The following is a 277,393-nucleotide window of genomic DNA, read 5'->3' on the forward strand; positions in this document are numbered from 1 at the left end:
CTATACATATAAACATTTATTTATATGTATTTATATGATTTACTGACAGAATCATGAAAATGAAAACAAGAGTGAACTCAAAAGTGAAGAGTTGAACACTGCTTCCATTGAAGCCAATGGCAAACCTTGCTACTTTTCTCTGGAATGCAAGTTCTAAAGTTTTGGTTTCATACTCAAAACAAGCAATATGTGGTACAAATTAAACAAATATAGAACTCTTTTATATGCTAATGTACTTGTTGAGCATCAGTATAGTTACACATTTTTTTAGCCTTCAGGGTTAATTAACAAGAGATTCTGCATCTTTTTGGTCAGAGAAACAAAATCATTTTGTAAACATAGAGATTAAATGAAGTCCTTAGGAGAATGTAAAAGTGCTTTTATCAAATAGTAATTAAACCTAACTGTCTTGCCCAATGGAATGTAGTCGTTCCCAGGTAATGTCAGTTTTGTCATAAAAGTTTTTGCGCTTTGCAATGGTTGAGCTTTGACTGAATTATTCTCCCCACTGTAAATTACTTCTTTTATGTTTTTCCAGATAATAAAATAAACTGAAAAGAAAAACAATCTAAGGATTTCTTGAGAGGAGCCTTATCAGACAAGCACATTTACTTTGCATTCATGTTACCATTAGTCATGACTTCCACTGAGTGAGTCAGAAATTCTAGAAGCATTTAGTAATGGAAGACACTTTTTCCTGTTTTTGTTTGTCTGGGTATTTTGTCTTGCATTTACTTTGGAGACATACATTTTTTGTTAAATTCTACTGATACTTTTTATTTTTGGTGATTCGGTATTATTGTAGGCAACTTATTTCCTTACTTCACTTTCATTTCTGCGGAGTGAGTGTAGTCCATCTTATTTAGTGGAATTTGAAATTTAGTTTTCTTCTGGTACCAGTAGCTGAAAGAAGATTTTTCTCAGGTGAGAGATTAGACATAGGTAAAATGATGTGTCTTCAAGAAGGACTAGAAAATGGATGCACCTAAACTCAAATTTTGATCCTCAAACTCTTACTTGCTTGCTAACACATTCTAGAGATTATGAAACAGCATAGGCGTATTGGGTTTTGACATTTTATACAAGGTCCTTTCAACCTTGTGTCTTTTCTGTTTGTTTTTGACAGAATGCTCGGTCACTGAGAGGAAGAAATTGAGCGCAGGTGATTTTTAAGTACTCAGCTAGAAGGGGCACTTGCTTCTAGTTCCTGCTTAAACGTCATGCATTTTACATGAAATATTTGTGGTAGAAAATACATGCAACATTCCATGGAATTTGGACCTGAACTTAAGGAGTCATGATCATGACGCTGAAGACCTCACACATTTGTTACTCTTCTTTGGTCTCTATTTAGTATCAATATTGTTATTGCAGTTCAGCCAGAGAGAGATAGAGATCTTTCTTCTCTTACTTCCCTCCTTCCTGTAGTTTTCTAGTAGACATGTATTTAGGGTATACAAGATTTGGGGTTAAAGGCCCTTCAGTATGAGGATGATTGAACCTGGCTATTCTGTATCAGAATTCTGAACGCTGAACTACTGTAGATAAGGAGGCAGTACCTTGGTAGGAAGGGATAGAATAGCATAGGAAAATAAAGGTTAATTTTTAAGGAAAGTGATTATATAGCCATTTTGCAGTTCTGGATTATAAACTCCAAATGGAAGACCCATCTCTTTGCAGCCTTGTTTAAGATCTTAAACCTAAGCGGAGATAAGATTTAGGATTAACCTATCCATTCTGTATTGGTTAGTTTAGGTGGCTCCCACTGAGAGATTTTCTTAAAGATCTTGTTTTGAGGTATATATATATAGACCTTTACATATGTATAGGTAATATCATTACCTTACATAGTACTGCGGCACTGTTCTAAAATTTCTTTAAGTTAGGCAAAGATGCTTCGGGATTAGGCATACAACAGTAAAGTTTGGATCACTCATCATTTTTTTGAAAATGAATCTTAGGGATTTTGTTTTTTCCCTGGTTATATACTGACCTGTTTTGGATGTGTTGAAGGCCTTTGGTGTGTGACCTCTTGAATATTGCTTCGTTCCACATAGTTAGTGTTTTTTCCCAGATAATGTTTTGTCTCTATAGCTGCTTTCATATGAAAGGCAGTGCCCCTCTTGACAGATTTAGCATAATCTGTATGTAAGGTTTATGCTATCAGAAACTGGTTCTCGTCCAAATACTGCAGATATGCTTATGGGATAAAAGTTAACATGCCAGTAGGGAATTCTAAAACTGTGCTTGCAAAATCTCCTGGTCAGATGTTAAAGAGGGACTGATTTGGGGAAGGTCTTGAGTTTTAATTTTGTTAGCACTTGTCTCTTCCGCATTCTGCAGTTGTGCTAATGTAAATGACAGTTAATAGTCAGTAGCAAAAAGGAAGGAGAAGTGGGGGGTGGACCAAGATGAAGAAAGAGGAGGAAAAGCAGAGGTCATCAGAACTGCTTCTTTTCAAATTACTGTTTTATTATCTGCTTGCTGTTAGAACGAGCAGAGGAGTGATAAAAGGAGGAAAACCAAAAACTGTGTGAAAACAGAATTAAAATTTAATTAGGAGAGGAGAGAAAAGCATGCATTGTAGGAGAGGGTACAGTATTTCTGTCTGAATAGTCTGTTTTCTATGGAGTCCAGTAAACCATTTATCTTCCCATATGTTTATTGAGGAAAAATGTGTTCATTGTAGCTCAGTAGTCTGTAACTGAGGTGGAGAAAGACTGTACTAAGGTCATATTAAGAACAGAGAGTTCTACTTTTAATTTCTGAAATGCACACTCAGGTTTGTTTCATAATAGTGCTACATGTGGCTGACCTTTCTATTTTGCAGCAAAGTGCTTTTCTTAAACCTAACCTAAAGGCTCTTATATATAAGTAAATAGTAACACCATAGCCTAAATATAAATAGCAAAGGAAATCTACTTTTATCAGATTAAAACTTATAAAAACTTGAACTTAATAAAGCAATAATCAGTCATCTTGTTGGTGTTTCTAAACATTTTTAATTATCATTATAATCTTGGGAAAATTGTGATTATAGTTCAATTATAAGACCATAAATATAGTCTTCTGTTTTCCATAACTTTTCTGACACTTTTATTGACTTTTTACTGAGGTTTTAATTGTTTATTTATATCAATTTTTTTTTTTAGTGCACACCAAAGTGTGGCCCAGGATTCAAACACCGAATTGTTCTGTGCAAAAGCAGTGATCTTTTAAAAACTTTTCCAGCCGCACAATGCCAAGAGGAAAGCAAGCCGCCAGTCCGCATCCGCTGTAGTTTAGGCCGATGTCCTCCTCCTCGCTGGGTTACTGGAGACTGGGGACAGGTAAAATAGTTCATATAAGTATTTATTGCTGTTAGTCTCCTACACATTAGCACCTTCTAAGGATAAGATGTTGCTGTAAGTGGATAAGAGATGGTTCGCATGACTGAAACAAATAGCTTCTCCCCTGTTTGTCTCAGATTGAAGTGTGGTTCTGAATTATAGTTGTCTGCTGAACTGTGAAGGATTTGCTGACAGCAATCTAGTTTCTACTGCGTGAGTTTGTGTATGCATTTTTTAAAAAATTAAATAGTCCTTATTACAGTTTTTTTGGAAGGGGATTTGGGTGTACAGCAGTGTTGCAAGGTTTAGTATTTTTAAAACACATCTAACTTCCTTGAGAAACATGATCGAAATACAAAGCCAGTTCCTGTTTTAGTAGTATACATATATAGCCACCAAAAAACCTTTGAGATCTAATTTTACATAAAATACACTGAATTACCAGACAGGGAGATAAATTGTTACAGGACAGGCTGAATAGCACTGTCATTATGCAGTATTTATAAATATGATATGCTGAGTTTCCTTCTTTCTTTATGTTTTTTGCATTTCAGTTACGATCAATGGCCTGTTTTTAAAATAATAAACGGATGTTTCAGTTTCTAAGTTTGTTGAGGAATTTGCCACTAATGAAAATAAACCACTTTAGCTTAACTAACCGGGGGACAATCATTCGTGGTATTGCAGTCTAATCAGCCTTTCTTTTATGGTATTTGTTCAGATGCACATTTATCTTAAATTGATATTGTGCTAAAAACACTGTTTAGTTACAGAAATTAAAAAATGTTTTGAAACAGCAAAGTGGTTTTGTTTGAAAGATAGTTTCCTTTTCCTTAAAAAAAGTCCTCTAGCAGATTTGAATTCTTGTTCTCCTTGGGTTTTCTTCTTTATTCTAAAGTGACTATTTCTCTCTTGAAAACAGGCACTTAAACTCAGACATGATATATGAAATAGTGTAAATTATATTCTTATACCTTAATTCTGAACTGTTCAGGGAGCCAACATTGCATTGTGTTTTATTTTCTTTGAAAGACAAGTGCTTGCATATACTGTCAAAAAAGAAAAATTCTAAACTATTTTATGAAAATTATTTTCTGTATTAATCAAATCTCTTCTTCATATGCCTTTTATCTTTAAAATTTGTGCATGTGTACCCTTCCTGATTGCTTTCTTGTTATCTTGTTTTATATTTAAAAATTGGATCCAAGTCGTTCTACTTTTTCTTATTTTTAGTGTTCTGCACAGTGTGGTCTTGGGCAACAGATGAGAACAGTACAGTGCCTCTCATATACTGGACAAGCATCCAGCGAGTGTCCAGAAACACTTAGACCTCCATCAATGCAGCAGTGTGAAAGTAAATGTGACAGTAGTCCCATTTCCAACACAGATGGTAAGTTTGCCATCATAATACGATTTATTCTGGAAAGAGTGAAGTGACGTGGTCATTAGTACTGCATTAATTTGTTAGTAAAAGTCTACATGACATCATCTCTCAGACTGTGAATGAATTTTTTACAATTATTTTCTCATTAGTCATTGTAGTTCAAAGGTGAAGTCAATAAAAACCTAAATACACGTTCTTTGTTTAAAAAACCACCCTTAAAAATACATAGCCTAAGTCATGAACAAAATACCATTGTTTTGAGTCATTAATTTTCCAGTCTCTTTATTGGTTCAATGGAAATGTCCCTAATAGCAGGGGGGGCATGATATACTTCTCATCCATTGACCTTCTACCTGCTCCCATCAGGGGTTAACTTAACAATGTAGTGGCAAAAATACTTAATTATATGTTCATTGAAAGACTGGGACCACAGACTTAATGCTGCACAGTGCTACACGGCTGTTCTTATACTTTGACTTACTTGTCAGCTTCTTCTAATTAACTTTTAATTTCTTGGATTTATAATGCTGTTTGAAATAATTACAGTGTTTTTTACATTATACAGTCTAAGTTAATCAGATGATTAACTAGCTTCATCATAACGTATTTTTGCTAGACAATATATTAGATAATAATGTCAAAATAAGCTTATTAATGTTTATGAAAGGCTCCAGATCTGAACTCCTAAATTGTCCAAGCCAACCTATTATGAAATGCTGTCTTCAAAGTGGAACTGGGGTTCTATGCAGTAGAGAAAAAGTTTCCTCATTGACTGTAAAAATTTAGAATAGTTGCTCACCAGATGAGTACATTTCATTTTGGGTGAAAAGGGAAAAGGAATAAAAAATTACCAAAACACACATGTCCAAAAAATCAAGAAAGATTGCACAGCAGTAATAGTTCTTTTAAAACAGTTCTTCCCTAAATTTTTATATTCCCTAAATTTTAGACTACTTGACTGCAATGTCACTAACACTGCTTCTTTTAATGTAACTAATTTCTGTGCAGTATATAATGGAGTATCTTTTACACAGGTTCTCCAACTACTAGGAATTTAATATTCTATTTATATGGAACAAACACTCTGATTTTAATTTTTTAAAAAAGACAAATTTATGCTACAGTCTAGCTGGATTGGTGTTCATACAATTCCTACTGTATCCATTCAGGTTTGCACCATAGATTCAAAGTTGTCATAGAAATCTGTCAAGTGGAGATGTCTGTGATGAAATGGGAGCATACTAAAATCTTCCCAGACACATAATGATGATTCAGTGTATGAGCACTGTAATTTACGGATTGGAAGTTTCAGTTTTAAATAGAGGCTTTAAATCATCCCGTATTGTCATTTGAAAAATCTTCATAATAGAATTTTCCTTGGTTATTTTAATTCCCATTTTTATGTTTAGTGCTCTCAAGTAATCTTTACGTGATGATTATCAATCTAGAAAACTTTCTGCTCTTTAAAGCTCAAAGGCCAAATGATATTTTATTTCCAAACACAGATGTTGACTTTTTCCAAAGTAAGGAAGGTAATGAAGTGCTTATAAGTGGCCATGGTTTAGTCCCAGTGTCTCTTAATTTCAAGATGACAAGGTTATGTTGTTACTTATAGTCATTATGTTAGTAATTCTTCAATATTATCAGGAAAATCTGCTCATCTTCTACAGATGAATACAATCAGGGTTTTTCTGTGTGTGATCTGTGTACCCTGGGTGGCTGTGGACTTTACAGTGGAACTGTGCAGGGTAACTATGAGAAGTGAGCCTGTCTGCAGTAGTGTTTTTCAGGGACCTACACCTGCACTGGAGAATTTTTGGGATCCACAAGGAGAAAATGTTGAAAATCACTTACATAGTATTCCAGATGGACTTCAGCTCTTTGGCCTGCACTCTGAGTAGGCCAGGCGTGAGCCAGTTCTTTACTGACAGCCATGCAGTCTCATTAGTGCAGTTAGGAAGAATCGAGGGGAAAAAGGTACAGCACAGTCTCTTCCAATAGATGCAGTTCCCAACACGTTGCCACTTTGCGTCCCATTTTTGCTTATGGCCCCCATTGAAGGTATTTACTAGAAACCACTGATTATTTGTAAGTGATTCAGTGGCTCAAATGGCTCAAAAGTAAACGTGATGACAAAGTTCATGTAAAATTTAAAATACCTACATCCTTTCAGAAGAATCTTGCTGCAATCCATGAAATACTAAGGGTGCCCTATCCCAAAATTAGACAAAAATTTTGTCTTCACGGTATTTTTTCAATACTTTCGAAATTATTTCTTAAATACATATTCTAATTCATATGCATTCCAGAGCTGCTGTTAAATGCTGAATATAAGAAGCACAAACTGAGGATTTGCAGAATAATGTGCATGTATTGCACGTTTTCTGCCTTAAAAAAATCCTCTTAGACACAAGAGGAGCTGACATCCTTTGTGTTAGTGAAGCGTTAGCCTTTAAACAGAGAAGCATATCTTTTTCAGCATACTAGAGATGGAAAGCGTGTAAGATTTCAAGAACTAACTAATCCTAAAGAGCACAACTGTTTTTGGAAAGATAATACTTTCTAAGAAAGAAATATTGGAGTCCTGGTATTTCCTTGGGAATGTATTTGTGAGAGGGGCATACTGTGCCTGTACGCTCGGTTCTGTCTCTCTCCAGGTGCAGTGGGATGTGAACTGTGTATCAATATTTGGGTTTCAGGGAATGAGTCAGGTATCTCAGAGGGAGCGTTCTGGCCCTTGGGAGTGCACATACATAGCAGAGCATACCTGCTTGTGTGCGGAGACTTTGTCCACATGCCACCTACTAGGACTGCCTTGTGTTTTGGGCCCCACTGTGGGGCAGAAGCAATGTCAGCAACAGGTCATCGGTTTGCAGCAGTGTCAGACTAGCTGAGGGGATTCCCTTCCTATTTCAAACCCCAGCAAACCTCCTGATTCCTTTCACTTGCCAAACTCCAGTGCTCGCAGCCTATGGAACCCATTCAACAATTTACAGACAACTTAATTTTGCTGACCCAAGATAAGAACATACATGGTTTTGAGGAAGCCTGAGCCACTCTGCAGTGTAATGATCATGTCAGTAAAGTTTGGAAGCACTTTCTTGGGAAAGGTACAGGTTGTTTACATAAAATAAGAGTCAAAATTTTGGGGATACAGAAATAATAAGAAAGTTACGATACATCTTGTCACATTTTACATCTGCTCTTTGTTTTCTTTACAGTCTTCACTGGTGATTTAGAATATTGTACATGGGGTTTTAACAGGCTGCCACTGATGAGGGTAACACCTGGAAGTGAACTACAGGCAGCATGTACCACACAATTTGAAATGTATTCAGAATTATTTTATTCTATTAAGTATATATATGTCTGCTGAGTCTAGACTGCTAAAGGCCACCTGAAAACTATTTTATCAATTTTTATGTCATTTTAGTTTTCCTTGTATTTTGTGGGATATGTCTTTGCAGTCTCTATAGCTGAAGGCCTGGTGACATTCTGTGATTTTATTACTGTAGCATGATACTTAATATAATATTGTCTGATCTAGCCACAAAGTTCAGGAAGGGAGAGTTTAATACATGTAGCTTACTGAAACTCATTAACAGTAGTTACTAGGAACAAAAAGGGCTCTGCTAAACCTCATCCATTCAACCATAGTCCTAGGAAGAATAGGCTACTTCATCAGCCACCATATCTATTTCGAAACTGATTTTTAAAACAGAAGTTGTGGGCAACTTCTAGAATATTGTCTTACTGCTGTCCAAATGGCATTGGCTGAACAGGGTCCAGTTTTAGTCAAGAGGAAGAATAACTTAAAGAAACATGAAATGGGATAATTTCAAATCCTAATTCTAGCAAAAATGCGGTTAGTGGCTTTATCTGTATTTAACTAAATATAATGTCTATGAGGGTTATTTTGGGGATTGAGCAAACTTTTTAATTCTCGTCAAGATCAAGTGAACCTTTTTATTCCTCACTTCATTTATAATTCACCATCTGTCTCTCCTATATTCCCAGTCTTCACAAACACAGGGACCTGAAATATTTCTGGAAGATACTTGACCTCTTTTGGGAAGAGTTTTTGAAACTCTGTGAAACACAGTGACCATGTGCAGTTGCTGATAGAGAAATATGTCTGTTTCAACCAGCTACCCCCAATGTCTTTTCTCCTGGCATCCAACACTGTTTCCAAATGGAGAATTAAAAAATTAGAAAAGTAGTACATAAAACATTGGGTAGGGGGAGTAAAAAAATTGCAATGAAAGCACTGTATCTGTGTTAATGAAATGAAAGTTTAAATCATTTCATGACCTCTACTTATCTGCCTAAAAGCATGCATATTGCCATTTTCAGAAATATCGTTCAGTACAGACCCTGAAGTTCAGCCTCACTAATGCTTTCCTAGGTTCGAATACTAAAAATTCTCATCTGCACTAAACTTGCTATTACAGTATGCTGGCAGCATGAATGCACTGTCCGTAACTACCTGTTCCAGAGCAAAAATAATGTACTAGGAGATGGTATGTAGAAGTAAGACAAATAGGAGTAGCTGAATAGTTGTACATACTGATTGTGTTTGTTTCTCTATTACCTTTTTCTTTTCTTACCTGTTTGGTGTGTCTGTTGTCTCTTTCATATTTGGCTTACAGACATCTCGGAGTCAAGGACTGTTGTTCTATTAGGCCCTGGAGCAACAGCATCCTGGCTTCCAGTCTTTTCTTCTAGATAATCAAATCAATACAAAATACAATAATGGTCAAAGTACTGCTAGTTCATCTCCTTTTTATTCACATTTTCTTTATAGCTGTTGTAATTTGAGAAAGATTGTAGGAGGAAGCCATTATCAAATGCAGCCTTAAAAGGTTAAAACTTACAGCATTCTTTGAGACAAATAATTTTCTCATTCTTCCCATCACTTAATTTTTCTAATTCAAACTTGTGGGGTTTACTTTTTCTCCATATATACATCTCTTCCATCTTCCTACACGTGAAGGCTCCTTGCCAAAGTCCTATTTTAGTATCAGTCTGGAAGGAACTGTGCAAATGGTTTTAACTAAAACCCCCCTATCAGGCACCTATCACAATATTCACTCCAGTGCAAAGGAAATCTGCAGCAGCAACATCTGAGCTGTAGAACCTGAGTGTACCCCTGAGCTCTCAGATAGAGCTGTATCTCCAACTGTATCAGAATAAGAACTGGGTGTGGACCATACTTTTCCAGTCCCTGTTCCCACCTTCTTTCCACAGAAAGGAAACTAAGCCAGAGGAGAACCACAGCATGTTCCAGCAGTGCTCCTGTAATACACCCCCACAAGTCACTTTAGATACAACCTGTGTGGAATGGAAAAGAAGGAATCCTCCCTGCACATGGTTGAGCTCTTGTTCTCCTTCCTGGGAGAGTTGTCTGCCAGTATGACAAGGGCTGCTGAAGCAGTAAGCCCAGCATATAGGGAAAACAGAACTATGAAAAAAAGCTCTTACATGTCTATTACAAGTGTAACAATGGTTTTTCCTCCTGCATAAAAAAAATTGTGGCTGTGTGGAACCAAGCCTAAAGCATAATCTGCCATTCAGTCCAGTCACTGAATTCGCACTGTTGGTGCATTTATTCATAACACTCGTTGTTTTCTCCATCCCTGTTATCTGCAATGCACATTCTATTTCAAGGATGCTTGCAAATGCAGAGACATGGTACCAAACAGTGTGAATCATATTAGATTTTAGATAACCTCTCATGGATGGATAAAATAACTCCTGAAAAAGAAGCTATAAAAATATTGTAAGAAAAATGACTCATTTCCTAGCTGTCTGAAGTGATCATTTATCCCAATAAATGATAATTCATCCAAGACAAAGTGGGCACACTTCTACATGTCTGGGAGAGAAGCCCTGCAAACGTTTTTATGGCTTTTTAAAACATATTGTGTGCACTAGGCTGGATTAGAAAGAGTAGTTACAGAGAGGCAAGGTGGATGGAGAAGCAGCATATTAAATGTCAAAATTTTCTTTGTATTTTAATTTTTATTTCTGATTTTTTTCTGTTTAATGCTCTTAATTATTAGAGTGCAAAGATGTGAACAAAGTGGCATATTGCCCACTGGTGCTGAAGTTCAAGTTCTGCAGTCGAGCATACTTCAGACAGATGTGCTGCAAGACCTGCCAAGGACACTGACCCACAGAAAGCACAAGAATGTGCCTTGTTATTATCATTGTGGAAGAGTGTCCATCGAAGAGAGCCACACAGCGGAATGAGATTGACGTCCTTGCAAATGCATTACCCTGTGGAAAACGTAACCACTGGTCAGCCCCAGCTGACAGGATTTCAATATTATTTTAACTTCTGTGAAGTGGGATTTATTAATCCGAAGTGCTGGACACAGTATAAGGAGGGCATGCCAAATTGGAAAGATCCACACAACACATATAGAATAGCTTACTGTGGAACATTTGTGTTCTTTTGACTAAATCCAATAGTCTGTTTACCTCCTTGGACCATTCAGATAATTTTTATTATGGACTTAGCAATGACACTGAATCCATTTGTATTTAAAACTGTTTAAAATGTAGCTGTTATGACTTGGTCTACTATGGAAGTAAAGAAGAATCAAAAAAATGTTAAGTCATAGCTTAAAAATGTTAACTATTTTATCTCACAACACAGCACCACAATTTAAATTATAAAATGAGCTTGGAAATGTTATTTAAGGAGCAGAAATTTAAAAAAAATGTATTTTTCCTTCATTCCACCTAATTCCTTTTGGAGTAATCCATATTTCCTGAACACTGCTGTGAGCCATATATCTATACTAAATAGAACAACCATGAGGGACTTAGTTTTAAGAGGTGCAACAGTTATTGCAGTGGTGCATGAAATACAAGCGTGCTATGAAATGAAGTGAAATCTGTGTTGCAGGTTTATAGCCATCTTACCATTGTACAAGTGAAGCTGAGATTTCCACTGAAAGGGAATGTGTTTCAGTATCACGGAGGAGGCAGACTCCAACAGTGGTGAAGACCATATTGCCGGCTCCTTCACTACTACCGTACAGGTTGCTTAGAACTTACACTTTGACCCCAGCTCACTTTTGTTTACAACACCAGCCACAAAGAAGAAATCACTTTGTGGGCGTCTAGGTCTGGTTTACATGTTACTTTTGATTCTCCAAAACTAAGGAATTCCAGTGCAAAAGATAAGCCTACTGTGTAGTACCAACAATCATTTGCAAAGCTGAAAGTTAAAATGGATTCCAGATGTTGCCTTCTTTGATACCATAGCAGAAGGTCATTTGTTTATGAGAAAGAATATGTGAATGTGCAGTTCAGGAGACCACATCAGAGTGGGCAAGGATTACAACCAAAGACTAAACGACTCGTGGAGGTATCTAGGTTCTGTTCAAATGAGAAGTCAAAAGTGTACTTGAGCCAGGAGGCCTGTTGGACTATCAGGAGTAAGGCACACTGGAAAAGGGGTGGCTAGAATGAAGTCTGGCCACCTTCACCTAAATGGCCAGGTACATATTTAAAGCTGGACCATATTTAAAGCTAGGGGCAGCTTTCAGCATGAGACTGGAACAAACTCATGCCTCTGGATTAGTAGCTAGAGGCCTTAACTATTCTGCTGCCATACTCCACTTATTTCTTATTACCATATTTTTAATATTCACCAAATACTTCGCATTTTTAAATGTGAAACCAAACTACTTAGGCAAGTCACATTCAAGAATCTACCATAAAAAAGTTAATTGTCATGCTCCTCTTCCCCATCACTTTTCAATAACAGACTCAACAAGGAGATAAAGAAAGTAGGTACTTGTTTATATTAATATATTGTACTTGAACACTTGCCTTTTGCAGCAGGTACTTGATGAATGTGCTTTTGTGTCCAACTATGCCTCCTTTGTTGTAGTGCAATTAAAATTATGTGAACAATAATGTGTTACAAATCCTAACTCAAATAGCACTTTTTTTAAAAAGTACTCTTTTCAGTGAAAAATAATTTCAAAATATCATGAGATTGAAGTGTACCAGTATATTTTACCAATAACACGCCAAATGTGTTGCACACTATTTACTAATGTGAATTAACATGGAACAGTAGATATTAACAGGACTCATGCTATGAAGTCCCCCCAACATACTGACAATCTATCCGTGGGGTTTTGTGTAGCCCACGTATTCATGGCCATCAAATTCCTGTCATCTGCTACCTCTTGCCAGTATTTCCACTTTCGTATGCCTGTGACCAGTGGAACTCCTTTTCAGTTGGCTTGCATGTGTTCACATATGCTTATCTGCTGCTCTCATCACCATGTAAACAACTCCTGTTAAAACTGACATCAATAGATAAAAAAAAAACAATCTTTGGGAGTTGCACATAGGGATTAAGGGCAGTATGTAGTCCTTCTCTGTTAAGTGAATCAACTTTCTATATCCTTTTGACAAAACACCTTGGTGCTAGCATGCCCTGGCTAGATCAAAAATATGAAAGGGAAAGGGGTTGCTATGGCATTCCCTAAGCAAGAGGCCTCTTTGTATCAGGGTCCGGGTTTCGCCAGGGCTTGATTTTGTTTATCAGCTAATGTGTCTTTTCAGCTAACAAGAAAAGGGTTTTCTATCTATTCAAAAGAAACCCTTTTTTCTTTTACCTCACTTAGGACATTAAAATTGTAAGGAGTGTTTCCAAAGACACATTTTGCTCTCTTACTGGTGCTAGAACATTAGGGAGTCCGATGTTTACTCTGCAACATAACAGCACTGAGGTTGGAATTTAAAGAACTCCCTGGAGCAACGTCAAATTGTATTGTTGAAGGGAACAAAACACAGAATGTATGTGGATTTACAAACTAAGCAACGCTTCAGACTAAGACCGAAAAATGAAACATAATTCAAAGAAAAATAATTAGTTTTCACAGCACAGTTCATTGCTGCTGCTACACTGTAGCCATCTATATAATCTAAGCTAAATAGTGTTATATTCCTAAATAGTGACAAAAGGACTATTTGTATAGGCTATAAATATGACAGGCCTAGAATCAAATAGTAGAATACGAAATGCAGAAATCAATCTGGTGCCAGTTACGTCCACTGAGCAATACTATCAGCTGAAGAAGATCAAAACAGAAAGAAAAATCTAGACATAACCCCTCAAGGTGTATACACCCAAAAATAGTCCATTTCGTTAGGAACTTTGTAATGGAGTGAATGTCACATAGATATCCTTAATAATACAGACTGAAATTACCTTTGTATTATTGTGATTAGTTGCTTATTATTTTATACTCAGTATTAATGTGGTACACTGTTACTTTATTATTATTATTTTTGCTTTTGTAAATTATATTCTAATTTATTGTCATGTTTCTTAACACTTGTTCTACATGCATTCTCCTGCTTGTAATGAAAACAAAAATATTGTAACACTTGATGCAGTGAAATTCCACACCAGGCACAGATTTGTTTTTAACATAGATAATTTAGTAAAATAAAACCGCAGCTTTTAAGAATGATACCCTTGGTACAGTTGTCTATTCCCTGACATAGAGTTACTAGAATTCTGTATGCTTAATGTTTGCTTCGTCGGATGCATCAAAATATATATAAGGTGTTTTCTTTCAAGTAACATCTATATGTTATGCTAGAATCCTGTCCTTGGCAGCAGCCATGTTTGACATATATAAGCAAAACAAAAAGGAAAAGGAAGTCAAGAACATGGTCATGTACGTTATTAGATAATGTTTTTGCCTAACCAATAATGTAGATCAAGAATGAAATTAATGGCAGCAAACATATCCTGTACTTCTTGGAATGATTTCATTAACAGCCAGTCAATAATAACAATAATAATAAAATGTCCTTCTTGCATTGAGCTTTTAAGGTTTTATCTGAAGTTTATCTGAAGCCATGATGTTTTTGAATACAGAGAAAAAAGTAATTTCTGAACACTTAGTGCTTAGGTCACTGTTGCTGAGAGATGCTTCTTTTCTTACCTGGTGCAGTAAAAATATCTTGTATGGAAATCTCTGATAAAGTCCTATGAAATATTTCTTGTTTCTCAGTTAAAATCTAGTTTCTGGTTTAATGAAAATAATCACTCTACTATTATGAGTAAGATGTTAAGGAAAGTACAGAGAATCTTAAATATTTTGATAAGGTGTTTACTAATTTTGGTTATTCTTTTTTATTCTATTTACAAATCAGGATTCAAAAAACAATTACCTTTAAAGGTACAGGTATTTCTATCTGTGTTATATCACAAAGTTTTATTGCCCTACAGATGAGGAGTTAAAGATGGAGTAGGCTTAGTAAATAACAGTCTAGTAACCGTTCTCTCTGTCATTCCAAAACTCTGTTGACTTCCCTCCCATACATTCACACTACAAGTTGTTACCTGATAGGTTTCCCACTACTGTTCAGTTTTGAGTATTATTCTTCCCCCTTGGAGCATTTGTGCTTTGGATTATAATGACAGACTGGGTACACTGAAACAGATGCTGTTGTGTTTCCTTCTCTTTTCCTCCTCCTGCTGCCTTAAACCTAACATCACCCATGCTGACTACAGAATTCCTGGCACAAAAAATTCCCTTCAGTCTTCTTAAAATGCACTCTTCCTGTGCCTGAACTTCCTTCTGGAGCCAACCCTGCTATTATAACTCTCTGTTATACTTTTTCAGTTTATTTCTTGAGGAAATGGACGCCATTTTTACCAGAGATACTTGCTTTTCCTTTCTCTAATTTCTCTTGCTATACTCCGCAACTGTTCCTTCATCAGTAAACTCCCTGTTGTCTCTGAAGCTATCCAATCTACAAGAAGCACTTTTAAATATCCTCTGTAGAATGCTGAACAGGCCTTCGTTATTTTGCTGACTTTATTATTATTATTATTTCTTATTACTAGGAACTAAGATCCAGGACTCTTCTGTGGAGGTTTACTGCAATAGACTTTGGATGAGTCCTGTGAGCCTCATCTGGAGTCAGTCAGTCATCAATCTAAGACTCTTTAAGAGAAGGCCGTTACTAAGCTGAGGCTGTCATTCTGCAAGAAGTGACACCCTATCTGGCTGTCTTCCCTTCACCACAAACAACAATTAGGTGGAAGGGATGGATCATTTCTTCTGTGTGGTCCCTCCAAACTTTGTCCTAGACAGAATGGTGTAAGAGCATCTGCATGCAGTAATCAGGATGGAATCCCAAACAGATTTATAAGGGCTCAGTCAGCCACAGAACAAGGTTTGCTACAGCACTAGTGACTTGGTAGTTTCCCAAGTATATTTGGCCGAGCTAAAGGTGGGGAGTTCATGTCCAGTTTAGGAAACCAAGCCACTCAGAATGCAGTATGGTGTGCATTTAAGGATACTACGTCCCTTAAACTGGCATGTCACCTAAGCACCACATGTCATTTATTTTCTTCTATTTCTGCACAGGACTGACATTTTCATTGAGCTGGACAGGCTACAGGACACATAGTTTATGCTCAGAGGTCATATAGCTGCCAATCAGAAAATTACTGAAATCTGGCCTGAAAAGGACATAAGTATGTATTTCTGCATTGAGAGTGGGAAGATGCCATTTCTATAAACAGGAAGCCCTTTTCAGAGAAGACCTAGCAAGCTCACTAAATAAATAATCTCACTTCTTTAGTAATCCTGTTTGGAACAAATTCATCGGATCACAGCTTGAGCTAGAAGAGGAAGTGTTTTGGAAGCTAGAAGTGAAGGCTGAGCCAGAGAGTGCTCCAGGCTTTGGTTGCTATGACCACCCAGAGGGATCAGATTTGGCCTGGCTGATAAGGGATAAGCCATAGCTTTTGGAAATTGGATTTCTTCAATGCTAAGCACATCAAAATCAGTGTGTTTGTTTACTCTTCTCCCCACCCTCCCTTGACATGAAAGTCTTTATAACTGTACACACTCTTGCAATGTTTATAACATAACAAAATTATTGTTCATATTGTTTGAAAACCCATCTTGCAATTTGATTTATCTTTTGCAATGAAGATCAGTATTCTGTGTGGGATTCAAGATCTCCCTCCCCTTGGAAGCAGATTGGTACTGAGTAACACTTCATGTACAAGTAAGCTGAGGTAACAGTTCTGCACATGTGGGAACGTCTTCCAGTTATATCTTTATGGAAAGACACGGACCCTCGAGTTAATTGGAATTTCAGGAGACAAACTTCAGTTAGGAATGCATTTTAAGTTATTATTGCCATGTTTGTTCTGACGTCAGCTATGCTTTACAAAGCAAATAATTTTACAGAAGCGCAGTGCACTTAATAGGGTCACTGCCTTCTAACATCTTTGAATACTGATCAGAGACAGGGTCAGGGCCTCACGCACACTCAAAAATGTGTGTTTGAAACATTTGCAGTCCATTTCCAGGATGCTCTTTTCCATTCCTCAGAATCCACACACTGGGACAGGACTTCTCTTCCCTCCATCATCATCTCCCTCTGGTGACTGCTTCTCCTTATTCTCACTGCTTTCACGTGTCTGTGGATCTCTTCTTCAGTGTACAGTACTGCTGTCTTTGGTCTGATATTTCAATGTGAATGTTATTAAGAGTTTTCACATCTGTAACTTAACATGGCTGTATGTTAAAATGCTAATTTTAGGCTGGTTTTGTGAATTATTTATTGAAGTGTAAAAATGAATATAAAATAAGAATTTAAAGAAACAAATGCTAGAGATGCATTAAGGTTTGGGTGGCTTTTTTTTTTTTTTTTTTCCCCAAATAAGATATCAGATAAAGATAGTTTTTTGCATTTTTTCTACCACAATAATTTAAGACTCCCTCAAGATGCTTTTTCCTGTTATGAAAAACACTGAGTTAGGAGCAAATATAAACAGAGGGAACTGAGCCTCTCTTTTGGTCTCTCAGATTCTCTTTCACATTTAGCTTTTGCTATTGAAATGCACTATCAAAACAAGACCTTCTGTGGCAAAAAGGAATCTCAAGCATCTCACTTGGCCTTTCTAGCTCAAAGTTTCCTTAGAAGTTTATTTACCTAAGATAAAATTACATTGTTGAAACCATCCTGTCAATTAGCAGATAACATTTAACTTCATGTATTATTCTTCACAAGCATTTTGTCAAGGATAGGGCTGGTAACTGAGTTTTTAGGGAGGAGGGGAGGTATGACAGCTGTAATTATATGTATCAATTAACTGTATCTTGCTCAGAGTCCTGGTGAAATAGAGTACAGAAGAAGTACAGAAGTATTTCAATGCAAGAGGGGAAGAATTTAAGTTACATTTTGTACCAGCTGCAAAGGGAAAAACGCAAGGGAAGAATATTCCATCTTGGGATTTTCAGTGAGATTTAAGAATTTGGCTCAGCTTTGGTTGCTCCCTGCAATCCTTGGTAAAATGTTTGTAAAGCTAACGATTCAGGAATTAAGGAGGATGGCCTGAATTCTATTAACATGGATTTTTTTTTTAACATTCTTATCTCAATCAGCCTAAGAAAGGTCTCAAGTGTTAAGGCAAACATCCTTTTGTAAAGTATCCCTCCACCAGCTTTGTGAAGTTGCTATGCTGCTTTTGCTACTTCTTGCAGCTATGATGATCACAAATTTTAATGAAAAAAAACCTGCTGGGTTTGGGGGCTTGATTTCATGGCTGTGGAGGTGTCCCCTCACTCCCTTTCTCCTCTAGACGTAAAACTCTGCCATGTGGCCCTTTTTCCCCCAGTATGAGCAAAACACATCTTCTGGCACCACAGACTCACCGGCTGCTCCTCGGCACTCCCAGGCTGAGCGTGGGCAGACGCTCAGTAAAACGGGTAGATGTGGCTTCAGGCATTGCAGGTGCCTCTCTGCCTGTGGCGCCGTGGACAGCACTGCATCACATCCGTTTCCGTGGAACGTGGCCTTCCCGTCACCTGGCACGCATGGCGGGGACAGGCTGCGCTCAAGAAACGCGCTCTTTCCAGGTCATCTTCCAAATTCAGCCAGCAGCCTCCTCTTAGCCTTGCTGCCTATAGCACCGGCTGTCCCTCAGCCCTTCTGGGGAGACCAGCTGTGGCCCGTGGCAGCTCAGAGCCACAGCCGGGACAGGGTGCTGGTGTGAGCAAGTATGTCACGGGGCCTGGCCGGGGCTGGGGGTTGCCCTGGTCGCTTGTGTGTGATGTGGAGAGCTGCTGAGCTCCGAGCTCTGACGGGTCTCCTCCGCCGGCGGCTGGCACCTGAGGGGAGGCCGAGCGCTGGGCGGGGGTCAGCTGCACACCAGGAAGCCCCAGGTCTGGGGAGCGCCCTGGGTAAGGAGCGCCCGTGGCCCTCGCCAGCTGCCTGGGCCGGGCGAAGCAGCAGCCACCGCCCGGCATCGGGCTCGCGGCAGCTGCCTCCTTGCGTGGAGAAGCGGAGGGGATGCCGCAGTGAGCAGCCACGCAGCTCCAGAGGGAGAAGTCCCCGCGTGTGAGCAGGAGGGCTCGAGCTGAGGTGGAAGGCCAGTGGTGGGGCTGGGGGAGACACGGTGGGGCCACAGCTCCGGGGCATAGGCATCGGCGGGGCTGCTCGGGGAGGGTGGCCGCTGGGCTGGGAAAGCTGCAGAGGGGCCAGGGGGTAGGGAGGGAGAGTGGGGTCATGAGAGGGAGTAGGGCAGCTGGGAGGGCATGAGGGGCTGAGGAAATCTCAGGTGGCAAGGGGATCCTGGGGCAAGGATTGGAGGAATTGGTGGATACCACAGGTCCCAGCCAGAGGTGCCCCTACAGCAGAGAGGAGATGGCTCCCGTAGGTAGACGGAATGTACGAGAAACTTGTAGAAAAGCCATGAGCTTGGAGAGGCCAAGGGGATTTCCCTTGCAGCAGTTCTGTCCTCAGGATGGAGAGTGGAGGGCCCATGCAGGGACTGTGGAGACAGAAACACCCTTGGTCAGTTTAATCCCTTCAGTGAACTCCTGAAATACTATATATACTACTAAAAGAAAGAAGCTGTGACTCTCTTGGTGACTTGCAGCAGTGAGCTGAACTCTATACCTCTTTGGATAGCCTGTTTTAATTGGCTATGCTGTATTTACCAGTTGAGTGAACTGCAAATGATCATGAAAAGTAGCAGTTGCAAAAATGATGTCCATAAATCTGCCTGCCGCAAAGACAGCAGCATTCTTCAATGCCAGATGCTCGCTGAGTCCTGTGTAATTCTGCTGAGCTGATGAACAAACACTTACAGCGTGTGTTGACTCTCAGCTGGTCGTCAGGATAGTGAAGAGCTGCCAAGAGGTATGTTGCTTATTAACAGTCTGGGACTGAAAGCCTTCAAAACAATAAACCCTGAATCTCCTTTAAAAATAAAAGGGTAAGAGAGCGGTAACATGTTCTGGTAAACTTTGGACTGAAATTTTGATCATTCCTCTGTGGCTTGAGCAACTTGATTACAAAAGCAGTCACCTTGCATAGGGTGTCCAGAGTTGTGCAATGGAGTGGTGTGGTTACATGTAAAATGTCAGCTTGGTTTTGCTTGTGTTTTCCTTGTTATTCCATCTGTGTCATTCAACAGCGTATGTTTACCTTTATTTTGATCAAGTTCATGCTGTTCTTGGAGGTTGCTTTTAATGGCCCATACTTACCTGGACTTTGTCTATGGAAGTTTGGAAAAGGATACACAGATGAATAGTCAGCCCTACTGCTCAAAAGTCTTGAGCCAGGATTTGAAAAAAAAACATGAAACTGTCTTTGGGAAAGAAACACCACCAAACCAACACCAAACTTCTGAGTTCTATTCTCTTATTAGCCTTTTTTTAAGTCTTATGGTTTACTTGTTTCACATTTTTCCCCTGCTGAATACTGAGGAAAGCTAGAAAATTACTTTTTTAAGGGTGAGAGGAAAGGTAGAAACCTCAACGACTAGATTCATGTCATTGCAGTAGTCTTCCAGTAGAAAACACAAATGCTTTCAGACGTTACAAAATTACAAGGGTTAGCGGGATAAATATCCCATTCTGATAAAAAATGGAACACTCACTACACTTTTTAGGAAGTGTCAGTTATACTTAATCTTTCTCAGTGAAGGCAACTGTTTTATAAAATTTTAAGCTTTGATCCACATTTTATAAAAATAATGACCTGACAGTGAAATGCTGCTTACTTCTGGGTCATTTCAAGGGATTGTCCTCCAGCTGAAAACTGCCAGGGCCCAGGGGTATTCTGGCCACATTCACTTTGTCTCTAACATCTGTGATCCGCTAGGAAAGAGAAGGATGCAATAGTAGCTCTATACTAAGTAAACTCTCAACAACAATCTAGCAGCATCCAGTCTTGCTTGTATTACTTCTTTCATGAAGGTGCCCAGCAAACCTGAACACATGGTCTGCTGAAGGACTCCTTGAAGAGTACGAAGGCAATGTTATCTTCATGCTACAACAGTCTTGCTCTGCCAGAGAATATGAATCTGGCACAAAGTCAGAAACCTGATAATTCATAACTAGATTTGAGTGCACATACACAAAACCAGTGCCTTTGGCTTCCTGATGTTGCCTCTCTATTGATATTACTCAAAGCTGCCTGGACAGCCAGTTGTATGAATTCCCATTTGGGCTGTGTTTTTTTCTTGTCCAGATACTTACTTTCTGAAATGAAGGATGCAAAATGTGGCTGCCTTTGTCTTGGTACCACAGTATCAGATATAGTACATCACAATATAATAATCCTCCTCACAGACTCATTCTTAGTCAAGGGTTCAGTTAATTACATTGTAGAAATTTGCCCAGTTGAGACTGTAGATACATCTGCTATAAATACTTGCAGAGCAGCATGAAGCTGACATAGCATTGTTCCCAATCAATTTTTAATCTGAAAAATGTACTTTTTATTAAAAGATTGAGAAACAGTGAATCTTGGACATCAGTAAATGTAACGAGTAAAGTATGTATAAATAATTATAGTACTTATTACAATGCAAATGCTAAAAATCTTCAGAAAATTAAAAAAAAATCACAAAGACACAATTTAAAATAATTTCTAGTAAATAAACATGGAGAAAGACCCTCAAACTAAAACATCTTTTGCTGTTTAGAGGCAGATAATCCAGTCTTAGTCCAGCGCACAAATTTGATTTACAGTGCGTTTCAAAATATTTATCTTCTTTTTAGGGTTTCCATCACTGCCTAAGCCAATAACCTGCTGTGTTTGAAAATGTCTGGGCAGTAATTGTCATTGTTTGCAAAGCTATTTTGGAAAATAGTGAGCTTCGTGGCATTTTGTAGATTTAAGGAATGCAATTACCAACATTGTATACATAATCCAAGTGACCTTCTGGCTTCAGAAGCTCAAACCCACAGAAAAAAAGTTTAACAACAGCAAAATGTTTGTTTAATTTTTCTTCTGTAGTTGGTCAGTCATAGGTGGATTATGTTATAGCCAGTTTAGCAAAAATGTGATTAGTATAACAATTCCATATAAGTACATAACAAAGTTGAAGTAAACATACAAGGAAGAGTATGATTTTTCTGGGTGGATAGTCTGACCCATTTTCATATGTAGGTATTTGATGAAGGACTATGCTGATATGATGGTATCTGGATGCTCCTGTGATTCATCCAAAATGATTAACAAATAGTTGGAAGCCTTATTTACTTTCATAGTTTTCTGAAAACTTAACAAAAAGGAATATATTGAACTCTTTACCTTATATGTGAATATTTTAGATAAAGGACCGAGTTTTCTTCAGTGTTGTTAGTTACAAACTGAGAGAGATCTTGTCCAAATTAAGTATTTTGCCTCCTTTTTGTTCTGCTTAAGTTTCTTTTGCAGCCTACCATGTGGTTACGGAGTGAATATACTTTTCTGATAGGCAGCTGTTCAAGAAGTGATGGGGGTGAGGAGATTTGAAGAATGTCTTGGAATTTCAGTTCAAATTTAAAAAAAAGAGCACAAGCAACATTTCTGACTCAAAACAAAAATTACAAGTAAGTCTTTAAAAGCTGTTAGCAGTTTCCTTTAAAAATATATACATGCACTAAAAAAAATAGTCACAAAGCATTGTTTGGAGAAACAATTCTGAAATGGAAGTTTTCAACCATGACCCATATATTGCATAACTAACATGCAGTTGCAGTTTCTTGACAACAGAAAAATGTCAAACCCACTTAGGGTCTCCCTTCAGTCCCCCCTTCTTTCCTCCTTGACTGACTTTACTCTTAGCTCACTCTGTTCTTTAGTGGATCTTGATGCATTTTACGGAAATCAGTGCTTCAGAAAGTTCACCAGCCTTCCCCAAGATCGTGTGTAAATGAGCATACACAGTCACCAAGGTATTTATTCACTGATGATCACATAAGCATTGCATCCGTGTTATACGCAACCTTTGGGAATTTCCAGCTGTATCTTATGCTACCTTATCACAGGTATATTCTTCTGTTAAAGAGGAATTTTTGAAGAGCTTGGGAATGATATTTTTGCCAGAAGTTACCTGTCACTCCCATTTTGAAAACTGGCCTGGCCACTAGCTGTCATATTTCAACTCAAAAGTTATAAGCATTTTATTCCATCTGTACATGGAATGAAGTGCCAAATTATGTAAGTTGCATGTTATGAAATTTATTTTAACATTCTCCACTCTTCAGACTAGTTACAAGTTTCCTCATGATTAGCAAGAACCAATACAGTGTCATAGGGTGTGTTTACACTGCTTTCTGGTTAATGTGAAATATATTTTTTTTTACAAATATTTTTTAACAGAACTACTTTGTCACAGAATAAGATTATTCTAAAATAGTCCTTTACCTATTATGGGCTTTGTGCCACATGATGTATCTCAAGGTACTCAAATCAATGAGTTCAGGCTGGGTCACACACTTGACTGCCTGTTCCTATGTCTGGACAGTTTCTTTTCCTCTCTGCTTTCAAGTTCAACTCTGGATTGTCCCTTCTTCCTAAAAAGAAACAAATCTCACTCCTGATGCAGCTTTAAAATGTCTCTATAAATACCAAGCTCACCTTTCTGTTCTTAGTTCCTCTGTTACCTTTACAAAGAACCTGCTCTAGGCAAGGCGTAACTCTTACATTTGTGCCATGTTCTGTATGTATAGAAGTCTGCAGAGGCAGACACAGGGGCAGTGATGCCACAGAAAGGAGGGAATGCACTTGCTGAATTGGCTTGCAGTGGAGGGGTTTCCTGTTTCATGAAGCTCTGAGACAGTAATTCTGTATGACTAACCCAAAAGGCATATGGGAGGTGAATTGGTAATACATGTGAGATGCAGTACCGTGTTTGCTTAATTTACAAACACTTAAGATGTTGCATTGAAATAGTCTCTCTGATGTATTACTCCACCCGGTTTGGTGCTGGCATCGCAGCTGTGAGAAATGCCATATACAAAGAGATTTTGGACTGGATACAAACCAAGTCAAGTACTTGTACATTTGGAAATAAGAGAATCCAAAAAGCCAGTGCAACAGAAGTAGTTAGAATTTCTTCCCCTTGAGGTCCTGTGGGTGCTTCCTCTGCTACTTTAGGTGCATGAGGGAACTGACTTCTTCATCATCACTCATCCTCCAGCTAGGCATTGGAAAATGCAGAGAGGTTTGAGTGAGTTTGGAAATTGTCTGTGAATTCTTTGCTGAGAGTTTTGAGAAACCATTAGTCCTAGGTAATCTCAGGCACTTTCTAAAACTAATAGAAGTAGCTGTCAGGCTGTGAAGTGGGTTGATCCACAGCTCTTACAGTTCCTCTCAAAACTGCTTTTACATGGCTGTCCCTGTTGGGTGGCTTCTAAAGAGAAGGTTAAGGAGGGTTGTTGATAGGGTCCTTGATGCTTCCTTTGTGGTTTGGAAGGGTGTTTCTGGAGTTGCTGCTAGAGCAATTCTGTCTGAAGGAAAGCTGAACCTCTTGATGGTGTTCCTGTGACTTGGGGCTGGAGCATACAATTCTAGTGAATAGGAATTTGCTCCCAAATCTTTTTGGGGAAGTCTTTGTGCTGCTCTCATGAGTTTATTTCTTGAAGTGATAAAGCAGTCCACAGCAATGCTTGGATTTCCCAGGGAATGCCTGATATCTGGAGCTTTGAAGAGTAGCAAATCCATGCAGATCATGGGGATTTTTGTGGATCAAGTGACCATGTTTATTCAGTTCTAGACATTCTGCATTACTCAATGAATTTGCATGAGGGCAAATAGGAAGGCACATAGGCAGACGCCAGCCTGGCCATGGTGTCGTGGAGTCTTATAACCTATGAGACCATATATATAAAATATTAACAATTTCTTACCCCATGGGGCATTCAATAAAGGGTTAAGATACAGGTTGTGGTTGCTGTTTGTAATCCCTTTCAAAGGTTAGAAGAAAAAGTTCTTTATCACTGATGGAGAGTAACACTTTTTCCCTAGCAAGTTAATTGTTTCTTAGATCTCTGCTTAGAACAAAGAGGTAGTAAAACAGGCCTGGTCTGATAATCCCCTAGTACTGGGAACTCATTACTGAGCCTGCCAGCAGTCAGAAACCCTTCAGTGCTGATGGTGCCAAAGCAGTCAGAGCCAACAACTCCTTTGGCACTACAGTGATTAGAGTGGAGATACTCTTGGTTTTCAGGTAGTTAGTGCAGTTTTACTGATGTTGCTTTGCAGGGTGGCAAGGGAGGTCACCACTGCTGTGAGAGACAGCAAGTATTTGATAGCTGGTAATTTGGTGAAAATGTACCTCTCAGAGGCTGTAGCTCATGCAGACATGAACAGGGTAAAAATAAGTAGGGATTTGGTCTCTTGACCTGACTAACTAGGTCTGAAGACGCATGCCTGCTTTCAGAAGATACAGCATCGATCTGACTGAGTCTTTGCTTTGAAATCAAGCAGTGCTCTGGCATGTGTGTGCATTAAGAGTCAATTCAAATGGTGATCAGTGAGCTTTGTTACAGTCTAGGAGAGTTAGATCCTGAATTCAAGTGATTAGCTGTTTTGAGCCCTGTTAGCAGGGATAGAGAGACAGAAACTCTATGAATACTCTGCTTTCATATAGATATTAAATTACTTTTTTTTTTTTAACTGTTGGTAATAAATTGAAACAGCAGCAGCTTGAATGTGCTAGGTTTAATCTCAGTTATTGGATTCTTGGTGATCAAAGAATTATAGATGCCGCAAGCCCAGGTGGTAAAAAGAAACTGAGAAGTATTTAAAGCTGCTGACTTGCTGAGTGGCTAATCACTTGAGGAACAGGACGTTATAAAAGAGAAAATCTAGTAATCTTAATAACAAGCATTGCTACCAGTCAACCTTACGCTGTGTTGATTAGAAAAAAGCAAGTATGGTTTCTCTTTTCCCTATCCCAGAGAATCTTGGGCCAAACTCAGTGAAGTGAGATTCCCCCCCTTGCATGTTTATAATCTGTTCATTGGCCTTGCTATTAAAATAAGGCCAAAAATCCTTTGGTATTATATTTACTGAATTTATACTGTGTTACTGAACTTTGTCTTATTCTAAAAGGAGTAGAAGAAGCTGAGGTACCTGCTGTTTGTGCCAGAACTTGTGAGCTCTAGAAAAAAAATTAAACACTTGGCTCTAATCAGAGTCTCTGTGTCCAAGTGTGGTTTCACAATGGCAGTATTTGAAACCCACAGTCAGAATGTGTATTTATCCCATCTAATGCTAGTTCTTATCACCATGTATCTGTCACTTGCTATGTGATGTTGAAACAGGCAAAAGTTTTTTGAAAAGATAAAGCTAAGCATAAGATAAGCTCAGGAGAAATATAGCTCAGAGTGTGTTCAAAATATAAGTCTTCTAAGATCTGCCGAGCAAGGCAGAACTATGATGAGACCAAAAAAAAAAGAAAGAAAGGTGCAAAATCAGATGCAACTTTTGTTTTTAAGTACTACTTTATCTTCACTTTACTTCCATTGGTTCCACCAGTGCTTTTTTAACTGTCAGTCATTGCAGCTTGAGACCGTAAGGGTAAATGGAAAGGTTACATTATAAATAGCCATTTTCTAGATGTCTTATCACCCTGAATAGCATCCTTAAAAAAAAGAAATTTTTTTTCAGAATTAAATCTAAGTGGTATGTCATATGATAAAACACCCACAAAGGAGTTCAGAGAGAAAATAGCAGGAGAGGGAGGCCTAATAATATCCTGCCAAGCCCATCACAGAAGCCAGCAGCTCACCAAAGGTACACCTGCATAAGCCCAGAGGAGCTCAGGGACACACAATGGCAGGCAGGAACCCAAACCAAGGACTCCTGAGGAATGGCCACCTTGTCCAGTCCCCTCCCCCAAAATGGAAAAAATTAAGTGGAAGAGGAGTACCAGAACTATGTAAGTAGTAGTCTCCCAGTGTGGTTTGGCTTGTTACAACTTTCCATGTTCAGACATGGCAGACAGAAAAACAGGACTTTTCTGGCTTATTCCTGATGAAGTGGAAATCTGCACTCTTAATAAAATTCTGCTAAACTGAAATTCTATTACATTAGTTTAAACTGGAGGGAGAGTTTTTTATTTTAGAGGTGTGAGAATTAGACAAAGGTGTGTTTTAAGCAGCTGTCTCATAAAAAGGTGGCTCCCTTGCAAAATGAGATCTGTTTGAATATGATTCTTGGGTGCAGATTCATCTGGCCTCTACTTAAATGCCTACCTAGTGTTCTGAATAAGCACTCCACCTAGATGCCTGTACCTAGTGCTTGTACAGCCTTTGATCAACTGCTGTGGCCTTGGTGGTCACCTAGGCAGTAAGAAATACATCACAAAAATTTAAGTGGGATTTAATCTCTGTAAATTTGGGTCTAGCATTGTCTCTTGATCTTTGGCTTTCAGTTTAGGGAGAAACAAGCTGTGCAGATATGCCCAGGATAAGGATGATGAAGTAGCAATATTATTACTTCACTTGTAAATGAGAGACCAAAACTTTATCAAAATTATTTTTATTTTAGTCCTTTTTACCTTATGATTTATATATTCAAGGTAAACAAACCTTGGACCAAGGTGAATACTTCTATAACATACTACACTGTGTTACAAATCAAGACATACTTTGGGACAGAAGATCTGTAAATGATCTGTCTACTATATATTTTAGAACTCTTCTCCATAAGTTAAAGCAGTAGCATTACTGATATTGCCAACATGGAGAAAGCTTCCGTTTAAGGAGCATTTATTGAAATACAGCTTTCTACATTCAGAGCTAGCCACCTGGATTTTTATGTATTTGTTTACTGTTTCCTTCCTATGCCTTGAGGAAGGGAAGCAGCCCGCTGTCAAACACAGATACGTAGGTTTTGAGGAATGGGAGGAAACAAAAAAGGAGTCCAGTACAACCCTATTAGCCAGATGTTTCCCTCCATGCTATGAAGTGACATCTGCAGATAAAACACAGTCCTGTGATTAAAACCAATTACCAAAGCATGCACAATCGAGAGATGAAGAGCCATGTCTTAGTCAGGGATGCTTTGTACAAGTTTCTTATACGACCAAAATTGAAGAACTAACCTGTACTTTGACCCAGAGTCTTAAGGCACCCAAGTAAAACATTCCAGTTTTTATATCCATCTTTTGATGTAAAGGTGAAGCTTAAAATATACCAATACCAAATGACTTTTAAGCTCTGTTAGAAAGCAATCTGATGACTCTTATTTTTTTGAGGTGTAATCAATGACTATTACATTTATTTAGCTCTTTACTGAAACCATTCAGTACTCCAGCTAACAAACCTCAATCATCTTGTTAGTGGAAAAACAATGCCAGCACCTAAATGGCCAAGAACAGTCCTTTCCCAAATGACCTTAAAGGTCTCCTATATATCCCACCTGATCTGACCAAACAACACTGTAGATATTTCTCTGTTGCTCTTTAAAGAGTTTTGACCCCTCTCTTATCTTTCTTTGCTCTGGCTGCAGTATCCTAAAGTAAGATAATGGATAGAAAATGACTAGTACAATTAAGTTCTATTGTTATTCAAAATAAGGGCTTTATAACAGAGTCCTCTTTTCAGTATCTTCAGTAAGTCTAGATTACAAGGTGTGTTTCATCCTCCATCCTAGCCTAGCAAAAGTGAACTTTGCTATACTGATACTTTTTTGATAATACATAAACATTCTAGCAATTTCAGGCTTTGAATAATAGAGAAAATAATAGTCTGTAACTGTCAATGAGATTATAATGAATCAGGAAGGGTCTTTGTATTTAAACAGCTTTTGAAGTTCTGTAAAGTGCAGTCATACAAAAATACTATTTTTGGAAGTACCTGCATTAAGCATGCATCAAGTTGCACAAGGTCTTTCAATAGTTATATGAAATTTGAACTGTAAAGAGACTAAGGAAGAATGAACTTATCACTTACTTTAATATTTTTGCTCAAAGTCTGGATCCAGATTGCATTCCATGCTTTGAGACTTGGCAGTCTTCACTTTTTGAATAGGTCTACTTTCCTGTCCTAAAATTAGCACAGGATGTTGTAGTTGTGTGACCAAACTTCCATGTTTTAAAGAAATTATTTAATTTATCGTACCTTTTGTTTAAATAAAACCTACATTTCAGGTCTAATTTGGATAGTCAATGACTTTGCTATTTTTAAAAAGGAGAAAAAATCCTGGATCCAGATTTGTTTATTGATATGTCAGCTTGACTCTTACTGTCATCTCTGAGATGATTATATAGTCATGTCTCTTCAGTAAGAGGATTTAGGTAATACTTAAGCTAAAATGGAAGAAAAGAATTGAGAAAAAGCTTTTTTATTAATACCTTCAGAGAGCTTGAGGGTACGGACAAAAATGTTTAACTGTTCACTTGCTAGATGCTGTCCTGTGTAAGCCACTGGAGGTAACTGAATGTATGACAAACTTTTCCTATCCTACTTCTTTTATAAATTGAGAGAGTAAAGTAGGAAAGGGAGGAGGAGTGGGAGTGAAAATAGTTGTACAGCAGTAACAGATGATTGCCTACAATTCCTCCGGTATTTGGTGGGCCTGTCTGTTCTCCTTAATTGCATCTTGTAGTCTGTATCTAATCTTTGATAAGCAGAGCCTTGGGGGCAGGAAGTTAGAAAAACATTCCCTCTTGCTGTGGGATGTTTAGAAATCTCATTGTGTTCCATCATGTGGAAAAAGTCTCCTAGGGTTCCTTGAAGACCTGGAAGATCTTGGTTACAACTGATCCTTAATGAAGTCTCCCCCCATTTTGGCTGGAGAGACCAACATCTCAAAGATTGTGAATAAACCTCTCTAAAAAGGACCTTCCGTCTCCTCAAGCAACATGACCAACCTTTATGTTTTGTTACTCCTGTAATTCTGGGATTTTGTTGGAACAAAAGCAATTTACATTATCCAAGCTATGGGGCTAGACCAATATGAATACTTAACAAACAGCTAGGACCCACATTGGATGAATGTTCACATGTGGACTTGTGGAGAAAAGGATGTGAAAGAAGGAAAAGCAAGAATATGAATGCTTATGGTCTAGCTTGAGTGAATGAATATAATTATGTATCACAATTTATTACAAAGTATTTACAGACTTTCTTTCCTTAGTCAGGATTTGGCTCTGCTACTTGAGATGTAGAATCATAGGATCATAGAACAGTTTGGGTTGGAAGAGACCTTTAAAGGTCACCTAGTCCAACCCCCTGCAACGAGCAGGGACATGTTCAACTAGATCAGGTTGCTCAGAGCCCCGTCCAACCTGACCTGAGTGTTTCCAGGCATGGGGCGTCTACCACCTCTCTGAGCAACCTGTTCCAGTGTTTCACTGCTCTCATTGTAAAAAATTTCTTCATTATATCTACTCTGAATTTACCCTTTTTTACCTTAAAATCATTACCCCTTGTCCTATCTCAACAGGCCCTACTAAAAAATCTGTCCCCACCTTTCTTATAAGCCCCCTTTAAGTACTGAAAGGCCGCAATAGGGTCTCCCCAGAGCCTTGTCTTCTCCAGGCTGAACAACCCCAACTCTCTCAGCCTGTCCTCACAGGAGAGGTGTTCCAGCCCTCTGATCATTTTTGTGGCCCTCCTCTGGACCCGCTCCAACAAGTCCATCTCTGTCTTGTACTGAGGACTCCAGAGCTGGACGCAGTACTGCAGGTGGGGTCTCACCAGGGTGGAGTAGAGGAGCAGAATTACATCCTTCGACCTGCTGGCCACGCTTCTTTTGATGCAGCCCAGGATACAGTTGGCTTTCTGGGCTGCAAGTGCACATTGCTGGCTCATGTCCAGCTTTTCATCCACCAGCACCCCCAAGTCCTTCTCTGCAGGGCTGCTCTCAATCCCTTCATCCCCCAGCCTGTACTGGTACTGGGGGTTGCCCTGACCCAGGTGCAGGACCTTGCATTTGGCCTTGTTGAACCTCCTGAGGTTCACATGGGCCCACTTCTCAAGCTTGTCCAGGACCCTCTGGATGGCATCCCGTCCCTCAGGCATGTCAACAACACCACTCAGGTTGGTGTCATGTGCAAACTTGCTGAGGGTGCACTTGATCCCACTGTCTGTGTCACTGATGAGGATATTAAACAGTATTGGTCCCAGTACGGACCACTGAGGGACACCACTCGTCACTGATCTCCACCTGGACATTGAGCAGTTGGCCACTAACTACCCTCTGGATGTGCCCATCTGACCAATTCCTTATCCACCAAACGGTCCAACCAGCAATTCCATTTCTCTCCGATTTAGAGAGAAGGATGTTGTGGGGGACCTTGTCAAAGGCCTTACAGAAGTCCAGATGGATGACATCTGTAGTTCTTCCCTTGTCCCCTGATGTAGTCACTCCATCATAGAAGGCCACTAGGTTGATCAGGCAAGGCTTGCCCTTGGTGAAGCCATGCTGGCTGTCTCAAATCACCTCCCTGTCCTCCATGTGGCTTAAGATAGCTTCTAGGAGGATCTGTTCCATGATCTTCCCAGGCACAGGTGAGGCTGACAGGTTGGTAATTCCCAGGGCCCTCCTTTCTACCCTTTTTAAAAATGGGTGCAATGTTTCCCTTTTTCCAGTCTCTGGGGACTTCACCTGACTGCCATGACTTTTCAAGTATCATGGAGAGTGTCTTGGTAACTACATCAGCCAATTCCCTCAGGACTCTGGGATGTATCTCCTCAGGTCCCATAGACTTAAGTATGTTCAGGTTCCTCAGGTGGTCAGAAACCTGATCTTCTCTTACAGTGGGATGGACTTTGCTCCCCCAGTCCCTGTCTTGTGGTCCGAGAGGTGTGGGAAGAGAGGTTGCAACCTATAGCTCTTCTAATCTTCCCTCACAAAGTGAACTCCTTTCAGGCTGTTTTTCTTTTGATGTTTCATTTGATTTGTCAGTACTTTTTTAAGGGATCAGTACCAATAACCACAACAATATTCTGATGAAGACATTAAAAATTGCATTCCCTTTCCATTTTCAACAGTCACAAAAGCACATGTGTGTGATCCTCTGCTAGTTAATGATAGACTGTTCTCAACAGTTTTCTTTAGAAAAAATAACAGATTAAACAATACTTTATGGAAATTGTTAATATCCTTCTAGTGTGCAAAGTTATTCTATACAGTTGTTCATGCTGTGAGGAATTATCTGACTTTGAATTACTCTATATATTGCAGTGATATAGCTTAGCACTGTAAACTTGATGCCCAGAGGGATGCTCATTTCTTCTTCCTTTCAGTAACTTCTGCTGCTTTCTATGACAGCCATGATGGTGATTACTTCAGCCAGTAGATGACAAAGAGGCATTTGTTTTCCTTCTGTTAATCACTTATGGAATTGCAGCCTCAGGATATGTCCATCAAAATATGCCACACAGGTTACATTCTTGAATTCCTGACTATACTTGCTACACAGTAAATGGAAAGAGGTTTGAAGAAGCTGAGATTATGTTTTTTTGTAATGGTACGAATCCTCTCCTGACAACACATTTGGACAAAACTGAAAAAGATTATACAAAATCTTAAATGTGACAGAATGTTACTTTTCTTAATATTAATTTGCTTGAATTTTTAATGAGATCTTTCCAACAGTTAAACTATTCCATTATATTTCATTCTCAGCACCTGCTAAATATTTCCATTCTATGGTTAAAATGTCTCTTTTTGCTGGCCTGAAACAGGATTAAAGATCTATGCATAGTTTATGTGTATAAACACAATGGATTTGCTTTTTCAAAGCAAATGTATATGTAACATGGAATTTGTAATGGATTTTTCTGGAAATAAAAAAAGAAATAATTGTTGTGCATTGTCATTTGCCTAAAAAATCAAATTTAACCTCACATCTTCAAAACAAGATGACAAATATGATACTTTCAAATATGAGATATGGATATATGCCAGTTAAATACTATCATGCTGTCATATTCCAGCATATGCTCAAAGGCTTCTGAGTATATGATAATAACTTCTGAGCAATGAAGAAACATCCTAAACAATAAATAATCTCATAAATGTTGGAAAAAGTTTGCCATTATGTGCAGTCTAAAAGAACTTTTTTCTCTTAATCTAAGCCATAACAATGATACTCACCCAGAAAAAGTAATTTATGTACCTTACATGTATCAAATTGTTCCTCTTGACCGTGGGTATGGGGGCTTGATTTTTTTACTGCCTGATACGATTATGGTAATGAGGATGTACTTCAGTCTAGACTCAGCAACAAGCTTCTCATAATCTTAAGCATTACCACTAGCAGGCATAATAACAAAACCAAACAAGACACACTTCACTTTCTCTCATTTTTTAGGGACAGTCTTCTGAACTACGTGCAGCTTTGAGTTTAGTGTTAGAGAGAAAACTGTTTTTCTCCCAGATATAGTCCAAAACACAAAGCAAGAAAGGTATGAAGTGTCAAGTAAGCATACCATTGCAGAAGAAGAAACCAATTCATTTTAAGATTAAGCCATGTAGGAAAACCACAATTTGTCTGTCAAGAGGAAAAAAATCACAAGTTAATTGTTTAGTATTTTGCAATGACTTTGGAATATAAGTAGCCTTAAGTCCTGTGGTCAAACCAGTATCAGCTGAAGGCAGTTTATAACAAAGAAAAAGGAAAAACAAAAATAATATTTTTTGACCTTGTAATTACTTGTCAATTTTTGTAATAGACTTCTTTGTATTTTACAGGCCACAAAGAAGGAATGTACTTTCTGTCCTGAGAAATAACTTTTACTGCAAACTGTTGAGTTCCTTCTATTTAATGTTACTTTTCTAAAAAGTTTTAAAGACTTTTTCCATGAATCCTTGGAAGAGAAGCAGGCCTCTAAGTAGTATTTCCTTAGTGTGAGCAACTTCATTCATGAAGTTCTAGAACAAGATATAAAAATGTAAATGTAGTTTTCTGTGTTTAAGATAAAGAAGATGATCTTAGATGCTTTAGAGTTTTGGAAGCTTTGCATAGAGTAAGAGAAAGTGGGCTCTTTCTCATCCTCCTCTAACACTTTGTTAATGATGTTATTAAAAAATAAGACCTTCCTCCCTGGATCTGCTGTTCCTTTTCTGTTTTTGAAACTTAATCATGCCTAACCAGGGTGACTGTGGCAACAGCAAAACTATTCAGAATTCTGGATTGTTGTTAACAAAACTCAACATTTTTAAACAGTTTCTTAATGCAATGTGTTGTAGTTTTGCATATAGGGCCAAATATATTATGCTACCTTTATTTGCTGTGCTATTTCTGTATACCGTAACTGATGATGAAATAACAAGCAATTCAATGTCTAAATTTGACCATATTTATTGTGCTTTCTTAAAATTATGCTAAGTAAATAGATTTATTAACTTCCAGATGGTTTCTTATGTGGAAGTTGCCACAAGAGTATTTAAGCATTCTCAAATATTAGTCAGGTATGACTAATACTTTCAGAACATTTTTAGCAGGTTGAGAGGCCCCTATTTCACAGTTTAATAGATTAGAATCAAATCTTGCAATTCTATGCTATAACCCACTTTGGGTGTCCAACTTCAGAAGGCTTGGAATGATTTCTTTTCTGGGTTTTTTTTCCCCATGTACTTGGCATTGTATAGCATTAATTAAAATTAAAAGAAAAGTTATGCAGGGACAGGTCCAGAGAAAAATGGTCCAGATTATCACTTATCAGCCTTGACTATGAAACGAGATTCTTGTTTCTGCAGTTCTGGCTTAATTCAAATTTTTCTTCCAGCTTTTTGGCCAAACTGAGTACTTGCAGAAGGCAGTCTTTTGTACTGCATATGCAGCCTTGATTCACCCTCCAAGTCTGGAACACACAGAATGGGGCAGAGGTCATTCAAGAAAAATTGTTTTGTGATCATTAAAGTATGCAACATAACATCATGGACAGATGAGGGGAGTGAGTGTGTTGCAGACTCATAGGGAGTGTCCTGAGGTTCAGGCTCTCCCTGCTGAAATGCTGTACTTCCCTCAGTTTTAGGAATTGCCACGTTCACAGGAAAGGAATGCAGTGGTGTTTGGTCTGTTAGACTGGAATCAACATTTACACAAGAAAATGTTAGACAAGTAAGTAAATAGGTATTTACCGAACGTCCGTATTAGGTCAGTATTAACTCCATAGTTTCAACGTTAACTTAGATGAACCCCTGAAGGATTTTTTTCCTCCTCCATCTGGTGAGGACTTTCATACTTCACATCAGGACTAAGATTCAATCCTCTTGCAAAATCTGCCTTGGACATAAAATGATACAGGTAATACTGAACTTCTCCTGAGGTTTTGTTCAGATTCAGCCGCCTTTCTTACTAATACAAGCACATGCAGAGTTTAATGTTAGGCTTCACATTTCTGCTGGTGGGTTGTTCAAAACCCCTACCTGCCTTAAACTAGAAGGACCCTTGGGCAAGGCTCAGACTCCCAACAGTAAGCAGAAATTTTTAATGACTGCCCTGCTGCTGAAATATATACAAACTGTTAACCTGTTGTGAGGGGAATGTCAGACTGGTGGTTTGTGATTTGGCTCTAAGTGCATGCATAATTGCTTTACGCACTGAAACCTATTTTTCATATAGGCAAATTGAAAACTCCAAAAGCATGCATAAACCATTGCTATTTCTTAACTGAAACTAGACAGGATGGTCATACGTAACTTTCTGGATGGTAATCATTTTGAAGTGAATATTACTAGTCCTGGCTTTGAGAAGTGTCTTTGTAAAAGGCTGGTACCCTTTTGGATCCCTTCCTTGATAGATCTGACCTGAGCAAATGTAAACAGGTAGTTGAATTAATGTTGCAGAAGCAGGTCATAGTTTCATTTTTTTGTTACTCTTGAGTGCTTGATTTTAAAAATCATATTACTTTCTTTAAGGTGCTTTTTTGGTTCTAAATAGACTGAAATATTTGGTCTATCAAAGCAAATCCTTTGAAGTAAGCCAGTAATTGGCAGCAATAGTAGGTTGCTGTCCTCTGTGTGAATCTTGGATGTTTTAGCTGTGGTTTTCATAGATATTCTTAGCAAGGGAACAGGGAAGTCAAAGATGATAAATATTTTCATTAAGATAATGATTTTTTTTTAAGCTTTGCATTTTTTCTAACCCTTTTCTGAGACGCAGCTAGATCGTATTGACTGGCACATTAACTATGGCCTGCTTGCCTGCAGAACCACTCCTCCCAGATCTCAGATTGCATTACTGTCTTGCAAAACAAATTGGCAAGTTGTGTGTCTTTTCCCCCTACAGATAGAGCCACAAAATGAAATCCAGGCTTTTATTACTATTATTAGCTCAAGTCCTAGCGAAGTGCTACAGAAGAAAATTCCTAATCTTGCTACTTAATATATTGCAAGCAGGCATTTTTTGTTTTAATATAGTTAAACAGCGACAAGTTAAGAAATGCCAGGATTTAAAGTTGCTTGCTGCTCAGCGGAGTTTATCATTTGAGGCTCAATGATGTGCTAAAATGCAACAGTATGTCTTTTCATTCAGAGCTGGCACATGTCCTGCTGGCTCAGTTTGGGTGGAATTTTCATGTGCCTGCCTGCAAAATGCCATGTAAACAAATGCTATGGGGGGAATTTCCAAGAGTAGGTAATGGCTGGATGCACAAGAGGATGTTGTGTCAGTGTAATGGAATATCTCCCTTTAGTGGCATATGTCTTCACCCCTTGGTTATGGTATCCCATAGCTTGGTGTTTGGGGAAAAAAAAAGAAAAAAAGCGTAGGCGAGGTATCAATTCTAATCCCCAAGGCAGATAAGGGCACTGAACCCTGGTCTCCCACATCCTGGATGACAGTCTTAATCACAAGGGAGGAGATAATGATGATATTTCCTTTGTGTCTTGTTTGGACATATATGTGGTCTGAGCACATATACCCACAAATGAGAGAGATTCAACATCTCTACTCTGTGAATAAGGAATAACTTAGCCCCCCTCTGCCTAATGCATCTAAAGTATGCATTTAGGTGCATACCTAAACCTAAGTGTAGTTTCTTAGTAGCTTTGCTAACTAGTTTTTGAAAGGCATAAATGGGTGGGTTCAGGAACTAGGTTTTGCTGGGCATCTAAATGGATGCAAGTCTTGAGGTTCTCTATGAGCCTAATATATTGACTTCCCCTGTCCTGATAGTAGCCATAAAATACTTCTGTTTCTTTGCCTGAAGGTCAGCCTTATAGCATTTTCCTGTGCTTATGCTAATTAAATGAGATTATGAATGAGGAAAAAAATCTGGTTCACTGCATTGGAGAGCTGAATGTTCTTGGGAAACTTACACTGCATTCAAATAAGGCCAGAAACTGTTTTAACAGGGATAAATCCTGAGGATAAGCATTGTTTTGTATAGTTTTTGACTAGCCAGAATATAGTAGCTGGTTTTTTTTTTCTTTTGTTTCTTTTTTAATTCTTTTTTTTGTTATGATCTTCCAAGTCTCTTAGCCCATCTCCCCTCTGGGGTAAGCTATGCACTTTGGAAACTTGGAAAGGAACAATAAGATTTGATGCATGTTTATACAAAACAATTCATTTAATAGCTGAAGGGGATACTTCTGTAAAAGTAGCATGATTTATAAAGCACAGGGTCAGCTTTGGAGTTTTTGAAGCCTTAAGCAATGGATGATTACAGTGCACCAAATGGGATCAGAGATAGCAGAGTTTGCACCTGCAGTTGCTTTTTCAACCTTTGTACTCTGTGCCATTGATTGCTCAGAGGCCCCTGAGGCTGTCCAAGATGACACGGTCTGACCTGGTAAAATGAGAAGTCAAAATATCAGGTAAAAACAAGAGCAAAGAAAAATAGTCTGTGCAGTGGTGTGTCAGAAGTTGAATTAGCGGCTAACTATTCTGTGTTGAGTCAAAAAACATCCCTGCTCTTACCTGGTTTTGATCTATAACCAGCAAGTTTGCTCCTGACTGTTGTGTAGCACTTCTAATGCCAGCTATGTTAATTTCTTTGTCCAGTCAATGCTTTGAAAGGCAGTGAGAAAATGGTATGAATGAAGAGTGGCAAGCCAGTCCTTAGATTCTTAGCTTCTAGTAAGGTTAACGGTGTAGTGGTGAATACACAGATATTAAATGACAGATGATGACAGTTAAGAATGGAGCTACAAAGAGCTGTCCTTAAAAATACTGGAGATGCTAATATGGCTATTTTTTTCTTTCTCTTCTCACAGTCTTTACATTTAAAAATTACTTGTTTTGAACTTCCAGCATACCTCTTACCCATGTGTCCCAACTTTCTTAGTTCGGTGCACTTAATCCTTTTTCCAGTGCTGCTTTTTCTATCCCATATTTCAAGAATTCTTTTTGTAAATGTGTGTTAATTGATGTGTGACCTTATTATGAAATCTCTTACTGTGATCTTGGTATGTGGATTTAATACACAAATACTTTAGGCACTTTTCTTTTCCTCAGTGAATCCAGCCCTTTCTCGTCCCTGTTGTATCTCTGGTGGTGATGTGTATCTTGCAAGCTTATTTTAGTTTTCTGATGATCAGAAATGTTGGCCATAAGAAGAGGTTGATGTGGTGACTAGGATAGCTTGAAGTGCCACTTAATGAACTAAACATCCCACTGAAACTAAAAATAGTAGTATTTCTTTAAATTGCTTCACACTGATGAAGTGTGCCAGTCTTTTAACAGCACTTCCCACAGAAACCCTTTGCCCCCTTAGAAAAGATAAATCATGTGACAAACTCTGGACAAGAGTGTGCACAGGCTTGCTGATAAGAAAGGTGAAGGCCTTTGAAGTTTGTACATTTATTTAAGTATAAAGGCTGTCTCATGGCTCTGTCTCTTCCCATAACTGTGGTTATGTTTTTATAAGCTTCATTTTGTTGGAAATGTTCATACTTTTGGTTTTGAAATATATCCTCAGTGTATTGATTGTATAGTACTTTTCTCAGCTTGTAATGTGAAGTGATATGTGAGAAGATCTTTAATGGAGTTAGTAGGCTAATTGACTACCTGAGTCTCAGGTCCATGTGCCAAACCACATTGTGGCATGAAAGTTAGTGTTTGGAGTATTTTTAAATTTGGCAGCTCTAATTTTGCCCTGAAGAATCTAAGTGCACAAATAGAAAGGTGTAAGTAGGCATTTTTGACCTTCTGATCCTAGAGATTTTGCTTTTTCTGAAGCTAGTAATTCCTTATACATAGAAAGTACAAATTAAAAGTACAAATTAATGTCCAGAGTGAATTAACAGCATAATTTAGCGGAATGAATTTGGCAGAGTGTTTTGGGGGAGAAAGGGAAGGGATTACAAGCATCCACTTACTGCTTTTTCCATTTTGACCTTAAATCAAATTAATCTCTTTAATGTTCTCCCCTTATATGTTGCCTTGACCATGCAAATAATTTCAAATTTTGGTGTATGCACTTACAAAAGCAATTATTTATTAAGGGCACTTCTGAAAGTGTCCCTTCAGTGTTGAGTTGTGACTCATATGTCTTTCAGTGGTGTTCTGCTGCTGCTCTGTAGTCTCTGAAGGATTATTTACATGTCTTCATGCCTTGTGGCACTTTTGAAATTGCTCTTAAGTGGTCAGATATGTCTGCCAGGTTATTCAGTTAACTTCTGCTTCTGCAAGGTTGGAGTCTGCCACTGGAATGAACACATTTATGCTCCACTGGCTGGTGCAGCTGCCTGTGCTGGATCCTTTATCAGGAAGAACTGCTGTCTTTGACTAACAACCATGAATGCAGTTCTGGGGGAGACTGTCTCTGGCTGCACATTACATTCTTGCCTCAAACCCAGATAAATGGCCATTACTACATATGCCCTTTCCTAGTGTTAGGTGATCAACACTGAAGGCGAACAGATATCCAAAGAAACCAAAAATAATGAGTTTTGCAAATGCGTGTTCCCTGTCCTCCCCTTCTCCTTTTTATTTCCGTATCTCATCTCAGCCTCATACAAATTTTTTATCTTTCCTAGTGAATATTTCCTATATCTGTGCCTACAGCAGAACACATTTATTCCCCTCTGTTTCTTTCCTCTATTAAATATGGTAACTACATCAATTCTTTCTCCAGCCCTTTAGTAATACCCTGTTCTCAGTAAGCTGTCATAAATCTTTTCTATAAGGTTTCAAGTTCCCCTTTCTTCCGCTCAGGATTTAAGTCATCTGGGTCTAGTGCTTTGTTGGCTTTCAGTAGTTCTAATTGCCTTATCTGTTTTATGATGAGGGTAAAGCCTTTCAACGATTCACTCCCCCAAGCCTAGGAAAACATGCCTCAGTCCCTAGGATGTTATCTTCTTTCCTTTTGTGTGTAGTGTTGTGAAAAAATAATTTAGACCTGTAGCATATTAACCATCTATCACTAGTTTTCTTCTTTGATCCTCTAGTATTCCTCCTGTATCTTTTCTATTTGTTTTGATAGCTTGCCTTTTTTTTTTTTTTTTTTTTTTTTTTCCCCCCCTCTGCTATCCTTCTCTGTTATTTTTCCATTTAGGCACTGTCTTTATTTACATGTTTCATTGTTTTGCTTTTGTTCTCTATCTATTTATTCATTTCCTTCTCTGGGAAATACAAATTTCTGACAACCTGCTCCCCTTCTCCCTGTGTTTTTCCAGAATTTTATGTTTCACTGCTCCATGTTTTTTGCAAAATAGCACACATAAAGGAAACTTCTCCTCATGCAACTAAATGGGGATCTATAAAATTTCACCTGTCACTATTTCAGTAATTCTAAATATGCATTTCCTTGCCAAGTGAATGTTGTTGCTATGTTTTAAAATCTCTTTTTACTAATTGCCTAGAACTGTAGGGCTTAGCTAAAAATCCGGTCGTTCCTATCACCATCCAAACAAAAATACCATCATATTGCCTGCAATTTTAGAAGCTCTCACTGCATGCTCTAAAGTTGGTGTGTGGTGTGTTTTGTTTGGTTTTGTTTCTTCGGAGTTTTTTTTTAATTTTACAGTGGCACTGGTGCTTTTTTTTGTGTGTGTGGTAGCACGTTACTCAGTCTGGGAGGGGGAATGGAATGAAAATTGACTGAGTGCAAGTGAATCCCTCAGGCAACTGGGAAATGCAAAATCTATCTAAATGATCAGATCCTATTTAGGCGTATGAAAATGAACTATAGGTAAAAGCATCAATTGTAAAAGGTTTAGTTATACTTGCCCTTTCCCTCTGAGATCTATCAAATCATGAATAGTAATCTGTCACTTGCAGATGAAAAAAAATTATTTGATTTCCAGACAATTTCAGTAACATATTCCCTTTCATAAGTGCTTAGCATCTACATATATTCTGCACCCTTTCAGAGTTTGCTTTTCCAGCCTCTATTGAGAATTTTTTGTAATCGTACTCCTCTTTGGACTGACATCCTAAAATCCCTATACTCTTCCTCAAGAAAGACCTAAGTTTGACCATGGGTGAGCTGTCCTGTGAGGCCACTGACATGGCCTCCCAGAGGTTTAATCTTCCTGTCTGTTTATCCTGTCCCAACCTTACGACACTGTGAGAGCACCTGTATGCTTGGATGGGGCAAGGATGAAGCCTTGGCAACCAGGCTGTGCTTACCAAGTCTACCCACATGCAGTTTGTGCAGCCTTCACTGCAGAGCTCCCCATATTCACGGTGTACAGCACATGTGGTTGGTTGCACCAGCACATTCACATGTTGTGTTGCCAGCACTTCATAACACACCTCTTCAAACTCAGTGGCACAGAGATAATGCAGAGGCCTTTTTTTTGGTTAATATGGTACTGAAGTGCCCATCCCGTTGTGTTCATGCACTTTTACTGCTTGGTGAGAAGAAAAGAGAGGCATAGCATGGCCCCATACAGACCAAGTATACAATTTCAGGAAGGCATGTAGATCACTGCCTGAAGGGCATAGCTGGGATTGGAGACCACTTTGTTGGAAAAAAAAGTCTAAAATGAACTGCTGAAGAACAGTGTCTCCAAGGTAGACAATAGTAACATCTTATTGCACTTCTCCTAGACTGGAGATGGCATCACAAGACCTGGAGGAAGAATGTCACTGGTCACCCTGTGGCTCTGAAGAACACCATCCTTGTGGGCTGAGAAAAACCCTTTGTCTGCTGAGAAGGGGAGGAAAACAGTTCAAAGTGAACATCCATGCCTCCATCCTTATGCTGCCTCCAACATGGATGATGGTGAGAGTCGCTGCTGCCTCTAGCCAGGCTGGTGATCTGGTTGTGTGTGAAAACATTACTCTGTGGTGGTGGTAGGATGGCCTTTTTTCCAATTAGGTGCATTTGTTATGGGTTACTGCCCACCAGGTACTAGAGACTCACAGGCCCCTCCTTTAAGGCTGTGCCGTAAATGCCTCTGGCAGCAGGCATTACTTGCGCTGTGAGCACTCAGACTCCAGCTGGATTTGCCAGGCATCTGCCATGGGGCGTGTGGGGAGTCCAAGGATCCTGCTATAGCCCAGACAGGAGAGATGCTGTTTTGAGGTTATGCCTGGAATTGAACTTCACAGTGACCTTCATTATCTGCTGGGCATTAGGGGAGGGACAAAGTATAGGACAGGGCCACCACCATGGAAACTGCTGACCATCTATACATTTCAGCAAACTACCTTTCCCACAAACTGCATGTGTGCGCAGGAAGGTCCTTGGGCCAGAAGGGCACAGAAGTAAAATCAGCAAGGCAGGCTTCTTCCATGTTTTCTTCAGAGACATCCTGCAGACCACTCCAAGGAGCTTTTGTCAGGTGGGCTGTGGTTGATGATATCTCTCTGAGGGAGAAAAACCTGTGCTAAGCTTTACATCTAGGAACTTTGCTGCTTCTACAAAGATTCTGAGGAATGCAGAAACTGCCCAGGATTGGGAGCAGAGGGTCAAATGCAAGCATTTTTCTTTGGGAGAGCTGTCCCACCCTCCTGTTTTTGGGTTCATGCTTCTGTGAGCAGCTGAAAGAGTGAGTTGTCCTACCAGCGTTGGCACTTGGAAACCCAGCCAGGCTACCTGAGAAGAAGGCACCTACTGCATCCATTATGTTAGTCCAGGAGAGACTGGGTGAAGTCACTAGACTGGTACATGCAGATGGTGGGAGCGAGTAGCTGCTTGTCTTAAGGAACCGGCAGAAGCACTAAGGGACAGGAAGTTATGTCTCCTTTTTTTTGTTGCCTTCTATTGTTCAAAAGAAGTTGTTTCCTCCCCCTCCCCAAAGGTGGAATGCCTTGTTTATATCACTCTGGAGACTGTGATAATGAACAGGTTTCATGGAGCTCCTGGGCAGACAGCCCATTATCTGGATTTGAGATTCCTAGTTAAAAAGCAAAAAGGGCTTTTGGACCTGACTGGTTTATTTTACTTCTGTAGTACACCTGCTGTTAAAGGGACATCTTTTATTTCTCAGTTGTGTCTAATGGCTCTTGTTTATGTTCTGCATCCTTTCTGAGTCATCTCCCACTGCCCAAATCCATTAGGGGGGCTGTAGATGTCCTTTATTCTGGATAGATGATGAAGGATTGTAGATGATCCTATAAAAAGGGACTTTTCTCTCAGTGCTTGCAACTGGACTGTACCTAACCTGAGCTGGTTCTCATAAGCCAGCGTGGTCCTCCTAGACATGATGACTAGCTGTGAATTCTTCCCATTTTGAAATGGCTTAACTGGAAGGAAACTGGCCTATCCTTGTGCATTTTGGTGCTACTCTGACCAGTGTGAGCTAGTCTCAATGAGGAGGTGGGGCTGTAAATAATGCAAAATCTCCTGATTTTTCTGTTTTACAAACAAAATTTATAGAATGTTATATCTTCTTGACAGTAGCTGCTGTGTGTGAGGCCTTTGTCATTAGCTTGCACTAAACAATTTGGAAAATGGCACATACTGAAGTGCAAATGTGTGTCTGACTTCTTGTCTTAATTCTGTTAAAGGAAAGCTGAATATGCTTGTACCCTGACACGTGTATCACCCAACTCATCTTGTCCCCAAATTGGCAGCAAGCCTGGAGCCCCCCATAGAAGAGAAGCCAGCTTAGGCTGTATGCCAAGGAGGCAGGGGAAGGGTAAATGTCCAGAGGACTTTAGTTGGCCTGTTCAGTAGTGTGTGGTGTATTGGCTGGCTTTTCCTTAAGAAAGAGGCCCTGGCCAGAGCTACAATGGTGATGTAACTAAGGGAGAAGGTCTGACAGACCGTGGGGTGGGATATAAGAATGCAGTTATGATTAGCAAAAGGTCATTGCTCACCCCAGCAGTGTCCTGGGATTTTTTTACCTTTCCTTTTTTTAAGGGAGGAAGAAAGAGGTTTTCTAACTTTGTAGCCAGATGTAAGACTCTTAGCAAAGAGGCAGAGGGGAAGGTACAGAGCAATCACAGAAGTCAGATGGAGTCAGGCTGCTATATTTAACTGCAGCAAGAAAAGACAAGCATGTGTCTTTGCAAAGAGAAAGAATAGAATCGTAGAATTGTTTAGGTTGGAAAAGATCTTTAAGGTCTTTGAGTCTGTTAACCTAACACTACCAAGCCCACCACTAAACCATGGCCCTAAGCACCATGTCTAGATGTCTTTTAAATACCTCCAGGGATGGTGACTTAACGACTTCCCTGGGTGGCCTGTTCCAATGCTTGGTAACCCTTTCAGTGAATAAATTTTTCCTAATATCCAATCTAAACCTCCCCTGGCACAACTTGAGACTCTCGTCCTATCACTCGTTACTTGGGAGAAGAGACCAACACCCACCTAACTACAACCTCTTTTCACGTAGCTGAGGAGGTCTCCCCCTCAGCCTCTTTTTCTCCAGACTAAACAACCCCAGTTCCCTTAGCTGCTCCTCATGAGACTTGTGCTCTAGACCCTTCACCAGATTTTTTGCTCTTCTTTGGATGTGCTTCAGCACCTCAATGTCTTTCTTGTAGTGAGGGGCCCAAAACTGAACACAGTATTTGGGGTGCAGTCTCACCAGCACTGAGTACAGGGGCACAATCACTTTCCTAGTCCTGCTGGCTACATTATTTCTGACACAAGCCAGGTTGCTATTGGCCTTCTTGGCCACCTTGGCACATATTCAGCGAGATGCTGACCAACATCCCCATGTCCTTTTCTGCCAGGCAGCTTTCCAGCCACGCTTCCCCAAGCCTGCAGTGCTGCATGGGATTGTTGTGACCCAAGTGCAGGACCCGGCAATTAGCCTTGTTGAATCTCATACAATTGGCCTCATCCCAATGATCCAGCCTGTCCAGATCCCTCTGTAAAGCCTTTCACTCTCAAGCAGATCAACACTCCCATCCAACTTGGAGTTGTCTGCAAACTTACTGAGGGTGCACTTGATCCACTTGTCCAGATCATTGATAAATTGATCATTGAAAAATTGTTTAATAAACAGAACTGGCCCCAATACTAAGTCCTGGGGACCACCACTGGTGACTGGCCACCAACTGGATTTAACTCCATTCACCACCACTCTTTGGGCTCGGCCATTCAGCCAGTATTTTACCCAGCAAAGAGTACACACCTTCAAGCCATGAGCAGCCAGTTTATCCAGGAGAATGCTGTGGGAAATGGTGTTAAAGGCTTTACTAAAGTCCAGGTAGACAACATCCACAGCCTTTCCCTCATCCATTAAGCGGGTCATCTTGTCATAGGAGATCAGGTTGGTCAAGCTGCAGACTGGGCCTGATCACCTGGTTGTCCTGTATGTGTTGCGTGATGACACTCAAGATGATCTGCTCCATAAACTTCCCCAGCACCGAGGTCAGACTGACAGGCCTGTAGTTCCCTGGATCCTCCTTCCGGCCCTTCTTGTAGATGGGTGTCACATTTGGTAACTTCCAGTCAACTGGGACCTCCCTGGCTAGCCAGGACTGCTGAAAAATGATTGAAAGTGGCTGAAAGAAGAAACAGAAGAAACCTATTTGAAAATAAGGAAGGCTGAGGGGAAAGGGGCTTTTAAAGAAACTCTAGAAAGGTGGAAGGAGAGAGAGAAAATGAGGGAGAAACTGGGGTGTGTAACCTATTTGGGTTTTTTTCCCCTCATATTGGTTCCTTTTCTTGCTTCTGAGTGCTATATATAACTCTAAATAGACCTTTTATACTATAAAGAAATCCAGTTCCAGAATTGACAGTATGATGAAAAATATTTTGAAAGAATGACTAAGACTTATTTCATATGGTAATTTTTTTATTTCATGCAGTTATTATTTTTAAAGGCTAGGAATGAAGTTTTTCCTCAGTGACTCCTTGGTGGGGAGCTGACTTTCCATCCAACAGTATCTAATAAGGTGGAGAGAGAGAATGACTCCTTTCTACAGAAGCAATATCTTTTTTTAGAACAAATATAGCTGGAAGGTTGATTTACATGAGGACACATTGCGTGAGCCTTTAGTGGGATTTTTCTGTACCATTAGCTTTTAAACGTGTTTTTATTATATTAAACATGCTTTAATTTCACTTCAGAGAGAAAACATTCATATGCCTTACTGTTCAAAATTAATTTTTGTGCAATACTGAATACTAACTCTGTGATCTTGCCATAATATATTGATTGTGGAGAGGAGGAAAAACCTTTCTGTAATCTGCCCAGAGACTGTTTCTTCAGCAACCTCCAAACTTGCTGTTTGATGATACTTTTCAGATCGTTCGTGAACAAAACAAATCCTTCTTAGTCTATTTTAATGGTATTTGCCTTAAATCCAATTTATTTATCAAATGGATTTGCTCCATAAAAATCTTCGCAGAACTCTGTTGAAAGGGAATTCAGAAAACAACCTCTGAACACCATGATAATGCATGATTATATTTTTTCTCAAGTGTAAAAAGTGTAATTTAATGTTTACAGTTTTCAAGACTCTGTCAGCTTTGAAACTCCCAAGTAATTCAGAATGGCTTTTATGTCTCTAAGTAGTCTAAAACTAAAGTCTTGAGCTTTAGAGCTGGTCTCCTTGATATACTGGTTCAGCTCTCAGTACCTGAGACTTCCCATAGTTCTACCTGGATGTAAAAAACAACCATGGTCCAAGTACTGAGCAGGGATATGTTCTCTTTGGATTCCAGGGGAATCAAGTGCTGTCTTCAGGCACTTCATTCAATTTTTGTTTGTGAGCATGGGCTAATGTAGCAAGGGACTACAGCTGCAATATTTTGGAGGTGAGTTGAACTGCTTTCAGATAGCATTGTCCCTGCCTGTCTGCTGCCTCCCTACAGCCTAAGAGTAAGTTTGGCATGGGTGCTATGGAAAAACACTTGTGAAGAGAAAAATGTCACATTACTAAAATCAATGCAATAAGATGGAAGGTTTAAAACATACTTTTCTGTTTGGTCTTCCTCCAAGACAGTTTTTGGCCAAAAAAGAAACCCCAAAATAAATGTAGCTTCTAATATCAAGTAAGTAAAAATAATAGCATATTAGGTAAAAGAGAAGCAACTGTTTTGGTGCAAGCAGTGTATAAAGAAGTAGTGCTCTCTATTGTTGACACCTAGTGCTTTCCTCTAACAAAAAAATAATTTTTTTTTCAATGCACAGCATCAAAGCAGAAATGAGGTGCAAGCAGACAGAGGAGATGATATGTTAGCACTATGTTTGAAGCAGTATGCAAGTGTTTCCAGGTAAGACAGACTGAGCTTCTATAATGTGCTTCTCAGAAGTGCAGCCCAGAGTGCAGTGTTTGGTCGTGGCCATGTTTTGCCTGACAGGTTCTAAGCTCTGCTTCGGAGAGGAGAGGCTGGTGGTACATTCTGACTCCAGTTCAACCCTGATGCAGGACTTCTTTCTTTAAATTATGAAAAGAAGAACATTTAATCTTTCTCTTTAGACTTGAAAAGAGGTTCTTTTCTGTGGATCCTAGTGTGGTGGGTTTCAGTCTTGCTTGTCATGTTAAAAATCTCATTTCAGAAAAATGAGTTTTGTGTATGCCTTTTCTAGGGGATGCATCCCTGACTGTTGTTTGTTCAGCTGTTTCTTATTGTCCTGGGAACAAAAATTTGGACACCTAAGGCACAAACTACTCTTATAATAGCCACATCTGTTCTGATTAGGTAATGCCCGCTGAAAAAGATTTGTAGAAGAAATGCAGAATTGTTCATTTAGTCAGATGAGGAAACCAGTGGCTCTGTTCAAGAAGTGTCTGATTTAAGAATGGTCAAAATCTTGAGCATGGGATGGGATAGTCCTACAGAAAGCATCAACAGCAGGGCATTAAGGACTGTGTTAATACCAAGAAATAACCACAGTCTGGTACCAATATCTTCCAGGAAACAACTGTCACTCTTTTTCACTTGTATCTTGTACCGGATCACTATGCTAATTTCCAGGATTAGAGCAGTATATGGAAACACGACTCCCCTAAACTGTACTGGTATGCCGGCAGGAACAAGAAAAGGCAATTGCTTCCCAGTTCAACAGACTTTTCAAGACAATGTATATTGTTTTTCTTGGATTCTTTTTCATGAACTACCAGGCCCAATTCACAAAAAATATGTTGTTTGATCCTGAGAAGATAGCCAAATCAAGCTATCTAAAGTCTCATTGATGTACAGAGAAAAATCAAGGTGCCAGAATCAAGGGCTAGATGATAGGAAAGACTGTACTGCACAGCACAGGACAGATGTATTTGGACCTGCTTAGTTACAACAATTCAAATAGAAGATGCATCCTGATTATGTGTCCAATATTTCTGAAGATAAAGACAAGAGATTCACCCTCAGCCTGACCACTGACAGATTCTGTTGTCACATGCAAGGCTGGGGGTCTTCTTAAAGAACATTCCATTATCTCACCCTAAGTCCCGTTGGCTTTCACAAATATGAAATGCTGTTTTACATTCACAGTCACTACTAAGTATTTCACACCTTTAGCATTTCCCTTATCTTCCTTCTCTGCAGCGTGTGGGCTTCCTCTCAGTGGCAGTACACTTGACTAAAGTGTAAAGAACCATGTGGAAATCAGTCTAAAAAAAATTGCTGGCGGCGTTTCACTTCCTTTGTGCAGACATGGCAGATCAGTTATCTAATGACAGATGAGTACAGTTGTTTTGACACTTTAATTCTTTGCCTTTTCACCTTTTTCCTCAGTAAGACGAATTATATCCATTCATATAAAGACATACAGGAAATGAAATTGTTTTAGTTAGTGGGTCTACATGACACAATTTGCCATGTCAACACAAAGAAGAAGCCTCTAGAGAATCCCCTTTTTTCAGAAGGAGGTCTGTACCCTTGCTGACATAAAAAGATTGAGAAAGCTTGGTAGTGCTTACCTCCATCATACCATCTGTTCAGAGTCAGAGCTGGCTTTTGATTCAGTTTCACACATTCATCCAGCCAGTTTAAAGGACTTGAGGCTTAGGGTATGCATATTCTCTCAATGTGCAGCCAGAGGTTATATTGGTACTGTTCATGACACACCTGGGGAAAAGAAGTGCCTGTGATTGAATTGCTAATCAGGCTTTAAGCCTCAACTCTGTTAACTTGGCGCATGCTGCTGGATTTAGTGAACTATGAAAAGTATTCTTTATCTTACACAGACTATATCATATTAAGGATAAATTGCATTTCAGCAAATATTTTATTTCCAAGGAGCAGATTTATTCCCTTCATATTATTCTTCGGAACATGATGAAATTGCACTTAGCTTTGATAGCATGAGTTTACTGTGATTGCCTAATTTCCTTCTAGTATATGGTAACAGGGCTTGCAGATAGCAGAGAAGTAATGTAAGTTTAATAGTTTGATAGTTTGACCTGTCTCATATGGCATTCTGATAAGCACTCTGGGAAGTATTGCCTAGGCAAAACTACAGCTGAAAGGGCCTGCAAGCACGCTGGAGAATAAGACTAGAATTCATAATGATTGCAACTAATTGAAAAAACATCCCCCCCAAAATAGGGTGCAGTTCAATACAGATGAATACAAAACACCACTCTTGGGAATAATCAATTGCTAAAATAAAAAATAACTGCTAACCAGTAGGTTACTAGCAAAGGTTACTACATGTCATCTACCTGGACTTATGCAAAGTGTTTGACGCTGTCCCGCAAACATCTGTGTCTCTAAATTGCAGAGACAGGGACTTGATGGATGGACCACTCAGTAGATAAGGAATTGGCTGGATAGTCACACTCAAAGGGTTGTGGTCAATGGCTTGATGTCTGAATGGAGACAAGTGGCATTCCTCAAGGGTTGGTATTGGGATTTGTGCTGTTTAACGTCTTTGTTGGTGACATCAACAGGGGCATTGAGTGCACCTCAGCAAGTTTGCCAATGATACCAAGCTGTGTGGTGTGGCTGACATGCTGGAGGGAAGGGATGCCATCCAGAGGGATCTGGATAGGCTAGAGAGGTGGGCCTGTGCGAATCTCATGAAGTTCAACAAGGCCAAGTGCAAGGTCCTGCATATGGGTTGGGGCAATCCCAAGCACAAATACAGGCTGGGTGATGAGTGGACTGAGAGCAGCCCTGCAAAGAAGGACTTGGGGGTATTAGTGGATGAAAAAGTGAATGTGAGCTGTCAATGTGCACTCGCAGCCCAGAAAGCCAACCTTATCTTGAGCTGCATCAAAAGAAGTGTGACCAGCAGGTTGAGGGAGGTGATTCTGCCCCTCTACTCTGCTCTGGTGAGACCCCACCTGGAGTACTGCATCCAGCTCTGGGGCACCCAACATAAGAAGGACATGGACCTGCTCAAGCAGGTCCAGAGGAGGGCCGTGAAGATGATCAGAGGGCTGGAGAACCTCCCCTATGAGGACAGGCTGAGAGAGTTGGGGTTGTTTGGCCTGGAGAAAAGAAGGCTCTGGGGAGACCATAATGTGGCCTTCCAGTACTTAAAGGGGGCCTACAGGAAAGATGGGGAGGGACTCTTTATTAGGGAGTGTAGTGATAGGACATAGGTAATGGCTTCAAACTGGAAGAGGGTAGATTTAGATTAGATGTAAGGAAGGAGTTCTTCACTGTGAGGGTGGTGAGGCACTGGAACAGGTTGCCCAGAGAAGTTGTGGATGCCCCATCCCTGGAAGTGTTCAAGGCCAGGTTGGATGGAGTTTTGAGCAACCTGGTCTAGTGGAAGGTGTCCCTGCCCATATCAAGGGGTTGGAACTAGATGATCTTTAAGGTCCCTTCCAAACTAAACCATTCTATGATTCGAGAATTATAATGGTTTACAAGCTGAATATCATTTAAAAAAATTGTGTCAATGGAGAAGGGGGAAGCAAAGCCCAGACTTGGATGAAAAGACAGGGCTGCTGTAAGTTAAGATTCATTCATTTCTACTTAGCACTAGTAAGGCTTTATCTAGACTTCTGTGTCCAAACTTCTTTAGGTACCACAGGTAAAGAAGAATGCAGGCCAGCTGGGAGAAAAGCCAGAAATCAGCAGGGATGACTTAGAGATATACAAAAAATGATTGTTAAAGGAAGAACTAAAAATTTGGTATTGTTTATTCTAGAGAAGAAAAAGTTGAGAGGAGACATGATAAATCTTCCAGTATGTAAAATATTGCTGCAGAGAGGAGAATGTTATTCATTCAGAGTGGTACAAGAAGTTATAGGCTTAACTACAGCAAGGGAGATTTAGGTAAGATTTTAGGAAAATATATCTGAAGACAAGAATGGTCATGCATTGGAAAAGACCGTGTTGGGGATGTGTGAGGTATTGAGGGAGAAAGGTTAGACAAACCTCCCTCTTAAATTATGTGGGTACATTTGATTATGTCCTGTCTGTTCTGACCTGAAATCATGCTGAGTGGCTATATAATTGTAACTTGGAAAACTCAGTAAAAAGAGGGTGCTCTACATAAGCACAGAGCCAAAAAAGCATGAAAAGAGAAGCTTCAGGAATATTTGTGTTGCACAAAGACCTATTTGCTGTCAGTGTAGCTCTGGTACTAAAGGTTCTTGATTAATTCATTACTGTTAAATGAGTCTGGACTTAACTTTTGTTCAGTCAGGTTTGATCTTTGTACAATATCATCCTTTTTCCCATGATTAGAGTTGCTGCCTGTATTCTTCTTTCCTAATGCTGCCTAAATTTTTGAGGGGTATAGTGCATATTTATTCACTAGTCTGTGAATAAATACCACCTCAGCCTCCAAGGTCTCTTTTAGATGCATTCACACCATTCAGAAAATGTCTACTTTAGGAATTCAAGGTAGAAATCAATAGATAACTTGAGGCACTGAGTCTTTGTGTGAGATGTCTTTGGACTTGCCCTTCAGCCGAGTAGTTTAACATATTTTTCTTCTAAAACTACATTCCACACATGGTGACCAGCAGCTACACGCTGTCTGTCCATAGCTGTGTGATATTATATTGATTTGCTCAAATGGATTTGGATGTTTGTGGTTTTCTGTGGTCACAGGGGGCCACTAGTCCAAAAGCCCCATGGTATTATTGTGGAAATAACAAATAGTTTGTCACTGTTGAAGCTCTTTCCTTGCCTCTCGTCATCCTCTTTGGAACCTGAACTAAACCTGTGGTCTGACAACTGAAAGGCCAACTGATATTTGTGAAATATAGATCAGACTACAGAACGGCCAGATGTGAGAGAGCAACATTCCACTGTCTGCTGCCCGTCCAGGTACTATAGCTCCTTTGACTACCAGTTCACAAAAAGCAATGATGTCAAAACAAACAAAAAAAAAACTTGCCTGCTTACCCTTCTGTAGTATTTCTCATATGGTAAAAAGCCCCAAATGTCTGCATGTTTTGGTGCTGTCAAAAAGCATGGACTTAGATGGCACGATAACAGAGGAAGAATGGCTGCTATTCCACAGTTCTGTTGGGTAAATAAACATTAATTTTCTACATTGAAAGCAGAACTATCATAGAATATTATGTAGTGGATATATTATGTATTGTGAAGCCTCTTATGCCATACACTTTTATTCAAAATGCCTGGCTGGCTTGTCCCAGGCCTATGAACCACAGTTGCCCAGCTAAGATCCTTACATAGTTGCAGTACTTTTCCAGCTCCTTCCTCAATCTGTGGGGTCTCCTCTTCTGCTTCTGTTCCTCCAAATCTTACTTATGCTATCCTAATGAGTCTGATGCACTCGGACTGTTTGGATGCCAGGTGATTTTCAAGTGCTGTAATATTCTGGTGCATATGGCAGTGCTTGTCTGGTGTGGATTTTGTAATCTCAGTCATTCACAGCATGAGAATTAGGATCCTTCTTGGTGCACTGAAAAGATTCTGACAGCAGGCAAGTGGCTTTATTTAAGGAATAATGCCAGTGTCCTTGATAAGAATGATAGACTCACAGGAACAAACACCTTTTGCAGTTTTTAAGTGTTGAGCTTTATGATTAGGTAAGTATTCAATGAGAACTCCTGTTATTCCAATGAAACACCATACTTCCTGAATAAATCAGCCTTTTAAGCAGCACAGTTTACAAGAATCAGTACTAATATCTGGACAGATTTCACACCAAAAAAATATATTGCATTCTCACCATAATTTTAGTCAGTAAAAATGATGAATTCACAGTGCAGGTTTCAGCCCCTGAAGAAGTGTAGTTTACCAGAAAAACTGTTACAAACTGACTAGAAATAAAGTCCATGGACAAAGCATGTCCTCTAAGAACAGAACTTGAGAAGAAACGAATGTGCTTGTTTTACTTTACCTCCTAATGGCCTTCTGAAACACTTGGTCTGGTACTACTTACTTTGGCTATGAAGAAAGTATTTTTTTCACCTCAGTATTTCTAAAAAGCTTTTTATCAGAGTTCCTGCCATTCCTCTCCTGTCCATTCCCTGTTCTAAGACTGTAGCTGAGAATACACTGTCCTGTCTGCTTGTAAAAAGCCATATGCCTGTGTTAGTAACTCTCTTTCTTCTGAAATATCTTTTGCATTTTGAAAATCCAGGTATTTAGATGTATTTCTCACTTGTGCATTCATATTTCTGGTTAAGGTCAGGAATTCAAAAAATAATATCAGAGAGAAAAAAATCAAAAGCTCATTGCTTTTGTGGCTTTTTTCACTGAGGCCAGTTTTAGTCTGTATTGCCAATGATCAGTCTGTACCATTTAGTTCTATATTATATACATAAGCTGTGTGTGCAACAAATGATGTTTTCATAGCCTCTCCATATAGCCTATTAAACAGTAGTTGGAATACTTCCATTCCTAAAGCAAAACCTTTGGCATAAAAAATATTGTCATTTGGATAGGCTAGACATACTTTTGCAAAGTGACCTTATGAAAATATTGGCTGAGGTATGACTGAGCCTAAATTATATGACAGTGAAGTAGTACATTCTGGTCTCTCTGGTACATGAGGTCTCATCTTGTAGCAGTGAAACCACCTGAAATTAAACAAAAAACAGTAGTGTGCATCAGATTTAGAGGTTGAAGTATGCTGGTTTGGGTTTTTTTTTTAGTTGAAGACATTTATGTAAATTCTTTGTTTGGCAAAGGCAAACATTGCTTACTGTGGTTTATCTGCCTGATGATTTTTGTCTTCATAAAATAAAATGATAGGAAACACTGGAAGGAGACTCTTCTGCCTACATTATAAATATAAGTAAGTCTGGAATAGCTGGGTCAGAATTATTTCTTCCTCTCTCTTTTACAGCTCTCAAATATTTTTCTGTGTCATTCAGGGATAACTTGATGGTTTGGGTGCTCTAGATGACAACATCTTGCTCTCTATAAAAACATGCATATTTCTGTTTCCCCTCAAGGGTCAGTCATCTTAAAAACTGTCTTCCTAGTCTGTAGTGCAGGGATAGATATTATAGTTGACTATCCCATTTACCAGCTCATCCCCCTGAATCGTTAGTCAGATGTTCATGCTTACTATACCATGTTGCCAAGTCTATTCCAGTTCATAAGAACAAATGGGACCAACCCATGCTTTATCATTTGAAATAATTCTTGTGCTTTGTGTGTAAACTTTTTGGTTTGTATATTCTGTACATGTAAGGGAGAGTATAGTGTAGCTGTAATGGAAATCTTTTTTAAAATGACTATATATATGTGTGTATATATATAGACTGTTACTCTCTGTAATTCCAGTGAGATAACTTTAGAGACGGAAGGGTGCGATACCTGATAGTACAAGTCAGATCATACAGGCCATTCACAAGGTGAAGCTGCAAAACAGAATTGGGAAAAATACAAGGTCACTTGGGAATCAGTGTTTCTCACTGCTTGCCAAGAACATAGAAAGGCACTCAGTCCAAGCAGGTGAAAGAAGGATCCTTCGAGTGCAATGTTGTATTAAATCTGTTTGACTCAGAAGTAAATTCTGAAGAAGAGCACACATGATTTTGGAGTGCAAAACCATGATCTTCCAGACTGTGTTCAATATAAAAAGCTTCAGCTTTTAATGCTTTATTGCTGCCAAAATGAAGCTGTCAAAACTAAAGCTATCCTAGGGCTATTCTGTAACTGTGCCCTTTTACTACTACAAACAAATCCTAAAGGGGAGCAAGCGTACAGCTTAAATAACCTTATGAATATTGGACTGGACTTTCATTTTGTGACTCCCTTTGACTGAGGAATATGGCTGTTGTATCTTGCTTTGTTCCACAGCCAGTGCATTTCATAAATTAAAAAATAGGAACCATAGTAAAAGCTCTTTATAACAGGACTTGTTTTCTCTTCCATGTGATCTTCTAAGTCAAGACCAGTAGATTTTCCCTCTACCTTCCCCATATGGCAAAACTCCTTCATATAGAATTGGAGAGTTTATTCATGAAAATGCAACCTTTTTTTCTGATGCATTGCAGTTTAAGAACAGATTTTTTTTTTCTTTTTCTTTTTTTTTTTTTTGAGAAGGTTCTGTCTTGTTTGTAGTCTCCTTTCATGTCTGTAAATTTAGAGTTGTTAAGGTAGGGTCCTTGTGGTTTTTTTTAATGGTGCATTAGGAGTAGAAGGTTACTATCAACCAATTTATATTTTAAAAAAATGGAAAAGGATAGGTTTGAATTTTTTTCCCCCAAATTAGCTTTCAGACTTTTGTACTGCTTTGAAGGAGTACCAGATACCAATTGTAGGTTATAATCAGAAGATCCTCATTCTGTGGTCAGATTATTCTGAGTAGCAGGCACTTCATACTTAGTCAAGTAATGTCAGTTTAGTGTAACAGTCTGGCATATTAGGTATTTCTAGCAACTTCCAGCTTTCATCCTTTGTCTATGACTTCAAGGTATGATCAAGAGTGAATACAGAAAGTGCTTTTGGTACAATGCTATTTTGCTATGTGTTTCAGGAATAAAAAAAAGTGAGATATACAGAGAAAGTGTCTTAAACATAATAAAGTTAAAATATCAATTATAAGTCTACTCACTGAAACTTGAACTTCAGGTTTTTTGCATTTGTAGTATGTACAGAAACTACACATGCACATCATAAAATAAAATGCAGCTTCAGCTTAAGGGTGGCTTTTCTAAGGGTGTACAGATTCTGCAGCTCTACACTGAGAAGCCAAGCACACAAAGACATAGTTTGAGAGGACAGTGGGACAGAGCCTAGCTGTAAATGTAATAGCTATCCATTTCAAAAGGGGGAGAAGGAGGATATAAATCCTTTTTCTGGCCCTTCAGTAATAGTAGCTGACAGGGAAGGCATGATGATGAGAGAGTGTGGTGGTGAAGTCTGGGGAGGCATCTGTGTGAGGTGCATAAGAAAGACCTGCACAAGTGTGCAGTAGCTTTTTAAACATACTCTTCCAATTTGTATCTTATAAATGAAACTTGTGCCATGTGACAGGGTTCTTAAAAAAAAAAAAAAAGGATACTGAAGTGGAAGAGAAATCCTGTCCAGAGAAAACAAGTATTTGTTTCACACTACTGTGAAAAAGAAAAATTAATTCAGAAAGTTATTCTGTTGTGACAGCAGCTGAGGTGCACAGGCTGTTGGCCAGCGGCAGGCTGGGTGCCACCTGCCCTGGGTGCCTTGCAGATTTTGTGACCAGAGGCTATTGATCAGAGTCCCCCACTGTGGGTAGGAGGTTTCTGTCTGTCTGCATGAGGAATTTGCGACTAGCAAGCTGGAATATGGCATGTCTGACCAGGGTAAGTGGAGGGGAATCACTTTATGGCATTAGACTGGGATATGGCGAGCTTATACGGTACTTGCAGGGCAGGTGTGTGTTATCAAATGATGATCATCTACATTCAAAAATGGGATGAGAGTTGATGGACACGAGCATGCACTCACCAGGGGACTTTTTGGTCCGAGGTGCTGCCTGAGAAGGAAGGTAAATTAGTTGTTGAGCTGAGCCTGGGTAATGTAGCTGCAGGGATAGGAGGCCATGGGAGCAACAACAGCACTGCGGTAAGGCAGTTCCTCCTACCGAGCCTGAATGAATTCACATGTATGTTGAGTAGCAGGAAGAAGCAGTGAGCTGGAGGCTGCACTTCAGGGTAGTGATGGATACTTGTTACCAGTGCTCCCAGTCCTCCTCAAGGAATTTCAGTGTCATCTCTTTCTGATGTACGTCCTGCCTATATAATGCATTCAGCTGCTTGTGTTTAATTGGTGACATTTGGTAGATATTCCTGGTTGGTCTAATACTCTACACCAGAATAAGAAACATCAGGAGATGTGGTGTCACTTTTCCGTTTACATCCTCTGGGCTGTATATACTTTAGCAGGAATATTTAAAGTGTAGCCACGGTATCATCAGCTTGTGTTTTGTTACAGTGAAAGATGTAAGCAAATATCTACACCTTTTACTGAGAATACACACGTAGGAGTCCCCTCATCTTCTAATGTCCTAAGTCTGTCCTCATTTAAGTAACGACAGATGCACATGTCTCTGGCAGAATGAGGCAGAGTCTGGAGCTATCCATTCTGTCTGAGGCAAGTTTTTATGTTGCCAAAACATAACTGTGTCTCCTGCAAACTTGAGGTCCTCTAGATGAAAGCAGACAACATTGGTGTGCAGTTATTTTAACCATTAATGTTCAGACACTGTTCTACTGGGGAAAGGAGACACTATGGGAACAACCTCTTCACAAACATGCTCATGCTGCAAGCCAGCAGATCAGGGAAAGCTACGTAATGTGGCATTGCAGACTACACCCCTAGCAGCCTAGGCGGAGTGGCTATTTGGCAGAAATAAACCAGCTTCAGTTGTACTTCAGGGTTTTTTAGCTCCAAAGCAGAAAGGGCACATTGTACTAGCCGTTGGCATCGCCGACAGGATTTTTTAAGCTGTCCTTGAGGATCTTGCTATTACCAGATGTGGCCTAGAAGGACCTTATCTACTTCCAATTCCAGCTGGTCTGGAAACAAAAATGTCAACTTTACCAACAGAAAGCTCTGTGCAGGGATGTTAGACTTTTCCCCCACCCTTTTTTTTCATTTAGGAAAGTTAAACTCCCTCTAACGAAATGAAAGGCCCCATTACATGGAAGGCAGGCATGACTGGAAAGGCTTTTTGTCTCACAGACTGTTTGGTCAGCACTGGCCCACAGTGCTGGCAGCAAAGCTAATACATTGAAATTGCAATGTGGCTGCCACTAAAAAGAGTTAGTCCTGGCCTTTGTGCTCTAACTCAAAATTCAGTCATAGTTTGGACTTACACCATTTTTATCTTATTGAAATGAGCAATGAAAAAAGCAGGTGATGGTGGTGGGGAAGTAGAGTATATCCTGCAATTCTCAACAGTGACTTTTTCACAGAAATTATTTACATACCGGCATTGTGCTGTGGATCTTCAAGCTGGGTGATCTGTGCACATAATTAGCATCTTTTAGGAAGGAAAACTTCACAAGTGTCAAAACACTGGTTTTGTATTAGTAGTGCATAGACAAATGTTCCTAGCTATTTGCTACAACTACACAGAAATTATTCTCACATGTTTATACAGATAGGTGAGGTGCTAGCCACCAGGGTGGAACATGGGAGCTGCTTAATAAAAAGATTCAAGAAAACACAGTCAGTGAAAAATCTCACTACCATAGAACAAATTTTTTCTACAGCCACAAAACCAATTGTTCCTTCAGTTTTCAGACACTAACCTAGCACAAGACTTCTGCTTCACGGAGAAGGGGGGGACACATGTCCACAATGCATTTCCCACTTGCTTTTCAGTAGTGACAAATACTGACATCTGAGCATACAGACGTATTTCATAGTCTATAAAAAATACTGCAATCCTGTAGCGTTCAACATTCATGTAACTATAACAACACCAGATGATGAATGAAATAGATTCGAGTTAAAAGATGCTTCTGCTAGCCTAGCAGTATGGGAAACAGGCAGGATTGTTCCTGGCAGTATGGGAGCTAGCTCTGACATTGCAAACTAGTTGTTTCAGAGCGCTGTCATCATTTCAACTTCTTTCTTCAAGGTTCTTACTCTGGTGTTGGTTTTAAGGACAGTTACTTGAGAGTGTGCTTCTGACATCAGCTTTTCATAACTTTGCTGCATATGTCTCCTACATGAAATGCAGAACTACTTTTGCCTGAGTGACATGAATAAAATTTAGACATCTTAGCCCATTTCTAAGTGATTCTTGGTTGATTAGCTGAGATCATCTGTCTGCTAGTTTTAACACATTTCTAATGTTCTCATAGCATAGTGTATGTCAGTCCTTAGTGGTAGGAAAGTCTTGTCACCGTGTTGAATGAAGACAAAATAAGAACAGGGATGCCTATTAAAATTGCCTTCTGTAAAATGGAAGGTAACTTTACTGCAGAGGTGTGGTTTTTTTCCTACAAGCATAGTTTTATTCTTTCCCTAGGAAAGGAATAAAGGCAGATGCTTTTCTTTTCTTGAAGAAATACTGATTGGCATTAATACAGGTGAACTGAGAACTCACTCTAAGAGAAGCTTATTCAATGAATGCTGTGAAATACTATGCAAGGCTAATTAGCCCTGAAAACTAGTATCACTTGTAACATCACTTGTAATTTATTAAAAACTGTTTAGAGGCTCTATGTTTCTGGGAAGTAAGTATTATAAAATATTTTTATCACATAGAATTCATAACCAAAAAATGCTTGAATTCATTTAATTGTAGCATTTGTCATTGATGCTCCCTCATGGCAAGTTCTGCCTGCACAAGGCTCCATGTCAAGCCCCTGTGGCATAGGACTGATTTTACACACAAGTACTCCAAATAACTTCAAAAAGCACCCAGGGCCTGGCACTTCTAGCTGTCCCATCAAGATAAAGTGGATTTTCCATTCATAATCACAACTAATACTGAAGGATTTTAATCGAAATATCCTTACCCTTATGCATGGGTTTGGTACAGAGCAAAATGCAAACTGCCAGGGAAGTTGATCCCAACTCTCATTTTAAAAAAGCCCTGAAACCAAACCCCACTTCCTTCCCCCCCCCCCCCCCCCCCCGCTTTCCTCTTTTGTATCCAGATACCCAGCCTTAGTGCAAAGCACATGCCAGCTTCCTACTGGCAACCTGGGCTTAATGCAGTAAATGTCCATTACACCTGAAGTGGTATTCATTAGACACAGGAAAGACAGCTGCTTGGGGTAAGCATCTTTCCACTGGGGCCAGCCCTTGTGCTTTCCCAGCACAAAGTGTAACAGTGTAGTACTTAGAATTAGCTTAAACAGGCCACACATTTGGTTTCAACTGAAGCATTAATTACATAAGATATAGTATCTCTGGAAAAATATTTACTGATTTTCAATACACACTTCACTTATCAAGAATACGTCAGCATAGTTACTCTCTTGTTCTTGTGATGTTATCAGTCCTGTGTATGCAAGGTCCAGCCTTTCAGACCTCTTCCTACTGAGCACAGCCCTAAACGCCAAGTTAAGCTTTCCTCCCTGTACTTGTCTAGTGCTTAAAAATGGGAATCATCTAATACACACACAGAGCTGCTGCAGGTAGTTGGCAAAAAGATTCAGCTAAAAGGGGCGTTAGTCAACTTGCCCATTCATTGACTCATGCACTCTACTTTAGCTTACAGGAAAAATATGTAATTAGAACATTTTTCTATTACAGGGGCAGGAGCTGTCTCTTGGAATTGATGCTGAAGTTTCTTTCTAGAACTAGCCCTCCCTTTCCCCATACTGACCTCCTCTGCCAACAGGCATGCACACACTCACTCTCTCTTTCTCCTCCCATCCCCATCAGAACGGGGTTTGATATGCTCATTTCCTGTAATGACTTTAAAATTTTCTCCACAAAGCAAGCAATGAATAGTGATAACAGCATGTGACATTAGTTGTTCTTGATTTTGCAGGCTGACAGAAAATGACTTAATGATTAAAAAACTTTGACCCACTAGTTTGTGAATGGCCACGTTTAAGAATGTAACCCCTCTTAACTTCTTTACACCATGGTACAGTACAATTCACTCAGCCTAAGAGGAGGATAATGACAGCTTTATATAAGATCTCACATCACACCTCCAAGTTTTCTTTCTTATCTCAAAGGTTGCACTGCACATTAAAGCAATAGTCTGTATTAATCTAACCTCTGACATTTGGGCCATATTAACCACTGATGCAGGTTTATGTATCTCACACCTCAGACCCTAGCAAGAAATTTGGCAGTGGCAGCTTGATAAGGACACCATACCTTACTGAACTTGTTCTAAAAACAACATCAGCAAAACACTCCTCTGGTTGCACTTTTTAATGACCTTGCTCACTTGCGCTCACTCTTCCATTGCGCATACGGGTAGTCCATGCTTCTACAGCATCAGAAATGCTGTAATGAAGGAGCACCGAAAATTCGCGTTTTTCTGTAAAAATACTAGCACATGTGGGGAAAAGATCTGTGGAAAGTCTATAGACTGGAAACTTGAGCTGTTCATTTTTAGATGGTAAAATAATTGTTAAAAACAGGGTTATGTGTTTAATGAGACCGATCACATTATTTTTGTTTCTGTACTGGACTAATTAACAAACCAATCTTCATTACCAGCTACTTTACAGTACAAATTCTACCAGAGGGGTGTTTTTGGTACTGCAACAGTTTAAGCAACCACTACAGAACATTTAGATTCTCTTTTTGTTCATGTGGTACAGATAGTGAAATAACATTACTCAAACTGTGTATTATCCCAGCTTCCCAAGCTGGGATCTGTATTGGAATATGTATTTGAAAAGAAGGAGAAAATATCCAAATTCTCAAATTAAACTTAAGTTTGTTTCAAGAAAGCTGGGACCACTCTAAGGAGTTCTGCAAGCACATCATCTTAATTCTGCAACAGAGTAGTTCAGGCAGGCAGCCTTTACTGCTGTAATGTTTACATGCTTTTTCAAAAATAATAAGTAAAATTATACTTTCAGAAAATCTTAAAAGCCTGCATATGGGGTTTCTATCTTCTGATTTCACTCTTAGACAAATTCTCATTCATTATGTTGAAAACTTTTTGATTACCATATGTTGATTAAACAATGATGGTGACTATTGTAATTAAAGTACAGACAAAAGTAAAGTCAGCTGTTTTATTAAATGCGTAATTCTAAAAACCTTTAGAGAGGTTGGATAATGAATGCACTGACAGCACTTGACTGCACAACTTAAGAAACAAAGGATAGCTCTGCTTCAAAACTGCATGACAGGTTCTTGAGGGATTCCTTTTCACACTTGTCCAGTGATATTTTTAGGAACTACAGCTTACAAAACAGCCAATGCTTTATTACAGTCACTTTTCAAGGCAGCTCTGGCTAGCTTTACATTCTTTTTATCTCCTTTCCTTTTTTTCTCTCATTATCTTCTTGCTTTCTTCTCTTCTCCTCTTTGTTACAGGATTCCGTGGATCATAAATCTCAAAAGTGTCTTCATCCTGCATGCTTGCATCTTTCACCTTTCTGCTTCTGTCTTCAAACTGAAGTACATGTGACATCCTACAAAAATAAAACATATCTCAAACTCAGTGAAAGAACAGAAAGTTCTGATTTGTAATTATGATATACGTGGCAAGATTTTAGCACTGTGACTTATTTTTGGTGCATAGCAAAAAAAATTGCAAGTTTTGCTGGTTTTTTGTTGTTGTTTTTGTTTGTTTTTTTCTTTCTTAGTAGACCCTAATATTATAAGGTAACCACTTTTGTGAAATCCCATTTTGAAAAATACAGCTAGAGTTTGCTCTGCTGGATTTTATTTCATGTACTGAATTCTCTTGTCTTGTCTTTTTCTATTTAGCATATCTTCCCAAATGTACTGAATAATTTTCCAAGGAACAGGGAGTGTTTCTCAAGTTTTCTTATTAATCACTTTGGACTTTCTTTCACCGTTAGGGTTTTAAAAAAGGGAGGAAGAACTTGTATGGAAAACGCTTGTAGTAGGTACACAGACCAAAAGGGGAATGCTTCACATCCTGCTGCTCCACCTTAACTTGGTTCAGATCATGCTTTTTAACTCTTTGAATAACCAGACTAAACTACTGCTTTGTTCAATCCAATGTTTTCCCTACTGCTGATTAGAAACTTCCCCCCATGCCCCGTTAGGTATTTCCCCATTTCAGCAAATTCCCAGTAACCTGAAAACATCACCATAAGCTCAAGAAGTGGGCCCATGTGAACCTCAGGAGGTTCAACAAGGCGAAGCGCAAGGTCCTGCACCTGGGTCAGGGCAACCCCCAGTACCAATACAGGCTGGGGGATGAAGGGATTGAGAGCAGCCCTGCTGAGAAGGACTTGGGGGTGCTGGTGGATGAAAAGCTGGACATGAGCCGGCAATGTGCACTCACAGCCCAGAAAGCCAACCGTATCTTGGGCTGCATCAAAAGAAGCGTGGCCAGCAGGTCGAAGGATGTAATTCTGCTCCTCTACTCCACCCTGGTGAGACCCCACCTGGAGTGCTGCGTCCAGCTCTGGGGTCCTCAGTACAAGAAAGACATGGACCTGCTGAAGCGGGTCCAGAAGAGGCGCCACAAAAATGATCGGAGGGCTGGAACACCTCTCCTGTGAGGACAGGCTGAGAGAGTTGGGGTTGTTCAGACTGGAGAAAGGAAGGCTCCAAGAAGACCTTATTGCGGCCTTTCAGTACTTAAAGGGGGCTTATAAGAAAGATAGGGACAGACTTTTTACTAGGGCCTGTAGCGATAGGACAAGGGGTAATGGTTTTAAACTAAAAGAGGGTAAATTCAGAGTAGATATAAGGAAGAAATTTTTTACAATGAGGGTGGTGAAACACTGGAACAGGATGCCCAGAGAAGTGGTAGATGCCCCATCCCTGGCAACTCTCAAGGTCAGGTTGGACGGGGCTCTGAGCAACCTGATCTAGTTGAACATGTCCCTGCTCATTGCAGGGGGTTTGGACTACGTGACCTTTAAAGGTCTCTTCCAACCCAAACCATTCTGTGATATTCTGGAGTAAAAAGGAGTTAGCTGTAGTCAGTGGCAGGAAAGCCTGGAGCTTATCAACTATGGCCTTATTAGCAGGTATCACTGAGGTAAGAATTAATACAGAAGCTGTCAGACAAGTATGAGTTTTAGCTTGGAAAAACAAAATCTTAAACAAAAAGATAAATTGTTTACTCAAAGAGAGGTGGGAAGAAAAGAGAAGAAAATCAACAATCAGATGCTTACAAGTTGACGGATTGTAAATGTACTCTACTGACAAGTTAGCAAGACTTTTGAATATACAGTCACAGTAAAGCTGCTACTTACAAATCAGAAGAACAAGTATGAAGTTCATATGTTCAATTAAAAAAAAAACCCAAAATGGAATTGAAAGATTTTTCAGTGCAAACAAACATGCCTAGGCAAAAACCCCACTTACGTTTGGATTCTGTATTAATCAAATGCAAACCCATCTTTGACTTTGATAGGACAACTTAAAGTAGTAAGAACTATACTGAACAGAATCTAAGCATGTCAAGCTTAACAGCATTAGATGTCTTTGTCTATGGGCTTTGTGACGAAAATCCAGGAAAAACAAGTCAGTACACAATTAAAATTTTGTGACCAATGAAATATTGCTTTATCAGTCTCTTGCAGCATGTAAGAGGTCCTGAATTAAACAGGATTTTAAAGAGCTCTAGTGCAAATCTCCATACATTAAGAAAAGGAAGGAGGGAGAACCAGCTCAGTTACTGCAAATTATGATATAGTACTATTAAAGAAACCGGACAAAATTCAAAGCTATAGACTATAGGGGATCTGTTTGAATGCTTTAGAAAAATCTTAAAAACAAAAATTGAGACTTTTCATCACAATTGTTTTTTGACACGTAGGTTTCATAAATCTCTTACTGTACAGCATTGTCAGCATGCCTGCCTATTACCTTGTCCTATGGAAATACTTGAGTTGTTTTCAGTGTATAAAACTGCAGTAGTTTATTGCCCCGTACACACTACTAACATTAAAACTTATTTTTTTAGTCATATCTACAATTCAGAATAACACGATGTCCCACCAGAGTGACTCATGATTGCGTATTTGTAGTTTAATTATAAAAACATTGTCTCACAGTGGAGGGACTGAAGTAATTTATTTTAGTTAACATGCTTTCTGCATTTGTCATATTCTTCTCACTTATTAAAGATGAGCATTTTAATATTTTTTAAAGAACACATACCAAAACACACTATCCTAGCCTGAATTAAAATATAGGCCTAAAGAGATGGAGTCATCCCTTGGTGAGTGGTTTTAGAGTGTGTTATGTGAGTGTATGTAGAAGTGTAGTCACACTTCGCTATTTAATCAACTAGGGTCTTCAAAGAATGCCACAACATACTTGCAGGATACAGCTAATAGGAATTAAAAATAAATAAATATCTAATTCTTGGGTCAGGCCATACTGCATCCCAGGTAGTTTGCAAATTAGATGCAGTAGATTCAAACTAAGCAATGTTTACTTCTCTCCAAGAGCTGAAAGAAGTCACAGTCTCTGACTCCTATTCATAACTTTCCACTGAGGTGTTCCCAGCTGTGATTAAAAACAAGCCAATATTAAGAAACTTTTTGATATTCCCAGAATCAATTTCAGATGCAGCATCTCATAGGTAAAGCAAAATAAACAGAGTGCAGTGGAGGTTTTAAAAAATATTTTCCTGATGTAAACTTAAGGTTATTTTTCGCAAGTCACACATCTTCACAGGTAGACCTGTTTTGCATCTATGTAAAAGGTAAATCACACTTAATACTGTTTTCCAAAACCAATTTAAATTGTTTTCTTTTTTAAGGAACATGGGAAGTATTTAATAATTATTTCTGTATGAATTATCTGAATTTACAGTAATCTTACTCAAGCTTCTCCAACAAAAGTTTGCACTTGCATAATTTTCCAAGTGCGGAGTTAGGGCACAACCTGTATTCCACAAATACAGGTTGCGTGAGACTTTTCCCTGTTTGGTTTTGGACCCTTCTGCATGCTCCTGGGTTCAGTGGGGAGCTGGCTCCCAGTCCTGCTCCTGCAGGCACTGTGATGAAAGCTCTAACTTCATCTCTGGTCTTCAGGAACCTACTAACTTGTGCTTATCACCACCTGTTGACAGTTCCTTTTAAATGAGTGAGACATACATCTTTAAAACACACTTTTTCTTCAAAATTTAAAGGATGAAAGGTTGTCAGTTCTCCTATCCAAAACTCAAAAGAAAAAAAAGTTTTGCAGCTTAGGTTTTTTTGCTCAAAACTAGTTTCAATAAAATAGCTTGCCAAAACTGATGATTCTGGGTTTAAAGCATCTAGGGGTGCAAACTGTTGACTTTCTTTAGAAAAAGTAACCACAAAGTTTTCTTAACTTCTTTTATTAAGACAGTGCTGCAAATCAGAACCAGCTATCTTAGCGCAGATTTATTCCTGGAGAGGGTTGATTTTTACCCTGGCCAGATGACAGCATCCTACAGTTTAACCGTTGTCCTATCCCATGTAATGGGGGAGGCAGCTGTTCTGCTGTACTGCAGTTCTTTCCTTCAGTGTTACTAAAGGACATTTAGTACTTGGTTCTCTTCTGTTTCCAAAAATGAAATGTCTTGAAACATTAGACTGAAATACCTCAATTCTTTTAAGACAGTTTCAGAGACAGCACAGGATTTCAAAGGTACGTGGATACTCTCCTGGCCTAGTGATATTCTCAGATAACAATTTTTGCAACAGTCAGCAAACAAGACTGCTTCTTCACAGTTACTAGCAGAGTAGCTCCTGTATGTCCTTAAGCTGTGGTAACTAACACATTACCTTGGTGATCAGCTTGATTACTTTCTAGGAGGTAACAAGTGGGAGAATGTTGGCTACAACTGAAGCTAAGAAAGAAACTTCAGTGTACCAGAAAGCATTCAAGAACTATTACAGTATGATTAAGCTGTGTGTCCAATAGTCTAGCAGAGGCAACACCGTATTTGCCAACTGTGCATCAAAGAATGAACTCCACCTACAAAGTGCTCTTCAGGCAGACTCAACCAGTTTATTCAGGAGACAGATAATGTTCACCTGCTGCCCATTCAACCTTCCTTGCACAAGTGACTCTACACAGCATGCCCTCTGGTGCCTCCACCACTTCAGTGGAGAGCCTGGGACATTATCTTGAGCTCACCTATGTCAGCATTTTAAACAGGTGAGCTTTGCAGTACATCATTGACAAGTGTGGACAAAAGTTATATTTTGCCGACTTTGTTGTGAGGGTAGTATCTTTTGGCAGAGAGGCAGTAACTTCCTAGGCAGTTTTAGCCAGGATTCATTTGGAGGTGCCTGCATAAAATATGGCAGCTGGTGATATATCCTTTGTTTCTGCAATCAATAGCCACGAAGAAAAAGTAACACACAGCTTTTCACTTTCCAGATGCAGAATTGTATGTTACTAAAAATGCACTACTTACAGACAGTACTTCTAAACTGGTGCTCAGAACATGGTAAAAAATTACATACGACTTCTAAATGCAGATTAAATTAATTAAGCAACTAATCACGTTGCTATAAAATGTACAGTATCAGGATTTTGCAAATTATTGCTACATTTTATGAAAGTTATTGGTTATCTCCATCAGGATGCTTAAAATGAACAAAGCAGGAGTAAGTATCTGTGTCAAGAAATTCAGTGCTGCTTCTTGCATTGTACAGGCTGACTGTCTAAAAAAAGAAAGAGACACCAATGTGGACCATAACTGCTAGTACTATAATTCATTTCCGAGTTCAATGTTGCTTGCAATTAACATGCTACCTACTTTTCTCAATTATCACCAATGCACCATATATTTAAAAGAAAAATAATGAGAGGCACTCAAGCACTACTGCTTTCCTTAAATTATATTCTATTTGCTGCTAACATTTTCCTTCAGACATTGTAAATGTGTATATTAAACTATAAGCATTAATGTAGGAAACATTTTAACACTTTCCTCCCATCACCCTCATGATACCTAGGCAGTGGATAGAAATGTAGCTCATGTGAACAGATGAGAAAACAGATGAGTGAATCCACAGATCAAAGCAAATGAGATCTCTCTCCAAAAGAAAAAAAATGTTGGCTGTTTTTGAAGAGTGAACTCACTGGCACTCTTTTCACTTCCAGCAGAGTAGCGGGTGGCACAGGAAGAGGAGAGACAGTTGAGAGACCAAAAAGAAAAATAAATTGAGGAAGGTAAAGAGTAAAAAAAGGACAGGAATGAGAAACGAAAACAGAGAAAAAGAGACTGACCAAAATGTAAATAAAGTGAAGAAAAATGTTAAACGACAATTGAAAACAAGCAAAAATTTTGAATCAAGGCAAGAGAACAAGACTACAAACAAGACAAAAAGAATGTCAAAACCATAAAACAATGGGAATTTTGAAGGAGGAAATACATTAATAACATCTAATCTTGTTTCCACCTTGTTTCAGAATTGAGATGCTACAACAAAAACAAGCCTCTTGGCTCAGGCTGCTGTCACCATTCCTTGCATAAGAGTGTCCAAGAGCTTCACAAATGATTTTGTAAACACAATGCAGCAGGAGAGAGGAAATATGTTTATGTCTGTAATGAAACCTGCAACCATCACTAAGTGCTCCGCGCAACGCAGCTCTTGCAGGCAAGTTCCCTGGTTCCTGCCTGCCCTATCTCACCATCCAGCTTTGTTTATCTTTTCGTGTAAGAGATAACTCATCATCCCTCTTTTCACATAAAGGAGTCCTGTAATTCAAGTTTCTCTCTCTTACAGGTAATGAATAGAAAAATATATTTTTCCCAAGTACTTAAGTAGATTCTGATTCTTATAGCAATGAAGGTTGATAGCATAAGTACTGCTACAGACACAGCCTCAAACCTGGATTCATCTCTTTAATTCTCACTGCTATCACAAAAAAGATATGTGCAGGAAACAAGCTTCCTTAAGTATGTTTTGTCTCATTACCTCATAGTATTGGAGTCATGCTAAATTACCCACAAAAGCCCATAATCTTCTGTAGCACTTGGTATTTGAACCTTCCACTGTAGCTCATGCTGTTCCTGTTTGAGCCTAGTTTGCCAAACGGGGTTTGATTTCACTTTAACGAAGTTTATAATGCCTCCTAGTAATAATCTGTGGTCACAGGTTTCTGCTGTGATCGTTACTGCTCAGAGATTTCACTTTTTCTTGTTTCACTGCTTGTTTCCACCATTCCACACTCCTTGGTTCCTCTTTCCCTATCTCCTTTCCTAATGATGAGACAGACCACTTGTCTCTCCAATTTTTTGTGCTTTCAGAAAACCTTGTTTTTGAAATTTATTGACTCGCTACTTAAAAAAAGAAATAAGATTTGCTATTCAGGTCTAGCCAAATTCAAAACATTAGTTATTCCACAGAAGTTTCTAATATAAAAAAATGCTTAGAAGAGTATTGAGAAAATTGCTGTAAATACAGATGCTTGCCACATTGCAGTCAATTTCACAGGTTAAGTATTTAATTCTACACCAAAATAATACTGTTTCAATCCATACTAGTGAATATGGTACAGAGCACAGATTTTAGACTGAAATTTAAGATTTCACTATTGCTATAAATACCCCCACCCCCAAGCACTCTCCTGCGGTTAATTTCATTTCTGCAAGACCCAAAAGTGGCATTTTCTAGCTTTCAGATGAATGGAGTACTATTAGCCTACAATATTTCAGCATTTGGATGTTAACAATGGAGGTAACATATTATTGCTGCTCTTGCAGTGAGCAAAAATCTCCCCAGTTCTAAGCAAGCAAAACTGATAAAAATATGCTTTAAAAAATACTATACAAAGTCAGACTGTACACTTCTGTTAACTTTGATTTGCTCTTTGAAATTGTATTACAAGTACTGGAGAAATTGGTTTAACCTCTTCAGAATAACCAGCAAGTTGTGGGTCCTCCATAGGCCAAAGAATGAATTGTTTATATTTTCTCTTGGTGTAGGCCTACAGCATAAAATGATCAGAACAGAACTTTTGCAGATATTTCTAACAGAATAATTTTTTGAGATATTTTATTCAAATGCTATATGCTCAGTTTTACCCCAAAATATTCACTACAAAAGTATTAAGAAACTAATCTTTTCACTATGTATGGGATATCCAGGTTAAAAAAACCCCAAAGATACTTCAGTTTTTGCGAAGCTAACAAAGTAAACTATTCTTGGTGAAAACTATATGTAATAGAGTATGCTTCCATTGTTCAAGATAGTACTAAGCATATTTTTTTCTCTTAAAAGAAGATTTAGTTATAAGTAACCTTCCAAGAGAAACAGAAAATCACCTTAACTACAAAAAAGCTCATCCAATTCAAAAGATAATCAAAACACTGGGGGAAACTGCAATTAGTTCTCATAGCATTAGAATTAGAAATATGTAAAACCATGATGAGTTATGATTTTAAGCAATAAATATTTTTCTATAAAAAATTCAGTTATCCTATTTTTATGTTGCATCTGTTCAGTAACAATTCATGTATAGTATATTTACACTATATCCTTGTCCCCTTCACAAAAATGTTAAATAGTTTGATGAAAGAAGCTGGGTGCTTTAAATAGACAACTACTCCTAGTAAAGTACATTGGTATGGAAGACTACAATGCAATTCCATATGTTGTTCCTGACAGAGTACCAGTGTAGAAAAACTTTACACAGCATTTGCTATAAGGACATGGGAACCACCATACCAGAATAGACCAATGATCCATCCAGTCCCGCATCCTGTCTCTGGCCATACTTGCACAATATCTGATACCCTAAAAGTCAGTAAATCGCCTCCCCAGGTTAACACAAACAGTCAGGCAGTATTGTATCACCAGAGCACAGAGTTGGAGTGAGGGGAAGGAGAGGAAAGCATTTCTAGCACAAAAATACTCAGACTTTCATAACATTCAACACTCCCTGGACACCCGCCCTTCTCTTTTGTCCCTCATTCCCTCTCCCCATTCTGAGTATGTCCAAATTCTTACTCTTTAAACATGTCATTGAATGAGATGAAGTTTGGGTGCTTGAAAAGGTGTGTAAATACACTGGAAGCTTAAGCTAGGCTATTAAAGATTTAGAAGATTATTCCTTCATTCTTCACTAGGTTTGCTGGCAATAAATAAAATTTAAGATTTTCAGACAGTAAATGTAATACTAGATATCCCTTGAGTAAAGCATGGATCATCTCTGAATTTAAGTCAAACAGTAGTCAATTCGAGGCCCAGATGCCTAGTCCAAATAAACTTAGACATGGAGGAATTAACAAAAAATAAACAAACAAAAAACCCACCCCAAATGCTCCGAGTTTCTCAGGCACGCTGAATAGCCAGAAGCAATAAATATACAACTTCAGCAGAAGAACAATTCGTTAATACAAAATTACTGACTGAAGCAGTGGGCTAGCAGCTAGCATTTATATATCAAGGTTTGACCACATTCTAGCAGTAGAGGGGTGAAGGTGGAAAGAAAATTGGAGAAAAGAAAAGATTTAGAGCAGAGGGTTTTTTTTTCTTTCTTTCTTCCTTTAAATGTTAGTGGCAATACTAAAACCCAAACAAACACTTATTTTTTGCCAAACAGAAAAGAAACCACTCTTTCCAATGTGTTTCTAATACAGACCTCTGGCATTCATTTATCCTTTGTAACAATCAAGTAAGTATTTTGTCAACTTTTTTTAAATGTAGTTGAGTAAATCAATGGCCTTAGCAGGACAGACCTAATATAGAGCCAGTTTTTCCAGACTAGTGGAGGAACGTTGGCTCAGGTCTGGATGGGAGGAGGGGAGCAAAATGGCTTTAATCCATCTTTGTGCCTCACTGGCATAAATTACAGCAGCACTTTTTCTTTCGTTCCCCAAGCTAGCATCAGCATGTGAAAAAGACAGCTGCTTAGTTTTCAGGAGCTTACTGTGTTTGTCACAGTTAAGCTTCTGCAACTGAATCTGCAGAGACTGGTGCTAATCTTGAGGAAGCCATATTTCATAATCCTCAGTCTGAGGTATTATAGCAAAGAAAGAGACTGCACTTCAGAAAACATGTATAAAGGTAGGTTTATGAAAGAAATATAACTAATATTTTTAGGTGTTTATCCAGAAGAATTTCACTATGCAAAGTTCAATAGTAGATGCTGTATTAAATAGGAAATCCTGGAAATAAAATGTGGAAGACATTATCAAATTTATGTGGAATAGATACTAACAGTGTGCATCATGATGTAGTTCTTAATATAAATGAAATCTTGCAATGTAAAAACAGTCTGGCTAACTTCAACATTTACCTGATTCTGAAATTGCTATTTCAATTAAAAAACCACCCAAACCCAAACTAATTCTAGCCTACTCTCTACAACACACATTGGAAAGGTGGTGCCTTGATACTTTTTTTTAGACCCAAATCTCTCTCATCCACAAAGCCTTTTACTGGGAGAATACAAAATAAATGAAATTCTGTGTGTCACCACTCCTAACTGCACCACAGTTCTCACTGAAACCAATGCAATATTCTGAGAGAAGTTTTCCTTGTATTATCAACAAAAACATTTTTAAAAGAAGAAAAAGGACATAACTATTGATGCTGGAGAGAGAATACCTTCATTGAATATACAGATTTATTTTTTGTTTGTTCTGGAGTAAAATATAACTATCTCTACAAACTGGGTAAAAAATTATACAGTCAAATTACAGTGAATGTCCTGGCAGAAGGGCTTTGCATTAGCACCCAGTGTTGTCACAATATTTAACTGGCCTCAGTGGTAGTTTTGCAAAATTCAGAACTGAGAACAGATTACAGAATTTGACATATATAAACCAGGCTGCACTTTAAATGGTTAGCACCGAACTTCAGTGAGGTTTTTGTCCACAGAAAAAATAAATTAATAAAACCAGACCTATTCCCTTTTTTTTTTTTGCTATAATCAGATGATCAGATCTATGCAAAGCATCACTGTGCAAATCAAAATGTTTTGTGACCAAGAAGAAGACATCTTTAAAAAGCCTTCTAAGAGCCACAAGATTTTAAACAGTCTATTTAAGTGAACAATGCCATTAAATTCCCACTTGAATTGTTTTTAATCCTCACTATCTTAAATGAGGTTTGTCACAAATAACTAAGATGACAAAAGTTATGCCAACATTAGTAATTACACAACATGCAGATGAAACAATCTATTAAACAAGATCCGAAATGCCTTTTTGTTTGAGGTGGAAGACCTTTACTCTCACGTAATTTTCACAACAACATTTTGACTGTAAGATGAAAGGTATTTTCAGGCAATGACTTACTCGCTTTGATTTTAAAAAATGCCTATTTTCCCTATCCCTCAAATTAACTAACATTTAGAATAGCTCAGACTCAACAAAGGTAACTAACCATAAGAATTTTACACTGAAAAAGCATGTGAACAACTATCACCTCATTCCAAATTCCCATTTTACTCATTCTTTCTTGTCCCACGGTCTATCTGAAAGCTGAATGGATTTACGTTATTTCATACAAAAAGAAAGAGTAAGTTTTAGAGTCTAGACATCCTCCCAAAAATACTTAAGTGACTGTCTCATTTACATTTGTTGCTTAGGTACAGCTGTGACAGCGTTCCATTGGGAAGGAAAAAGTTGATCTCTTTTAAAGATTAAGAGGCTTTGTAGTTCACATTCAACAACTTACTTTTCACCCAGAAAACACTGCAGTGGTTCATTTATGAAGCACTGGCATTACACACTATTAATTAAATGAACTGTAGCATGCTGGCTACATAGTGACAGTCAAATTCTAAATGGCTGTAGAATGCATTACTGAGCACAGATAGAGGCCAGTGATGAGATCTGAACCTAGAAGAAGAAATCCTAAACTTCTAGCTGGGTGCAGAATGAAGGAAAAATTACTGTGCTCCACTGTAACACAAACTCTAAAATCAACTGGAGGTCTACTTGCAGCCCTGACTTGTGAATTGATGGGATTAATAAATAGACCAAACCCCTCTCCTGAGGATGATACAAACTATGGCTGCTTCCCTAGTGGCAACTATAGTGTAAATGTACTTCACATAATCATGTTCATCTGGTAAAGGACAGCTTTGACATGTTAATATTCCAGTTTCTACACTGAATATTGAAGGTCCAGCAGGATGAATTGGGCATCTTCCATCAAATCCAAACTGAAGAAGTAACAATAATGTACATCCATACTTATCAGGACTCAGACTGGTTTAATGTGCAAAGTATTTATTTTTTCAGTGGTATGGAGTGCTACTCCTTTTGAGTTCTGGGTTACTTGATCATGAGAATTAAGCTTTAAATTTAAGAATGGTACCGGAGTTGGTTTACAAACCTTCTTGTGCATTTTATCTGTGAGAATGCGCAAACAATGGGGACCCTTCATAGAAATATGCTAAGTTGACTTGGCAATCAGGTGAGCTTTAAAGAAGGAAAATGGTGGATTCTTTTCTGCAGAAAATTCCATCAGTTAAAAGATTATCAGGATAGGAAAATTTCTCATAGGATAGAAATACTTCAGTGTGTCAATAAATCTAGCAGTTTCAGGAAGGTTACCGTTCAGTAGGAAAAGATCTGTGGCTTAGAAGGGGCTGGAAACCAGGCATGAAAGAAACTGACAAATAAAGTAATCCTTCCACTCAACACTGACAAAGACTTAGCTGAGTGTTGTATCTAGTCTCAGATTTCACACTTTGAAAGAGAGATGAACCACTCAGAACTCTCAGAATTACTTGATGGGAGGGTGTCTGAGAGCACTAAGTATCATTCTTACCCTATTTGACAAGGAATATTTTGCACAGATTAGCTAAAGCAATCAATCTTTGAATATACTTGATTGCATCTGAATTTTTTTCTCCCGTAGCTGGACTCTCCCTATGGAAAATATTTTACATCATCAGTTTCATTATCTGTAGTTGCCATAATACTTTCTGGACTGAAAATTTGGTTTTACTATAGCTGTAACTATTTGATATTATAATCAGAGCCCTGAAGTGTCATTACAACCTGACTGGGTGTCACGTGCATGCAACTATATGTATACAGCAGTCCAAGTCCTAAAGAAGATGAGAAGCAGCAGTGTTCTGTATAAAGTGCAGCCTGTGCAGTGTTTTCACTTTCAAATTCAGGCCTATCCAGTAATGCAGATGGGAAGTACCAAGTAGATGAACTATTCCCGCTGGGTCTTCTGCTGTGACATATTTGGTTTTCATACTATTAGTCTCTAAGCAGATAACACCTCACTGCCGCTGTGATGGAGCTCATCTACATTTTGGGGGGAATGTCTTCTTGGGTAAGACTTTAAGCCCAGAATGAGCAACTGAGTTCTGCCAGATCATCTCTACCCACCTCTGCTGCACTCTGTACAACCTTTGTGAAACAGAAGAATGAATTCATGTATTTGACTCTTTCTTATTTGGACTGTAAGCAAATAAAGAACAACTAATGACCAAATAGTACTGAAGACATCTGACAAATTATTAAAAGAAAAGCAGAACCAATAGTTCTCAATATGGAACCATAGGGACAATAATGCTTGCGCCTGGAAGAACTAGGATCAAGCATGTCTTCCTGAGGTACCCAGATGCTGTAAAAATGTGTCCATCTACTTGTTTGCAGCCATTTTTATTGTTATGAGTACCCTTTCTGGTAGTACATACCAAGTTTATTTTGATACTTTTGAATTCTGTAGGGGAGATTGGATTTTGATTGCTGCAGACAGATATATATATAAAATAGTTTTCACATCGCAGTAGAGTTTGCAAAAGAATGTCTCAGCAAAGATTCTGGTATTTCATGTTAAAACTTAGTAATATGCATTTCTCCTCAGCTCTCTTCACAACACTTCCTCAGATGCCTTCTTAGACAGTAAAATCTGGTAATAATTATCAAACACCATACACACTGTTTACAATAGAGTCATATTTCTTCTTTTTTTCTTGCATAAAAAGTAGAATGCTGCTGAAAAGTGCCCAAACGTCTGCTGTGCTCCATGCCAATACAGCAGCTCAGCCAAATATGCAGAGAGAAGTTTGCCAAATAAAAGAAAACATAACAAATTGGTAATGGTTTCTATCTTGACAGAAAATGAAAATTATACCTCAATGTGTGGCCACTCATGTGGACACATAAAAATGTCTTAGAGGCAATCATTTTTACCTCAGATAACAGACCCTGACAGTAGAGCAAAGCATACTGGCAGGCTTTCACTTCCCATAAAAACAACAACCATGACCTAAAAAATGTCCTGGAAGAATCACATAATTTGTGCATATCAAGCACGCGCATGCCATACATTAATTATATTTAATAAAAATCAAATAAAGTAGAATTATTGTCTTTTGAGGAGTAGATTGGAATTAAGAAAGAATTTTAAAATGTAAAGTCACTATAGTTATCTCAAATACTCCAGTACAACAAAGACACTAAAAACATAAACTCTTATCCCAAAATATGAAATTTAACTTTCCAAGTGATTCTAACAATCTTTAACAGCTTTTAGAAGACTTCATTGCTTTGTTAATGTTGTACATGTTTATAGCCAACTTGTGTAACAGGCACATTTTACAATTTATTTAGCTTCAAAGTAAATTCTTTGAAAATAGGCTGTCTCATCTGTCTGTAAAGTTAACATGCACATTTACTGCACTGCAAAATTAATAATATGATGTTAATGATTAGACTATTATGTAGTTTCATATTATTCTAAGTCTTCATTTTAGTGCAATTCTGAATGCAATATTATTTTCTGAACAAAAATACAACTTCATAATCTGAAATTGCAACACTCCTTGCAGTATGAATTACTTGGAGAGAAAAGAATTATCAACAATTAGATGTCAGTAGTTACTCAGAAAGGAATAGGAAAGATAGTGATCAGATTCTATAAAAGTCTTTAAAAGACTGGTTATATTACTGTGACAAGAAAATATCAGACATGAAGACCGGTCCTTCAGGTTCATGGAAAGGCTGCATAAGGGAGGTTTAGACTGGACACGTGAGGTTTAGACTGGACATTAGGAAGCATTTCTTCACTGAGAGGGTGGTAAAACACTGAACAGGCTTCCTAGAGAGGTGGTCGATGCCCTAAGCCTGTCAGTGTTTAAGAGGCATTTGGACAATGCCCTTAATAACATGCCTTAACTTGGCCAGCCCTGAATTGGTCAGGCAGTTGGACTAGATGATGGTCCCTTCCAACTGAAATAGTCTATTCTAAAATTCTTGGAGAACTTAGAAGCACATTGGTAGCTCAGAAGGATCTCAAAATATCAGTGAAATCCAAGGAACTCAAAATTTATGCTGTATGTTATCCCTCATCCTCAAAGAGCCTGAGACAGGAAAAGACATAATGAAGGAAGACTAAGTGGTTTGAAGAAGCAACCAAATAGATGGTGGCAAAAGAAAACTTAAAATAATAGCAAGTAAGTAATGAGACTTATCCTGAAAGGGGCAAGATTTAGGAAATTATTCTCTTTATTGCTTCAAAAACAATAATCCAAAGTCAAGATGCTTGCGTTTTGATTTATCTGTTAAAATGGCCAAAGAATATAAGCAAAGAAAGCAAGGCTGTATTTCCAGATAATGGAATTAACATTAGAAGTAGAAAGAAAACTTACACTTCAAAAACCTAACCTGCATTTATATTTTAAAATACCATGTTTTGTTCTTCTTAGGTACAATCAATCAATCAATAAATAATGAGAGACAGAGAGAAACAGAGATAGAAAGGGTTTGATCAGATTGTAAAGCTATGAGAAATGCTCAGTTCTTCCTTGAAAATAATACAATTATTTTAAGTAAAGAATATAATCAATCAAATAAAAAGCCAAATGTTTGAATTGCTATTATTTTGAAAGAATCACAGGATTTTTAACAGCCTACTTAGTAACACTTAAGCTCATTTTCAGCAATGAAAATGCCAAGATATCTGTTAAGATGAAAGCAGACTACACTAACGCCCACAAAGGAACACTGAAAAAATACATGCGGCCATTACACATTACTTATGTAAAAATGTTGTTTCATAAACTGCAAGAATTCTACACTAAGTGCTATACTACTAGTGTTACTCTTTCTGCCAGTACATGTGTCTGAAATGTTCTGCAAATCCTAGAATTTCCCTTGTGAAGTCTCAGTTTGATTCAGTGAAAAGCAAGAAGGTGTGATGGTAAAGTTGCATGAGCTGTGTAGCTTTATCTTACTAAATTAAAATATATGCATTCATTATGTACGTGATACAAACAAGAAAGGAAAAGTTACTAAGAGTGATCTAAAATTTTAGTCTCATCAACACAACTGGTCTCAGAATTTGCAATTTAGCTTACCTTTCATGACCTATGATTTTTAAATTTTTTTTTTATTTTTATGGAATGTATCTTCAAATAGTCTTAAGATCTTCTGATTAACTATATAAAACCCCCAATTTTTATAATATCGCTTACTGTAACTTGATGTGTAACTTACAGATAGCTGAAGAATTTCATTTATCAACATGTGGAAAAAAAAAAGTGAGTTAAGATGTAAAAACCATTTTTTCTTCCATATATAATCTTCCCTCTAGTCTTTTTTATGGTGTCTTTTCTCACTTCAGTGTGCACATCTTTTTCATTTGTAGAATGACAGTAAAAATAACTAAGTTATTTAGACAGTCTGCATTTCCTACCAATGCTAACTGTCTTCTCATCTGAGAAAAACTACTTCATTAACATGGTTATCTTACAGTTTTGTATGAGTCCTCTCAAAACAGATGCAAGATGCTTTAATGACTTTTAGTTACATCATTTATTTTCTATTTAAAAAGGGTGTCTAATGAACATGTTTGTACGTTTTAGTTTTTCTCCTTATTGTAATTCAATCCTTTTCAGGTCTAGTTACTGGTGCTAGTAAGAATTTTGGAGAAATAGTAAGAAATTGGAGATTTTGGGGCAGATAGGTATCCTATCGGTTTCCCTCTCCCAAGAAGGGAGTCTTTAGGAAGATCGTAAGGGTACACCTGACATACTTCCACTTAATAATTTTAAGTTATCTGAGATACAGAAATATTAGTTGTCTTAAAACACTTGCCAAAAACTTTGTTAAAGCTTCTATTTTAGTGGCAGTTTTGCTGTAGCTGTGATAGCTTATGCATACAACTAAGGAAAAAGTTGTAGACAGAGACAGTCTATTTTATTAGAGCAGGTCTATTGCTCGCCTTATAAAAAAAGATGATCTGTCCTTACAAAACATTTTTGCTACTGTTTTTTTTGCTTTTTTTTTAGAAATTTGATATTTTTATTATCATCTAACAGCCTGCAGTCTGAGACTTCAGGATCAGACTTCAAAACATATTGATTTTTATCGCCTTTCCCTACCTAAGGTGGGTTCTTTGGATGGAAGATGAACATGAGACAACACAGCACAAGTTGCTTCCTTGACTGGGAGGTGTTGAGGTCATAACTTCCGCAGTGCTTTACCAACTCTATTGCTATCCCACTTCTTTGGGGTCACCCTACACTTCAGATGAGTCTATCAGTCTATCTTCATCTCATCTATCAGTCTTTAAAATACTTACCACCCCTCAACACAGAGTTTTAGTAGGACTTATAACTACACAGAGCAGAATGTCTTCTGCTCTCTCTCCTTATTTTCCAGAGAGCTAAACCAGTGCATTTTAGCTGACTCCTGCCTGCTGCAGCAGTTGTCTTTACATTTGGTGTTTCTGCTACTCCTTAGATTTACGCTTAGCAGTGAGACTATATTAGTGCAGTAGGATTTCCAGCAGTAAACAGAGAAATCCAAAATCAAAAAACTCACCATCCTTCGTCATTATCTACTTCAGGTTCAGAAACTTCATTTTCAGGAGTTTCTTCAATTGCCTGGGTTAACTTTGATTTAAATCGATCCAACAGTGCCAGTGTCTGAAATTAAATACATGGTTTTAGAGAAGTGAAACACTGTAGAGAGGCAAGCGAGAGAGCTAGAGGCCGGGGCAGGGGGCACGAGGAAGTGAGAATGCATTGAAGAGTGCCCATTGAGAGAACAAGTGAGAGTGAGCCAGCAATGTTGAGGCAGCAAGAGCAAGCAGGGACAGCACCCTGCAGGTGTGACAGGTGTGAGAGCCCACTTGTCTGCCTGTCTAGTGAAAACAAAATGCATATTTAAGGAACAAAAACTTGTGGCGACTTCCAGAATAAAATGGCTGATTAAACAACACTGACTGCTGACAATGAATTTTACTGTTGGAACCTGTTATTTTCTTCTTGTAAAGCAAACCATTGTATAAATTACAGATCATTCAAGCTTTGAAAACCCAGTTTGATTGATATTTATATACTTTACATTGCTGATCTTTTAAATTATGTACTGACATTGAAAAAAATTCAAAGCTTTTGACTCAAATACAGTGAACCACTTTAACTAATTCTACAGACAGAGGTTCTTACGCTGCATACATTAAGCTCATACTGATTTATATTTGGTATTTTTTTCTCCAGCTGACATTGCCCGGTCTTTCAGCTACAACGAAGTCACAAAATCTCAGGTGACACCTGAAGATCTTACCACAGGTCTTGTTTCTGATCACCTGGAATGAGATTTTGATTATACAAGAATTATATGCCTGAGCCTTGTGATGGGCTCTTCAAAAAAAAGGCAGACCATAAGAATAATTTGCACAGCCCACAGCTTATTTTTTGCTGACATTTGAGACATTCTTGGAAAGGAAAGCATCAGGGAATAAGTGCTTGACTGAATTTACGTGGCAGGCTACATTTGATCTGTAGGTGATAGGTTGGCCACCTATGTTGTAAAACACCTCTGTATGGCTGTTTAGTTTTGTTTGGTTAAGTTTTCCAAATTTAAAAGAATAAAAACTAAACAAGAATAGAAAACAGAAATAGGAAATACCAGAAGTGTTCACTGGAATCAGATTTCCTTCTGGGAGCAATCCTAACTTTAGGAGTTTCCTGGCTTTCGAATTCTTTCAAAAACATATTTTAGTACTGCCAAAGGCAGGTTTTGGAGTTTTTTTTGCATTTATTTTCCTTATTTTCTGTTTAATCTTCTGTTTAAGATGGGAGGGAGGAAAATTTCAAAGATATTTGGGCCTGCAAATCATTCAACTTCTATAGCTTTCCATACTATTGCAAACAAACCCCATACTAACAACATCTGAGACAGCAAATCTCTGCCTAGGCCATCAGAAGAAAACAAACTAATCCTTTTTACATGAAATTGTGACCAAACAAACCCTTCTGTCTTGTCTGATTTTCTCTGCTGACAGCATTCCTGTGAATAGAACTGGTGATAGAAATAATTTCCAAATATTTTAGTAGGCATTTCTGCAGTGAGTGATTAGATGCCGTACTGTGGATTGAATAACTTTATAAATTGACTCTTGTAGAATTATAAGGTTAGGACTTCCAACATCTAGTATTGTAAGGAGACACATACCTTTCCCCCTCTTCTTTAACTCTTGTACAGAGGATGGAAAATGGTATTGTGCTGTAGGACCAGGTAGGAGGGATGCAAGGCTAGAGGAGGCTCTCCGCAAGTGAAATGGATTACAAAGAATTTGATTAATTACTTTTGAATAGTTCCCAGCAGGGTTACATAAATAAAAATTGAGATCTACTAAAATATACACCCCTGTCATCTCACCTTGTATTCGTATGATGCCCAGGACAGGGCTGATATAAATTCATTAGAAGTGGTTTTAAGTCCCTTGACCCACATCACCAACAGAGCTTTAGTACTCTTTGGTTTGAAGTTAATGGGCTTTTGAATGTACAAAGTTTCCATAAACTTCTTAGTTTACAGCTAAATCAGCTTGCACATATAAAGGTTTGCCAACCACTGCTTTGAAATTACTAAGCCTCAAGTTTCCAATCTCTTCTAGCTTCAACAGTTGAATACGAACATCTTTGTAGGTGAATTGACATGCACTTATAAACCAATGCATTTGATGTACTGCACAGCTTTTAAGTTAATGGTATTTTCCACCTAACAGGCAGTTTCATATACTTCACAGTTTTCAAACTTTCCTATTTTAGAAAAAAACAAATATTTATGTCAAATTTTACTTTGCGCATATTTGCATACTCAAGTCCACATATGTCCTAACTCATTTTGAAAAGTACTTTTCATTATATTTAAAAAGGATTTTCTTTTTACAGTACAGTTAAAAACTGTTTCTGTTCATTTCGCAACATCAAAAGGTATTGATGAATTTAATCTCTTTAAAACATAATTTAAAATGTTAAAAAAACCCAGCTTGGACAGATACCAAGTATGCAAACTTCTGTCCCAATGTTATCTTAGGGCAAGCTGCAGAGCCAAGGAAAGCACTGTAAAGAAATGCAAACTCTTGTAAATGTAATCAAGGATACCTCTTTGTGGGTAGCATTTCGTTATGGAAGATTTTAGTGACTAAACTGATAGCACTTTCAAATACACATTGAACTTCACTTACTTGTCTACCTGGGTAATCAAAATAGAGGATCAAAAAGTACGTATTTATTTTTACAAATAATAAGATTCTTTTAATGGAAAATGAAACATAATGGACTTTAAAACTTTTTTTTTTACACAAATGAAGACAGAAACACTTTCAGAACTTTTTCTGGAATTTTCTTCCCCAGGTTGTCAAACTATTACCTGATCTTCGCGAGAAACCCCCTTCTTTGGCTGCTGCTTCCGCTTGTCTTCATATTTTCTCTTCTCCTGCAGGTATTCTTCAACAACACTGTTTGGAGCAGGTTCCTCCTCTGAGTAAGGAAACATATTTGGTTAAAGAAATTAAACTTGGTTTTATGATTTAGTATCATTTTGGAGATAATTTGTGACTTCTGAAATACCAAGCAAAACACTTCCATAAAATGTTTCAGCTATATTGCTTTCTCAGCAAGTAGAATGATTTGCTACTTGCTGAAATGAAAAACACAACACTGTACTGGGCAGACGACAAGTCCAAAATCTTTTGTTTCAATCTTATCTTACTACCGAGGGGAAGGGAAAGGGGATAGCAGGGTAACAGAAATAAAAACTTTGATGTTAAGATGAGAAATGAAAACTGTTGAAATTCCTTTAACAAGTTTACCTTCATTTCTGAAGGTCTTTCTTGGAGCAGCTGAACTGTTATGTATATTAATATTCTGTGACTATTTGTTACAGGTAGACAAATATAGACAAATATTGCCTATAGACAAATTCACAGTTTTCCTGTTTTGTAGGCTGAAGTAGCCACAAATCAAATCCTTGATCTTGCAATAGGGGAAAAACCCCATAACATTTTTACTTTAAACAGAGTCCATCTTGTCAATCAGGAAGAAAACTCTTTAGTAACAAAGTAATATCTGGACTAGTCAACAGTTACTCTCCTTTGCCTTTTTTTAACAGCTTCTTCTCTGCGGAATATCTACTGCCATGACAAATGAATAATTTAACAGGACAAAAACTCAATTTGAAAATTGATCAACACCATCCTTTCAAATTTTCTTCTTCTTGAATAGCATTAAGACATTTCACATATTGATTTAATATACTTGAAATTTATTTACACATGTTTACAGGATTGTTATTCCTGATAAGGAACAGAAGAATAAAACCTCCAGATGTCCATTGCAAATGATGAACAGAAAATATTTATGGAGGAAATTGTTTCAACAATTTTCAGGATATACAGCCTGATGAACTGTAAATCTAAATCAAACCTCAGGTTTTTTTAGATGACAGCTGGCGGCTATATTGAGAAAATTTCTGATTCCAAACTAAATTTCTCTCTCACCTAAAGTTTTCTATAAAGTTTATAAACATAGCATTTCATAATAAGAGGAAATACATTTGTAATGGTACATCTACATATAAAATATTTGTTTACATATTTCTACAAATAAAATATCTTATTTCCTTTTATCCTAATTTATATGTTGATTGTATGTATTTCAAGAATATGAGGAAAAACAATCAAACATACATACAAAATACCGCTTAGAGCTGTTTTTTTCCTGTTTTCTAGTTGACATGTTGGATATAATGAAGAACAGAGGATTACAGGTGCTAGCAAGATAAAGAAAGAGAAAAGCCATCTTCTAGAATGACCAAAAAAGATAAATGCATATACACAGACATTTAGGGATGATAAAACAGCTGAATGAATGAAATCAAATCTGCCATAAAATCTCATGCACCATAATATCAGATGAACTTAAGAGAATAAAGTACAGTACGAAACTACAAATCATAATAGCTCAGCTCCGACCTTCCCCCTATTATCTCAGTCTCTTCTACTAATAAAAACCCCCATTCTTAATTCAAGACTAACCCCTTGTGAAGACCAAACACGAGTTATTGCATAAATGCATTTATCCAGTCAAACTTGTTGACTGTGGAAACAACATACTGCCTTGTTTTACTAACATTTAGCCTCTAGATAAGTAACTTGAACTACAAAACCACCTGCTTTCTTACAGAAAACCACCTTTCAGGTGACATTTACCTAAAGGGGTGCTTTGAAATGAAGTCCATTTACCCAGTGATAAGTATAATTCTACATTATGACAAGCAAAAGAACTGAGAAGAGTGTTCGTGAAAACTTATGAAAATGCCAGTCTCAAGCTGGCCATAAATATTTAGACCTGTGAACCAAACTTTGATATACACATGCTGAATTTAAAGATGTGATCCTTAGTCATACATGTCTTTTGACTAAGATTTTAGTTTAATCTAGTGCAGCTCGAATATAATTCTCATACAAATAGGTTAAATTCCCCCGCAGTTGTGTGTTTGTGTATTTTTATCACACTCATATAGTTGTCACTTTTAACACAAATAATTTAAGTTTTGGTTTAAGACTTCTCTTGAGATTACTCTTTTCTTGGGTCTTTGCCTGTCAGATTTTTTCTAATCCTCAACTTCATTCTCTCTGCCTCCTAGGAAATCGTTTTCATAAGCCAGACAAAAGATAATCAGATCCACCTGAACTAACTTCAGAGTGAGTCAACCAAAACAGTTATGGACTTGTATGCATCATATTTCTGCATCTTTCATTAAAATGACTTAAAGACATGCTTGTATTGCTCCATGAGGACTTACAACCTATTACTCCACATTAAAAGCAAGTAATACAACAGGAAGGATTTTCAAGAGCCCCTAAGTCAATGGGTTTCTAACACTTTTTAAAACTTCTGAAAACTCCCAACGATCATTTCAAAACCACAAACAGTGTCTATTTCTTAATATAAATAAAATACTCAGTTTTGTTAAGTAGCATTTCTTTGATAAATTTATTTCATGTCTGCATGAATAAACTGAGGTAATTAGCAAGCAAAAGAAAACATCTGGAAGACAGATTTGTCACTGGGAAGAACCCTTTTAAAATGTAAAAAACCTTTTAAAATGTAAAAACAGATTGCTGGCTACTACTTCATATCTCCCAGTCAGCATCCCAGAGCTCCTCCAAATCTTTTGCAATAGAGTTGCAAAAAAGAGGAACCACAGCACTGTATGATGGACTTGACCTTCACATCAAGCTTGGCAAACTTAGGTCAAGCTTACTGATCCAGCAAAAGTATAAGGATCATTACACTGGTATTAAAATATTTAAGCTCCAAACTCCTTAATCTAGGAGGATATACTCAGACAAAAATGAATGAAACATGACATGGATGCACAGCAGTGAAATAACAATTAAATACCTTATTTAAGTATTGCAGGATGCAGAAGATGCTAGTTTAAGTTACAGGGATCTTGCACACTTGTGCCCTAGAGGCATCTCATCACAAAGTGTAAATAGCATCAGGCAAAGAAAGATTTTTTTCCTTAGTTTGAACAAGTTGCTGTGTACATTCTGTCAGTAAGGAAGGTGAGGTGGAAAAAAACCAGAAAAAGACAACCTTCCTTACTGAAAATACACTTCATCCTACTTCTAACAGCATTTTTAAGTACGTTGCTACTTACCTCAGCTAGCTTGAGTTACTGCCAAGAAATCCTTCATCTTACCATGACAAAAACTTTAGCATTTAAGTAATTTATTTTCTTTCAGATAGATTCTTCTATCCTGAAATATTCCTTTAAGGAGTAACAGATGCCAACCTGATGGTGTAATATAACCTAAAACTTTGGGTTTGGGACATGGTTTCCAAAGATAGCCTGAAACTAAAGAGGAGATTCAGAAGTCTTTAAACCAGAAAGGAAGAGATTGATTTAAAAAAAATACAGAAGGGTTTATTTTGCTCACACTTAAATTAGGAGCAGTTCAGATGATGTCAGTTTTTAACGACAAAATTGCAGAAGTATAACAAAGACATGAGAACTTGATCCAAGAGTGTTGAACTGAACTGAATGGCAATCTGGATGGGTTTGGATCAATCCCTAAATAGGATGTGGAGCAGAAGAGAAAGCTTGATAGTTTTAAGCTCAATTCCTATAGCACCTGGTAAATTTAATAGCATAATAAACACTCAACAAAAGTTGCATCAGGCATGCTCTGTTTTTGAAACTGCAACTGAATTTTATCTTCTACTTTATGAAAAGCAAGAAGTAGGAGTTCTAGGCCTGCTGACTGTGGTACATCAGAAAAGTACAACCACTGCTTATGCTCATATCTTGTTGGCCTTAAAGACTGGGCTTCATTTCTATCATTGCAGGTGGGCTAACTTTGGCTTAGCATGTACACCAATTGTGGCACAGGTAAGGTACAATTTGAGACAAATGTATTTCTGACAGTATGCATACAATTTTCCACAGTATGAACTTTGCTATTCTGTCATTTTGTTATTTGTATCAGTCTTGACAAACCTGGTAAGAATGACTGTCCTTGTGATAAAGGAGGTAGAATCTGTATAAAATGTAGAGATTTTGTTTCTGTTTTAAGAAAGAGATAATGAAGCAGCACATAAAACATCTGTCAGAAAAAGAAGCAGTTTGGCTTGCTGAAAGTATTACCAGAAATACACTAATCTTCAGAAGGGTAGAAACAATATGTATTGTGACAGAGAAAAATACATGCTCTTTCCGAAGGTTTAATGTCACCATAAAAAAGAAAGAGCCTACAGTGCTGACAAGGATCTATGAAAGAATTTTGGTTTGTGTTTTTTCTTTGATGAGGCACAGCTAGCATGAAGATTTTTACAGAAATAGACTTAAGTATCTTACATTACAAAACATTCCTGATATGCTGAACTTCACAAAAGTAATCCCATTAACTCTTGTAATACACTTTGCATATATAATCATGAGTTCATGCAGAACCACGGTGAGATAACAAGGAGAGTATACAAAGAAATCTTGTATGAAAAGGCGCGCCAGTTTATTTAGCAGGGTTTGTATATGTTTTAAGTGTGGTGGACCCATTAACTTTTGTCAGCATCTCAAATGCATTCTTTAGCAACTCAGATGACACATCTCATTTGATAGAAGACCTACTGGACAGAAATTTCAAGAAATGCATGATATAGCTAGACTAAATACTAAAGGGAAAAACAAAAAACTGAAAAACCCTGGACAACTCCTTGTCTGAAATGAAAGAAGTAATGACTGACTGTTTTTCTGCGTTAAAATAAGAGGCCTAAAACACATTACTGGATTTGTGTGGTACATTCCACTTTCAGCTATTCATCAATATTCAGTTTATATTGCATTCTTCTGGAATTATGGAGATATGCAGTACTGGTTTTAAAAATCTTAATGAGATTCAAATCTTGAAAAGAAAAACTACTTTTGTTCTAAACCAAACAAACCCCTTACGAATTACAAAAGAAATTCTGATATGCCTTAATATTTCATGAATTAAAATAGAATTCCTATCAGAAGTGACAGATGGAGAACATAAAGTCACCTCCTACAGTAAGGAGTAACAGGTAACACACTTCTTCCAGAATCCAGGAAAAAAATTTTCTTCCAGCATTAAATACTATGTCTATGAAAATAAAAACATTAACTTACTGTAAAGTAGTATAAAAATGAATATACCAGAAAATACAGTATGAAATAATGTTATGCTTGAAAGAATTTATAACACTCTCCAGTATATTTTTGTTTAGGACTACTTCTAGTTGTGGTTTTCTTTGCACCTCTAGCTACTATTCAGTTACTGTTACTATAGCTCTGGCCTGCCTAAGTTCCTGAAGAGCCACTGTTTGCTTACAAGTTAGGTAAGAGTCAGGAAATATTTAGTAACTGTGAATAACTAAATAGATTTGCTTATAGAATGAGCTTCCAGGGTTGGACTGATTACTGTGCTACAGTGAAAGAAACAACAGTTCTAGAGCAAACTTACTAGTTCATTTAGCCAACTCAAATAATAAAATCTTAGAAGTAATTCCTAGAGCTTCAAAACATTTCTTTGAAAGAGCAGGGCCCACTGATTTGTAAAACAGCGTAAACTTTAATATGTGTAGTGGAAGTTTTTAGTGAATCTCTTCTGAACTTTGGTAGCTTTTAGGCACATAGTCCCAGTCTAAAATGTGGTTAATTTTCTAATGTCATTTGATTTTGAGCACATGCTTAAGATTACTACTAAAATAAAAACTGGCTTATAGTGAGGATTTTGTCCTCTTTTCTTTTGCAGACAAAGAGACAAGAGGAAAAAGCATTCACTTTAGCAGGGAAGAGACTGAATAGGGATGCTGGGTATTATTTTATGAAATTACATGAGAAAAAAAATTTAAATAGTGGAAGAAAACATAAGGGTTTGCAAAAGTGACACACTCAAGATGCATACTTCAATACAATGCAGCTATGCTGTATATACTGCAACATCTTCATACTTAATGTGTTTATGCTGCATAATTCCTAAACCACCAAAATTTGGATTTTGTTGTTTTCATTATGTTGTCAAGGGTGCACAATTCTGTTAAAGCCTCAGACTTCAAGAAAGCATCTTTCCATGTAAGACAGGACTTAAATCTTTAAGTGTCACTGATATTACCCAAACTTAATAATAAAACACAAATAAAACATAATCTTAAATTGGCATCCTTGCTAAATTTTGAGAGTTTTCTGAACACTTCAATCATTTGATTACCATACTACAATTAAAAACAAACCAGAAAATACTTCACGCCTCAGTAGAATTCTTAGACTTGAATGTTGTTTTTTACATTAGTTAGGTTTCTCTGCTCAGATACTATTTTGTAGCTTTTCTGTTTTCTCATGTGTGACAATTAAATTTCGTAATCCACAGATTATCAGACAGTTTACAAAAATGTTCTAACAAGAAAAACTATAATACTACTTCTTAAATACTACTACTATTTAAAACCAACATATAGTTAAACAACTGGGCAGATGGTATTGGTCTAAAGCAAACTTTACTGAAGTATATTCACAGGTTTACACTATAGAACTTTGAAAAGTGTATCTTTTTCAAATATTTGATTAAGTTCTTCAAAATGCTGAAGTAATTCAGCACTCAAATTATAGTGTTTGATGTAATTTCTGGCACCACTACAGCAAATGTCACATAAAAGAAAAACATCTGATTTAAAGTAAGGTCTTGACAGCAGTCTGGCATAGTCAACAATCTTATTCACAAATTGGAAGGCTGGTTATAATCAAACCTGTATGGAGGGAATTAGTTTTATTTTCTGTCCTCTTGAAACAATGTAAACACCTAAATTTTCAACCCCCAATCTTCCTTAATTAATCTAATATCTGAAAACAGAAAAAAATCAGGTAGGCATAATATGTATCATGAACAATTTGAAGTAGTGATACTAAATGTGACACCAATACTAATAAAGATCTGCCAGTGGATGTAAAATAGATGTGTCGTGCTGCCACCCATTCATTAGCGTCCTCTCAGAATTAGCCCCGATCCTACAAAAAGTCCAGTATGACCTAAACCTTATTCTCACAGTTCTATGGTCTTCAGTGAATTTCTCCTGCTATTTTCTCCTCCTGTGTTTTGGCTGAGATGCAGTATTTATTAATCAAGCACAGAATCATATTAATGCAGTTACACAGCCTCTGAACTAGCATTTTTTCCTAATGCAGCCAGCTCAGAGCATAGGCAGACACTTTACAAGTGTCTGCACCATCTCCATAGACATACCTGATACCGCATGACACAACTCACTCTCCATCCCACATCCCCAAGAGGACAGAGAGAACAACAGAAAAATCTTCTGCTACATACACATTAATTTCCTGATAGTAGTCTGTTTTAAATATATGCAATTCTTATATGTAAACTAATGTGGAATAGGTAAACTGTTATACATTTAGCAGACTGTCTTGCATGTTGACAGCTCTATTGCACTGATGAAAATTCAGGCCAATAAACAAAAAATTACTAAGTGAACTAAGTGAGATATAATAAATGCTTTTAACTTTGGGGTGAAATTACGTGCTCAGGTACAACACTGTTTTACTGCTGTTAGATTTCATTATATTCAAACTAAAGTGTTTCTAAAATCTCTTCTGTTATTCTTCAGTTGTAAATGGCTGTTTCACAGTAAAGGTATCCTTCACTGCTTTCACTTACCATCTTGGAATACTTAAGATTCCACCCTTCCATCCCACTCCCTACCAAAATTAGACATATCTTCAAGTATCTCCTAATAAATTAGTTCACCTAGTGTTCTGCCAGTTTGGGGGGTTTTGTCCATTTGTATCCAATTTTTCAGTATCTTTTTTGGTGGTACAATACTTGGAACCAAGTGCAATAATACAACTGTGCTTTTACAGTTAATGCCGTTGTAGCAACAACCACACAATCACAGCCACATCACAGTGTAAATTCATGTTCAGTTTGTTTTCTAGTACAAACCTGAAATATCTTTCACTATTGTGGCTTTCCTAGTTTCTTTATTTTATGAGTTTGTGCGTGAAATTATTTTTCCTTAATACTAAGGAAATAATTTTTTAACATCCCAACACGACTCTCAATTTATTTTCAATGACATTTTCCACACCTTTCCTTCCTTTCACCAGTCTAGTATTTCCTGGACTAGAATCTAGTATTTAATGACATTTACTTTTGTTTCTTGACAACTAATAAATTCATAGTTTTCTAACAACGTTCTTTCAATAGTCATAAGATCCAGTGTAAATACTCAGTCCTGTTTCAATTTTGGTAATACAGCAACCATAAAGTACAATACAGTAAGGTGACGTTATACAGACCAAAGTGAAGTCTAAGATACAACACCATGCTAGTTTTATAAAAACTTACAAATATTTACGACTCTAAGTGTTTTCACAATTAATATTATTGAGAAAGTTTGGAGGCCTTTGCTCAAAGAAATTATGCTTCTTAAATTACTATTCCAACATCACTACAAGACAGCAGTATTATTAGGTTAGCAGTCACAAGCTGCTACTTAATCTTTCTAACATATATTCTAAATTTTAATCTGTATCTTCTTCAAAGCTGATGCTTCAGAACTCCAATGTTCCAACAGACTTTAAAGAAAAAATATGAGTAGCTGGTTAGAGTAAAAAAGGGAAACTTCAGAAAACTGCTTTTATCTCCATACAAACCATGATGAAAATGAAAGCTGTCATAAGTGCAAATAGACTCAAATATTTTAAAAATTTAGGCAGTTAGCTCTGGATCACTTTTGTGTCTTTGGGTCACCTCTAGTTATAAAGCTGAAATTCACAAAAGACAGGAAAACTTTGGGTACTTCAATATTACCCAACAACATGATGAAACAGAAGCAAAACTGTTATGCTGAGGCCCTGATATGCTTACTATTATTTTGGGGGCTGTTCTATTTTAGACTACCAGTTGGAGCTCATCAGATGTGCTCCTGGAATGCATCTTCCAGCATGGCTTCATCCAAAAGTGCGCATCTGGTCTGTGGTAAAACACTAATGCAGATGTAACCTTTTACTTAAAATTCCTATTAAAATTTCAACTTTCCCCAGGTATTCTTGAAGTTTCAAGTTCTTTCATCCTTTACCAGAAACATACCTATCATGCAACTGTACTTGTTCTTTCTATACAGATGAGAAATTTGGTACAATTCAAATGAAAACAAATTGATAGGCTTGTGAAGGACATCTGGAGAATGATTTCCAAAATGCAGTGGGTAGAATCCAGAACTGAAAATTGACCATTTTAAACTTCATACTAACAAACTTTATAGAAATCATAGTAACTAATCAGAAAGACCATTATAGGAAGAGATATTTAGCAAGTGCCAGATGATGCTGCCAGCATTTTGGTACTTTTTGACATCAGCTGAAGTTGAGACAAAGGCAGCCAACAGCAAAATGTGAAGATAGTTTCATCACCTCATTGTTTTTGTATTACAAATAATTTAAGCATGTTACTTTTACTCATTCATCAAGTGTTAATGTTTGAGAACATCAAGTGGATTCTGGTGTAGCTGATACTTTGATACATTTCACTTACTTTTAAATAAGAAAAACAAAACTTTCCTTTTCCTGGAAAAATCAAAAAATTACTTTTAGAATCTTAGTTTTTCCTATATGTCACAAATGTGGACCCAGCATCCCAAGGCACAGAATATGCTATTGTTATTCTTGATTCCGTAAAGACAGAAAGCTTCTTTACTAAACAAATTTAGACAGTAAGTTTATTTACTGAAATAAAACATAACATATAAATAAATATATATTTATAAATAAATATAAACAAATCTATTTCTTTACTAAATAATCTAGTTACTGATGACAGTAAATGAAACTTCAAATGACCTACACAATGTGACCTGTAAAATGCTGCAAAGATATTTACCCCATGTTTTAAATTCTTCCTCCCTCTTAGTCTGAATTTTGGCAATACTGCCAAGTGAGCTGTTGTCCTGATAAATTAGGAAAGACAATCTGACTTTTGAACTTTTAAGGACAGGTTAAAAAAGTTTACTTAAGCTTGAGTCTCTACCTTGTTCTGTTCTGATTGCTGCTGTCTCTGAGAAAATACCCAAACTGAGAGCTGGAAAAGGATTTAGAGGTAGAAAAAATTTTAGAGCATGGATGAAGAAAACCAAAAAAGTTTTGATTATTTACGTAGCTATTAATATATGGATTTTATTAGACACAACAGAAATCCCTTAGAAGCAGGAATGGGAGATTACAAATTTTATTTATTTGTAAAAAAAACCTTTTCCCAAAGACTATTTGCGGTTATCCTACAGGGCCATCCATTTTGGCAAAACTAGCTATTCACAGAGGAGAATATGATCACATCTACATATTTTGTTGACATGCTTTTCCTCAATGATTAACATTTTAAATATTTTTATATTGTTCTCACTAAATTCTGGTGTCAAAATACATGGTATTTATGGCAACTTTATGGCTATTTTATGCTACTAGTGTCAATATGCATCTACAGCTAGACAGAGGACCACTAATGTATTTTTCAATTAAATGTCTAATGAAAACACCATGTGACAATGCTCATTAAATTCTGATATTTCACAATAGTGTTTTGATCACTTTTAAATGCCTGGCATCATAAACTCATCTCTTAATTAAAGCTGTTCTTATACTTAATCCAGAATCCTTCATAACCCAAACTATATGCCAGTTATACAGTAAACCTCCCATTTGCCTTTCAGTCATCACCTTTAAGCACTACACATTCATTCTAGCTAAATGTAGGAACAGTTTCCTCTTCTTCAAGAACACACCAATTACGTTTAATGAGTTTTTTGCATTTATTCTTTGGGTGTGGAGTTTGTAATGGTAGCTTCTCTATCACCAGAAAATTTTTTACTTTCTTTGATCATACAGTGAATTACGTTTCTTTGTGCAAGACTTCCTCAAAAAGGGAAACATCAGGACACTGATTTTCTCTTTTCAGGGTACAGACAAAATAACTCACAAGATAACCAGAATAAGTTATTTGAAGAGAAAGCAAAATGTAAAGAGAGTACTGCTTTACTGAATTATTTTGGAAGACCTACAACCAAGCCTTTATTTTAACTGCTTGATTTAAAGACTCACAGTGATGGTAAATACAATGCTTTTGGTAATGCTTCCACCTAACTACTATCACCATTAACAAGATGCTTAGTTTCTCCTCCCCATCAAAACCTTCTTCCAGGTCACATCTTACCTTTCTTTTGATTAAATTGTGCTTCACAGAATCTTGAAAAACAGAACATCTAAGCCCATCCCTCCCAAAAGGCAGGATCAACCTTTTCTACATCAGTCCTAGGAAGTATTTGCCTAATCTGCTATTAAAAAGTTCCATTCTGTAGGTCATCTATTTCAATAGTTATGTTTAGGAAGTTTTCCCTGACATTCAACCTATATCTTTTTAGCTGCAACAGAAGCCTATTATCTCTTGTCCTCTCCACAGGGATTACACAGGATAATTTCCTCTCCATGGTAGCCTTTGACATTCTTGATGATCATTAATATGTCCCCTTTTACAAAGTCATCTCTTCTCTAAACTAAACAGCCCCAATTCTTACAATCTTCAAATATTATGCTTTCCAGATCATCAGTCACCTTTGTTGCTCTCCTCTGTACTCCCCTAAAATGCCTTGTACCTTTTTTTCAAGTGCAATCACCAAACGTGACCCAAGGATTCAGACTGAAGACCTGCTCAGGTGGAAGAGAAAATGAGTCTGTCTTGTATACAACAGCCCATTTTATACGTTTTACAGTACACTTTTGTCTTTTTCAAATGCATGGCACTATCAACTTGCTCTCAGCTTTGTACTTATTATGTTTCCTAGATTTTAAGCTGCCTAAGTGCTACCTAACATCTTGTGTTTGTGCAACTCCTAATTTGCGAGAGACATACTAATCACTTACTATAATGATTTTTTTTCCTCAAGATCTCCCAAGGTAAACGTATTTTGTTTACTTTGACCTGGCTTTTAGCTTCTATGAACTGACTCAATCTATGAACCCAGCACAAAACTCTTCTACCAAAGAAAAGCAGGAACACTTTTCTTCTGATTTAAACTGAATCACATCAGTAAAAGCTCCAACATGGACTGGTGGAAAGAGAGTGAGCCACTCAGCTCTTCACTTAAACAACTGCATGTGAAAATGCAACCTTATCACATAAGTTTGCATTTTTCTTTCTTTTTTTCTTTCATCTTCCCCTTCCCTGTCCCATGTATTTTTTTAGTCTGCAAATTTAATAAAGGTAATCTGTTTTCTCCAGATCACTAATAAACAGATTCCCAGGAATCCTGCTTGCCATTTTGATTACAAACAATTCTCTTAAAGCATTTTGTTAACTTTTTGTTAACGTTAATGTCTCTCAGACTGCTTTAGCCAACTCCCTAATATGCTTCAGTGAATGCCATTAAGTTCAAATGATTTTAATGCACCTAATTTATCCAAGTGGTCTCTAGTTGCTTATTCTGTATCTGAACCCTTCCTTCTACGTCACTGATCATATGTAACCATATGAGCAAAGTTGACTGCTATGCTAAAGACAGTGGCAACAAGCGTTCAAGCTCATTTCCTCTTTAGTCAAAGACAACCAACTCTCTTCTTGCTCATTCATCTCCTGTTACTGTATTTTTATTAGTAATTTTGCCCTTCACCATTTGCATCTCATTTAATATCTTTTTAATTTTGTCTTAAATTTTAGAGTGTGTTTATTTTTAGAATTTTTAGTTAGGTACTCCAAGAACTTGTTGAATAGGTTCTTTCCTGCATGTATCTTTCTCAACAGGTACTGGAACAGACCCCTTCCTGTGTTCTGAGAGTAATCACGAAAAGGAAAACCAAGATTATTCAAGATTATTTTCACCATTAGCTGTTACCTACAGATTTTCAACAGGTTTATCTCCTACCTGCTATTTACATCAAAGAAAGTAAAAAAACCAACAACTCTGGTATATAAGCTCCCTTTCCTTGAGTTAAAGGTATCCTTCAAAACTGTACCATAGTAGTATCTATGAGTATTGTCCAAGTATTACTTTAGTCTGTCACCGTAAAGATTGATTTACTCAAATTACTCTGCAATAAGTCCTCTGACTTAACTGGCACCAGAACAGGGATAATGTTTAAGCGATAGTATTACAACTGCCATGTATGTTACTATTCAATGTAATTTATCATATATGTACATAAGGACTACTCTTTACCTTTTCTACACTTCTGCTTGCAGTTCTTTTTTTACATGGCCTGTGACAGCATTCATTACCTTGCCAATGATATATTCATTCAGGGATTGAGCATAATTCCTAGAACTTTTTCAGAGCCACTACTTTGTAAAATTTGGTGCCAGATTTCATATACAAGTTCAAGATACTGTGGGGTTTTTTTTTTTGCCAAACTGGTTGCTGATCAAGCTCACCTGTTATTCAAGAGAGTCCATGAATTTTTCTAAAAATGATGTTATACTTTCTACCACTCTTCTAAATTGTGTGTCATCTGGAAATTTTTCTGAATAATTTTATATTTTCTTCCAGATTTCATATGGTATTTTGAGAACTGGACTAAGAATCCACTCCAGAAATGTGTCCAGCAACTCCACAGTGCTTAAAAACCAGTCTTTTTTTTCTTCATTTCAGCTAATAAAGGGTGTTACATCCACCTGCACTAAAACATGCACCTTAGATGCTATTATAAACTCAGCGGTTTATGCACATTTAGACAGGAATAGAATATAAGATTTGTCTGACAAAGAAGCGGTCATCTGAAGATCCCATTTTGCTAACGTTTATAGAAAATAAACATGGAACTGACTTTCTGAATTTGAGTTCCACTGGTGTCATAAGATGCATAAAAGTTTGAAGTCAGTAGCTTTGAGTTCAAAGTTAACCATCTGCATTTAAGTACCTTCCCAAGTTGGAATGTCAAGAAGACTTTCCAAGTCAAAGGTCAGAACAGGTATGTCCCCACCAAAGAATTCAATCACATGCCATGGTATTTCAAATCCAGAAGCTTGCCCAATTACACAGATGTAACTAAAGAACATTTAGAAGGACAAATACTACCTTGTTTGAAAGAATGAATGGTACCTGTACAATTTTATTTATATACTGGCATCCTTACATTACTACCATTCTTAAGGAAAAATAATTTTCTTGGAAAAAAAATCTATATTGCAACAATCCACATGAAACACAAAACTACTAAAAAACTTTAAAACTTGAATGTTGTCTGGAGATCTACACAACACCTGCTATAACATACTCTTACCTTCCTTTTCTTTGGTTTTTAAAGCTCTTTCTTCTTTTTTCTGCTTTGCTTCCAGCAGTTCACGCTTCAGCTGTCGCGCTTCTTTCCGTAGCTCCTCACTGCAAAGAGACAAATATTTACAAGAATTTAATCTTCTGGGAATGTAAAGCCACTCAGGAGAAACAGAATCAAAGTTAATGGGCAGTAAATCTCTGATATAAAATTGGGAAGGTACTGACTCACTGATGCTAGGAACATGGATTAAAAATCTATTAGAAGCTAAGAAAGTTCGTATTTTCATTAGCAGAAATGACAAAAGAACATAACACATGACTTATTTGAAGATCCCATTAGAAATGTCAAGGACATGAATAATAAAATAAAGAATCCCCATTTGTATTTTTAATTTAACATTGTAATATTTAACCATGAGAACCACACAAAGAGAATTTCAAACAGAGCCACTACCAAATAAATATTACATGTGTTATAAAATTCCATTTATTGAAGTAATAAATCTTAGCATCCTGGATTTCTTAGATGGACAGGCAATGTAGTTCTTAAATGACAAAGACATTACATGTATGTAAGCATAAATTATTAAATATGAAAATTAATTTCATTTTACAAATTTAAAAAAATGATCAGGTGATAACACTAGAAAGAAACCAAAATTTGCAAGTCATTGTGCCAATATCACATGAAATATTTGTCTTCATAGAATCACAGGTTCGAAGGGACCTCTGAAGATCAGCCAGTCCAGCTCCCCTGCTAAAAGCAGGGCCAGAGTAGGTTGCAGAGAGCATTGCCTGGTCAGGTTTTGAATATGCAAAGATGGAGACACCACAACATCTCCAGGCAACCACTGCTTAACCTCGCTCAATGCAAAAAAGCTCTTTTGTGTGTTTAAATGGAATTTCTTGAATTTTAGCTCATGCCTATTTGTGCCAGTCTAATGGCTACCAGTAGAAAAGAACTGATACCCGTTTCAAGTTTTTCTGGTGTTAGAATCTGTATTTCCCACTTCTTTTTAAAAAAAAAAATTAAGTTCTGATTGATTCAGTATTTATCAAAATCAATGAATAGCAGAAATTACTATAACGCAGGAATGTGGCGTGTAAGCACCTCCCTGCAGCTGTTTTATGTATCTCAGTTCTCATCTGTAACAGCATTACTCACAGCACAACAGCTTTTTAAGCGAAGACTTGTGGGGTGATGACTTCTTCTGAACTACATTTTCATTTGTACATATGCACAAATACAGAGCTTGTGAAAAGCACTAGAAAAAGACTACCATTGTAAAGGCATTCAAACAATCAACTACAGCAGTAGGTCTTAATTTTCAACAGCGTGGCAGAAGCTACACTAAGCCCGATTAACAGCTTTTACATAAGACTACAGTTCTACTTTTCTATCCTGAGAAGAAAACCATAGGGAAAGGATAAAGGAACATTTTTAACCCAAGTAACTCCATTGCTTTTATATAAATTGGGGATAATATGGTAAGCAAGCTAATGTAGTATACCGCAACATTTTCTTATAGACGCTGTACAGGAGGAATAACATGCATGGCAATAAAAGTTATATGTTTAAAATATTCAGAATGCCAGAACGCAGTGACAGCAACACAGCAAGAGGGGGTTACAAAAGGCACTTATGAGTAACAGAGCCTAGCACATCAGAAATTTTCCTGTAAGAGGGACACACTTTCTCTTAGTTATCTTAAGCTATTGTGGAATGAAGAACGAACTAGCAATGACAACTATTCAGCCCTCCCGTGCTCCCTTTTTTTTTCCTAATAGAAAGAGATTTTTACACAGAACACAGAAGGTCCTAATTCCTAGACAGCCTAATTCTAAAATGTTTTTTCAAGCTCCCTCTATGATCGGTACTAGGTCCATAAAGGACTTTGATACTTAGCTCCTTAAAGACTCCACACTTCCTATGTTTTTTATTCCTAGGCTCACTTTACCAAGTTAGGTTGATGAGAAAGGTAATCCAAAAAGCCTGCCTGTTAAAGAGGAAGCCACAAGAACTGGCTGATAGGAAAGCCAGGCTATCCTCACAAGTCAGATTTACTGGAACAGAACTAGAAATAATTGGCTTTTTGTAGACAGGAAAATGTCAAATTGATGAGGTAGAGCAGAATCAAAATAAGGGACTACAAATTAGTCTGTAGCTGCCCCCTACATCTTTGAAGCATAGGTCTTTGCATGCAGTAAATTTGCACTCAGGTTTCATATAACATAGCTGTTGGTTTGTAGCCAATTATGCAGTTGCCTCCTGTCCCTGGAAAGTTTCTGTCACTACAGAGGCATAGCTCTGCCTGCTCCCTGCTTATCTCACTGCTTGCTCAGTCCCAGCTGCAGGCTCTCCTCTTGCGCCCTGCTTCAGGCTCTCCTCTTGCGCCCTGCTTCTTCCTCTTCTTGCCACTTCCTGCAGCCTGGAAGCTGTCCTCCCTCCCTCAACATAGAAAGGTACTTCCAGAACCGGTGTAATCTCCTCCCTTACCTACTTACTACCATTTTGAAGTGCCAAAATGCACAAATGGAAAACAAACAAGCAACATGCAACTGCTTTTTCTCTTCCTGAAATGGCATTGCCAATGTTGCATAAAAACCAAAAAAATATTTCCTTCCTAAATGTCATATTTTGAAAACAGAAGAGTAGCTCGTTCTTTAAAATGCTAATCTTTTAACTCCACAGTTTGTGAAGAACATTGCAGTGAAATTGCTTAAGTACCACGCTGGATTCCACCCTGCAGAAATTTCTTCTAAAGTTAGACAACATGGACCAAATTTCCTACTAAAGTGTTTTTGTTTTTTTTTCTAATAGCTTTTGAAAGTAAACTACATTTCATAGTAAATGAAAGCCATAACTTTCCAAATACTGGCTAGCACTAGCTTACATGTAAACAACAGCTTTTAACCTTTTATCTGAAGCAGTTTAGCCTAATTATTTTTCTATAATTACTACAATCTCTTAACTACATAACCCTCAGAATCTTTTTCTGAAACATCTTGAAAGATAACAGCTATTAAAAAACTTAACCAATAGGCTTATATTATTCTAGGGTCAAGCACAATGGTCATAAATGTCTCAACAATCTGTTCTGTATTCAAGATCAAGCAAAGAAATAACTGTGTGTATATGTGTGTTTATATGCAGGTATGCATACAATAAATTATATATTGAATGTTTCCAAAGACAAGAATTACAGATCATATTCTTTTTCTCTAAGTAACGTTGCTAAAACTCTCTAGGAGACTTAGCTCCAAGAAGCACCATAAGAAAAAAGACAACTCCCGAAAGTGCCCATTACATCTAAAACTAGAATGAAACAGCAATACCAAAAGAATTATTCATTTTTGCTACTCATATCAGAGTTGACTGAAATCAGAATATTCATTCTGCAGAAGATTGAAAAAAATCTAGACAAACCATTTTAGAACAAAACTGTGCAACTCCAGAATTTTCAGATTACTTCCTCAGAACAAATAAAATTGTTTCATCTAGAAAATCTCTAGTGAAATCAAGTCTATGAACCCCTTTGAATTTCTGGTTCCACTGTGGCTCAGTTTGATAGGACTGTGCGTCAGTTTGATAGGACTGACAGGAACTCCAGAATCTAGGAGCTACAAGAACTTGGGTAACTTGATGCTGAAATTTAGTTACATCCTAAAGACACCATGCATGGTGAAGCATCAGCTTTCCTAGTAAACTATTTGAATGCAAGATCAACAAACATCTCTACACTATTATCTTTGTCACCACTCAGGCTCCTCTTTAGCGGAGTATGTAATTTATACTTTTTTAATAGCTCTTTTTAAAGGAAGGGATGTTCTCCTCGCTTTAATCACTTCTGTCTACTTCAGAACTCCCTGCAGTATTTTCACAACACTTTTGAATGTGGACTTCAGAATCAGACATACTGATGGATTCCAGCATCCGTGTAAGGCTCTGCTGATGGTGTACTTGCTACCTTAGTTTTAACTCACTAAGGAACACAATGGTCCGTATTGGGACCAGTGCTGTTTAATATCTTCATCAATGACATAGACAGTAGGATCGAGTGCACCCTCAGAAAGTTTGCAGATGACACCAAGCTGAGTGGTGCAGTTCATATGCCCGAGTGATGGAGCAGTCTGTGCCTGAAGGACTGCAGCCTGTGGAAAGGACCCACGCTGGAGCAGTTCATGAAGGACTGCAGCCTGTGGGAAGGACCCACATTGAAGAAGTTCATGGAGAACTGTCTTCTGTGGGAGGGACCCCATGCTGGAGCAGGGAAAGAGTGAGGAGTCCTTTCCCTGAGGAGGAAGGAGCGGCAGAGACAATGTGTGATTAACTGACCCCAACCCCCATTCCCCATCCCCCTGCAAAGCTGGAGGGGAGGAGGTAGAAAAAATTCAGGAGTGAAGCTGTGCTCCGGAAGAAGGGAGGGGTGGGGGGAAGGTTTTTTAAGATTTGGTTTTATTTCTTATTACCCTACTCTGATTGGATTGGTAATAAAGTAATTTCCCCAAGGCAAGTCTGTTTTGCCCATGATGGTAATTGGCGAGTGATCTCTCCCTGTCCTTATCTTGACCCAAGAGCCTTTCCTTCTATTTTCTCTCCCCTGTTCAGCTGAGGAGGGGGAGTGATAGAGCACCTTTGGTGGGCACCTGGAATCCAGCCAGGGGTCAACCCACCACAATGATTTAGTTGCAGTTTTATGTACTTCATGGTGAAGTAGGCCTCAGACACGCAGAAGTATTGGTCTGGAAAATCTTCCTCTATTTTCTATGATCCCAAGGTTAAAGATTATTTTCATTGATTGTTTCAATACATAAGCTACAAAAGTGTCTTGACTCTAAGTCTAAGGCTGTTTCAGAGATTAATGTCACAAGTCATAAAGTTAGAATATCCTAGAAGTTTAGAGACATCCATATGGCTGGACAGACTCCACACACAATCTGATAGAGACTGCTTGACCTTAATCCTCCTACTGAATTTGAAAGAAAGCAGATTTTGGCGGATCAAGATTCCATTCCTATGAAATGCAATGGGATGTAGTGGCTTGAACGCAAGCCTAAAGGTTAATAACATAACTCTTATCTTGCTTCTGTCACTAAGGATCTAACCCACAAGTGAGCAAGCACACACTTGCTACACTGTGCCCTTAGCTGATGAGCTCTGAGCAAGTGTAGATCCAAAAACTCATGACAGTATTGGTATGGTATGGAGTTTCAGTACCTTGGCCATTTTACTAATTCAAGCTCAGCTGGTTTTTGGCTTGGTTAAAGTGCCTGCAAAACCCACTTGTAGTGCTTCTTTACCACAGAAGATATTCCATCTCTCAGCTTTTATCTGTACCAGTAGTAAAGCTTTGTATTTGAATATACTTTTATCTTAATAGTAGGGTTTTCTGCCATTATCTTTATAGCATCATATATTCCATGCTTCAGCTTCCTAATTGTTGTGGTTTAAGCCCAGCCAGCAACAAAGCACCACAAGGCCACTCGCTCGCTCCTCCCTCCCAGTGCGATGATGATGAGAAAATATGAAGAAAAGCTTGTGGGTCCAGACAAGAACAGGGAGGGATCACTCACCAGTTATGGTCACGGGCAAAAAAAAGACTCAACTTGGGAAAAAACCAAAATCAATTTAACACTAATCAAATCAAAACAAGGATAATGGGAAATAAACCCAAACCTTAAAACACCTCCCCCCAACCCCTCCCTCCTTCCCAGGCTCAACTCCATTCCCAATTTTCTCTACCTCCTCCCCACCAGCAGCACACGGGAACAGGGATTGGGGGTTGGGGTCAGTTCATCATACATTGTCTCTGCCACTCCTTCCTCCTCAGGGGAAGGACTCCTCACTCTTTCCCTGCTCCAGCATGGGGTCCCTCCGACAGAAAACAGTTCTCCATGATCTTCTCCATCGTGGGTCCTTTCCACAGGCTGCAGGCCTTCAGGAACAGACTGCTCCAGCACCGGCTTTCCCATGGAGTCACAGCCATCTTCGGGGACATCCCCCTGCTCCAGCGTGGGATCCTCCAGGGGCTGCAAGGTGGGCATCTGCTCCCCTGCTCCCCTCCATGGGCTGGGGGGGGACAGCCTGCCACCTCACCATGGGCTGCAGGGGCATCCCCTCCTCCCCTCCTTCTTCACTGACCTTGCTGTCTGCAGAGGGTGTTCTCTCACATTCCACTCCCCTCTCCGCTGCAGGCTGCCCTTCTTAAATCTGTTCTCCCAGAGGCGCTACCGCTGTCACTGATGGGCTTGGCCTTGGCCAGCGGTAGGTCCGACTTGCAGCCAGGGAAGCTTCTAGCAGCTTCTCACAGGAGCCACTCCTGCAGCCCCTCCCCCGCTACCAAAACCCCACCACACAAACCCAAACCACTAATAAATCTATTTTATTTTGCCTTTGTATTTTAAATCAGGAATTAATACTTAGTTAATAAGGAATAAAATCAATTGGAAATGTAGCCAAATACTCTAAGTTAAATGAATAAGCATTTTTCTAAGTGCCATCTACTGAAGGTGTCTTGCTGCAAATAATAAGGGGTCTTCTGAATTTACAAAGTAACTGCCTAATTCAAAAAGGAGAAGTTCTGTATTCGACTTCACTTTGGCAGAAGAAGAGAGAACCGATTACAGAATTAAACACTAACTGTGACTTTGGTGTAAGCAACCATATGATTATACTTGCTATGCACAAACACAAACCCACCCCTCTTTCTCTATATATGTATAGATCTCTTTGTACTTGTATGCTCCTGCACATATGTATATAAACCATAACTGGCTTTATTTATTTAAGGATATAAAATCTGTAACTAATAAAATATATATGATACACAGACACAAATAACACCTAGAGAGGCACAGTACCTTACTCAACTGTGACTTAGGGAAAGGTGGTTGCATGTATTCGAAACTGTAATTTAGATATTCCCCATCCAGTGATGACAAAGCTCAGTAAATACTAAAAAATTCATTTGATGCCTACATTTCCATCACAAAAGGCCTGAAAACTTTGCCTTCTATAACTTTCAAATTTAGCCAAACTTCAGTCTAAACTTCACTACAATTCAGGGTATTCACCACTCTCCCTCTAAACTCCACCTAAGCCCCTAAAGGGGCCCAAACTCCTTGATGTTACCCTGGCACACATTCACTGATCCTGGTACAAACAATATTAAACAAGGCCACATTCTTCCAAAACTTAAGTGCTTACGTGGTGCCAAAAGTATAGAGATAGCTTCACAGTCAGAGGATTCACTCAGATAAATGTGAATTTCTAATGGAAGACTATTCAGTGACTGACCAACTGACAGATTATGGTGTATTCTGCATCCTTGGACCTGGTGTTTTTCTAAAACGTATGTTGTAGTTGAAACAAGAATTAATTCAGGGAAGTCCTGTTTTCTGTAATAATGAGTATTAGATTAAATTATTATTTTTAGATGGCATAGCATGTTATTTCCCTTCCACTTTTTATGGTATTATAATTACATTGTTTTTATTTTTTTTAAAGGCCATTTCCTTTCTTTTGCTTTTGCTGTCTTTCTATTCAGCATCATCAGGGGAAAATTACTAACTGGCTATCCTTAATTTGGTAAAAAAGAAATACTCAGTCATTTTACAAAGTCATTTAAAAATGTTATAAATAATAAAAGCATGTCAAGATTCTCACAAAAGTTCAATTTTTAATGAGCAGCATCCTTTAACATCTTAATAAAATAAAATGAATACTGACGTACTTTAACACTGCTCACTTTAATGTCATAGCAGAATAGATGATTTTAATTTAGTTTAGATAAACAAAATAAAAATCAAGCTGCAGTACAATATTATCCCTTCATAATGTAAACTAATAGCCTGGAAAGAAGTCCTATATTCAATCCCCTCCTATTACAGGCAGTCACTTTTCTTTTCTGAAATTTATTTATTCCATAAGAAGCACATTCCATATTCTCTTTCTTAAATTTATCAAAGATAATTTTCAATGCCTATTATATCATTAGCAGCCATGATTTATACAGAGAGGTCATTCTAGAACTGACAAGCAGACAACTTAATAATATCAGGGACAAGGAGGAAGAATCCCTATTCAGATGATAGCATTTTTTTTCTGCTACTACTCCTGAAAAATGCATAATACTCTGAGAATTCCATTCTAAGTTAGAATACAAATAGTATTTCCAAACAGAGAACTCTAATGATAAATTGAAACAATATAAAATGTCATGTTTGTACAACTACCTGATTTGCAGAATGCGTGGAAGAATCAAGGGAAATGTCTGCTCTACAATACCAGTTTTGAAGCCTTTTCTGATATTCCCCCTTCTGCCCCTTGGCGTACCTGCAGAACATACAATGCTTGGAATGGATAGCAAATTCCCCATTTGGCATGTACATCTAAGAGTTTTCTAAGGTTCAAAATCTTATTTTTGTCTGGATAACATTACTGTTCATCTCTGGCACTGCAAGAATTTTACAACTGTAAAAATGAGAACGAAAATTATGGGTTTGGAATATGCACTGTCTTTTTGCCAGCCTGGTTTTGGTTTAGAAGTCAGACATATGTCTGTCTGTCTTCTGCAAATCATACATCACAGTTGTATCTCAAATAAGATGATGATATAAAGAAGGTGGAAGACATATTCAGCAGGTCTTGACATTAGAAACTTGTAAACAAAATATTTTAATATAGTTGCTGGGCCCTGTATAGACACCTGTGCTAACATTAATGCTAACAGTTAATGCTGGTTTTGACTTTAACAGTACTTGGTATATTAGAGTTTGCAATTAGTACTGTAACTCTTTATTTAAAAAACTTCTGATCTGAAAGAGTTTATGGATGAATTCCCAGTATTTATATAATTTACCTAAGACTACTGAAAGATTTCAATGCTGAAATCTAATAGGACTAGCATATTTATTAAAGACTACATGAATGACCATTGCTGTCTTTCCATTTCCATAAACCTGCATGTAAATAAGCAGATCACATAATTAAAGGATCGGATAATTGGCAGTCTAATGTAATTATGCATACTGGACTACACACTGTATGTCAGCAGTGTCAATATTGAGCAATGAATTCTCACAGGCTGAGACTGATGAAGAATATTACCATTTTACTCTGTTGGGAGAAGCTTAGCAAAACAGAAGGGCCTGCAGACTGAGCATGAAGTATAAACTTTGCAAGAAGAAGAAAGATATTAAGCGAGAAGCAATATATTTCATTACAACAAGTAAGACAGATGGAGAGGGAAAAAAACCCCACAGGTTTCAGGGCACATGAGCTCTTCTTCAGCTAGTTTATTTTGCTTCCACAGTTTGCTTAATAAAAGGTATAAGCTTTCCCTACAAACTTCCTTTGCTTACATTGTTCAGCCACCAGTTACATTGCCAGAAACTGCAGATGTATGCATTAGGGCATGTATAAAAGCATATATCATAGTTTTAGCTTAAGGTTGATTTTATGCACTATCTGTATTTCTATGTTCACAGCAGGTTCTGGAACAGAGAGAAGAACCTAAACTTTCCCAATGTAAGAGAAGAACCTAACTTTGGCTAATGTAAGATAGGCAACACTGTTAAACTAAAACAAATAAACAAAACTGGAAGAAAAACTGGAGGAGACTGCCAGCATCTCTCATCCAGATCAGTAGTATATCTATCTGGATTGCAAATGCCTAGCTTAATGCTTGATAGAAATGCATTGCCTTTTTTCTTTTTTGTAATAGCACACAACATTGGTCATTCACAGCTGTTGTAATTAAGAGGTTCTCCTCCTCTCTGTCACTTCTGAATGATGGCTTGCAGGATGAATTCCTGTTTTGGTTCCTTACTGCGTGATCCTATGGCTGTTAGTTTCACCATATTTCTCTCAATCAAGCTTTTGAGATCATCCAATTTTCCACAGGATATTCCTATCTAAGTTATTCCTATCTCATTAACATTACTTTCCAACTTTGTATTATATACAAGCTTCTTTTAACAAACTTTGGAGTTTTTTCTCATATTTAAAGTATTACTGAAAACCTGAAATAAGAACTATTCTAATAAATTCGACGCAAAACAATATCTGCTCTTTCAACATAATTTATATTCTCCTTTAACCATTTCCTTCAGAACAAACCAGACTAAGTTTTATCATATACATTTAGCCTAGAAAAAAGGTTACTTTGGCTCAGGAAATACCTAAAGACTGGTTAATTTAGCAGAATCTCTTTTAGTAAGCCAATTCAATATATTTTTCTATTTGCCACTAATTGTTGTCTTTATTCTTACTTTCAAATCTGGACCATTGTATTATATTGTTCTACCATCTTAGAGGAAGCAAACCAACTACAGAAGTCACTCTGCAAATTTAAAAGGGTGGTTTCACCAGGTAAGTCAGACAAGTTCTTAAGTTAGATAAAAGTAATAAATGCTTTAGAAGTAACATGGATGCTTCCTGTAAACCAAAGAAGTGTTAGATGCAATGCAAAGCTCACAAAAAAGGGAAAAGAAAGACAGGGAATTAAACAGTGTGACTAAACAACAAGGTTTAAGAGGTTATTCAAACCAAATAATTTTGTATCTGTAAACCTAAAGCTAAGGCTGTCAGAATAGATTGTAGAAGGTCATATGTTAGAAAATGTGTAAAAAGGGCTATGATGAGTTTTAAAGAGGAAACAGCTGAAGGTATTAATGCTAAAATGATTGAATTAACTAAACCAAGAAAACATAAAAGAAGTAAGAGGTCACTAGGTCAACAGGGTATTAAAGGAATAATAAAGCAAAACAAAACCACTGCTGATAAGATAAATTATGATTTGTGTCAGCAAAAGAAGATGCTAGGGAGATAACTCTCTAAGACCCTGACCTGATTTGGACATAAAGATGAGACAAGACCACAGACAGAGGTGTCAGAAGAAGAGGTATTAAGCAATTAAAGTGTGATAAAGCTCCAAAGTACATCCTCTGGAAGGAACTCAGGAATGGTTGTTCCACTAACTCAGCTTAAAAACAATGTTGTATTGGATGACCAGACAGTAACAAACACTGCAACTTTAGAACAAAAGGGATGACCAAGGAAAGCACAGTAAACATTACGGCAGCTTCTGGTGAGTAGTTTTAAGTAACTAATAAAATAAACACCATCTTGAACAGTGAGTCTCTGTTGTCTCACTAATCTAGTAGTTTCCTTCCAATGTGTTGGTGAAGGTGTGGATGAACAGAGTAATGGACAAGGTGAACAGCTTTAGGTATTCAAAAAGCCTTTACAATGAGCCTTTTAAAAAAGAAAAAGCAAATGGTGAGAAATGGATTGAAAACAAAGCACACAGTGAAAAAAATTAGCCAAACTGAGACAAGAATAAGCAATTACCTTTCAATATGGCAAAGTTAGTACTTCAAGTTAAATACTTTTTTTAAAGTTGTTTTTTTAAAACATTTCTGGAAGATCCAAAATCAGGAGCTCATTCAAGCCCAGACAAAATATGGTGATTTCTCATGGTTTTAACTCAGGAATGGAGAATGGAACAAATGGCCATAGTCAGGTTCTCAGAAATTCTAATTGAATTATCTTAAAAAACTGAAGGTGACTCTGCAGAGGGAAATCCTTGCACACCTTACACAGCTCTAAAGTAACAGAATGAGTTCATGAAAAGCCTCTGAACTTTACAAGTGACAGCTCAATGAAGACCTATACTAATATGTAGTTGTGGAAAACAATAAACATAAAATGCACACTTATTAGGGAGAATAATACAAAAAGTATTATAGTGGCACTACAAGAGACAGCAAGTGTTGCTCAATTTAGAATACTATAAACAAAACTGGATATCCCACATCAAAATGACCAACCCAGTCATAGAGGAAACTCCAGAAAGGTTGTCAAAGATTATTCCCACCATGAAAGATTGCCGCTGACATGAAGATGGAGAAAAATGGGACTATGCACTTCAGAAAGAAAATGATACGAAGGAAACATGAAAAAGAGTAGGAAAAACACAAATACCGCAGACTTCCAATATCTGAGTCAAGGACACACTCAGTGAAATCTCAGTAATTTAGAAAAAAATGGTAAAATATTTTTCACTCTTCAGATGAGACCACACAACTCTTATGTGGACAATTTCTTTGAAGTAAAAACCTTCATATCATTAAAAATATCTCAGACATTTACATGCAAACCAGGAACAATTAACGCTAAAAATGAATTTCAGAAGAAATATAAGACTTCATTCCTTGGGACCATCTAATTATAAATCAGCTTATGTGTATTGCTGGTAGACTCCTCTCCCACTTGTCTGAGGCAAATGGTACTGGCCACTGGCCAGCCAATTCCATTTGCAGATTCCTACATCATCAATGGAGGCAAAGATACTTAGGACAGCAGCATAAGCCTAATGGAGTTTTTGCTCTCCAAGTCTCACTCTGACTCTCCATTTTACAAATAGTGTCATCAGTGCTCATGATTACCAAGTACCAAAATATTTATATCAGCATCAGAGCCTTCCAAAGAAAATAATGCAAGGAATGACAGAAATAGCTTTCTACATACTCTATTAACACCAATACACCATAGGACATCTAAAATATCTAAATGGACAGATTAAACTAAAAGCACAATATATGCCAATTACATATTGCTGTTCCTTGGAAGTTGGATAAAACACTTGCTCTGAGTTTTACTTGCTGTTTCCCAACATCTGATAAAAATTTATAACAGATGGAAATGATTGCAAAGTCAACAGCACTCCCTTCATGTTCTCCATTCTGCTGATTTAATCACAAACACACTGAATCTGATAGTAATGAAACAATAGACTTCTTGTTGATGAGATCACCAAATGGCTTCCATAAAAACCTATCAGGCACTGTAAAATATAGTCAGCACAGACATACAGAATCCTTTTCTGACCTGCCATATCACCTGTCTATACAAAATAGTAAATTCTGTCACAGGAGCAGCCTTAAATAAAACAAATAGTCAACTTTACTTGATTTGTAATTATATTGAAAAGCCAGATTCTAAAAAGACAATCTTGCCAAGAATGTTTCATAGAGTTAGCTGGACATTTCTATATTTTAGCATTCCTCCCTATTACAAAATGGCAACATTATTCCCAAATGAGTCTGCTCTGCAGTCTCTATATAATGCATACTTTAAACAAACAAATCATATTCAAATGCTGTGCTACTGCAAACTACAACTGAGAACTCTGAGTACACAGTAGTTAGTAGTTCTAATAATGTAAAAAAAGGCTTGAAGTTAAGCATGTGCTGAGGTGTTTGCAGGATCAATACCAAATTGTGTGAAAGATCAGCTAAACATTCTACTCAACCTACCTATTGTATTCCTCCACAAGCAAGTACAGATCCTCCTTTTTACTAAGACTCAAAATGAGCAGATCTCTGAAGAGAAACAAGGTAACTCAACTCTTCTTCTAAAACCTCAACATTAATAAATAATTAATAATAAATAATAAATAATAATAAAATTGCTTTTCTAAAAAAAATGTCATCAACTTACTATCAGTTTAAAGACTGATTGCACAACATTTCAAGTCTAGAAGCAAACACTGAGCCTCACTCAAAGCTAACAAAACCCTCCTCTTTCCAATAGCACTCTTTGAGCCTCAAAGGATCCAACAGGGCGATTCATCCAGCCTGAGGATCATTCCTGGCTGCCCCCTCTTCTAGAGGCTCCTCTGATCCAGACAAGAAAGAGCAGGCTGGAAAGAATTTTTCTAGCAGCAAGAAAAAAACCTAGTTGGAGCACTGCCTTTCCCAAGCCCTCTTTTGTCACATGAATGGACCACATGTACATGATGTGACCGGGGAGGGATGCAAGACTCTCCGGGAAAGTTAAAAGCCAGGATTTCCACTGTCAGAACAATTTCTCTGGCTTACATCATACTTCTTGTCCAGGTATGAGGGGCTCCTGAAGACAGAGGGTGCTAGGTAAGGTCTTGGAAACAAGGTAGCAGCATCTTGCTCATTGTTTCCCTTTTCCTGTTTAAGGCAGAAAACACAGGCATACACAGTAAATACAGCCCTTCAGAGAACTGATCCTCAGAGATGCACTGTACAATGCATTCACAATAAGCAAAGTAATATTTTGGGAATTCTCTATCTCTGGAAAAACTATGTAGCTCACTCACCAATCAAGCATTATAGCTCAGTCTACAACTGCTTCTGTAACAGAACACAAGGGTAGTTAAGAGGACCTTTTAAGAACCCCTTGCCTTATTTTTATGATGCCCTCTATCTAAATATGCTGACCAAAGAAGCGGACCATTTTCAATTGAGATTTCAGTGAGAATGGGCCATCAAGGCCCTCTGGCTGTCCAGTGAAAGAAGAGATCCCTCACATCTCACCTCTTCCAAAGTTTGTTCATGATTCAGAATCCAGACATTAGAAACAAAATGCAATTAGAGATGCTTGATATGGACATTTTGTATCGAAGGCAAATTACAAGGTAAATAGGGATTTGAATGGGCCTGAAAATGATATCCAACCAAATACAGGACAGAAATGTCTTCAACAGAATGTAAGCTACAGATGTTATTCACTATTTTTCATATGACAAGGACTTGTGGGTATAAAATGAAACTGAAAGACAGCAGATTTAAGATAAACAGAAGGAAATATTGTCCACACCGCTTACAATTAAACTGAGGAATGTATTGCCACAAGACCAAAAGCATGAACAGGTTCAAAGCAGCTAGATCTATTCACAGAAGAAAAACACACCAAAGAACATTAAACACAACAGGCCAAATGAACTTTCTGACTAAATAAGCCTTAAACTTGAGATTGTTGGAAACAGGAAAAGTTCCCTAATAGTATCTTAGAACTACCCTGCTTCTGGCCACTGTCAGAGACAGGGTATTTGGCTAAATGGATCTTTGATCTAATCCAGCATAGTTTATTCTTACATCAATTATGACTCCTAAAAACCTGACATTTATTACTTTGACTTAGCAGCATGTAAGTGTGGAGTGATATTTTCCATACTGGAGAGGTCTATGTCTAAAGGTGCACAAATATATTTGGTTTTTTGCTTGATTTTTGGATGAAATATCTCTTACATAAAAATATTCCTCCGAGAAAGTGATCTGTCATTTTCTGGTTTTGAATGGAGGGAAAGTAGCTTTTTCACAGCTCTAAGAAAGATCACCCTCTTTTTTCTGTAACTGGAAAAGCCTGATAGAACTTTGAAAGCAACAACTGTGAGATATGTAAAGGTAAAACAACAAAAAAAAGCTTCTAGTTTTTATGTAATGCATGAATAGTTAAATAAGGAAGCAGTTTAATAATCAGTAGACGGATTTTGAAATATAATCAAAGCCCTACTCAGTAGTTAGGACCTGTGTGAACTTCTTCCTTATTGAACAGTTAATGCATGACCATTATGCCACAGCTGATGTAGTTATCCAGCAAACACCTGAAGACTACAGAATTAATTACACTGATGTATGCACAGTCAGAAAAACTCCCCCAGCTCCCCACAGTGTGATCAAGCATGTATTTCAGTCTGCCTAGTATATTCTGTGCATCTGATTTTTTAATATCAAGTAAAAACTTAGTCACATAACCAACCAACATATTAGCTTCACAGTAAGACTACTAAAAAAGAATTCAGCAATATAGCAACTATTAAAATCTGTGAAGTCTGTGAAGAACAAAAAGTACGGTCCATTAACTCAGAGTTATAGAAGCACAATCTGAGCTGTAGGTTATTTTACGGCAGAATACTTGAGCTGATCTGCTCCTTACCCCAGATGGATTTCACATTCTTATGAAGTAGCTCCATCTCTAAACTCTTCCCCTTCACCCATTCTCTTCTCATGTGAAGAAAGAATGTCTCCAAAATGCCTCTTACATTGTTATCCCACATATGTACATCAATTAAGCATGGACTGTATATGAGCCAGAAAAAACATTTTGAGACCTCTTTAGACTGAATAAAAAGTATTTTTAAATTGAACTAAAGCAAGTCTCAAAAATTCAAATCAAATAGCAAAGACATTCTATTTTTGCAGTAGATCTCAAACTGGACCTGAATCATATGACTTAATAAAAGTCAACTTCAGATGATCATCTCACCCCCAGATGTAACTGAAAACATTTATTCTGATTTAAAATGCAAAGCAGGTAATTGACTAATAATGAATATGATTTGTATCAATCTATTTTATGATGCTCAGAGTTATTTTTTATTCTAGTAGCCATAACACAGAGATAACAGATTGGCATAATTAACCAAGTTAATTATTTCTGTTATAAGTACAGTCTCGAATCCCGCACTTGTGTACTTTGCTTCACATGTACATAATACCACCGTGTTATTCACAGCACAGTTTAATTTATTATACCTGTATCTTAAAATGAAATAAAATGCGGAAAAAAAATTTGGCAAGACTATTAATTGTGTATTACAAAGACTCAAAATGTTGAGGCTGAAACACTTCTTGTTTAGCTGTAAGCATGCAAGTAAAGTTAAGCTTATATTTGAGCATTTGTAAGACAGGTGCAAGTTGACATGCATTTTATCCCATGTACAACTGCTTCAATCAACAAGTACCCTGCAATTTTAATCTTTTTAGATTTCAATTAAATTTTTGTCCTTACTAGCCTAATTTATTATAAAACAGTTGCCTAAATTTTATATTTAAGCTGACACAGATAATACTTTTACCTTTAGTATCACAAGAAGAGTTCTTTTAACAATGCCATCACTGGCATTAACTTGTTCAGTGCTGTAGGGAGCACTTATTTGTCAAATATAAATATTTTATTATGTAAAGTAATATTTTTATCATGTGTAAATATAGTACTTGATTAAAAAAAAATCTTCTAACTAATGCAACTGCTTTATTATTGCTTAAATAATATACTATATAGTATACCTCATATACTATCAACATCCTACATAACACTCCTCATACACTATCAACATTTTAACATCTTTTACACTCTATAAAGTAATGCAAATTATTCTTACTACAGACGAATTCTATTAAACAGACAGGAAAACCAGTTCAGCTGTAACACTAATGAAATATTTCTGTGACCTGCTGAAGACAGTGCTCATTTGGGTTAAGAAACAAAAAGTTAGTAACTGGATAGAGCATCCCTACCTGTGGAACACAATAGGAGGCGTGTGGCATCATAAACAATGCTTTCAACAGTGTTTTTAATTAAATATGTAATGTTAAGGGTTAACTTTGTTTTGTGAGAAATTCTCAAAGTTGATAGGAGTCTATTTGTCCAAAAAGCTCTCAGCATCAAACTACACATTACCTCTAAGCTGCTTTGAATTTATGTTTACTTCAGCAGCTAAAAATATTAAACTCTACCAGTAAACCAATAACACTCAGTGCTTAAGAAGTCAGACAGACAGTTGAAATAATGATGATATCTGCACTTAGAAATCAAAGGATGCCCTCTCCTTTTTAAAGGTTTTCATTTTCTTACTAAAATTACTGGCAAAGAACATTTATTGCCAGTCAAGATGAATGAAGAAAAAGAATACTATAAAGACAAAGATAAAGAGATCATAGTAAGAAGTAGTCTTACTGGAACAATATAAAATTAAAAATTCTGCCAATAGTCTTTTTATTAGGGTGCATCTTCTGTTTCACTTTTTATATCGCACCTGTTATTCACTGCTAGAATAACAAAAGTCACTGGAACACAGAGAATGGGTCCCATAATCTTCAACAATACTTCTCCCTTATGTTAAAAAAAAAAAGAAAAAGCATTTTTCATAGGATTTCTCCTTTCTGTCATAAAGTGCATACACAATAAAATAAAAAACAATACATGTACAGTAATTTAGGGTTTTTTACTTAAAAATTCACAGCTACTAACAGGAGTATTAGTTACTTCTCTTTTATCACTATCAGCATTTTGGGATCTGGTTCTCATTTGTTGATTAGTCAGTAAAATCCTATTCCTGTTTTCACTGAACTATTAATGATTATCACTAAATAGTCTCAAATAAGGAATGACAGTTGAAATGTTTTATATAAAACAATCTCATGCCTCTCAAGTTACCACAAATCAAATTCTCTTAACAGTTTTGAGAGTTCATCTGATTTTTACTTTTTAAAACTAAAAATACTTTGATGGTTGTAAACTAAAAATCAATAGTCACTCCTCATTCAAGCTATCTGTACCAAAATTTTATCCTAAATGTATTTTGTATCTGTAATATCCTTGCATTTTCCCCCAAACACTTAATCTCATTCTTCTTAAAAAAGATGTCACATATAAATGGAAGGATACAGCTGTATGCTCAAGAGTTCACATTCTAAAGAGTTAAATGCAGACAAAGAAAGAGGATAAGACTAAGCTGAGGGATGGCAGTCATTTGACTTGAAGAAAACAAATTCAAGGATTTAAGAAATACTTCATAGTTAATAGACTATTGAGAAGAATGGAAGTTTATTCTTGAAGTTAACAAGTAAGTATTAGACAATATTCAAAGAGGAGTTTGCTGTTGCTTTATTTTTAGGAAAAGAAAAACTTAAAACATATGTGGCAGACGGCCCCAGTTAGGAGGCTGCAAAAGGAGAGCAGGGGATTCAGCACATATTTTATTAACTCAATTTTCTTTTCAGCTTTGCAGTTCACCTTTAAAATAAAAGCTTAGATTCTGCTGAAAACAGCAAAATTTGTGGAAAATCCATAGGGAGGCTCCAAATCCTTGGGATTTGTGGATTTTCTGTTTGAACAGATTTTTATTGTTCCTGTTGATTGCCCTAACACTCACTTTGAGGCACCAGGCAGCTTGAGTTATGTTATCTGTGGGCATTTAAACAGTACCAGCAGGTAGCTTAACTTTCCAAACTCATTTTTCCTAGAAGGTAGAATGCCAAATAACTGTTTGGAGAGACATGAAAATGTAAAAAGAATGATCTTATCAGTTTTGTTAATTTAGCTTGGTTTAATAATTGCCACTGAGTTGTTAGATATATTAAGTTATAAAAATGTTTTTATATAGACTGACACCTCTATTTTCATTCTTTTTGTTATTGCCTGGTCACATACTATAGGAAAAATGGCTCTGTCTGGGCTAAATGCCCAGAACATTTGAAGCATCTCACACTGAAACAATAGTGGTCTTTGTTGGACACCATCTGCTAGCAGAATTTTTTTTTCTTTTTTTGTTAAAATCATTGTGTGTCTGCTAATACAGATGCATTGCACTTCCACAAACTGAATTACGTTTATGCTCAGACTAAATAGTATTCATGTAAAAAGTGTTTCATTTCACATTATGGCTGAGCTGGAATTATACTGATGCAACACACATGAGATAAGCTTGTTCCATGTGGCCAGATTACTTCAGAAATATTTGAGTTTGCTCTTTTGGTTTTTATACAGTCTGCCATGCTTTTAATACCACAAATCTTACCTTTCAGTCATCATCTGTGTTTTGAATTTGTTGGTATTGCTCATCACTCTGTGTTTCTTCACTAGCTATTGGAGATGGGTGAACTGACTTGGCTAAATTATGAATCAGATAGCAAACAGCTCAATAATAAAATCTGCAGACACTAAATAATTGTTATCTCCAGTAAGAAAACACAAATGCATTAACAGATTCATAAAAACTAAAATATGGGCAGAAATGAACCCTGTCTTGAAAAGTGCAAGGGAAAACATCTGGGAAAAATAGTTAAAAGCATATATAGTCAATGGGAAGGACTAAGTAGTAACATGAAACCTACATACAGTGCAAACAAACCTAATTAAAGCCAGTGTTGTGGCTATATTCACAGTTCCCTTTAAAAAATTCTGTGGAATTAATATTCTGGTCATAACAGTCCTGGCTGAAATTTCACTGTGAAGAATGAAATGACAAATGTTAAACCGATTTTTGGAAGAGCTAAAAAGGGATACTTCAAAATTTGTAGCAAATTATTTTTAAAACTGGAGGGAGAAAATGCAAATGATCTACTAGTTTACTTAGTTTATCTGCTTCCTCATTTCTACAAGACACATACCATTTTTTGGTACTCTTAGTTTAAATATCTGAAACAATCACTTCCTTATGTTTCATAATTTGGAAAGTATTTCTGATTCCCAGTTCAAATACTCTGATTCCCAGTTCAAATACTCTGATTCCCCCTTCCTTTCAGCACCCTGAATCTTTTCTGTTCTTGTTCTTTTAAAACTTCTGTAAGTAACATGCTATTTTACACCCCCAGACATGAGTAGATACCAAAGCTTTAGAAGTGACCTTGTGTCCACTGACCAGTTATAACTGTATATACACACAGGAAATCACAAATACAAAATAAAGCATATTAGCCTAAAATTGTCAATTACAGCTACTTGAGATAATTAATCTTGTAGTTGCACCATATCAGTTCAATTCTTACATTTTTGGTAAGCCAAGCCATACAGAATGTGCTTGGTTAAGACTATATTCAATTGTATTTCTAAACTGAATGGAACCCAAGAGATATGAAAAGATGCACAGGTACCTTCCAAACATAGTTTTAGACAGATTAGTACTCAAAATGCATTAAAAAATTCAAATGGATAACTGGCTCCGTTTGAGGTTTCCTTATCCCTTAATAGTTACCATACTTTTCAAAGAAGAAAAATTAAATAAATAATGCAGTTTGTAAAGAAAAGCTAGACAGCTATTTTCATGAGGTTATAAAGCTACTAATATTTCTTAGTGAATAATAAGAGAAGTTTCATGATCTACAATTTTGGGTGGTTATGGCCATTGGAAGATGAAACCAGTAACAAAACAGTATTACATATATCTAAGTCTAGTACTCTGTGAGTAGCTGATTAAGATTCTGTATAAACGCCTTCCAAAACATACACCTAAATGAGTTTATTATTTACACTGTCGCATCCTTAAAATTCTGACTTCCAAGACAAGGCTGGTGTTCATATATCATACAATTTAGGTAAGGAAAACAGTTAGTATTCATGGTATTCTGAAATACTGTATTATTAAACAGACTACAGGCCTATAATTGTTTCACTAGTAAAATATTACACATACTTTTAAAGTGCCCTGTATAGAAGAACAATCTCGTTTGCATATCTGTTCTCAGAAATGATCAGTCAAGAACCATAGCACATTTTGTTTAAAATAAGTCTTACAGAACAAAACATAGAAAGAAGAGATAAATAATGATTTATATTACTGACATTTATATTGCAGGAAATTTCACAATTAGTAAAACCAAACTCTGTTAAACAAAATTTTAATAACAAAGCAATACATGCAGAAACTTTCTTGTAAGTCATTAGTTTCCAAAGGATTTCCCTACTTCAGAATCTTGCTCAACAAGGGATTTGCCTAACAGTCAATACTGTTTTCAAGTGATGCAGTAAAGCAATTACTATAATAGAAAGCACTAATAGGAAATCTCCAAGTTAAAACCTGGCAAGTTTTTTTTTTTTTAACTCTGTATAATACAAGCCCTTAAAAACCAACAGTAGTTTATTGAATTTTGGTATGCATAACATGATCAAAGTATTCCCAAAACCATAAAAACATGGAACTATTAATTGCATGCTCAGAGCATTTTTAAAGTACACTCCATGTAAAAAGTGTGTATAGAATATAAAGAAAAACTGAACTGCACACTTATATGGAAGCTGCTATGCTGACATGTTTATGTCCCACTGCTACATAAATCTATCTTTTATGTAGGTTGCCTCTACCCACTCCTGGGTTTTTTTTTTGTTTGTTGTCTGTTCACAAGTTATTTTGCAGACTTTCTTTCCTCAAAAATATATTTTTTCCTGATAATGAACCCAGCACTAGGCTGGCTGCTAGCCAGCTACTTTCATGCACTCTTTCTGTAGGTACTTAACATCAGCTTTGTGTAGCTTGGATGCAGAAAAAGAACTATCATGTTTTCATCACAAAATTGTCTGCTCTGTCTTCTGCATCACTGCAACTGCAAGAATCTGCCCAACTTTTCTGTCTGTGTTACTAGATAAGAAAAACATCAACCAGACCACTTTTGACATAAATATTTAAAAGCCTAAAAAAAAAAAGTGAAAAAATTCAATATTGAGTTAATCTAGTTTTAGCAATCATTTTAGGTACAGAAGTGCTTGATACTTACTTGGTTATTCATCACAGTCAAGCATTAATGAGTTTGACACCAGTTTTGGCTTGTAGCTCATTAGTTTTCCAGTAGTTACTATTGCAACAGTTTTTCCTGCCTTTCTATCAGTTATTTTTCTTTTCAGACTGTTCTACTATTTACTTTTTCCTTTTAACAATTCACCCTTACGCAAACTATTGCCAAATACTGTCTTTTGTATATTTGCCTTATCTTTCTTGCAAGAAGATTAAGCACTTATTACAAAGAATGGTGCAATCTTAAATTTACAAATTATTGCATAATATGTGGCATGGTATAAAATAAAAGAGAAAAAGGAGGATGCATCTATTTAACATTTATGATTGGTATATGAGATACTGAAGAGCCACATTGCTTATACTTTTATCAACGCCTTTACTAAAACTACTTTAAAGGTTAAAAAGAAGGGTTGATTTATTAAGAACATTTTTTTCCACAACTAGTTTAAGGTATGCAGAAGAATGAAAACAGCAGGATCAGTAGTGAGTCCTACTGAAGTACAGCCATGCATTTCTCTTGCCAGGCTTCACATCTGCCCTTCCTACCCACCTCTGACACTAAGCAGATATGCCAGAACCCTATGACAAATGAAAGTAATTTCTTTAACATTCTGGAGAAAGCAGTAAAACTGCTTAAGAAGCTAAAGCAAAATTAATAAATACTTTTAATAGATATTTAAATATAATTTCTTAGCTACATTTTATGAAGTATAGAATTAGAAAAAGAAGCAGTCTTCTGATTACTTCTGCATTTTCCTGCAGTTTACAATATTCAGAATTTTCTAGATAAGGGATTTGATACTAACGGAGAACACGGCCTCAAAAATTTAGGTGGTAAGCTTGTCTAGCAAGCAAAGTAAGGTAGCGAGGGCTAAACGAGGAACAGATGTCATATAAATCCCACTGAAATAAAGTATCAGATCTATCAAAACCCCAAACAAACTAGAGAATGAATGTATTTGGAAAGAAGCATAAGTATTAACTGCATCTCACACCTCTGACAGTATATGGTAATGTGCCACCTTCACATTCAGTAGACCATTTATTTATAAACTGCTGCAGAAATAGGGCATAGGTTCATAGCTCTCCAGAAACACATTCTAGAGCATTTAGGAAAGCAAAGATGAGTGGGTATATTTGAATCTGAACACACTTTTTTAAAATCTAAGTCTCAGGGATGCCTCCTTAAAACAGAAAATTGATTACAATTGTATTTTTAAAGTAATGGAATTTACTGCTTCTGGAGATGACTGATGCCTTGAAGTTAGAGGTATACAGAAACATTATATTAGATTTGAGAGAAGTAAAAGAATTGCAAAATGAAGTTTACACTAAGCAATTATTAAAATCTTGCCTTCCTTTGTGTTAAAAAGAACAACATACAAAATGAGAAAATAATGTCAATTCTTACTGTTTTTCTTCCCAAGGATGTGCTAACTGGTATTACAGAAACATACAGAGACTGCCTTGGGTATAGGTAATACAAACTACTAGCTCAAAATGCTGCCCCAGCAGTTTTTCAGTACTTGTAAATTGAACATGGCAACAGCGCATGTTCACTGTTGATTACATTTGTACAACAGGAGACCAATCCTACACAACTGCTGTGCGTCAACTCCAATCAGACTATATGAGCACCAGGAATATGAAAATTTGGGTTTACTACAGACAAGTAAAAAGACTTCAGGTAACTGTCTTTCATGTATCTTCTATGGTGTAAAATGATACAGTTAACTCCTTTCTCAAAGGGTTCCATAATAGCTGTATCTAGCCCTGTACATAATTACTTGTCAACTCCTCCCCTAAATATTATTTTGCTTTCTCTTTTACTGCCTCTTTTGTCTGGGTTGAAATTCTGTGATAAAATCCAGACAGAGACTGACACTTCTTCCTCAAAAGCCTCCTGTGATACTCATCCTCCACCAAAATATCCACAAAAGCCCAACTGATACCACAGGTAAACAGGTGTCAGTCTACAGCCACATTCTGTCCTCTTTACTCTTCCCCACTGTCCTTCTCTACTCCCACTTAACAAAATAGTAAACAAGAAGAGAGGAACTACATTACTTTCTAAAGACAATCTTATGATTTGGTGCTCAGTATTTGTATGTTGTATCTATACACCCTAATCCCCAGTTTTCTGTTTGTCTATAGTTTGGAAGTACACTAGCGAAGATTGTATCCTTTCCATGCTAACACAGAATCCAGTCTGAAATGACCTAAATCCAGTTACATACAGTGGCATCAATAACCTCACTGTCAGTAATCATCAAGACTATCAAAAGTAATGGAGAAAAAATTACTTTTTTTTCTTAAATAGCAACTTTGCTGAGCACTTCAAGATCAGCAGAATTATTTAAACATCATTTTAAAAAACATTATCATGAGGCCATCTTCCAAATGGGCAACACCATCCAGTGGCAGCAGAGAATAGCAATTTACAGTTTTATTGTTAAAAATAAGCATGATCTACCACCAGATTGGATTTTTATCTGTAAATATACACATATAGAAAGTAACTCTTGTTTCCCTCTAGTATTTAATTACCAAATGCCCTCATATATGAATACAAATACTTATTTCTGCAGAGTTAGACTATGTAAATGGAAGAAAACCCCTGTAGTTCAAATACGCATCACAAAGTAAGAATATTACATGGACAAAATTCAGTGCAGTGTCAAGCTCATACTTAATAAACCTTTATGCTGGAACATTAACTGAATACAGTTCATGGTAGTCTGCATGAAACTACTTCTGCAATAACTGACAATCTTTCTTTCCATGCCAGTGCAAACCAAACTGGTTTATGCAGGCAAAGAATGGTTTTAGAAGTCTTATAAAATTAATTGAGGGGAAAAAAAAAAAAAGTAATTTTGAAAAAACCTGCAAAGTAGATTATTATACTGAATATTTTTAAGAATGAAGCCACCGCATTTTAGAGAGCAGTAAATACATACAGAATGTCTAAGTTGCAGTACCCAGGGCCTCTTGAGCCCTTGAACCTTCTTCACTTGAACCACAAGAACCAGGTTTCAGCCATGGCAATTCGGCATGCAATCACAACCAGCAAAACCTGTGAACACTGATTATTGGTTTGAAACTGTGAATGCTATTATATGTAAAATCTCAATTCTTATGTTTCCCCTCCCCCTCTACTCTTCTGACTCTTTTTCCAGCCTTGGAGAGCTACTCCACCCATCCATCCAACCACTGTGCATTCTGCTTTGCCTCAACCCTGGCCAAACCAAATTGATGGTACCCTTCCTTTAGTTATTCCCTCCTATTCTGCTGTATAGATCCTGATCTGATCAGATCTATGACACTGCCAGAGATCTGGAGCAGGGGAAAGATCCTCCAAGGGCATTAAGGGTGGAGATGGTGCACAACTGCAGCACCCCTGCTAAAAAATACACTCCCTTTAGCCTTAAAATACTTACTGATTTCTTTCAGAATATTTTCCTAAGCCCCTAAGAGAGTTAGGGGTGGAGACACACTTGCTATGTTGAGAAATTCAATAATCATATTGTTTGCGAAACTATCAGTTGCAAGGGTGGTTACTTAACAGTTCGACATCCAATGAGACAGGCTAGTAGCCAGACGAACAAAAGGAGATCATAGAATCATAGAATGGTTTGGGTTGGAAGGGACCTTAGAGATCATCCGGTTCCAACCCCCCTGCCATGGGCAGGGACACCTTCCACTAGACCAGGCTGCTCAAAGCCCCATCCAACCTGGCCTTTGAGATGGCATATACGCTCTCTCATACTTACTTAACACTGGCAAATGTTTACATATTAAGTGATGGGCAGAGGGAAATTAAGAAGAAAAGGTAGTAATGCGTTAAACAGTACTTCCTAACTGAATAGTCTGTTTTAAATATGCATAGAGAGCACATTCCATAAAATATTTTGAGAATATTGCTACACATGCATTTTGACTCATGTTTCAGGGCTTTGTTTAGGTGCGGATTTGTTTTGGTTTGGGTTTGGGTGGGTTTTTTACATTTGGTAGCAGTATTATTACAGGTATTACATATCTGTTCATTAATAATTCACGATCCATGACACCACTTGCTATTTTTACTGCTTGGTGTCTTCCCTGTTTCTGAGCTCAGAAACTAAAAATTAAACTGCTATTACATATTTAGTACATTTAAATATAGAAACAACAAAACAAAACATTTGCTGTTCTGTTTTTTGCTATATTTTGAAGTCCCCAAAAGATACATTTGGAACATATAAAAAGTAATTAGTTGTTAGCTGTGAAGCTGCGACACTACTGTACAGATTAGTAGTGTGTGAAGTCCTGGGATCAAAGGAAGGGTCGTCTGCTGCGTGTGAAGGTGATTCTTTTCTTCCCCACTCAAAAAAAAAAAAAAAAAATTAAAAATAAAATCTCAAACTCAGAAGTATCTCTGGTATCACACTGAAATGGAAATTTGTGCTGCTCTGACATTTTTAACATTTCATGAATGGGCTAGGGATGTTAAATCATTTAGAACTAAACCTGAGAAACAACGACATAACTTAAAAGCATTTTGACAAGAAAATAAAATTCCATGTTGTTTTCTGTCAGCTAGCTGGGGTTTATATGAATGATCTTCTCAAGGCAAGTTCTAAGTTTTGCTCTTAGGATAGCAAGTTTTGCAGGAAATTTAGGGGTTTTTATATTTTTACCTGCTTCATGCCTGAATTAATATAATTTTTAAATATCTGCAAAGAAAAATCAGAAGAAAATAACTTTGTCAAAAATGTATGCCTATCCCCTGCTCTATACCCCAAAATACAGAAATTCCTGACAGCTACCATTTTACTTAAGAAGTATAAGAAGGAAGAAGGAGGATAAATAAAAGGCTGATCTCAGTGACATTTTAATGTACTATTTGACAATTCTTTTATTCTCCCATAGAAAAGAATAACTTTCTACACTTGAAATAGTTTGATCAAATGACAAAAAAAGTTTATTATATTTGTACCTCTGAATATTTTGTGCGGTTTTTTCCTTCCTATAACATCAATAGGCTTATGAGAACATTGCTATTTAGCCAACTAAACTTAATGCAAGCACTTTTAAGACTCTATATTGAAGACATGCCTGTCCTTGTATTTGATACAAAACTACCTTACCCTTTGTATGTTAAATATTTACGCTAATTTAAAAAATAGCTAATACATATTGTATGACCACAGAATTAAAGACATAACATTCAACTGCCATTGTACTGTCCCACAGAATAATGTATGTAAAACACTATTACATTAGAGACATATACCTCACTGTGCTCAACAACCCATCTGCAATTCTGAAATACTTATTTTCTTGGTCATAGAGTAAATGTGCCTTTGCCTCTCTTGGTGATCAGACTAATTGCAATTGGTAACTTCTGGGTTGTCTATGTTCCTTTTCATGCCAGTGTTATTAATCTAACACTCAATATCACATACTTTTTTCATGCTATCTTTCAGTACAGATAGGCAAGAATTATATACAAAGAACTTCAAGTCAATAACCTGAAACATAGCAAACCTAAAAATCTGACTAAATTTTTTTTCCTTTTTTTAATTAAAAAAGGGAAAATTAAAAAATCATTATGTTCACTGTTTAAGTAAGTAAGCTTTATAAAAAATGGTCTGGAAATGTGTGCAGAAACTTGTTACAGAACAGAGCTTGTTAACTGTCTCAAAGTATTGCTCACTCAGACTCTCTCCCTTCAGACAGTGCTAGCAGTCTTTTTCTGACCACACCTGTCCCACAGGAGTCTCCAGTGGAGTAGTGATGTTATGTTTTGGTCTCAATTCATGAAGAGAAAAAAGCACCCCTTCATCTGCTTGGGGGGGCATATAAAAGACATTTCCAGCACACATAGTGAGTTTTCATCAAAATGCATCCTTTCCCTAAAACTTCATTTCCTTGAGATACCTCCAAACTCCTCCTCCCACCTTCCATTCTGTGCTACATGTTTATGTATTTCATAAGAAGTTCTAAGACTTGGACACTGTTTTGTCTGTCTCCTGTTTCACAGTCTTAACAAGCCTCTCCTCTTACCCCATAACCCAGAGCCTAGCATCTTGAATTCAATGAGTCAGCAGCTTTTACCTTCCAGTGAAATGTTTGCAGAGCATTCTAGGTCTCCACCAAAAGGCAAACTGTATACACTACACATAGAAACACCTATTAAAATTTAAAAAAAAAAAAAAAAAAAAGGAAATAGACTCATTATTTATTTCCATTTAAGCTCACTGAATATTTAAAACAATGTTTTGAACCTTCTCATTTTTAGAACTCAGATTACTACACCTGTACTGTTGCAATTTTTTACCTCCTGCCAGAGTATAAACTAGTGATAAACCATGCACACAAAACTGCCAACTTTAAGCAAACTCAATGCCTAGCACCAAAGCAGAGAAATAGATAATGACCAACTATGTAACTTCTCATTACAAGATGTCAAGGATTTGCACTGAACCGTTCATGATTAATCCACAATACTTTTTAACAAGAAAAATGGTAATTGTTTCGGTATTTTAAATATATTGAAACAATTTGGATCAACAACTAAATGAAGAAATTATGATTTGACTGCAGGGAAAAGGGAGAGAAAAAAACATTCCAAAGATAGGTATACAAAACAACTTTTATCCACATATATAGGGATTAAAAAAAAAAATTCAAAAAACTCACACCGCATTAAAACCCCAACTTTTTAATGAAACAGTACTTCTGATAGGTACATGACCCCCCTCTTTGTCTCCAGGAGTATGATTACATATTTATGTAAAAAGTCAGTACACTAAGAAGAATTTAGGATTAACAGTAGAGAGACAAAATGAAATTAGTACATTTTGACAGTTCAGTGGAAAATATAGTGGCTAAGACACATGAACTCACTTACAGAAGCGCTCTTCACAAAACTAGAAAAAGCTATCAGAATTGCACAAAAGATTCCTGTTTAGAAGAATCCATGGAAGCTGGGTTTTAGGAAAGGGCACACCAATCTAAAAGAAGAATAGGGCACAAAAATAACAAATACACAACTATACTGCTGAAACAGTTCTGCTTGACCAAGACAATTGCTAGTACCTTAAAGTTCAGATACTTAATAATCTAGTAGGAAACACAAAAGGATTTTTGCTGCCAGAAAATATATTTGCCTGTGGAGTAATTCAAAGAAGCGATGGAAGTACCATTACTCTGAACATTTTGTCCACAACACAATTTTAGAAAGTTATGAAAGAGTATAATTCCCCACTGATGAGATGACAGACCTCATGACCTAATATATCCCTTCTGCCTTTAGACTACATGAATTTACTATAATGCCCTTATTTCTAGTAGGAATGATCCCACATTCCAAGTACTTAGTGAGATGACACTAATTGGTATAATTGGCTAACTGATATAATTGACATTACTGAAACCTACTGGGTCAATACGCACGACTGGAGTGTTGAAAATTGGGTAGAAATTAGTGGCCGGAGTTCTAGTTAAGAAATATAGTGCAGAGTAAAAGAAGGTTAGGAAGGTGAAATTAGTTTAAAATACTTTTGGAGCTGAAGAAGTCTTCAGGCCTGCAGACCGGTCTGATAGCTAATAAAAAATGAGCATTCTGAAAAAAGAATATTTATAGTTGTCTACAAACCAAACCAAACCAAAACAAACCCAAAACCCAAACAAAAAAAGTGCAATGCTTTAAATTTACCTGTTAATAAGACACTGAGAGAAAAAACAGAAATTGTATTGGGAGTTCCAATGAAAGCAAAGTTTAAGGAGTATCATATGACCTTTTAACATCACTGATACTGCATCCAATACAAAGTATTTTGGACTTCACTACAAGAGATGAAGGCTAGTCAGTTACTGAATTCTGAGCAACTGCTTAGAGACCACTGATTACAAACCAAAATAAAAGAGAAAATAAGAGCCAACTGGCTCACAACCATATGAAAACAGTGTGACATTTAAGCTAGTTTTCCAATACTGATAAAAAGTGTAGAAGGATTGTAGAATAATTACAAAACTGAGAATACTAAAATGCAAAGAAATTGTGAATGCAATTGAAAATCTTTAAAGACAGCAATTTAGTTGGCCCCAAATCACAATTCTGTAACACAGAAAAAGGACAATACTGGTAGAAAACCCAGCCGGGTTCACTGTCAAAGTGAAGGCAGCAACTAGAATTGAAAAACACTACATATAACAATGAGAGAGATTAACACATAAATAAATATTTCTCTCTCTTTGGCAAAACCCAAAATCACCTTATCATACCACACAAAAATGCTGCAGTATTGTTCAGGCCATCAGTTGTAAAGCAAGTTGTTAGACCTCATCTAATGGAATAATAAATACATCTTAATCTGTCAAATTCTATTTAAATTTCTAAAAGGCTTAGTTGAGAGACTCTGTCTCCTCATCTTTCAGTTTATCATATGAATATTAGAAGACTGAGAATATCATGCCAATCTTTGCAAAATGAATTTAGGATTATCCAGGGGTTTTATTGGCCAATTAGCTTGGTATCAACAAACTACTAAATAGAAGAAAAAATGAGAGGGGAAAAAAAAAAGGTCTTTTGTAGACAGTAAGTGGTAAAGTTTCAATTATTAAAGAAGTTTATGGAAAACAGGTCTTATCCAAGAAGTGCAATTTCATTGATAGCACAGAAGTGACCCAAAAAACTGCTCAGCTACTGGGGAAAATACCTTGTATAAAGACTTCAAGACTGCCTATTCTGTCTTTCCAAGAAAAAAAATAAAATTGAGAAGATAGACAATATAAGTCTACAAATGAAATCAGAGGAAATGATACTGAAAATCAAGAAGGAGCTAACCTTAGCAGAGAAAAGCAAAAAGACATATTTGCTGGTAACGAATTGGGCACAAATTTTTCACAGGAGGCATATCCTATCACTAGAAGAAACTACCAAAAGAAGCAGTACATTCTCCACATTTTCTTGTCTTTGCATCGAGATAGCCACTTCTCCAAAATACATTCTGCAAATGAACACAAATTCTGCCTTCAAAAACCATGGATTACTGGGCTTACAATAAGGGTAAGTGGGACAAACCATGATATACAGAAGGTCAGACTAGATGATCTAATAGCTCCAAAAATCCATGCTTTTTTTCTATTTCTAGTTTACATGATGGGAAAAAGGAAAGTTTCACATGTTTCCACACTCTTAGCCAAAATAAACATACTTCCTTGCCAAGCATTAAAAAAATCTATAGTGCCCAAAGTTAACTAAGATTCATAGACCAGAACACAGACCTTTGTACAAAAATGATATGTGCAAATCATAGATTTCTGACCAAAGTCTCCATCATGTACTATTCGCTTCAAGCAATCATTAGTGTGAAGGTGACAGAATCAGGCACCGTTTACTCACTTATACACAGAGACAGCATGGTCTACTCTAATACTGTAATTTCAGATAGTTACCTACAAAGGACTGGAAAGAAAATATAGTGAAAATCCTTTGGATCTGCTGTACTTTCCAAAGCTGTTTTAGAATATTTCAGCTCAAGTATTTGGGCAAATTTAATAAACCCCCTGGCTACTTGTGTTAATGCCAGAATCATGCAGACCAACAAGGAAATACTCTCTTCCCAGTTTCTTCCAGGCTCTGTGTAATCTATGAAGGTTATGTGAAAAATACTTGGCTTTGTAATGATGACTGCAAGTAAATTTCATTTTCTTAAATTAAATGGTCAGATCTCACTCCTGATCTACACATTTTATGAGTGCATGGTATGCTTTTTAAAAGACAGATATAATCTTTTTAATAAACAGATAAAACTCCTTCTATCCTCTTCTGCACAAATCTGACATATTTGATGACAGAAATATTCCTGTGTCTAATCATAACTCTGAGTCAAAGAGGACTTCTGCACTTTATGAAAACAAAACAGTCATTGTATTTGTAAAACAAAAGAATGAAGATAGTCTCCAACATGTAAGCAGCAAATTAAGAAGCAAATATGTCTGCTTTTATTTTTCTTCTTTTTGTTTTTATGATATCTCTAGTCTAGTTCACAGATGTCAGTCATATAAATGAAGGATATAATGACAAGGATGGAATAAAACCCTAGTCTATTTTTTCAGATATTCTGAAGAAAACTGTAGACTTCTGGTAGACTGGTAGTAAACGATGTATTTAGAAAACCTTGTATAGTAAAGAGAGAAGCAGCAGAATAAAAGACAGCTTTGTAAGTACATTAGGGAAAGGGAATGTAGCCAGCTGTCATGTTTCTAGATTAAAAACTCTGAAAAAGCCTAATTATATATAACTAACTAGGTTCTGAGACTAGTCTAACATTATTCCAGAAAATCATGTCCAGGTAAAACTCTGACATCAGAAAAAGAAAAATATCGAAATATAACAGTGAAAATATATGTATGTGATAGTACCTATCTAAATTAAGGAAAAAAACAACACGCTCTTTCTTAAAATAAATCTTGATAAATTCCTGAAAGGGATTGTATAATTTGGTACCTGCAATAAGCAGGGGCCTGTTCTGAGTGCCCTTGAAAGTCCCTTTTACACCTCTCTTCCTAGATTCCTAAATGCTCCTCTGCAAGCAGAATAGAATAGGCCTTTGTTTACCCAAGAATTTCCTGGCAGTAAGCATATCTTTGTTAAAATCCCTTCCCACATGACAAAAGAATAAGCAGAAACTTTGCTATGTTAAGAATATAACATTTGCCTCTGATGTATTTTTATTACTCATTAACAAACAAACAGCCCCGCTTTCTCTGCACATACTTTACAGTCTATGGTGAAAAGCATAAGGTCTACAGTTCTTCTAACATGGTCATGACATTAGCAATTCTGCATTAAGACAGTAATGATAATCATACATGATAGTACACAAACAAGGAAAAGAAACATCTTCATCCCACTTTTATACAATTTGTTGGAGTTCTTTTCTTTCTTCTATAGAATCAGTGATTGAAAAAGAATGGGGATAAAGTATCAGAGGGGCTACATCACTCTTCTCAGGTAGTTTAAAAAAAAAAATCCTGTAAAATCTTGAGATAAAGACTCAAACTGTCTTAACTGCGTATCACAAGGGACCTTCTCCACAGGTCCAGCTGACATGAAATTTTGGGACTTCACCTTCTTGCTATAGATTGACCACTAATACAGGCAAATCTTAATACCTTCTGTAGTACAATATGTGTTTGAGTACTGGTGATAATCTTTCACTAGAACCTTCTGGCTCTGGCATGTAACAATTCAGGGATACAGCAATTTATTAACAATAACTGCTTAATGACTTAAACATGAAATAATTAGTTTCAGTATTGGGTAACTGAAAGTGAAGGAGTGGTATGAAGGAAGTCAGATTACATAATCTAATAATGCTTTCTGGCCTTCAAAAACTAAGAACAAAAATATGAAATCCCATCCCTTTATAACAAATCACTAGTATCTGAAGATCCCACATTTTTCTGACACTAAGGCAATACAGTCCCATATGTTATCTATATATGCTGTACTGATAGAAAATAAAAAAAAAAAAAAATCCCATGAATTTAATACACTGAACAGAAAAAGATGGACTTCCAAAATTAAAAATTGAAAACAGTAATCTTCTCTGAATGGACATGGTACCTCAACGATACTGGGTCTATTCATCAAGTAGAAGATTGCCTGGCCTAAGCTCCCTGTACTCTGCTGTGCAACACAGCTGAAAAACTCAGTTTACCTAGACGGACAGACAAAAACCCAAAACAAACCCCTTCATTAAACAAAAGCATGCATGGGTTAAAATACTTCCTGATTAAACACAACTAGTTTTGCATCTCTTTTCAATCATAAGGTTACACCATTTGTGACAGACTACAAAGCACCACAGGTTATCAAGAGCAAACAACATTTAACATAATTCATACATGAATGTAAATATCTCTCTTCAAGACCCATCTCTAATACAAAGCTTAGTTTCATACTATTTTTGTGTGGTTTTGAAAACCAATCTGTCATCCAAAAATCTTTTAAGTATCAAATTATGAGGCACTGGCACATGTATATAGACAAGTAGGAAAGATGGAGGCATTTAAGGTAAAAAATGGATTAAATTTCTAAACCATTATTTAATCCAATACAGTTTTCATTTATGTCACTGAAGTTATTTGAAAACCTCAGTCCCAGCCAAATTCAGGAACTACAAAACCCACAAACTGAGTGTTTTTGCTATTTTAATTTGTTGTATTTTCAAAGCAAAACAGAAAATAACATTTATTGAAATTGATTCAAGTGCTTATAATCAACAACCATGCATAAGAGCTCTTCCTTAGGTATTTTTTAAAAGCTAAGAGCATGAGCTGAAGTAGAAGTTTAAAGATTATGGAAATGCAGTGCAAAGTGTCATAAGCCATGGTTTCTTATACCAAGAAGTTCAAGTACTTGACTCCACCAAAAAAGGCAAAATCCCCTCAAAAACCAGAGTGGGTTTTGCTCTGAGAACCACTGCATGATCTCAAACAGGATTCACTATATAGTTATTGACCTTTCTAAGTTACGGTATAACCCCCCCCCCCCCTCTCCTGAGGAAGTGGACGCATAACTACCTCTGAAGAATTAGAAGTTCTCACTGAGATTTCACATGCCTAATCCTGTGTGTCACTGCAGAACTGCTGCTGAGCTCCTGTTCTCCCATGGAGCTCAAAGCTTAACTTGGCAGCTCTGAAAGTTCTCACTGAAAATGGTTCAAACTGTTTACCATCACATCCTCCCACACACATGTCAAAAGTCATAGACTTTTTTTTTTTTTAAAAACATGAAAATCATGGAATCCATAACTCTTCTGACAGCCATGACAAAAATGCAGTTTTATTGATGGGTTAGCAAAAAGTTTATGCAACCCTAGACTCTTCTGTGGCAGATGAGTTGGAGGGCATAATATGGTTCATTTTGCACTATTGAAATTTTTTCCTGTTTTATTAGTTAGAAGCACTTAAAGCCTGAAAAGAGCACATGAGTTCCATTTTGGCATATTTTTCAAGAATCCAGTATGAAATAAATGAGGTTTTAAAATGTCCTGCTATAGAAAAATAAAGCTTTAAATTTAAAACAATGAAAATATTTAGAATTTGTGGTAGCATACATTTAAAATCTTAAATCAGTCTAGGCAGTGGATAATATAACTAATCACCAACTGGAGAGAAGCAGGAGGAAACAAGAAAGAAAGAAAAAAAAAAATCAATCTAATTTGTGACAATGCTCAACATGAGGTCAAAGTAAATCAAACAAAATTTAAATAGGAAAGAGAAAAAAATGGGAAAGAGAAGTGAACTATGCAGATATGAAGAACAGGGAAACGAGATTTCACAGTGGCAGATTGCTACAGCAGGAGGTATGCCACAGAAAAGAAAATGTAACTTTAAAGTAATTTTCTAGCTTTCTGTTCATAAGCTTTCAGGGAGAGAGGGAAATCAACTTAAAAAAATTTGCTCTTGGTCACTTCATTTTGAGTCCACCTGAACTCAACAAAGCAAGCAGAAACAATACCATGTAAGTCCTAGAACACACATTTGAAGGAGAGAAAGCAGCTGATGATATACTTGAATTCAGCGTGTAGGATTCATCAAGAAAAGTAAGTTCCAAAGGAAACAGTGGGAAAAAACTTGCTGTTCTGCATCAGGTTATTCTCCTCACTATTGGAAGAATGGTACTAATGGAAAAAGTGGCAAAACACTGACCATATAAGCTTCACTGATGTACTCTCATTCATATTGAAGTAGAAAACTTTGTTTTCAGCAACATGCTATGAGGGAATATAAGGCCTCTCAGGTTCTTACAAGTATGTCCCTCGATTTCTAATGGCAATAAGGAAATAATTTTTGTAAGAATTGAAAGATATTATTCCCACACACACTTTCTTTCTACTGAGAAACTGAGGTCTCCCATCTTTCCCAGGACATACTATCACATCCTACTACTGCAGGACCGGCAGACACAGTAGAGAGAGAAAACTATACATCTTATCTTAAATTAGGGTTTTCTGTACCAAAATAACTTGTCTGGCATTCCTCTTCTTTTCCAGGGTGAGTGCTCCAATAGTACCAATTCTACAGAAATCACACTATTTAATATTTTTTTAAAAAATATTTTCTACCATAATATCAGAACAGTCCACATTTCTCATTCACAGTTAAGTAACAACTCTACCTGTAACTATAACAAAGATTTAATGGAAAGGTGAAGTTCAGAAAATCGGAAAATACTGAATAAGCTTTAATATAATTTGACAGCTGGAAACTAACATCATGAAATACTACAGAAACTGTTTGAGATTTACCAGTATGCATAGATGAAGGTCTCATGAACAGCTCAGCTCATTTCATAGTCTGCTGATACTGAAAACAGAAGGTATTGCACTGCTGTTCCCTCCTAATCTGCTCCTCCTTCCTCTACCACAACATCTAGTTTAGGTAGCCTTACTCGCTTTCCAAAAGCATACTTTTTATGGCTTTTGCTCAGTTCATTTTCTTACAGGAAAGTGAAATAAATCAGTGGGATTCTGATGAGACCTGGAACAGGTGCACACAGTAAATGGTAAAAATGCACAAGGAGGAGCTGGAGCATAGCAAAAAGAGAGTCATTAAAAAGAGACAGATAATTAATCCTGTCTACAAAACTGCAGACCTCTCATCGTTATTTGGAATTGCCAAGTAAATTTTCATTTTCACTAAGTAATCTGGTCACCCCTCTATCGTTTAGGTTTTTAGATCATTCTTTAAATACTGATCATCAGTAAGCTAGTTTATGGCATTTTCCAGTTTTGTTATCTGTTCTGCTTCTGCGCACCTACATTGAGGAAACATAGCCCTTAGCATACAACTGCAAGGCTCAGAGATAAGAAATACATATGATTAATACTTAATATAATGAATTTATGCTATTGGGGAGTTCACTTAATTGCATGTATTTTCATGTTTATTTAATGGTGAAAAATATGTTTATTTTTGAAAAAATCCTCTCTTTTCTTTTTCAATAAATATAAATGATTTCTCATGTCAGTTGAATACTTATTTCCTTTAATTTTTAGATCCCTAAGAATGCAAGAATAAGAATTTTTTACTCTTTACATCAATGCTTGCACAAAATGTATTTCTTGGCTGATTTATGAGGAGAAAAAAGGACAGATTGTAAGAAGAGACCTTAAGATATGAAATATTGTTATACTGTGAAATACAAATCCCAGAAGCTAAAACTTTTACTTCTATTGAGAGCTCCTTCACACACACTTTCAACAACAATAGTCCTCCATAACTCCATTTAAGTACCCATTTTGAACACAAGTTTCTTCTTGCCTTAGCAACTATAAGGCTTCAAAGAGTAAACTAATACAATTAAGCATGAAAAGAAAGTGGAAGGGAGCATACTTAGAAAAGGGAGAAAAGGGCTTGGAAATGATAGTACCAAATCTCTTGTCTAATATCAGAATGACTAATTAAAGATCCCATGGTATGACACTGGATCTTTTGTCCTAGAGGGGAACAGAGCCTGTGTATGGCAAAAATTTTGATTGGTCTAGACAGTATGTATTGCTGAGCTTGCAAAGTTTAAGATGATTGACTCCGCCCTTGCAGAGGATGCTTCATACAAAGAATCTCAGCTGGTATGCAAAGGTTTTCACAAGTCTAAGTCTCATCCTCAGGCAACGCAAGAACCTACAGATTTGAGGAAAACGGGTCAGAGTTCCCATAACTGCAGGTTTTGAGAGATTCTCTTGGCAGACGATAGAATCATAGAATCATTTATGTCAGAAGGGACCTTTAGGATCATCGAGTCAAACCGTTAACCTAACACTACGAAGTCCACCACTAAACCATGGCCCTAAGCACCACATCTATGCATCTTTTAAAGATACCTACACCAATGGTGACTCAACCACTTCCCTGGGAGCCTGTTCCAATGCTTGATAACACTTCCTGTGAAGAAATTTTTCTTAATATCCAATCTAAACCTCCTCTGGCAGAACTTGAGGCCATCTCCTCTTTTCCTATCACTTGTTACTTGGTAGAAGAGACCGACACTCACCTTGCTACAACCTCCTTTCAGGTAGTTGTAGAGAGTTGATAAGGTCTCCCCTCAGCCTCCTTTTCTCCATGTTAAACAATGCCAGTTCCCTCAGCCACTCCTCATAAGATTTGTGCTCCAGGCCCTTCACCAGCAGATCGAGTGCACCCTCAGTAAGTTTGCAGACAACACTAAGTTAGGCGGGAGTGATGATCTGCTTGACGGTATGAAGGAGGCTGGATTGATGGGTTCAGGCCAACTGTATGAGATTCAACAAGTCTAAGACTGGGTCCTGCACTTCGGTCACAACACCCCCATGCAAAGCTACAGACTTGGGGAAGAGTGGCTGGAAAGCTGCCTGGCGGAAAAGGACTTGGGGGTGTTGGTTGGCAGCCTGCTGAATATGAGCTGGCAGTGTGCCCAGGTGGCCAAGAAGGCCAATAGCATCCTGGCTTATATCAGAAATAGTGTGGCCGGCACGACTAGGGAAGTAATTGTCCCTCTGTACTCCATACCTCCAATACTGTGTTCAGTTTTGGGCCATGGAACGACCTCCTCCACTCTTTGGGCAAAGAAGGAACAGATGATGTCATTTTGGTCACATAAATGAGAGAATAACAGAAAGTATTTTACTCAGTATTGCATTCAGATTAGTCTTAAAAGTCGAAGACTGTATTAGAGCTTCTTTCTGCATAGCTAGAAAATGGGAATTAAAAGATTATGCACAGAACAGGGGCTTCATGTTCAATTGACCACTACTATTACAACGTTTATTCCCCATGCAGATACACTCATTTTTCAGAAAATAAAAAAAGTTTTGTCATGGCAAGGCTCAAAGAAGTTTCAAGGAACTTAAGCCAGAAAAAACAGTTTTACGAGAGTTAGAGTAACCACACAGGAACTACAGATCCCTTTATATTTATACTCAGTTGTACACTTACCTTTTTAGCCAGACCCTCAAGCAGAAGACTTAAGAATTACTTGAACCTTCAGCTACAAACCTGAACAATTTTTAGTATTTAACAAAATAAATGTATGTGAAACAAAATAAACATATGTAACCCACACACTTTAAGACTGGGTCCTGAGATTCCAGTAAGACTGTAAGTTTTTCAGGAATCCAGAATATTTGCAACAACGGAAGGTCTAAACCACATTCACCTGCAAGTACTCCAAAAAGGTCACTTTCATTCCACTTATTTAGATTACAATACATATTATTTGGATCTCAAAGTAAGGGATAGCCTCACAGACTTGATGGAGTTTCACAAATGTAACCAAATACATGCCTATGAAACTGACTGTACAACCATAGTAGGAACTTAAAATGTAAGAGATTAATTCTGTTATTCATTCCACGTGACAACAATTTCACTCTTGAAAAACTGTCCAGCCAGAACGGGAATATCTGTACTTCATCAATTTCAGTACGATATACACTTAAAAGTTTATGATGATAGAAATGAAAGAACAGTAATTACAATGTGATGATTTTACATAAGAAACATCACTCAAGACAGAAAAAAAGGGAAATAAAAGGATATTTACCATATTTTCTTCTTCAAATACATATGAATCCTAGAAATACACCTTTAAGAATCACGTTAAAATCTTAGTTCCTAAGAGTTTGGATTTTTACCTCATGCTGGTTGTACATCATTGTATTTATGGACAAACCTGATGAAACAATGATGGCCCCAATCCTTATCTACAGTTAGCCTGAATGTAAGAATTACTCAAAGATTTGGAGGTATGAGAGAGGAACTTATTATTTAGCCTTCTGGCATGCAAATTTGAGTAAGAGTATTGGAAATATACTCATTTAATAAACATTATATAACTCCTTGCCCTGTAAGGATTAGATGATGCATTAAAAGTTCTGGCCTCAAAAAAATACGAAAGCAGAGAGACAGAAATAGAACCTTATGATTTGTAATTATTTCAAGAATTATTTTAAAAACCGTAACAGTACAATTAAGTAAGGTTTATTGTGCAAGATGCACTTAGAATTCATACTTCCTGATAGGTACTAATGGATGAATTAGCTTGTAAATAAGAATTCTGCTGAGCAATACATGAAGTTTAACATAGCTTTTCCCACCCTCAGCCCTTAGGGCATTTTGTACCATCATAGTTTATCAGCAAGTTATTCCCACGAACTGGAGACAACATTGTCACTTTATCTTAGCAGGCATTCTTGCTGACCCTCTAGCCAGAGGGCTCTAGTGTTAATAGAACAATAGTCACCATTCAAACCCCTCCTTTTCTGCCAACAGGCTGCAAGTACCATTTCAGCAGTCAATGAAAAAAAAACCACAGTGAGCCTAAAGGTTACTGGGCAGTGAATTTGTGGAGGAAGGGCTTGAATGGAAACAGACACCCATGAATGCATTTTCCCCCCACCAATATTCTACAACCTTATTGATTAGACAGCTATGAAAACAATGGCTTAATCCTTTAAACTTCCCATCAGAAAATGGCTACAACTGTAAAGCTTTGCAAAGGTTAATTAATATAACCTTATATTAATATATCTCCAAAGGACAGACTGCAGATACAATTTTGCAGATGAAAAATAATTTTGTATGCCTTTGAACAAGTTAAACTATTTATTTATTTCAGTGTCAGTAACAATTCCTCTTTTGTCTGGCCACTGGAAATTTCACAGGAGAAACTTCTCATCATACAAATTATGGACAGGATTTGAGGGACAGCCCATAAAACTGACCTGTAGAGCAATATATATTATGTGACTAAAAAATCATCTCTGATTAAGGATTACCATACTATTTTCATTGCCTTTGTTGAAGAATTGCTAAAGAAAAGAAAGAAGATTATAACAGTATTAATAATGATAATAATCCTTTAAAAGTATCATTGAATTTTGATTCATATGTAAAGCAGTATAAATACTGTTTTCTCAGTAGGCATAAGTCTTTTTTTCAAAGAAGTTTGAATTCAGTTATACAGGAAGGGTATAAGATGGTATCTCAATGTTGCTTTAAAATCATGATAAAAGTCCACCAACTACAACACTTTTTTCTGGGTAGAAATTGTATTAAAAAACTGAAAAGCTTCAATTAAAAAGATTGTTTTCACTGGATCACGCACCTGTTTTAAAAAATAATAATTCACTTTTAATTCAACTTCTACAGTTTTACAGCAATCGAATTAAATGTGGCAATAATCTTCAATGACATATTCCATTAAAAATACTTATCATAAAGATATTATCCGCAGCATGAATTACAAGAGGCCATGACATAAAAAAATACAGCTATGTTAAATAGCCAAAGATTTACTTTTCATTTAAGCAGTTACTTTTGCAAATGAGAAAAACATACTTTGTCAAAGAAAGGTTACTTTAACTTCAAACATATTATAACCCTGATATACAACCTCGCATTTCAGAGCACTGAAGTGATTTGTTTATTTTAAATCTTAGTCTGTTTTTCTTTGGGCAACTTAACAAAATGGCTAGTTTCAGATACCATATCTTGTAATCAAAATAGCCAGCAACCTAAACATACCTAAGAAATAGTTTAGTAACTATTTGTCTTAGGCTAAGGCGAATGAACAGTAAATTGCTGAATGTTGAATTGTAAGAAACAAAATGAGTACATAAAGCACCTATGAAACAATCTGAAACCTGGATCACATCTTCATTATAAAATAAATCATCAGAATACTCCAAAGTAAATTGTAATTAATATTCCTAAGTAAGTCTTGAAGAAGCTGTCAGTTTGAGTGTTTCACAGATAATATGCATTAAAAATGGAAAAAAAAAAATTGCAGGTCAGACTATGCCGAACATATTAAGTCCATCCTCTTTTCCCCATTATGCAACTGCTGACCTCAATTCACAAGAAAAGTATTTTTTTTCCCATTTTGTGTTCTAGTCACTGTAACAATCACATAACTTACTTGTGTGAGAATGCTATCTTAAAGAGGGCAAAGATACCATAAAAATTAGCATGGACCCTATCTTCTACCACAACAAAAGCAGCAATAAATGATTGATTCACTATCATGTATTCCATGTACAGTGAATTACAGTATGCATATACTTCCAAAGAGAATATTACCATAATGCCATTTCTGTAACAATGACATGCTATATTTAAAGTCACTGCTATTTCTTGCTGAATTTTTTCAGAAATAATGAATCACAAACACTGGTACTAGGATAGTATCTCATATACATGCATTCAGAAATATTCTCCATTCCACATATAAACAACCATTTCCAAATTAGATGTTATGATCTCACAATTAATATTCAAATGTTAATTCCATCATGAAAACCCTACCAACTTATACCCTTCTATGAAGAAACATGATTCCTGTGTCCCATGGGGCCATGAGACTCATCTCAGAACTGTGCATGTGAGAAAGAGAATGAGAATAAACTCATCCTGCCTTTAGTCAGTCTCCCATTATCTATGCTTTCTCACTTTATCCTGCCAGTCACTTGAAGTTGCTTACTTATTCTCTCAGAAGCCCCTACCCACCACAGTCTAATCCTGCCATTCTCATGTACTCCTTGCTGACCTAGTCCTCATATTCTTTTCATGTCTTCAATCTTCCTGGTTTTGTCTACCATATTCTTCTGACTCTTCCCTTCCTTGCCTATTTCCATCCCTTCTCATTCCCTCCTCTCTTGTTTTATGAGAAAATGAAGTCATTTCAACTTCACAGGCAAGACAGAGAGGTGACATTTTTGCCTGAAGCATCTTCATTTGGACCACCTACATATATTAAAAGAAAACGGGGACCATTTTGGTCAGATCAGGCTATAGTTTTAATATTATTTACAGTGACAGAATGTGGCAGCTAGTCCTGTTCCATAAAGCTTCACAAATTTGAACAAAACCCACTTAGATTCCTACCAAAAACCTTAAGGAAAAAAATTCAGGTTCTGCAAAGGGCCCATAGAAAGGACAAATCATGTCGTATCCTCTAAAAAGAAATTACAGATTCACCTGTTCATCTAGGCAAGGCATTTTAATTAGTGGCCTAACAGCACTGTATTAAATTTTTAAGGGACATAACCAAAGCACAATATTTGAAGACCACTCTGATTCAACTTATATACATTAATTAAATATAATAATAATGATCTACTGTAGGCCATCTATATTAAAGTATAAGTGTTGTCACATGCTGTAGTTTCAAAAATTTCTGTGAATTCTGAACCACACCAACTGAAGGTATTAAGCAATATAGTAAAAAACAGAAGAAAAAAGGGAATGAGAATCTAAACAGGAGTCACTGGACTTACTATGTGGACATAACATCCCACACCTATTAATGTATATTACACTATTATGCTGTAGGCAGTCCAGGAGACTCCTGGAATGTATCAAGGATAACTTCTTAAGCCAAGTAATAGACAGCCCTACCAGAGGGGACGCATTACTGGACCTGTTGGTCACCAGTGCAAGTGAACTAATCGGTGACATCAAGACTGGAGGCAGCCTGGGCTGCAGTGATCATGCACTGGTGGAGTTTGCAGTCCTGAGGGATAGGGGACAGGTGAAGAGTAAAGTTAAGACCTGAATTTTAGGAAAGCAAACTTCCAGCTGTTCAAGGAGTTAGTCAATAGGACTCCTGGGAAACTCACCTCAGGGACAAGGGAACAGAACAGAGCTGGCAGATCTTAAAGGACGCTTTCCATAGAGTGTGAGAGCTCTCAATCCCCAGGTGTAAGAAATCAGGAAAGGAAGGCATGAGACCAGCATGGATAACTCGAGACCTGCTGGTCAAACTAAAGGGCATGAAGGAACTCCACAGGCAGTGGAAGCAGGGACAGGTATCCTGGGAAGAGTATAAGGATGTTGCCCAGTTGTGTAGGGATGGGGTCAGGACAGCCAAGGCGTGGCTGGAGCCAAACATGGCAAGGCATGCAAAGAATAATAATAATAAGGGCTGCTACAGGTATGTCAGCCAGAAAATGAAGGTCAAAGAAAGTGTACCCCCTTGATGAACATGACTGGCAAAGTGGTAACAATGGACGAGGAGAAGCCTGAGGTACTCAACAACTATTTTGCTGCGGTTTTCACCGGCAGCCTCTCTTTGGACACCTCTTGAGTGGATGGACCACAAGACAGGGACTGGTGGAGCAAAGTCCATCCCACTGTAAGAGGAAACTGCACATACATAAGTCTGTGGGACCTGATGAGATGCATCCTAGAGCCCTGAGGGAGTTGGCTGATGTAGTTACCAAGACACTCTCCATGATACTTGAAAAGTCATGGCAGTCAGGTGAAGTCCCCAGAGACTGGAAAAAGGGAAACATTGCACCCATTTTTAAAAAGGGTAGAAAGGAGGGCCCTGGGAATTACCAACCTGTCAGCCTCACCTGTGCCTGGGAAGATCATGGAACAGATCCTCCTAGAAGCTATCTTGAGCCACATGGAGGACAGGGAGGTGATTTGAGACAGCCAGCATGGCTTCACCAAGGACAAGTCTTGCCTGATCAACCTAGTGGCCTTCTATGATGGAGTGACTACATCAGGGGACAAGGGAAGAACTACAGATGTCATCCATCTGGACTTCTGTAAGGCCTTTGACAAGGTCCCCCACAACATCCTTCTCTCTAAATTGGAGAGAAAAGGATTTGATGGATAGACTGTTCAGTGGGTGATGTCTTCATCAATGCCATAGACAGTGGGATCGAGTGCACACCCTCAGCAAGTTTGCACGTGACACCAAGCTGAGTGGTGTGGTTGACACGCCTGAGGGACGGGATGCCATCTAGAGGGACCTGGACAAGCTTGAGAAATGGGCCCATGTGAACCTCAGGAGGTTCAACAAGGCCAAATGCAAGGTCCTGCACCTGGGTCAGGGCAACCCCCAGCACCAGTACAGGCTCGGGGATGAAGGGATTGAGAGCAGCCCTGCTGAGAAGGACTTGCGGGTACTGGTGGATGAAAAACTGGACATGAGCTGGCAATGTGCACTTGCAGCCCAAAAAGCCAACCATATCCTGGGCTGCATCAAAAGAAGGGTGACCAGCAGGTTGAGGGAGGTGATTCTGCCCCTCTACTCCACTTTGGTAAGACCCCACCTGGAGTGCTGCGTCCAGCTCTGGAGTCCTCAGTACAGGAAGGACATGGACGTGCTGGAGCGGGTCCAGAGGAGGGCCACAAAAATGATCAGAGGGATGGAACACCTCTCCTGTGAGGAAAGGCTGAGAGTTGGGGTTGTTCAGCCTGGAGAAGAGAAGGCTCCAGGGAGAACTTAGAGCAGCCTTCCAGTACTTAAAGGGGTCTTATAAGAAGGATGGGGACAGACTGTTTAGTAGGGCCTGTAGCAATAGGACAAGGGGTAATGGTTTTAAACTAAAAGAGGGTAGATTCAGATTAGATATGAGGAAGAAATTTTTTACAGTGAGGGTGGTGAAACACTGGAACAGGTTGCCCAAAGAGGTGGTAGATGTCCCATGCCTGGAAACACTCAAGGTCAGGTTGGACGGGGCTCTCAGCAACCTGATCTAGCTGATATTTGTGCTCATTGCAGGGGGTTTGGACTAGATGACCTTCCAACCCAAACCATTCTATGATTCTGTATCAGAATTTTTAGCAAAAACATTCCTATTTGATACAGAATGTTACAAGAGAATCAGTCAAGTAATGCAAATACCACTTGTTAGACTCGCTTAATTTCTTAGCAACAACCATCAATACCAAAATCCTGTTTTATCACATCTTCTGTGTACTTGTAGTCTTCTGAAATAACAATAGAAGAAATAGCAAAATACTTATAACACAAAATGTTATGAAATTCTAAACACTGGAACATCTCTAAATTTCTAATTTCCGTTTAACGGTTATGAGAATTGCTTCTCTGAAGCAAAGAATGATAAGGCACCAGTATTCTGCACTTATGTGCAGAATAAGCTAATTAGCTTATTCAAATTGTCTAAACAAGTTTAGCATCTTGCTCACTATAAAATATACAAAAATTGCAAAGCATACAAGTTATCTCAAATTCTAGTGCCCAAGGTACTCAGATGTACTTTCAAAATTCATATACAATATGAATATATGTAGAAAGTAAGTATTTTCCAGATGTATCTAAGAACTCAAACTATTTAACTAGCTGAAAAGCATACTAGAATTAAAAGATAGTTTAAGTATATAAATAGCAGGAAACACCAAAATAATTACACAAAAACTATACTGAAAATTCAGTCCCCCAAATAGGATTACGTGACAAAAGGCAGCACAATGACAAGCAACTGAGACCGCTGAGGACTCAAACTCTATGACATGGAAGGTTCATCTAAATACTAACAAATACATATGTGTGTGTCTGTGTATATATAGATACCTAAATATATTTTCCCTGGCTATATATGAATTTTATATTTGTGTTTTTGAATTACACTCTGACTTCAAGGAGAACAAAGTTGTAAAGAATTTTTCATTACAAAAGACAAACCCACAAATTAACAAACACATTCTGTAAAAAAAGTGTGTTCTTAATTAAGTATTGCCTTGAAGGAAAAGAACCACATACTTTACTTTCAAGTTATCTGCAACATTCTCATTCTGAGAAGCTCATGTCATAAGCTGCAAAGTGACAATTTGAATTTAACAAGCACGACAGGTTGCCAAACTAAGATTACATCTAACAATGTATCCCAGTGCACCAGGCTCTTTCCTGCTCCTGCTGACCTTTCAACACGTGGTTCAGAGACTGCTGGATTAGAGCTGTTAACAAGTGACAGGTGCAGCCAATTAACCAAGCAATGACGTAACTGTGACTTCCAGTCTTAAGCATGAGGCTTGTTCAGCAAATGATGCTTTTCCATCAATGAGCTCAGTATGGCTGCTTATCAGCCAAACTTAATAAGGACTTCAAAAGGTCTGTACTGCTGATACACTTCTCATTAAAAAGTGATTTTGCTGTGAAATTATCCAACTGTGACTATGGTATGCTTTGCTGTTCTCCAACTTGGGAAGTTGTCAAACAGTGTGCATTAACCCTTTTACTGAGAGGATCGCAAATTTTTAAGTACACAATGAGTCAAAATGAAAACTAATGAAAAAGGTGATAAGAACTGCCTGTCAGTTTAAATCTCTCAAAAAAGGATACAAGAAACCAAGTAGTTGCAATGTAGCCAAGCAATGAATATGAACAAAATATTTTGGTATCACAATTTGGAATACAGTGTTTGCTCAAATTCAGTTCTTCATGATGGTTCAAACCATTTTTAGAAATAGTTCAAAACTAAACCAATCTATAATCCTATCAATAGTACTTTCTTAATGTTAGTTAACACATAATCTATAGTCATTACACTTTTCCCGGGTTTGTCTTTTCTGTTACAATTTGAGGCTGAATGTGTAGGAAAGCATTAAAGGTCTGCTTACCCGAGGATGTATTCCACTATCGAATTGGCCCGTTCAGATTGTTACTGTTTCATGTTTTAACCTCTGTCTTATGTCTTTCTAATGGATGAGTACATATTAAACTAACTTCTTTGAGATTGATACTTATTTTATTCATCCATTATTTTTCGCAAAGAAAGAATACTGCCATATAAAATGCCTAGGTAGCAGTTACCAGATTTTCTGGACCATGAACCCGCCAGGTTAATTGTAGACTACATCGTCATCACACATCTAACTGAATATACTAAAAAATGTAGTTCCATCAACTACTTATAATAATAATAATAATAAGACCTCATAGCAGTCAATGGATAACAACTTGGAACAATTCAGTTATAACACAGGTTGGCACAATCAGTTCAGTAAAGAGAGACAGATGGTGTTTTGGGATCTCCCTCAAAGCCACAGTAGCAGCAAGCTGCAGATACGTACTCTTTGTGTCCAGGCTTAGGAAGAGACATGCCACAAAATCCACCCCTACTTATCACACAGATGCAACAGAAGATCGTACAGACACTCAACACTTTGTCAGCTGCGAGCATAGCATGACTTACTAGTCCAAACCAGCATCAGCCACTGTTGACCTGAAGAACCATATGAATCCAGCAGCAGATCACAAAGCGTGTAGCAGGACATGCATGTGTGAAGACAGCAGGCTGACAAGCCTCACCTGTAACAGTCATCTACAGAGACAGATGAAGACTGAAAAGGGCAAAGATTGCTTTAATGAGACATAAAACCAGACACAAACTCTAACAATAACTGGTTCTTTCCCAGGCCAGGTCCGTCATCACTCTCTTGCGTTCCAAGCACACAAACTTCGTGCAAAGACAGCTATCTTCATTATTAACAACTAAGGTCCAACACAATCTACCAGTCTAACTCAGCATCAGATATACTGGACCAAGGATGGCTCCCAATGAGACACTTGCATACCTTGGTACTATATTCCCCAGTATTTTGGGAGGGATTCTCATGGGTTCTGTTTTGTTGGTTCTTTTTTTTTTTTCCCCCCCAGGTAAATACATAAATCTCACTTTGGCGCAGTATATTCCAATAAAGCCTCCCATTCTGGAGGGTTATGAGCACTATGCAAAAATATCCAGTAAGTTTCTAGAACTTGGGTTGGGTGCAATCTAGATGCTGCAGAAACAGACTCAATAATCCATGCCGACCCCACACACCACCATATGGTTCAAAATGGTCAACTCCACTGCTCTAAGAACATGTGCAAGAATATACAAGCTGTCTCCACATGTCACTTGATAGGCTGGGCAGGACTTACTAACTTGGATTCCACATTGCATTAACATTATTTATACAACTTTAAAACTGAGTTCTCTTTGCAGACAGTTAAGCCACATTTCTGTAACACTGCACAAATCCACTAAAACTCAGACTACCTTCACACCTACGCTTGCAGCAATACTTCTTTCATTGCCATGTCCCTTAGCTAGAAATGGGCAAATAATAATGCAGCATGGCAGCATGCTACGTTATTCTCTTCTGCCCGCTTTTATGACCCCCATCAATCCCATGTCTCAAAGCAATTCCCCTAATTTATTGGAAAGGGAAGAGGCAGTGCCACTAATTGTCTCAGGTCTGGGATGTGAGAGAACTAGAAAACATACCACAGGGAAAGAAGCTAAGAGACAAATGAAAACTCACAGGCTAGAGCCAGCTCCGTGAAATTGTGTATTTTGTACCACGGTTCCCACTGCAATTAATAGTATTATCTGTTTTACCAGAGTTCTTCCCTCATGGTGAGGTGCTCTAATATCCCAATACACCCGAGAGTAACAAGCTGATTGGATAGCCATCCTGCAGCATTAGTCCAGCCCTTTAACACCTTCTTGGTAATAAAGGTAGTCACTACAAAATGCCATCCTCTATAGAAGATGGCAATACCCAGTCTAGTTATTAGTAAATGTAGCCTGGGACAAAGACCATTTTATCATGGTATTCTCCAGCAAAACAAGAAGAAACTACATGAATTCACCAAATCAGTTTTCTGTCAGGTGTTCATTCATAGAGAGACCTATTTTCAACTTTTAACACACTAGAACACAAAAGAAACATTACTTTCTAATAACAATTTTATTTGAAAAGATGCCCTAAACATATGATATTTGGCCTTGATAGTTTGATTTTACCTGCATCTTTAATTTTATATTCAAGGTCCAGGGAAATACAAAGAATAAACAGCTGTACAGAGAAAAGGGTGAAACCGGTTATTTGTAATTTGCTGCCAAATACCTGAATAAAAAATGGTACCAAACAGGAAATTTTTTTTTTCTTAACTTGGCCTCAGATGTTATTTTAACAAGGTAGAAATACTTTTAAATATGAAAGTAATCATTAAATAACCATTGTCCATTTTTTTCTGACAATAGACATAGCTAAAGTTATACAGACATACATCTTTGAGCACATACAGAAAAAACCCTATATTTCTAATTTTTTTTTAATATTAGGGATTAAAGCCTAAAAAATGGAAAACGAGTAACAACGTGGAAAAAAAAAAGGATTCAATAGCTCTTTCTATTCTCTGAGAAAGCCAGATATGATGTCTGAAGATGATATATTTTTCTGTCTTCCTGAGTTATTCCAAAATAGAATGAACAGCTACTAAAAATTAAGCAGTACAAAAAAGCAACAGGGCCATTCAGTGTGCATCCAAGTGTTTTTTAAAAGATGCTTAGAGAGATTTCTGAGCCATGGGGAACGCTGGTTGTGAATACAAGGGGGAAATTCTAGAGAAGTAGAGGGAGAAAGAAGTGGGGGAAACAGTAATGTTACATCACTATTTATAAAGAGAAAATATAACTAAGATAACTATAAGCCTGACATTGATAAACTGTTCTGGAGCAAAAATTACAGAACCAGTAACTTAAAACCATGAAAAAAAAAACTTTATTTCTACTACTTGCAGACATAAAGAAAAGAGAGACTTGTCAAACTACCTTGTGTGAAGGAAGAAAACATAATTTCTGACCAAGTTGACACATGACAAAGATTGGAGAAACAGTAAAATGCCACAAAAGGAAGGTTAATGCTCAATCTGCTTAATTTATCAAGCAAAGTTCAAGGGTGATTTGGTTACAATTTGTAAATGAAGACGAATGTGCTAAGAGAAGGCTAGCAGACGAATAAAAAGGGTCTAATGGCTCCAACATAAGCCAAAAGGCAGACTGAAAAGAAGTAACTTTTTTATTTATTGAACAAGAAAGGTACTTACTAAAGAAAATTTTAGTGGGGTATCTTTCAACATAAATCTCTACATTAAAATGGGATTTTTTCCCACCAAAAGATAACAGTGAGATAAAAGAATTCAAGAGAATCTTGTGTGCTCTATTAGGTAAAACATGGGATTAAATGATCATAGCTGTCTTTTCTGCCTTATCCTCTTGACGTCCAAGCTTTTTGGATGTCTTCCATTTTCATTAGATAAACAGCTTCTTCTCTTTAGAAGCAGATATACCCTTATAAGGACTCAAGTTGGGTTTTCTTTATTCCTGCTGACACAAATTCTATTCAGAATCTTGATTAATACATCTTAGATCTTTTTGCAGAAATAATCAGTGCAAGTGCTTGTGATGGTAATTTTCAGGAAACACATTTCTGATAAAACATCTAAAACTCAAAACCAATTAATTTTATTGACATAGCTTTGCCTTAATTATGTGCAAAGATTCTGATCAAAAAGGGAGTATTTCAGTCTGTACATATTCTTGACTCTTCACCAATGAAAAGTCTGCCTAGCAATGAATCTCAAAAGTTCATTATTCAAAACATGATTCCTAAAATTTATTGTAATACTTATTACCATGTTTAGTCAGTTTTACTGAATTCAGACTCAGTGAACTAGTAAGACTATTAATTACAGAAATCATGACACTTACAGCAAAAGGTTGGATGATCTAGCTTGTAAGTGCCATGTTTTACTCCCTTGTTCCCAAATAAACTCCTGTATCCTCAAAGAGACAAAAATTTCAGCTGCAAGAAATTACCCAACTTACCACTCATTTCAAGCAAGTAATCTCACAGAAAGAAAATGGAGAGGAAAAGAAAACAAATTCTGAATTCCATACTAAAATGTAGCAGTAAAGATACATTCACACACACACATATACACACACAAATCTTAAAATTGTTGATACTTTATTATGAAACTATTTTGCATAAATATCTATGACAAATATAGATTACACTCACAAGCACACAGGGCACTGAAGTGTGTTTATGAGCGTGTAATTCCTAAATGTAAAAATATCACTTTGCAAGACTGTAGCAGAATGTTAGTCATACTTACTACCCTATCAACATTCTCAGTAAGGATGCCTTTCAGTACAATATAGGCATGTTTTCAAAAGGAGGTTAATAATTTTTGTCGTCTCTTTGACCATAAACTCCACGTACAGTGCAGTATGTTGAGATCTAATACTATTTACAATAGTGCATTCAATGTAAAATTCAAGAGATCAGCACAAAGAGGCAGAAACCAATACAAATCATCGCTGGCTGCATGGCTATGTTAAAAACACAGTTGATCAACTAATAAAAAAAAAAAGTTAAGCTACACATGCTTTGCAAGTAAAATGCTTCACTGATTAAGTGAAGTATGTGTAATCTTAATTGGGACAGTTATGATTAAGTATATGTAATCTTAACTGGGACAATATGCAACTAGAGAGTTGTCATTTATATCCAAAATAAATTTGAAACTGTGAAGTTTAACAAATAATGGTAAAATTACTGAATCTGAAGGATATTATTTATAGTATTACTATTTCTTAGTTACCTATATAAAGGTTTAAATTGTTCATGTGGAAAGCAAAAAAACCACCATGTCATATAATGATATTCAGCCTTTACAAAAAAACCCAATGCAAAAAAAGCCCCAAACAAAACTAAATTGAGTAACTTGAATTTCTTTGAGAGATTCTGCAGAGCAGCACATAAATATTTAATGATAAGTTTGTGAAAACCATCAACCAGTAATAAAATATCAATAAAACACAGACTGAAATTGCAACTACTACCATTTACAACAAAAATTAGGCCATTTATGGGAGAAACGGAACACACACATTACTTTAACTTCCATAGAATCTGCTATATAATTTCAACTTAAAACACAACTATAGCCTTCTCATTCTGGGAATTCACAACTGTGAGGAAACAGTATTATCATGCGAGAAATCAGAAAGAACAACTAAAAGACTTCTGCAAGACTGGATTTGTAAAGTTCACTGCAGAACTTAGTCCAGGAATGCTAACGTATAAATACGGTCCACAATGATGCATTCAGGAATACTTGACAGTTTTAAAGATTAAGACCAAAAGAACAGTGCAATGCTCAGGGTTTGGTTTGTTCCTTCCCTGCCACCCTCCACCCTTTCCCCGCCCCGCCATGGAAATATTAACCATAGCAAACAGATTTCTAAGCGTAAAAATGCGTATTTTACAAAGCATCTGCTCGGAAAAGTGAGGGTCAATATAGTATATTCTGGTCTGCAGTTCTAGAAAACACCACTGCTTTTTTGCTTTTAAATATAAATATCAAGCTGTCTGTTAAGCTAGAAGAATAAATGCCTTCAATGAAATTCTGAATTTGATTGCTACAAACAGCTTTATGAAGAAACATTTAATCTGAAATCGCATTCCTGAAATCACATCTGTAAGATTCATACAATATCCACCAGAAGTATGTAGGCAGCAATGCAGCTAACAATCTGTAATATAAATGTATCTGTGAAAAACCGTGAAAACACCCCCTTAAAATAAAGGAAGCAGACTAAACTCAACCACCATCATTAGCTAAGGAAGTTCCTCTCAAATTATTTCCTTTACCATTTTCAAAGAAAACAGATTTAAACATGAGCGTACCATCAAAAAAAATTCTTCAAAATTTCTCCAAATATTCTATGCCCACATTCAGAACAAATATGAGAAAAATATAAAACTAAGAAGCTAAATTATCTATATACAAACACATTCACCAAAATTGAACATATTTTTATAGAGAAAATCAAATTATTATTGCACTTAAGGACAAATAACATTTAACTTAAAAATTTCAAAGTGATTTTTAAAAGCTGATGTATTACAAATGAAATAACCACCATTTTACTATGCAAAAATCTTTTAATCAGAGTAAATATTCTGCAGTGGAATTTAATTCAATAACAAACTGCTGGCAGCAATTGCCCCCCCAAATAATATAAACTGCTGTGAAGAACAGCTAGCAAAGAAAACTGAAAATGAAAAATTTACAAAGGAAATGGGAACGTAAGTGATTTTCAATAGGCCCAACTGTTAATACAAAGTGACAGTGGAATAAAAACAGAGTAGAAGCCTAACAGTAGCAAAAGGACTAAAAATTTGTTGATTAAAAGTCAGCTAGTGGCAAAGAATCAGAAAATGATATTGCTATACATATACAGCAGTAAAGGAAATGTCCTCCTGGAAAAGGTCCTGTACAGTGGCTTGCTTTGGAAAGGTTGCTTATATACCTGTGGAAGAAGTACACAGGAAAGGGGAAGAGTGCTTTCAGGAAAAAAAAAAAACCCAAACCAAAAACCCCTAAACAACAAAGATAAAAGATGCAAAAGAAAAAGTTAATTGCCCTGCGCTGCACAGCTTTCAGAGAAAGACAGCTGAGCTCCCCTGCCAACCAAAGTGGAATTAAAAAGAAACCTTGAATACCACTGTTGATTTAGATAGGAATTTACATTAAGCTCATCACTAAGATAACACTAATGCTGATGATGCTTTGACTAGAAATTGAATATTTCAGGCTGAAGAGAAAAAGGGCTTAGAAAGGCAACAATTTGTTAAGATTCTTCCCCCAAAATATGACAGAAAGTCTATTATCCCACTCGACAGCAAAGATGATAGGTGGACTTGCAGACAACCCAGCAAAGCCCTGCACTCAGAACATTACCAGCATGTTAAGTGTTATAAAACAGGATGGAGAACAATATGAAATACGTTTTTTTATCTAATACAGTGCAGTAGCTACAATCTTGGAGGTAAAAAAAATGTAGTAATCAATTTAGTAGCAGTTATCTTTACCATCTGAAAGATTTCCAGATCAAATCTGCTCAGCTCACAAAGTTTGTAATTTATTTTGTTTTGTTATTACAAAACTACCAACTACTCCTATTAACTACTAACCATCAAAAACTTAACAACTTTTTAGGCAAGAATTCAATTTCACTTTTTTTTATTCATGGAACATTATTAATTATAAAGATTCCACAACCAGAATCTGATAACCAACATCACTTGTTCTACACTATATTAATAATACCTATTACCTATTTGGCTCTGTAGTAAGGAGTGGAAAATAATAAAAATATTGAATTATACCACAAATTGACTGTCTAGAGACAAACAGCAGATGTAATGAATAAAGAAAATATTGAACAGATTGTAGTCATCCTTCACTGCAGTACCACTTTAAGATGTACTGCTCGTATTTACAAAGAATGTGTTCTATAATAGAAACAAAAACCTCAAAATGTCTCTTCCCATGCTACTCAACTCCGCTGAAACAAAGAAAGGGAAATGGAGCATGAACATTTAGCAATTAAAAAGTACATAGTTATACCACTGTTAAATCCGTCTTGTTATGGTACCGAAAAAAAAAAAAAAAAAAAAAAAATCACATGTGCAGCTAGCTAAACAACTGAGAACACTCCAGCCCTTTGAAATGGTATCTTACCCACAATATACACAATTCGCTGTATAATAAGGATTACACATTCTCACCTTCCATCATGCTAACTGCATTTTCACGGGTCATCTACGTATCCTTTTTTCCAGGTGACTAGACAAATGCACACACAAACTTCACCTAAAAATAAACTGACTCTTGCCAAGTAGCAGCAGGATGAAATATACCACAGTAACAATCCTGTCTTTGTCCCAGGCTAACACTATACCTATTAACACTCTTTGATGCTTAGCCAAGAAAAATCTCAGTGCTGGGATTCTGAGTTTCGTGCCCAAACAATCTGGGTTTGTGTTTAATATAGTATAGTCTGCTTTTAAGTTACTGCCAATCATTAACTCTACACAGAGTATGTCTGTGATTATTTTTTCTTTACAATGAATGTTATTAAGGTAAAGAATACAGAAAAATCTACATTATTTTGAAAAGAATAAATGAATCATGCAATCCTTAGCACTAAGTAAATGGTCTTATTTAGAAAAATAAAGTATTTCTAAAACCAATTCTGAAGTAATCTTTCTTTCCTGTATGTCAGCTATAAATGTCTGAAATATTGAATTTCTTGAACAAAATACAAAAATGCAAACGAAAAGCAACACACTAGCTTCTTAAACGTATGGATAACTTAAGGATTCATTTTTACCAGAGGAAAATATAACTGTTTTCATTTTCTGAGTTAATTAAAAAGAGAACCTCATCAGTCAAGAATAACTGATCAACAGTTTTAAAGAAGAACGGATAAAATTTAGAACATTACACTTAGCTAAATCAAATATTATTGCTTTCCTTAAAGAAAATTAGAATAGAGTGATCCCTCATGCACTGAGGAAAAGTATGTAAAGCAAAAGAAAATATCAATTAAGTGTACTTTAAAAGCATTAGTATTATGCTATTACTTGAGAAGATGAAAAAAATCCTAATAACCAAAAAACATACAAGGATTGTATGATGTTGATAAAACATACAAGGATTAAAACAAAAGTATCATTCAAGGTTCTAGTCCCAGCAAGATGCCATCTCCATTTCTCCCTAAGATTGATGTCTGTATCTTTTATGCAGTGTGCTGTGGGCAGACGGTCACGCACACTTTCCACAGCACTAAAACTTGCTTAAAAGTCTCATCTTTGACAGCTTACTTCTGGCTCTGGCTTTGTAGCTGACTTTTTAAAATTTGATTTACTGGGATTGTATAAGGGATCTATTTTACAAGGAATTCCATTAGCAACTATAACACTCTAATTGCAGAAAAAATGGCAAAAAAGTGGCCAAGGGGACAGGAAAGGAAGGCGATAATCTCTTGCGACAGCCTTATGGGAAAAAAAAAAAAAAAAGTTACTTAACCCCAAGGGGAAGGACTTTTCCTGTCATTTTAGCCAAAATATTCCTTCTCCTTTACCCTTCATACCACACAATGATTGTCAAATTCCAGACCAAAGGAATTTCAGTGGTTCTCAGGCTTATTTCTATGAACCTTTACTTACATTAATAGTTTCACTGGAATCATTGAGTCATGTAAACATTTGCAGAAGTGAGCAATTTCCATATGACTGTGAATAAATGGCAATTTATAAATTAGCACTTTGGTTTCAAATCCATACTGAATTTATACGCCATGATAAGTCACTCAAAGCATACAAAACACACAAAAATTAATGTGGAAGCCTATCAAAACAAACATCTGACATGTAGGTAGGTATGACTGTAAGATATTATATGGCCTGTGGGTGAGTCGGTGTATGCTATCATTACAAAGTTAGGATATCGATACCAAAACAAAAGATTCAGAAACAATTTCCCTTCTTTCAGACACTCTTGCTTACACCAACACCATTCACACTGTTTTTTGATATCTAGACAATGAATTCCCACCAATATGCGTCTGTGCTTTTTCTCAACACCACAGGTGAAAAAAAAAAAGTTTTCCCTTTTCTATCAGGGAGCTCCAGCTCACACACATCTGCTTACCATAGCTGTGGCAATAAAGCACAACAGACATGTTCTCTCAGGTAACACAGACTTAAAATTATTTAGGATTCAAAAGAGTTCCACCTGCAAACCACAGGAGGCACGCGTAAATCAGAACCAGTACAATGCATTTTCAGTGTCAGCTAGGTATTATACTGTATAATAATATTTCATAAACCATTATTTTGTCTACTTAATTTCTGACATAATCTCTAAATTCTTCAAAGGTAGTGCCCCACTTAAAGCATGTCACAGCTCACAGTTTGAGCTGAGTTTGGCGTATTTGTGGCAAGGACTGTATGTAGAAGCACCAGCACTTAGAGAGTAAAACCAGGAAAATGTGTTGATCGTGACGTGTGGCAGCAGCTTTCTGTATTCTTATGCTGTAAAGTCAATTCATAATTAATGGAATAACTTAATCTCTCCCTCACAGCTAATACTCCAAAATCTTTACCTCTTTTTTCGGGCTGAGTCTTGTCCAGATTCCGCAAAGTGCTCCTCTAGTGAAAGAACACTGTCCTCACATACACTGAAAATATTTAGGTAGTTACTACCTGCATAATATAGAAATTCTCTCTTACATCCTTGCCAGACCTTCGCAGCCAAGTTCACATGCTTGAATTAATACCTTCTCAAGAAATCATACGATGAACAAGCAAAATTGTTTCATTCAGCTACTGTTCATGATGTACTGTATCTAAAGCAAATGACTAACCTAATGAAATTCTGCTTGGACGCAGGTCGATCAAGATACAGGAAAACAGGAAGACTAAAATACTGCCATACTGCTCTGTATGTATATCAGCAGATTTCATATTCCTAGTACTTTCCATCAGAGAAGTACTGCTTCTCCAAAGAGCTTTTCAAATGACATTTCAAGCTAGGAGTGAAAGAGCAGAAATAGAAATCCAAATCTATTAACTACTGAAAAACAACCAGTAGAATATTTAGAACAGTCCTAAGTATGTTCAGCGTAACAAAAGCCACCAAAGGTTAGGATTTAAGAGAACTTTTTGCTATTCTGCACTGAAACAGGACTAGTAGGAAAGATTTGCTGCTTACATGCTCCCTTGAAATTCAGCATATGATCTTCTGCACTTTTCCAGAAATATTGGTTAGAATTTTATGGATTATGAAATAGGTGCTGCATCCTACTTGAGAAAAGTGGTGGGGCAGTTTTGAAGAGCAAAATAACTTCCTTGGGAAGTTTTCCAAACAATAATTTCAGACCTTTCTGTCAGCATATTATGGGACAAAACTGCATAAAAGGAGGTGAGATTACAGAAGATAACACATAAATTCTTTGACCTCTATACGCAAAAATTTCAGTATATAGGATTCTCCCATAACACTTTTCAGTCTCTTGCAAGTCACAAGAGCTATGAGGTCAAGAATGTATAGGTGGCCTCTCAGTATCTAGCTTCCACTCTAATATTATATATTAAAATATTTTATATATTAGACTATATTTGAATATACAACATATAGTACTCTAACAGATGGAGCTCTGGGAATGCTGATGGTAAACTCTAGCTAAGTACCCAGCAAAATTTCCAAAATGTTATGGTGATTACACTACCCCTAAAAATCAGAACTCAGAGGGCAGGGTGATGAATGCTAGAGACTACTCAGTGGAAGTTTTATGTTTAATGTAGTTTTGCAAAGTACAGCATAGAATATCTTAATACAAGGAAGCACTGAAAAACAAATTAGTATTCAGAAGGAAAGTTGGGGGTTTTTTGGTCATAAAATACTTTCTCCCCCTGCCACAAGAAAACACTACAGATCTCTAGTTACCATCCTATTGAAATACAGGCTATATACAGCAAAATGAAGTCAAACAAAAAGTGTTGTAACTCTATAGCTGCCTTTTTATAGCAGCATATTACACAGATAGATATCTAACTTTGTCATGTGTTATATAATCATCATTACCCACTCTGCTTTCAAATCAAGACAATGTACTTCAAATATACTCCTGTATCCAGCAAAGTAGAGATAGAAAAAACTCTAATTTCATGTGACTACTCACTTAGCAATTGCTCTATTTCAGTACATGATCAAATTGCTACTTTTCCATAAAATTGGAATTTCTCAGTTTAATCTACTAAATTGTTTAAAATAGGTTTGGACACACTTTACAGTGGAGCACAAAATGGCCCACTTCAAGGAAGTTAAAATTCAACAACATAAGCTGGCTTGCTGGTTTATAACTATGGATGGTTCCTAGTCCTAAAAGAATACCCATACAAATGGAATATAATCACAGAGTGAACATGTCTTTTTTGAAGTACAGAATGAATGATTTTGAATAAAATAAAAGTATTTACAATTAAGCTTCCACTGTTGGATAAAACACAAGCATTAATCTTAACACGTGTAAATATGTAAGAATTCAGAAGTTCTAAGAAAATTAAATTCAAAATGTAGGCAGCATAGTAACAAAGATCTCAAGGTACCATAGTATGAAAAAAAACAAGAGCAGGAAAGACTGCAAATGTTAAGGCAATCTCAAGCAATAATCTTTGTAGCAGTATAGTATATCTAGTGATAGATTTTAATCTCTGTTTGGTTCCACTTGACAGTTTGTTTGTGGTTGGGTTTTTTTTTTTTTTTTTTTTTATTCTTTTAACACCTAACAGATGTTTTCCATTATTCTAAAACCTGGCATTTTATGGACTTCAGCAAAGACTTGTGGATCCAAAGTTAAGAGGTCACAATAAAAGGGCAATAGGTTTGTCTCTATTATAATGAGCTGCAGCTAAAGCTGTTAGTTTCATTACATATCCAAAAATGAAAACTAATCAGTTTACTTGTGTTCATCTCAACAGTTGAATGAATTTTACATGAATTTCATTGGCAATGTCTCTTTTTAAAAGAAATCTGGTACTGGATTACATATACACAAAAAAGTACTTCAGTCAAGCTAGAATCCAATAAAACTTTCCCACAGAAAAAGTATACCAGTCAAAACCAAAAAGGGTTCAGAGTTGCGTATTGATTCTGACATAATGCTATCAGAGAGTTTCTTAGAATTCAACATGAGTTCCTGACTGGTTGCTAACTTGGCTAATTCTAGAGTCAACGCAAATGACCCCTCTTATTATATGAAATCAGGGAAAATCTTGCTTCCTAGTACTTTCAAGTAAGGAAGTCCTTAAAAAAAAAAAAAATCAGCAACACAAAACAAGCTAAAAGAACATCTTCATTAAGTAAGAGTTAGGTTACAAAGTTATTGCTTAAAATAGTTGCCAATGAGACATTAACTACTGACAGGAAATATATCTCTTCACTTCAGGGAATTCCGTACTAAATCCACTACTAGTGAATCACACAAACTGCGACAGTAGCAAATTCTCCTACCAGGATTGCTGGGCAACTTGGGCTTGCTAAATAAAACAAAAGCCAAGGACAACTAATTGCCAAAATTTAGGAAGTAAAAAACAGAATAAGTGTACAAAATACGAAACTAGTTCTTGGAGAGTGATGACTGAAAAGAATCTGGAAAGCCCTAGCAAGATAAGCAATCTCAATGGAATATTGGTAAGAAGAGTTGATGTGGACACTGTGTGAATGAACAGGGAGGTGGCAGTAAGAAAAAAAGTTGCTCTCTGTATAGCACTAGTAAGGCTAGCAAGAGATTACTGATCAAAGTTCTTTAACGAATGTTGCAAAATTGGAGAAGGAACAAAAAAAGCCATAAAGTGATTTGAGGACTGGAAAAAATGTCTTAGCGTGAAACAGTGAAAGAACTCAATGGGTACAGCTTATCAAAAAGATGAAAAGGACTCAATTAGAATTTAAGTAGTCGAAGTAAGAGAAAATACAGCATACTGCAGTGTGCTACAGACCAAAGTGGGGCTAACTGGATCATCCCTGTGATGATTGCTTTTCTTGAAAATGGGTGCAACATCTCCAACATCCTCCAGTGAGAGGATTTCCACAGTGTTTCAAAGATTACAGACAGCAGCCTTGCAATGACATCAGCCACCTTGCAATGAAGATATATTCTAGACAGCAGACTTATGAGACATCAGTCTTAGCCCCCTTGAATGCATTCCACAGATGCACAGAATATAACTGTTATAAATAACAAAGAAGTTACAGATTTTCAACAATTACAAGAATGACAAGCATTCTTCCACTGTAGAATGATGTGTCTCCAAAATTATTTTTCTTTCTTTTCATTATAATGCCTGCATTATAAGCACAAGGTAACAAGTGAACAGTAAATGCATTTAGAACAAAATATTCTACCATATATCATTATTAATTTATGAACAAAAAATAACCAATTCTTCATTTACAACAGTTGCAGATTTACAAAGAGAAAAAGAAGTTTTGATTTAAAGGTCTTTTAAAAGACTCCCATGAGATCACACATAAAAGTACCTTTGGCTGTTCTACATCACAGCACTCTGACAGCACTTTAGGAAAGCAATCTTGCACGCTCAGAGTGTCAATGTTTATTCAGATGCTAAGAAAATGTTATGGCATCTTAACTATATGCAATTTTTACTGCATGGTCTGAAATGGACTTAGCATGAACTTGAGCATGTCTGCCTAGCATTATTAACTATTTTTATTACTATTGTGCCTAAATGACAAAATGACAGTGTGGATGCAAGTCATTTGACCAAGTGCAGATATCTGTCAGTAAACTAGTTATTTCATCTTGCCTTCTAACAAATGGAGAAAAAGAAGTCAGAGGAATTACACCTTAAAAAGTGTTATAAACTCCTGCTTTGAGGATGAAGCAAGTAATTTCTTATATATACACACAGTAGATGTCTAAAGCTTCATGAGATGATTTATTTAACCCATGATAAGCAACATGCATGTAAGAAAAACTAGGAATGCAAAGGAGTGGCAATATAGCCACTATTAATTACAACAGTAGTAACTACTACTATTACTATTCATCTCCTTATGGTAGTCAGCGATGGCTTATAAACCAAAAGAAATGTCATTACTTAGCTCAACTGCAATTCATAGGATTATCAGGAGAAAAATATACAACAGAAAATACAAACATAAATTCAAGTGATGCTAACTACTCAAAAGAAAAGTCAGCTTTTCCTCCTGAGTAGTTTAGCTATTCTAGACACTTATTTCATATTTCTATTTAATAGCCCATCCATTATAAGGACGCAATTGAAATTGTTGACTATACAGTCAACTGTACGCTACTCGCACATTGCTTGTCTTGCAACCAAGAAGCAGTGAAGATTTTTAAAAGCTGGTAACCAGTAACGTGTAGCGCCCGAGCTCCATCTACAGGATGAAAACGAATGTAAAAACAGTACTTTCAATTACCAAACTAGGACTGTTTACTCTGAAGCCTTCAGATGATCACCTCAAACCACTGCCACTTTACAAACTCGATGTAATGCTGATAGATTTGATTACTATTGCAATGATGGCAAACACTTCTTCTATCTGTATACACTCCTTCATGTAAACAGCTGTTCTATACTTTGAAGTTTAGGTTTAAGCCTTCTAATAAAAAACAACAGACTTGTGGAATATCTCTTAACAACTTGCCAGAATGAGTGGGAAATTCTTTTTCCCAAGGTTTCCTGTCTAATACACAATTGGAAAGTGTCTCAAATTATTTTTTAAAACACACAAAAGGTTCAAATGCATACTGAAATGACTAAAATTAACTTCAGTATTTCAGCACTCCAAGTATGTTTGCATTTAGAAGTGGTATCGGATCTGAGTACCATGAATTTGAGAAGATGTCTATTGTTTCCATATTGTTTCTCTGAAATGGATGTGCAAACTTCTGACTTCACAAATGGATTGGTATTAAAAGAAACAGGACTGATACAAATGAACACAGATTTGTAGAAAAAGTCATTCATGTTAAAAGTACTCTGAAAAAATACTTTCAGAAGTTCAGTTATTCTATTAGCACATTTAAATATCTGATGAGATTAACAATTCTGATAGAAATCAAATGTTTCTTGGCCCTCTGACATGTTAGTAGACATTACCCTTCAAGCTATGTATGGTGGATCCAACTTTTTGTTTGGTATTTGCACCTCCCACATCTCTGTCTGCTCTGATCCACACACACTTGGACTCCAGTGGGTGATGAAGTCCCATGAGAATATTATCAATCTTCTCCAGCACACTTACAAAAAAAATCATTATTCCAGACAATGAAACTTGATGATGTTTATCTTACTATCTCATCAGACCTGAAAGTTACTAACACCTTATTTATAACAAACAATACCCATGCCCTTGATTTTCATGCCAGAGGATGCCAGACAATTATTTGTAAAATGGTAAGTCTAGAAATTGATGTTACTTGTACTAAGCAGTGTCTCCCAAGGCTAAGGCTCCCAGCTGCTAAAAATGCATCTGATAAAACCCTCTTTTGAGTTAAGATAACCTATTTGGCAGTAAGACGATTGCTACTGCCCTGAAAGAGTGCAATAACCACAAACATAGCACATTGACCATCCATGTGCAGAGCCAGCAGCTTACAGAATGCCTACACAAATGTCTCTGAAAATGTGATAAAATGTCATGCAAGCTTGGGCATAGACTATCTCCTTCCCAAGTATATGGTCTAGCTTTGTGTTCCCTTAATGCTACCTTAAGCAAATTTATTTCTAGCAGCCACCCCTTTAAAACCCAGCAGACAGTTAAACAGATTGGTAGACAGGTTGTGGACAGATAGGTACGTAGTAAGTACATACAGAATCCAACATCTTTTGCTATTCTAAAGATGTTATTTGGCTGCCATGTACTTGAAGGTACTTTTTCAGAAAAACCTTTTCTTGGTGAACTTTTAGATTTCTGAATCCTTGCCTCTACTGCCCGATACATCGATCTAACACTACTGTATTTGTCCAATCTCCATTACAAAGAACAGTTCATTGACCCCGAGAAGCTTATACTTATTCTGTATTGGGGAATATTATGGGTAATACTGCAAACATTAGTAGGGTGTGTGATTAATTAATCACTGACGGCAGAGTACTGAAAACCAGGCACTACTTCTTTCTGCAGTCAGGAAATCGCTTCAGCAGAATGTTTCTGCAAGATTTGACAGATGAAGTACAAAATCTAAATTACTTTTTTGATGCTTCCTCCTCCTACCCCCCTGTAAGTTTCACTGAATAAGTAAATTTTCATACTGAACTATAAAACTCTGAAGACTTCATTGTTCAGTAACTTCTGGAGCCCATGTTTATTGAAATACTGGACAATAATTCCTAGTAAGTTTGCCATCAGGTCCACTACACATCACTTGCATACATGACAAATGTTTTTATGCAATATAAATGTCATCAGGCAGAAATTCCCAAGCCAGCTCTGGAAAAAACACTGCCAAGACACAAGGTTACTCACAAATGAGTAACAAATTAACTCATTGAAAATTCAGCACTAATCAGTACAGATGTTCAGGAAGGCTGGCACAACTACATTACATGACTGAAACCTACCTTTTATGTCTGCTGCTGAATACTGCTACAGAAACATAATAATTTGTCTAGAGCTAGTTTAATAATTTGAATACAGAGTTACACTACTAAATACAGACATATTCCAACTCTCTGAGGTATCAATTGCAGTGCTGAAAAACTGGTACACTACAAGAATGACTACGCTGTTAAACCAGACTTTAATGGATGACTAGGAAGCCTTTACTTCCTGTAATTCTCAGTGTTGGATGACCACCATGTGTTATCACAGACAAAGAAGCTACAAAACTCAATCTTACAACTGTGTAGAAAGTTGAAGTAAAGCATGATAAATACATATAAATACTCTTCATTTATAACTCACAGGGAAAAATAAAACTCCCATACAAGGTATCAATAACTGCTCAACATAACAAAATGTAACTTAACTGTTTGGCTCAAACTGCAAAATTAAACTAAGAAATGAGAAAGCAATAGGCAATTTCATCTTCCACAGTTGGAGGCAGGCAGGGGGGAATAATTTTAATGTAATACTAACCTAGCAATGTAGTAACTGCAAAACTGGAATTGAGCAGAAAACCTAACTGTAAACAAGCTGAAGGAAATTAAAAGAAAAAAAAAAAAAAAGGCACAACACTTACCTGCGACTAGTTGTTTTCTTTCCTGTCTTAGTTTCTTCCTCTTGAAGTTGCTGTTTAGCATTTTCATTTGTATCATTTTTCAACTTCTTGGCAATGCGTTCTTTTATTTGAAATCTCTCATTGCTAGCAGCTTCACCTTCTACACTATCAGCGTCTTCATCATGTTCTTCTTCCTCCTTTATTGATTTAAAATGATAAAACTTCTCCTTTAGCTTTTTTTTTTACTACAGAATGTTGAATATGGAAAGGTTTTCTTACAAAGATAAACCCTTACAAAAAAAAAAAAAAAAAAAGAAAAATACTTCATTTCAAAGCAAACTTTTCAAACAAATATCTCCTTATTTGCTACAGAGGGAACAAAAAATTAGAAATATGATAATTTTTGTACGGCTTAAAAAACTAACAGTCTATTGTAGATTGTAAACCCTTACAGGTCTGCAGATGACCTCATAGCAATGTGGTATTAGTCTGGTCACTGTTCACGAATCCAAAATTTCATCAAGGCAATACATTAAACATTTCCTTCATTTTCCACTGAAAGAAAAACAAAACTTATTAAAAACTTCCTGCCACAGGGCTGTACCACAGTCATGATGAGATGGAAGAGGTTTGCTCATCAGTCCCCAGGACAGAATTTACAAATACCGTATCAATCAGAAGAGGCTGTGAAAACCTGTGGAATCAATCATCCCAACTTGCTACAGAGGTACTATGTTTCCAGGCCTAGCAGAAGAAGCCAAAAGGGGATAAACCATCTTCGTTCAGAGACATTTGGAGGGAGAAATAAGTCATTCCTCTCAGTAATGAAGAAGCAGCCTGACTAGACCAAGGGATCTAAGTTTGACTACCTCCTTCTGTGAAGAAGGAAGCCTGCATGAATCTTAATGGAAGGATGCCGGCTCAAAGACTATATGGCACATCTTTTTGTATTTATTTTGCAGTGACGCTGAGTAGCTAAAGATAAAGCATAAGATGCTACATGATTGTAATTTTAACCACACAGAGAGGAAGCAGAGACTTAGAAATGGTATTCCAGAGGACTGTACTGTATCCAGAAGACTGCCAGGATGTCAGCACTTGGAGAGGAACATTCTAAAGACAATATATATGTCCTGGCTGTGACTGACAGGTAAGAGGAAGAGCATGAAGACTATGTCCATAAACATGGAGGGGGAGAGGGGAGAAAAATAAAAGCAGCAAGAAGCACAATTTGGGGAACAGAAAAGAAAAATCAAGAGCTGGATTTCAGATGTTGTATTTGATTCACTGTTTAGGAATCTTGAGACTACCCTGCCTAGATTTTAGATTTACACAAGAGAAGACCAGTCAGAAATAAAAAACAAAATCTGTGAATATTCAGCACTGTAAAATAGCTGAGTATTTTGTCAATGAAATAACTGAAAGGTTGTTATGCGGGTTTTGTCTGTTCTTTTTAAATAGGGGAAAGAGAAAAGTGGAACAGTATCAGCATTTCACTTAATTTCCCAGAAAGTTATTTGACCAAGATAATGAAACTTTCTGAAGGATTTGCTTACTTGATAAATTATCAGGACATGGGATGACAACTGACCTCGATGGCGGGGGGCAGAATCCAGAAAAGGAATGTGACAGGACTGTGCTCGAGGTGTTTAACAGTCAAGGATGAAGACAGACTCCTGGTGGAGATTTAGCTAGGGCTTAGGTAAGAGCATTTCACTCAAACACAGAGAGGTGGATAGGAGAATTTCTAGAATAAAAATGGACAACTCTAGATAAATCACAATTGCTTAGTGAGCTAATTAAAAATTACAGAAATCTGAGTAACAGGAGGGAGGTAGGGAGATTTGGAAGAATTACTTGCTCATAGGATGGCTATAAAACTACCGACGTGTTGCAGCTGTGTAAATGCGAAAGTGATCCTGTGATGTGTTAACTAAAATAAATCCTAGAGAAATGATAAAATACTAGTACCACTTTACAAGGCCCAGGTAACTTCCTGAAATGCTAGATTCTAGGTAAGATCTTTCCATGAAATGAAATCTAAGGAGAGCACCTGCAGGAGGAAAAAAAGCCCTCTGATTTCCTACTTCATTACATTATTATAACAGCATTCATATTAACTATGCTGAAAAATAAAAATTTAAATAAATATACCTAACATGTCCCTGTTCTATAGTCCCTGAATCCAGTTCACTTAAGAACGGGCTATTTGAACATCTGAAGAATTATTAATTAAATACCATTCTCAGAAACCTTTTAACACTTAAATGCTTCTGCACAGCATGAATTACAAAGGAGAAGAGTCCAAGAACATGAACTTATACTATGCTTTGTGGAAAAAACAACAGGAAACAGGGTGAAAGCAGAATTTTCTTTTTTTTAGGCACAGGAATGGCATAGATTGTGTCTTTCCTTCACTTCCACAGTGCATCAACTAACCATGCAGTACCTGTGCATGGTAGATAGATATGGAAAACAGTACTATTCAGGATTCACCTTGAGGAATGGGAGATTACATTCCTAGTTAAATATTACATCCTTGTCTCAACAGCAACTCAGAGGGGTACCCCCATGACCTATGGCTGTAGGCAAAGACTTACTTTAGCTAGCAACCTGACTCTGCACCATGTATGACAATCTCTTTGTAATTAAAATAGCATCCATGTTTGGTTGAATTTTATTGCTTGGTTATTCAGATTTTCTGTCATTCATAGGTGTCAGTCTTCATCAATACAATTTAACTGATAAATGTTCACCGGAATTTTGTTTCCTTGAATAAATCTTTCCAACAGGACTCTCAATCATATACAGATTTCCCCTCAGAAATTGGAGTTATACCATTATTTATGACAAACTTAAATTTTTAGCAGCAATTTCCAGGCTTTTATTAATGGTTTGTCACTCTGCGGTACATAACCTCCATATACCTAATCTACTGACTGAAATATCTGGTACGCAGTTTTTATAAAATGCAGTAGGTAGTATGCAGCAGTAACTCCACCCTACTGTGAATGTTCACAATGGGCAAACCTTAGAGCTCTGAAAGGGCATCCAGCCTTTTTCTGGAAATCTGACTTGAGCTAGTTTTCAAAAACCTCTAAAGTAGCATTTGCTCCCTTAAGAAAATCTGACTCATACACAGTAAAAACCAGAGACTTATTTGTAAAAAAAGTTACTTACCTCACTCAAATCCCTTTCTTCACTTGCTGCTTCACTAAAAGAAGAAAAATAATCATAACTACTTTGAAGTACCAGAAGACATTTAAAATACTGTTTAAAAAACTTAGGTCTTAAATAAAAAAATTTCTTTGGTTAGCTACTTGAAATTTTAGTCAACCTAGTCATTTATATCATACTCACATTCACCTTAAAAGTATCAATTAATAGTATTTTCTATCATTTGACTGTCATAATCCTTTCTAATTAGAAATGTTTAAAAACACAGGATAAAACCACAGACTTCCATACAATGGATAAATTCTAACCATATCTTGAACTATCCAGACAAAACACTAATGTATTGTGGTGGTGCACCTCCTTCCCTCTCTGGGCCCATCTATGAATTCAGGGAGTCTTGCTAGGCCTTAGCATAAGTGTAATGAGTTGGGCAGTTAAGCATCCCTTGAACGTACCAGGAACTCTTGCAGGGAGCTGCACTGACTGTACCAAGGACTCCTGTTGCCTGGCAGTGGCTGGGAGCAGGAGTAGGGATAATTAGCCATTTCCTGACAACCTTGGGACATATCTCAGTCCTCTCCTGACAGCCTTGGAACATCCCATCTCTGAATCTTAAGTCATTCTCTGACAGCCTTGGAGCCTTCCTTATCTGAATTGCAGCTCACGTGAAATGGTACCAGTGCTACTGCAATCCTAGTAATTTGCTGATGACTAAAGCCAATCACCTCACGAACCTATAAACAGCAGTACTAGGTGAGACCCTCTGAGCTCTCCTGGACCCCAGCGGGCTGCGACCAGCATCTCTCTCTGAATGGGATGCCTCTCAGAGGTCACAAACTCTTCAGTTTGCAAAATCGGAGGTCTGTCGCCAAAAGCTGACAGGACCTGGGCTGATACCCTTCGCTCCTTGAGGCTCAACCCTTTGCCTGTTGAGAAAGATGCTGAAGCATGTGACATGAATATTTTCACTGAACTCAAGGAAAATTTTTAACAGCTATACCTCTTTTAGTTTCTTATGCATATCTCTTAGTGTCTCTGTGCATGTGTGCGTGTACCAACCTGAATATTCTATAGCAGGTAGATTAACCTATACATAAGTCACTGCCATGAATTTTGTTAAACTGTGAATGAATCTCAGGCTGCTCATAATCCCTTTAGACATAAACCGTTGCCTAAGTCTGGGACTAGGAGTTGATCCAGCTGCACCTAGACTCCGACAGGAGTTTAGAAAGCAAGGGGGTCTTCTCTGAACCTCGTGACTCAACAGGAGGGTCTCCCCTACCTTTTTACACTCCTGAGCTCTATACAAATCGCAAGGAATCAAATCTAACTTGATCTTCCTTTGTATGTTTCTCTTTTACCCTATTGTGTCTTAGGTCTCTGTATACATAATCTTAGTTTGATTCTAACTTAATTTTCCTTTATACGTTTCATCCATGTGTTAAGTAATGGAGTGAACCTTGCCATCGAATTCTGTGAAGTCACGCTTTTATAAATTCCTATTAAATCATTTTTGCTAATACCCTTGAAGGTGATTCTTTAGGCAGTCCAAACCACTCCATTTTGCGACATGTATATAGTTAAAAGAAAAAAAAATGAACAAAACTCACTTAAGATGGACATTTTTGATCTCATATATCAAACAATTTCTAGCTTTTCATTGCAAATAGTGTATATTTTGCAAAGCCTTCTTTATATAAGCATGTTCGACATGCACTATACTGATAACTAAGATTAACATCAAAATTTTCAGTTGTTACACAGCTACAGTTTAGTGTATTAAAAAAATCAATCTATTTGACTACACTAAGGCTAACATATCCACTGTTAATTGTCACTAACTAATAATAAAGACCCTTGAAAATTTTTACATCCCACATATAAAAAAGAAGTTAAGTTAGAGAAACAAGGAATATTAAAGGAGTTCCCAAAGTCAAGGCTTTGAGGTACGTTCTAAGCCATCAATAAGTAATCAAGGTCATCAAAGAGACCGTAAATTTATTGGAATCAACATTAATTTAGTTTAAAAAATTAATCCAGAAAACTCCCTGTGGAAGTATTCCTTAATAGAAGATTATAATTACAACAAACACATCTAGAAGTATTAAAGAAAACATTCAGAATGCATCCAGGTCTCTAATTCTGATGTCAGTCCTGAACAAGTAGAAGCCACAGTAAGAGGTAAAATGACCTACCTGGGATTTTGACATGGCTATAAAGGGAACTGCCTTACCAACATCTGTGAATGTTTGGAAGGGGCTACAGGTGGTCGCGGATGATCTCTCTGATATATTTGGAGTCACATAGAATCTCTAACCAAAGGTTTGTAAGGAAACTAAGTAGTCCTGGGGTGATGGGAAAGTCCATGCAGGAATGAATAGATGGTTAAAGGACAGGAAACAAAAGTTAGAAGCAAACAATCACTTCTTGCAATGGACGAAGATCACTAGTGTATATCCACAGTAGTCTGTGTTGGGGCTTAAGCTGTTCAGTGAGCTCAGTAACAAAGCAGGCAAAGAGCCAGGTCACCGAGTTTTTTGATACTGCTAAGTTACTCAGGATAGTAAAGCCAAGAGCACATTGAAGAATTGCAGAAGGACCTGAATGATGAGACAATAAAATGATACCTGCAATCTAAAGCAGATAAAGGAAAACTATGCACATGAGGAAAGAGTCCTACATACAGAACAAGGAGCTCTCAGCTGACCATCATTAATCATGATGTGTCTCTCAGCAGTCTGTACTGGGACCAGTACTGTTCAGTATCTTTATCAATGACATAGACAGTGGGATTAAGTGTACCCTCTGCAAATTTGCAGATGACACCAAGCTGAGTGGTTCAGTCGACATGCCTGAGGGACAGAATGACATCCAGAGTCAGTGTGTCCTGGACAAGCTGGAGAAGTGGGCCCATGTGAACCTCAGGAGGTTCAACAAGGCCAAATGCAAGGTCCTGCACCTGGGTCAGGGCAACCCCCAGTACCAGTACAGGCTCGGGGATGAAGGGATTGAGAGCAGCCCTGCTGAGAAGGACTTGCGGGTACTGGTGGATGAAAAACTGGACATGAGCTGGCAATGTGCACTTGCAGCCCAAAAAGCCAACCATATCCTGGGCTGCATCAAAAGAAGGGTGACCAGCAGGTTGAGGGAGGTGATTCTGCCCCTCTACTCCACTTTGGTAAGACCCCACCTGGAGTGCTGCGTCCAGCTCTGGAGTCCTCAGTACAGGAAGGTCCAGAGGAGGGCCACAAAAATGATCAGAGGGATGGAACACCTCTCCTGTGAGGAAAGGCTGAGAGTCGGGGTTGTTCAGCCTGGAGAAGAGAAGGCTCCAGGGAGAACTTAGAGCAGCCTTCCAGTACTTAAAGGGGTCTTATAAGAAGGATGGGGACAGACTGTTTAGTAGGGCCTGTAGCAATAGGACAAGGGGTACTGGTTTTAAACTAAAAGAGGGTAGATTCAGATTAGATATGAGGAAGAAATTTTTTACAGTGAGGGTGGTGAAACACTGGAACAGGTTGCCCAAAGAGGTGGTAGATGTCCCATGCCTGGAAACACTCAAGGTCAGGTTGGACGGGGCTCTCAGCAACCTGATCTAGCTGATATTTGTGCTCATTGCAGGGGGTTTGGACTAGATGGCCTTTAAAGGTCCCTTCCAACCCAAACCATTCTATGATTCTATGGTAAGCAAATTCTTGTAGTTGATACATTGTCATGGAATTGTCTCAGCTCAATACTCAACAGTGGTTAAAAAAGCAAATCAGGTATTAAGTATTAAATAGAGAAGAAAACAGAGACCATCTTTATGCACGCTTCCAGTTCTATGATTCACCTCATTTTTAATATGTTGTTTAGATTTGGGGGGAAACAAATAAAAGATATTTTAGAACAGAACCAGGATTGGGAAAAGCAACAAGAATAACCACAGGTACAGAACAACTTCTCCGTAAGGAAAAGTTGTGTAGGCTTTAAAAGTTTAGGCTAGAAAAGAGATGGCTTAAGAAGGGATTGTAGTAAAGAGAGGTATAAAGGGACTGACTGCTCACTGTCTCTTCCAGTGTAAGAGTTAGAATTTATCAAATGATGCCAGTGGCAGTCAGGTTCAGAACAAAAAGGGGAGGTACTTCTTCCTACAGCAGACAGGAGGGTGTGAATATAAACAATATTACAAGAGATTGAATAAGTACTTTGACAAGAGCTCTATTAAGGATTACTACACAGGTGAATCACATCAAACTCTGACAGTCCCCTGTGCTGAAAGTAGATGGAGGCTGAGAGACTACTCAGGTAAACATGCCCTGCTTTTATTCTTTGTTAGGCATCCACTGATGGCAAATGTTGGTGACAGCGTAGTGGGTTAGAGGAACATTTGGTCTTATCCAGCATTACCATTGTTAATTTCTTAAAGAGTAACAGACGAACAATGAGTATACATGATGCTAATCAGGTCTAACATCCTGAAAATAAATCTGTCCTGGAAATTAGAAATCACATATCAACCTTTTGACAGCAGGAACTGAGCTTAGATGTGGGTCATCCTTCAGTAGATCATGACTACTTTTACTTTTTCCCTTCATGCTCTGTTAAAAAAAAAAAAAAAAAAAAAGAAAAAAAGGTATTACAAATATCAGTGTTTAAGAGAACAGACAGTGAAAAAGGATATTGGAAAGAAAAAGATAATTTGTTGTTAGCTTTAGCCTAATCAGTAAGCATAAACACTTTTAATAGCAGAAGAACAGAGAAGGCGTTCCAGAAAGAGGAGCATCAAACTGACCTCATGGATTTAAAAAGTAGTTTTGCAATAGCAATGCACTTAATTTCAAAGGAAAGACAAAAAAAAAAAAAGAAAAAAAAAAAAAGAGATTGTTTAATCATCACAATCATTACACATCATAAGGGTACATAGTCTAGCATATATATATTTAAGTGTATGAAGACTTAAGGACTTGACTTCCCAATAATGGCATATAACAACACAAAAGAACTACCATAGACAAAGCAGTACTTATCAATTAGTAGAACACCAATTAGACCCCTAGGGAAAAAAAGAAATTAACAACGTGCCATACAGCATGCAGGAATCATCTACTGAAGCAAGCAGTCAAATTAATCTAAGAACACATAAGATCTTCAGGTAGAAAGACTGCAGTAAGAAAGCATTCCCCATGCTAATCCAAAAAGTACACTTAAATTTCAGACTGAAATCAGACTAAAAATCTGTTACAGAAAGTCTGTATTGTGAGCTGAATGTCTCCATTTCAGCTGCATTTTATAATCCTTTCAGGAAGACAGTAGTTGTGTGGTTAATAAAATCTTACTCATTCAAACACAACTTCGATTTTTTATTATGTAGAAAAAAAGACTAACACATTCAGCATGAAAAAATCACTTCCTTCAACAAGTAATTTGTGCGTGTGTATGTGTTCAGAGTTAGATGTAATGTAAGTCAAGTGATTATCACCTTTGTAAACTACTCCGAATAAGTACATACAATTAAATGAGCAGTTTGGACACTGAAAGCTTCAGTTTAATCAACAAGCAGTGAGGGCCCCACTGTCAGGTCCCAGAGTGCACTAATAGTCTTAGTGGCCTTGAAGAGTTTTACCTGGAGCTCCTCTGGCCATGAGCACCATTTCAGCTCAGGCCTGAGAAAATCCACTCACTGCCTGAGCTATGTCAGAGGTGTACCTGTGTCTAACCCTGTCTTCTGGATGGGCCTGTTGGACCCACATTGTAGACTTGTCTCCAGCTCTGTCTCCTGTCCCATCTCTTGCCCCTCCTGAGTGAACCCTCTGGATGGGGACCTTGGTCTTGGTTATTGCGTACTGTGTCCAGGACCCTTTTACCAGCAATCAAGTCTGCCTGCTGTATCCAGACCCTGTGGCATTGTGCCCCTGTTGGCGAGTGTACTGCCTGTGCTGGAATCACTCCTGTCTCCTCACTCATCTTCCCTCATGCAGCCATTCTGCTCTTGCCATTCCTTGACATAAAATTCCCTAATACTGTGATCTCTGCCTTCTATAACCTCCTGGGGCACAGAAATTTTCTTTCTAAGATTCATACTCCCTACAATATAACCATTTAGAGACTCTCCTGATACAGAAGACACAATTTGACCTGTAACATTTAAAAGACACCAATGGCCCTAATCCCTTGTTTAATCTCTTTTTGAAAGTATTTATACTTCTCAATTTAATCATGTTCTGTGGCATAAATGTTCACAACTTAAATTCCAAGAGGGAAAAATAGTTTTCTTTGTGTATTTATTTGCTCATTTATCTTTATGTCTCAACTTCCATATTGTAAGAAATAGGGAATAATCATTCTCATCTTTCCCTCCCTCTCTCCCTTTTTTTTAATTTTAAAGTTACCTTGATCCATATCCCCAGTTATCCTTCTTGCCCTTCTTTGTACAAATCTCAGGAACTAGAGTCTGGTGATGCATTGCAGCAAACACAAAATATATTCCCTCAAAATATATTCCCTCACTTAGTCTAAGTGTAGTCCAGGCTGAACAAGTCCAAAGTAGAAAATTATTCATAATGGGGAAGATGGAAAAAAGACCTGGGGAGGCATTCTTACATTTAGTACTCACTTGGTTAATATGATGTGACAAAGACAAGAATTTTTATTTTTTACATGTAAACGTGAAACCATTAAATACCACAAAAATTTCATCCTGATACATGGTGTTTTCATTTACTGTTTAGATAATTTTATCCTCAACCTCACTGCACTTAAAAGTAATAGAAAATGTTCCCTTTTCCCAGATCTATTAGAGGATTCCTCAGTTACCTGCAGACTTTCCTCTCAACCTCAGTCCTTAAAAGTATACCCTTCTCACATTGAAACAAGCAAGACTTACTGCATCTAGCAACTAAAAAAAGTTCACAGGAGGATTCTGAATTTGTAGATGTCAAAGAATCCCATTATTAACTTTGTCCTTCAATTTTTCTTATTGAAAACAGAGAACGAAAGTTGGTGTTGAAGTTCACATACTTCAATTTAAAGTTATGTCCAGAACTATAGAGATACTGATCTAGACCTATTAGAAACCAGCAATGAAGTTTGGGAAAAAAGGTTTCTTTCTGTTGTAAAGAATGAACAGAAATTCTTCATAAACTCTTGGTTATTTTCCCAGCTACAGCTAGTCCAGAATTTAGTCAGGACAAATATGAGAATGAGAGTTTAACACTGAGTTGAAGACACCATGACAAGACTGAAACTGGGCTTGTCATGAAAGAGGTGTTCTACTTAGATAATTTTAAACTGAAAAGCAAGTATTTGGCATGAAAGGGAAGAACATCAAAGCAACTGAGTTAAATGCCAGACATATACCAAGAGCAGAACTGCAGATGAGCATGTTAAGGTAAACAAGTATAGTGAGTCTGACTGGTAAGATGAAACAAGAAAGAAAAATAGTTAAAAATACTGTTGCGATAGACCTCTACTATCATCCTGACTGATACCATCTCACTGTAATATTCATTATTTACTGTTGGTTTTTTGTATGTTAACTAAATTCTGAGGACTAAGGACCATTTTTTCACTGATGTGATATAGGATTCAGCACCAAGTGGTGTGATCATTAACTGAAGCAGGTAGGCACCCAAACCGTACAGAGAAGTAAAAAAGCCCGGGGCTCTAAAGAAATAATTTGGGCAGCAGTAGAAATGAGAATGACAACTTGTTAAAGAAATTTTTAAACTAACCTTATTTAAGTGGCCAAGTCAGGTAAGGAAATGCAACTACCTATGCAACCCTAGTTCTATGAATGTGGAGAATTCACAACAGTGCAATATTTAATTATGATAATACACTATTTTCCCCACAATAACCCTGCTTCATTTTGCACACAGAATGGAGGTACATAAGAAAATGGAGCTAAGAATGCACTGGCAACGAACAACTTGATCTATTTCAAACCTCAAATATTTTACCATCAGATCACAATCTTATAATTAAGGAGGTGAAGAAGCATAAAATACCTATCATCTCCATGAATTTTAAAGAGCAGACATAGATCTACACTATGAAATATGAAACTTTAAGTTTATGGAAATCTAAAATGTGCAGTAACTGAAGGCACCTTCAAAGCTAGAAAAGTTAAAAACTTCTGGTTTTTTTCAACACATTAAAATAGAATCATAAAAACAAGTAATTTCTAGAATTATTGTTCAAAGCTCAAAACTGAAGGACAAGATCAAGAACTTTAAAGCTTTTCACAAACATGCAAAAAAGGTGATTTTAAGTTGAAAAGCAAAATGGGCATGGTTTGGTAGAGTACCTGACTAACTCTACTGATTTCCTCCTCTTCTTCTTCAGCTTCTTCACCAAAGGAAAGCAGGTTAAAATTTCTTTAAGAGAGAAAACACATTGTCTAGCAAAACTTTAAATACTGTCTTATTAACATTCCATAAACTGTAAACATATTACTTTCATACTGCATGTGATTTTTTTTAAAAACTTTTTGTCCTGCTAAATGTACCAATTTCAAACAACTACAACATGTTGTTTTGCAATAAACCACGAATATTTAGAGAAGCATGCTCTATTCTATTCCTGAGACAAAACAATCAGGATAGCAAAGCATCACTTAGAAAATAGTAAGGCGGACCCTCAGAAATTCTGCCTTGTTAGTTAGTACTTTCACAGACTGTGAAATGCTGACAGGTCTGAAAACAGAGCAGTTGCAATTTTTCAGGGTTTGTTTTTTTTTTTTTCCAACAGAGCCACACTCAAGTAGCAAACAAAATTTTGAAGATATGACAGCTCAGAAAGGCATCAAATGCACACATTCACAGAATGTAATTAAAAGAAATTATGATCATTAATTTTTTTTTTTTTAATTAATTGTTTACAGTATGTTGGAACCTGTCAGTCACAACATGTTCTATTTCTGTCCAGCAGAACTGGCAGCATACACACACTTTAGATTTCCTATTACTTTTCATTGCATGTTTATGAGTACCAAATTTCATTCACAGAAACTGAAGTTTCCCATGTCAAAATGCCTGCCTTTTATGAAGTATTTTAGAGGGAGAGAAGTGGTAGCTGACATGTTCAAAAAAACTCAAACAACTGAGCTATGACCTAGTTACTAGTACATACTCACCTCAGTGTCATCCCAGTCACAAAGGAATGACTGCACATTCTTGACCATGGGAAAGGCTTAAGCTACCTTTTACCTTTCTTTTGCAAGAAACTATCAGCATGCATGAAACAGTTACAGCTCAGCTGAGGCACAGTAACCACTTCAGTCAGAGCAACTAGATTTCTATGATCTCTTCAGAAATGGGGAAGTAGGTTTTGCTAAGATTAGGGAACATTCCTGTGTGCATTTTGGTAAAGCCTTGTATTTCAAAAGCAGAAATACAAAATTACCGAGCTGCAAATTAAAGGTGAAAGAAAATTAACCACCACTTAAGTTGCATATATTTACTTTGTGCCTTTTACTTTGGACTTCTTAGCTTCTTCTTCTGGCTTGTCCTTCTTCAGCTTTCTACTCGGTCTTGGAATAATGTCATCAAAAGGATTAAACAAAACCTGTTAAAAAAGTAGTATTTTAGACACATCTTTAGTAAGTATTATGTTATAATTAAATGATTCAATACTTTAAAACAATATATAAAAAGACATGCCAAGTTTTCATACTAGAACACAGTTTTCTGAACACTATGAACAAAAGAATTTTAAAATTTCAAATTCCAAAGCAGAACGTACTTACCTCACTGCTTCTTATTTTGTGTGGACTGAGAGGTCTCTCTTCCTTGTCTACTTCTACTTCAGCCAGGCGCAACATGTTATATATTGTATCCCCTGTAACCTGTCAAATTTATAAAAAAAGGTTTGAAAGTCCTTGCCTATAATTTAATTATTCCACAAAATGCAAGGCAATTATTATGTGAAGAATTTTGAAAATACAAATGATACAGGAAATAGTGTAAGCATGTAAGACTTCTAAAAGACAGCAAATACAATGCACAAAGGTTTGTTTTTTTTAAATTTAACAGCAAAAGTTGAAAGAATACATATAGCTAAACCTGCATTTTTGAGAGTGTATGCAGGGGAAGATGTCAAATTCTTACTGTGAGCTATGAAACAGGAAAATAAAAGACACTGTGAAATAAAAAACATTGTTGGTTTTTCTTTCAAGTAAATCACGAGGGTGGTAAATTCATCTCACGTTTTTCATTTTCCTGACGCTTCTTGGGTAATTAGAACTTACAAACAGCATTTTCTAAAATGTCACTAGTATTACATGAACTGATTAATAAGAGCCATAATAATATTAGTAAGGTTATTCAAAGGAAGCACGACATGAAAATATAATTTAGAAGAATAACAACAACAAAGAATATAATTATGGGAAACATTTTTACCGGACATGGGAAACAAAGATAACGGAGACAGCTTAGAAAGCACTGAAATATATTTTAAATGTACGTAGTAGCAAACAACACTAAAACAGCCTTTGAAGACAAAGAAACTTATAGTAGCTTCTGTCAAACTCAAACTGGGACCTTAATACATGTAGCAGACCTTTCCAAAGATTGTGTGCTTGTTATTAAGTTCATCTGCACGACCCAACGTAAAGAAAAATTGACTTCCGTTATCATGGGGCCCAGCATTTGCCATAGCAACAAGTCCTCTTCGATTAAATCGCAATCGTGAGTGGAACTCATCCTGGCAAAGACAGAAGAGAAAAGAACACGATTTAAGTGTGTAACTATTTTTTCCAATTCTTTAGCTACGGCTTATTTACATCAATATGCACACACAGAAAATACGCTGTTGATTTCAGACAGTAATAAAACCAAAGTCTTTTGAAACTTAATGCCACAATTGTATTTAAAACCCTATGTTTTCAGCAGAAAAGATTATTTTTAGTCAATGTTTTTTCTTCTTAGTGCCTATAATAATGAAAACAAGTGAACAATCTTCTTTCAAAAGAAACCATAAACACATAAAAACCAACCACTGAAAGAAAAAAATTGGAAAATAGTATATCAATAATAAAGACACATGATTTAATAACTCTAAGTTCTGTCTTATTAACGTTCTCTTTTTCCAATCGTTGCCTAATAATCAATTGCTATTCATTACTTTTCTTGGAATTTATTATCCCCCCAATATTAAGAAGATCCAAGGCATTTCTGAAAGTAACTGCGTTTCAGACATTTCTTGTAAAACTATCACTCTTGTTAACCACTGTTTTTAGGGGAAAAACCCTAATTCACATAAAACAATTGGAAGCTAAATAACAGGTTGTAATATAACAGTGTTGCAAAAACTCATAGGAAGAACATTTTCTGGACCATAAGACAACAGAAAAGGACTACTTTCAAAGCAAGGTGAAAGCAATGAGCATGTTAATACCATGGCAGTATCACAATTCTAAACACTGTAACATTGAGATACCACTAATCTTAAGCAGCGATGCTACTATAATACTGTACTGTATAGTATTATAATACTATAATAATATAATAACAAATATTACATTTGTTTTGTTCTCTGCTTAGGTACCAATCCCTATGAACACATATACAACATTCAGAGACCTTAGCTAAATGAGATATAATGTGCATAAACAATGTACATTTCTGCATCTGATTTTGCCACATATCAACACAACACCTACTCTTCACTCTTCCCCTCCCCTATTTTTCCTTGCGAAGTTCATGCTAGTAAGGTTATACATTTATCATGATATCAGAACAGCTAGACTTAAGAACTCTCAATCCAAAAAGGCATATTCAAAAATACTGAAGCAACATGTGAAAGCAATTACTGTACACGTATTAATGTTGCATTTCTAATATAAGGTTTGTTTTCTCAAAACCTAACATGGTAGGAAGTACAACTGATAGAGAATAACCCAAAATTAATGCATAAGATATACAGATATGTACCTTGAAGGGGGCTCCATAGATTGAATCTCCACCTGATCCAGTACCAGTGGGATCACCTCCCTGCACTATAAAGCCAGGCACTACTCTGTGAAATATTGTGTTATTGTAATAATCTAAAAAAAAAAAAAAAAAAAAAAGAGGATATTCAATACATGTAAGTGGTCTCAAAATCAAACTTTTATCTAGATATGCAGAGGTGTCAAGACTGAAGTTCCAGAAAGCAAGTACTGTAACTGGATTCTGTTATTTCCACTGGGTTCCCTCCTCTACAGCTCAGTGTGACTGCATCTCAGCTACAAAGTATTGTTGATGATATTTATGAAAAGAAACGTGGTGTCCTATGTTTCTGTTGCAAAAGACACTGCACATCCCCAACAAGATGATTTTGATGAATTATTTTCTTTTCAGCCTTTAAGTTTTATCACTGGAATGATACTACCAACATACATCAATTGAAAAGGAGAGCTAAAACTACTGGACTGTCCCAGCCCACATCTCACATACATCGTTAGCCATTTCCATACACCAAATGATTAGCATTTTCACTCACCAGCATGGAACACAGGTGTCACTCCTTCCAACACCTACACTGTACCCAAACTGATCATTTTCACAGAATGAAATATGTGGTATATTTTGCTCCCCAAGTTATCTTCTTTTATCTATCTATCTATCAGATAAGGCTTATGAGATCATCAGAAAACAAAAGAAAACTTACTTGACATGTATTTCTGGTTGATCTTTTTTTTTTTAAATAAATAAATCTGCAGCATGCTGCAAGACAAAGCAGTATCTGCAAATGTTGCAGCATAGCTAAATATATTATATGCTAGGATACTCACAAAAGAAATACTCGAATTTATTATACAAAGCATAGGATCCTACACAGCAGTCAGACAAATTCAGAAAGGAAATAAAGCCCAGTTCTTTAACACTGAGGGTAAATGAACTCTTAGGACTTACCAAGGGCTAAGAAATTGATTTACCATTGCAAAAAATATCCACATCTCCACATTAGGTATAAGAACACAGAACAGGCTGGATCCGTGCTGGAAGCACAAATCCTAGACGTCTATTTTTCCTTAACAGAGGATGGCTAAAAGAACTCTTAATCACTCTATAAATGCATAAATGGGATAATAGCAGCAGCTAGAAAACACATAAAGGCACCAGGTCCTTCACAAATTCTTGTTACAGTTTTCCTCAGTTGGGAGCTTCTCATTCTGGTACCCACTACCTCAGCGAAGAATGTTACAGAGCTTCCATCAACAAAAAACTACAGCAAATGAAACATAAGAAGCACTCATGAAAAAAAATGAAAAGGTAGTAAAGATGGTGATATGGAAACGAGAATTTTGGAGGATGTCCAATATTGCATCATTGCCATTTCATACATACATTAAAGAAGTAGTTATACTTAGTAGAGCCTTGCTGAAAATAAGCCTTCCCAAGCTTCTGACATACAACTTTTCAGTAATACTACATCATCTGCTACATTTGAGAAAACCACCAAAAAAATTTCTTTTTTTCCACCAGATTCCTTCATAACCTTGAAAAATATTGTCTGAGAGTTAATGTTTTCCAAATACAAAAATATTCATTAATATATTAAAGTTAAATCATAGTTATGACCTCTATTTTACAAAAAAAGGCATAAAGATTGCATATGAAATGATTTCAACTCCTCCTCTCCCATTCAGTCATTACCTTCCATACAAAGCTGGATGAAATTTCGACATGCTTTTGGTGCTTCTTTTGACCATAATTCTATATCTATATCTCCTGCTGTTGTTCTCAGCAAAACCTATAAAAATATAGTTAAATACACCATTAGTTTTATTGTAACTTAGTCACTGATCAAAGAATATCATTGCTGAGTTAAAAAAATACTTCTGAATTCATTATATTAGTAACAGTAGTAGACATTCAAACATGCCAGGCAGCTACTGTTAGTTCTAGACAGTATTGCCAGAACTTAAGATACAGTTCTGAAGTGATACGTATAATAAGGCTTCAAGGCCAATGACCTGGTACCTGACACATGACAGAAACTTAAATACCCTTTATCACTTCCATAATGAAACAACACGGGAAGAAAAAAAAATAAGTTATGCCATAAATCTCCAAAGGCATATACCACTCCTACAAGTAATACCACTAAATTCAGTGAGAAATCATAATAAAATTTAGAACCTAACATATAGTCGAGAACAGAGGAAATGAAATTAAACTCTCCAAGGACAGCTCTGCTTTATGTATCCACACAGCACATGTCGTGCCTTGACTCAGGTAACGTCTTTAAGGGCTATATCACCTCAAACTGACTTTAACCAAACCAGCACCACACGACGGAGACCGCCACCACACACACGCAGCGCATATTCTCCTCCCCGGTCCCCCCCAGTCCCCTGCAACATACAATTTCTCCACACCCCCCCATTTCAAAAGCACCCGCAGTGCACACACACCACGCCACACTGTTGCAAATACTTTGATAAAGATTTGATTAAAACAAAATCGTGAGATAGGAGTGTGAAGTTTGCAACGTAGTTATAGAGACTTAGGAACATTACAAACTGTGCTAAGCATAATCATAAGAATACAAGTATTGTTGACAGTCAGTTAACCATAGAATTCTAACAATGATCGGTTAATTATAGTGGTTTGTTTTAAGAAATTGTTATGGACCTTAGTTCTGTTGCTTAGAAACCCTACTTTGATCAAAGTTCTGGTTAATGGATTATGTGAGATCGACCAATGATTGTTTTAACATAAGAATATTAATAAGGTGGTATGATTAAAAGACCAATCATAGAAAAGGAATTAACATAGAATGTACTTTTGTGTAATCTAATATACGATGGCAAGAATCGTACTGCGCAGAATCACCTAAGAGGTCAAGAAGCGGACAAGTGAGGAAGACTATGGAAGACCACCAGAGGGCTTCTGAAGACCACCAGAGACCTCTAACGCGCTTGCGTAAAGGACATTTACATATGTTAATAGTTTCTCGGAAAACTAATGATTATGTATAACATTTCTCGGAAATCTAGTGAATATGTATAACAGGTGTGTATTTAACCTGCATAGTTAAACCAGACAGGGGCACACGATAGGTGGAGCGATCCCCCGTGTGCCCAGCGCTGCAATAAAGGAGTGCCTGCTTCTTAACTTCTCATTGCTGTTAAGGAGTTTTATTCCGGATTTCGGCAACAACACCACACCACACCGCACCACACACCCCCACCCCGCAGAGTGCGCAGCCCCCTCACGCGGATACCCCCGCACGCACCTCCGCGGCCTCCCCAGCCGCGCTCCCCACGCATAGCGCGCACCCTCCTCGCCTACAAAGCCCCCACGGAACACACAGTTTCCTTACCCGCACCCCCCTCCCTCCCCGAGGAGCGCACACCCCTCTCAGCAAGCAGCCCCCCGCCCCCACAGCACGCGCAGCCCCCTCGCCCACGCCGCAGTACAGCTCCCCTCCACCCGACGGCCTGGCCTGCCCACCGCGGCCCCTGCCCCCGGCGAGCCGCACCTTGCCGTTCGTGGGGGGCTCCTGGATGTAGATGTTGCTCATGGTCGGGAAAGGAGCGTCTCAGCAGGTGATCAACCGCCCGAGCTCGATGCTCTAGATACGCTTCCCTTCTAACGCTTCCGACCGCCCCGGACCTCCCGCCATCTTGGGCGCCTCTATGAAGCCCAGGGAGGTGGGGAGGAGGCTGCGCAGGCCAGGAGGAAGGACGAAGGGATGAGTCCCCGGTCGGAGTCTCTACGGGAGTCGCTGAGGAAGAAGTTTTTTCAGAAAGACGTGGAGGCTTCTCCAGACAGCTGCAGTCCTTCCCCGTGTCTCCCGCCCGCTACTGAGGCCCCCCCCGTCCTCACTGTGAGTGGCACGGTCCGAGAGTGCTCCTAGAAAAGCCTTCCGGCGGGGAGAGGCGCCGCTGCAGGCCCGGGCCGGGCAGGCGAGGACGGCGGCGGGAGGTGCCATGGCTCTGCCGGGTAAGGGGCTCCCGGCCGGGTCTGCGGGGAGAGAAGGGGCAACAGCCGGCTGTCCCCAGGGCTGGCATGTTGGGAAGGGGAAATAAGTGGCGGCGGGTTGATGGAAGTATTTGGCGGCGGGGAGGGGCACGCGACCGCGCGTCGCCGTGGAAGTTTCCCCAGAGGCGCATCGACCTGAGGCCGCGGGGGCTGCCGGCGGAGCGACGTTGCTCCGGTCAGTCTGCACAGCCGGTTTCTAACCCAGCTGGCGTGGGGGCAGCGGGAGGGAGATGGCCGGGGGAGGGGGGTCAGGCGGGCCGTTGATGAGCGCAGCCATGCAGTCGCTTCGCCCTAGGCCTGCGGGGCCTTTCCCCGGCGTTTCGGAGAGTGATGACCAAGTGCTACGTTCCTACCGTCTGCTAGTATCACCCGCCGCCTTTAAAGTTAGATCCAGAGAATGGTTGTTGTCAGGCTCGGTTTTCCTCCTCAGCTTTTGTTCTGGATTAACGTTTGTGTCCCACTAGATCATTGTTCAAATAGACCCGTTGAGAGCGGTGGTGAGACAGGGCAGGCAGAAGCGCTTGTGCTCTTTGCAAGGTATTTAGAACTGTGTTAGCCAAACCTATAGCCGTTGCTTCCTAATTTTTTCTTCATCCTGAGGCATGAGGAGTTTGGTTGGAGCACAGCTGAACAAGCCTGAGCTCTGGTAAGCTTCTTCTCTTAAGAAAAGAGAAGACCGTAACAAGCTTGTTCCTATTCTAGAAGGGGGTTTTGAGGAAGACATCTCGCATCTGCATTCAAAGGTTTCTGAAGCTTTTTTTTGCAACCTTGTGCTCCACTGAATTAATGAGGTCCTTAGTGATGGTTGCTGCTGTGTTGTTTGTTAATTTTCTTGAGGATTAATACCTGGGAAGAAGAGGGTGAGAAAAGGAAGTTTCTACTAATTTGTTTGCTTTTAATCATCTAGTCTAAAACCTTCTTTCTAGCATAATTATTTAAAGCCAAAAATAGTAATAAAATTTCAGTCTCAAGAGTTTGGTGGGACTATTTCATGATAATGTTCTTGTCATCTGCTGGGTGTTGCTATTGGAAATCCTGACAAATGGCACCTGCACGTGTTGTCCCACGAGCGGGGGTCGGTACCCGGCGTGCGATAAGCCGGTCTTGCGCACAGAGCCGAGAAATCTGTTTATTTGAAGTCTGCGCAGAGATGGGTGCCAGGTGGTAACTCCACAAAGCTGGCACACAACACCAGAAAACTACAACGTTATTTATTCTGTTACACGATTGGTAAAAACCCTCCTAAATTTACATTCGTTTGTTAGCAGCCACCCTCTCATCTGCTATTGGCTGGTTATATTTAAATTAGCCTCGCTTGCTATGTAGATTAGCACGCAGGGTTGGGGGGGGCAAATTCTTCCAGCCTGGAATTGAGTCGGTGGTCAGGATCTCCCCCTGCCACCTTTACCTTTCCCCTAGTTTGTGCTGCTTTGGCAATCATCTGGCCTTTGGCCCATTCTGGGGCAGGATGTTTCCTTTTATGAGTCTTTAGTTCCCTCTGTTATTCTGAGTAGAATTTTCTGAAGACAGTGCTTGTCTCAGTAAATCAAATTCTAAATTCATGGAGCTGATGTACCCCCTTTCTGGTTCTCTAATTTCCGTCATGGATTTCTTGTTATGTTTGCTTATTTATTTATTTAAGTAAATGACCTAGTTATTCAGAAAACTGTATGTAACTGTTTAAGTCACTGGTTTTTTCATTATGTATTCATTTGGAAGATAGAAGGGCACCCTTTGATTTTGGAAATTCAGTTGTGACTTTCATGATGAATAGGCTCAGGCGATTAAAAGTAAGACTGATGTATTTCGGGGGATGGGTCTCTGGGTTTTCTCTTCTGAGTCACATCCTACTGTGTCTAACTTAACTGTGGGCTCAGATGGGAAAATCACACACTTTCTATACCTAAAATTTGCACTATTCTGGTCCTCCTTCCTGCATATCATCTGTGGACTTTTCTGTTATGCTCTTCACTTTACTCCACGTTTGCTTTCTTGCACCCACTAATTCTTTGTATTTGATGCCATGTTGCCTGGATTCAGAATCATTTAAGAATTTGTTTAGCTGCTTTTTTTTTTTTTTTTTTTTAATAAATTGCTTCCATCTGTCTTTTGTCACTTTTCAGGAGTGTTGGTTTATTTTTTTTTTTTTTTTTTTTTTTTGGGGGGGGGGGGTCTGCTTTTAATTGTCTTTTTAAGACAGTTCCTGTAATTAAAATGTAAATTGCTTCAGAGTTTCCAGTGCATGTCTGTCAACATCCGTGCACTGCTAGAATTTATAAGTACATTTGTAGTGCACAGTTACGGATCACTGGAATGTCACATAGCTATTACTGTGTTCAAACTGTAACTAAACAAATACATAAGCTTTCAGAGAAGTGGAATAATTATTAAAATCATAATGGAAAGATCATAATAAATCAAATGAGGATTTGGCAATAAGTTACATGAAATTAAATGATCTGTAGCAGTTTATACTAGCCAAATTTGTTCTGATAGATTACTGTACAGAAGAGTGACCTTAGAAATGCACTGTTTTGCCTTTAAGTTTTTTTAAGAGATCTTAGTGTACTTAATACTCTGAGGAGCGATCAATCCTGTTGGTGCATTGACATTATCAAGCCAGATTTAAAAGAAACTTGAGAGTTCTGTTTACCAACACCTAATAGTGAAATTTTCTCTTTCAGGTGGAAATAAGGATAACATCAGAGCAGGATGCAAGAAGTGCGGCTACCGTAAGTCTGTAGTAAGCAATATGAAATTACAGTGTTTTCTTCAATTTATGATGTTGGAACAGCTTTTTGAGGAGGGGGCGGGGAGAATGCTCACTTGTTGCCCAGACATTTGTCAGTTTAAATTACCATAATTTTATTTATTTATTTCCTATTCATTTTCTGGCTCTGCACACCTATTGCTGCTTTTGAAAACCCTTGAGTTTCACAGAAGAAAAAGAAGTATGCTGTTGTGTTCATATATACTACATTTGCAATGCAGTTACTTGAGAAACTTTGAATTGAAAGCATGGGTTTTGCTGTCTACTGAAATTAGCATTTGTGCTGCTTCTGAGTTTCACTGCAAGCTTAGGCAGGCAATTCAGACCAAGTTAAGTCCACTCTGCTTTTAAAGGAGGAATAACTTAAAATCTATATGATCTTATTAATCACTAACTCTTGTTTTTAGAACAGTGGAGGGATGGACAGTGTTTTGCAGTGAATTGTGTTGAAATTTTAACAGAGTTATTTAATCTATTTTTTTCATTAGCTTTATCTGGGGTGAAGGGGAAAAAAGCTTGCTTCGTTCTTTCGCTGTAGACTTTGTCTCCAACAAATTTTGTCAATGAATTGCTTTGTGTATCTGTTCTTCCAAAGGAACGTGGATATCAATATAGATTTAGTGCTTCATTTCTACATGCAGTAAGTATCAGAAGCTTTCTGGAAGAGAAGGAAACTTGTAGTCAAATCACACAACCTATATTTATGTTCCTAAAAGTTCTGTCTTCAAGATACAGGTATTTTGTTACGAAGAACATAAGTTTATTTCAGTTGCTACTTGAATTCCTGTGTCTTTAGCTTAGTTTCTCCCAAACCATATCTTCAATTTGTTTTGTTTCTCTTTTTTATTCCAGTAGGTGTATCCAAGACAAGGTTTCTAACTCTGGTCATGATTATTGAGATGTAACTTAGAAAACTAAAAATACTAGTCAAGTAGTAGTTTAGTCGGTATTATGTACTGGTTGTTAAAGATTATGTCTCATAAGCAAATAGGATTCTTTGTTTCACTAGAGGGAGGCAAAAAGAGCAATATATCACACTTGCTGTAGTTTTTAAAATATTTCACTGCATGCTTTTAGGTAATTTCTTCAGGAAGGATCTCAGACCCTTAAAAAATAAAAAGTAAAGGTTGGACAAAATCTTTAACAGAAATAAGAGAGAGGTCGTAAAGCACTATTAAATGGAATAACATTGCACAACCTCTCAAAATTCTTTGAGCTTGTTCAAAGTAAGCCTTCTCCCTCCTCGTTCACAGATTGCAGCCTAGCCTTTTTTCACTTCTCAAAACTGAGTAATACTGAAATAGATGTTCTTTAGTTTCTGGTATTTTTTGGTAAATTACAATTTTTCGTTCTGAATGTTTGTTTTGTTCAGCTGGTCATCTGACATTTGAATGTCGAAACTTCCTCCGAGTAGATCCTCAAAGAGATATTGTTTTAGATGTTAGCAGCACTAGCAGTGAAGACAGCGAGGAAGAAGAACTACAGAGATTGCAAGCTTTGCGTGAAAAAAAGAGTAAGGTGGTTTTTTTGGTGTTTTTTTTCTTAAAGAGCAAATTGGGTAACGGTCTTCTGAAGTACTGGAACTCTCATTTTATCCTTTTTGATAACTACTCTTAGTTCTTTTAGCCTGTGCTTTAAAAATATGTCTTTTAGTTCATGTGTTCAGACTTCAGAGATTTGATACACCTATGTCTTTTTTTTTATTATTATTAATTCCTGTGATAGGAAATTAGTAATGTACCCATTTGGAACATCTTAAAAAGGGCCCCTAAATACAAAAGATTATAAGACTGTTACTAAGAAGCTGCTTAGGAGAAAATGACGTGGATGTTCTGAGTTAATCTTCTGATTATGGCATGTAGTTTAAACATCTTAAAGTTGATAGTAACTCTTAATTCTAATGACAAATACAACAGCTGAATTTCTCTCCAGTTTCTAAGTAGTGTTTTGACTGAAACAGCTAGTGAATTGAATTTAAACATTCATATTTGGAGAAGTACTGTTGTCTGTTTGGAAGGTCTGAGCTTCAACTGTTTGTCAGAGAGAAAATAGGTGGATTATTTAGCAGATACTTGAGTTCATTTGAATTTGGACTCCAAAGAGGCTGTTCCCCTAAGTAAGAAGGGGAGGTTGTTCCACCATAGCATGTTTTAAATGAATGAATATTCTTCCCCTCTGCCCCTTGAAACTTCATGTTTTCTTCTGTTGCTCTCACATTCCAGACTTGACATTCAGTTCCTGCTAAAGATGCTATTTAGGAAGGAGAAGGGATAGATAGAACCCTGTAATTTGCTGGAATACTCAAAAGAAATGGATAGTCTGCTTGTCAGGAGTGCTGAATTGGTACTGCAACAGTCCTTTCTTGGAACAAGTTTCTTTGGAAAAACTTCTTCCCACTTATTATGTACTTCTGAATGTAAAGGTTTTTTTCTGCCCTAAACTAATTGAAGATGGGTACCTGCAGGAAAAACAGCTCTTTAGTTGATCTTGTAATATCCCTGTTTATTATGTTCTTTCTCAAACTGTGGCTGCTATAGGTAAGGAGATATGTATCTTTAACTGTCAATAATCTAGGCAGGATTTTGCCATTTTCAAGTGGCCTCATCTTCTAAAGATTTTTGCACTGTTTGCACTTAGATTTTTGCACTGTTTTCTTAAAAAAAAAATACTGAGTGCTTGTTCGCACGTTCTTGTTCATGTTTTTTAATTGCCCCAAAAGTAATTTGCTTTTTGTAACTCATATTGAATTCTTTCAAATTTCACTCCAGAACATACAGACCAGTAATTTCTATTTATGGTAGCAAATGAATAACTGCACTAGCATGCAGACTCTATGGAAAGTTATTTGTATGACAGAAGTAAGGTGAAATGCTCAAAATTAGCTATCTGTTTTAAGGATAAATTGTAAAGCCAGTATTTTCCTGTTAGCTGACATTGTAATGTGTATTTATGTAGTGGATTTGCATTTCAGAGAATTCAGAAATACTTTTTGAACTGGTGTAGAAAAGCCTAAGGTCAGAAATTTCATCCAGTGTGATAACAATATTGCTTATAAGTGAAATGTGAAGGTACTATACAGTATTATCCAGTGTTAGGGCAGGAAACAAACGTGACCAGATGAGGGGTGACTCTTCTGCCAATTTTTGTAGACAGTGTATTGACAGTAACTCAAATTTATCTTAGTTATGTCATAGCTATTTGTGAAGTGTGAAAAGAGGATGTGTGAATATAATTCATGTAAGCCTAAGGCAATATTCTTTTTTTTTGTTTATTCTAGTTAAATAACCTGTTTTCAGACTTGGGCAAGTCTCTTAAAATACAGGATATGAAAACCTAAAGCTGATGTAAAAATACTGGAAAAGTCACAACTTTTTGCTATGTTTTATGGGCCTTCCTTCATTCTTAGTGCTTAGATCAAAGTCATTAGAATGTAAGTTGTATAAAAAGTTCTGCTGCTGTGCAAAATATTTCTGAAATTGCTATACTAGACCAGAATTCGGAGGAAGGAAAAGAAGAACTTTTAACAAGAATTTTGTAGTAACTTTACATTGCTATTGAAGCCACTCTTTTAAAGCTGATCTTAATTCAGACAAGTGTTTTGTAAACTGTAACTTTTTATCCATAGATCTAAATGAGGAGGAAGAAAAAAAGAAACAAAAAAGAAAAAGCAAAGAAAAAAAACAGATTAAAGAGACCAAGGAAAAGGTAACTCTATCACACACGTATTTTAATTTCAAACCAGAACTTTAGAAATATTCCTGATGTTTGGTTTTTTTTCTCAGAAAACCTTGCTTCTTTTGATGCAAGTTTATTTGCAAGTACATCTTTTGTTTGAAAAGCTTCCTGTTTTCCAGTGAGAACTTGTTTGTTCTTTGGGTAATGGTAAAGCCACAGGCTTTCTGATGCAGAGCTAGGACCATGGAAGTCTAGAAAGTTCTAGCAAGCTGGAGGTCTGCAGGTCTGAGAAAGCAATAGTCCCTCTGACTGTCCAACACTGGGCAAGATGTGGTGGGAAAAGAACAAGAAGTCAGGAGGATTATGGGCTTGGTCCCTGTTGTGGTTTCAGCCCAGCCACACAGCCACTTGCTCACTCCTCCCGCCCCCATCTGGTGGGATGGGGAGAAGAATCAGAAAGGAGAAAAGGGGAAAAAAAAAAAAAAAAAAAAAAAAAAAAAAAAAAAAAAAAAAAACGGAACCTCGAGGGCTGAGATAAGGACAATTTACTGGGACAACACGAAAAGAGAAGTTACAACAACAACAATGGTACTAATAAAAGAGTATACAAAACGAGTGATGCACAGTGCAACTGCTCACCACCCGGAACCCGACGCGGAGTATTGGCATTTTTCCCCTTCCTTGTTCACATAGTGTAGCTCTAACTTACACTTATGAAGACAATAGAAGAGAGTCAGTCTGTTGGCTGTAGTCTTTACATGCAAGTAATTAATAGTTGATCATGTAAACAGTAGTACAAAACTGCGCTTTTGAGTATAATAATCGTGACTTTTATTGTCATCTCAATTCTTCTATGTACGTAATCACTCATCACTGGTGGTTAGAGACCAATATTACCAGCTGCAAGAGCATCCAAATTTGTCATACCTGTATCTCTTGGATTTTTGCACGAGAGAAACACATTAAGGTTTGTCTGAAGGCATTACTGTAGTATTGTTATTGATCATGTGATATTTAAAAAGCTGGAAGCTCTATCTTACTGTCATAGTTTCACTTTTCTGTTGGTCTGTACTCTCAGTCTTTTTCTTATTGAAGGTTGAAAAACACACAACTTGCCTATTCCATTGTTAATTAATCTGTATTATAAACATACTGCTTTTCTGGCATGATAATCTTAATTAGAAAAGTTGTCGTTCAGTTGAACATGCAGACAGAGATATCATAAGCTTTGCAGTGGATACTACTGTACAAATTCTACACCAAATTTAATTTGTGACATTATATAAATACTGAAATTAAAAACCCCACATTATCCTTGTGGCATTTTCCTTCTTTAATTACATATCAATCTCTCTCTCTCTGTTTGTTTGTTTTTTTGGTTTTTTTTTTTTTTTTTTACTAGATCTTCCTCGTCAAGTGCAGCTGAAGAGGATAGGCCAAAGTCAAAAAAACAAAAAGCACACAAAAAAGAAAGACAAAAGGAAAAAAAGAATAAATCTAAGAAAGGAAAACATCATAAAAAGGAGAAAAAGAAGAGACGAAAGGAAAAAAGTTCATCTTCTGATAGTTCAGACAGTTCTAGTAGTGACTGAGGTGCTGGTGTATTTTTGTGTTCACTTCCGCAGAGAATGTGATTTTCCTTTCAAATCAAATTTATTTATGCTTTGCATTGCTGTTGTTTTAAAATGAGATGTATATTTTTAAGAAATTGATTTGCAAATATCAGTGTTTCAAATTATTAAATGGATCATTTGGGAAAAAATTGCTCTTCTATTTCAAGTTTATTAGTACTAAACCATGCAAGTTTAACTAGATCTTCACTCTTATTCTTAGTTCAGTAGTGATTAGTTGTGTTTGGAATCCTTTACACTAGGATATGGTAAACATCAGTTTGCAAGTCTTTGTGTAGAAAGATTTGGACTTAAATATGCTTAATGTCAGAATGATTAAATCAAATTTGGAAATTCAAGTGAGATTTTCTATTATGTTATCCTTTAAATAAATGTATGTTTTGCATAACACTTTCTAGTTACATACATTAGTCAGTAAGTGTAAATATGAAATAGTTCGGGTCCAGAGAAGGGAAAGAATGGGCAATGAGAAGCTAAAAGAGATTGCTGCTTCAAAATTATCTTCTAAAATTGATTTAGTCATAGACTGTGAAACACAATTACACATTTTTTCAAAGTCCTTTCTTTTTATTTAGGTTTTGTTCTTTTACAGTTATGGCCATTTCATCTTTGATAGATGTAAAGTGCCGCTTCCTAACACTAGATGACTGTCCAGCAAGATTGTTTACAAAGGTCTAGGAACCATGTTAATACAGTATGTGGTGATTAATGCCTACATGAATCGAAATAGGAAATTCAAAGACTGACAGTTGACAAGAATTGTGAAACCTCCATTCATTCTAATAAAACTCCCATTGAAAAGTTAAAAAACAAGCAAACAAACCTCTTGTGGAATGTAAGCAATCTATCATGAAGTCAGTAGCAGAATTTACCACTTGCTATCGGGAGCAATGTTAAGCATGTCAAAATTTTATAACTGGATTCTGGTGTATCCAATTCATATCTTGTACTGTGGTGGTGTACAGGTTCAAGACAGACTGATATTTTTGAGTTGAGCAGATTTTAGATATATAATCCTACCCCAGAAATGCCTAAACCTCAAAGTGCCTATGTTTACAGCTTCTTGAAAATGCTCTTCATGCCTGCAGTTTTTTGTTTTGTTTTTTTTTTTTTTGCTTAGACGCAGAATGCTTCCACCTGAGTAGTGGGTTAGAGCATTGAGTCAGTATGAAGTATTTTATGGTATTTTGCTGGTTACTGCTATTTGGCCTGAAAGTGAGATCCCTAGATCTGACTCTGTCTTTCAAATTTTTATGTTTCACACCCAGTACCCTTATTGTTGGGCAATTTGTGCTGTAGATGCTGTGCTAGGGAACATTAAAGATCAAAATACTCATGGAAGCCACAGAGCAAAGAGAAGTAATCTGTAACTTTCTATGTAGGTCTCTCAGTAGAGGATGGCAAGAGTCCTTGCATCTGCTGGCTTTGGTCCAATCTAATTTTTCAGGTCATATATCATGATTTCTTGGATGGGCTTGGATAGTACACTTGAAGAGAGACTGGACTCCTTAATTAGCTGATACCTGTGCATAGTATAAGGAACATTTCTTTAATCAGTACTAATTTAACAGATTTTGCCCCCCTGTTCACTCTAGTCTCCTTACTGTTGCTGTGGCTGTTAGAGCTTATTTTTGACTGGGTTATTTCTCTAAGCCAGTCATTCTGTAGAGAGCAACAGGGGAGTTGCAGGCTAATTAAGCCAGTACTGTTGCTGAAGGAAATATTTAATCAAGCCACTGCTTAAGACACAAATCGCTGTGATTTTTTTTTTCCCCTAAAATGTTCCTTACTTAATGAGATTGGAAGGATAATTAGAGTTAGGGGAATTCAGAATTCGTATGTAATTCTCCCATGATCTTCTCATGATCTCGCTATGACCGAGGGATGCCAATTCTAGGGAATGGGAGTTTGTACATTATTGGTTTCTTGATTTTTGAAAGGTTCATCTGAAGACAAGGAACTGAAGGGAAATTTTACTGAGCTTTCTGTACCAGAATGGCTGAAGAGTTTATTAAACAACCCTTATTAGAGTTAGTATATCTCTATGCATAAGTATAATTTATCCATCAAACTATATTTAATGACAAATTAGAGAACAGGTGGATGCTTAAAGTTCAGAAAAACAACTGGTATGTTGGTAGTGTTCCTTATACTTTTGTGTAGTTTCAAATAACCATTTTAGATTCTAGTTCTAATTGTTGAAATCAAAAGATTACCTGTCTAAATGATGGTGCAGTTACCTTCCATGTGGCATTACAGCAGCTATTTGTGATAGTTACAATGGTATTTTGTACAAGAGTGTAAGGCATTAATTTGAGTGTTTGTGTTTTGCCACTTGTACTAGCATACATGGATTTTCATACTGGAAAAAGGCTTTTCTAATTTGAATAATTTAAATATCACTATTTTCTCAATTCATGCATTTATATAACAGAGAATATCATGTGTCAGCTTATTTTTCAGGCCATATTCCCATTTTATTTACAAATATGTACATTAAAGTCACTAGATTTTGCCACAGATGTGCTCAAGATTACAGGTGTATTAACTGATACATCAAGGAGATGCTGAACAGTTCTCTGCCAAGTTAATATTTGCTAATCTTTAAAAGTGATATAAAAATAAATATTATTATTTTTCTTATTTGATTTAGCCATCATTTTAGTGAGCCTGATGTGTTGTAATAAATGTTACTGTTTCACGTGAGTATCAGCCTGACCCAAAATGCCTACTCTGGTTCCAGAAAAAGAAGTGACGTTCAGCAGGTTTAGGTATCAAAACACGATTTCTAATTAAAACTCAGCTATTTCTTCACTCCTATCAATTATTATTAGCCTCAGTTTTCATGAATCACTCTTTCAAGGGCAATGCCTGACGCAACTGCTGCTGTTGTACAGGCCCAAGGTATTGATTGTATGCCTGCTACTCAACAAGCACCAAAGATCTTACAATATAAAGGTGATGCCTGTACAAACAAGGACTGTTCTTCCCTGTCAACTTATCTCAGTTACAGAATGAAATGCCAATTTTCAGAAAGACAGACAAAAATCATGCATGTGAATAGTATATGGGGTGGGATGAAGAAAAGAAATGAAGGCAAGGGCATGACAAATGGATAGAATAATGAAGAGTCAATAACCTCCATACACCTTACAATAAGCTCAGAAATGCATATCAACATCTGTCAGTAAGCACCAGGAAACAAAGTAGGTGCCTGGTGTTTTCTTCAGTCTTCTTTCCCAGATAGTGGAAGACAAATGTTCACAGGTGCAATCCACCTACTAGCTGGGGAACAGACTGTGCTATAAAATGCACCAAAAGCTGGAATCACTGAATCAAAGCTGAATTAAGCTATTGTTTCACAAATAGCTAAAGGAAATACACATTCACAGCACAAAAATTACAGCTTCGCTGTTCTCTGCAGCATGTGAGACACTATGGAAAACCCTTCAGTCTGTTTCTTGAGGCGAAGGATGTATACTTTTTAATGTCCCTAGGGTAATGGAAAGTTATTTTCAGCACAATCAAATAAGTTTATATAACATGTTTTACATTAATTTGAATACGTATAAGATTGGCAGGGGGGTTGAACAACAATGCAATAATCTTTTTCTCTTTAGTCTTCACTGAAGTTACTCTTCCATGCTTCGTAGTTTTCATGATCTTGAGACATTTTATCAATATGAACATACTTGCTATCTTCATAATCTCTTCTGAATTATTTTACTTGCTACTAGCATCAGTTTGTAGCATAAGAAAAGTGATGTATACGTCACTGATCATTTAACAATTTAATATTAGCTTTCTGTTTTACCATTACAGGCTCCTTTACCATCAAAATTTGTATCAATATTACACGATCACTTGTTGAATTTACATTTTTTAGATTATTGCATTCGGTAGTGTCAGCTTGCATTGTTTCCAGGAGTTTTTCCTGAGTGTTTTCTGCAGGTTAGTTAGATATTTTGTTGTATTCCAAGCTCTCTTCAATGGTCTACGCTGGTTCTTGTGCAGTCTGCAAGGGACCGTAAATGAAGGACAAACAAAACTGTTAGCCACAGATACCCAAGAGGTGGAAAAACAAATTCTGAGTGATACAGTATTATTACATAGCTCTAAAACTGAAGAGTTTTGTCTTCTTTTTTCTTTCAGCAATAAATCATGGTGAAGAATCATAATACAGCTAAGAATTGCAACGAGGCAATTACAGCTAGAAAAAATTGCAGTGTCTAACTGTGAACTTGGAACAGACAGAGTAGCCATATAGGTTTGATTTTTAAGGAGATCAAAGCTGCTGAGATAATCAATGCATATTGTATTTACTCAGTGCTTTTATACTTGACAAGTCAAGAAAGTCATAGCTGCAGGTCACTCCAATGACTATCATGAGTAACGAATCTGACATGGTGCTTGTTGTCTGTTCCATACAATAATCAGTTCCAGAAACTTCTGAGCTGTATTTTCAGCAGTTTGTCTTTTGCAGTTCCTCACATCTTATCTCCCCAGTCAAAAAAGGGTGCAATCTGTATGTATGCAGAACAGAATGTCAAATATCACAAACCTTTTAACAGATTATTCAGTAGTGCCCTGCAGTCTCCACAATGGAGCCAGCAGTGAAGCAATTAGAAAGTAGTTCTGACATTGCCATGTCTTGGGGACTTACCTACCTTAACTTGTCAAAATTACTGTACACCAGACACTCTTTTAGGGAAAACACACACTTGGTGCCTCTTACCGCAATTCCTCTACCTCAAGACGGTAGTACCTAAGAAGGGCATTAATGGAGATTGTAAGCTGCACATCACAATAAATAGGAACAAGGATGGATAGAAAAATGTGCCAAAAATGCTTCTATAATAAAAATGGCAGAACACTGAAACTGGTCACAAGAAATTCTAGTATAAAAATCATGAAGACGAATTTAGGGGATAAAGAAGAATACGAGATGAGGTGGTGGTAGCAGAAAATAAGCAATTGCAGAAGAGGTACAAGAATGAAGAAACTGAAGGGATTAGAGAAATTCAAGTACAAGGATGGAAAATATACAAGCAGTCTAAACCAATGATTATCCAGTACGGCAAAATCCTTTCCTGTCCAGAATATGATATATTTTTATGTTAAAAAAATTATAAATTATTTGAGAAAGAAAATCAGAGGGAAATGTTTGTCTAGAAATCCAAATATTCCACTAAAATGTTGTGGTTTAAATAACAGCAATAAAGGAGAGAAGTCTGTAATAGAAACAGGCTATTTAGTAGGGTTCATTTAAACTCTAGCATAGTATTCAAAATGTGACTATTGTTTACAGTTTCCTGTTTAAGCGAAATATTTGTCCCAGTGAGAAAGTGTACCATGAAGAATGATTAATGCTTATTTATCTCTCTTGTAAATAAATATTCCTGAGGCTTTAACTTAGTGTAATAGTTTATAAAATATCCTGGCAGAATTTTGACCATTAGAGAATTTCAACAAAGAATTAAGTTGAGCTGTAAGAAACACTCTCTATAGTAACAGTAGAAAGGCTAACTTGCCAAAAAATTACCACAGGATGCTTGTTTCCCTTTGAGGTTCTGCCTCAATTCTGATCAGCTCTCTAGTGAGGTATTGAAATTAAAGAAGTTTCTGTGGTATTAAGCCCAACTTCAGAGCAAAAGAAGTAGGGAAGGTGATGTTTTCTTTCTAAGAGACTAGGCTGCTTGTGCCAGGGACTAGGAATGCAAGGTACTGGAAGAAGGATGAAAGATTGGGATCTAACAAAAAGTCTTGTGGATTGGTACCGATGAGAACTTGAATATTTCTTTCAAAGGAGAAAAAGCAGACTCTTAATCCTTTGAAAGATACAATTTTTTTAGATAGATAACCTTGACTCCCTGAAGGAAATCTCTTCAGTTACATTTAAATTTTACGAATTTGCTTTGCCAAACCTTTCCAAACCTCTGGAGTGTTCTGAATCTTAAATAATGCTCTCTTTCTAGAAATTCTGCCCGATCTGTTCCATGTGCAATTGCTGTTTCTACTGTGACTGTATCTTCTCCTAACTGAAAGAGGTTAATGGTTTGAATCTGGGAAAAGGTGGCCAAAAGAGTGTTGCTCTTGGGATCAGCAGCTTTCTCTCCCCTCCCCGCCCTGGCTTCAGAAGCTTTATTGCTTTTCTTCTAAGTTGCAGCACAGAAAGGATTAAAAAGGCTCTTTTCAGTGCTGACAGTACAAATTATTTCTTTAACTTTTCCCAGATGTCTAAAAAATAATTTTCCAAGTTAACACAGAGAATACAGGAGCTAAGTAAATTAAAGGAAGAAAAAGCAGAGAGGAATAAATGTTTATCTTCCATTGTGAAATTAGCATATGTGTAGATTACTTTTCATTTGATGGCTAAAAATGAATAAGCTATTCCTAATATGAGTGAAAAAAAAATCACATGCTTCATATTATTAAATTAAAGGATGTTTTTGCTCTTTTCTGGATGCTTTAAACAGATCTTTTGTATTCCTAAACAAAGCCTTCATTCACCAAGTTTTCTCCCCTCTTAAATTTGATAAGTGCATTGCATTGTCTTGTTTCAGTAAACTGTTACTGAAGGAACTCAAAACCAGAAGAAAATTGGTATTTACCCAGTCTTTGAGGAGGAAGGCATTTTCACTCTAAAGATATTACTATAGGAGTGTTTACAGGAAACTAGAAAAACTTGACTTTTCAATTAGCAAAATGCAAGTGGAGAAGGGTATAATCCTCCCTAAATATTAGGGGATCAGATGTAAATAACAGCAAAGAAAGCACTTAAAAGATAATGTAAGTATACAAACAAATTGGTATTAGTTGTCCAGGAGTAGATGTAGGCTGGAAATTGGCAGAAACTTTCTATACATCAAAGAACTGCAGTCCCAGAAGAACAAGGAATACAACTTCTGAAAGAGGGAGCTTGGTACATGTAATGGCTCAAAGTTGTGGTTGCATGAGACAGCAACAGACTGGACAAATAGAACTAGGTGCTCTTTTGAACTCCAGAATTCCCATTACTACTGGTACTTAAATACATTTAAACAGAATGGAAGGGATATAAATATCACACACACAAAAATTTACAGATAATAGGAAATAAGGGGAAGTCTCAAGTACTAGTGTGGAGGATACTGATAGTCCAAAGCTAGACAAGTTCAGACAGGAAAATGAAAAATGTCTGAGACTGGCAAAATGAGGCTAGATCTGGACAGCAGACTATGCATATGCTAGGAGCAGGTTAAGTTGAAAAAAACACATTGGAGTGTACAGCCACCAACTAAGGAATACACGTATACCTCTTACTTGAGATATGACTAAAGCAGTAATTGAAATTTTAAAAATACTAGAAGGAAATAGAATCTCAGGAAAAAGATTTCTAGATTTAATATAAATGATTCGGCTGTGGAACAGTTTGAAGTCAATGTTTCAACCTTTGCCACACCATGATCCTTAGAAAATATCTTCTGTCCACCTGCATTTAGCCTGGCTCAGCTCTTTTTGAAGCAGAAAAGGAAGGTTCTGCTGGTAAAGGATGAGTTTTGCTGCCTGTCAGTCAGTGCCTGCAACTTAAACCAAACCACAAACTTTCCAAAATAATGCTACAAATCTCTTCAGTGACTGAAGCAACTCAGGACTGAGTGGGAGCAGAAACAGATGTCTCCTTAGCTTCTCTTGCTTCTTGCCCATGAAGCTGGATAAAGACACCTCTTACATAGATGATAAAGCGTCTCACCTCTACACTGACATAAAACCAGTAGTCATTTTAAAAAGAGACATCAGTGCACCATTGTGCATTTATTCTTGAAGTGGGATAAAAGTTGGTTATTGTATTTTTCCCATTTTCTGATACAGATTTTCTTAGTTGAACATCAAATCAAGATAAAAGTATAATTTAAAATTGTAATATTAAACTTTCCTTATGATGGCATGATGTACTGGTTTTGGCTGGGTGTCATGGTTTAATCCCAGTTGGCAACTAAGCCCCACACAGCTGCTCGCTCACTCCCCTCACAGTGGGATGGGGGAAGAGAATCAGAAAAGTGAGAAAACTCATGGGCTGAGATAGAGACAGTTTAATAGGTAAAGCACAAGCTGCTCACACAAGCAAAGCAAAACATGGAATTCATTCACCACTCCCCACCAGCAGACAGGTGTTCAGCCAGCTCCAGGAAAGCAGGGCTCCATCACCCTTAACGGTTACTTGGGAAGACAAATACCATCACTCCAAATGTTGCCCCCTTCCTCCTTCTTCCCCCAATTTTATATTGCTGAGCAATGGTGTGATATGGTATGGAATATCCCTTTGGTCAGTTGGGGGTCAGCTGTCCCAGCTGTGTCCCCTCCCAACTTCTTGTGCCCCCCCAGCCTCCTCACTGGTGGGGTGTTGTGAGAAGTAGAAAAGGCCTGGACTCTGCTCAGCAGTAACAAAACCATCTCTGTATTATCAACACTGTTTCCAGCACAAATCCAAAACATAGCCCCACAACAGCTACTGTGAAGAAAATTAACTTTACCCCAGCCAAAACCAGCACAATGGGACAGAGTTAGTTTTCTTTGTAGTAGATGACATGGTGCCGTGTTTTAGATTTGTGACCACAGCGGTCATTTTTGGTGCCCAACGTGGGGCTTGAAGGGTTTGAGATAACAACAGACGTGACTGGATATACAACAAATATGACACAGTTCTGGGTGAACTACACCAGTGTTTTTAAACCTAAACACAAAAAGCCCAAATAGCAATAATACAATAGCGCTGAAATCCAAAACAGCTGTATGTGAAGCACTTCAACAAAGAAAGAGGCCTGTTTCTGGCTAGGCCAAAGACAGGACTGTAATTCTGCCCGCAAAGAAGTACTCAGGTAAGTTATGGAAGTAATATCTGCAAAAAGGCAGCTGCTGAAAGAGCTGGCACTGCAGACTAGCAGACAAAAACTGAAGCAAAGGAAGGTGTGACCTGCGGAATGAATACTAACAGCATGTGAAGTTTCCAGTTCTATGTCTTCTCCAGCCTGCGGTGAGCTCATCAACGTACACGCTGCCTTCAGCTTCCGGGTGCCTCGCAACACGCAAATCTGCCAAGGCCCCTAAAGTCAATCACTACGGAAACCTATTCCTGTTGCAGTTCCTTAATCACGCGAACTTTGTTACTGCCTCATCAACGCTGTGAAGGCTACCCACACTAAACGTGGGGAGGGAAAAGCATCAGTCAGGGGCAGGCACCGAGAGGGAGGGGAGGCCCTGTGGGGGAGGCCCCGCTGTGGAGGCCGCCAGCCTGCCCCTCCCGCCTGCTGCTCACTTCTGTGCCCCCACGAATGGGGCAGGGGAGGTGGTGGTACTGGGGCGACCTCGGCGTCTTTCCCACTGAAAGAGTGGCTGGCTCTTCTCTTTCTGTGAATCCTGAGGGGGTTTATTCGTGGGGAAGCTGTGGCTGGGGGAAAGCTTGCTTTGTATCAGGCCTCTGAGAATTTTGCTTCCTTGCTTTAGGATCCACCTTTACCATAGGGTGCAATTGTAAATTACTGATAATACTATCATAGTCGATTAGGGGATGCTGTCCCTCTTTACAAGGAAGCTGGTGGAGCAGCTGGTTGCTGTCCTGGTGCCAAATCTCCTCCTGGCTGTGCCTGAGCACTGTGGTGATTCTCAGTGCAATGAATGCCCTCAGGTATCTGAAGACGGGTTCAAATCCTGACAGTATACAAGACCTTGCCCATCGGCTTGTTTTATAGAACTCTTGAGTTACTCAGACTTCTGCAATGTGACTGTTGAAACAAAGTATTTCACCAACTGTTTTTACTACTCACTCTTCCTCATATTGTGCACTACTTTCCTTATTTAGACATTTCTCTTCCACAACAATGTATTTGTAATAGTTTTTATTTTAAAGCTTTTCCAAGCTCACACAAAATAACATTCCATATCGGTCTAAAAGGACATATCATGGTGGCAGTGAGGTTGGTTAGTAATATGTCTGTTCTCAATCCTTCTGTGATCCAAGGAAAATGTAAATATGGTGGAACAGTGATGTGACCTGGGCTGGATAAAAAAAGAATATCACACCTGAAGTGTTTCTATTCTATGCAAGAGAAGATCTGATCCCAGATATCAAAGATGATGCATTATATTACATGTGTTTGGGGTTCTTTTTGAAACTGAAATAGTTAGCCAAATTCTATATCCAGCTGGTTGTCTTGATTAGAAGAAAAGAATACTAGAACAGAAAATGTTTATAGAGAATGCATAAAAATCCTGGGGTTTTGGAACACATAAATACTCAAATGGCAGAACACTGCTCTTTGCCGCACCAACCGGCATTTACAGCTTTATTTGATAGCTCTTCACTAGGAAAGTAGTATAGCACTAGGGCAGGTTGTCCAGCTAAGCTGCAGAATTTCCATCTTCAGAGGTTTTCAGGACTCAGCTAGAAAAAGCCACTGGGAATGGGAGGACAGATTGGGTGATGAGGCTCTACAAACACCTAGCTGCAAATGTTAGCTAATCCCTCTTTCCATCTCTGAAAGGCAGTGCTGTGTTTCACAGCAACACTGAAAAATCATTGAGTGATGCCAATTTGAATACTTCTTCTATTCAGATCAGAAGCTTTAGGACTAAGAGAGAGAGCAAAATTATGTTGGTGTTTTTTTTTTTTAATTCAGATAAACTGAGATGTTACATTTGGGTGGTGTTGTCTTTGTAATGAATTCACAAATCAACAGCATATTCCAGTATTCCATATTCCAAAAGTTAGGATCCCTGCAACATTAGTAAAGGGTTAAGCTGTCTTTCCTGGTCAATGAATCAAGCACTTCAGTAAAATTCAATGTGCTGCTGCACTGTCTGTCGTGACTGGGAAAGACTAAAACTAGACTCTTGCTTGGGACTTGACAAAGATCTAGAATCTGTTGCAGTTACATTTCCCCATTCTGAAGCTCAGTACGGGTTTAGAGGCCACTTTCTGGAGGGTTTTTTTGTAATACCTTGATCAGCCTCGATTGGGATATGGATAATGAGGTATCAAATGGCTGAGCTGAGCACTGCTTACAGAGGAAATCACACTCTGGCAGTTGCTTTGCAAATTATATCTGATTTAGAAGTGGCTAAGAGTCCCAAATCAGAGCATAAGACATTTGGTCCATTCTCTGGTGTCTAGACCAGATCTGAAATAAAATTTAGTGGGTCTTAGGCAAATTTAGGTGCCACAGAACAAAACTTTAATTCTAAAAATGATCACTGACCACACACCTGAGTCTGCAGTCTTAAACCAGTTCCCATGTGCCTTATGTTCTGCTTCTGTCCATGCCTATAAATGACAGGATTAAGCAACTCAGCTCCTGTTTCATGCTACCTTCAGGATTTGAAGATCAGCATATTTTATAGGGCACCGAAGTACTTATTTCTGGGATTCCAGATTCTACTGTGGGAGCCAAAAGTCTTTTGAGTTGAGCATTGCAATACTCAGTGCTGTGAGAAACCCACTCCTTTTGTCTCTAGTTCCATGGAAGAAAGTCAGGTTAATTGCTTTTGAAAAGGAAGCAAATGAAGGTTTCACTGACTCCTTTTGAAAACACTGTCACTTGTTCTTAGCTTTCTTAAAGGCCTCAACTCACCTTCCCTTGAAGTCAATGGTTTCTTTCCATTTACTGCAACTGGAGTTTGCATAGACATATGCAGAACCTGTCAGTGGTTCCCTATCAGTTGCTCTTGCTCTATTAACAATAGTAAATCAGTTGAAATCACTTTTTTGATAAAATTGTTTTATCATTAAGAATTGAGAAATGCTACTGTTCTTTCAGCCATCTGAGTGAGTAACTCCAGGCTGTTAACATAACAGTCTGTCCAACATTCTCCAGCTGCCTCTTCTCCTCTTCACCATTCCCCAGTCTGTAGCTGGGATTCCACCACACTTCATATTCCAAGAGCCCATGTATAGGCATTTCTATATTAGCACGATGTTTTTCATGAATTAGTAATATCAGTGAACGCTGGGACATTTAGCTGGTTGTGGTTCTAGTTATAATGTAAACCATATCAATACTTTAAAATTTATTTAGGACTTTGTTTGACACAGACTTTGTGTATTGTTTCAAAAGCATTTATATACATCTTATGCTTTCAATCATGAATAACTCTGCAAAGTGTTTCTGGAGTATATGTCCTTATAAATGACATGTAAATACATTTAAACTCGATTGTACCTGCATTTATAGAATACTGATATAAAAGCTAGTATAGTTCTATTTCTAGAGATACCCGCCAGGTAGCATGAAAAATATGTTGTATATGGAATTTCTTGTCAAAATTTGCAGAACATCACTAGGCACTTCTAAATCATTGAAATATGTATCTCTTGCTGACTACTGCTTGTTTCTGGCACTGTGAGAAAGCAAAAGCACTATTTCTCTAAAGTATTATTAAAATTATTTGGATCTCATCAAAGCATCACAACTTTTTCTCTTTTTTTCCTCCTTTCAGTATGCACTTTTCTACTATATTGCCACTAAGTTCAAAGCCTTGACCCTTTTATGTTCATGATACTTGTTTGTGTGTGGAGAAGCTAGTGCCACATTGCAGGTTGAATTTTCCTTGCTTGCATATTAACACAGTAGCCCCAGGGTTTAAATAAGCATGATGTGGGTGCTTGTATTGGGTTTATGTGGCAAGGTCTTGGTAGCAGGAGAGTTACAGGGGTGGCTTTTGTGAGAAGGTGTCAGAAGCTGCACCCATGTTGGACAGAGCCAGTTCCAGTCGGCTCCAAGGCAGACCCACTGCTGGCCAAAGCTAAGCCCATCAGTGATAGTGGTAGTGCCTCTGGGGTAACAGATTTAAGAAAGGGTGAAAACTGCTGTGCAACAGCGGCTGGGAGAGAGGAGTGAGAATATGTGAGAGGAACAACCCTGCAGACACCAAGGTCAGTGAAGAAGGAGGGAGAGGAGGCGCTACAGGTGCCGGAGCAGAGATTCCCCTGCAGCCTTTGGGGAAGACCATGGTGAGGCAGGCTGTCCCCCTGCAGCCCATGGAGGTCCACCGTGGAGCAGATATCCACCTGCAGCCCATGGAGGACCCCACGCTAGAGCAGGTGGATGCCTGAAGGAGGCTGTGATCCCACGGGAAGCCCGTGCTGGAGCAGGCTCCTGGCAGGGCCTGTGGACCCATGGAGAGAGGACCCCATGCTGGAGCAGGTTTACTGGCAGGACTTATGACACCACAGGGGACCCACACTGGAGCAGTCTGTGCCTGAAGGACTGCAGCCCATGGAAGGGTCCCACGGTGGAGCAGTTGGTGAAGAATTGCAGCCCGTGGGAAGGACACACATTGGAGAAGTTCATGGAGGACTGTCTCCCATGGGAGGGACCCCATGCTGGAGCAGGGGAAGCGTGTGAGGGGCAAGGAGCAGCAGAGATGTGTGATGAACTGACAGCGACCCGTGTTCCCCATCCCCCTGTGCTACCTGGGGGGAGGAGGTATAGAAATTGCGACTGAAGTTGAGCCCAGGAAGAAGGAAGGGCAGGCAGTGAAAGGTGTTTTTAGATTTGTTGTTATTTCTTATTAGCCTGCTCCATGTTAATTGGCAATAAATTAAATTAATTTCCCCAAGTCGAGATTGTTTTGCCCATGATGACAGTTGAATTGTTGAGTGACTTCCCTGTCCATAGCTCAACCCATGAGCTTTCATTGTATTTTCTCTCCCCTGTCCAGTTGAGGAGGGGGAGTGATAGAGTGGCTTGGTGGGCACCTGGCGACCAGCCAAGGTCAGCCCACCACAGTGCTCAACAAAAAAGTTCCATTAAGATTGTTGTTGTGTTCTCTAATAGTTTTGTCATGTCTTCATTTTCACTCAGTTTACTGTATTCCCACTGATTTTCTGTCTTCACATCTGTAGAGTCTCTGTATCTGCTTCAAACAAAATAAATTTTGGGCTATGTAATAAACACCTCTTATAGTAGTCCTAGCATCACTGCAGTCTAGACAGCTCTTCAACCTCTTGAAAGTCCTTTGATTTACAGTTAAGTATTTACCTTATATTGGAAAATTAATGTCTTTATATTGTATCTTATCCCAAGTAAGCCTGCTATGGGATGAATATTTAATAGGTCACAGGGGCAACCTTTTATGTATTGCATAAGTTATGCAGATTTTGTATGCTTTCACATATGCAGCCAGCAATATGTATTTACTGTCTCTTTCTATATGCTTGTATTTTGCTTCTGCTCTGAAAACATTACACTTTACACTGTACATAGATAACTGACTTTTTAGACAGGTATTTTTTTATGACATGAAATATCTGTGAAAAGAATAAAGGTACTACAAGTGAATGGTGGTTATAAAGAATTTGATTTTTCTCTGAAAAGCATAAGCTGCACAGTTTTAGTAAAAAAAGAGTTGGTGGAACCTGACATATTCAGTGGGTACAGAAATTTTGCTTCTTGTTTCTTACCCTGCAAGAGTTGTGGTGCCTTTAACCTATAGCATTTGCAACTAAAATGTTTAAACCCCATTAAGGATTTAGAAAGCAAGTACTGTTTTCCACCGTATTTTCCCTAAATTGCTTGTTTCCATGCATTCAGGCATTTATCAATGTACAGTTGTCTTTTTTGGTAATACTTGGAAAACAAACAAATAAAAGAATGGTTCTAAATCATCTGTAAGTGATTTGTGTATCATTTTGTTGTGGGAGCTTTTTAACTTTGATCTGACATTGCCCTATTTCATTAAACTAAAATGTAGTAATATCATTAACATTTATCCTTCCTGGACCTACATGATGTTCTTAAAAAAAGTAAGGAGCTTAAAAAAAAGTTTCTTTTGTTTCCTTTTGAATTTTAGTGAAAGATAATCCTCTGCACTCCTAACTAAGCCAATTTATCCTTTAACACCTCTTCAATTCACATATTTACCAGGCCTTGGTTCATGGCCACTATCTATTAAAAGATAACTGGAGGACATTCCATTCACCCTCAATCACCAGTATTCCTTAAGTGGCCATAAAGCTTGGGAATTAAAGCATGTGTCCATTAGAATTAGTAAAATGTATAATAAATACAAGGGGTTTGAGAGAAGCTGCAGGATTGGTTAAAAGTATGGAAAGGCTTCAAAATGAGCAAAGACTGAAATTTTAGTAGTCTTTAGTTCAGGAAGAAGAGACACAACCGAAGTTTCCAGAATAACAAAAGGTGCAGGATGTGCATATTATGGCACACCTTAGAGTGGTGCAAACAAAAAGGACTTTAAAGACAACATATGTAAATCTGTTTCCATCACAGAATGTGCTAAAGTTGTGCAACTCATTGTGATATGACTGATATCAAGACCTTTGCATAATTAATTAACATGTATAGCTTTTTCTCATTAATGTATATTCCATTGCAACAGATGTGGTAAAAATAGAGAGATACGAGCTTTCGTGTAACTTGGCATGTTAACTTCCATGTGATAATGTGTGGGCAGGTACTACACTAGATACGCTTACTGCTTTATCTGCCCATCTTCCTTTGAAAATAGTTGTTAAAAAAAGATAACACACTGACCTCATACAGCAATTTTTGTGTGTGTACCAACATAACAAGATTTAAAAAGAATTAACTCAGTTTGCTTGTGTGAAATTTTCTTTCTCCCTTTCTCTCTCGTAGCATCACTGCAGATTCAGGTTTGTGTTCATACACTGTTTTTTTAGAATTAATGTCTACAGGATTAATAAAATAGTATCAGTCTTTTTAGCTTATGCTGAACCAAAATTAATTGGTTAATTGTAATTACAGATCATCTTCTCAGACAGTATTTTTTAATAGTCATTAGACATCAGGAGTTGTTTTCCCAAAGTTTTAACAGTTGCAAAACCTATTGTATCTGTGGGCATGGAGTCACAGAGCAAGTCTATTGGTTTGTGGACTTTTAATGAAAACATGTCAGTGCTGCCACCTTTTGGACATTCCTTAAGTACTTACTGCAGAAAACTAGGATCTGATTAACGAGGACAATATTCACGAGGGATGTGGGGAAAACGTCAAAGTATTAACTTTGAAAAAACGTCCTGCTGTGGACTTTGATTCCCTTCTTAAAAATGCATTCATGCTCACAAGTACACAGCTTTGTGAGTGTGTAGGGATCTCCCTATGTTAAATGTCGTGTACGCTGAAGAATAGTTTATGACCTAAAATCTTAAAACACATTGCAGTTACCTTTTTCTGTGCTATTTAATGAATTTAGTTATCCATTCCTCAGATAGAATTCATTTTGCTTATGGAAACGCACAGTTTCCATCAGGGCCTTCTAGATTTATTTGTCCTCATTGCATTTGAAGTATTTATTTGGGGGCCTGATTATTCAAAAATGTATTTTCTGTCTGGGAGACTGAAAGGTAAAAGGTCAGCAGATCAGTCCAACCTGGGAAAACCCAAAACACTCTGCTTTATCTGAATTAAAAGAAAAATATCGACCCAGAGAAATGCTGGAAGCTGTTACATGAATGCCTAAAACAAGAGTGGTGTGGCTCTTCAGGAAGAAAAATTCCTGCCTTCCTTTCTTGGGAATTAGATCTGAATTTTTGGTCCTTGCTATAGAAGGTACACTAATATTTCTGACAATGTGGGTGTTTCCCTCCTTTCTCAGCAAACAGCATTCCAGGAGAAAAACTTGGTGGAACAATCAGTCAGATCAAACTTTGCAGCGCCAGATACAGTTCAGTGAATAGCTATCCCTAACAAACTGCTCAGGGGAGTGTACTAATATCCTACCAAAAAAACACAGAGCATTTAACTATATGGGTCTTTCCTGTGACAAGGAAACAATAACTCCTTACCCACCACTAGACTCTTACACAGTAAGAAGGAATTTGGTTCCTGTTGACATACTGGGTCATGGTCGAATAGCAGAAGGGCTCATAGTCACCTTCCTCATGTATTACTGACTACAAGGTATGGTGACCTGCTCTATGCAGTAGTTACAGATTGTTATGGGTTTCATAGCATTGCAGTCTAGCACAAGTTTACTTCTGGTGTCTTGCCTATTATCCTGAAATATCAGTACAATGAGTCTGACTTATTTATATCTATTGCTGCTACTAGTTGTCATTTTAGCATTTATATATTCATCATAATTTTTTATCTGTCTTTGTAAACATACTTCTTGAAGTGGAAAAATTATCAAAACTTTGTGTAGTACTCTGACAACAAAATTAGAAAAAAAAGACATAGTCTGGCAACATAATTAGAAACAAGACAACATTTAATTTAAATAAAAAACTTTATTAACAATGTAAAACATTTAATATCTTACAGTCTGAGATAATTCTGGCATGCCCTATAAGAGTTAATACTTAGTGATATGCAGACACCATGCTTTGAATTCTATTGGAAACAAAATGGGTTGGTGTTGTGTTTTACATTGTTTAATACACCTTTTAATAAATTATTTATTTTTTTCCAAAAGCCTGTAGAGATACTATCAGCTTAAAAGGAAATCTGTTGCTTCTATGCATTATACAGTATGTAGATACTATGATTTCTCTGTATTTACAAGTTCTAAATATTTTCATATATGGTTTGTGTATCATAAATTAAGATATTTTTCTATGAAGCTTTTAAATTGAGATATAGTGGAAGACTAAATATGAATGAGAGCACAAAAAGCAGCTGGAGATTTTGTGCAAATTCTGTTATAATATTGTTTAAATGTTTTAGAACTTCAATGCTTTTACCATTAAATAGTTTTCTATGCTGAAAGACTGTTAGAATATGATCAAGTATTTTAATATGATACTAATAAGAGTACTGTACTATGCACAAACTTTTTAGCTGCAGTTCAAACAAGAAAAAAAAATTTAAAATTATCTATTAACGATAATTCATGTGTCTTTTTTCTGAGTGGTTGAAAGTAAGCATGCAAAACATACTCTTAAAAGTTTTAAAAACATTCTTAGTTATACTAGATCTATTCCACAGCTGGTTTTTGACCACCATAACTTTAAACTATTAAAACCCTTATTTTGAGAAGAGGGCTGGAGCAGAAGAGAAAAAGGAATAGAGTAGTGTAGAAAATGTACTTTATAATCAACAGTAGCAATGTTCATCTTTTCAGTGGTCAAATAATAGTGGTTTAATCAAAGTTAAGATTTTCTTGGTGCTTCTGTGCTTAATCTTCTAACTTGAGACAAGACAACACAGTCCAAAGAATCTTCGCTTCCGTCTTCTTACCAATGGATAAGGAGTCAAGTTTAGGAGGCTGCTATCATCTGTGATGAAAAAACCCACATTTTAATACAAGCATGTACACATGCACACACAGAGAAGAGTTTGTATCATTTATGTGTCCTAACAGCACCTACATGATCAAGTAATAGATCCCATTGTTCTAGGCATAGAGTAAATAATAACATGGATTTTGTATCTAAGAGTCTTACAATGATAATTATCATGATCTCCATGATAATACAATAGAAATTTTGGCAAGAAGAATACCAGTTCAGTGATGAAACCTCAATTAAATTGTACCTCCAGTACTGGGAGACGTAAGACACAATAATCCTGCATGGATGAATGATGTTAGGGTCCCAAATAAAACCTAAAGTAGCTTGAGATCTTGCAGACATGCAAGTTTGAAATGTCGATCCTAAGGTTAAATTCTGTCTTAATTTAAACACTTAAAAAACCCCATTATTGGGTGGCCATTTGTGCACATCAGGGGGAATTTCCATTTAAAACTGCAACACTGGAACATCTTGGCACATCAAGAGAAAAAGCACTTATCTGGCAAAGTTAGCACAATATGCTTACCCTGTTTCTGGTTAGCTTTCTACCTCTTATTTATTTCCTTTTAAATTCATATAAAATGTATATATTAACGTATATATTAGTGCCTATACTTATGTTAACTCATGCACTGTCAGTGAGCTATCTTGCAAAATCTTTAGAATTCACTTTGAATTTGAGCCATCTTCAGGCATGGTTTCAGGCTAAGAGCTATGCCTCATTATGTTCCTATTCTGGTTACATCAGGGTCCTAGTTTTTACTGGAGGCTCTAGACACTACTGTAAAACAAATACTTAACTATAAGAGCATAGGTAAGACATCACTTAATATTGTGACTCAAGCTTATGAGCCACATCAACTAAATTTCTTATCACAGTAACCTTCCTGCTGTCACTTAGGAGAATTCCATATAAAAAACCAGGTCTGTGAGCCACCAGCAACATTATGTAAAGCTTTTGTGGGCCTGCAATCTTAACTCTGTTCTGGCTGTACTGAAGCCACTGAAATCAACAGCAAAACACTCATTTACTGAAAGCAGGATCAGGTCTTGTAAAGATCAACTTATTCAATGGCATTCATTCATCTCATAATCATTCTCTTAAACAGTGCTTGTAATTCATATACAGTCCAGACCATATTAATTGCCTGTAATGTTGTTTCTTTGTTCTATTTACTTATACTGTTATCTATCTATAATTAATTAAAGGTCTTGGAATATTTCAAAAATTTTAAGTGCTGTATGAATAATGAGTATGACTGTCCATTCCTGAGGCATCCATTCTCAGAAGTCATCTGTAAACTATGATCACAGCTGGAGTCTGTGGGAGCTGCAAAAACACCATTTATGATTACCTGATCCCGGGGCACGTCTCAGAGCTTTTAAGCTCCAGCTGACACGTTTCCCATCCTGCTGCACAGGTGATCAGTGATTTTCTCACCAGTGTTGAAGGGCAGTGTAGACACCAGACAGCAGAAAAGAATTCTGTATGCCTTCATCTCTGTTCTGAATTCAAGTTTCTATGTGCTTTATATCCCCTAAATTTGTCTTTTCTTTCCTTATTTCCACAACACTTCTTTCTTCTAGGCTAGGCACAGACTTTATGGCATTTTTCCAGTTTTTACAATGGCACATCTGTATCATGTATCATAAGCAATTCCCTTTCTCCTTTCACATAATTTTGCATCAAGCAAATCCTGCCATAAACTCTTAAATTGTATAATGAATTCACACATTCTATATTCATCTCTTACCATATTACGATGAATGCTAGAATGCTTAGTTACTTGGGACAAGATTTAGGACACATTAGGCATACTTCATCAGCTGCCACTGTGCAAAGACTCACAGCATTTAAGAAATACACATAGTCAAGAAGAAATCAAAAAGGAAAATTATTATCTTTTAAATGTTGTTCACATGAAGGAAGAGAGTCCCTGTAGATGTGGAATATTTAACACTGCTGGGCCACAAAAGGAAGGCCTATTGCTAAATACATGCATAGGATGGAGAACCTGCACCCCCATACATTTGTATGGGGTGCCTTATAGCTGGCTACTGGGAAAAGCAGGCTGTTAGCAGATCCAAGGCAAGTATCCTTTCTGCATAGAGTCAGTGTCATGTCACAGAAGCTACAAGCCTTGTAGGGGTAAAGCAAACCCCATCACTCAGTAGGATCCCTATCAGTCTCTGCAATTTAAACCTTTACTACCTTTGAAAAAGAAAGCCTCCTGACACGGGAAATGAGTTGTGCTGCTGCCTTCATGTCATCAGGGAAAGTCTATTATTTTATCTATGGATACCATATCTATAAAATTCCAGAATGCCTCATGTGAAATGCAAGAGGCCAAAGTTCACGTACTCCGTTCTGGCTCACTGAATCAGTAGGGAAGAGACTTCACCTAGATTTTTCTTTTTGTAATGTCTATAAAAAAAAACCTAGATTATTTTTGATCTAATGGAAGGCAAACCCTTTAATTATCTTCATTTTCCTTACATGAAGAAAATATAAAACGTACCTTGATTTTTCAGTGGTAAGGGCATAGTCTCCCTGAGTTTACTTAAAAGGTTTTTCATTTCTCTCATATCTCTGTGGAAACAAAAGTTGAAAGAGATACAATAGAACAGCAGTTGAAGTCTATGGGCAATGGCTTACAGTATAGCTTTATGGTTGACAAGAAGCTCAAGATGACCAGGCAATGTGCATCTGCAGCCCAGAAAGCCAACCGTATCCTGGGCTGCATCAAAAGAAGCATCATAAGCAGGTTGAGGGAGGTGATTCTGCCCCTCTACTCTGCTCTGGTGAGACCCCCACCTGGAGTACTGCATCCAGCTCTGGGGGCCCCAACATAAGAAAGATATGGACCTGCTTGAGTGGGTCCAGAGGAGGGCCACAAAGATCATCAGGGGGCTGGAGAACCTGCCCTATGAAGAAAGGCTGAGAGGGTTGGGGTTGTTCAGTGTGGAGAAAGGAAGGCTCCAGGGAGATGTTATAGCAGCCTTTCAGTACCTAAAGGGACTTAAAAGAAAGCCGAGAGGAACTTTTTACAAGGGCATGTACCAAGAGGACATGGGGTAATGGTTTTAAACTGAAATAGGGTAGATTTACATTAGATGTAAGGAAGAAGTTCTTCACTGTGAGGGTGGTGAGGGACTGGAACAGGTTGCCCAAAGAGGCTGTGGATGTCCCATCCCTGGAAGTGTTCAAGGCCAGGTTGGATGGGGCTTTGAGCAACCTGGTCCAGTGGAAGGTGTCCCTGCCCATGGCAGGGGGGTTGGAACTAGATGATCTTTAAGGTCCCTTCCAACTGAAACCATTCTATAATTCTAAAAGTTTTTAACTTTTTAAATTAGCAAATATGACACTCATCATTAAGGAGGGCCAGGAGGAGGATCCAGGGAACTACAGGCCTGTCAGTCTGACCTTGGTGCTGGAGAAGGTTATAGAGCAGATCACCTTGAGTGCCATCATGCGACATGTACAGAACAACCAGGTGATTGACCCAGTCAGCATGGTTTTATGAAAGGCAGGTCCTGCTTGACCAACCTGATCTCCTTCTACGACAAGATGACCCGCTTAACGGATGAGGGAAAGGCTGTGGATGTTGTTTACCTGGACTTTAGTAAAGCCTTTGTCATGTTTCCCACAGCATTCTCCTGGAGAAACTGGCTGCTCATGGCTTGGAAGGGTGTACTCTTGCTTGGTAAAAAACTGGTTGGATAGCTCAGCCCAAAGAACAGTGGTGAATGAAGTTAAATCCAGTTGGTGCCCAGTCACTAGTGGTGGTCCCCAGGACTTAGTATTGGGGCCAGTTCTGTTTAGTATCTTTATCAATGATCGAATGCACCCTCAGTAAGTTTGCAGATGACACCAAGCTGGGCGGGAGTGTTGATCTGCTTGACAGTATAAAGGTTCTACAGAGGGATCTGGACAGGCTGAATCGATGGGCCAAGGTCAGTTGTATGAGGTTCAGCAAGGCCAGGTGCTGCGTCCTGCACTTGGGTCACAACAACCCCATGCAAGGCTACAGGCTTGGGGAAGAGTGGCTGGAAAGCTGCCTGGCAGAAAAGGACCTGGGGGTGTTGGTCAACAGCCAGCTGAATATGAGCCAGCAGTGTACCCAGGTGGCCAAGAAGGCCAACGGCATCCTGGCCTGTATCAGAAATATTGTGGCCAGCAGGAGCAGGGAAGTGACCGTTCCCCTGTATTCAGCACTGGTGATGCCGCACCTTGAGTACTGTGTTCAGTTTTGGGCCCCTCACTACAAGAAAGACATTGAAGTGCCAGAGTGTGTCCAGAGAAGGGCAACAAAGCTGATGAAGGGTCTAGAGAACAAGTCTTAGGAAGAGCAGCTGAGGGAACTGGGGCTGTTTAGCCTGGAGAAAAGGAGCCTGAGGGGAGACCTTATCGCTCTCTACAACTGCCTGAAAGGGGGTTGTAATGAGGTGGGTGTTGGTCTTTTCTCCCAAATAACAATAGGGAGTGATAGGACAAGAGGAAACGGCCTCAAGTTGTTGCAGGGGACATTTAGATTGGCTATTAAGAAAAATTCCTCCATTGAAAGGGTTGTCAAGCATTGGACCAGGCTACCCAGGGAAGTGTTTGAGTGACCATCCTTGGAGGTATTTAAAAGATATGTAGATGTAGCATCTAGGGTCATGGTTTTGTGGTGGACTTGGCAGTGCTAGGTTAACAGTTGGACTCGATGATCTTAAAGGTCTTTTCCAACATAAACGATTCTATGTTTCTATGACTCCATATGCTGAAATAATGGAGCAATAAATACAAAAACTTATTGGCCAAGCATTTCATTCACATACATGTATCAGAAGATGCATACCAAAATAAATGGCAGTAGATTTAATAAGGGAGCACTTTTAAGCCAGGCTGATAGTAACTAGTTGCATCTGGTCCAACTTTGTGATCTATTCTGGCTCTGGAGTATCCCATATTAAATGAGTTGGTGGGCACAACGTGATCCTAGTGGCAAAATACACAGTATGCCTTAAAATTAGCACAAGCTAGTACTAATGTCAACTTAATACCCCTTATCAGCATTTTGTAGCTTGTGCCATGAATGCGTTTCATTGTTCAGAAGGAAATTATAATACATGTAGCTAATCCATGACACTTAAGCTCCCTGCACACTGAGTGAAAATTTTAGAATCAGGGCTATCATTCTCACCCCTCTTAGGAGGACTCTGGCATGAAATTTTCTGAAAGACAGAAGGTGGAAAATATGATAATAAAGTATCAACTCACAAAGCAAGTTACATTTGGATGTGTTTTGAGAGAGGCCAGAAGTTGCAAAAAGGTTCCTGTTTTACGGATAGATGACAGATGAGCAACTTTGCCTGCAGGCTTCTAATGTCTTAAGGCTTTCAGGATTTAAAAACAATGTGATCTTGCCTCATTCATCTACATATAAAATGGTTTTTAGAAATGAAGCAGCATGACTAATAAGACATTGCTCAGTTTTATTCTCCAAGTTACTTTCTCAGTAGAACAGAGCTTCATTTTATATAAACAAACATGATAACCATTAAAATATCATCAGCAGCTTAATATACAAAGCCATCAAAATAGGTATTTTTTGCAAAGAAACGCTGGCCATCAGGATAACTCTCTACTAAAGGGTCTCATTTTTTGTCTTTCAACTGCATACTTAAGAGGGTAAGAGAAGTCTATTTTGACAAACCTATGGATGATGTTCCCCTCCCACGGCTTCCACATTCATAACTATGGGCAGAAACAACGGAAATGAACTAGATTCTATGCTTTCCATTTATAAATGCAGAACCGCAGGCCAGCAGATTTCAGGTAGAAAATCAGAAACCACTCAAGAGGAGACAAAAGCTGCCTGTTTTAGAGAACCTGGCCCACTAGCAACATCATTTCCCACCCTTTGTTTTGACAATTACCCTCTGGTAATTAGCCTAATTAAGGATGTCACTTCTTTCTGCCCTTCGTTTAGGAGTTGCTCACAGATATGTTAAATGTAACAGAAATGTTAACAGGTTATTTAATTTACTAATACCTTTTATAGTGGCAACACCAGCTGCCTAATTGGAAAAGACTAAATAAACCCCAGACAGAAGTTTGTTTTGTTTAGGAATGAAGTGCTACACATACCTTTCAGTGTTTTCAATGTCTGTGGAAACCTGCCATAAATGCTGTTGAATATCTGTTGGTGATGATGATGTGTCTTCTAAAATAGGTACTTCGGAACTCTCCTCCACTTTAGTATCTAGGATCTTGGGTGGGGCACAAGGTTCTTTTCCTTTAAAATATTTCAACAAGGACATGGTTTAGTGGGCATGGTTAATGGTTGGACTCGGTGATCTTGAAGGTCTTTTCCAACCTAAATGATTCTATGATTCTATGAACAAAACATATATCTATATTATTTATTAATTAAATGTATACTCGGATAGATCTTGATATAATTCATGTTGCACAGTATAAATGAAGAGATTGAGTGGTGAATGCAAACTCTGAGTAAGAACTGTTCGGAAAGAGAGCAGACCACACCAATCTGCTAATCAAGAGTGCTGCTATATGTTACTCCTACCAAACAAAACCAAGAGAAGTCCCATGCAGGCATGTGTGGAGCTTAGAATTTTACATAGCATTATGAAGTTTCAGTTAAATTCCAGTGGCTCACATGTGACACAAAATAAGAGCCAGAGGACAAAACAGAACAAAATAAGTAAGGAAACTACAGCACACATTCTGAAAGCAACTTGAAAAACTTTGACAAAAAGAACATTGCAATTCATGTCTCTTAGTATCCCAACAATACTGAGGGAAAACAAAAGACAAAAATGTGCAGTTTTGTACTTGGTGATTTTAAAAGCAATACATAGCTGCCACCACTCACAGCCCAACACGCATTATATTCTGAATTTCCATGCTTACACTTGCCTAATTCATGCTCACTATATGAAAATGAAATGCAGTGTTGGAATTGAATGGGGGCTTCATGACAGATCTGCCAGGGCTTTTGTCAGGGAGAGAATGGGATAAAGGATGTGGACCATGATAGTGGAGCATGCAAGAGAGTTGAGTACTGGTGGGATTTTTTGGTATCCTTGCAAACCTCTTGTGGACTGTCTGATGGTACTCCTTTTCTGTAGTGGCAAGCACAGTCCTGGCACCAAGTACATTTAAATGAGAACATTCAAATTGGAGTGCATCCCAGACATTTTACTGAGAAGTTAAAGTTTTTCCCCCTCAGTTCTCTCATGAAACGGAGTAAACAATCCCAGAATGAAACAAATAAAACTTTCTAAAAATAGAGAAAAAAATGTCAATGTTTAAACCAGTGGTGTGAGGAGTTGAGTAGGAAATATTTTTTCATCTCACAATTTTTGCAATTTGAAAAATTTTCACATCACGACAAACCTGAGTAGTTCCTATAAGGTTTGACAAAGAGCAGGAAAAACAAGAACAGCTAATAGAGTAGTAGTCATTTTGCCCATTTTTCTGGGACACTACAGGCCAAGGCTGAAGACCATGCTATATTGCTCTTTCACATCACAAATAAGTATTCCCACTATCAGGAATGTAACCTTGTTTTTTTAAAACTAGAAATTCCTGGATCTTAAGAAACTCTTTTGGGGCAGGTTCTCTAAACTGTTGTATTCTGGTAAATTATTCTTCTACTGAAAAAAAGTATTCTTGGCTACTTGTCAGAATGTCACACTAGACATTACTTACCACAGAAGATAATAAGTTTAATGTTTTCATTACTTTTTAAAGTCAGTAGGAAACCCTTTTCTCTGCTTCCCTCCCAACTAAGTCATCTAACTCTGATTCCAAGAGATTGCATGACCTGACATAACAAGTTTACCATCTATAAAAGAATGATGTCCTGTGTCCTTTCTCTGCTGCTTATTTTGGCATTCACTGCTAACGTGTGCTTTTCCAGATGCCTCTGTGAGCCACTTTAAACCATCAAATAGTACAAGATTACCCCAGTAAAAGGAAAAATAAAATGTGAAGTTTTATGATATTGCAGTGATTTGTCAGGTCAGTAAAGAACCCTACATGTTTGAGAGCAAGTGCCAGAGGAGGAGAATGATCATATGGCTAGAAGCAGTGGAAGGGAGGCAGAAGTGAAGGCATGATAAGGGTGGGGAGATAGAGAGGAAGGGATCAAGATCTTTCTGGTGGTAACAAGCTATTACGCTGACTCAGTTGCTTGTGGAACACCAGTCTAAGTCTACTTCCCAGACTATATGTTTTACTCTGTATCACCCTGTAGGTATAACTTTCAAATTTTTCTAGTTCTTAACTGCAGCTTATGCTGTTATTTTAAGGTAGTTCATATTGCACAATTTAAATTGTTCACTTGTGCAAGCTTCATTATTCATTATTTTTCCCATTACAAGAAGCCCATAACACAACATACTGTTACCAATATGTCACTTAAAGCTTCTTTGTAAAAGAGGGTTGCCCCAGGGAAACCATCTAATTTGCCACCGATACCACAAGGTGTTACTGCTGGAACTGGGTATTAGCTAATTCTCCCATTATTTTGAAGTGTTATGTTGGAAATGTGACCTGACCTTTGGTGACATGCTGTCAAGAACAACCCTGTCTGTAGATGCATCCTTCAGAGATTTGGAAGGTGTTTCAATGGAAACAATAACAATACTAGATGAAATAACAGTAAAGGTTCTTTTTCACAACTTGAGAACAGAAGCACTGTAACGTTCTTTTTGTTAGCACAAAGGCAAGCTCTTGCAGATTTAGCAGAATGAACGGCACAGATTTCTTTTCAACTGAAAAGAGCTCTTTACCAGTAATTCTGTTGTATTGTGAACAATTCATGAAGCCTTTCTTGTATTTCAGAGCATCTGCTCAATCACTCAAAAACAGTTGAAGAGTCAGCTAATAATAAAGGCTTTGCTTGAATAATGTATATGACTCAGGCTTAACATTTCTACTACGTGGCACAGCCTGTAGAGAAACAAAAGCTCTTTAATCTTCTCATCCTTCTAGTGGTGGTAAGGGTATCTTTTGTATTACATGTTCTTAAAATAGGGATATGCATCCTAAATTTTACTTTCAATTTAGTCAGTGGAAAGACTTTCATTAATTTCAGTTGGAGTTTGATCATGCACCCAGGGTTGCCAGAGGTATCCACATACACTTGCTGTTCTTGCCAGTTGACTAGACAGAAGCTCTTTTTACTGTGTAATTTTAATATAAGGTGTGATGTATTCTTTGTCTTCTAGCCTCTAATTCAGCTTATTTTTTTTACTTTAAGAAGCAGAAAATGACTTTGGTATGAAATTAAATTCATTGAATTAAATAATGCTGAAGATCAAACTTGAGTGAGGATAAATAAGAGCGTAGAAAATGATCATCAGTTCAGTAAGGTTACACACATCATTTGTGACCACTGTGCTTATGTGTCTCACCTGTTGTGCTCCCTCCTGCTTCTGTGGTCACCTTTGTGTTTGCATCGTGCTACCCTACGCACCTACTCTTAGTCATCACCTACTTCGCAGAGAAACTTACATCATGAAAAAAACATCTACTATAAGTCCCTCAGAGCTAGTTAGATTTCACTGCAGATGAATTTGAAAGATCTTTGAGGGGAATAACAGAATTTCAAAGCTGAGAGAATCCCTCTCAAGAAGATGGCAGCATTTGCATCACGCTTCTAACCTGGCAATTAAGGATGAATACACAAGCTATAGATCACAGCTAAAGTAAATGAAAAGGAGAACATAAAAAAGGGGAATAGGGAAGAATCACGTGGGAAGTAAAAAAGAAATGTGGCAAATATGGCTAACAGCCTGATGAACTTCATTCCTGACTTACACTTGGGACCTGCAGAACTCAGAGGTTGTCTCACTGGAAATATTATTATTAAGGAAAATGTAATAGGAACAATAAGTCTGTGGTAGAAGTTGTGTTTTCCTCCTTTCATGCTTGTTTTTGTTCTATTCATTTTGGCCTCTTCACAGTATCCACATGAGAATGGGTGATTCTCTGGATTTTTTTAGTGCTTGTTTCTCCACACCTCTGTGCTTCTCTTCTCTCTCACATCTCATCCCTCTTGTGTAAGTAATATGTGAAGTAATTACATATATCTACCATTCTTTAAATAGAATGCTGAAATTGTAGCACATCCTTTAAACAATCCTTCCTTTCTCCTTCAAAACTCTAAATAGCATGTAATTTAAACAAAGCTAAATAAAACAAAAATCCCTTCACTGAATTGAGGGTTTATTTTTTTAATCTGTAATATAAGCTATCACAGGCTTTTAGGTACCATTTTAAGGAAATATGTTGTTATCACAAAACACATACTGGAAAAACAACAATTATGCTATGAACTTCTTGTATGGTACACGACACACACTCATCTGAGATTTGGTATCTTCTGATGTACTAACAATGCAGGAGTGAGTTCAGTCTGATTCAACATCACAAAAGCCTAATGTTTTCTGTCCGTAGTACGCACACATAATTTTCCTGTAAGACTCAATTCTTCTCTTTTTTACCTAAGTATTCAGGTACCTACCACTTTGGTTAGTGCTGGTATCATTTTGCCCTCAGCTGTGTTTATACAAATCAGATGGGGCCCACAGATCTCAGTTACAGTGACAGAAATGTAATCTTTTCTTCAGGGCTTCCAAATAGGCATGTAGTAAGAATAAACAATATGTAGGTTATAAGCATTAAAGTATTTTGTATCTTATTCTGAGAAAATATTCATGTATAAACATAAATTTAGAAAAAAAGACACAGGAAAAAATAAGACTTTGAGACCATTTCATACAAGAAACTGTAGGATTCTGTGAATCTAAGGTATCCTGGACTAATTTCTTCCATAGATATTCAAATTCTGTTAAAATGACTAGAGCTATGTGTAAATAACTGACAACAGGAATTACCTCTCCATGTGTGTATGCTTCTTTTTCAACAAGTTACAAACAATATAGCAGGTTGAACTGATTCTGGAACATAAGAATAATATATTCTTATAACTATACATGAGCAGTGGCTTATTTTATTCAAACTCAGCATAAATGTCTACCAGTTTCAAACCTGGTACTTTGACAAGGTAGCTTTAACTATTTTTACAGCATATTTTGAACTCTGGAAAACACCTCCAGTTCATTTTAACTGTCCCCTCCTGCCTTTGATTTGTTATATAGGCTTACTCCCTTAATTATTAAAATGAATGCCATGCTCAAATGCTGCAAAGCTAGCTAATACAATGATTGCAATCTGCAACTTAAGGTTTTAAAAAATATTTTCTAATATATGTAATTATATAACCAAACAAGTCAATTACATTTGTAGATGAGCCCCAGAAATTGATGGTTTCTATGTAAACATGTATAGACATTAAACTTCGGTAATGTGCACTTCCACGGTCACAAGCTGTAATGATCCAATGATAATAACAGTATTTTACAGTTCCTAACAGTGAAAGGAATATATTATTCTTGTGGATATATGAATCAGGAAAGCTCTTTTATCTGTTATATTTACATATTAAAAATGCAATGAAGTTCTTTATAAGGTATCAATTGACCCCAAAATATTTGTGGCTGAATACAGCAACGTATGCTGAAGTGTACTTAAGAACTCTGAGGCAGTTCTGGGTTTTCTCAATGTGGGACCGTGACAACCTCAGTATTAATTTGGAAAAAGGATCCAAATCCAGCAGCTTCCATGGACAGATATTATGTCAATTACTTCTTCTAAGACCTTGCTAGCTAAGCCGGGATTTGTTTCTTTAACCAGAGGAATAGTCAATGTTGGGAACATGTAATGTCAATAAAGTAGACATACAACATTTAAAGGAATTAGAGCTGAATTTTGCAAACACTTCCACTTTGTAAACACAGTACCTAAGCTCCTTCAGAATATCTTACTTTCGATGAAACTCTAATTCAAATTTTAAAAAGTATTACTAGGTTTAAGAACTGTGTTTGATGCTGCTCCCTAAGGCACAAAGCTATATAATTCAAATGATGGAATGGAACAAATAAAGCAAAACCATGATTGGGGAGAAGCTGCAGGTCCTGGGCGAGTGAACTCATCTGTTGCTTGACAAAGTCTGGGAAAGATGATTCTATCCAGAGAAGTTCTGCCAGAGTGTGATAATGATGCGGAAGAAAATTAGGTGAACAAATGCAGTAGGAAGTTTCAGAAGATTTCCTGGAAAAGCTGGAACATGAGCTACCATCTGCCATACCTGCCATCCCCCCAATAGGTAGTTGCTATAGTCACCCCCAATAGGTATTTGCTATGACAGAAGGGACAGCAAGATCCTTAAAGACATCATGTTAGGGACTGCAGGAAGGCACAGGAGAGTTTCTCCCAGTGCGGCCCTGAAAACTGGACTCGATACCTACCCAAAATTTTCATGTGATCCTATCAAAGTTGCTTAAACCCAGATCCTCAAAATAGTTATTGACAAAGTATTTCTAATTGTCTGGTTGCTCAGCCCAGAGACTCTTTGCACTCAGCTGCAAATGAAGCTAGTGAAAAATTACTCTACAAACACATACAGCACTGCATAAAGTATGTTGCAATCTCAGATTCTAGATTAGCAATCTTTAGCTTAATCTCTCTTTGTTCCTTCTTTACAGTGGCAAAAATTGCTACTACCCGGCTACTCAAGGCAGTTCTGAAGACACTTCCATCACTGTATGAGTTACTGAGAAAGGTCTGAGGAACAGAAGGATTCTGCCTTTAGAACAGAATTGTGTGCAATAAATACAATGTATGCCACTGAACAATTAGGATAGAAGGAAGATGTATGCCCAAGTAAATATTTACATGTGTATTAGTTAGCCAGGACTCTTGGGATTGTGGAAAGGAGGAGTAATAAAATATATCATCAGGTAACCAAAGACTTAGTAACTACAAAAAGCTTGAATTAAGGCTACTTGGGCATGTTTCATTGTGTCCTTCACAAATTTCCTGAATGTTGAATTTTGCAATCACAATGTATTTTCAACACTGGGCTTTTGTGGTGTATATGTCTTAGAAAAAAAATTATTAGAGAGCACTTACCTCAGTTTGCTTACTGCGTAACACAGCTGGAAATATTTATGGCTTTTGGCCACACTGTGACTGTTACATCTTAAAGAAATAACAGGCTATCTGACTTTTCTAGCAGAGGTTGTATGACAGTAGTAAGTTAATTTAAAGCACTGTAAATATGCAAGAATTTCTGTACAGGAAGCTTGATATATACTATATAGTTTATATAGGAATGTTTGTTCAGTAGAACAGAAAGATAAGGAGAGATGAGAAGATCAGTGCTGCAAAAGACAGTGAAAATACCCAGAGCTCAGCCCTTCACATTGTAGTGTGGTGTTTCATTAAAGAGCATTTGTCTCCTAGTAGGGAACATTGGCTGAGTTTCTCTTGGGAAAAGAGCATCAGTATCAGCCCACTGGCTTAGCTTTATAATTTCTATAGTTTGTTTGATAATGTCTGATCAAGATACCAGTACCCACATTATTATTTATTAGCTGCAGGTTGCTGAGAACAGCCTGAATGTCATTCTACTTGAATCTCTGCTGGCTCCCAAGTAAGAACATAAATTGGTGAAATCTCATGGAGATTTAAAAACCTAACAAACAGGTAAGAGGACTAGAATATGGAAATACTACATCCAAATGGAAAATATTACCTTCAAAAATGATCTTTAAGACATAGCAAGAACATCAGATGCCTATTTATGAATTAAGCAAAGCTTCTAAGGGTAGTACTCTTCATACACAAGGAAAACAGGTTTGTTTTTTTTTAACATGGTCACTCAGGTGGTGAAAAACTGATGAAAAACTAAACAGGTGAAAAAGTAAAAAAGCTATATACTAGCAACAGCGCAATATATTTTGTAATGGTGAAATTACCAGCTCTTTCATTCCTAGAGATAAATTTGCCAACACTGCAGTACCATTCTCCGTGAGTAAAGAAATTAAAAAAAGGTATGGGTTCATTCTACTCCTTGGAAAATAGTATGCTTAGGCAGAACATAGAATAAATAGGTTGCAAAGTCATCTGGTCTGACACCCTGCTGAAAGCAGGGCCAACTTGCATCAAATTGCTCAGGGCTATTTGAGTTAAGAGTATCTCCAAGGATGGAGATTTCACAGGCTCTTTGGGTGCCTGTTATGGTATACGACTACCTTCACTGGGAAAAAATACTTAACATGTAATTGCAATTTCCCTTGTTGCATGATGCCTTTACAATACTTCTAGGTGTTGTAAATACTAAGTATTTAATATACAAGAGCAATGTTCTATTGGCTAAGTTCCAAAATTCAAATTATTTGTATCCCTGTGATTATATAATTTTTTGCCTATTATGAATTTTTCTCAAAGAATGTCACAGAAACTTGGAGCCAAATTACTGTGGTTATCTCTCTATGGATACAGGACAAAAATTACTCTATTTAGCAATGGCAGAACAGCTACCATGGCTTTCTCTATGGTGAGATGAGGAACTAATGCACATCAAAAATACTGCCAGATAGGAACTAAGCTGGCCCATACTATAATGCTGTAATTCATCTTATCCAACTTCAGACATCTAACAGTTTAATGTTTAGTTTAGGTTATTAACGTAGACTCCATCCAGAGGCAAAAGGGAGAGACAAGACATATCGGGGTTGCTCAGGTCACCTCAAGCTACTTTCTTTCTGCAATTACAGAAGGTGGTTTGACAACTGTAGCCAATGCTAGGAAATATAGTACAATCTGTCTTAAAAAATGATGATTCATTTTAGCAGCTACTGGCATCTTCTTATATGATGGCTCTGTTAATTCTGTCCCTTCCTATTTTATAGATTTCTTTTCAACTTGAGAAAATCACTGAGAAGCTCAATTGAGCAGTTATAAACCTCTAATTCTTACTTTCTTAATAAAAATATCACTGGCTTTAGCTGTATCCTATAGCTAGATGTGAAAAATCTTTACAGGATCTTTCAGCATGACAGGAAATTCATAAGGTTCATTACAAAACCTTCTTTACAGTTCCTTACAGAACTTTGTCTTGTTTTTACCTAGTATATTCTGCTGAGATATTATCTGGGGAAAGAGTAGTTACAATCAGCACAGGCAGAGTCCCACTCAGTGTGTGCCATCGCTGAGTAATGAGGTTACTAGGTAACCTATGCAGTAATTTATCTGGATTTCTACATCTTCCTTCCAATAGGTGGCTAATCAAATATGAAATCATTAGAGAGATGCATTTTCACTGAAACAAGGATATCTCCTTTGTAAGAAAAAACACTTTATGAGGTAGATTTCAGTTCTGAATCTAGTATCTAGTTTTATAAAGGTGGGCAGCTTTTTAACCATATTTATCCATCCTTTGCTATAAACTGGCATTGTTGGATAAATAACAGGGATAGTAAGGGATCAGTTTAGTACTAAAACTATGCCATATTGCTCCACCAAACACTTGCCCTCAAATATCACACTCAACAAATACCTCTAATAAAATGACTAAAAGATAATTTGCCCACTGATCTGATGAACGATAGCTAAAATTTTAGGACCACTCTTCTAAGAAAAATCTCAGACTTCTAAACTGCAAGGACGTTAGTGATACATGCCTGATATGGCACACTTCTGTAAGAATCATGATAATGAAACAGAAATACAGCTTTTTTTTTCAGTAGCTGAAAAGCTGCAGTGATATAGTTCATTTTACAGTTTGGTGTTTTGTCTTTCATGAGTACCCATGCATGCTCCAAAACATTGTTCTTTTTTTTAAAATCAGCATCTGTATATTTGTGCAATTCAATACCTTTCCGATGAAACTGCAGTGATCCTAGCAGACATATGGACTTAAGCATTTCTGTTGTGTACATTTCTAAGCAACACTGCAACTGGATGTATAGTCTACAGATTTCAGGATGAATTTCACCATCTTCTGGGCTGCAGTAAAAGAGAGAAAATTTAGTTAGGAATGGGACTGGAAGGACGTGAGGGTCATCAAATCCACTTCCCTACTGTTGCAAGCAACCACATCATAATCTGCTTCATAAACTATTAAGCTATGTGTATATGATAAAAAAATTGTTTCTACCAAACTGTATTTACAAACACTTCTTTAGCTCTATAAAGTTCTAGGCTGAAAACAGCTAAATTTGGGTTGTCTTTGGTAAGATTGCATGTCCTTATTTTCTACTCCACATATTTTTGGAAAAGGGGTAAATAAGTGACTGAGATCTTTTCTCCTTTTTAAAAGCTTTGGATAAGTGTTTTCTGGTAGATTGAAGTGTTCTTTTGCCATCAAGTTTCAGCCACCCTTGGTCCTGGTGCAGGTGCAGGAGATTGCAGGGCCACTTTCACCATCACTGTTCAGGTTACAAATCCTGGATCAGGCATAATCAACCCTCCTTTGAAGACACTCTCATCAGAAACAAGTCAGTTGTAGTCTTTTGGTTCTATAGTTTCTGCCTGAATTTCTTTCTCCCCCTGTGTTTAAATCAGTAGTCATATGATACTGCACTGTGAGGAGAATGGGAGGTTCAAGAATTTTTTCAGAAAAGTAGTAACAATCTTGAAAACAAAAATTGAAATCAAGAGTAATCCTACACCTCCAATTAATTGCTTAGGCCACTAAGAAAAGAATTTACCCAGATCCAGGAGCAAATTCTCACACCTGGCTGTACAATCAGACATTAAATCTCACTGTTGTAGGCTGTATGGGCATAAACATACTTTTTTACACACTTAACTGTTTCTGTAAGTGCTAACAAAGCGATTTACCCAGTCATACCTGAGAATTAGGCTTCCAATGCTCCTTCCAAAGGTACTTTCAATAGGGCAGTAAGTGGTAAGATTGAAGAGTTACGATTTCAGCCATTTCATGTTCAGACATTCTTGCTATTGGTTTGCTTCATAGTGATGTTAAATGGTAAGATAACCCTCAAAACTGGATTTTATAACAACTAGATGAACCTAATGGCATTTCTGACTACAACCGCTAAGAAATGAAAAAAATTTTTCAGCATGCTTTTAGATTTCTAGCCTATGAATAATATAAATGAAGCTTTCGCAGTAAAAAGATTACTAGCATTCTTTACAGTGATTGAATTCCCTGTGGTTAAACTGATGCTTCAAAAGGCCCTCCTGTATATCAAATAAAAGTAGAGTTGTGGATTTCCTCACAGGAACCAAAGCAACTTACCTGATAAATTATTTGCAGCAACACTAGATTGGGCTGCTATGGTCAAACAATTTCTTAATATCAGTCTAGGCCAAAGGCTTCGAGATCTACAGCAGACAATGTCTATTTAAACTAGTAAAATAGGTTCTTTCTGACCTAAGGTAAGAGGTCATTATTTATACTTAGATCCAGGGTCCAGTCAAAATGTTAAGTCCAGCTCTTTTGTCCAGAACAAAGCTTAAAAACTCTATTTTAAGGAAAATCCTATCAGTTTATGCTGATACAATCTTACTGAAGTTCAGTTCAAATGGATACTGCATACTAAAACCTGTTAATTCTTGTATTTGAGATTCACCATTATTTTTAACAAAGGAGACCATACATTGCCTAGAAAGTGTGCACCTTCTGCCACTGATTTCAGTGACACCAAGAAGAATATACTTAGTCATATCCTGGGGTAAGAAAATAGGGCTAATATAAGGTAGGCCTTGATGCATGCAGCTCAGTGAGCAGGAGAAAGGAGCAATCTCAAAGGAATATTTGATGCAAGGACTTGCCATAATCTGCCTCTAATGAGGAAGAAACTGTGTAGTTTTCCAAGGTCCTCAAGGGTTCCTGTCCCTCCAAGTCACATCAGAAACCAATGGGACCATGAAGATTTCACAGAATTGTCAAGAACCTTCCTACAAGGAAAAAGCAACCTTAGCGCTTCCACAACATATGAAGGAGGACTACCGGTGTTTGTACGTGCCAATGAAAACTGTAAGAATCGCAGCAGTGGTAACCTGTACTATCAAGAATACTTAAACAAGCAAAAAATGCAGCCAAAAAAGAAAAAAAGACAAGGTTGGAAAAGACAAGATTGAAAAGAAATCATGCTGGACTTAGTCAGAAGGGATAAGGGAAGATTGGTCCCACCTGCCAATACATTACTAAGTAGACCTCATCAAAAAGGCAGGAAATGACTGGAGTACAAATTACAATTACTGTGGTCTGTGTCACTTCAGGAGCAATACCATACACATGATAACATACCTGCCCATCCTAGGAGCTTTATTTCTTTTGGCTAGACTATAATATGTGCATTTCTCTTAAGCCACATCTACTTTTCTACTTATAAAGTGAAGTCTGCGTTTGCTGAAAAATTATACCATGCATGATATGGTATTTCCTGCATCTTATCATAAATACAGAATAAAGCTATGGTGGTAGAAGGAAAAGGGTTCACCCCCAATATTCTGAAGATGTCTTTTCAGATGCTGCCTATAATATTTCTCCCTCTTCTCAGTGAATCCAACTTAGAAAACATTTGATAGCCTTAAGACCCTGAATAATTTTCCTTAAAAATTAGCTACCTGACAGGATTTTTTTTTGTTTATTCAGAGTCAAGTCCTTAACTACATTTGAAAACATGTATTTCCTAGAAAGGGATCTGTGCTGAAATCTCACATTGTTTTCAAAGGATAGGAACATAAATATTTTTAGTGACTGCATAAGAAGTAGTATAACAAAATAAAGAATGCTAGTTCTGAAATGCTGAAAATTATGTTTAGAAGACACAGCATTACAATACACATACATGCACACAAAATTGTTTTGGAATAAACTGAATTTGATTTTTTAAAAACCACTTCATTGCAGACTCCTCAGACACTTAGAAGTTCTACTTTGTGTATTACAATACTTGATACATTTTTACCTTGCATTAAGTATCTAGTACTTTTTATCTTGCATTAATCCATAGTATCTAGTCCTGGTTTAACAAGAGTTAAATCTTAACATTCTCTGCAGTTGTGTTTGCTGTTTCTTTCACTTTTAACCAATCTATTTGTTATATGAATTGCAGCTGTTAGATCTGTGATCACTCAGCAGATTAGCAATGGACTGTTCTCTCTGCATAAAAAATAACCAAAAATTTAACAGCATTTCTTTTCAAATTGGCAGATGGCAAGAAGGGTTTTTAATGTAATCATATTGGTATTAACCCAAGAAGATAAAACACATATAGCCCAGATATAAATTTAATTTGTTTTAGTGTAAATCAGGAGCAGTTCTTCAGAAGTAGACTGTTATTTCTAAATCATACCAGCATTTTCAAGACCAGCATCTAGTGCTTCATTTTGCATGTACTGCTCCTAATGATTTCAACATTTTCTGTAAAAGAAGTACTACAAAATTAGATGGATCTTAGAGCAGAATAAGATTCTAATGTTTGCTGTAAGAGGCAGTTTCAGGAGTAAATGTAACCTTACAGAATTCATCTAACCAAATACAGCACAAACAAGCAACTAGCCAAACACAGCAAAAGTACAGCACATGACGTTTTCTTCCTCTGGGATAGTATTTTAACTTTCTGAACTGTGGGTCTTCTACATCTGTTTTTATTTCTCTGACAGCTAAATTTAGGAACCATGCGATACACCTTTAGATAACACACGGTCTCTTGCAGGCTTTTACCATCCTGATTTGCCCTACCTTTTAGCTTACAGATGCGATTTTTTTGTACCCCTTAGTGTCACATATTCTTATGTGTGCATTGAACACTATTCCCAAGTTCAGCACCATGTAAGTACTGCAGTAGATGGAAATACAGCTTTCCTCCCTCCCCCCCACTGTCTGCATCACTTACTGTTGTAGCTCATTTCCCCCTGAGCACACATACAGTAATTTCCTTTGAGCTATCCTTACCAATAGAGGAATTACAAAAACATTTAGGAGTGTAGAATTCCATTTACTTTCCATATTTAGCATCCAGGTCCAAAATTTAGCTCTTGAAAATCATTGCTTATTTCATGTAATACCTAAGTCCTGGAGCCCTGCTAATATACATGCAAGCACATTCAGTTTATGCTTGGGTTTCCTAGATTCCTAAACTTTTGTTTCTGAGCAAGGTTTCCTCTGTCCTGAAGACAAACAGTTACACAACTAGGAATGCATAAATGAGTCATTGATTTGCCCATTCCACCTGCAGGGCATTGCCCCATAAACATTCATGTGCAAAATGGAAACTGCAAAAAATAAAGTCACCACAGATGGTAACAATAACCTTTTTCTGCTCAGTGATGACAGCTGTTTCTCATAGGGCGATACAGATCTATTCCACTCTCTTATGCAAGTAAAGCTGAATCTGTCTAGCTCTTCTGAAAGCTACGATTCTTTAACCACGAGTCTATCACTAAGTGGAGTAAGGAAACTTACTGCATGAGAAGACAATTTCCTTGTAGCGGATTTAGATAAAACTGGATTATGGTTGTCCTATTTTTCTCTGCATTGTTTCAAGTGTCAGAAATCCTTAGATTTTTTAGAAGTCATGCCCATTACAGGAACTTTATTTACAATATTGAATGTATTTCTTCCTTTCTAGCTGTCACTGGCAAAAAGACTGATGGTCTGCACACGTGTAAGAAAACAGTATTTTCCTCATACAGCTATTTAATTTCTAAGAAGCAAAAATGGTGAAAACCTTTCTTTAAAACTTTTTTGGTTTTACTGACAGAATTTTTAATTGTGCAGACTAAGAAAGCAGAAATTATATACAAGATGATAGGCTTATAAGCCAATTTCAATTTATCAGTGGCTTCCTAGTCACAAATGAGCTGGAAGAGTAATTGGAAAGCAGAGGAATAGGTATTTTAATTCACTTTTTTTGCTGTTGTAAATGTAATGTATTTTTCTTGTAAACTATATCTATGATTACCATGAGAATAAGAACTGGAAACATCTATGATAGATGTTCTGACCCATTCTTGTTTTTTCAAGAATACGGATCATCTGTAAATGGACTGTGTGCAAAATTCTTCTCTCGTTTGCAAACCCAGGGTAACAGTAATGACATTCAAGAAAAATATTTTTAATTATCCGAAGTTTATACAATGAGAATTATTTCCAGGCCACTACCCTCACTGATTGTCTCAAACAGTTTAATTAGTGTTTTATTGCAGTAATGACCACAAGAATTCCATTAGCTTGCAAGCAAACAATTTTCTCCTATGCATGTATATAGGCCTCATTTTTATCTCTGAAAGCCACATGCTCTGATGCCAATGCACATAAAGATTTCTTTTATATTCCCTGAAGTACATTCTGTGTAGTGGGCTTAAAATTTCCCTTGAAAGTGTCATCAATTTCACTTCTTTCAGTAATTTTCTATTTCTGTATGTTCAGTGTCATGCCATGAGAAAAGCTGAACAGGGGACTAGTACAGACATAACTTTGAGAATGCCAATTATGATATGTTTATTATTAAATAGCTATATATCAAATTTGTATTTATTTACAACAAAAAGTTCATGTAAGCTTGTATTATTACCCCCCAAAGTCAGCTACCTCTGTTTCAGTTAGTCCAGCTGATTTCTTTATGAAGACCACTTAGATATCCAAGAGAAATCTCATATAACACAATCTCGTAACAACTACTGTGCTAAACCGTGTTCTCAATGGAGCTGTTTAATAGCTTATGCGCAGCTGGACATAAGAGAGTTAGCACAGCATTGAGCCCCTGCCCATGAGACAGAGAACAGTTCCTCATCGCTGGCTTCCAAGCACAGCTGCCACAAGGATGTGAATGGGAATCGTGCTCACTTCCCGCATGCATTGTGGAGCAGAAATTTTCTTGCTTCTCCCTATCCACTCAGGTAAGATAAAGAGGTACTGATAACCTTTACAGGATTTGAATACACAGGTTGTGGCTTCTTGGGGATACTTCACCTGACAGGGGAGCAATGCTGCCTCTCACAAAATTAATTCAAGAAATGGCCTGTGTAGGAAGGGACCAAAGATAGAATGTATGGAATTCTACAGCTCTGAGAAAGCCTCTTGACTTGCCAGTGAAGCAGCAAGACACATGTGTTCCCATACATGAGGAAGGGGGAATGGTGAGATGGGTGTACATGTGCTTATGCAAACACTTTGCATGTAGGGTAAAGTTTATAGGTCGATAAAAGCTGGCATATTGCTTAATAACTGTCAGGCTTCACTCCTGCCTGATGTTCACTAGAAAACAGTAGACTTTGATTTTCAAATACAATCAAGAGAATGGGTTCCTTCATAGATTTTTTAGTTTTGTTTTTAATAATAAAAACTCTGTATGAAAGAAAGCCAGATGGTTAGCTTATTACTACCAATGACATTTCTCATCATGAGGTCTGTAGGTTTAGTTATTTGATCTAGAAACACTTGCTGATATCTAGGGAAAACTGTCTGATCATTTGGCTCCGATTTTCCTTTTTTCTTCCTCTGCTAAATTATGCTGACAGCTGTATATTAAAAATTTTCAAACACCCTGTCCCTCCCTTACTAGGAATTCTGTAGTTGTCACATGACTACTTTACCACCAGGGTGCCATAAAGGGTAGAAGTCCTTATTCAAAGACAAGAATACTACTCAGTTGATGAGAAATGTGTACTACTGTGTGAGCTATACTTCTGCAGTTTGAGATATCTGATATCTACATGTATTAAAAGTAGTTACAAAAGAGAAAATGCTGGTTTATTCCTTTGTATAACAGTAGTTTCAATTACACAGTTTATCAGGCTGCTATTAAAATTGAAAGTATAAATTTTTGTGAATACAACTTAAATAAATCTATAACATTACATTTTCATACTTTGACCATTGGTAAAATAGATGGTTGTCTTTCCATAAAATCTTACTTTTTAAAAATCAAGTCACATTGTTCCACTGAGTATGCTTATGAAGCACTGACAAGAGGTGGAATTTACTTTCCTCTGTATTTTCCTAAGCTGATATTTAAAATAAAACCTATAGAGGGAGCTCTTATACCAACCATATAGTACCCGGTACAGGTAAGAAAGGTGAATGCAGCTCTTTAGATGATCACTTTAAAATACAAGAATAAACATGATTAAAATGCCCCTCCTTAACATGAAAAGGTAAAGAGTGAAAATTCCATTTAAAATTTTGATTTTTTTTTCAAAAATAGTTGACATTTTATTGTACTGCCAAAATGTTGGTTACAACTGAAAAACACCTTCAGGTTTTCCTGAATTCCCACACGTGTCCAGCATTCATAGTTCCATTGAAATCAGTGAAACTTAAGACTACTAAAACTGAACAAAGATTATGGTATGGATAATTCTGAATTTAACTTAAAAATTTTAGTCACAGATTTACAACAGAGCAGCATTTTACTGTCAACAACATTTAAAAAGACACACTGATGTATTATCTCTGGTTAAAAGAGTAGCTATGTTATATGAAGGGTTTTATACACCTTTTTGTAAAAGTATTATTCTGACAAATTCTATGCTTAACTCTAAGGAAAAGTATCATTTTTATGAACAGTATCAATAGTTCTAAAATATTATGAGCTGAAAAAACTGTCTAGACATATAATGAAGACCGCTAGTCTTCAGCAGTGAAAGGAAAATAAACCTTTGGCAAATCAGAAGTGAAAATGAATTAATCAAATTCTGACTTACACCCCATATATGTACTTCCCATGAAAAAGAATGTAAATTGGCTTGATAAGCTGTGGAAAATCACTGTCCACAAATACTACCCTGTAGATTGTCTTTTAATGTAGTATCAGAAACACTACAGTTCAGGAATATATAGCAGCTACAAAGATGATCTGGAAACAAGACCTACCTCAGACATTATGGTTCCTCTGTTACAATGAAATGTGTGAAAAATACTGTGGAGGAGATATGCTTAATCCCCTTAGATACTGAGGGCAAGAGGCCCCTCTGATTATGGCTCAGGTATGACAGCCTACTAAACCTGCCTCTGCTTTCGTATCTTAAACACATCATTTATTTCTTTATCACTTAACCATTCATCTTTGAAGGTAATAAAAGACTTGCTGATTCATTTTGAATATATGTAGGAAAGTCATCCAATGACAATGTTTTCTTCTAAAGAGATCTTGAGAAAACATTATTATTTGTGTTCGTTCCATCTGCTGGGCTTATTTTTTTTTTTTTAAACGTATGTGTTTCACACAAACTGCTGTCAGTTTCAGTATCATGTGTTGATTTTTTTGTTCTCTACTAATGTGCTTTAATACTGTGATACAACTGCTACACAACATCCCAGTCCAGCCAGAGAAAAAGCAGGGCTAGTTCTTTCTAGTAGACCCATAAATGGTTGCAATGTTGTTTTTATTAAATCAGATTGTTGTTGTTGAACTGTTGAAGCAGTCACAACAGTGGTCTCAATAACAGAAGATGTGATCAGATTTTGTTTAGTTAGACCAGTGTAAATCTCCAATTACCCTGATAAGGCTGATGGAGTCAATCTGGGTATATGATAATACAAGTAGAATAAAAACATAATGCAGTGACTCATATTGTAGAGACACTTCTAACTCCCAAGCTGATGGCAGTTTAGATATTTCAATGCTAGAACAATTTAGCTACAACCATAACAGCAGGAAATATACTTTTCTTATCCATTCAAGAAAATCTCACTGACTTCCATAGAAGTTATCTGATGAACCAAGGGCCTTGTATGATCTGCAAATTATAGTAATTTTGAATAAGCTGTTGTTTCCTTTTTCTGGCAGGCTCTCCTCTTTCAGAAATACCCCAAAGGATAAAACATAGCATCACTTATATTATTGAAGTCTTCTGGGTTTTTTATGTTGAAGTTCTAAAACTCTTTTGGAAACTCACTATATGAGATAATTACTACAGATGCAGTAGCCTTACCTTTAAACTGGATTAATTAATTAATAATTAATTAATACTGTGATTCTTCCACACCCCTGACTTTGTTATCAGGAGAACAAGTGTCACACACTGTTTTTAAGAGCTGTGCCTGTACATAGCAGCGTATCCAGTATTTGCAGGTGCTATTCGGAAAACATTTTTTAAAAATTATCAGAATCACAGACCGGAATTTTCTAGACTTGTTCCCTCAGAAGTGAATTTTACTGGCTGAATTAACTCAAATGGGGGCAAGAAGTAAATTACCATAGGACTATCCAAATAATTCCACTAGAGGACAAAAGCTATTACAATCACTTGGTAAAACTTCTTGGTCTTAAGTAAAACAGCACTAATGTAAGAAATTGTATTCAAACTCACTCCACTTTAGGTAAGACTAGGTGTATTGGGTGTAGGGGCAAGATTTAGGTAGCTGTGGTGGCTACAGCTTGCTCTCTGTGGGAGGAGGTGAGGGGCTGCCCTGTGCCAGACATGGCCGGTTCTGGCCGGTTCCAGCCAGCTCCTGCTGGCTCCACAGCAGATCCACGGCAGGACACAGCTGAGCCCATCAGCCAAGCATGTGGCACCTCTTTGAAGACGTATTTTAGAAAAGGCCAGAAAATACCACAGGGAGAGAGGAAGAGGGAACAAAAAGAGTGAGAAACAAGAGAGGGAACATCAAGGTCAGAGAAAGGAGGAGGAGGTTCTCCATGGCAGAGCAGATCTTCCCTGCAGCCTGCAGAGAGGAACACACCAGAGCAGATGGATATTCCTGAAGGAACTGCCACCTGTGGAGAGCCTATACTGGAGCAGATTTTCCTGACAGGACTGCAGCCTGTGGAGAAGCCCACGCTAGAGCAGGGGAAAAGTGTGAGGAGGAAGGAGAGGCAAAGTGGAACTCTTATGGACTGGTCACAACCCCCCATTCCCCATCCTTCCTGCACTGCTGGGGGTTGGGGGTGAGGAGGAGTCTGGAGTGAAGTTGAGCATGGGAAAGGAGGCAGAAAAGGTGTTGTTTTAATGCTTGTCTTTTTGCTTCCCATTACCCAAATCAGTAATTATTTTTATTTTAATTGGCAATAAATTAGGTTAATCTTCCCCAAGTCAAGCCTGCTTTGCCTGCAACAATAGTTGATAAGCGATGCCCCTGTCTTTATCCTTCCCCTACCCCCCTTCGCCCCCCAGCTTTCTCATTGCTGTTCTTCCTATTTTCTCCCCATGGCCTGCTGAGGAGTGAATGAGCAAGCAGCTGGGTGGGAGTTTGGCTGTGAGCCAAGTCTAAACCACCACACTAGCTAAGCTTAAAATCCCCGACAGGATACTTCTAAACACTCAGAATTCCAAGTGAAATTGCACGTGTGTCTTTAACTGTGCTTTTGAGTTACTGTAAGATTTAAAAAAAAAAATAAATGCAGGGCTTGACCACCAAACCTTTGCAGAAACTAACCCTAAGCACCTTTTCCATCGTTCTTTCCTTCAGCTGGCTGTCCTTTGCCTTTACTTTAGGAAATCTGTAAGACTTCTGCACTAGCCAAAGATGAGCTGGACAGGGCCTTTCTCTCTGCACATTATCAGGCTCCCTGCTGAGAAAAGGTGGTGTCCAGTTAGATGAAATAAATCTTTGGGTGAGCTCTCAAGTCAGCCTTGCTTAGCTCTAGCCTCAGTTGGACAAAAAAATCTCACAGCCTTATTGCCTCAAATTAGATGATACTAAACAATAGATAAACCAAAACCACGACACAGACCTTCCAGAAAAGATCTGTGCTAAACCAAGAAGGAGGCAGTCAGATTAGCTGTATATGCAACAATATTTAAGTTTCCCAAATAAATTCCTATTCAGTACTCTGCCTTGTCAGCATCTGCAAGTTGTTCTCAAATTAATTTCTCTGATAAACCAATAGTGAGAGCCCAGACAGGTCAGTGCCAGCCAACAGGCTCAGGCCCAGTATACCTCCATATTGCCTCTTACAACTTGACTGCAGACAGCTGAAACTCATGCTGCCTGTGGATGTCCCCTTTGGTTTTAGTTAAGCTTCTAAGTTCTTTAAAATATCCCTTAATCACTTACTGCGCATTAATAAATGATTTATAAATTCTTTCTTTCGAAAGTCCACAAAACTTAAATGGGAAGAATTCATATCTACAATTCTGTGTAGTTCCTTTGGTTCATAGCTGGAAAGAGAATGTTTGAAAACTATCAAAACAAGTGTCTCATGTGGGATGATCTATGAAATTTGTTCTGATCTGTGTGGACAAATAGGGTCAGACTTCCCAGAAAGGCTTGAAAATGAATGAAATGATTCAGCTATTTGGTGCTGTAGGATCTAGGTCACAACAAACTACTAACATACGGGATTTAGAAGGAACTCTACTGCAGGCAGTGATGCCATCTGCTGTTGACCATGCATAGGACACTAAACCAGATGACTGCTTTGATTAATGACAGGTCTCTTTTCCATTTTTTTTCTGTCTCTAGTACCTACTTGGAATATAAATTGCAATATAATTTTTTTTCTAAAGGGCATTGCATAAAGCACTTGTGTGATCTGGATACCTGTTATCTGTTTGTAACTTAGATTTCTGGTTTTCCATATCTCAAAATGAGAAAAACAGAGCAGATGTGAAGGGATGGTAAAATAAGAAGTGGTAAGGAACAATGTATTTTCATTTCCTCAAAACCACTTTGGGCTACGGACTATTGAAACTAAAGAGAAAATGTTCTTTAACCTTCACTGGATTTGGATAAGAGCTATATTGCATTAACAATTACTGAAAAGATCCATACATTCCCATAATCCTTTTTTAATATTATTTTAGTCAAACAATGTGACTACTACAATTCTAAATTGGAAGGAAAACAGTCCACCAAGCAGATCATTAGTAAGTTGCTCAGAATAAGGTAGTAGTTGGGATTCTGGATGTATCAAATGCTTCTAGGAGTGCTTTGAATAGGTCATTCTTATGCCCTGGAGTATTTTTATATCTTTTTAAAAACAAATATCCAAATACCTCCATATAAAAGTATTCCAAGTGAAAAAGAAATTGTGGTATAGTGTCAGTAGAAGTATCTCGCACAGCATCACCAGATATTTCACAGATCAAATCTGTATGAGTAGTTAAGTTAAAAATCACAGCTGAAAGACTGTGAGAAAACTTGAATGTGTCAAAAAAAAAAAAAAAAAAAGAGAAAAAAGAAATAGATTAGCTTCCTGAAATGTTTAAATTCATATATGGGGAAAGAAATTTCTAAAACCATCTGTTGATAAAATGTGTTCAGGAAGCAGTATTTTAGCATAAAGAACTTTGAATTTTTTTCACTTCAGATTTTTAAATCCTGCTCCAGTCTCCACCTGACTTTGTGAACTGGTGTTACTTTTTTATCCTCTTTGAAATGCCTATTTCTGCTTGGGAAGCAAGGATGCCTCCACAAAGTCTTCCTTGGGCATCCAGTATCTTGTATTAGTAACTCCACAGACATACTACTCATTTCCATGTCTTGAATGATGTAAAATGAATAGTAAGGCTGTACACACACTACTTTGGGTAGGTCTGCAGCTAAATTAAATGCCCAGACTTTGGAATGTCCACAACTTTGAGGCCCTGGTGTTCTTCAACCTGCATAAAGGGACTGCATCCTCAGCACCCACCCTCACTTTGCTTAGCTGATGTACAGGGCTATGGTTGCAGTTGTCATACTATCCCAAAGTACCAACCTGTTTTGTTGGTGTTGGGGTATTGTGGAAGGTGGTGTAAATGTACATGGGTGGATAGCTCTGCTTCAACACCGTAACAGCTCCAGAACTTACAGAAGTAACTGGAGGCTGCTGTATAAACAAGGAACTTTTAAATATTTTGCCACTTAGCCATTTGCCATGCTGACAAGGTTACCAACAGTAGATTTGCAATGATCTGTCTTGCTATGATAGACAGATATATGATGTGTCAGCTTTTCTTTGCTCACCGAGTAAAACTTGTTTTCTTCTGCAATGGGAAAGCAGTTTCTTCAACAACTTTGAGCACATAATTTAATATAATATGACAGTATTTGAATTCTTATGCCAAAGGTGCTGGTAGGAAACGTTCATGCAGAAAGTATTCATATGAAAGATAGGAATAGCAAGGTAAAAGATGGAACATAAGAGAGAAAAGGAAGAACTACTGTGAATAATTGTTCATATACAAATAACTGAGTGTATTATTTTTCTTATAGTTAAAAATGATTTAGAAAATCTAAATGTAGATCTGCAAATGTATCCAGCAAAGAGGAAATAGTATTCAATAATAGCCAGCACTTCAGTATATGTTTAATTTTAAAACATGAATTTAAACATAATTTAATTGATAGTACTGGAAGGATTCCTGATTAAAGAATGCTTAATTTAATGCTTTGTTCAGATGAGACCTTCATGCCCAGATAATGGTCTCAAATATTTAATTGTTATGAAACAGAACTATAAAGCAATTATGAAAATTAGAACAGATTTTACATAAGTTACAGTAACTTTGGATTTGGTTGGAATTTTCCCTGCGTAACCCTGACAGATCTGAGATTTTCCTTGGTTGGAGACTGATCTTGCACGTTACTGATGATGCCGTTGAGAGCAGTTATCTTTTATTGTTTTGTACTCAACATCTTACTAGAGCAAACCTCCATGCACCAAAGTTCATGATAAATACAAAGTCTTTTCTTAGATGACTCTGCAGGAAGTCTAGCACTTGCAGAGGCATGACAGAACATGGGTTGTGAGGACATGCACTTAATTGCATGATCCTGCACAATTCACTTTGCAGCTGCACTGGCTGATTTCAGTGAAAGGCACAGAATCAAAATCGTTTTTTCTAATTAAAGTGTTTCAGAATATTGAGAACTACTGAGAATTAGTAAAATATTTCCATTAACAGGAAAATTTCAGTCCAAAACTTAAAAAAGGAGTTAAGAAATCAGAAGCAAAACCCCAGTATATGTGGAATTCTAAGAGCCCATGCTGAAGTATTTTTCTAACGCACAACTTCATTATCTCATGTTCTCACTTCTCTTAAGATACATGAACATATTGCTAACATAGTCTGGATTTGTAAGATTCAGTGAGAATCAGAAGTAGTTTTCTGAAAACAATGTAACCAAAGCTATACAGAACCAAGGTAAGTACAATGTCTAACACTAAAAATTGCAGCCATGTGGGATTTCTTATCAAACGGTATTTAAGAAAATGATCAGGAAAGGAGCACTTAAAACTCATGACTAAATTCTCAGCTTTGGCCTCAGCTGTGTTTCAGCAGAAATCTAGAGAAGAAAATTACTGAAATATGCTGGTGAGACAGACCTCAAAGCAGTGGGCCTACAGGGGACATAAAGGCACTCTTTTTGACTGTCTTCATTATAGATCAGTGCAACTGCAACTTTTAATCAAACACATCTGTGAAGCTAGGCATGAAGCTTCAGTACACTTTTGTTTCAACAAATGTGTTTTTTGCAAAATTTTGCCAAGAAAGAGATTTTGTCTCAGACATACTGAAATGAAAAAATTGTTTTGGATTGGTCTAACACTAATTTTGAACGATGTAGGTTTCTCTGGTGGCCCTAATTTTTGTGGGCATAGGATCATTAGCATGACATGAAAGAATCATAATTAGCTGCACTTGTAAGTCTTTAAATACCTTTGAAAATTTAGTTCTAAATCCCTTTTTAAAGCACTATTTACAGATATAAGTTAGTATCACTCAGGTTTTTGCTCAGGAAGTGCTTATTAACTGATTCCACTTGGGACATGCCAAGATACATACAGGACTTGCTATGTGCTGTTACGTGCTACGGGCTAAAATTCCAGCAAATTGACATTTAAAATAATTTTTTAAAGAAAAAAATTAGGAAAACAGTATGATAAAAATGTAATCTTCACATGCTTTATTTAGGAAACACTATAGCAATAATAGAATATTTGAATATTATGCCTTCCCTTGAAAGACTGAAATACGATGTAAAAGCATTAAATAATATACACAGTATTTTTCAGTGATAATCAGTACTGATATACCTATTTAATAAGTGATTCACCTAAAACATCAGTCAGAAGTTCAATGAAAGATTTTCAAGACTTTTCCCAAAACAAACAAAAAAATATTCAAAACATTCATTATTCTTGTTGATCATGTTTATTACAGTAATGCCACAGATCTAAAGGTAAGTAGATTCCAGTGGGCTTATTATCAGTACATTCAGGTCTCTGCCCTGAGGAGTTTCCAAATAGTTAATGTGACAGCAGCAAATTTTATATTAATTTCAGTAGTGTTTGGAGATGGGCTACTAGGAAAAAAAGGCAAGAAACAGAAACACTGAAGAAAATCGATGACAAGGGAAAATAGGGTATGAGAAAATCTGGAGTGAAGCGAAGGTAACAGCAACTGTCAAAAAAGAGTCAACACTTAAGTTTTGTAGGCTTTTCAAAATCCCCACAGTTCCCGCTTCTATACAGGTACCTAACAGCTGGATCCTCTGTCTGACTACTCCCTGAGAAAATTGCTTTCATAGAAGTCTGAGAAGTTTTTTATGTCCAACAGTGATAGCAGGTAATCTGAAGGAAGGACACAATGGGACAAGAGAAGGGCATGAAGTTAGAGAATGCTTGCAGAAACACTGAATTGTCTGAATAAGGTCAGCTCTGATGCTACAGCCTTTCCAAAGGGACCCTTCCAATGTAATTCAGTCCCCAAATTCCTCTGGCTACATATGTTGTTTTCTTTCACTTCAATTTCTGATGTAAAAGGTTCGTATACCTCAAAACAGGAGTGTAAAACAGAGTGGTTATTTCAACCATTGCTACAGATAAATAGGCTTACCTATGGCTGGAATACTCCATTATTCCTGAGTTAGATTTAGACCCCCTAGAATCTAACCATAGTGGAATGCTGCTCATGCATAGCAGAGAAGAGCATTCCAGTCAAGGACTTAAAATACAGCAGCATCTTACTTTTCTGGTATCTTCTTCCAGGCTGGAGTTTGGGACCCAGAATGGAGTGCTGAATGCAGAAGGATGTCAAAATGGAAGCCAAAGCACCCTAAACCTGCAGCCTACTCCAATCCTAGACCAAGGTACTGTGCAGATTAATTTACAGTTCACCAGGTTGAAGACGCAGAATGGTGAAGAATACTCAGCATTTATGTGAGTTCTGAATCTCTGCTCCCCTGCACTGTTATGTGTTTTATATGCTTAAAAATCATGGGAGCAAGGACTAGAATACAAGTTCTCCTTACACCAAGGAAGTTCCTTAACAGTCTTCAATGTTTACCTGCACTGGCACTGCTTGAAACCCAAGTACAGTGCAGACCTCCCTTGTGGAGGTCTACATTTTGCCTCCTGGTGCACAATACTCTGCCCACTGGTCAGATGATGGCAATGTGCCCCCTCCTTCCCCGCAGTTACCTCACAGCTTCAGGTCATGTCACAGAGGAAAAGCTATGTTGCTCTATGCCTGCCAGGGAGAATACAGCTGTTTGTGTTGATCCTTGAGCATGGGGCAGAGTCCCTGGCTGCTGGGCTAGGACACAGCTTCTCTTCTTTCTCTTCTGTTAGAGGACCCTTCACATAAGTGGCAGGCTTACCTGTCTAGCTTACACAGCACATGCAGTCCTTGAATGTCTTGGCAGTGGCAGTGCTGCACTGGAAGGTGCCATGAATGCGCTAGTTGAGTGTGAGATGGAAGAAAGGGGCAAATAAGTGACTGACAAATATGATGTCCGTCCTACTTTTAGATCCCACTTTTCCCTGACTGTAGTCAGGGCATTTTTCTGGGAGGTAGGTCTAGAAATTAAGTTGACTTACTTTCAGCTTTGGTTTAAAAGAAAGTGGCAGGTGCCACTGTGTTTTGTGAGGAGTCCAAAATTGTCAGTGTGTGTTAGGCTCTGAGGATGCTCTGACAGCATCTGTGGGATCAAGCTCATCAGAGCTTGGACAAGCGAGAATGCCTCACTTCTACCTGCTGATTAGGTTTCCTGTTAAGCAAAGAAGTGCTAAGCTCTTCTGTTTTGTCAAAACCAAGTTACACTGTGTCACTGCAATTGTAGAAATTCCAGGCTTTTCAGAATTGCTGTTTTGGGCATAGAGAAGTAAATGCTAAATTCACTTTTAGGTATGTCTGCTGTTTACTAAATCTGGCCTTCAGTTATGAAAGACAGATCTATAAAGGGAGATACTAATATCCTGTATCTTCAAATCCCAACTGCCTATGAGAGCACAGTTCCAAAGACAAAGGTACAAAGGAAAAGTGAGTCTGTAGAGGTTAGCTATTTTGAGAACTCTAGCTTTAGTAAGTAACCTTGTTTTCTCCTCCATTATTTGCTTTCTGAATTCACCTATTAGAACTTCAGGTATCTGACTTAAATGATTTCTTTTTCAACTTGCAACTTAAATTGAGTAAACAGATTCTATTCTCAATAACAGAACCCACCTTAACTCAGTTCAACAGAAAATGGTCTTAGCTTTTCAATGTCCCTTTCCATCATTTTTGATGCACACAGCTTGTATAATTAGAAAAATTTTTGCAAAGGAGTCTAGTAAGAACAATGTATGTGCATCTTATCCTCTTGAGAAAGGAGTAAGCTATGGTATACTTACTGAACTATCGTGTGCTAGTTTGTCTGTAGAGTATGTTCACAAAATATCCATACCTGAGCTTACTTCCCAAAACACTGCCATGTAGACAAACTCCTATTAGTCAAAAATGGGATTTGAGTCACTGGCACAGGTGCAGTCTCTGATACACAGTAGTAAGTCTAGAATCACTTCATGACTGAGAGGAATTGGTGAAGATATTCCAAACAACGTGCAACGCAGTCAGAATTTGCCCCTAGAATTTGATATGCTCAAAATCACAAGAAAAATTGTAGGCATTTAAGAAATTTACAGTAAATGTTTACAGAAGCTGAATATATAGGTTGAGGGAAAACAAGACTTTATATGATAAGAATGCTCAGTAATGAACTTGCGCCAGATCCTGAACGTTCTTCTTTGGAGGGAGACAAAGATCTCCCTGACTTTTCTCATTTTGGACAGTCCCAGTTAAGTCATGAGGACGACTTGCTGAGTAAGGTACTATTTAATGTTCTAAGAATTGCAGGATGTGGCCTGCCAGATTGCAACAACTTACTGAGATGATTTTAGTATACGCCTGTGAGTGTAAATGGGAAGTTTTATATTTCCAACAGCTTTCAGAAGCAGAGAATCTCAACATTTTGTACTAACTTAATAGGATTTTTAAGGTCAGATTTTTAAGGTCTTACTGTTTTAAATATCTGCAATATTTTCACGAAAACCCCCACAGGAATTCAGGGGACATTATGCTGTTGGTATTATCATGTATAATCACTATCACTATTGATTCTAGCAGTGAATATTGACTGCTTTCTTTGTTTTCTTACATGTCATTACATTATTTTTAATATTTATTTATACTGTCATCAGGCCAAATACTGGTTATCATGGTGCAACCTCTGTGAAAGAGTTGCCTTATTCTTAACTGTCATCTGGCTGTTGAAACAATGCTAACTGTAACTGAGGTAGAATACAGGGGCAGTGCCTGGAATTCAGAACTCCAGGGATCAACATTAACATCACTCCCCCCAATTCTGACACATACACTTAGAGAAGTACAATGGCATTGATTGTAAACACACCTAGGGAGGGCAGAGATCTCCATACATGCTGCTTGATTGGTGTCTAGCTTGGGCAGAGCTCTAGTCTGTTGCTCTATCTGCTGGCATTACCTTGGTTTTGATTCACGATTATAAAAATTCTTCCCTGTTGAGCCACATGTTTGCCATAGTTTAACCCGAGCTGGCAACTAAGCATCACACTGCTGCTCGCTCACTCGCCCTGGGGTAGGATGGGGGTGAGAATCGGAGGGGTAAAAGTAAGAAAACTCATGGGTTGAGGTAAGAACAGTTTAATAATTGGGGGGGTGGGGAATGTAATGAAAAGGAAAATAACAAAAAGAGAGAGAAATAAAACCCATGAAAAACAAGTGATGGAAATGAAAAACAATTGCTCACCACCAACTGACCGATGCCCAGCCTGTTCCCGAGCAGTGGCCCCCTGGCCAGCTTTCCTCCTAGTTTATATGCTGAGCATGACGTCATATGGTATGGAATATCACTTTGGCTTATTTGGGTCAGCTGTCCTGGCTGTGTCTCCCCTCCCAACTTGTGCCCCTCCAGCCCCCTTGCTGGCAGGGCACCATGAGAAGCTGAGAAGCCCTTGACTTAGCGTAAGCACTGCTCAACAGCAACTAAAACATCAGTGTGTTATCAACATTATTCTCATCCTAAATCCGAAACACAGCACTATACCAGCTACTAGGAAGAAAATTAACTCTGTCCCAGCCAAAATCAGGACAGTGTTGCTACATTTTGTTTCTGCTCAGCTATACTGCCTGCCTGCAGTGCTTTATTTAACATCTGAAGTTAAACAGTTAAAATGGTTTCTGTTACGTCTGTCTTAATGCAGCTTTCATTAAGTTATAAGCCTGAAGTCTTCTTTTCTCTTTATTTGTAAAATACTTTGGACCAGTCTTTTTTGTTTGCTTGTGTGCTTTAGAAAGCAGATAATAATTTTAAAGTTTCATAATTTGGGGAAAATTCAGACAGTTTATTAAAAATTTGGCCACAATTGGGTGTCAATAGATTGTTTTAACACAAGCTTAGGAACTGATCTAATAGTAATTTGGTCTGAAAAATTACCCTCTATTGCTTATTGAAAACATCAGAAATCTACTGTAGATTGCAAAGGAAAACAAAAGTAGAAATTACCTAAAACTACATATTTAAAGCAACACTATGGTAACATTTCTGTGCACTGAAATAAAGACAGGAATGCAGTATTTCCTTAACTTTTCTTGAACTCAGGGGAAGTTACACTAACAACTGTTTTATGAAAGTAACAGATGCACCTCAATGTCAAATAAAGAAAGTTTATCTTGGAATTTTCCCAATGAGAAGATTTATGGTGACTTTTGTCACAGGCCGGAAGGGACATATAGAACTAATCTAGTCCAACCCTCCTGCTCAAAGCAGTGCCAGCTAAAGCAGGTTACTAAGGACCATGTCCAGCTGAGTTCTGAGTATCTCCATGGAAGGAGACTCTACAACCTCTCGGGGCACCTGTTCCAATATTCTATCAACCTCACATTAAAAAAGGGGTTTTAAAAATGTTTAAATCAAATTTTCTGTATTTCAATTTGTGCCTGCCATCCTATCACTGGATACCACTGAAAAAAGTCTGCCTCTGTCTTCTTTACACTATCCCATCAGGTATTTTTTACACACATTGATAAGACCCCCTTCCAAGCCTTCTCTTCTCCAAGCTAAACAACTCCAGTCTGTCAGCCTCTCCTTGTATGTGAGATGTTAATCATGCTCTTAATCATGTTCATGGCCATCGACTAGACCCACTCCAGTACGTCCCTTTCTCTTTCCAACTGGGGAGCCCAGAACTAGACACAGAACTCCAGACATGGCCTCAACAGCGTTGAGTAGAAGGGAAGGATCAACTCCCTCAACCTGCTTGCAACACTTCCTAATGTAGCATAGGAGGCTGTTGGCCCCCTTTGCCCCAAAGGCACAGTGCTGGCTCATGTTCGATTTGGCATTCACCAGAATCGCCCCGGTCCTTTTCTGCAAAGCTGCTTTCCAGCTGGTTGGCCCCCAGCTTGCACTAGTGTAGAGGTTTATTTCTCCTTGGATTCAGGACTTTGCAACACCCTTCTGAAAAACAGAGGACAACCACTTTCAAAGCTATGTGCACACAGATGTACATTGCCATGCACCCCTGAGCTCCTCACGCAGTTTCATTTCATGCAAAAAAAAGTCACTGTCAACATATATATCAGACTGTCACAGAGATACTTGCCAGTTCTGGTTTTGGTGTGCCAAGTGCACACAGAAGCACTTGCATTATGTAAGCATATCAAGTGCTTGAGAATATGAAAGGGACATTTACAAAAGACTGTACACAGTTGTGCAGACCTGTATCTTAAAATACAGTTCTGAGTTATCTTTCCATTTACATCCCAGACTTAGTGTACTTCACCTATAAAGCTGACTCTCTATTTGATGACTTCTAAAACATCATCGGTCTTTATCATCTCATAAAGCAGACCGCCTTCCAAAACAGAGATTTGCACCTTTTTTCCCCATCTTCCTATTGTTACAAGTATTTTTCCTTTCTTTTCCTTTGGAAAAAGACCATGCTGACTTATTTTCTTGCTGCTTTACTTTCTCCAGTTTTGACCATGACATCTGATACTGCAAGGGTGCACAATGTAACTAATTTGAGATATTTAATTTCTGATAAATTAATACAGCAGAAAATGTAATGAAAGGACCAAATCTTACTCACTTTCTTCAGAAGACAGTTCATTAAAAATCACTAAGAATTTTTAGTACAAGTGGGGTGAGCAGGAATTGACCAGAAGAGTTTGCTTTGACTTGCATTCCTAAAAGATCATCAACTAGAACTAGGATATTTCAATTTAAATTATTTTTATTTCTAATTTTTATTCCCTGAAAGCCATGGTAGTGTTGGTAAACTCAGGCATGCATCTGCTCTTTGATAAAATTTCACCTATTTCTACAAGAAAAATACAAAACAGAGCAAGTTAAGAAGAGGATGTTGATAGCTATGAGGCCTTATTAAGTTGGAGACTGAATCTGAATTTTCTTTCTCAATTTTTTTTTTGGTAAATTAATTTGTAACATTTTTAAACATACCACTGTGTAAAGATATCATTATTCATCCTCAGCTTTTTCTGAGACCTTCGTATTTAGACAAATCCTGAAATCTTCTGTGAGAACTCGTATTTGTCAGAAACAAATTGTTCAGATGCAGCCTTTGGCTCAGGAAACCCCTAAACTACAGATTGGTGGGTAGTAGCAAGTATACTAGGGCAGGCATCATTCTACGCACAGCCTGGTTTTTGTATGCTTTTTTACGAAATCTCTGCTACCGGCAGCTGTCAGATTTGAGCTGGATGGAGTGATATGGTCTAATCCAGTGCAGACTTCATAAGGTTTTATGTTTCCTTGATACTTCCTTATCTTTGTCATCATCTCCTTTGTTTTTCTTTCCCTCAGTTTTTAAAATGTGTGGCTTTCACTTCCTCCATTTCCCTAGCTGAATCTCCTTTTGTTGGCATATCAGTGTATACTTTTTCTACAGCTACACCTGCAGTCTTCTCTTCTTGTTCTTATTACACCACTGTCCCACTCTGATGTCCATCTAATATTCCAGAACTGATATGCCCATGATCAAAGCTTTTTCCTCCTCATTACTTCTATCCTGTTCAGTTCCTAATGCATTATCTCCACCTCAGCATTTCCTTCCCTTTGCACAATTCCCAAATTTTCTTTCAGAGCTGCCTTTCTCAGCACTAGTGGATCTGTTCTTGTCTCTTTCCCTCCAAGTCTTTGCACCTTTCCTCTTTGTTACCTTCCCTAGTCTTGTAGAAAAGGTGCGATAGGAAGGGAAATACCAGCCTCTTCTAGCTGCCTGAGTCAGGAGCGCGTTTAAGAGTCTCAAATCCTGATGTATTCAAACAGGAAGCATAAAATGAAGCTGTCTGTTAATTTTCCAAGAAAGACATCAGCACAAACAAGATTAATGAACTTAATGTTGTCCTAGACAGTGATGCCAACTTCTTGAAAGAAAGAGTGCCCTGCAACAGCTCAGGTCACTTAACAGACTAACTGAACATCACTGATGACCTTATCTAACAGAATGCTGATATGCAATGAAAATTTGTAGTCTAGTAACATGATTAGCTAACTGCTATTATTCTCTCTGGGTGGGAAAGCAATAGGCTTTCTTTAACAAGCTTTGGAAGACAGAATCGGTTGTGTTACCCAGAGGTTTGCACAGTTCAGTGCTGTGTATTTTGAAATAAAGCAGTGAACTAAATGAGCTTTTGTCCCATCTGCTGACTACCAGTGGTTTCTGAGCAATACACTACCCTCCCAACTATTTAATACTGAGGATGATTTAATACATTCCTGTCCCTAACTATTTTTCTTCCCAGTACTTTTTCCTCCTACCAAATTAGGTTGCCATTCCAGATCCTATGCCATATGCACTACATCATTCTTGCTGCTGAATTAAGGACTGAACCTCTGAGGCTATTTATTACTCCTCTCCTATTTCTTTTCTACATTGAATCCTTGCTGCACCTTCATCTCCCATCTTTCCTCACAGATACACCAAACAAGTTAAGTTGGCTTGTATGGCTTTCCTCAGCTGTAGGAGGGTGGGGATGTGAAGCACATCTTGTAAAATGTCTGTCAAACCAAACAAGTAATTTCCAGAGGGTTTCTAACACCTATCAGTTGTTATGGATATCACATTATTATCACAGTTATTTAAAACAGTTTTAGATTAGGTAAATGTCAATCTCCCAGCAACTGCACAACCCTCAGGACATCTTTGTGTACATGACAGACTCCCAACTGTGAAATGATTACTCTAAAAAAACTCCATACTTCTAAATGAGCATGTATTGATGGTTTTCTTTATGGGGGACAAAAAAAAAGATTAAAAAAATCGAAGTTAGGTTCTGCTATTCAGATGCATTATTTTGGTTTGTATTAGTCTCTCTTTTGAGTCTGAAAGTGCACAAGATCAATTTCACTACTGTTTGCTTCCACATTTTCAGTTCACTGGTTAAAAAGAACTGTATCTTTTGGTTGGTTGGGTTTTTTTTAAATTCTCACAGACTTTAGTCACTTAAAAGCATGTATTTTGTTTGAGGAACAAATCAGAGGTCACAATATCAACTTAAGAGTCTTTGCACAAGATCACATCTGAAAATGTTGACAATTCTACTAAAATGACCAACCACTGTTTTCTTCTGTTTATTTTGTTAGTGTGGTCTTCCCTTACACACTAAACCTATAACAGATTTCTCATATACATTGAAGTGATGAAAGAACTTCAACGGGGATTAGGCAGAGCTGCAAAAAAAGGAAGTTTTTTTCCAGTGGTACACAATGGTTTATGGTGAATAAGGCAGGTGCAGAAAGTTCTGACAAAGTGTAGTGAGAGAGACACAATGCAGGAGGTACACGTGTTAATACAAAGGCCCCAGTCGCCATATTGTGAAGAACTCACAAATAATTAGACTTTGTGCAAGCAGCATTAATTCCCATTTTGTAAGGCACAGCTATTTATGCTGGCTTATCTTGTACTGAGGCATAGTCTCAAGTATGTGATGATGCATTCTGTCACCATGGAAAGGAATGTATATAATGTAATATCAAAGAACAAATGAAAACACTATATGCCGGCAAAGCTTCAATCCTTACTTCAACACAAATAAGGATTTAAAAACATGTAGAATGTAAACACAAGTTTTCACAACAGTATTTGTATTCCCCTTCCTTATGTAATTTTCACCTAATTATTTTTTCCTCTAATTTTTTTAATTCTCCAGTTGAGCTGAGCTACTTGTCTCTAACTATTCAATTAGGTATACCCAATGAAGGACTGGGCAGAAAGCTATTGCTATTTCACCCTTGCAAGGCAAGGCTTCTCCCTTGATCTTTTTAAGTTGTCTAGTGATACAGACTAAAATCCTGTTCATCTTACATAAAAGCATCCAGTGAAATCAGTAGGATACCATCTTGGTAAGAGAAACAGGATTTGACCCCAAATTGCACTATCATAAGGATACAAGCTTTCTGTAGAATTTGTGGTCATACATCTCTATGCCTAAAACAGAAACACAAGTTAATGCTTTTGCTGAAAGTTTCCATAATGTAGTAATTAGCAAAGATGTGCACATGAATACAGCTTTAATTAAACATAAATAGACTCCTACCCAGAAATTGCTGCTAGTTTTTGATGAGCCTGATAGGCCATCTCACATCCTCGCGTTCGAGTTTTGTGCATTTCCGCATGCAGAGATGGACAGGTGACTGAGACATCCCCAATGGAAATGACCAGCTCCCGATATAAAGCCACCTGGGTATTGAACTCCTGGACAAGCTGAAAAACAAAGAGGATTTATTTACATGAGACATTTAACTACACGGATGGAAACAAGTTTTTAAAAAACATGCCCAATCTAGGGCTTGTTCCTGCTGCCCCTAGTTTCATGGCATACAGGATCAAGTGCCCAAGACTTAGTAAATGACTAGGGCCTCCGTGGCAGCTGCCTCTTCTGTGAGCTATAAATGTTCACTTGCAGGAAAGCAGTGTTTCTGCTTTTAATCTCTGAAAGTATTTGAGTTATTAGTCTTAAATATTAAGCAGACAAAAACCCAGCTGTTTTACTAGTAGCATGAGGTTATTTTTTGCTGTCATAGAAGACAAAAATATCTCCAGAAATGATTGCCTTTGCTCCTCCTGCTTCCTGATTAACAGCACATTTAGGGATTAGAATGTAGCATTTGCTTTTACATTGGCAATTTTGCTAATTTATTTTGCAATGATTTCTGTTCTGTCACTGGCCTCCAACCCAGATTTCAGACTTAAAACTGATCTGAAGTTACCAGCTGAGATGATGTATCAGATGATAGACATTTTCCAGTTGGGATTCTAGAAAGCACTTTTTCCAATGTGTGTGTGTGTGAAACAAAGAAGTAAATAAACACTTCAACCTTTACAGAAATCTAATATCCAGCAGATACAGATGGATGCTATTGGATAAATGGGTAACTTCTACAGTGATGGAAAGATTATTGCTGAGTTCCACTGATCAGGTACGTGGGATAATATTTTCAGGAAATGAAGCATTTACTGTCTTCTGAGAGAAAGCACATCTGACCATTTGCTCCACATGGTGGTGGGGGTGGAAGGCAGGGAGCAATAGAACAGAATATTTATTTATGTGTGTTTTGCTAATTTGATCTCAATTTCCAAACTACTTAAAAACAGACAAGAGTAACTGCTCACAATTCTGCAGCCATCATTACCACCAGGAGTTCAACATATCCCAACACACAAGCATGCTAAAAACCTGGATTCTATCAGATCTACCAAATTCTAAAAGTCAAGCCCTCAGATTCTCATAATCAGAAAATAAATGAGTCGCTTCTCCTGCAGTATTGCATTCTGACTCTTCATGCACCCCACTGTAATTACTCCGTATAACTGAGAACTAGTATCGAGACTCATTTTTTGGCCATACTTTCTTAAATTTCATTGTAAGTGTAGCAAATAGGTTTCTCTGCTTCTGAAGCAGCAAAACAATCCCAGTGCATTCCAGTACACCTGCACCCTCCCACCCCTAAAGCTGAAACAAAACCAAAAGCACACACCAAACAAAGCCCTAGGCACAATATTTGCTAAACCTGGCTTCAACTCTCTCATTCTGTAGCTTAAGAGAATGAATGCATGAAAGCAATATAGAGAAAAAAAATTGTACTATGTTGTGACACAGCGTAATTATTCTGCACTAAGAAAAAGAGAAAAGCGACTCACCCTGCAACTGGTAACTGGCTGCACCAAACACATTTTGCCAGTTCTCACCTGACATCCCCTATCTAAACAGAGGACACATTCAGCCACCTCAGCATTGCCAGGGAAAACAAAACCACAGTCAATGTTGCAGCACCGAGACAGAGAATAAGAAAAAAACCCCATTGGTTTTCTCTCCTGAATCTTACTGCATCTGGACAACCCATCTGTAAATCATATTTTATTTCTAATCAGTGAATTCTACAAAGCTAGCACTTCTGTTTAACTAATGACATGATGCTGTCAGGAATGAGAAAAAAGGCAAGACCCAGCAGGATCCACTTGTTGGGTATATTTATGGAGCTACTGTGGCAGCTTTTGTTCCTCGGTGCGCTGGGAGTTGCTCCTGATTTTGAAGTATCAGAGTGGGTATCTGCCAGCACAGTTTGCAGTTATTAGAGGAAAAAAATTGCCATAATCCAGCAGAACAGAAGTAGTGGGTATATTTCCAATGCCAAGGACAGAGCTTTAGCAAGATCCAGATTTTTCAAGTAAAGTAGCAGCAACTTCATTTGTTTTCTATTTCTGTCATTGGTTAGAGGAGCAATTTGGGAGCCCAATGTCCAGCTGACTGTAGCTCAAGGAGCCAGATAGGGGGTATGTGGCGCTGGTTTGGAGGAAAGTGTCAGGATCCAAGCATTTTGAACGTGAATGGAGAAAAATGTCACACCATAATGTTACAGTCCAAAAATAACATGGATGCAGGTGCTTGATCTGAGGTTTCACAATTGCAACCAGCGACTCCGTGGAGACTGGAAACAGGTACCACGTATGTCAGGGACAGAATTTCAGGGTCTCAGATTCTGAGTCCTGTTCCAGAAAGATTTTAGAGCAAGACAGCAAGTGCAGTGATGCAGTGGAGGCAACTATTTTCCTACTCAGGCTTCAGTGAGTGCAAGTCTGGGGACAGATTTGGCCGGATCTAGCAAAAAAGCAACTCCAGCTGCTCGGCAGCGCAAGGCGGCGTGTGCTGGGGCTCCGGGTCCCGCTCCTGCAGGACCAGGCGCCCGGCTCCGGTCCCTGCCCTGACCGTCCCGCAGCACCCAGCCGGCTCCCCGCAGGTCTCGCCTTCCCTCCCCTCTCCCGCTTCCGAGCCGCTACGAGTTAGGCTACAGGGCAGCACCCCCGGCGGGGACTGCAGTTTTAAAAATAGTGCAACTGCACGTGATGGGAATAGGCAAGCTGGCGGGAGGAGCGGCACCGCCGCCAGCGACGGGAGCACTCGGAAAAGAGGAAAACTAAGGCAAGCCCATTTGTGGTACCCACCATCTTGCAGTCATCCAAGGCTCGCTGGGTCTGGTAGGCGCTGTCGGAGCCGCTGCCCCGGCGTTCACTGTCGCGGCCGTGCGGCGAGGTCTTGCTGCCCTGGAAGATGGAGGCGGCGGAGCGGGGGCGCTTCCTGCGCCCGCTCGGTGCAGAGCTCATGCACACGCATCCGCCGCGCGGAGCCGCCCGCCGCGCGGGGCCCCGCGGCCGCGGGCAGCGCCTTCCCCCGCCGCCGCCGCCGCCGCCGCCGCCGCCGCCGCCCCGAGGAGGGGTGCGGGCCCGCGCCGCTCGTCGCCTCGGCCCGGCCGGGACCGCGCCGCTCACGGCAGCGAGCGCGGCTGCTGTGGGCGATAGCCTGGCGCCTGAGGGAGAGCCCGGCGAGCGCCCTGCAGCATCGCCTCCGCTACCGCGGCGGGAGGCGGAGGGGCTGGCGCCTTCCCTCCTTCAGCAGCATGTCAGTCCCCGCGGAACCGCCCCGCCGGTGGCATGCTCTGCCGGGAGCGGGTGGGGGGAAGGAAAGCGCGGCCGTACCCGGCGGAGAAGGGCTCCCATCCAGCGGCCGCCGAAACCTCACCCCGATGCTCCCGGCGGGGGAGCCGCGCCACTTACGCGCTCCCCCGCGGCGCGTCTCACCGGGGCTCCCGCCGGCAGCCGCTCGGAGGGGCCGGTGGGGCGGTGAGGGCCCGGGGGAGGGGATCGGGGGGGGCGGCTGCCCCTCGCTCGCTCGCCCGGCCTGTGGGGGCGGCGCGCCGTACGGCGCGCCGCCCCCACAGGGCGGGCGAGCGAGCGAGGGGCAGCCGCCCCCCCCCCGCTCGCCCGGCCGGCCGGCGGGTCAGCTTTCCTACGGGCGTTAGTTAGCACATACGCACACCCCCCCCCCCCCCGTCCGTCCGTTATTTTGCCGAAGCTGACGCTAATCTTCAAGAAGCTTACTTAGAAAATACTTTCCTATTTAGCAAAGACTTGGTTCACTGCTCTAATTTGTTTGGTTTTGTTGGTTTTTGTTTGGGTTTTTTTTTGTTTGTTTTTTCTTCTTCACTAAAAAAGCATCTTACTTCGGGGGGCTAAGAGCAACGTTTGCAGGGTGTGATGCAACTGCACGGTAGGTTGCATTTGCTCATTGTAGGAAAGGTTAAATAGCGATGGGCTGGAGAAGTTGTTTCCCCCGTGCTCCGGCACGGCCGTGCAGTTGCAGCGCAGCAGGCTGAGGCTGACAGTCCCCCCCGGGCCCTGGGCACCGGCCCCTCCCGTGCAGGCGGCCGTGGGGCTGCGCCCGCGCTGTGTCCGCAGCCGCTTTCCCCAGGGCCCCTCGGGGACTGCACCGCCCTGGGGCGAGCTACCGCCTGGGCCAGCTTCAGCGCCAGGGCTGGTCCTGTTCCTCTCTGTAGCCAGGTAGCTATGGTCTAGCTCACTCCTGCTACAATTTTATGTCTTCAGGGCGTTAAATAGAAGGTATGTTTCAGTCATGTTCTTGATACCAGAGCAACGCCAAATGGATCACACACAGAAACCGAGTCTTGCCAAGGAGCTTGACTATGCCAGCGATGGCACTCTGGCGGGTTGAGGGCCGCTCTTCAGGCTGCGCTGAGCCTTGCTGTAACGCGGACACCCTGGTATCTACCTGAGCCCGGACATTGCCTGTTAGTCTATTTTGAAACTCTTTTTAGACATTTTCTGCGATTCTCCCAGAAATGGAAGCTACTGGATGTGTGTTAGTGTTGATGGATTTGCAGCGCTTGCAAGCACTGTCATCACTTTAGGTAAAACTAATTTGGCCTTGTAATTATAATGTCACCGTTGTAAACATACTAGTTCAGCATCTAGAGCAGCAAGAACTTGCAGTTCACAAGTGCTATTTTAAGGACACCACTTTTTTTTCTTTTTTTTTTTTTTGTAGTAAACTTAATTCTATTACTCATAGGAAATAAATGCTTGAATTTGGTGCTGCATAAACACAAGCTTTGAGCCAGGACATCATATTGCTTCCATATACAGACAAGCTATTACCTAATGACAAGGAAAATATTTTAATACTGGCAAAAAGCAAAATGAATACATCTTCTCTTCACAACCATGTAGAACAAAACATATATATTTGTAAAGGGAAATTAAAACATAGTACTATGCCACATTAATGCTAGTGTTTTAATCGTTGCTCATGTATCATTTTAGTCACATGCTTTAGTCTTACTTCAGTCTATTTCTAGTTTTATTATGAGCTACTGAAACAGCAATAATGAAATAATACTAATACTAAAGCCAACAACAATAACAATGAATCTGCCAGAGAGTGCAACGTGTTTGCTTGTACATTACCTGTCTTGGCTGAAGTTCTGGTCCCTTGAAGTCAATTCCAGAAGTCCCACTGACTTTTAAAAAAGGTTAGAATTTAGTTCCTGGTTATATATCTGCCCTGTATAAAGCTGAGTCACAGCTGAGTTTTGCCCTTCAGCCAACATCTGGAACAGTTTTGAAGTCCCAGCAACCTACAGCATGTTCACTCCTGATAGTTTGTAACTTCAGTATGTCCACATTTGGAAGTGGATCTGGTGATTCTTTCTGTAATTTATAAGACTGCATATTTTCATAATTCTTCCAGCTGACCTCTGAAATCATCATGGGACATGATGAATTTGATGGCACCCCAGGGTTATGTTGGAGAAGGAGGAGTGACAGGGAACAAGTCATTCTGGGATGCATAAGAAACAATGATTTTTGTAGGCATCCCAGTTCTTGGGCTGGGGGGAAGAGCTCCAAGCTAAGCCACCAAATGCTGTCACAGGGTGGGCAGCAGGAGAAATAAGACTCAGTTTGGAAATATATACCTCCAGGAAACAAAATGCTCTCTTGAGAAAACAGAGGTATATATGTTGCAACGCTTTCCTGAAAAAAGAGAGACGTAATTCTTTCCTCTTGTCTGAACTAGAGTTCCTACCACAAATGGCCTTATTCTAGCTTCGTCTCCCGATGTTTGATGGATGGCAGTAAGCAGGGGCTTGTTGCTCCCTCCTGCAGCATCCTCTCAAGACCATAGGTAGGTGACCTTGAAATAAGTTTAGAGAGTACTTGGTTGGCCCATTACATAGTCAAATTCTTTGGTAACTCCAAACAAAATAAAAGTAAATACGTAGGCTTTGCTATACCTAGCCTATACTGTAATTCTAAAAAATCAACTGAGAGGAACTTTTTACTTGGGAGTCTCTCTTGTCCCATTTTCTTGTAATCTTTGTCTAATCCATTTATTTCTCTGGTCCTTGGCTTCTGGTAGTATTTCCCAAGGGTAAGTAGAATATAATGGACTAGATAAGTTATGAAAGAGACACTGATTAACTGAGAAATGTGAGGAGATGTCTTTGGAGGAAAAAAAAAAAAAAAGTGAAAAAGAGGCAAAGGAATAGAGAAGGCAAAAAAGGTCATTTCTGTAGAGATACCAAGAGAGAAGAGGAAACCAAGAAAGAGGTACTGAAGAAAATAAAGGAAAGTAATTCTGCATGATCTTCTTAGGACAGAAAAATAAAATATAAGTTTTAAATTTAGATTGAAAATGAAAACTTAAGAATAACTACAGACACTTCTTCACATTTCTTTAAAATATTTTTTTTAAAGAAAGTGAACTGTCTTTCTAAGTAATTATGGTACATTTTAAACAGAGCACAAATTTATTCCCTGGAAATGCAGGGTCAGAGTAGTGCCTGGAGGTAAAGTACTTGATTTTTGTACCAGGTTTCCTGGGGAGTAAAACTGTTTAACCCTCATAAATAAAATGTAATAATGCATTTGAGAACCACAGCTTCAATGGCCATTTCTTTTTTATTAATCATTTCCTACAGAATTGGAAGTTAAGGAAAGGAGTGCCACAGGAGGCACTATTCTGGTCTGATTTCCATAAACAGGTCTTTCATATATCCAGGGTGTTAGCCTTCCTGGCTTCAGAGATGCTCCAGCGGTGGTGGCAGCTCCCTGCACCCCTTCTCCTCAGCCTGTGCTCAGTTCAGGGCTTACAAAGTCAGATCATTTTGTAGCAAAGATTGCACATTAGTATATTGTTAGTGTCTGCTAGTCTAATACCAAGACACAGAAAAATATTATATTTAGTCTGTTTAGAAGTCAATACAGCGTTTTTGACCCCAAATAGAGTAATTGAGTCTTTTTTTTTAAATATCTAAAAATAATTTATGTAGATACCCCTCAAAGCAAACAAAGTAATCTCTGTCCTGTGAAATTTATAGTCACGGTTCAACAAAGACTAGCAATAAATTAGATGAGATTGTAAAGAAAACAGGAAAATTTTTCTAAGTTCTGTTGTGTCAATCTCAACAATTTCCAAGATTACTTAGGAAACTAATGCCCACGCAGTGTATTAGCAGTGGAGATGCTGAGGAAAAAGCTTATTTTGCTTGCAGTCACTGGAAGTTTTTAAAAAATGCAGTCATTAGTGAGTCCGTCTGTAGCTGTCAGCCCAGTACAGGCATGTTTCTCCTGGTTGTGAATGCATGGGACAACATGCTTAAGCTAGCAAAAATGTCAAAATGGCTTAGTCTGCTTTACTTGCCTTCTCTGTAAGTGTTGCAAAAGACTGTTTGTGACACTTAAATCATGCCCTGAGAATGCTAGAGATTATTGCGCTGAGATTTTTGGCACTTAAAAGCTATTGTATTCCTTAAATCAGAGAATGAAAGAAATTCTAAATCAGATAACCCAGGATATGTTCTCGATTTCCTTTACAACATATATTTACATATGTAACTCCAACATGAATTTATATGGAAATACCTGTGGGAGCACTCAGGTAGCTAGACAACTAACTGTTTCAAATTTAGCCATGTTTGCCCAACACAATATAGGATTTAATGACAAGGAAATCTAAGAAAATGGCCCATACAACCAGATATTTTTTGCTTCCACCTGTATAAGTTTTAAAAACATAATATCATTACTAAGATAATGTTAATACCATCAGCACTTCTGTTATTATGAGAAAAAAACCCAAATGCCTACTTTAAAAAAATAAACATTAGCATAACAAATCTTCAAACTGCAGAAATTAATAATTTTTTCTGAAAAGAACAAGGCTAACATCAGTTTCTCATTATGAAAGTATCAAAGGAATAATTTACCTTTAGCTGTAATGTAGTCAATAGAATACAGAATGATAAACTATACCAACAAGAGGAATCTTGCCAGTAGGCTACATGTATACATTTTTTAAAGAAAGATTATTTTAATAATATTTTGGATGTTCTCTTTTGAGATTTTAAAAAGCAAAGGTCTGATAACATGTAAAGGACAAATATTTTCAGATTTCAAAAGCAAGTCAAGGATAGTAAAACTTCAGCACTGTATCTAATGTAAATACAGCACAAGAATTATGCTGTTACAAGGAATAATCAAAATCTAACTGTCAGAGCTGGTGACCTAATGAAAATCTGGAAACTAAATCAGACTGGACACTCAGGCTTAGTCAGTTTGACAAAAATCTGTTTGTGTTATAAGAAGATGAAAACACAACTCACAATTGGTAAACTCACTGGAGGCAGCAGTACTCTGAATCCTCTTCTGTTTGCCATCTGAATGTGGCCTTTTTGAAAAAGCCTTTACTGGCTACTTTATATCTCCACTCTTCTGCCTGTCCTGATAACTATTCACTAGCTACATAGTTGAAAGAGATATTGTAGCCCTACAAAGCAAACTGACTTCAATTTCAGTTATTCTGTTGTTGCACATTACTATTAAATGGTCAGAAGAGATACAACATTGATTTTTGAAATTATCATTACTTCACTTTGGAATTAATGTTTTGTTTAAATGAACAGAAGTGGATCACATCCTCTTAAGAGCTATCATCTGGACTGTTACCCTGCAGTTCAATACATTTTCACATTTGAAGGATTATTTTAATAACCACATTTTCATATTTTCTTTAAATGAAAGCTTAAATCACACGGAAAATGATGTGGTTTCTATGTAAGTATCGTTACAGCACACCACAAACAATGACTTAGTTTACTTTTGGTACACGTCAAGTGTTCATTTTTACATGAAAATGCAGTGTGGGTTGAGTCAAATGATCAGTGATTTCAGCTGGGAAACCTGAGCTCTTATTCTGCCTTACAAGCTTTTTAGTCTTGCTGCTCTGAGTAACTGCACTGAAATCCAGCCATTCTTAATAGAAACATATATTGCCAAGTGTCTTTGTTCTACTTGTCCTTAACCAGTTATCAACCCACTTCCAGCAAGCTCACTAACCTACAAAATTCACATTTTTTTTAAATTTCATGGGTACAATTTTCAACTCAAAACAAAGCAAACAAAACCTGTAATTGTTCTTGATAAATACTGTGCACTTCTGAGAATCTGGCTGTGCATGTGTGACATACAAGGACAGTAATGAGGATCTTCCTTTTTTGCTTTCCTGACCTTTAAATATTACATTATCTTTTTAAAAATCTAGAAAAGGATTGAGAATGATGGTGCTGCCTGATGTTATTCCAAGGACATTCACTGAAAGCAGGGAGAGTTTTAAAGAAAACTAGAACTGAATAAACTAGGGAATTTAAGAATATGAAACATGGAATATGAAAGTCAACCAAAAAAAAGCATATGATTATCCACATGAAAGCAAATAAAACACTCCCTCCCCCTGGTATTTTAGAATGGTAGAAGGGTGGCTTCTCAGAAGATACTGTCCAGGGTTTCCAGTTTTGTTATTTTATTACATGCATGATTCTGCAAACTGTAGTGAGTTGAAGATGGCTTTAATTTTATCTCTTTGCCTGTGCAAAAAGTTTGGTAATCCTTATTGTGGTGTGATTGTGCTGGTTTGCTCCTGTAGGCTTGCAGTTTTACCTTGTTGGTTGGTTATTGAGGTGGTGGAAAGATTCATAAATAAGAGAAGTGGCCTTCTGCTTGTCATGGCACCTGCATTGCTTGGAACCTGAGAAACATCAGAATGAAAGCTCTGGCTGGCAAATTCCATCTCCCCTAATTCTTCCTCCTCCTTTCTGCTTTGCAGATGACAGAAAGAAGAAGAACCCTTTCTAATAATTCTTACTTGGGCTTTGCGTGATAGTGAAAAAAATAGCTTTGTAAAAGTCAAAAAATGATTAAACATTCTGAAGAGGGAGGTTTTAGGGAGACATATTCACCAAGACCAATGTTTCTGACACTGTATTTCAAAGGCAAAAAAAGCAAAGCAGCTTAAGTTTTAATGAAAATTACTTAGATTGAGAAAAGGACACAGCATGTGGGAGGACCTGCAGAGATTTGGATAGATATAGCACATCCTTGTCTTGAAATATGTTTTTAAAATCCTGCATGAGGCTGTTGTACTGCCAGTAAAGAGCTAAAGATTTGAGAATGTATGACTACTGTCCTAAAAATATTGGACTGAATTATTCTATAGAGGCAAAGAAATAAGTGCTTGGTTTCAGTGTTGTTTCATGGATTGCATTTTCCTTCTTACCTTTTCTTTTTCCTGTTCTTTTTAACTTTGTCTTATTATTTCTTTGCCTTCATTTTTTCACGGTTTATGCTGTATGTTTTTTTAATTGGCCTGTTTTCATCGTTTGTTCTTCTAGTCTTATGTTACCCTTTTACTCTGTATTTTGTCCTTATTTTTCCCATTTTGCTTCTCACTCACTTCTCTGTTGTCCACACTCCCATCTGTCTTTTTCTGTGTGATCAAAGAACAGTTTTGTGCTCTGTTCTTCTAAATGAGAAGTGGAACTATAGTTTTGGAGTTAGTATGTCAGATCTCCAAATATAAGTAAAATTCAAAACTTACCCTGCATAGGCTAAAATTTATGATGAGAGAGGAGGTTTTATTATACAAATGAGCTTTAAAAATTGTGTAAAAATTCATATGTAGACACAGACTACACTACATGGTAGACTTACAGGGCCAGATCCCTCGTCCTGCTTTTGTTCCTCATGAGTATCCACAGGGGACTGGATCCTGTGCAACATATGCTGCATATCTATATATAGAATATATAGATATAATATGGATTAATATCTGCTTATATACTATTTCTTCCCCTTCTCCCTGGGGAATGCCAAAGCTAAGGGAGGACAAAATAGTTTGAATAACAGCTCAAATTGTAATCAATGGGTTACTCTTAACATGGGGTTAACATGAATGGGGTTCAGCAGATGCCCACTGGGAGACCAGCTTTGTTCACTGTTTCCCATATCCTCCAGATGACAGTATTGGGAATATGATTATTAAATTAGATGGCATGAATGTGAAAGGGATAGCTGCTGGAACTTAGATGAGAATTCATTGTGATCCTGACAAATCAAAGATACCATCTTTAAAAATGTTGTGAAATCATGTAAGGAAATGTGTAAGATACTGCACTTTGGTAGAAGTTATCCACCATACAAATAAACGTAAGACAAGTAGGTAAAACCCTGTGGAACAGGTTCTAGGCATTTTTGTCATTGACTTGAAGGTGAAGCTATTAGTAAGAAAAACCCCTATCATACCAAGAGGTAGAATTAGTGTTACAGCTTGCAAGATACATGAAATAATAATTCCACTTAATATTTATGGAGTCTTGGCTTTACCAGTTGGTAAAGACCTATCCAGTCTGGTGCTTTGCACTTCAAGCAAGATGTGGACCACTTGGAGAGAAAGGGGAGGGAGAAAAAAATTATAAGGTGGCCTAGAAAATATGAACTCTGTAGAGATTGAAAGTACATGACTGAGAGAAAACAGCAGTTCTCAAGTACACAAACTGCTACAGCATAGGGAAAGCAATAATATTTTTTTTTCCCCTGGCATCTCATAGAAATACATAATAGATTTCAACAAGAGTATTCAGGTTAGATTTAAAATGCTTTTTAATGTTAAGGATAGTGAAGGGCTGGATTAGTTTTCCACAGGAGACTTTAACTGAAGGTTTTTAAGAAAATAGACAATCTGCCAGAAATTACACACATGTTATTAATCCCCCCTTGGGAGGGAAATTGGATTATAGACTCCTCAAGGTCCTTTTCAACTTTATTCTTCTGTGACTTTTTGGAGTTACAAAAATATCATGTCTGCTTCATAAGAAATATTAACTTATAAATATTCCTATAGAAGGTAAAAACCTCTGCTTTTGCAACCTTCCCCAGTCTTATGAAAGGGTTTGTCATTTCATGGAAGTTTGTCAATTCATGAGACAGATACTTTCTTCCACTGTATTTGCCACTACTTCAGCATCTTTTCAAATTCAGTACTGCTGGAAGCAACATTTCTTAACATTCAGTTACTGGAAATGCTCTTCCCAATAGAGGACTAGGGAGGTGATTTAATGACAGCAGTATCAGTGCTATCAAATATTGCAGAAATTTGTACAGCTTTTAAAGATAAGGGTGGGGAAGAAATGAAGGATGAGAAGAGGAGAAACATATACTAACATGAAGAAACAGGGTGGAAAAAGCTGAACAGCAACAGAGAATGCTTATGAATGATGAAATAAAATGAAATGGAAAGCAGTAAGAAAGCAGTTATTTAGGAGTGAAGGTCAGAGTGAGAAAATGCAAGTCAGAGGGACACAGAAAAAGAGCAAGTCCACATTTTGCCTGTAGCCTTTTTCTATTTTTCCATCCCTTTCTATTCAGAGAACACCTGCTATTGACATTTGAAAAAGAATGGAGTGTTCTAAGCATTGTTCATCTGTTTTATTTGAAAATATTTTCAGTTATTTTGAGGAAATGCCAAACAAAAGCTTTTGATTCAGCAATAAAAAGGAAGGTACAAGTATGGATGAAGAGCAAGAGTGTGTCAGGTGGGCCTGGGTTTTGTTTTGTTTTATTTCCTTGTAGACCTGCAACAGATATAAAAAGTTTGATTCCCTGAATCCACTTAGTATTTTTAGTGGAAGACTGCTTAAATCCATCAGCTTTATGTGCAGCAAAAAAAGGAAAACACATGATTCCTATTTTAAATGTGCTGCCCATTTGCAGTCTTTGGTAAATAAATCTAAGGTAAGTTGAATTTCATAATACCTGTGGTTTGTTGGTTTATTCCCAGCTGTGGGTGGTCATCTGCGGCTTTTTGATTTTAAGTTGTCTCAGGCAGGACCTTGTGTTCTTACCTTTAATGCAGCCCGTGGTCTTTGCATTGTCAACACAGCCTAAATTCCTGATGTGATGGGTAGAAAGACATTGTTTTGATCCAGTGGCTGAAGTAGTGCTCTGCAAGCCTCAGCATAGCCCTTGTCACAGCAGGACAAGCACACGACTTGTATAGTGGCAGCACCTTTGTGGCTTTTCCAGTCCCTGTTAGAGGTGTACCACGGTATGTCTGTGCTCTGCAGAGCCCAGCTTCATAGGATACAGAGGGTGTAGGGCATGCACTACTGCAGGCTCTTCCTCAAAACTCCTCTCTACAAGTGGAATATCCTCTTCAGGAATGAATGAAGAGTGAAAGCTTGCCTCTAAGATGGCAGAAATCAAAGGAAAATCTAATCCCCCAAATATGGGGCTGTAGTATAAAATCACCAGTCAACAGTAACTTTAAAAAAAGAAACCAGCTCATCTCTAATCTAAGTGCTACTTGTAGCAACTATGGGACCATTACTTCAGGGGAGAAGTAAATCCAAGACCACCTAAGTCTACAGGAGATTTTTGGTTTGGTTTACAATCTGCTTTGAAATTAACAGGCAAACCAAAGTATGCTTTTGTAAAGAAATACTGTTTAATAAACAGAGTAATTGACTCAGTTGAAACAGACTTTGCTTTTGATGTGGGCAGCAAGTGTTCAGACTCCCAAAAGAGATGGCGATAAATAGTTTCAGAACTAGTAGACAACATAACTGGCTACTGAAAACAGCAGTGTGTTAACTCAGGAAATTATGAAACACAAGCTAGTTTGTTTGGCAACTACCCATATAAGTAAGGCAAAGGTCCTTTAGGGTTGCCAAGCCAGCACAAGGCTTCTTATGAGTCAAAAAGGAAAAGCAAAAATATATCAAGTAGATGATTCTTTCTCTTTATGGATTTTTTTTGTTTGTTTTGCTTTGTGTTTCCAAACATATCTGTCCTTTCAGCCATGGATTTATTTGGGTGGAAGGATGAGGTCAGCTAGTCTTTTTTCAGTCCTTACTATTTTTGGTTACTCTTTTGCAAAGCTCAGAGGCTTGTTAATTTTTAGGAAGTAAATTTAATTCCTTATAATAAAATTTGGTTTTCTGCTCTTGTTTTACATATACTCCAAAACAGGAATGTGTACAGCCTGAAACATGAAAAGATAATATTTTTCAAACAAAAGTACCATAAGCAGTTGTACTCATAAAAATCTGCCTGTGTAGACACTAACAGTCACTTTCATATTAAATAGTACTTCTGCTCATGCTAGTGTTATTTCAAGTTTATTAAGTATATGGGATTTTGTCCTTAGCAGTTAAATCCTCTGCAGAAGCATCTTAGCATCCAGAACCCTCTAGGACAATTCATCAAAGAGGGACCTTTTCAGGGACTACACCAGTAGTAGGTCCAGGATTTGAACCAAAAGCCCACTTAGTGCTGCTTTTATGTAGGATTCTGTAACATACACAGACTTGAGACTACAGTGCCCAGTATTTCTTATGACTACTGTTGTACTATGTAATGTTTTTGTAGGCCACAGAGAATAGTTTTTTTCTTTCCTCCATATTATTTCATGTTCAATACAGAAAATAATATCATACTAAGCCGAGAGATATTTTATTCACCTCAACTATCTGGCTGGGCATTAAATGTAAACATTTTTTCTTGAGCCTTCATAAAAAAATGCTCCCATAAGGATGATTTATGATTGTTTTAACTTAGATAAGTTGTGAATTGAAAGCAATAGATGCACAAAAGTGTCCTTTACAATTGTGTTTATGTAGAATAGCTTCAAAAATAAATTAATTGATCTAGGGTTTTTTGCTATAAAGGATAGATAGACTAACTAAGTCCCCCATCAAGTTATTTTAAGGCCAAGGTGAAGTATGTGTTTTCTCAATCTCTAGCTCACAGTAAATGATACATAAAAGCGGCACTTGGCTAAAATTTACAGTTATTTGTATTAACTTCAAAAAATTACTTTCTGAACTTACATTTAGGAAACCATGAATTTGATTTTGGTGTTGGAAATTCTGGAAGAATATGTACAACAAATGCAGTTTTCCAGGTTTCCTCTGCAATGTATACAACAGATTTACTTTGGAACCATTAAGTCACAGCACAATAAAAAAAAAATATAGTTAAATGGAATACTATAAAAATTGGGTTAACAGGCTAGGTACCTTCGCTACTATAAACAAATTAACCTGAACTATACAGTTATAGCAAAGCAGCTAATGAAATATCTGCAAAACTTAAAGCAGAGGGAGCAGAGCTTATCACAGTTTATGACACAAAGTGTCAGACTTGCACAGAATACCCATGGAGTAGATCTGATGCTAGTTGGCCGTGACAATGATTATAAAATAAAAAAGATAAATGGAACATGCATTATGGAAAATGTCTAATTTTAGAATTTTCTCAAAGAAAAGAGAAACTTTGGTTCATCCTTACAGTATAATTTTCAAAGAACTCACATTCTGGGAAATCCAGAAAAAGATTTATGTATAAAATCAGTGATCGGTAAGTATACTCAGAACCTTCAGGTGGGTGCGATTTTCTTAATGATTTATTTAAAAAATAAACAGCTAATGAGAATTAGGTTCAAATTTATTAAAAAGCCAACAACTTTTTTTTCAATAATATCACATCAATAATATAGGGCCAGGAAGCATCTCCATGTTCCTGGATGTAGAGCTTTACCATAGCTGCATCTTGACTTCGTATCTGAGTTTGAATTTAGGGGGTGGGAAGCTGTAAGTGCTCTGTGTCCTATATTCTGTATTATTCTAGATGCAATTAACTATACTGTGTTTACATTGCAGTCATGGGATTCTCCTGCTTTTATAAATACAGTTTAGATTTATTTTTAACAGGAATTTGTGAATTGGTTTGCCCTTCTACCTTGAAATGAGATCCATATTTCTTCCTGATACAACTTGACTGGCTTTAGTAAACTTAGACCACAGACGAATACGTCCTATTATTTTTTATTATTGTTTCAATTTAATTTTTAATGGAAGGTTACTCTAGTGCATCCATGAGTTGATCACTGTTAAAAGACACCACCTTATCAAACTTAGTTTTAAGCTCACCTATGAAAATGGCATTTAGGAATCTTGTCATTTATCCAGTTTGATCCTAAAATATTAATGTATCTGCAGGATATAGGAAAGCTCATAGTAAAAAACAGTACCCTTGACATCCCTCTGTGTGTTACTTCCTGAATTCTTGAGGGAATTAGTTGGAAATAGTATATGAATGATGTGGCATATGAATGGTATATGGATTAATATGAATTAATTTATCCTTGACATAGCTACTTGTTCAACAGTTAGAAGCAATAACAGAGTGAAAGAATGCAGCATTCAATAACATTCTGTTTTATGGATGCTGGGACTTTCTAACTGAAAGATCACCATCCATAAGAATTTCCTTTACTATTGATATTTATTAGTAATACTACCGTAACATTCCAATCCCTAGAGCTTTATATTTAAATCCCTTATGTGGTTATTGGTGTTGAGTTGCATAATGCGTTCCTACTGTGAATAAAACATTTCTGACAAAATTTTGAATTTAAGTAAGCTATTTGATATGCAGCACTGATGCCATGTACAGTCAACCACAGGTACATTCCTATAAAGCAGTCTTTGCCATGCTGTAGTTGCATGGCATCCGCTATATTCTCTGCTCCTGAGGGGGCTCTGGAGATCACAAGACAATTTTAATTAGATTGTTGGTATTCATAAGAGATGCTAAAAACTAGCACACATTACAGTAAAACTTTGAGACTGTTAAAGTTAGCTTGACTGTGAAGTTGATTGCAATCCTTGATCATAACTGTCTTTCAAATGCAGAAACGTTCCTCTTGCTGACCACAGGTGAATTTGTTTTGCACATTTGTCCTGGTTTCAGCTGGGATAGAGTTAACTGTCTTCCTAGTAGCTGGTACGGTGCTATGTTTTGAGCTCAGTATGTGAAGAATGTTGATAACACTGATGTTTTCAGTTGCTGCTAGTAGTGTTTAGACTAATGTCAAGGATTTTTCAGCTTCTCATCCCCAGCCAGCGAGAAAGCTGGAGGGGCACAAGAAGTTGGCACAGGACACAGCCAGGGCACCTGACCCAAAGTAGCCAACAGGGTATTCCATACCATGGGACGTCCCATCTAGTATAGGAACTGGGGAGTGGGGGGGGAATCGCCGCTCGGGGACTAGCTGGGTGCCGGTCGGTGGGTGGTGAGCAATTGCACTGCGCATCATTTGTACATTCCAATCCTTTCATTATTGCTGTTGTCATTTTATTAGTGTCATCATTATTAGTTTCTTTTTTTCTGTTCTATTAAACTATTCTTATCTCAACCCGTGGGTTTTGCTTCTTTTTCCCGATTTTCTCCCCCATCCCACTGGGTGGGGGGGAGTGAGTGAGCGGCTGCATGGTGCTTAGTTGCTGGCTGGGGTTAAACCACGACAACATTTAACTGGGAGAATAGTTAAGAAAATTGCAGAGGAAATGCACATAGGTGATGATGGTTCCAAAATGGATTTAAGCAACAAGGTACAACCTGTTAATTTGATGTACATGGTTATCAGCTATTATAATGTATTCTCAAGTTCTGGCTAAATTCTTCTCAGTCTTCTTATAGGATTTAGTGCAATCATTTGAATCCTTTTACATTCCCCTTTGCAAAGGCAATATGAAACAAAAAAAGGGTAATTTTAACTTTTCAAAGCTCACAAGTAAAATCCCAGATATCCGTTGCATTTGGCAACTGATCCCCTGCATGAGAACAAACTCCCTTAATCAGTCACTTGTAGAGTCATGTCCAGCAGTTCAGTCAAGCTTTCTTCCTAAGGACAATGATGGATAGAACTGTATTTATTACTCTTACAGGAATATCTTAGGTTTATCATCTTACAGCAGGTCTTGATCACTTCTGCTGTCCACTATCATTATCTGCAAATCATTTATGTCAGATGTAGTAAGAAGAAATGCTAGACTGGAAATCCCCCTGCTTAGATGAACTCCAGAGGTGTATTTTGTAGCTTTGTTGGTATTGTTAAACTCATAAGCATGGATGTAGAGTGGAAGCTACGTGGCTTTAGAAGTTTTGGTATTAATTAAGGCCAAAACAAACAATATTTTATATGTCTATTCAGATTTATGGGACTGAAGGGATAATACACATTTTTCATGTTTTTCTTTTTTTCTACTGAAAATTATAAAACAAATCTGGTTTTTGAAACAGATTTCCAGAATTAAGGAATGTTTGTTGCTAATAAGTACATTGGGAATCTTACTTTTCAGCATCTTTTAGAAGTAGTTCTTTGCCCAGCTGATATAGAACTAGATGGTTATGGAAATACTGTGTGAGGAGCAGAAAGCAGTTTAGGAAAACCTAGAGCCAATGCAATACTAGAAGCTGCTTATGCTGATGTAGCACTAGCTACTTCAGGTCATCATTTAAAACATTTTTGGTAACCCAAAATGTTTTGAATATGTTAATATTTAACCTTGGAAATGTGACTTAATTATTTAGTTTGGAGTAGGCCCTCCAAAATATCTAAGTAAGAACAAAACCAGAAGTCAGGTATTTGTAACACAAAATAAAGCATTCAAAGATAGTTATATTAGACAAAAAGAAACCTCTGAAGAAATTGGGAACTTAAAATTAGCAAAAAAATTGTAAAAGTAAATCTTAATGTTTCGTATATCGATACACATACTGAAAATATGTGAACTGATCACATAAGCTATCTACTTCAGGTTATGATTGAAGTACAATAACATACATACTGGTGCATATACGAACACATAGTCTTATGACAAATAATTTAAAAATTGTATATATAGGCTAGATTGTATTGGTGATTCCCATTACTTAAAAGTTCTATTTTTCTGTACACTCTCCATCTCTGTGGTTTTTGCGGGGTTTTTTGTCTTTTAAAGTATATGGTATCCAAGGCAGGAATCAAGCATATTGTGTTTGTAGAGCAAATATGGTAAGAGTGAAAAATGATGCTTGGATAAAATATAGCAATACTGTAATGAGAAAAAATAGCTTGGGTGAAATCCTGGTTCTAGTCTTGAAAGCAACATATTTTTGCAATTATTTCCACTCCTCAATCAAATAAGAAGCAATTTGAGAACACATTTCCCACATATAAAACCTTGATCTTACTAAATCTGCAGAGCAATTGGTTTTGCCAAATATGCTTTAAATCAAAATGCTGCTGAACTATTTAAAAAATGAAAGCTTCTACAAGTCTTCATATACCATCAATTTTGGTGGTGTTGCTATCTCCATTTTCCTATTCTTCCTAGCTAATAATTACTTTTTTTATACTAGTTTGTTTGTTTGTTTGTTTTTGTTGGTTTTGGTTGGTTGGTTGGTTTTGGTTTTTTGTTTTTGTTTTGTTTTGTTTTTAAATCACTATTTACCTGGTGCCCAGATGGCTTTGGATTTAAGTTGGCTTTATCATTATTTTGTGATGGATGAGATTATGATCGAGATTTGTCTTCTCCCTCTACCCATGTATGCAATATTTTAAAAAAGCAACACACCTCTAACTACAGAAGTCATTAAATCAACGTGTTTGTTTAATTTTCTAAGATTGTTTACTGCACATGAAGTTGTGTATACATCTTTGCAGTATCGACTGCTACCTCACCGTTATTTGAACAACTTTTTAACACACATTCTTTCTTATTTAGCATGACCTCAAACCACAGCTAACCTCAGATCTTTGAACAAGAAAATGTATTATTTAGCCAAATGTGTATGGAGGAAAAATCCTAAAGGAAATTTCATTATTTTTCTGTTATGATTTTGTATATACCCTTTGTTTAAACAGCAGAGGATTTTACTATGGGTGATCTTTTTGCTATCCTCCCTGTTGCAGATCCACTGCTAGTAGTCAGAATTCCAGGGAGACAACTATTGGGGGCTTTTTAAAAGGAGTTTTACAGAAACCCAGCTCTTGATGGGAAGTCTGTAGGGTGATCATCCAGTCTGTTCTACCTATGTATGAAAATAGTTGTCTTAGACACTTAAAATATTTCACACAGTTTCACTTAATGGGGATAATGGTATTGCAAACCCTGTGTCATACTTGTACAAAATATGATGATTACTTCTCTACAAGAAACATTTCTAATATTATTACTGTATTATGCAAATATAAAAACTGGGATAAAAATTCAGATACCTTTCATCTGGTAGTGTCTTAACATAGATGACCAGTTGTGGACTGTTGGCAAGAAAAGTAACAGCTGCTGCCACAAATACCCTTATAACTGTAGGATATTTGGTGCAAGTATGATCTCATTAATCTTGTTATTTTAAGAGCCGTGTCTTTTTTGCTCTGAGTCTGGCTCTTACTGCATTGTTCTGAATGGTTCATTAATTTGATTTATTCCTTTTTCCTATCCCGTATTTGTCTTCTTAACTTCCATATTTCCTCAGGTAGCAGGAATAGAATTTGGACTTCATCCAGACACAGAACCAGGGCACAGAACTGTAGGAGACTCAGTAAAAAATCAAGGACTGTGTCTGAAGGAAAGCAAGGTCTACCAACTTGCTATTAAGAAATACTTGGCTAATGTAAGTTGTGATATGTTTATTGTTATTATTCATGCTTGCGAAACTTTATTTCCATAAAGCACAATCTGATTGACTGCTGAATTATGAGAGTATACTGGATTATAATTTTATTCTTTTCCCTTTTTTCCTTCATCAGTTTTCAGATTTGTTCCTGATATTCCTGTGTGTTTTTAGTTTGATAAATATTCCTGTCATCCTGCAGAAGATTAGAAAACACAGATATCAAGCCTGTTTTTTAAACTCTCTTACTCGTCTTCTAGTAAAGTTCACACATGCAAATACTATTTTTGCATATTCAAATCAAGTATAGCTATTTGTAGCCACAATCTCTCAGTCTTATTTGCATGCAAAATGTACATGTTCAATCTGGAAGATATTTAAGAAGGTAGCTCCAAGCAATTTCAACTCACTTTTCCAATGAATAAAAAACTCATACTAAACCAAAAATTGAATAGTTTTATTACTAAAGTTTTTGCAACCTTACAATTCAAAGTAATTTTGAAATAGGCATTTAAATGAGTATATTCACAGAACTGTCATATATGCGAATATGATAATTTATTTCTCTCAGAGACTTGCTTTTTATGGTCATCTTTTAATCATCCAGTTTACTGGGAATTAAAATAATGCAAGTAAAGCTATATAATACACAAAATAATACAAAATACTAGGACATTAGTCTATGGGAACTTTACCAGAGTGCAGCTGAGAAAAGGTAGGAAAGATCTGTGAGAGCTTCCAAGTATCTAACCCTGTAAGTCCACAGAGCTGCTACTTTATGAATATGGTAATACTTCCTCAGATACAAGCTACTTCACACATTATTCACAGTTGATCATTTTGGGGCAATCACTCCTGCAGGCATGTAGACATGGGTTTCTGAAGGGACATGAAAATGGAGGAGGTAGAAAAGACTCTTAAGGAGGTCAAACCTTGTTTTGAAATTCTAGTCCCTTTCTAGGGAAGTGGATTTAACATATGGAGGCTTTGCATTTAGGATGTAAGGGCTTTCAAGGGACAAAAGCCTTTCTGACAAAGTCCCCTCTTTACCCACACAAAAAGTCTGTGGCAAAATTATTTTTGCAGGATGTAGATCTACTGATACATCCTGGCACTGTCACCGTCTATCTCCTTTTCTTTCTTAGCCTCTCATAAACACCCGTAAATCTCTGGAGAGAGCGAAGATTGTGTTGCTCTATCTCCTCCAGGCAGCAGTGGCAGAAGTTTTTTTGTACTGGGTTTCCTATGGTTACAAAAGTTGGAATTAATTTAAGATAACTTCAATACCAAAAAGAATGCTTTAAAGGCAGCTAAGCCCATATTGTTATTGCAAGACCCCCTTCAGCTTTGATATACCTGAGATTAAAGTGGGATATGTGGATTATAAATCCTGATTTGCTTGGGCAGGTCTGAAAAATCCCACCTGAGATTTTATTCTTTACAGCCATGAATATGGTCCTTGAGAGTTTTTTTAGGTTCTTCTCAGTGATGTTTGAATAAAGCTGTTTCTTTCAGAACACTACTTACTTATGAGAAGGGAAGTATGCTGATCTAAGGAATTCTTTAGATGACTGCAATACTAACTTAAAGATCTCTGTAAGAGATTTTGCCATCTATTCCTGAACCTTGCAGGCTAAAATATATTCTTATTTTCATATCAATAAACTATGCCCCTGTCCCAAGTTTGAAATGCAGAAGAAAAAGCTAAAAAATGGAATTTACTTCCAGGCAGTTTAAGACAGTGAGTAAAATTCTTTTAATATTCCAGAAAGCAGTTCTCCTTTAGTCAAAGACATACAAAATGCTCAAGAAGTGAGGCATTATTCTTTGTCATCTACATTTTGCACTTAAATGAACAGTTTATGGCATGTTCTAATACTGGCTATCTTGCATCTTGTTCAGTTTTTCCTACACCCAAAAGACTGTGAATAAAATGTTGTATTTTATTTGTATCGTGTCTCACCTTGTGAACTGGCAATTATGGCTCTTATTTAGAATATTTATTGCTTCATAGACAGAAAATGCAGAATATGGTGTATGGTTTTTAAACTGACTGTGAAGAGGGACAGAGAAGTCAGTAGTAGATGCAATACCAAATATGTTTTAATCTCTTCTAGAATAGGATAGGGAAGTCTACCTGACATTCTGGGATAAGCACCTGTTGCATAACATACTTTTGATCCTAAGAATGGTGTGAAAAGTGAAGATAGTTGAATCCATTTTCATAGATCTAAATTACATAAGCCAGACAAAGGGCCACATGCTTCTATGAATGGTGCTGAAAAGCACAAAAAAGTCTGTCTCAAAGCATTCGCATTAGCTAAAACCTTCTATTTGTAATTTTGCCAAAATAATTTATAACCCCATGTCTGTAAAGGCTTCAAAAATGCTATTGGGAGTAGATTGCTTTGTTTTGAGAAAGTATGAAGGAAATCAGGTCAAAGCCACAGAACAAAACCTAGAAACACTATTAGCATTTCACAATGGAGAGCTTGAGATAATGCAATGATGATCAATTTCTGATGAAAGTAGATGTCTCAAAGTTCAGTGAGAAACAGAAGTTCTTCATTTTCCTTCTAAACCTTTTCTTTCACTATCCTCCCTTAGGTTCACTAGCTATGCCTCTTTATCGCCGTACAGCTGTGTGAATTGCTTTATTCTCATTTTTTCTGTCTTTGAAAGCCAATGAAAAAATGTAACCTTTTTTTCTGTTGGACCTACTCCTAGCACAAGTATCTTTTGACGGATAATAAAAGTGGCCTAATTGATGCCTTTCTTACCTTTCCTTCTTGACCCTGATGTAGCAGGCATATTAGGTGCAGGAAAGAGTCATCCTCTTGACAGCCTGTCCAAAGCTCATACAGCCGCCACATTACTTTAAATGGCTCATGAGAACAGTGGGCTGGGGCTCTCTAACGGGCTCCCTGATACATGCATACAGGTCAAGCCACATTATTGTCCCTCTTTGAATCCCATACTGGCTCTCTCCATATCACCACATAATATTTAAACTCTTTTTCCTCACACAGAAAAATAAAAATAAATTACTCTTTTTCACAACTCTCCCTCTCTCCTCTCGTTGTCATACTATTCAAACTCACCAATGACTTCTATTACAATAATCAATCATCATATTCACTTTGCACAGTATGTCTACTGTTCTCAGTCTGTGGATCAGCAGGAGTTTTTAATCTTTGAAAAGCTCCTGGGCACTACATGCTAGTGTGCACCCTATGCATTAGACTTGGCGTGTACATAGATCTCTAGTGCACTCACTGCACGGTGTGTTAATGGTACTTCTGAAGGAACAGTTAGGAGAGGTAGGACTACTGTCAAGATCTTCTTTCAAGCTGTGCATTTGAGGGCCAAAGTCTTAAACCAGCACTGTATATAACTGGCATGTAAGAAATCTCTAGCAAAAAGCAGTAGTAGTTAAGTTGAAGTTTAACTTTTAGCTTCAAATAATCTGCATGAGATTGAAAGTAGAGATCTGGTAATGAATAGTTCACCCTGCAAAACTTGAACAAACAGTAATTCCATAATCATGGTCTTTATCATCCATGAAGTTTGGATTATTTATCAAAATTATAGTTTATAATAAAAAACTTGGGTTTAAAGTGTTTATTAAATACACCAGAGTTACCATACAATCAGATTAATCTTTTAAGTTGCTTAAATGATCAGTAGTTAATATAATTATTTGTATTCTATTTTTAATAATATATATATCTATATTACTTTATTACTATTACTTTATTTAGATTTTTTGAATTTGCCACAAACCTTTGAAGAAAGCACAGTTAAAAAATATCAGTAAATGCAGTGCCTGCTATAGAAGGAAGGATTTGTCACATTTCCCAGAAAATGAACACTCATGACAACTGGGAATGGCAAGAGAGGAGGTTTTGCACATGCTCCCCATGGCTCTCAGTAAGGACTGCAGCAACTCTGACTCTGACTGAATGTGATAAACAGCATCAAGGCTAATACAGTACCTAAAAACTGCATCTCCTATAAACTGGTAATGTCAAACACCTATTTCTTAATGAATGCTGAGCATAATTATATTAAGTGTTATTTTGCTTCTTCTTTCAATTAAAGTTGAAAAGTTTCATTGTTATACACATTTATTTGAAATAGTGAACATTTTTTTGCATTCATCCATTATCTGATAAGAGAAATGTATTTTCTTGGTTTTTTAAGAAGGTTTTTAAAAACTTGAGAAACAGTTGTTCAGATATTTAGTAATTGACTTCTGCCAGTGGCTTATTAAAGCAGTTTTTTCCTATTCTTGCTTGAATATTGAAGAAAATTTCAATTCATTTTGAAGTCCACTACTTGAAAGCAGTAGCATGTATAAATTTGTTTATAATATTAAATTAGAAATATATTTACCAATATAAAAATAAATGAGAAATCTGCTGGTTTCCAGTATAAAAATAACTAGTGCAATCATAATAATGGTTATATAGGTTACAGTAATGATTGCAGGAGGATGCTTAGACAACTGGTATAAATTGACATAGAAAGGGAAAACATTTACTCCAATAGGTCATAGAATCATAGAATGGTTTGAGTTGGAAGGAACCTTAAAGATCATCTAGTTCCACTCCCCCTGCCATGGGCAGGGACACCTTCCACTAGACCAGGTTGCTCAAAGCCCCATCCAACCTGGCCTTGAACACTTCCAGGGATGGGGTCATCCACAACTTCTCTGGGCAATCTGTTGCAGTGGCTCACCACCCTCTTCGTAAAACATTTCTTCCTTATATCTAATCTGAATCTACCCTCATTCAGTTTAAAACCATTACCCCTTGTCCTGTCACAACAGGCCCGACTAAAAAGCCTGTCCCCATCTTTCTTATAAGCCCCCTTTAAGTATCGAAAGGCTGCAATAAGGTCTCCCTGGAGCCTTCTCTTCTCCAGGCTGAACAACCCCAACTCTCTCAGCCTGTCCTCACAGGAGAGGTGTTCCACCCCTCTGATCATTTTTGTGGTCCTCTTCTGGACCCGCTCCAACAGGTCCATGTCTTTGCTGTACTGAGGACTCCAGAGCTGGATGCAGTACTCCAGGTGGGGTCTCACCAGTGCGGAGTTGAGGGGCAGAATCACCTCCCTCAACCTGCTGGCCACGCTTCTTTTGATGCAGCCCAGGATACGGTTGGCTTTCTGGGCTGCGAGTGCCCATTGCCAGCTCATGTCCAGCTTTTCATCCACCAGTATCCCCAAGTCCTTCTCCACAGGGCTGCACTCAATCCATTTATCACCCCAATACTTTTCCTTATGACTATTTAAGAGAAGTATCTCCAGAGTTTTAATCAGGTATTTACCTTGATATACAGTGGTGTATTGGGTTTGTGTAGTGGGGTTTGGTAGTGGGGGAGGGGCTGCAGGGGTGGCTCCTGTGAGAAGCTGCTAGAAGCTTCCCTGGCTCCAAGCCAGATCTGCCGCTGGCCAGGGCCAAGCCCATCAGCGACAGCGGTAGTGCCTCTGGGAGAATGTATTTAAGAAGGGGAACCGGCAGCGGAGAGGGGAGTGGGATGTGAGAGAAACCCCTCTGCTGATACCGAGGTCAGTGCAGAAGGAGGGGAGGAGGAGCGGGGCAGGAGGGGATGCCCCTGCAGCCCGTGGTGAGACGGCAGGCTGTCCCCCCCAGCCCATGGAGGAGAGAGGGGGAGCAGAAGCCCACCTGCAGCCTGGGGAGGACCGCACCCCGGAGCAGGGGGATGTCACCGAAGATGGCTGTGACTCCATGGGAAAGCCCGTGCTTGAGCAGTCTGTGCTTGAAGGACTGCAGCCCATAGAAAGGACCCACGCTGGAGCAGATGGTGAAGAATTGCAGCCCGTGGAAAGGACCCATGTTGGAGAAGTTCGTGGAGGACTGTCTCCTGTGGGAGGGACCCCACGCTGGAGCAGGGGATGAATGAGGAGTCCCCCTGCTGAGGAGGAAGGAGCGGCAGAGACAAGGTGTGATGAGCTGACCACAACCCCCATTCCCCGTCCCCCTGTGCTGCTGTGGCGGGAGGAGGCAGAGAAAATTTGGAGTGTAGTTGAGCCTGGGAAGGAGGTAGGAGTTGGGGGGAAGGTGTTTTAGGGTTTGGTTTTACTTCTCATTACCGTTGTTTTGATTTGATTGGTAGTAAATGAAATTGATTTTGTTTTTTCCCCAAGTTGAGTCTGTTTTTCGCCCGAGACCATAATGGCTGAGTGATCCCTCCCTGTCCTTGTCTTGACCCATGAGCTTTTCTTTATATTTTCTCCTCCCCATCCCACCCCACTGAGGGAGGAGTGAGCGAGTGTCCACCTGATGTTTTGTTGCCAGCTGGGCCTAAACTGGGACATGTGGTTTTAATACACTTAGTACTATAATTATACCTTCTTCCTATATATAGCAACATATAAAAATCCCTACTTTTTTTCAGAAGTACAAACAACAATTGTTTTCTAGGAGCTGGATTCATGAAGGATCATGATTAAAAAGGGCTCAAAGTTATCAACATACTCAGATCTTCAAGTATAGGCATTTACCAAGGGAACTGAAATTCAAAATAGGACTTAGATTGAGTTTCCTTTATCTAGAAGAGCGAAAATTAGATGCAGGAGAATGGGATTCACAATAGTCATATGGTAACTGGGGGAAAAAGCCCCTAAAACATGAAAGGCATATCCAAGACTAGTATTTGCCTCTTTTCCCCTTCTCCCATATACCCCTGACTAAATCATGTAACTGAAATATTAAATTTCTGTGAAATAGGGAACTTAGAAACTGCATCTTCTGCACTTAATAATGTATTTAAACTCAGATAGAATCATAGAATCATTTAGGTTGGAAAAGACCTTTAAGATCATCGAGTCCAACCATAATATAGTATCTTTCTTTCACTTGACAGTAAAGTGTTGCTGCCCCCTCACATGCCTACATAATCACCTAGTGCTTGGGGCATCTGCTGTGGACAAGGGAAGTTTTGGTTCCAGGAGGATATGTTTAAACCCTTTTCCCAGAAGTGCTCCGGCCACTAAACTGTAGAAAAAGATTACTGTGATCAGTGATAAGCACATGTATCATTATACATAAAAGATACTACTATTCTAAGGGGAGTTAGGTGTCCAGGACCTTTGGAGAATATAGGCCTAATTCATCCTACATTAGAGTTCCTTCCTGGGAATAAAGCAGAAATATTTGGAAAGCTGCAGCCACTCAATTTTCACTTTTTTAACAGTCACCTAGAGCCTTTTCTGGCAGTGCATGGGCAGTTTGCAGTGTCATCTGACCATGCTCCATGCCATCTGTATGATTTCCTAATGCCAAGCAATACTGCACACAGCCAGCTATGCTGGCTCTAGTCCATGTGAGGATTCCTGCACTAAAAGGGGAGTAGAGCACAGCAATTTCAGGTGCAGTAAGTCTGTTGCAGCGGTACAGAAAAAGGAGTAGTGAGAGACTGGATTTGTCCATAACAGTAGGTTAAAAACAAGGGGCTGGTGGACAACTTTCATTGCTGAATCAGGACTTCATCCTTACCTGTTTGGAAGACTCTCTTTTCTAGGACTTGACATTTTCTCCTTCAAGTCCTTGATTTTAGGTGCACTGTGACTCAGTTACTGTGCAGTGGTTGGACTCACTGCTTTACCTTTCAGGAAGAAACATAAATCAATCACAGTTGTTGCTGCATTTGAAGATCTTTTAAAAATATAACACCAATCATTTTGTTTGAAATAATTTGTTACCCTGCTTTTGAAATCTACCTATTATTAATGTTTAAAAAGTGAGTCATTTCAATACATTTAAGAGTCCTTTTTATTCACCATATATCAAAATTGCGCTGTTTTTCTAATATAATGCTGAATTACGCTTATAGTGGTTTTCAAACTGACGGCTCAACAGTCTTTATGAGCATCCTTTTCTACAAAAAAAGTTGTATGACTGCGATGATCACATTGCTGATCACCGATGATGCTGACAACAGAAAGGTTTCTTGACTCAGGTTAGTGCAGTAACTACTGGATTGCTTTACTTGTATTTGTCAAAAAGCTTAGACGTGAAACAAACTCATCTTTCTTAGTCAAAAACAGAAAAATGTTTAATAAGTCACATTGTGATTTATATTTTGTTGCC

At 37.6% G+C, this 277,393-nt stretch overlaps 4 protein-coding genes and 1 long non-coding RNA gene across 10 annotated transcripts in view; 3 read left to right on the plus strand and 2 right to left on the minus strand.

Moving 5' to 3' along the window:
• LOC115337100 (A disintegrin and metalloproteinase with thrombospondin motifs 6-like) overlaps window positions 1-14,219 on the plus strand; it is a 44,166-nt gene extending 29,947 nt beyond the window's left edge. For both annotated transcript variants that reach the window (XM_030005136.2, XM_030005137.2), the window contains 3 exons: window positions 3,153-3,329; window positions 4,563-4,719; window positions 10,776-14,219. In XM_030005136.2, the coding sequence (XP_029860996.1) occupies window positions 3,153-3,329; window positions 4,563-4,719; window positions 10,776-10,885 (444 nt within the window). In that variant the 3' untranslated portion in view covers window positions 10,886-14,219. The remainder of the gene's footprint in view (window positions 1-3,152; window positions 3,330-4,562; window positions 4,720-10,775) is intronic.
• Window positions 14,220-35,112: 20,893 nt separating this feature from the next.
• LOC115336557 lies at window positions 35,113-82,874 on the plus strand. Of its 2 annotated transcripts, none has more exons than XR_003921824.1 (3): window positions 35,113-35,272; window positions 41,966-42,140; window positions 82,791-82,874. It is a non-coding gene; the product is annotated as an uncharacterized LOC115336557 (long non-coding RNA). The 2 variants fall into 2 exon arrangements; XR_003921825.2 differs by lacking the exon at window positions 82,791-82,874 and adding an exon at window positions 68,628-68,903.
• Window positions 62,295-181,414, minus strand: CWC27 (CWC27 spliceosome associated cyclophilin). Of its 3 annotated transcripts, none has more exons than XR_005931524.1 (15): window positions 181,174-181,414; window positions 179,343-179,439; window positions 177,636-177,748; window positions 176,263-176,406; window positions 175,448-175,546; window positions 175,163-175,266; window positions 174,008-174,077; window positions 170,221-170,300; window positions 165,724-165,757; window positions 162,565-162,740; window positions 97,243-97,340; window positions 82,807-82,916; window positions 80,617-81,438; window positions 79,966-80,069; window positions 62,556-62,710 (listed from the first exon to the last, which is right to left on the minus strand). XR_005931524.1 is itself a non-coding variant. In XM_030003777.1 (14 exons), the coding sequence occupies exons 1-14, from the start codon at window positions 181,213-181,215 to the stop codon at window positions 62,548-62,550; spliced, it is 1,434 nt and encodes a 477-aa protein (XP_029859637.1). In that variant the 5' UTR covers window positions 181,216-181,412; the 3' UTR covers window positions 62,295-62,547. The 3 variants fall into 3 exon arrangements, 1 of the variants encoding a protein (XP_029859637.1); XR_003921823.2 differs by lacking the exon at window positions 80,617-81,438 and adding an exon at window positions 81,604-81,695 and having other exon boundaries at window positions 181,174-181,413; XM_030003777.1 differs by lacking the exon at window positions 80,617-81,438 and having other exon boundaries at window positions 62,295-62,710; window positions 181,174-181,412.
• Window positions 181,415-181,502: 88 nt separating this feature from the next.
• Window positions 181,503-190,090, plus strand: SREK1IP1 (SREK1 interacting protein 1). The gene is made up of 5 exons (XM_030003778.2): window positions 181,503-181,637; window positions 184,361-184,408; window positions 185,819-185,967; window positions 188,090-188,151; window positions 189,524-190,090. Exons 1-5 carry the CDS (start codon window positions 181,625-181,627, stop codon window positions 189,711-189,713), a joined length of 462 nt encoding a protein of 153 aa, XP_029859638.1. The 5' UTR covers window positions 181,503-181,624; the 3' UTR covers window positions 189,714-190,090.
• A 16,884-nt stretch (window positions 190,091-206,974) lies between these two features.
• LOC115336642 (regulator of G protein signaling 7 binding protein) lies at window positions 206,975-272,351 on the minus strand. 2 transcript variants are annotated; one of them, XM_030004000.1, is made up of 7 exons: window positions 272,339-272,351; window positions 251,596-252,164; window positions 248,690-248,856; window positions 223,797-223,927; window positions 214,130-214,277; window positions 210,516-210,586; window positions 206,975-207,981 (listed from the first exon to the last, which is right to left on the minus strand). In XM_030004000.1, exons 2-7 carry the CDS (start codon window positions 251,752-251,754, stop codon window positions 207,890-207,892), a joined length of 768 nt encoding a protein of 255 aa, XP_029859860.1. In that variant the 5' UTR covers window positions 251,755-252,164; window positions 272,339-272,351; the 3' UTR covers window positions 206,975-207,889. The 2 variants fall into 2 exon arrangements, with proteins under 2 accessions (XP_029859860.1, XP_029859859.1); XM_030003999.1 differs by lacking the exon at window positions 272,339-272,351 and having other exon boundaries at window positions 251,596-252,276.
• Between the last annotated feature and the right edge of the window lie 5,042 nt (window positions 272,352-277,393).

Source organism: Aquila chrysaetos, chromosome Z (genome assembly GCF_900496995.4).
Source record: "Aquila chrysaetos chrysaetos chromosome Z, bAquChr1.4, whole genome shotgun sequence".
Classification (NCBI taxonomy): Eukaryota; Metazoa; Chordata; class Aves; order Accipitriformes; family Accipitridae; genus Aquila; species Aquila chrysaetos.

Coding starts and splice junctions, on each gene's coding strand:
- SREK1IP1 (XM_030003778.2), top strand. Junction 184,409..185,818: donor ATGCAAGAAGTGCGGCTACC/GTAAGTCTGTAG, acceptor TGTTTTGTTCAG/CTGGTCATCTGACATTTGAA. Junction 188,152..189,523: donor TTAAAGAGACCAAGGAAAAG/GTAACTCTATCA, acceptor TTTTTTTACTAG/ATCTTCCTCGTCAAGTGCAG.
- CWC27 (XM_030003777.1), bottom strand. CDS start 181,215: ATGAGCAACATCTACATCCAGGAGCCCCCCACGAACGGCAAG. Junction 175,547..176,262: donor AGCACACAATCTTTGGAAAG/GTCTGCTACATG, acceptor TAAATTTGACAG/GTTACAGGGGATACAATATA. Junction 174,078..175,162: donor TCCAAAGTAAAAGGCACAAA/GTAAATATATGC, acceptor TCTCTCTTAAAG/AAATTTTAACCTGCTTTCCT.
- LOC115336642 (XM_030004000.1), bottom strand. CDS start 251,754: ATGAGCTCTGCACCGAGCGGGCGCAGGAAGCGCCCCCGCTCCGCCGCC. Junction 248,857..251,595: donor CCTTGGATGACTGCAAGATG/GTGGGTACCACA, acceptor TTTGTTTTTCAG/CTTGTCCAGGAGTTCAATAC. Junction 210,587..214,129: donor GACATTGAAAACACTGAAAG/GTATGTGTAGCA, acceptor TTGTTTCCACAG/AGATATGAGAGAAATGAAAA.